Source organism: Mus musculus, chromosome X (assembly GCF_000001635.26).
Source record: "Mus musculus strain C57BL/6J chromosome X, GRCm38.p6 C57BL/6J".
In the NCBI taxonomy this organism is placed as follows: domain Eukaryota; kingdom Metazoa; phylum Chordata; class Mammalia; order Rodentia; family Muridae; genus Mus; species Mus musculus.
Genome location: NC_000086.7, coordinates 103,683,060 through 103,941,160, shown reverse-complemented (window position 1 = coordinate 103,941,160; position 258,101 = coordinate 103,683,060). Strand labels below are relative to the sequence as shown.

Below are 258,101 nucleotides of genomic sequence, written 5' to 3'. Positions count from 1 at the left end.
CACATGACTCTTAAGGCAAAAATCAAGTCAGGATATCTCTCCCACGGCAGCTGCAGTGGGCTTCCCAGAAGCAAGCAATTTAACAGAAGCTAAGGTAATCGTTTAGCTGGAGGGGTTTCTGCACAAACAGGTTGAGATACGTAGCTAAGATATCTTGACCTTTGGTTTCTAGAAGAGAGTTTGGGAATTTTCCATGGGGTTCTTTAGGAGATAAAATCCTAGTTAAACCTGAATTGACGTCAGCAATGGCAAATGGTGGAGGACCTCTGCACTGTCTTGCACGTCACATTTCTACAGGCTCTTGGCTATACTTTTTTCTCTCTTTTGTTCAATCTGTTGCTTCCTGTATTTTGCTTAGGTTTGGTCTTCTACATATGAATTATTTTAGCCTCTTTAGATCACGGAAAGTTTTTCTTTTTTCCATTATGGCAGGTACTTTTGTTTGGTACAGTAGTTTAGGTTGATAGTCATGGCGTCCTACATATTCTGTACGTTCTCTTACTGTGCTTTAATTTTTTTTTATTCTCTGGAAAAAAATTTATGATTCTTCTTTTAAATTCTGTGTCCTGGAGTTCATCTTGTTATTTTTTACTAAAGAACTTTTCTATAGGACTAGGCGAAATGGTTCAAGACATTCTGTCTTGTACATTCATATTTTTTTGTGTGTTTGCAATGTGACCTGGCCATATAGATTTCTTTCTTTGGTTACGTGCCTGATGTGAGATTATACCCATGATGCCTTAGATTCGACCAGTGCAGGAGTTCATGACAGGGGTTAGACCAGATAAAACTAGTGCGTAGGTTGCTTGATTGGATCTACAGCAGGCGCAGCTGCTGTGTAAGCCTTTGGGACTGTAAAGGCCTGTGGGTGCGGAAGTTGCAGTAGGGTAGAGAGAAGGGAGAGAAACGGGAGTAGGGAAAAGGGACCATCAGGCAGAGCCAGTTTGTAGGTCATGGGTCTGCAGTTAGGCCTGTGAGTGTGAGAATGGTGGGGCTATAGTCAGACTATTTACCAGCTCTTGTGCACACATGGGCACTGATTGAGGCCATTCTCTGCCTTTTGAAAGACTGAGAAAATAAGCTGCAGAAACCTTGGTTGTCTTCCTCCATCTTCCCCTCATGTTATTTTCAGTTCGTGCTAATGGTATCTTTGATTTTTCAGTGCTTTAAAAGTAATTATCTACACCAGCCAAGGAGTATACATGGAGGGATTCATGACTCCAGATACATACATAGCAGAGGATGGCCTTATCTAACAGAAACAGGAGGGAGGCCCTTGGTCCTGTGGAGGTTTGATGCCCCAACGTAGGGAGATGCTGGAGCGGTGGGGCAATAGAGTGTGGGTGGATGGGTGAGCACCTTCATGGAGGCAAAGGGGAGGGTGGAGGATGGATGTGGGATGGGGGGGGGTTGTGGAAGGGTAACTGGGAAGGGGAATATCATTTGATATGTAAATGAATGGAATAATTAATTTTAAAAACGTTGGGCTGTAGAGATGGCTCAGTGGTTAAGAGCACTGGCTTTTTGCTCTTCCAGAGGTCCTGAGTTCAATTCCCAGCAACCACATGGTGTCTCACAACCATCTGTAATGGGATCTGATGCCCTCTTTTGGTGTGTCTGAAGACAGTGACAGTGTACTCACATATATGAAATAAAATTAAAATTAAAATTAAAAAGTAATTGTCTAGCATACATTATCCATTTGCCTAGTTTAGGCTCTAATGCCCGATAAAATAATGCCAGTTTTAGACCCAGATCATGGGATCATGTTTTATGGCAGCATACCATTGTAATTCTAGCACTTGGAAGTTGAAGGAGGAGGATTGCAAATTTAGGGCAGTCTAAGGCTACATAGTAAAGACTCCCTCTTAATAAATCAACAGAAACATGTAAGTTTTGATCCTGGAAACCTGAGTGATGGGATTCCCAGCTGACGCCTTTGGAGATGACTTGAATATCTACCCACAAGAGTTCTATAGAGAACATTCTATGATGTAAAGCAGATACTCTTTCCATTCACCACCTCAAGACAGAGTCATCTTACTACTATTGAAGGAGAACTTCCTGAGTGGCCTTGATTGAGAAAGGGAGCCAGAGAGATGGGGCTTGGTTGGTAAATGAGCCATGTCCTGAAATGTATCACATACTTGTGTGTTAGCTATTGGGTCTTTTCGCAGCCATTTAAAAAACACTCATAATAATATGGAGGCAATTGAATATTTGTACTCTATCAGTAAAATAAAATTAAAGGTTAAGCAACATGTCTCCCTGAAATTATTGATCTTGAAAAAAACATTTGAGATCTAAGCATGGTGGTATGCACCTATAATCTCGGCATTTGAAACACTGGAGTCAAGAGGATCAAGAAGGGTTCAAGGTCATCTTTGGTTATATAATCAACTTCATGAGACTTTGTCTCAAAAACAAACAAATATTTGGAATGTAAGTTCCCAGAACTGTCACTGGTGCAGAGAGTAATATGGTGAAAAACAAAACAAACAAAACAACCAAACAGAGGCCTTTGCCTTCAATATAAGGCATTTCTACTGCAGCAAGTGAGATAATACAATTGTAAGTACAAACTCAGACAGTGAGGTAAGGAAAATAAAATGTGATATTATTGTGACTGAAATGGGTCCTTTTTTGAACTGACATAAGTTGATATCTAACCGAATCCAAGGAGACAAGACATCTATGCCTCTGGGAATGAGCTTGACTCTCTAATTGGAAGGAAGAAAGGGGAGTGGACTGAAGAGGAAAATCAATAAAATCTAAAGGGGGGGTGGCAGTTTGTGAGGTTTCACAGGTCAGGGAGAAGAGGTAAGAGTTTATTCTGGGGCTGGTGAGATGGCTCAGTAGGTAAGAGCACTGACTGCTCTTCCAAAGGTCCTGGGGTCAAATCCCAGCAACCACATGGTGGCTCACAACCATCTGTAATGAGATCTGACGCCCTCTTCTGGTGTGTCTGAAGACAGCTACAGTGTACTTATGTATAATAATAAATAATCTTTGGGCCGGAGGGAGCAGGAACTGAGTGAGCGGAGGTCCTAAAATTCAATTGCTAACAACCACATGAAGGTTCACAACCACCTGTACAGCTACAGTGTACTCATATACATAAAATAAATAAATAACTCTTTTAAAAAAGTTTAAAAACAGAGTTTATTCTGAAACGAGGTGTTTGGAGTGCCTTAAACATGAATGGGACTAGAGTGCTCCAACTTCAGGAACTGCTGAATAGCAAATTGGGGTTAGAAGACATATCTGACACAAACGCCGCCGAATGACACTATGGAAAAAGCACTGCCCCTCCCTTAGCTATCCTTTTCTATGTCCAGGTGGAAGCGTCCAGAGGATGGCTGCAGGGCTGCTGGATTAAGACCTAGTGCCCTAGGCTTTTGATTTCTCTTCCCAGGGTTCTTTGCTTTCCTAAGGAAGTTGGTTCATGTGATTCGTGTGCACAACAGCACGGTTATTTGTTCTTTTAGTGTAATATGATTCGGGTGATCTTTTCCTGTCAGCACTGAGGACATTCTCAGATCAAGGAATCTATTATCACAATAAAAAATTAAACAAGCTTCTCACTAGCAGGAAATTCTTACTCTGGCTTTTATTTACTGTACCTCTAGGGGGCAGGCTTGCCTAGCTAAGAAACCAAAAGAGCTGGGTAGTCTCTTTTTGCCTATTCCTCTATTATTTATTGAGAATAACTAGAGCAAAAGAATTTTTTGTGCAATTATATATATATCTTTTATAGAATCAGTGTCTTCTTAAATTTATAACTGCAGTTTTTGAAATGATTTTCAGATAATTTAGATTTTCTATACTATAGAATAGAAACTATACAGTATTGCATTTAATATTAACAAGTACATTTCAGACAGTGTCACTAGTTGTATAAAACCTTTAAGAGGGATTCATTTTAGGATTCAACATTTAATTTAAATTCCTTATATTTTCAAAACAGAGTTCCTCTGTGTAGCTCTTCCTGTCCTGGAACTCATTCTGTAGACCAAGCTAGCCTCAAACTCAGAGATCCTTGCCTATATATCCAGAGAGTGCTGGGATTAAAGACGTACATCATTTTTCCTGGCATGAAGTACAATTTAAAGAAGTAGGTAATATACTCCTAAGACAGACTCCTCCTAGATCCACCCCTACCTCCCTTTATGTTCCCTACCTATTCACCTTCATGTTCTCTCTCCTAAAAACCCTGGAGTCATGTTCATTTTGGCCAACTACTGTTGGGTGTAGAGGCTGCCATGAAGTATAGTTGAACTACTGGAAGTCCCAGCATTAAATAAAGCAGATTCTCTCCCCAGCAGTTATCAAATACCAATAGTTTTTCATCTACGAGTAAGACTTCAGGCCAACTCCCCCCTCCATCTCTAAGCTAGGATATTTTTCTGGCTTGAACTTCTGTATACTATCACAATCTCTGTGGGTTAATACATATATCTGCTTTGTTCTGTCCAGCCCCCCCCCAAAGTCATCTACCACATTTGGTTCTTACCATCTTTGCATCCTTCCTCTTCAATGATCCCTGAGCCTCAAGGGGATAGGTGTAATGTAGAAATCCTATTTAATGAGCACTTGTAAGTCTTTTATTCTCTGCATGTCGACCGGTTGTGGGTTTCTGTGTTTATTGCTATCTGCTACAAGAAGAGGCTTATTGATGGGAGATGAGAGATCCTCTGATCCATTAGAAGCCATTTTCATGCTATGCTCACTTACCAGAATAATACTAGTAAGTTTCCCCTTAGGACTCATTTTTTAATTTTTAAAACTTTTAAAAACATTTTAAACATTTTATTTATTTTATGTATATGAGTAGACTGTAGCTGTCTTCAGACACACCGGAAGAGGGCACAGATCTCATTGCAGATGGTTGTGAACTACCATGTGGTTGCTGGAAATTGAACTCAGGAACTCAGGAAGAAGAGTCAGTGCTCTTAACCACTGAGCCATCTCTCCAGCTCCCCTTAGGACTCTTGACCTATATAAATACATGTTCTTAGCCTCATCAACAGTTAGGTATGGGATCTCTCTCATGTAGCAGGTATTAAATTTACTCAGAAAGTAGTTGGATACCTCTATAGCATTCTTGTTAGTATTTCTTCAGTGGGCATAGCTTGCCAAAAAGGTTATTATTGTAGCTCTCAGATGTATAAGTTGAGGAGATGGCCACTCCAAGGTATGGTTGAGGGAATGTTTTTATTGTAGATATGAGGAAGAGTACAGCCAGGGGACATCTGGAGGAGTCTAGAGCAGAGAGATAAAGTAGACTGAACAGGGCCAGCAAACTGGACATGGACATGGTTATCCACGAGAGAGGGGAGAATAGCAGGGGGTGGATAATGGAGACAACATAGTGAGAAAAGCAGGAGCAGAGAAGAAAGATAAAAATAGCAAGAATAGCTGGGATATAAGGAGAATGAGTATCTGGCAGGAGAGAAGCCTATGAGCTGGAAGGAGTTTAGGGTATGCAGGAGATGAGAAGGGCTAGACTCTGAAATATGTAGCAGGTACTTGTGATGCTGCAGGAGCCTGGAGGCCAGCATGAGCCTTGATATGGTGATAGGTACCATTTGTCCCTTCTGCCAAAGGTAAGGGAAATTACTCCTTTTAGCAAATAAGAATCAGTTTCATGAGTTGTGAGGAATGTTGGCTTCTATATAACCACCAGAAATCCTCCTATAGTCTAGATTGAACCCATTTCTGGGTATTTGGGCTGTGGTTTGGAGTTTGGGGAAATGGAGTTTCCTTTGGACCTACCACTTAGTTTCAGGAGTTGTGTTGCAGATGTTTTCATTTGGCACTCCATTATCAGTTTTGTGTTGTTGTTGTTGTTGTTGTATTTTTACCAGTTGTGGTTTTCTACATTGGTCTTTGTCTGCTCCAAAGAGAGGCTTCATTGATGAGGAGTGAGAACTGCACTTTTCTGTGGGTATAAAGCTAAGTATTTAGAATATGGTTAGGAAGAATTGAGTTCATCCAGACAAGTGGCAGTAAGCTCTCTTCTAAGATCCATGACCACACTAGCCCCGGGCAGTGGTTAGGTTTCCACTACCAGGTACGATTTTCTTCCTGTTGAGTAGGTCTTTATACAATTATACAACTTCTGGTGGATGTCAAGATATGAGTGCCACTATTACATCCTTAGGAATGCTTTGCCATGCTGATCATTGTGGTTTGGTGGCACCACAGCTGTGTAGGAACCTTGATTGTGTCACCTTGGCAGCTCTCATAAAATCTTTTGGGACCACGAAAACTTGTCAGATACAGCTCAAATCTTCTGAGTCTTGCCTCTGCAAAACATGTCTTCAGCAAAAGGGACTTATCTTCAGCCTCTGTGAGGAAACCAAGGGCAACAAATCGCTGACAAATGGAGTATCCTCTACTCTGCATATCAGCTCCTGGGTTTTTATCTTTTTTTTTTATAATAAAGAAAGAGTTTCACAGTTGTATTTTTCTCCCTTGTGGCTAATTTAAGATTCCAGTTATTTAAGGAGCCAGAGATGAAAGCCTACATTATTTTGGGAGTCTCTTTGACTTCCTTGACCACAACTCAAAAAGGTTTCTCAGGCCTGGCACTTATTTTTTGTTAGTCTATGGCTTTTAGAAGGAGCATTGCTAACCATGGTGGTTATATTTTCATTTAAACTACGTATGTAAACACATACATATTTTACATATTATGTGTTGTAACTAAGGGCTTTTCACCCTAGTTCCTGAATAATAATTTGAGGGCTACTTATGTATGAATAAATGCCTAGGCCATAAGCTTTGGCTCATTCCTTAAGTAGCTCGAACTTATACATGTTTATTCTAGACTATGTCTGCCACTTGGTTAATTACCTCTTCTCAGTTTCATCTCTCTTTCTCCTCTGAATCAAGGGCAAAAACTCCCCTTATGTGACTCCTCCCAGTGTTCCAGCCTCTCCACTAGAACTCCCTTCTCTTATTTACTGCCTTTTGCCAATAGGTTATCAGCTTTTTACTGATGGGTAATGCTTTCATTCACATAGTACACAAGAGATTCTCTCTACAATATGTAATTTAGGTAAATATATGATTTCAATGACTTCACTCTGATATTCTCCTCCTCATTCCTCCCCCCCCCCAAACCCCCATGGTCCCGTTTTACTTTCCTGGCTTTGACAATTACTGTAGGCTATATACTCACATATGATGACTGTGAGTTACAAACTCCAATGTGAGTGGTTTTGTCTCTCAAAGTTTGGATTACATCACTCAATATGATCTTTTCTAGTTTTACCCATTTGCCTAAAATTTTATGACTTCATTGTTCTTTACAGCAGAAATAGTATTCCATAGTGTATATGTACCATAATTTTGTTGTCCATTTATCAGTTGAAGGACTTTTAGGTTGTTTCCATTTCCTAGCCATTGTAACTAACACAGAAATGAACATGGCTGAGCAAGTATCTATGTAGTAGGATGTTGAATGGATCAGAGGAAGCCTTGAGTGAATAGTCTTGAACAAATGTGTATTTTGACACAGTCACAGACTACTCATCTACAGAGCCCTCCTGTAGTGACTAGCTAACCATTTCCTCTTGTGCTGTACCAAGTTGTAAATTGTGAGGGTAATGTTAGCAGTTAGAGAACCCTGATGGATCCCAACTTCACTATATGTGTGTTTGTTTGTCTGTTCTTCTTCACTTTGTTACCATCTGTTGTCAGTTTTCTTTCTGGGTACCCAAGCCTTTTGGGCAAACTTCCTAATGCTGTAAAGTTTTAACATACTTCCTCATGTTGTGGTGACCCACCCCCAACCATAAAATCATTTTGTTGGTACTTAATAACTAATTTTGCTAGTGTTTTGAGTCATAATATAAATATCTGATATGCGGGATGGTCTTAGACAACCCCTGTGAACCAGTTCTTTGACCCCTGAAATGGGTCACAACCCATTGGTTGGTCGAGAACTGCTGCTCCTGGGTATCAGCAAATGGTTTGCAAACGAGGACCTGGAAGTAAACATCTGAGTGACAGGGAACTCATTTTGAAAATGGAAGCCAATCAGATAAGGGAACCTCCTGAGGGAAGCATATGAAGAAAAAAGATAATTCAAAGAAAAAGGAAACGAGAAAGCAATTCTATCACATGTCAAATGTAAAACTTGGGACAAGTAAACAGAAATGATAATCATGAAAAGTGAAAATCTAGAGGTAGACACTTATCTGTTGATATTTTGAGAGAGATTTTGAGACATTCCGAAGTAAGGTTAAAGGGCATAGAGGGGATTGAGATCCTCATGCTCATAGATAGCACTACAGAAGCGGGGAATATTGACCTCACAGGCTTTTCTCTTCAACAGAGGGGTTTTACAAATGGTCTCCACTTAGAAGGCTGGGAGCGGATGTTGCTAACAGCCTGACGATCTCATGCTATCTGTAAGGCTAGGCCTCACCAAAATTCCACAGACTATTGTATTTACTCCATTCTCCTGGGCATTGTTCTTCAGTTACTAGAACTGTTTCTTATGGAAGAAGTTACAGGTACATTGGCAAGGAATTTTGATATGGTCATGCCTCAAGCTTTATTGTGATAATTGTGCTTAAATATATAAAAAATAAACTGCCTGGGGTCAGAGTCCAGAAGTGTGAACTAGTACCTGCTAACTAAGTCATGAGAACCAGGTTTCCTTCTTATTCCCTGCCCCTGTGGATTGTTTCTCTACTGACTGTAGCATTTATTTACAGAGATTCCTACAACTGGCACCCAATATGAGGGGCACAACCCTCAGTAAGGTAAGAAAAGTTTTTCTTTAAATAGAAATAGGAGGTAGGATTTCTAGGATTTTTAGGTCTCACCCAAGGGATTGCAACCATAAATTATAGAGTAGAAAATTAGAGACAGACAGACAGACAAACAGGCATGCACGCACGCACGCGCACACACACACACACACACACACACACACACAGAGAGAGAGAGAGAGAGAGAGAGAGAGAGAGAGAGAGAGAGAAAGAGAGCTTTTCTTCTACATATGTCTTGGCAGAGCAGGCTTAATGGACTCTGCCACTGATTTCCCTCCCAAGAAATCTGATTGAAATTTAGTTCTCTCACTACAAATGGCCTTGGGCCTTTTCTATCACCTGGGATTGGCCAAATGTAGAGATCAGTCTCTAATGCAACACCCTAGTTCCAAGAAATGGCAGCTGGGCTCCTGCCACCACCGGAAATGTGAACTAGAACACAGCTGCCCTAGAACATAGGATTTTTTTTTTTTATTGTTTGGTTTTTGTTTGTTCAGTTTCCATCACAGCATGAATAATTCAATATAGATTGGCCAATGGTTCCTTTATGGGGAAATATTAAAACAGGCTCAACTTCTAGTACAAAAACTATTGCAACCAGGACATAAAGTAACTAAGTCTGTGCTGATTACACTTACTGAGGTATTCATCATCTAGTCTATGGAGGACATTCTCCTCTCTTTCTCATCTAACCAATTTTTAAAATAATTCAGGATAAATAAACTAAAAGAAAAAATTTTAATTTTGGGTCATTTCAATTGGGTATGTCCTCATCTGTATATCACCACTAAGAATTTGACTCTTTTCTTCCTAATGCTTTCTGGAGACTCTTGGTTAAATTCTATAAGAGATGTAATACCTGAAGCAGAAAGGATCATTATCTTATTAAATAATGCTGTGACTAAAGCTGTAGCTCAAAGAATTAATCACTTATTTCCTTATCAACTACTTATCCTTTCTTCCCTTTCATTTCTTACTGGAATTATATATCAACACAGTAATGGTATAATAGAAATTTATTATGTCATAATTCTCCACAATATTCTGTAATTCCTTATTTACAAGAAATTGTAGACTAAATAATGATGGGAAGAACATATATTAAACAACTTACTGGTAAAGAGCCAATATAAATAATTGTGTTACTAAATAAAATTTACATTGACTATTTGGTCCATACCGATAACAATTGGCAAATCACATTAGTATGTTACTCAGGATCTACAGAGACTAACTATAAAAGAGATTCCTTTTTAAGATTCTTTTTGAAGATACCCCATGGGTGTTACCTAAAATTACACCTAAAAATCCTATAGAGATTGCTTTTAATGTTTTTACAGATGGTGCTTCAAAACAAGGAGATATGTTTTAAAATAACAACCATGTGGTTTGCCTCCATCTTGGATGATGACCTCATCAGAATGAAAGCAGCCATGTGGCTGGTAACCACCTTACTAAGTAAGGTTAAAATGTACATGCCATGTAACTTCATCACCATCTCGATCAAAATAACTGTGTGCTATAAACCAACTAAAGAGCACTTATAAAACTACTTAATCTTACTGATTTCTCTGCTTATCATTTTATTTCCATTTTAGACAAGAGAGGCAACAGAAGGTCTGCGAGATATTTTCGATTAAGATGGATTTTTGTATGAAGATAAATTACTAAGATTATAAAGATATACTCGGGTTAACAAAATTTGGCTTAGAGATGTATGTCTAACCACTTATGTCTTTGCTGACTGAGTTAAACACCGGACCTCTAGAAAAATTTAAATAAGAAACAACATATATTTGATAAGTAAGGTATGTTTGATAAGTAAGGTTTATAAATTCCTAAAATCTATTCAGGTTAGCAGAAACTAAGTGAAGGTATATATCTAGTCTCTGTCTTTTTTATGGTATTTATGGTTAAAAGTTTTATTATGATGCTAAGGGATCTTCAAAATTTTTTTTTTTTTTTTTTAAAAGATTTATTTATTATATGTAAGTACACTGTAGCTGTCTTCAGACACTCCAGAAGAGGGCATCAGATTTCATTATGGATGGTTGTGAGCCACCATGTGGTTGCTGGGATTTGAACTCGGGACCTTCAGAAGAGCAGTCGGCGCTCTTAACCACTGAGCCATCTCGCCAGCCCCGATCTTCAAAATTTTAAGGCTGAAAGTTTAAGGCTTAAACTTAACAGGGATAAAACTATAAAATCTTAATCTTATAAAAGCTACTAATCTGTAAATCACTAAAGATTATTAAGACATACAAGTTAATGGTCCATCACCTTATAAATGTTCAAATTCTTTAATGTGCTCAAGACTATGCTTGTAGTAATGCTAAATACAAATGTAATTCATTTACAAAGACAGGCCTTGGCATTATATGAATGTTGTCAAAATTAAGCCTGAAGCAAGTAACTAAAACCAAATAAAGTTTATTCAAAATTAGGTATACTTAATAGATGGTCCTTAAACTCCTCAGAGATCTGCTGAATTTGGCATTAACATGTTTAATGAAAAAGTTTCCAGTTATAAAGAGAAATTCCAACTTCTAGTGGTGTTTCTCTGTCATTTTAATTGATACAGAAGCCGTTTGGATTATACTTTCTGCTCTAATTTATACTTCTGAGATCTCTGGTAATGTTGATAGCCAACTAGTTTTATTAGTTCAGCAACAACAAACACTGAACTCCTCAGCAAGGCTGCAGCTGCCTGGTTGTCAGTCCATTTTATTTGTAAAAACCAGACATACAGCTTACCTTGCTGACAGATTTCATATTGAAAGAGATAAACTCACAAAACAAGTTTCAATGTAATTTTTAAAATCCAATCCTATTAAAACACTGAACTTCTGGCACACCTGTTTATAAAGAACACAAACAGGAAAAGCCTGCTTAGAAGGAAAGCCTAACGCAGCACTGTTTTTGGTAGGAAGCTGCTGCAAAGATACATTTGTTCAATAATAGATGCTTTTCTTGCTAATGCTTGGTCAAATTACATATCCATCCAAGCATGTGATTGCATTGTTAACCAAATAAGAAAGATTATCTTATATTATACATCAAAAATGGAGATTTTTTTTCTCATTTCAGGCACTGAGAACCCAAATGAGACCCAGATTCCTTTGTATTTATGATTACTAATACTTCAGTCTTTTAAAAAAGATTTTATTTATTTTATATATGTGAGTACACTGTAGCTGTCTTCAGACACACCAGGAGGGGGCATCAGATCCCATTACAGATGGTTGTGAGCCACCATGTGGTTGCTGGGAATTGAACTCAGGACCTCTGGAAGAGCAGCCAGTGCTCTTGACAGCTGAGCCATCTCTTCAGCCCAATACTTCAGTTTTTAAGTTCGTATTTTTATACAACATAACAGAAATTTGAAAATAACAATGGAAGCAGACATGGGTTGGATTAAAAAAAAGAGTAAGTTGGAATCAAGAATGTTTTAAAAATATTTCTTTAGGATAATATGATAGCCTAGGAATGTAAACACGAGCTCCAAATTCACTACAGGCCTACACAATGGCTCTCCCCCATTAGCTACAGAACACAGCCCCAGGTGTAGCAGGAGGCCTTGTGGTCTCCATTAAACTACAATTGTATCATATTTTGTAAATAGCGGAATTTTCCCTGTCCAATCACTTTAAATGTTAATATAACAAGAAATCTGTGATTGGACAGGGAAAAGGGAGGCAGAGCGAAGAGTTTCAGAGATGGGGATGGAGGAGAACTCAGAAGGGAGGAAGGAAGGAAGGAAGATGGAGGAAGTACAGGATAATCCAGATTCCGAGTGGCCTTAAATAGCCACAGGTAGTTATGATTATCTTATAAGGGATGGATAATTACAGGACAATTTGTCTTATGTAGGTGGGCAATTTATATCAATATCAATTGGCTCTGAAATTATTGTTTGAGCATCTTGAGAATTGATAGTTTATTGCTATATAAATCTGACTAATTAGAAGCTTCTAGAGTTTTGATTTACTCGGTTCAGGGGAATTGTGACCACCAACCACAGGGGGTAGATGGCTGAGACGGTATGGGCAGCTTTGAGGCTGGTGAACGGGAGAAGGGAAGACTGCCATCTTGCCAAGAGGCGGCAAGGCCATGGGGCAGAGAGTAGCTGGGTGTAGCTCGGAAACTTGCTGTTCTTTTTAATATTTCCTGCAATAATTTGAAACTTAACTTTGTCATATACCTCTGTTTCTTTTTTTAAAAAAAGATTTATTTATTATTATATGTAAGTACACTGTAGCTGGTTTCAGACACACCAGAGTCAGATCTCATTACGGGTGGTTGTAAGCCACCATGTGGTTGCTGGGATTTGAACTCAGGACCTTCAGAAGAACTGTCAGTGCTCTTAACCTCTGAGCCATCTCTTCAGCCTCCCATATACCTCTTTTTATGAATGTCTTTTTTTAGGATCCATTACAACTAAAATATTGTAAAGGTCCTATTTATACTAACAAATGATTTAAATTCCTTACTATTATTTGTGTTACTAAATTCCCTCACTATCCATAGGATCAACTTATTTTTGGCAAATTTTAATAATAAAAAGGTAGGTATACATACCCAGCTATATTCCCACATACTATTCTACGTTTGGTTATGACAATTTAAAATGTTTTCACTGCAAAAGAATAATGCTTTTCCTACTACCCCTCAAAAAATTGCCAAAAAGAGACACAACCTAAAGTATATGTTAATCAGTGAAAAGACCCAATCTTCTAACACTGAGGTGAGGTTGTATTTCTATCTTTCCAGAAGATGTACAAAGTCCCACATGGATTCTGATCTTATACAACCTCCCAGGAGAGCTTTTTGAAGGAAGATGGTTAATCCATCAAAAGAAGATGCCCCAAGAGGAAAAATGAGCCGATAACTTTGGGAGCTATCAAACTGAGACTTTGGGGAAACAACTAGGACAGTGTCCTCCTGGACCCAAAAATGATGCTATTATGTTTACTGACTATATTGCAGTTAACTTTCAGTTTGTTAATGTAGACTAAATGCCTTTTGTCAGGGTAGATAAAAGGCACTCCTGAAATAAGATAAAATATGATGTTGTTTTGCCATGCTAAGGATTAGTTTTTATCCTTTCGGATCAGTTGTCTGGATAAAAGATAATATACAACTATTTAATCACATCAATTGGGGATATTATGGTTGGATTAATCTAACTGACCTAACAATAATATGGATGTTAGCATAATTAAGTCCTATTTAGAAAGTTCTGATAGTGGAAATTATGGTTGAATGAAGATGAAAAACAGAATATTTGATATATTGCTTACCAAAGTTGATATCATTGCACCTAGAAAAATACTATCCATTACTAATGGTTTCAAAAATAATGTCTGGCTTTTTCTTCTGGAAAACACCAAATGGCAGATGATGCCTGTGCAGCAGGAGGGCCCAGAGGAACCAGTGGCCCATGATTAGGAGGCCGTGCTGGCTACCAGGGAGGATATGGCAGTGGTCTTAGGGGCTGATGTGGCTCTTGGGGCTCGTGGAGGTAAAGCTGAAGACAAGGAGTGGATTCCATCACCAAGCTGGGCCACTTGGTTAAGGACATGAAGATCAAATCCTTGGAGATCTACCTGTTCTCCCTGCTCATTAAGGCATCTGAGATTATTGACTTTTTCCTGGGTGCATCCCTAAAGGATGAGGTTCTGAAAATCATGGCAGTGCAGAAGTAGATTTAGGCTGGCCAGCGGACCAGATTTAAGGCTTTCGTAGCTATTGAGGACTATAATGGTCACATTGGTCTTGGTGTTAAGTGCTCCAAGGAGGTTGCCACTGCCATCTCAGGGGCCATCATCTTGGCCAATCTTTCCATCGTCCTTGTGAAGAGAGGCTACTGGAGGAACAAGATTGGCAAGCTACACACTGTTTCATGGTGACAGGCCACTGTAGCTCTGTGTTGTAGCCGCTGGCAGCTACAAGAACTGGGTTCCTGAGAGGAAAGCTGGGGCTGTATGGGAGAGACAACGAGAGAAGAATGAGACCAAGACAAAGTTTCTGATCAAGGCCCAAAGTTTACTTTTTGAATCTGGAATTAAAAGGGGGGAAGCCCACCCCCCACCACACCAGAATCTCATTGTTTTGTCAGGATCCCCTTTAATCGGTAACTGATTCCATTTGCAGTGGGCAGCCATTGCAACCTGCGCATACACTCCAACAGGAAACCCAATCTGATTAGTATTGCCTTCATATTGACCTTCTCCTAAAAACATGTCAGTATCCCATTCTGGGTTAACATGGCAGTTCTCTTACTGGCTTCAGGCCATTCAGAACTCCAAAGAAAGAAAGAAACCTCCTCCTTACAAAGTAACCTTTCATAGAGTCTTCTAATCTTGGGGGGGGGGGTTAAATTTGACTCCATCACAGTATCCAATAAAGCTTGTGTAAAAGGAGCTGTAGGGCCATACTGTGCCACAGCAGCTGTTTTTAACTCCTTTATCACCTTGAACTTCAAAGTCTGATATTGTCTGACTCTATTATTCTGCTGGTCAATTATCTAAACTATAGGGAACGCTAGCACATGAGATGTATCCTGACCTTTCCCGTGAGCCTGACTCACAGCTCCTAGAGGTGATTGGTATATCTCAGAATAGCTGTTCTTCCCTGTACTTGACACCATGTTTAGCTCCTGTAGCTCATTAGTCAATTTCTGCAACTTAATTTCAAACTCTAGTTTACTTAGTTGCATGTCCATCTGGGTAACATCTCCTGTGGTAGAGGCCATAGGTGGAGCAGAAGGTGCACAAGGAGGCCCATCCCACACCAGAGTCTCTGTTCAGAAGACCCAGGCTCCAGTTGTGGCTACTACATAAGCATTGTTTTGTTGTTGGTTTTCAAGGCAGGGTTTCTCTATGTAGCCCTGGCTGTCCTGAACTCACTCTGTAGACTAGGCTGGCCTCGAACTCAGAAATCTGCCTGCCTCTGCCTCCCAAGTGCTGGGATTAAAGGCATGCACCATCACTGTCCGGCTACATAAGCATTTTTATACAAGAAAAATTAATGAAGTGTGGGGAATTGCAGGTTGGTCTCCAGTCGAGCTGAGGTCTGAACCCTGATGGTCATAATTCACCTACATAACACGGTAGGCGTTCTCTCATGTTCCTGAAACTCTGGCCCCTGCCTAAGGTACCACCTCCCACAGCCCCCACAAGAGAAGCATGGTCAGTAGTCACATAAGCAATGGACCAAGCTTCTGACCTTCAGGCTAAACTCCTTCCCAGTTACCTAGCAACAGTGAAGACCATAAAAAGGGGTGCTCAGCCCCCACTTCTCTCTCTTACTCTCACTCCTTTGTTCCTTTACCTCTCACTCCTCTCTCCTCTTCCCATTCTCTTTGTCTTCTCCTCTTCTCCCCCCCTCTCTCTTCCCCCTGCATTTCTATAATAAAGCTCTTAAACCATAGAAAGTCTCTGCTCCTTCAAGACCTACTGCGCACTCGGGTCAGTGTTGGGAACTTCTTCCCTCATCCCTCTCTCCTACAACCCTGGGGCTTTAGCAAGGTAGCTCCAGGGTCCCCAGTCAGGGGCTGCCCCTTTTCCACCCCCACCCCCCACTGCGTGGGTCAGGCATGTTCACCTGGGGCTGAGTGGAAAAGCGTCCGGCAGCTCTGCCTGTGTCCACCTGCCCAGAGCACAGGAACTCTGGCCGGACGTTTGGGCCCTTTTCCTCCCCACTTTTCCCCAGGGCCCCCCTTTTTTGTTCCCAACAATGAAGTAAGTCTGTTAAAAAGAAAAAAAGAAAAAAACCCCTCTGGCTTCATTTGGCACATGGTAGTCAACAAGAACAATCTTTTCATATTAGAGGAGACCTGTCTATTCCTGGGTTTTTAAAAATAAATTTATGCCAGGCAGTGGTGGTGCATGCCTTTAACACATAGTACATGGGAGTCAGAGGCAGGCAGATCTCACTGAGTTTGAGGCCAGTCTGGTCTATAGAGCTAGTTCCAGGGCAGCCATGGCCATGGAGAGAAACCCTGTCTTGAAAAAAATAAAATAAGCTTATTTGGCACAGGAGTCACTCATAAACACTATGCACAAATAATAGGACAAAATACAATCTACCTTTACCCATATTCCTAGGTCTTCTCCTGATTTTCCTGTGGATGGTGTTTTTCTATCACATTGTTTATGCCTTAAATGTATTCATAGCCCTCCTTATTGCAATCCCACCTCTAACCATACCCTTCCCTCATGTAAAAAACAGCCTTTGGGATGGATTTTTTTTTGTGAAAATATTACTTATAGTGAAAATTTCTCTACGTTATATAAAGGTTTATGCAGGGTAGGCTGAACTATAGCCATTTTGCTTTTCAATCAATCAATAGAATTGAGAGAACTCTTTCTGAAAATTGTGATGATTTTTTTGTATCCATCGGATCCTGTAATAGCTGTGGCCACAATTTCTATCCCTGGAATGGTTACTGGAATACAAAGAGAGGTCTCAAAGATGGCCTGTGTGAGTAGTAAAATTACTAATACCACAGCAAAGATACTAACAGAAATTAAGAAATGGGTGAATTGAGAACCAAAGCTTATTTGTTATTCAAGCATAATCTTGGTTATCAACAACTTCCTGATATATGTTGCTTTAATTTGTCAGACTTTTCTATACTATTAATAGTCAAATTGATGATTTTCAAAAACAGATAGACAAACTCTCTGAAGTGGCCTTTGAATGGCCATCACAGTTAAGATGGCTTTTTCCGGGCTGGCGAGATGGCTTAGTGGGTAAGAGCACTGACTGCTTTTCCAAAGGTCCTGAGTTCAAATCCCAGCAACCACATGGTGGCTCACAACCACCCATAATGAGATCTGACTCCTTCTTCTGGTGCGTCAGAAGACAGCTACAGTGTACTTATTTATAACAAAAAAAAAAGATGGCTTTTCCTTCCCTTGGTCCTCTAATAGCTATTCTTTTAATTCTCTTATGCTTGTCTATATTAACTAGACTAGCCATAGAGGCAATGCATTCTCTATTATAGCCACTATTAAAAAAACTTAGAAATGACTTAGAAATGGGGAGATGTAGAGGGTCCTATCTATAAGGCCGGGCTTCACTTTAATCCCCCATATTATTATGTTTATCCCAGACTCCTGAGCATTGTTTCTCAGCAATATTACCCATTCTTATGAAAGAGGTCTCATGTAATTTACAAAAAGAATTTACTAGTATGCTTATGACAAACCTTTCCTTCCTAGACCCTTATTCTAAGTGTCATTTCTCAGTAGAAAGAAACCTTTCTTTTGGAAGATGGTACAGACACTTTGCCAAGGAGTTTCGGTGTAGTCATGCTTTAAACTTTGTTGTGATCCTTGTACTGAGGAAAGTTTTCTTAAAGTTGTACAGTGCTGAACTATGTCAAAAAAGCATACTGCTCAGGGTCAGCACCAGCTAAGCCATTTGGAATCTGATTCTTGCCTCTCACGGATCATTCCTGTTGGCAGCCGCGTTTGCAGGCACTAAGATTTTAAAAAAAAAAACCATCACAGCCAGGAAGCACAAACTTGGTCTTCAGGGAGTATACAAGCAAACAACAGTAGTCAAGCTCTATGTCCCCTTGGAGCCAGTCTAGGTAGCCTAGATCTATGGGTGAGCATAGACAAGCCATGTGGCTCCTTTCCAGCTGCCTACACTGCGAGTCTCAGAGACCAGGCCCAGAAGCAGGGTTTATGGGAAAGGCTACAGGAAAGGCAGAAGTAGTTTTACTTGCTCCCCCAGGAGCCACAACGGCAGCTGCCTGCAGCTGGTGCCTGGCCAGTGAGAACACCTGGAGGTTGTTGATTATCTCTTGGCTCTTAGGAGTAGCCCTGACAGGGTCACATAGCCAGAGGGGGAAATCTTGACAGCTTTGGCTGCCACCTGGATTTTGTGCAATCTGACTTAATCATCCCAGCAATTTAACTATTTAAAAAAACAAAGCAAAGCAAAAGCAAACCAAAAAAACAAAAATAAAAAACCCCAAAAAGCAAACAAACAAACAACCCCCCCCAAAAAAAACAAAAAGAAAAAACAAAACAAAACAACAACAACAAAAACTTACCCCTTGTCACTAACAGAGTTTCTTGAACTAAGGTCCAAGGTCCTTAATTAAAATTTCTAGGGCCTGAAAAAAATAATTTATGCTTAATTTATGGTCTGGCATACAAGAGACCTTATAGCTGATTCTGAGACAGGGAAGGTACTTAGAAAACAATTGCAGTTTTAAAATGCCAAAAAGACTGGTAAAAAGACACCTAGTACTTCCTTCAAGTGTATAAACTTACAAAGTAATTCACATTCAAGATTTGGCTCTCTTTTCAGCCCTTCAAGAAGTGGTATATATGGGGGGAAAAAGAATGTCACTTGCTGTACATGTACTTGGGGTGTCAAGTGGTTAATTATCTCATAGTTTTGCAATTTGGGGGATGAGGGCAAGGAGACAGAGTCGCCAGGAGCTTATCTTTTGAGAATTTAGAATGGTGCTGTGTAAGAGAAACCCTGTCTTGAAAAAACAATAAATAGATAGATAAATGGTCCCCAACAGGCTCACAGAGAGTGTCACAATTTGAAACAATTATAACATATGGCCTTGTTGGAGTACCGTGGGACCTTGTTGGAGGAAGTATGTGTCCCTGGAGTTGGGCTTTGAGGTTTCAGAAGCTCGTTAGGTCCAATGGCTCACTCTCTCATCCTGCTGCCTGTGGATCAACATGTCTTCAAATGCTCAGCTCCTTCCCCAGAACCACGCCTGCCTGGATACTGGCATGATTTCTGCCATAATGATAATGGACTAAATCTCTGAACCTGTAAGCCAGCCGCAATTAAATGCGTTCCTTTGTAAGAGTTGCCATGGTCATGGTGTCTCTTCACAGCAATCAAAACCCTAACTAAGACAAATGCCTAGCATAAAATGAAGTTTTCCTTAGACTTTGCATTCTCTGTTGTCTCTAGATCATCTGCATCAAGTCACTGATTTGTTTTGAGGCACAGGCTGATACCAAGTCTGAAGGGCTATATTAACAGAGTTGAGTTTATTTTGAGTTGACATACCTATAGTTTAGTAGTCCAGTATATTGCCCATTGGCCATAGGAGGATGAATAGATTCTTGGGAATTTAATTTTGAGAACTCTAATATCCATAGTGTTTGATATTGACACCTATGAGTGATAATTAGGATACACAGAGCAGTGAGACAGGTAAAATTTGGTAAGGAGGAAGTCAAATCCCAGACTTCATCTTGAGCAGTCCTTTTTGCAAGCTTTTTAAAAAAGATTTAATTTTATGTGTATTTTAGCTGTCTTCAGACACACCAGGAGAGGGCATCAGATCACATTACAGATGGTTGTGAGCCACCATGTGGTTGCTGGGAATTGAACTCAGGACCTTCAGAAGAGTAGTCAGTGCTCTTAACCGCTGAGCCATCTCTCCAGCACCGACCCCCCCCCCTTTTTTTTTTTTGCAAGTTTTGTAACTCTAGTTTTTAACAGTTAATGTGACACCGAAGGAGCCTGGAGGACAGCATGAGCTTTGCTATAGTAATAGGCATCATAGACAGCTATTTGTTCCTTTTGCCAGAGAGAAGGGAAGGAATTTCTTTTGGTGGAGCGGAACTAGTTTCCTTTGGATTTAATGATGCAGCCTTTTGTTAATGATAAGGGATGGTGTTCTCTCTTCTGTAACTGCTTCTCAGCTGAAATTAAGACATTACTGTCAAGACCCAGGAAGGCTGGAATGCCAGTCAAAGGTCAGGAGGGGGCAGGGTACATCTGGTTTGCTGTCTAGATCATGTTGGACCATTTGAAGTTAGTGAAGTACAGTCAACTTTGGAGTGGTCTGAAAGGATGGCCCAAAGCATGGGCTCAAGTTGGTAGGAAATCCTGTCAGAAACTTCTGGTTCACATCAGCTTTCAGCAAGTTCGTGACTCATGACCATTTTTGGAGTAGTTTGTAGGATAGAATGGTGTCCGTCAGCTGACTGGAAATGTGTAAGGAGAGATATAACCTACAGACAGAGGATAAAGTTTAAGAACTTAAAGGAAAATCTTACATTTTACACTTCCCACTCAGGAACAGGCAATAGGTGGGGAAAGCTTAGGCTGTTGAGTGACATGATGCTGATCTGTGCACTGGATGCTATCTGGCCCAGCCCAGCAGGAGCATTCAAGTAAAGGGGAAAGGGTATGAGCAGGGAGGGCAAGTACAACAACTGCTGCTGCTCTGGTGCCACTGCTGCCCTGGCTACCACTGTTGCTTAGGGATGCTGAGCTGAGCCATTGGAGGGCTGGCTAGTGAGTAGGGTGCAGAAGAGCTTCTAACTGTGAAAACTTCAGGAGAAGGTTCTCTTTCCAGGAAGTGTTACAGTCTTATACGTATGACAGATGCTCTCAGATGATGGAGGAAATCTCACACACCCTTACTCCTTCTGGATAGGATCTTATATACAGTTTTGGAATGGGTTGGGGTCTGAGAGCAGGTGCTTCCTATTGGCTTGGTCTGAGATGTTAGGGATGCCTCATGTACAATTGGAAAGGCTTGGGGGCACTGCCCCTACATGACTGATGGCCATAACTCTCTCTACGGGGGCTATGGCTATGTGACAGGGGCATCAGGAGCAGGCAAAACTTCTACTGTCCCTTTGGGTACTCGGGGCTTCCAACCCAGCTAAACATTATTAGGCTTCCTCTCATGGTCCATTATCCTTCTTTTCTTTTTATAAAGGAGAGATGTCATCAGAATAACTGTCTACTATGTTGGGAACAGTTTGTTATCGAACCAAGACCTGATTGGTAGTGATCTTTGTAATGCTACTCACCTGCTGCTTTATAAATTGGATGAGGCTCGGAGCCAAAAAGAAGCAAGCTTCCCAATGGCTAGTACAGGGCCAAGGAGAGGAAGAAGCCAAGCTACCAAAGGGTTAGAGTACCAAGGGGGTGGGATGTTGGGAGCATAGTGTGCCCAGAGTTTCTCCCAGAGCTCTTTGAATATTTGTACATCTTGTTCTACCAGTCCAGACTCACTGACATAGAAACAACATTCCTCTCCCAACAAAACGCAGGTCTCTCCCTGTTCAGCAGTCAGTAAGTCCAGGACCCTCTGATTTTGGAGAACAACCCCTGCTAAGATAACTTTATCTGGCATTGAAAAGACTAAAGGCTGTCTGCCAGTGGAGGTCATTGCCTAATCAAGCTTGCCTGGAAGTGGCTGGCCAGATGTTATATTTGGACAAGGGCTGTTCCAATGGTTTCTGTCGCCCCCCAGTGAGACAGCAAGGCATAGTCCAATGAGCAGAGGAATAAAGATCTCTCTCTTCCTTTGTCTTCTCGTCTGCAAGTTGAATTCTTCAGGTTCATAGAGATAAGCCTGGGGAACAATTATCACGGGGTGTGCGTTTGCAGGAGCCTTGGGAAGGGGGTGCCTTTTCACCAGAGGAGAGCAAGAGGGTTAACACATACTGATTTGGCAGTGGTGATGTCACAGGAACATGTAAGAAGGGGTTTCGAGAAGGGTCCTACAAGGCAAAGGGGGGGGGTGTAGGTCGAAGAGAGGAATGTCTTGTGCATTCCTTGTGGGTAGGGTTCCATGGAGGTCATGGAGGGAAATGTTAATAGGAACAGCTGCTAATAGTGGTCAGGAGAGAGAAGCACTGAAAAAACATTGGGAGGAGTTGGGATGGGTGGTTAATGGAAGAAGGTCAGCTGGATATTGGATTTATTGTAGCAAGGAAAGGGTAGCTTAGAGTTCCTTCTGAGATTGATTTTCCTGTTGAAGAATATTAACATGGGTAAAGACTGATTTGGAGGTGGTAACAAGTTAATGGGAGACATGTAGGTCAGCTATGAGGTATTTGGCATAGCCATTAGGGTAGAGTTTGCCCATGACTCTGGTTTGACAATGTTCATCCCATGAATCGTTTATGGAAAGCTGAAAATGAGTTTTAAGGTTAGCAGCATGGTGCCACTGTGGCTGGTGGATTCCATTCTGCAGCTCCAGTATCTGCAACCTCCATATGTGGAGACCTGCTGGAGACATTCACCTGTGTTTCAGTAAGGAAAGCAGAAGAAAGAGCTAGGGGTAGTGGAGATAGAATGCAGGTGTAGGGGGATCTCAGTCTTGGTCCAACATCCTTCAAGTGGGCAATCCTGGGTCCCTATGATTTTATTGTATCCTTTGTAGGTCTTCCTAGTGAAGAATCTCCAGTGGTGAGTGTTGGGAAGGCTAGGGAAATGCTGGGCAGTAGCAGAGTTAGTCTGAAGAATGACAAAAACAGCCAAGAGAACAGAGGAGAGGGGAGCTTGTGGATGGCACATGGCCTGGCCAGCAGTCATGAGATGCTCTGGATGTGGTACTTCCTCTGCCACCTCCTCCTCCTCCTCCTCCTCCTCCTCCTCCTCCTCCTCTTCCTCCTCCTCTGTCCTTGATCTGCCAGTGAGAGGCAGGCCATCTTCTTGGTTGGTGGGGTGGTGTTAGACATTTCTGGCTTAGGCTTGTCCTGTGGAAAAACACAAGCAAAATCTCTCTCAGTTATAAGGAGAGGGTCTGGTTCCTTCCAAATTCCACACAAAGGATCACACCATCATACTAGGATTGGAGATTAATTTTGGTGTGTGCTGGTAAAGGGAGATAAGAGGGTGTTTGGAGTTTTTGTAGATGTTAAATATATTTAGTGTTGTCAGAGTCATCATTAATTGTACATTGGGGAGGGGTAGGTGGTTACCTTTTGTTTTAGAAGTTGGGCTTTTAGGATTTGATGTGTTCTTTCTATTATTCCATCACCCTGAGGGTTGTGGGGAATCCCAGTATGATAGGCAATTTCCCAATGTGTGCAGAAGGTTTTGAATTGAGAGCTAGTGAAGGCAGGGCCTTTATCAGTTCTTATCTGTTGAGGAATGCCCATGTGGCAAAAGTGGAGAACATTTGGTGAGTTAACCTTCTTGAGTTTTCACCTGTTTGGACTGTAGTCCATATAAAATGCGAATATTCATCTATGGTAGCAAAAACATATTTCTGTCTACCGAATTGGGGAATATGGGTGACATTAATATGCCATAAGGCATTGGATTTGAGGCCTCGGGGATTGGCGCCCATCGTTTGTAAGGCTGGGGTGGTAATGAGGGATGCACAAGGATAATGAGGGATTATCCTTTGGAGTTGAGCAAGGGAGATGTCAGGGAAGTGGGCATGAAGTTCCTTTATATTTGTGTGTGTCTGCGATGGAATTGGTCTGCTTGCTCAATGGAAGCTGTGAATGTTACTGTTGAGGCTGTTTGGTCAGCAAGAGCATTTCTCTCAGATATTGGACTTAGCAGTGGACTGTGAGATCTGACATGCTGGATGTAGATGAGGGAGTCTCTTTCCTGTAGGAGTGTGGAGACCTGGATGAGTAGAGTGGAAAGTGGGTTGGCATCTAGTTTGACAAAGGATCTTGACAGCCAGGGGAGCAAATTGACAGCATATACACTGTCTGAAAAGAGGTTATGAGGGCTCTTGACTTCTCATAGAGCTAAATAGATAGCATATAATTCTTTGTATTGGGGGGAGTGGTGGGGCAGTTCTCTGAATTTTAGGATAGGGGTTCATCCCAGGGGAGTAGTATGTTAAGCTGAAGCTCCCCTCTTTCCCCCATTAGTAGATAATGAGGGACTCCAACTATGGGCTTTTTTGAAAATAGTACTTGAGGGGCAGCCATCACAACAGAGCAAAGGCCCAGGTTTCAGCAGAATAATGGGTGTCAATTCGTCCTGGGAATCTTATTAAACTGACAGCAAAGTGGGAGTGATTTTTGATTAACATTAAATATTGGGGGGCTGGAGAGATAGCTCAGCATTTAAGAGCACTGTTTGCTCTTCCAGAGATCCTGAGTTCAAATCCCAGTAATCATATGAAGGCTCACAACCATCTGTAATGAGATCAGATGCCCTCTTCTGGTGTGTCTGAAGACAGCTACAGTGCACTCATATAAATAAAAAAATAAATAAATCTTTAAAAAAAAAAAGATCAGCAAGATTGTGCCAAAACTCATTTTAAAAAATTGAATATTGGAGAGTAGAAAAGGGGTTGACAAGAATGTCAGGTTCTTTTTCTAGTGTTTGTAGGGTTCTGTCCCTGACACTTTTAATTATACTAATGAGTGCATCCACCTCATTTAAAATTCAAGGTGCACCACCCATTGGGGTGTGGAGCCATTCCAACACATCCTGGGGTTGGTAAAGGGCTCCCACAGGAGTACAGGAGGAATTAAAGATAAAGAGCTGTATGGGTATTGTTGGGTCATACCAAGCAAGAGTCATCTTTTAAGGCTGCATTGACAGCCTTGGATTGCTTCAGGGGGACAGTGTTCTTGGTGAGGAGGGCCTTTTATCTCCTTTTATAAGGTTAAAGAAAGGTTGAGTGGAGCTTGTGGAAAGGGGGAGCCAGGGTTGAAGCCAGTTAAGGTTACCCAAAAAGCTCTGGACGGAGGCGAGAGTTAATTTTTGAGGTAAGAAAAGAGTGGATATGAGGGGGCTTATTGAAGTAAAGGAGATCTTTGTATCTGAAATGCAATGGGCAGAATAAGTTGAATTTTATGAAGGGCTATTTTGAGTCCTAGGGCAGATATAGAAAGTATTAGCTGTTCCTTAAGTTGGGAGGCAGAGGTGGAAGAGTCCCCCCAAACTAAACTATTGTCCATGTAATGATAGATATTGAGTCCTTTGTCTAAATAGGGTTTTAATGCAGTAGCTGCAGCCTCCTGACAAGTGGTTGGACTGTTAGCCATTCCCTGTGGGAGAACAGTCCATTCATATTGTGAGGCTGGGCCAGAGATGTTAATGTGGGGGGGGGGGGGGTAACGGAGAATGCAAAGTGTTTGCAGTCTCAGGGGTGGAGAGGGATGGAAAAAAGCAGTCTTTTATGTCTATTGCTAACAGGGGGACATTGGCAGAGATGGCTGAGACACAGGGCAGCCCTCCTTGAGGAGAGTCCCAGACTCGCTTGGTTTTGTTAATTGCCCCTGTAATAGTCTCTATACCCCTGAGCTCTTTTCTTTTATAGCAAACACAGGGTGTTCCATGGACTGTGGGAGGGGTGGATGTGTTGTGGTGGAAGCGGTTTTTCTATCAGCTGTGTGAGGACTTTAAACTTCTCCCTTGATAGAAGCAACCGTGGGACCCAGATGGCTTCACTAGAGAACCAATCAAGGTAGGGGTATCAAATCTAACAGTGGCCCCCTAGAATTGGGGGTGATTTGGGTACAACTTTATAGGTAATGTCCTCTATCTTGATGTGGTCTCTTTCTGATTGGATGATAAGCACTACCTCTAGGGCTTGAAAGACATTATCTTTCTAGAAGACTGGTGGCTGCTTGAGCCACTAGGGGGCGTATGAGGCCGGTAGCTCCATCAGGGTCCTCCCACATTACAAGCCTGTTTAGTGATAAATGCATGAGAAGTTCCAAATGCATCAGCGGTTCCCCCTATGCCTAGGAGCTGGGACCCAGGGATCAGTTGCCAGTCTCATGAGATCTCATGTCTTCAAATTGTCTTGTCTGCTCCAGTATCAATAAGGAACATGAATGGCTTATATCTATTTTAATGGTTAATTTTGGGTGGGGGCCTTCTGAGATGCTGGACACCCATAAGGCTTCTATGGACTCGGGCTGAGGGCTGCATCCTTTGAAGTTTAAAGGCTCCAATGGCTTACATCCTTATCATATATGGAGGTACAATATCTTTTCCAGTGGAGACCTTTCCTGAAACAGAGGTGGACGGGGGGGGGGGGGGCAAATTTTCTTAGGGGGATTAGGATCTATTATGGGAAGGGAGTTTTGTGGGCATTCATTTCTTCAGTGTTCCGTCTCTCCACATTTGAAGCAGATTCCTTCCATTTTTACTGCTGCCACAAATGCCTGAGCCACGGATGTGATGTGGTGTGATGTGGTTCCTATATCTTGAGTTGTCACAATCCTCCTATTGTGATGCTCCTCCCAGAGACCCTGGCAAGCTAATCTGGATTCAGGAGTCATGCCTTCCCATACAATGGTTTTAAGAAGGAGATCTCTGGCTGTGGGGCTGGGGATTTTTCTTTCTAGGCCCATTCTAGTTCTGAGAATAAAATCTGATAGGGGGTTCTCCAGGCTGAGAACCCAGGGAGACTGAGAAAGCAGGGAGGATGCTGGGTCTTCTGTATCTGAGAGTGGGGTGAGCCTGTCCCAAGTTTGGGTTGCAGAGGTGACCTGTTCATAATACCATGCTGGCTGTGTTGCCTGCTGTGCTCCAGTGGAAAAGTCTTCCTGGCCAGAGCTCATCCAAACCCCATGGGGTGTCGCCTCAGTCCCGATTTTATCTGACCTGTTGGCGACATCCATCTTGAAATAGGGCCTCCCACTTTGGGCCGGGCAGGGAGGAGCAGCAAATATCTCTCCAATCTTGGGGCATGTTTAGTTTGGCAATATGGCTCTGTAGGAGAGATTTTGTCCAGGGTGCTTGGATAACATCCTCCTTCACTGCCTGCCTGAGTTCTATTAAGTCTGAGGCTGGAATGGATAGCAGTTGAGCGGTTTAGTTAGATTAGGGTTAATATTAGTGGAAATGCTAGAGTATTTTGGGATTCTAGTTCTGTATTGTAGTTCTGGGTAGCATGGGAGGTGGGGTTTGTTTTTGCAAGGGAGTTACGAAAATTACAGAGTTGTTGTTTGGGATAAGGGACTATGGAGTTTGGCGGGGTTTTGTCTAAGTGTTTTGTAGGTCTTTGGCTTTTGTGGCTAGGGAGAGGATAGGAGAGACCTCTCTCTGGTTGGGTGGGGGAAGGTGGAGTAGGGGGAACGGCCAGTGGAAGCTTTTTTTCTTTTCTTTTCTTTTTTTTTTACTACATATTTTCCTCAATTACATTTCCAATGCTATCCCAAAAGTCCCCCATACCCTCCCCCCAACTCCCCTACCCACCCATTCCCACTTTTTGACCCTGGCGTTCCCCTGTACTGGGGTATATAAAGTTTGTGTGTCCAATGGGCCTCTCTTTCCAGTGATGGCCGACTAGGTCATCTTTTGATACATATGCAGCTAAAGACAAGAGCTCCCGGGTACTGGTTAGTTCATAATGTTATTCCACCTATAGGGTTGCAGATCCCTTTAGCTCCTTGGGTATTTTCTCTAGCTCCTCCATTGGGGGCCGTGTGACCCATCCATTAGCTGACTGTGAGCATCCACTTCTGTGTTTGCTAGGCCCCAGCGTAGTCTCAAAAGAGACAGCCATATCTAGGTCCTTTCAGCAAAATCTTGCTAGTGTATGTAATGGTGTCAGCATTTGGAAGCTGATTATGGGATGGGTCCCCGGATATGGCAGTCTCTAGATGGTCCATCCTTTCGTCACAGCTCCAAACTTTGTCTCTGTAACTCCTTCCATGGGTGTTTTGTTCCCAATTCTAAGAAAGGGCAAAGTGTCCACACTTTGGTCTTTATTCTTCTTGAGTTTCATGCGTTTAGCAAATTGTATCTTGTATCTTGGGTATCCTAAGTTTCTGGGCTAATATCCACTTATCAGTGAGTACATATCATGTGAGTTCTTTTGTGATTGGGTTACCTCACTCAGGATGATGCCCTCCAGGTCCAACCATTTGGCTAGGAATTTCATAAATTCATTCTTTTTAAGAGCTGAGTAGTATTCCATTGTGTAAATGTACCACATTTTCTGTATCCATTCCTCTGTTGAGGGGCATCTGGGTTCTTTCCAGCTTCTGGCTATTATAAATAAGGCTGCTATGAACATAGTGGAGCATGGCTTTTTTGCTTTTCTAATGGAATCCTGTCATTGGGCGCCAAAAGGAGGAGCAGGAGGAACAGGAGGAACAGGAGGAGCAGGAGGAGCAGGAGCAGGAGGAGCAGGAGGAGCAGGAGGAGCAGGAGGAGGAGGAGGAGCAGGAGGAACAGGAGGAGCAGGAGGAGCAGGAGGAGCAGGAGCAGGAGGAGCAGGAGGAGCAGGAGCAGGAGGAGCAGGAGGAGCAGGAGGAGCAGGAGGAACAGGAGGAGCAGGAGGAGCAGAAGGAGGAGGAGCAGGAGGAGCAGGAGGAGCAGAAGGAGTAGCAGGAGGAGCAGGAGGAGCAGGAGGAGCAGGAGGAGCAGGAGGAGCAGGAGGAGGAGGAGCAGGAGGAGCAGGAGGAGCAGGAGGAGCAGGAGGAGGAGGAGCAGGAGCAGGAGGAGCAGGAGGAGCAGGAGGAGCAGGAGGAGGAGCAGGAGGAGCAGGAGGAGCAGGAGGAGCAGGATGAGCAGGAGGAGCAGGAGCAGGAGGAGCAGGAGGAGCAGGAGGAGCAGGAGGAGCAGGAGGCGCAGGAGGAGCAGGAGGAGCAGACAGTTTATTTAGTGTTTCCTCTGAGGGATAAGGAGGCAGGGGAGGGTAGATGGATTTTATTTCTCTTATTAGTTAGGTAAGGGCTGTGAGACCTGAAATAGAGTGGTCTTTAGAACCTTGAGCTTTGGGTTCATTTGACTGAGGGGGCACAGCCTGCCCTATTTTAGATGGTCCTATGCATTGCAGAATTGCAGCTAAGATAGGCAAAAAACAAAAACAAAAACAAAACAAAACAAAAAACAGGAGGGTTTTTTTCCTTCTTGAGTATCTCTGTTTCAGATGAGAGAAGCTACTTGGGTTCATGAGTCAGGGCTGTAAATATTATCATTGGCCGTGCATGGCACTATCTGAAGGACTTCCTCCCAAAACAAGGAGGCTTGGTTTTTGGCTATTTTTATTCCGTGGGATTTTAGTAGGACACATATCTCCCTAAACTGGGAGGATTTTTTTATGCAATGATGAGTTGCCCATGACAGAAAGGAGGAGAAAGTTTCTTGTCCAATGGGAACGTTCCCTTGGCCTATTGGGTTCGGGGGATTCCAGGGAGGTCCAAAACTCTAAGCCTTCCTACATATTTAAGAACTGGAAGCTGCCCTGTGGCTTTTTAGTTGCTGCTGTGTTACCAGGGTTTTTGTTTTTGTTTTAGGGAGAAGTTAGAAGTCTTAGCCAACCCTTGTTTTGAGCTGTTAGGACTTACACAGGGGCTAGAGGGACCTTCAGCCACCACCAGAGACTAGCTCTGGCCAGAAGGCTTCAGTTGTCCCTCCAGCTTGTCCAAATCCATGTGATGGTGCTGAGCGAAAGCACAGCAGGAAAGGACCAGTTGTTTAACTCCAGAGTTGGGGGCAAGAGCACCATCCCTTGGTATCTGTTGTAGTATGTTTGTTGCTGTCTGTGGCCAGTTGCCAGTCTGTGCACCAGATGCTGTCTGTGGAGGTCTCTGGCCCAGCCCGGCAGGAGCATTCGAGCAAAGGGGAAAGGGCTTGAACAGTGAGCAGGAAGTGCAGCCACCACCACTGCTTTGGTGCAGCTGTTCTAGTGCTGCTGCTGCCCTTCTAGCTGTGAAAGCTTCAGGAGAAGGTTCTCTTCCCAGGAAGTGTTACAGTCTTGTACGTATAACAGATGCTCTCAGATGATGGAGGAAATCTCACACACCCTTATTCCTTCTGGATAGGATCTTATATACAGTTTTGGAATGGGTTGGGGTCTGAGAGCAGGTGCTTCCTATTGGCTTGGTCTGAGATGCTAGGGATGCCTCATGTACAAGTGTTAGGGTGTTAGGGCTTGGGGACACTGCCCCTACGTGACTTATGGTCACAACTCTCTCTGTGGGGGCTATGGCTATGTGACAGGGTCCTAGCATCAGGAGCAGGCAAAGCTTCTACTGTCCCTTTGGGTACCCAGGGCTTCCAACCCAGTTCAATATTAACAGGTGTCCTCTCACTGTCCACCACCCCACAATATGGCCAGAGCATTTATCTGGAATCCATTTGCCCTGTGAAAGGTGGTTTCAAGTTGTGACTCCCTGAAGCTTACATGGAAAATTTGAATTACAAAAAAGACATAAAAGTTTTAGCTATATTAGCATTAATACTGTTTGTAATCTATATTGAAATACTCAGAAAAAGGAATTAAATGTCTAAAAGTAGCTGAAGCAAACTCATGCCTTTGAGCCATAGAAAGAACTTGGGGACCACTCCCCAAATCATTCTGGGTTAAAAGCATGAGTACTGTTTTCTTTGTCCAGAGATCCGAAGATATAACCTACAGGCAGAGGATAAAGTTTAAGAACTTAAAGGAAAATCTTACATTTAACACTTCCCACTCAGGAACAGGCAGTAGGAGGGGGAAGCTTAGGCTGTTGAGTGACATGACAAGAGCACTTATTTGGAATCCATTTGCCCTGTTACAGATGCTCCCAGTATCTATATATTATATGGATAGATGATAGATAGATAGATAGATAGATAGATAGATAGATAGATAGATAAGATTGGCTAGACATGTTTTGAGCATGATGAAAAGCACCTTTAAATCTATAGTTAGAAGACAACCAAAGGAAATTAAAATTTTGAGCCTGTGACAATGATAATAGTAGCCAGAACCTTACCAAAGCTAGATTAATAGCTTTTCAGACTCCACTGATTAATAATAGAATGGTAAAATTTTGAAGTGTTAATTGAATGAAATGGGGACATGATCACTTCAAAGTATGGTTGAAGAGACAGTTTTTGTTGTAGACATGTAGGAGATTACAGTCAGAGGCCTCTGGAAAAGCCCAGAGCAGGGAGAGAAAATAATGGACTAAACAGTGCCAGTTCATTGAACTGGGAAATGAGATGAGGGAGAAGGGCACAGTGCAAGAAAGGAGAAAGGAGAGGGACAGGAGAGACCAAGAAAGCTAAGGTAAACCAAGAAAGGAGGGGGCAAAGAGAATGCATGGCTGAAATGGCATGTTATATAAGAGAATGAGAAGCTGGAGGAAGGGAAGGGAAGTCCATGGGCAGGAGAGGTTTAGGACAGGGCCTGTGGCCAAAAAGAGCTACGAGGAGCCACAGGTACTGAGTTAGCCTAGAGGTCAACTGCTTTGGCATGGTAATAATCAGCAGAGATAGCCATTTGTCTTGAGTTTCTTTTTGACTGGACCTAATATCGTGTATTAATTTTAATTTTATACATCTTTAACCATTTTTCAGACCCATATAACTGCATTTACACACCTAAAATCAAGTCTTTACATATGCATAACTTATTTAAGTTTCTATATCATCAAACTTTTATAATCTGCACTTACATATCTTAAATTATTTTCTTAGACTTCACAACTTATATATACTTCAAACCTTTTCTTTTTCATCGAATCATTTACCACGAGATACAAGTGGTCAATTGCTGAGAGCAGTCATTGCAAAGCAAGTTCCTTTAAATAAAGGAATAATAAAAAATAAAATTTTAGTTAGTATGATAGCTTGAGTTTGTTTTTACATCACCCTAGCTTCATCCAGAATTCCATGGGCAGAGAAAGAAAGCAGCTGGGAGACAGAACAAGCAGGGGGGAAAAAAAAGAGACATCCTTCAGAAGCAAAACATGGGTAGAGAAATGTCTGGTGCACCTGTAGGACTTAAGCAACAGGCTCCAGTGAGCAGTGTACTCCTAAGTTGTGAATAGGAGAGACAAGTTCACCGTGGGAAGAGACAGAGACTGCTGAAGGAGGGAGCTGAGAGATGTTGTTAACTATAAGGGAACATGCTGTAACTGCTCTTGATTGCTTGGTCTAGTTCCCATATCTGCAAGAAAACTTATGGTCACACAAGAAAACACAAGTCCACCAGACACAAGCAAAACCATAACAAGGTAGAACATTCATACAATCTCAGAAGACCAGGCAAACACAGATATTCTGGGATGATCTTTACTCATAAGCAAAACCAGGACAAAAGGTCATCATCTCTTTTGCCCAGGGACAGGATCTACAGTTGTGTCCAAACCCCTAATATGTCTCTCCAAATATTTGGATGCCAAAACATAGTCGAATAACTTACCTATCATTCCAGTGTTCAAATGAGTATTGCCTAGCAGTTCTTTGTTTTGTTTTCAATTTGCAAATTTGTGGTAGTCACACTCTGGGCTACCACCTAGGGCCTATCAATTCCACCTTGAACTTGCTTCCACTTGGGGGCCTATCCTTGACTAGTGATCATTAGTTTGTGGCAGCTGTGATCTTCAGCTCCCTAGACTTCTGAGTTCATCAGGACCTATTCTAACCAGTCTCCAGCTCCCCAGAGCTTCAAAGTCTATTGAGTCTACACTGGACCCAGCCTAGAATCTGGGCTCTCCCAGGGTGTTAATCCCACTGAGCAAAAGATCACTAGCCAAATTAAAGCCAATTAAGCAAGCGTTATTGTTATTGTGTGCAGAACTGCTTCTCTAAAGTGGGTTTTGAGAGAAGAGTGTTGGTTTAATTTTTAAGGCCTCTTATATAGGAAAAAGGTGCAGACTGGATTTACAAAGGATTTTGGTAGCATGAGGTCTTGGCAAGTGATTTACAGAAGCAGACAGCAGATAACATTATTTGAAAGACTATCTAGGCAGAACATCTCAAGATTCCTTGGCAGAACATCATATCATCAGCGTAGAGTTAAGGGTATAATGAAGTCATGAGTCCAATTAATTCCACAGTGTGTGAACATGTCAAATTCCAGGAATAGGTTAAGGTCAAACTTAAGTTCTAAAGTCAATAGAAAAGTACTTATTTTGACCTTGTAATAAGATGGCTTCTATCTTAAGATGGACTCCGGCTGGTCCATCATTCCTTCCTTGTGTTATGTGTCCCTTTCAAATTCTTGATAGGGAATGGTTATTTCCATCTGTTGTGTGGGCTGACAATGCCAGAAGATGTCAAGTATTTTAGCATTTTCTATTTGGCAGAAGACAAACTTTGTAATCCATCAGAAAATACATGGTTCAATAGTGAGCACCATCAGGAAGAGTATTAGGGGTCCTGCAGCAGTTGAAGTAAGAGCAGTTAACCATGGGGACCAGTTGAATAAGGGTTGATATCAATTATTTTCTCCTTGGCAGTTTAAGTATTTGGTTTTAAGATAGTTTCTTACCATAACTAAGATTTCTCTAATTATGCCTCACTGGTTAGCATAAAAACAGCAAGTTTCTCCCAGGGCTACACACAGTCCATGCTGTTTCATGAAGAGTAAGTCAAGACCTTTCCTATTTTGTAATATGTCTGCCAAAGAGTCTACTTGTCATTCTAATGTAGAGACTGTCTTTTCAAAAAATCTTGTTAAACTTTCAGATTTAGGGTTTTGAACTCTTGATCTTGTAGGACAAGTGCTGACATTCCTAGTACCACAGATATAGTTATCCCTGTACCCATTAAAAGTGGAAGTTGGCCTGGCCAGGGATGGTCTAATGTTACAGTTAAATGTAGGTGGCTTCTATTCCCATCATGGATAAATTTGAGGGATGATATAAATGAGAATACAAAAAATGGGTGTGTGCAAGGAGACTGATAGGCAATGTGTAATACCATCAACACAAGCCCACCAGACATCTGGAGGGGCAGAAAGAAATATCTGTTTATTTTTTTCTCAATGCTGCTAGTAATTAGGTTTTATACAATGGTTAGGCAATTATCCAAATAAAGAGATATCAAGTGATGTGACACATTGGACAAAATGCACAGTCCTTGTTCCTATATATCACCTAGGGTAAATTTGGGCTGGGACGAGGAACAAGTAGCATCAGTGTCTTGTGATAATGTTTCAAGAGATAGGTTAGAAGCTATTCTTATGTAGTAATGGGATTTTTAGTCCAGACAAAGCCAACAATCTTGCATTAAGTTAGATGCAGGATGGTTAAGGAAGAAGGCTGCTGAGAGCATATTTGAAAGGGGAACCTCAGTTGGAAGAGTAAATGTGGAAATGAGGACAAAGTATACAGAAGTATGGGCAAGGGTGGTTTAGTAGAAATTTAAATAGGTCATACAGTAGTTGTCAAATCCTTAGGATGTGTGTATGTGGTAATCAGTTGTGGTTGTACTGTGTGGGATGTGGGTGTGCCAGGGATACCTGGGATACTGGGAAACAATTTTTATTGGGGCCTAAAAGTTTTGATACTCCTGGTTGTACTTATTTTCTCTAAATTATAATAAGGGTACTGCTGTCATTTGCACAGGAGGGAGCCCCATGAGCTGAGCAGGCATGAATTTGAGAGCTTTGTAGTCTTTTCTTTTGGCTAAGATTTCCACATCCCCAAGTACTCTCATATTCTTTTCTTGGGTGTGCATCATGCCAAGCAACTTGATCCATGCCAAATCTACAACTAGGCCAAGCATCGATAATATGATATACGCTGAATAGATTACAAAGATTGTTGTTCAACTTGGCTTGATCCTGGGTCCTGACTAAGACCAAGATTTCTCCTGTACTCATTACCCTACATTACCAGCCCCAGGTGGAAGGCTTATGAGGGTTATCATACCTAAGGCTCAGGGACATAAATATAATCCAACAAGTTAAGACTATCATTATGGCATTCATACCAATAAGAGCAATAAGAGAAAATATGAGCAGATTAGTAACAAAATATTAAATCATAGAAATCTTAATCTCAAGAGGGCCACGATCAGTCACTGTGTGTTTCTGGTGGCCCATTTCTTCTTCTGTAGGCTACTCAGGTGTCTTTTCAAGATGAGAGTGATAAATCCAGGCAGGAGTACCAGAAACCTTAGCAGCAGTGGTTGGCCAGTAAATCAGGATGTAGTGATCTTTCCATCTGAGTTCAAGCATTACTATGTTGAAGTGGATGATCAGGTGGACAGTATCCAATAGGTTCAGCATCCTGGACTGAGGATAGATGTTACTCAAAATTACTTTTAATTCTTTTAATGACTCAGAGATTGAAGTGGGGCAATCTGATAGCATTCTTCTGTGTACCTAAGGGACAATGGAGTGGGAGTGGATGCCCATAGAGTATTTCATATAAGACAAATTTTTCTCAGGGTGCAATGGGCCCTCAGGATATCACAGGGCAAGAGGGCAACCCAGTTACCATTAGTCTCAAAAGTATGTTTGTTAATATTTCTTTTATAGTTCTATTCATTCTTTCTATATCCCCTGAGCTTTGAGGATAATTACTTACAGCATGGTTTTCAATCTATATTAAGAGCCTTTGAGAGCAATTAATACTTTTACCGTAAAGACTAGGCCATTGTTAGACCCCAGGGATAAGGGGAAGCAAAATCTGGGAATAATTTTCATTATTAACTTCTTGCTACTCTCTGGGCCGTTTCCCCTTAGAATGGAATGACTTCTACCTAGCCTGTGAAAGTGTTGACAAAGATAAGCAGGTATTTGTATTCATATATTCCTTGTTTGACTTTAGTGGAGTCTAATTCCCAAGATTCACCACATACAGTAACTTAACTTCAGTGTCCTGGAGGTATGAGTTACCTGGACACAGGTTAAACAGCAGTCTGAGACATTCTGGAGCATTTCCTGGTATCCAGATCACCAGTCATGGAAATAAGTTCTGAGCTTTTTTTCTGTTAGGTGGTAAGTGCATGGACCAATATTGGCCAGTTCTTGCCCAGTAACTTTGGTTTGAAGATCCTTCCATCTGGTAGGATCCACCATTCACAGATGTTTTTTCTGGGTCCCAAGCTAGAATATGACTTGATTTCTTCTGAGCTGTATTCAGGAACATCTCATCAAGGTAGAGTTGGGGGCTCAGAGACAATTCTTGGATCATTTGGGTTTTGGGGGCTCTCTTAGAGCAACAGCCCTGGTGACATGATATGCAGAGTTATTACCTTGGGTCTGGATGCTATTGTCTTTCTGGTGACATGGCTAACGTGTAATATAGTTAGCTTGGCTGATAGCCAGATACTTTCCAAAGGCCAAACAATCTATTTTTTTTAGATTTATTTATTTATTATATGTAAGTACACTGTAGCTGTCTTCAGACACTCCAGAAGACGGAGTCAGATCAGACACTCCAGAAGATCTCGTTACGGATGGTTGTGAGTCACCATGTGGTTGCTGGAATTTGAACTCTGGACCTTTGGAAGAGCAGTCGGGTGCTCTTACCCACTGAGCCATCTCACCAGCCCCTCTATTTTTTTAAAATGATTTTCCTTCCAGTGTTAAAACAAAACAAAACAAAATAAAACAAAAACCTTTGTTTATGTATCTGTCAATGAACATGAGCTGTGGTAAGACATATAGGCTAACTGTATAAATGTTTACTTTCTTTCTTTTGGCTCATTTTAGTGAATGAGTCAGGCATATTATTTTTGCTCTCTATACAGAGGTGGCCCTGGGTAGGGCTTGTGTCCAAATGACTTCTTATTGGCTTGTAACCACCACTTCCCTACATACTTGATCTCTTCTCTAATAAAACTGCTGCCCTTGGTGTAGAGGTCTATGTCTCTGTCAATAAGATGGAAATAAGATCTGGTCAAGTACCTTGGATGATATCCAACATTGCTAGACAGCTGTGGACAGGTTTCTCAGAGTTGTCCAAGGTGGTGGGTTGATGGCCAAAGATTTATTGAAAGTCAGTCTGTCTTTGTCTAGAAGAAGAGTGTCCTAGTTAGGATTTCATTGCTGTGAAGAGACACCATGGCTAAGGCAACTCTTATAAAGACAAATATTTAATTGGGGCTGGCTTACAGTTTCAGAGGTTCAGTCCATTATCATCATGGCAGGAAGCATAGCAGTATGCAGGCATGCATGGTGCTGGAGAAGGAGCTGAGAGTTCTACATCTTGATCCAAAGACAGCCAGGAGGAGATTCTGATTCCACACTGGCCTAGATTGAGCAAAGGAGCATCAAAGACAACCCCCACAGTGACACACTTCCTCCAACAAGGCCACACCTCTTAATAGTGCCGATCCCTGTGGGCCAAGCATTCGAACACATGGGCCAATCCTATACAAATGACCACAGAGAGCTTGATACTGAGTTTAAAGTGCATTTAACATCCACTGGTTAGTTGCATCCCTGAAAAGTGTGTCTCCTTTGAATGGGACCACTATGGTTAAAGTTTGGTCCAATATAAGTTTGTCTGCTTCCTCCAAAAGGACTGTGGTAGCCACTATGGCTTGCATGCATGACGGTTGTCTTAGTCAGTGCTTCTATTCCTGGACAAAACATCATGACCAAGAAGCAAGTTGGGGAGGAAAGGGTTTATTCAGCTTATATTCCCACATTGCTGTTTATCACTGAAAGAAGTCAGGACTGGAACTCAAGCAGGTCAGGGAGCAGGAGCTGATGCAGAGGCCATGGAGGAATGTTCTTTACTGGCTTGCTTCCCCTGGCTTGCTTAGCCTGCTCTCTTATAGAACCAAGACTACCAGCCCAGAGATGGTCCCACCCACAAGGGACCTTTCCCCCTTGATCACTAATTGAGAAAATGCCTTACAGTTGGATCTCATGGAGGCATTTCCTCAACTGAAGCTCCTTTATCTGTGATAACTCCAGCTGTGTCAAGTGGACACAAAACTAGCCAGTACAATTGACCCCTTGTCAACTTGACACACAAACACATCACTAGTAAGCCTCAACCCTTACATTCTTATTCATCCCCAAGGTCTAAATAACTTTAAAAGTTCCACAGTCTTTACATATTCTTAAAATTTCAATCTCTTTAAAATATCCATCTCTTTTAAAATCCAAAGTATTTTTACAATTAAAAGTCTCTTAACTGTGGGCTCCACTAAAATAGTTTCTTCCTTCAAGAGGGAAAATATCAGGGCACAGTCACAATCAAAAGCAAAAATCAATCTCCAGCCATCCAATATCTGGGATCCAACTCACGGTCTTCTGAGCTTCTCCAAGGGCTTGGGTCACTTCTCCAGTCATGCCCTTTGTAGCACACACATCATCCTCTAGGCTCCAGATGCCTGTACTCCACTGCTGCTGCTGCTCTTGGTGGTCAACTCATGGTACTGGCATCTCCAAAACACTGCATGACCCCTTCAGTCCTGGGCCTTCAATTGCAACTGAGGCTGCACCTTCACCAATGGCCTTCCATGGCCTCTCATAGTGCCGAGCCTCAGCTGCTCTGCGTGACCCCTTCATGCCTTCAAAACCAGTACCACCTGGGTGACCCTTACACATTACCAAGTCTTGCTGCAGCAGGAGTACAACCTTGGCTATCTCTGGAACACAGCATCTTTGTGCTTTCAGAAAACACTTCCCAGAAGATGTCACCTCAACGATGCTGGTCTCTTCTTAATCACCGCTAATTTCTTAGCTCCAGCTAACCAGCACCAATAGTCCCAGTAATGCAAAGTTTTTGCTTTAGTAGTTCTGGTATCTTGTTAATCACAGCTGATTCTTCAGCCCCAGCTAACCAGAACTACAGAATCTTCACAATCAAAACAGTAATGGCCCTGAAAAGAGTCTTAATTTTCCCTCTGAAATTTCACAAGCCAGACCTCCATCTTCTGCACTGTTCTCAACATTATCTTCCAAGTTCCTACACAACATCTGACAGAGCTCTTAACAACGAATGGATCTTCAAGCCCAAAGTTTCAAAGCCCTTCCACAGTCCTCCCCAAAACATTGTCAGGTTGTCACAGGAATGCCCCACTCTGCTGGTACCAATTTGTCTTAGTCAGGGTTTCTATTCCTGGACAAAACATCATGACCAAGAAGCAAGTTGGGGAGGAAAGGGTTTATTCAGCTTACATTTCCACATTGCTGTTTATCACTGAAAGAAGTCAGGACTGGAACTCAAGCAGGTCAGGGAGCAGGAGCTGATGCAGAGACCATGGAGGAATGTTCTTTACTGGCTTGCTTCCCCTGGCTTGCTTAGCCTGCTCTCTTATAGAACCAAGACTACCAGCCCAGAGATGGTCCCACCCACAAGGGACCTTTCCCCCTTGATCACTAATTGAGAAAATGCCTTACAGTTGGATCTCATGGAGGCATTTCCTCAACTGAAGCTCCTTTCTCTGTGATAACTCCAGCTGTGTCAAGTTGACACAAAACTAGCCAGTACAACAGTCATCCTGAGGTTATTGTACCCAACCTTTTTGGGCTATAGGTTTCCAGTCTTTTCCAAGGGTCCAGGGTTTGGGTCAGGACTCCCTTACAATGCACTTTTTTCCATGGATGTAAAGATGGAAGGGCTTGTCAGGGAGAGTTAAGGCAGGGGCCTGCATAAGAGCATCCTTTACACTTTTAAAAGCCTATTCATGTTTCTCATTCCATTCCAAGGAGGCATTGTCTCACATTGTGGATGAATACAGAGGCCTGGTAATTTCATCACACCTGGGTATCCAGTGGTAGCAATACCCAATGGCCCCCAAGAATTCTCTAACTTTTTTTTTGTAGTTGGGGCAAGGATTCTCATTATGGTTTCTGTCTTAGGGTTTATTTTACTGCTGTGAACAAGCACCATGAGCAAGGCTACTCTTATAAGGACAACATTTAATTGGGACTGGCTTACAGTTTCAGGGGTTCAGTCCATTATCATCAAGGCAGGCATGGTGCAGAAAGAGCTGAGAGTTCTACATCTTCATCTGAAGACTGCTAGCAGAATACTGGCTTCTAAACAGCTAGAACTAGGGTACTAAAGCCCATACCCACAGTGGTACGCCTACTCTAACAAGTCTACACCTACTCCAACTGGGCCACATCTTTCAATAGTGCCACTCCTTTGGCCAAGCCTATACAAACCATCCTAGCTTCTATGAGGACCTTTGACAATAGTATTTTTTATTTCCTTTAATTCATATCCCAAATTGGTGATCTGAGGGGTACAAATATGATCTTTCTCTTTGGAACTCTGATAGCCTAATTGAGCCAGAGTAGCATCTTAGCCTTGGCCGCCAATAATAGATCATCTACATATTGGAGTAAGACAACTTTCAGATACTCATTGCAGAAACAGCTTATGTCCATTATAAATAGGACAGGGGGTTCTTGAACCCTTGAAGTAATCAGGTCCAGCTCAGTTGTCCCAGTATTCCCAGATCAGGACTTTCTTGCTCAAATGCAAAGATAGATGGTTTTAATTTTGACAGAGGAATAGAAAAAAATGCATCTTCTAAATCCAGCATAGTGTTGACCTTATGCTCAGGTATAAGCATGTTGAGCAGAGTATAAGGATAGAAAATCAATTGGGGGAGTAGCTTCTATCCACTTGTTCACCTCTCTTAAATCCTATACTGGTGTATAGTCTTGGTTTCCCAGTTTTTGAACTGGTAATAAAGGAGTATTCCGGGCCAACTGGAATGGAGTGAACCTGCCTGAAAAAAATGTCTAATAGGGATCCTGACCCATTCTTTGGCCTCTGAGGTGATAGGGGACTGTTTTAACCTGGATGGCATGGTCCCTGAGATCAGTTTTACTATGACTTGCACCACATGCTTGGCCAAGCCAGGGGGAATATCTTTAGCCCAGACAGGAGGAACAACTTTTATCAAATGTTCCTTTTGTTCCCCCTCTGGATTTTACATTAGTCCTCAGAAGACAGGATATTTCTCCTTTAGGGAGAAAATGAAGTTCAGAGCTGTGGCTAGCTAGGTTCCCTATTTGCAATTTGGGTCTCTCCCCTGAACCTGGGAACAAGACAGTTGCTTGGAGTTTATTCAGGAGGTCTTTCACCAACAAGGGGAAGAGATACTCAGGAAGAACAATGAAAGAATGAATCATGGTTCCTTTTCTTCAATCAACAGTTTGTTTTGTAGTCCAGTTATATTTTTTAATGTCTCCTGTTGCTACTTGCATTTTCATTACTTTTTTCTTTCTTAAAGCAAGGGGTCCCAGGGCTTTCTCTAACACTGAAAATGAAGCTTCTATGTCTACCAAGAACCATACAAATTGGCTCCCAATTAAAAAGATTACCATAGGTTCCCAATTTGAAAGAGCCATGGTCCCCCTATTCTTCTAAAGTCAGAACTGGTTTTGGCTAAGGACACCTTACTTGTGGTCAGGGGGCGGGTGGGGGGCTAACCATTTCCATTGGGAACATTTACTTTTCCCACTGACCGAAATCAAGCACATTGATGTTTTTACAGGGGTTTTCTCTGAATTTTGTTGTATGTGGCCTACCCTGGACTGAAAAGTCCAGGAGTATGTAGCATAGCCACCATGGTCTGAGTTACTTTCTTTATTAGCAGATCTTTGCTGTGTCTATTGTCAATTTTTGGACTATCTCTAATAATTCTGACCTATTCTTCTCCATAATCTCATCCATATTTTGGATTTTCTTATGTATATCTGGAGCCAACTGATCTACAAAGGCCAGGTTAATTGCTTTAAGGTTTGCCAAGTCCTTCAGATTTATAGGAGTATAAAACTGTATACTTGGAGAAATGCTCAAAGTGATTTATCTGAGCTTTATTTCATGTCAGCTACTTTAGAGAAATTACAATATTTGATGGCTGCCTGCTTAAGATCCTGCAGTAGAGCCTGGCATTACTCACCAAGTGACTTCCTACCCTTTTATATTTCATAGTCTCATTCTTGGTCTCCTTCAAGTTGAAATTGGTCAATTGCCACTATTCTTTAGTCATTATCGAGAACACTAAACACAGGCAGTATCTTAGCTGCTTTTGCTAGGATGCACTTTCTTTCTTCTATAGGAAACACAGTGGGGAGAATCTGATGGCTGTCATTTCAAGTGGGGAGATGGTTAAAGAAATTAAATTAGTGAGAAATTAAAGAACTGGGGTCTGCACTGCAAGGGGGATTCTGATTTGCTCAATTGTAAAGATTCATTGTAGTAAACAGAGGATATACATATTTACCTTTAAGGACCTGGTGGAGAAAAAGGACAGGGGCCAGGTTGCTTTTGCTTCAGGGATAGAAATGTAAATAGAAGCCACAGGTTGAACGAATAGAAACTGAGTCTGCATCCCCCCATAAGGATGGCCTTGATGGGTATGGTGAGAGGAAAAGAAGGAAGGTGACTCCACTGAAAGAGCCAGGAAAGAACCCAGTGGGGTGATTGAGGAAGAGGTTGAGGGGATGGAGGGAGAGAAGGTGATGGGTTCGGAAGAGGTAAGGCAGGGTAGCAGAGGATAAAAATAAGTGTATGGAATCCTCCTGAGAGTCCTGCAAGTCCAAACTTTTGGAGAGTTTCTGGTTCCCAGCCAGGGGTTCCTGGAGGGCTCTTCTTTGCCATGACCAAAGCATGGCCACCTTGCCCATTGCAATCCATAAACAAACCTTCATCCATGAGGGCAGATTGAAGGTTGCCTCTGCTCAGGGTAGAAAATTCCCTGTGGAGGGGGTTGAGGGAGTTTTCCTGGCTGAGGGTCATTATGGACAGGGAAGCTTGCAGAGGAGATGAGTCAGTAAGGGTAGGAATTTGTCAGGCGATGGTATTCTGGGGAAATCTCTCAGCTCTGACTGACTAGCAACCAGTTTCTTTATTTATACAAGTTTCATAAAACAAAGGAAAATGAATTATTATCCAATAAGTACAGATTATGTTTGCTTATTCATTACATGTCTATGGTACAACATTCTGCCTTTCTGCCAGGGATGCCAGGTGCCGCTAACATGCCTACCTAGAGAAGGCAGTGCAAAGACCGGTCTGGAGAGTTCACTGCCTGTTCCTTCAGGTCAGATGAGTGGGGTCTGGGATGAAAGCTGTGATTTCCTGGTCTCATCTCTGGGTACCCAGATTCCACCATGTACTGTCTGTAGAGGAAGCCAGGAACACAAAGGTCCATATTTCCCCTCGGGATTTCTGCACATCAGGCAGAAAGAAGAAAGTGGCATCCAAGATGAGCAGGATGCTGTCTGATTGGAAAAGAATGGGCAGTATCAGAGGGGTGGGGGAACAGAAAAGCCTTTCTTGGGAGTCTTAGGCAAAACTCTTTCAGGAGAAGGCCTTCCCAGTGGCAATCTTAAATGAGGCAGCTCTGAGACTATCTTGATCCTTGCTTGTGCTTATTGCTATATTGGGGGTGGGTAGGAATGCATACACTTTATTTAGGATGAACCAGGGACTATATACTTTTGGAGGGAGAGCATGCTAACATCTAGGAAGGGAAGGCCATTGGCTGAAGGCTAAGGCTATCTAGATACCTCATTAGCATGGAGAAAAATTAGAGGTGCTATGCTACATGACTGAGTGGCCCTCTCAGTTGGGTGTCATGGTTACTCAGTCCAGAGAAGGTACAGAAATGGGTTGGGAGATGCTTGACTACTGCCGATCTCTGAGATCCCCAGGGTTTGAACTCACTCAGTCTCACCAGATCTTATGCCTCTCTGGTGGTACAACCCACTTACCGTACACATGCTGAGGGTTATAAATTCAGTCACAGTTAGAGAATACAAAGAGAACAAATTTTATTTTTACTATCAGCCGTACAACTCCAATTTGAAAATCTAAAGAATGTCTTCTCCAAAGCAAACACATTTCTTATATGACAGCCTGCTCTCACACTGGCAATGTTTGTAGGCTGAAAGCACTCCAGGCAAACAGAAAATATCTGAATCCGTCTTTTTATGAATAGCAAATACTAATACCTAACTTGTTTTACTATATGTTTCATCATCTTCACTATAAAGTAGGAAAACTTTATCTTCATCAATCAATCTTATTTTCTGAGTTCTATTTCTCCAGGGGTGAGATGTACCCTGTATGACTCCCTATTTTTAAAGTACATTTTCAGAGAGAGCTCTAAGCATATTGTAAAGGGAGGCCTTAAATCTGTAACCTATCCTCCTGGGCAGTCAGAGTTTGTCAGTTGTCTCTGTTTACCCTGCACCAATTACACTGTTTGAGTTTGTTCAGGGGCAGATACGGCAAGAAGATTCCTGGATTAGTGGCCTCATCTAGCTATGTTCTTATCTGTGCTTAATGATCTCCGGGGCATAAGGGGTCTACTTCCTGTGGGCTTGTGTTACACAAACAATACTCCTTCCTAGTGAAAAATTGTACTAAGCAGGTAGAGGTGAAAGAAGCACTCTTTTATAGTACTCGCCCAGTTCTTGGCTAATACCCAAAGAAGAGCTGGACACAACAGAAGATTTCATTAGCTTACACGCCCCTTAAGCTTATTCATTTTGCATACACTGTCATCCTTAGATTTCTTTTGGGACTTGTTCCCATTTTCCACTTTAAACAGTTTAAACAGAGACAGGAGATTGCAAGTCTGACTGCTTATTGACTGCAAATATATTGCATAGCAAAGATACTGAATACTGCCAGAATTATTTTAAGTATACCAGTGTTATCCTTTTTTGAATAGTTGTTACCAAGGGTCATCATACCCATGTGGCAGAATTATATTTTCCCTAATAAGAGTATGATGAGCCTGTTGTACTGGGGTCCTCAGCAGGCTGTGCCTATGTCAAAATACACACTTACTCAGGACTTTGCTCACTCAGGGCTTACTCTGCTCCCTACACCTCTACTTTTGTCTCTTTAATATTGAGGATGCAACTCTACACTTAGTCAGGGGCAGTTTGCTGCAATGTGTGACACAAGACTATAGAACCAAACCTTTCCTCCAGAATTTATGAACAATTGATTAGCGTGTACAGAGATTAATAACTGAAGCTTCATTCTCCAAATTATTTACATCCTAAGACTATAGCCTATTGAGATCTCCTATGACTCAAGCTTGTGTGAAGTTGACGTAAAAATAGGCAACATAGAGGTGAGGGAGCCATCTTTGGTCCCGGGTCCCTCAGAGACTAGTCTGCGCAGGTGAGAGTGCAGATTACAGAAGTGACACAGCTTCTGGGACAGGCAGAAGGGACACAGCTCCTGGGACAGACCCCGTTTCGGGCTCCAGACATCCGGGCACCTTCCACACCAGAGGAGAGCTGTCTGTCTGGGGGGCTCTGACCACCAGAGTAGGTGAGAAAGCCATCTTGTGTCCTGTGTCCTTCAGAGACCAGTCTGTGCAGGTGAGCACGCAGACTGAAGAGGCAACACATCTTCTGGGACAGACCCTGTTTCGGGCCTTCATCTTCAGCCAGGAGGCAGGTCTGAATGCCAGACCACTGAACACCTGGCCTGCAGAGAGTACTCTGACCACTGAGACTCAGGAGAAAGCTAGACTTCCAGGTCTGCTGAAAAGGCTAACAGAATCAAAGGAGGAACAAGCTCTAACCAGAGACAACTATAACAACTAACTCCAGAGATGGTGAAAGGCAAACATAAGAATCTTACTAACAGAAACCAAGACCACTCACCATCATGAGAACACAGCACTCCCACCTCAGCCAGTCCTGGATACCCTGACATACCCAAAAAGCAAGACTCGGATTTAAAATCATATCTCATGATGTTGGTAGAGGACATCAAGAAGGACTTTAATAACTCACTTAAAGAAATACAGGAGAACACTGTTAAACAGGTAGAAGTCCTTAAAGAAATACAGGAAAACACAACCAAACAGGTGATGGAATTGAACAAAACCATCCAAGACCTAAAAAGGGAAGTAGAAACAAATAAAGAAAACCAAAAATGAGACAATGCTGGAGATAGAAACCCTAGGAAAGAAATCTGGAATCATAGATGCGAGCATCAGCAACAGAATACAAGAGATGGAAGAGAGAATCTCAGGTGCAGAAGATTCCATAGAGAACATCGACACAACAATCAAAGAAATGAAAAAATGTAAAAGGATCCTAACTCAAAACATCCAGGAAATCCAGAACACAATGAGAAGACCAAACCTATGGATAATAGGAGTAGATGAGAATGAAGATTTTCAACTTAAAGGGTCAGCGAATATCTTCAACAAAATTATAGAAGAAAACTTCTCAAACCTAAAGAAAGAGATGCCCATGAACATACAAGAAGCCTACAGAACTCCAAATAGACTGGACCAGAAAAGAAATTCCTCCCAACACATAATAATCAGAACAACAAATTCACTAAATACAGATAGAATATTAAAAGCAGGAAGGGAAAAAGGTCAAGTAACATATAAAGGCAGGCCTATTAGAATTACACCAGACTTCTCACCAGAGACTCTGAAAGCTAGAATATCCTGAACAGATGTTATGCAGACCTTAAGAGAACACAAATGCCAGCAAAATTCTCAATTACCATAGATGGAGAAACTAAAGTATTCCATGAAAAAACCAAGTTCACACAATATCTTTCCACGAATCCAGCCCTTCAAAGGATAATAAAGGGAAAACACCAACACAAAGATGGAAACTACACCCTAGAAAAAGCAAGAAAGGGCTGGAGAGATGGCTCAGCGGGTAAGAACACTGATAGCTCTTCCAAAGGTCTTGAGTTCAAATCCCAGTAACCACATGGTGGCTCACAACCATCTGCAATGAGATCTGATGCCCTCTTTTGGTGTGTCTGAAGACAGATACAGTGTACTTATATATATTAATAAATAAATCTTAAAAAAATAGATTAAAAAAAAGAAATAAAGTAATCCTTGAACAAACCTAAGAGAATACAGCTGCAAGAACAGAATCCCAACTTTAAAAACAAAAATAACAGGAAGCAACAATTACTTTTCTTTAATTTCTCTTAACATCAATGGACTCAATTCCCCAATAAAAAGACATAGACTAAAAGACTGGCTACACAAACAGGACCCAAAATTTTGTTGCTTACAGGAAATCCACCTCAGGGAAAAGGACGACACTACCTCAGAGTGAAAGGCTGGAAAACAATTTTCCAAGCAAATGGTCTGAAAAAACAAGCTGGAGTAGTCATTCTAATATAGAATAAAATTAACTTCCAACCCAAAGTTATCAAAAAAAAAAAAAAAAAAAAACAAGGAGGGGCGATTCATGCTCATCAAAGGTAAAATCTACCAAGATGAACTCTCAATTCTGAATATCTATGTTCCAAATATAAGGGCAGCCACATTCATTAAAGAAACTTTAGTAAAGCTCAAAGCACACATTGCACCTCACACAATAATAGTGGGAGACTTCAACACCCAACTCTCACCAATGGACAGATCCTAGAAACAGAAACTAAACAGAGACACATGGACACTAAGAGAAGTTATGAAACAAATGGATTTAATTGATATCTACAGAACATTTTATCCTAAAACAAAAGGATATAACTTCTTCTCAGCGCCACATGGTACCTCCTCCAAAATTGACCATATAATTAATTGGTCACAAAACAGGCCTCCACAGATACAAAAATATTGAAATTATCCCATACATCCTATCTGATCACCACAGACTAAGGCTGATCTTCAATAACAACATAAATAATAGAAAGCCAACATTCATGTGGAAACTGACCAGCAACACTCTACTCAATGATTCCTTGGTCAAGGATGAAATAAAGAAAGAAATTAAAGACTTTTTAAAGTTTAATGAAAATGAAGCCACAACATACCCAAACTTATGGGACACAATGAAGGCAGCCCTAAGAGGAAAACTCACTGCCTTGACGGCTTCCAAAAAGAAACTAGAGAGAGCGTACACTAGCAGCCTGACAGCACACCTAGAAGCTCTAGAACTAAAGGAAGCAAATTCACCCATGAGGAGTACATTGCAAGAAATAATCAAACTCAGGGCTGAAATCAACCAAGTGGAAACAAAAAGAACTATTCAAAGAATCAACCAAACCAGGAGCTGGTTTTCTGAGAAAATCAGCAAGATAGATAAACCCTTAGCCAGACTAACTAGAGGGCACAGGGACAGTATCCTAATTAACAAAATCAAAAATGAAGAAGGAGACATAACAACAGAACCTGAGGAAATCCAAAACATCATCAGATCCTACTACAAAAGGCTATACTCAACAAAACTAGAAAACCTGGATGAAATGAACAACTTACTAGACAGATACCAGGTACCAAAGTTAAATCAGGGTCAGATTAATGATATAAACAGTCTCATTTCCCCTAAAGAAATAAAAGCAGTCATCAATAGTCTCCCAACCAAAAAAAGGCCAGGACCAGATGGGTTTAGTGCAGAATTCTATCAGACCTTCAAAGAAGACCTAATTCCAACTCTTCTCAAACTATTCCACAAAATAGAAACAGAAGGTATCCTACCCAATTCATTCTATGAAGCCACAATTACTCTGATACCTAAACCACACAAAGATCCAACAAAGAAAGAGAACTTCAGACCAATTTCCCTTATGAATATCAATGCAAAAATACTCAATAAAATCCTCACAAACCGAATCCAAGAACATATCAAAACCATCATCCATCATGACCAAGTAGGTTTCATCCCAGGGATGCAGGGATGGTTTAATATATGGAAATCTATCAACGTAATCCACTATATAAACAAACTTAAAGACAAAAACCACATGATCATCTCTTTAGATGCTGAGAAAGCATTTGACAAAATCCAACACCCATTCATGATAAAAGGCTTGGAAAGATCAGAAATTCAAGGCCCATACCTAAACATAATAAAAGCAATATATAGCAAACCAGTAGCCAACATCAAACTAAATGGAGAGAAACTTGAAGCAATCCCACTAAAATCAGGGACTGGACGATGCTGTCCACTTTCTTCCTACCTATTCAATATAGTAATTGAAGTTCTAGCCAGAGCAATCTGACAACATAAGGAGATCAAGGGGATACAAATTGGAAAGGAAGAAGTCAAAATATCACTATTTGCAGATGATAGTATATATAAGTGACCCCAAAAATTCCACCAGAGAACTCCTAAACCTGATAAACAGCTTCAGTGAAGTAGCTGGATATAAAATTAACTCAAACAAATCAATAACCTTTCTCTACACAAAGGATAAACAGGCTGAGAAAGAAATTAGGGAAGCAACACCCTTCACAATAGTCACAAATAATATAAAATACCTTGGAGTGACTCTAACTAAGCAAGTGAAAGATCTGTATGATAAGAACTTCAAGTCTCTGAAGAAAGAAATTGAAGAAGTTCTCAGAAGATGGAAAGATCGCCCATGCTCATGGATTGGCAGGATTAATATAGTAAAAATGGCTATCCTGCCGAAAGCAATCTACAGATTCAATGCAATCCCCATCAAAATTCCAACTCAATTCTTCACTGAGATAGAAAGGGCAATTTGCAAATTCATCTGGAAAAACAAAAAACCTAGGATAGCAAAAACTATTCTCAACAATAAAAGAACCTCTGGTGGAATCACCGTGCCTGACATTAAGCTGTACTACAGAGCAATTGTGATAAAAACTGCATGGTACTGGTATAGAGACAGACAAGTAGACCAATGGAGTAGAATTGAAGACCCAGAAATGAACCCATACACCTATGGTCACTTGATCTTCGACAAGGGAGCTAAAACCATCCAGTGGAAGAAAGACAGCATTTTCAACAAATGGTGCTGGCACAACTGGCAGTTATCATGTAGAAGAATGTGAATTGATCCATTCTTATCTCCTTGTACAAAGTTCAAGTCTAAGTAGATCAAAGACCTCCATATAAAACCAGAGATGCTGAAATCAGTAGAAGAGAAAGTGGAGAAAAGCCTCGAAGATATGGGCACAGGGGAAAAATTCCTAAACAGAACAGGAATGGCTGGTGCTGTAAGATCAAGAATTTACAAATGGGACCTCATAAAATTGCAAAGCTTCTGTGAGTCAAAAGACACTGTCAATAAGGCAAAAAGATTGGCAAAGCATTTTTACCAATCCTAAATCTGATAGGGGACTAATATCCAATATATGCAAAGAGCTCAAGAAGCTGGACTCCAGAAATTCAAATAACCCCATTAAAATTGGGGCTCAGAACTGAACAAAGAATTCTCAACTGAGGAATACTGAATGGCTGAGAAGCACCTGAAAAAATGTTCAACATCCTTAATCATCAGGGAAATGCAAATCAAAACAACCCTGAGATTCCACCTCACAATAGTCAGATGTCTAAGAACAAAAATTCAGGTGACAGCAGATGCTGGCAAGGATATGGAGAAAGAGGAACACTCCTCCATTGTTGGTGGGACTGCAAACTTGTACAACCACTCTAGAAGTCAGTCTGGAGTTTCCTCAGAAATTTGGACATAATACTACCAGAAGATCCAGTAATACCTCTCCTGGGCATATACCCAGAAGAATTTCCAACTCATTATAAGAACACATGCTCCACTATGTTAATAGCAGCCTTATTTATAATAGCCAGAGCTGGAAAGAACCCAGATGCCCCTCAACAGAAGAATGGTTAGAGAAAATGTGGTACATTTACACAATGGAATACTACTCAGCTATTAAAAACAATGAATTTATGAAATTCTTGGACAAATGGATGTATCTGGAGGATATCATCCTTTTGAGGTAATCCAATCACAAAAGAAGTCATTAGATATGCACTTACTGATAAGTGGATATTACCCTGGAAACATAGAACACCCAAGATACAATTTGCAAAACACAAGAAAAATCAAGAAGAGGGAAGACCAATGGGTGGATACTTCGTTCCTCCTTAGAATAGGGTACAAAATACCCATGAAAGGAGTTACAGAGACAAAATTTGGAGCTAAGATGAAATAATGAACTATCCAGAGACTACCCCACCCGGGGATCCATCCTTTAATCAGCCACCAAACCCAGACACTATTGTGTAAGCCAGAAAGATTTTGATGAAGGGACCCTGGTATAGCTGTCTCATATGAGGCTATGCCAGTGCCTGGCAAATACAGAAATGGATGCTCACAGTCATCTATAAGATGGAACACAGGGCCCCCAATTGAGAAGCTAGGGAAAGCACCCAAGGAGCTGAAGGGGTCTGCAACCCTATAGGTGGAACAACAATATAACCCCCCAGAGCTCGTGTTTCTAGCTGCATATGTAGCAAAAGATGGCCTAGTCGGCCATCACTGGGAAGAGAGGCCCCTTGGTATTGCAAACTTCATACGCCCCAGTACCAGGGAATGCCAGGGCCAAGGAGCAGGAATGGGTGGGTAGGGGAGCAGGGTGGAGGGAGGGTATAGGGAACTTTCAGGATAGCATTTGAAATTTGAAATTTATATAAAGAAAATATCTAATAAAAATAGAAATAAAAAAACTAGGCAACATAGAAGAACCTTCTGGTTAGTTCCTGTGGTGATTTGAATGTGACCACCATAGATTCAAATGTTTGAATACCTGGTTTCTAGTTAGTGTCAATGTTTGGGAAGGATTAGTAGGTGTGGCCTTGTTGGAGGAGGTGTATCACTGGAGGTGGGCTTTGAAGTTCTAAAAACCCATGCCATTCCCAGTTAGTGCTCTCTCTCTCTCTCTCTCTCTCTCTCTCTCTCTCTCTCTCTCTCTCTCTCTCTCTCTCTCTCTCTCTCTCTCTCATGCTTGTAGAGCCCAATTACTGCTCCAATGTTATTCCTTACTGATTCCTGCCATGACAGTCATGGACTAACCCTCAGGAACTGTGAGGCCCAATCAAATGCTTTCTTTCATAAGTTTCCTCTGGTCATGGTATTTTGTCATAGCAATTGAAAAGTAACTAAGTCGGTCCCATAGTTCATTTCTTGAATAGGACATTTAGGGTTTTTTTTTTCATTCCTTAGCAGTGGTCTTCAACCTTCCTAAGGCAGTTCCCTTTATTCCAGTTCCTCGTATTACAGGGCCACCCAACCATAAAATTATTTCATTGCTACTTCATAATTTCAATTTGTTACTGTTATGAATTGTAATGTAAATATATTTGGAGATAGAGGTTTGTCAAAGAGGTGGCAACCCACAGGTTGAGAACCACTGCTAAAATTCTGCCTGCCTTTAAATACCTGTTTCCTGTAGGCAGCAAATAGATTTTATTTATTGATCCAGTCAGGTAGGTTGTGTATTTGACTGTAAAACTGAGGCCATTAATGTTTTAAAGTCACTATTAAAAGTTACGTGTTGACTGTAGGCATTGTGTTGAAGTATGTCTCCCACATCCTTAGATACTCCAGTACTTTTATCATGAGGAAATATTGGGGCTCTCTGCTACTCCCTGTTCCATAGACAGCCGCATCTTCTTGTGCAGCGCCAGCCTCATCCCATAGACAAAATGGTGAAGGTCGGTGTGAACAGATTTAGTTGTATTGGGTGCCTGGTTACAAAGGGCTGCTGCCGTCTGCTCTCCACATAGCAAAGTGGAGATTGTTGCCACAACGACCCCTTCATTGACCTCAACTACATGTTCTACGTGTTCCAGTATGACTCCACCCATGGCAAGTTCAACAGCACAGTCAAGGCCGAGAATGGGAAGCTTGTCATTAACGGGAAGCCCATCACCATCTTCCAGGAGCGAGACCCCGCTAACATCAAATGATGCCGGTGCTGAGTATGTCGTGGAGTCTACTGGTGTCTTCACCACCATGGAGAAGGCCGGGGCCCACCTGAAGGATGGGACCAAAAGGGTCATCATCTTCTTCCCTTCTGCCGATGCCCCCCATGCTTATGATGGGTATGAACCATGAGAAATATGACAATTAATTCAAAATTGTCAGCAATGCATCCTGCACCACCAGCTGCTTAGCCCCCGGCCAAGGTCATCCATAACAACTTTGGCATGGTGGAAGGGCTTGTGACCATGGTCCATGCCATCACTGCCTCTCAGAAGACTGTGGATGACCACTCTGGAAAGCTGTAGCATGATGGCCATGGGGCTGCCCAGAACATCATCCCTGCATCCACTGGTGCTGCCAAGGCTGTGGGCAAGGCCATCCCAGAGCTGAACAGAAAGCTCACTGGCATGGCCTTCCGTGTTCCTACCCCGAATGTGTCCATTGTGGATCTGGCATGTCACCTGGAAAAACCTGCCAAGTATGACGATATCAAGAAGGTGGTGAAGTAGGCATCTGAGGGCCCACTGAAGGGCATCCTGGGCTACACTGAGGACCAGGTTGTCTCCTGCGACTTCAACAGCAACTCCCACTCTTCCACCTTTGATGCCGGGGCTGGCATTGCTCTCAATGACAACTTTGTGAAGTTCATTTCCTGGTATGACAATGAATATGGCCACAGCAACAGGGTCATGGACCTAATGGCCTACATGGCCTACATGGCCTCCAAGGAGTAAGAAACCCTGGACCACCCACCCCAGCAAGGACACTGAGAGCAAGAGAGAGGCCCTCAGTTACTGAGGAGTCCTTGTCCCAACTTGGCCCCCAACACTAAGCATTTCCCTCACAATTTCCATCCCAGACCCCCATAATGACAGGAGGGGCCTAGGGATCCCTTGAATACTCTCTTGAATACCATCAACAAAGTTCTCTGCACCCACAAAAAAAGAGACATACTGGATTTTTGTTAAACATCTTTTCTCTGTCTAATGAGATGATCACATGGTTCCCGACCTTGAGTCTATTTATGTGGTGGATTACATGTGCTGATTTACATATGCTGAACCACTCCTGCATCTCTAGGATGAAGCAGATACAGTCATGGTAGATAATCTCTTCGATATGTTCTTGAATTTGATTTGCTAGTATTTTGCTGAGAAATTTTGAATCTATATTCATCAGAGAAATTTTGACCTATAATCTTTTTTATTGGGTCTTTGTCTGATTTGATAACAAGGTAATACTGGCTCCATAAAAATGATTTGGAAGTGTTCCTCTCTTTTCCATTTTACAGAATAATTTGACAAGCATTTATTTTGGTAGATCACATATATCTAGAATTTCACCCATTTATTTTTTACTTTCCATTTTGCTGGAATATTGATTTTTATAGCATGATGTTCTTATGGTTCTTATACTATTCCCTCATCAGCTGCAGGGTCTGGAATATCACTTTTTCATTTCAGACAGTACCAAGTTGAGTCTTCTCTGATTTTACTCAGTTTTACTAGGACATTGTCATTTTTATTTTTTAAAAAATAACTAACAGCTGAATGTGGTAATAAACACTTTTAATCTCAGCACTTGGGATGTAGAGGCAAGTGACTCACTGAGTTTGAAGCCAGACAACAGAGTGAGTTCCAGGACAGCCAGGGCTACACAGAGAAACCCTGTCTTGAAAAAAATAAACAAAAAAAGTAATTTTAAATGTCATTATTTGCATTATTTTCTGTTTTTGTTTGTAGAACATGATTTTAATATTTTCAACTGTTGCTATTCAACAAACAGAATAGTTATTTTAAGATACACTTAGTTGTTATGTCTCCCTTTTCATTTCTGATTTTATTAATTTGGATACTGTCTCTGTACCCTCTGGTTATTCTTGCTAAGGGTTTATCTATCTTGTTGATATTCTCAAAGAACTAGCTCCTGGTTTTGTTGATTCTTTGTATAGTTCTCTTTGCTTCTATTTGATTTGATTATTTCCTGCAGTCTACTCCTCTTGGGAGTATTTGCTTCTTTTTTTGTTCTAGAGCTTTCAGGTGTGCTGTTAAGCTGCTAGTGTAAGCTCTCTCCAGTTTCTTTTTGTTTGTTTGTTTGTTTGTTTGTTTTTTCCAAGGGAGGGTTTCTCTGTATAGCCCTGGCTGTCCTGGAACTCACTTTGTAGACCAGGTTCGCCTCGAACTCAGAAATCTGCCTGCCTCTGCCTCTCAAGTTTCTCCAGTTTCTTTTTGGAGGCACTTAGAGCTATGAGTTTTCCTTTTAGCACTTCTTTCATTGTGTCTCATAAGTTTGGGTATGTTGTGGCTTCATTTTCATTAAATTCTAAAAAGTCTATAATTTTTTTCTTTATTTCTTCCTTGACCAAGTTATCATTGAGTAGAGCATTGTTCAGCTTCTATGTGTATGTGTGTTTATTGTTGTGCTTGTTGGTATTTAAAACCAGACTTAGTCTGGGGTGATCTAATAGGATGCATGGAATTATTTCAGTCTTCTTGTATCTGATGAGGCCTGTTTTGTGACCAATTATATGATCAGTTTTGGAGAAGGTACCGTGAGGTGCTGAGAAGGTATATTCTTTTGCTTTAGGATGAAATGTTCTATAAAAATCTGTTAGATCCACTTGGTTCATAACTTCTGTTAATTTCACTGTGTCTCTGTTTAGTTTCTGTTTCCAGGATCTGTCCATTGCTAAGAGTGGGGTGTTGAGGTTTCCCACTATTATTGTGTGAGGTGTGATGTGTGCTTTGAGCTTTACTAAAGTTTCTTTTATGAATGTGGCTGCCCTTGCATTTGGAGCATAGATGTTCAGAATTAAGAGTTAATCTTGGTAGATTTTTTCCTTTGACCAGTATGAAGTGTCCTTCCTTATCTTTTTTTGATAACTTTTTGTTGAAAGTTAATTTTATTCTATATTAGAATGGCTACTCCAGCTTGTTTCTTGCGACCATTTGCTTGGAAAACTGTTTTCCAACCTTATACTCTGAGGTAGTGTTTGTCTTTGTTATTGAAGTGTGTTATGACATCCCAACCACAGCTGTCTCTCCCTCCTCTCCTCCCCGTCCCACCCTCAGAAGCCCCTTTCTCCATTACCCCTTCCTTTTCTCCTCAGAGAAAGGGACTCCCCCACCCCCATGAGTACCAACCTTACCTTGCACATCAAGTTGAAGAAGGACTAAGAGCATCCTTTCCCACTGAGGCCAGACAAGGCAGCCCAGCTAAGGGAAGGGGAGCCAAAGACAGGCAATAGAGTCAGTGACAGCCCCTGCTCCAATTGTTGGAGGACCCATATGAAGATCAAGCTGCACATTTGCTACAAAAGTGTAGGGGGCCTAGGTCTAGTCCATGCATGCTTTTTGGTTGGTGGTTTAGTCTCTGTGAGCCCCCATGGGCCCAGATTAGTTGACTCTGTAGATCATCTTGTGGTAACCTTGACCACTCTGGTTCCCTCAATTCTTCACCCCACTCTTCTTGGGAGTAGTTCTACCTCAATACACAGTTATACCACTCCCTCCACAAGACTCCCTTAACTCCTTCTAATGTTTGGTTGTGGGTCTTTGCATCTGTTTCTAGCAGCTGCTGGATGAAACCTCTCAGAAGACAGTTATTCTAGGTTCCTGTCTCCAAGTATAGAAGAATATCATTAATAGTGTCAGGGATTGGCTCTCTTCCATGTGATGAGTCTCAAGTTGGCCCAGCCATTGGTTGGCCATTTCCTCAGTCTCTGCTCTATTTTTTATCTCTGTACATCTAGGAAGGAAAAATTGTGGGTTGAAGGTTTTGTGGGTGAGTTGGTGTCCCCTTTCCTCCACTAGAAGTCCCACCTGGCTACAGGAGGTGGCCATTTAAGTCTTATATCCCAAGCTGCTAGGGGTCTCAGCTAGGGTCACACACCCCCATAAACTCCCAGGGGCCTTCCCTGTCTTAGGTCTCTGACTCATTCCAGATATGCACCCTACCCACCAATTTCTATTCTATCTCCCAGTCCTACCTTGCCCTCCCACCCTGCTATCCCCACACCTCATCTTCACCCCCTTCCTATCTGAACCCTATCTCCCACCTGGCTCCATCCATCCATCCATCCATCCATCCATCCATCCATCCATCCATCCATCCATCTCCGATGTCTATTTTATTTCTTCTGTGAAAGATTTAAGCATCCTCCCTTGTGATTTAGCTTCTTTGGGTCTGTGGATTGTAGCATGGATATCTTGTACTTTATATAAGGCTGTGTGTGTGCCTTTCATCTGAAAACATAAATGGTCAAAGGTGGGAAGTAATCCTGTGATGTGATTTTTAAAATATCTAATACAACAATAAGTGATATTACTAAGTAATAACTTAGAGTTATTGGTAAGAAAGTGGATTCCAACACAATAGTTGGGTAACTGCCTACCCTCCATGCTGTTGAAATCCATTTTTCTACTGATAATTCTAAGTTACTACTTAATAATTTATGTGTTTTTGCTGGACTGCTCTTAATTCCAATTGGTCAGCCCACATGACCAATCAGAATTAACTAGGGGCAGAGTCCCTCAGAATATGTGCAGACTCCAAATCTTGGAGGCTGACCCTTAGCATTACAATACGCAGTAAAAGACAAAACCTCAACAACTTATAAGTGAGTATATACCATGTTTGTCTTTCTGTGTCTGAATTACCTCATTCAAGATGGTATTTCTACTTCCATCCATTTGCCTGCAAATTCATGATGTTATTTTAAATAGCTGAGTAATATTCCATTGTATAAACATACCACATTTTCTTTATCCATTCTTCCACTGAAGGACATCTAGCTTGTTTCAAGTTTTTGGCTATTACAACTATGAACATAGCTAAGAAGGTTCCTTGTGGGATAGTATAGCATCTTTTAGATGTATGCCCAGGATTGTTATAGCTGGATCTTGAGGTAGAACTATTCCCAATTTTTAAAAAACTGACAAATTGATTTCCAAAGTGGCTGTACAAGTTTTTACTCCCATCAGCAATGAAAGAATGTTTCCTTTACTATACATCTTCTCCAGCATGAGATGTTGCTTGAGTTTTTTCATTAATTTACTTATTCACTTTACATCACAACATCAGCCTCCCTTCCTCCACGTACCCCACCCCCATCCTTCCTCACTTCCTTCTCACTTTCTGCTCTGTGGGGCTGGATTTGTTTAAATTTGACTTTGCCACGGAATATCTTATTTTCTCCATCTATGGTAATTGAAAGTTTTGCTGGGTATAGCAGTCTGGGTTGGTTTCTTTGGTCTGATAGAGACTGCAAGACATCTGTCCAGGATCTTCTGGCTTTTAGAGTCACCGTTGAAAAGTCAGTTATAATTCTGATAAGTCTGCCTTTATATGTTACTGGGCCTTTTCCCCTTGCAGTTTTTAATATTCTTTCTTCATTTTGTACACTTAGTGTTTTTTATTATTATGTTGCCAGAATATTTTCTTTTCTGATCCAATCTATTTGGTGGTCTGTAAGCTTCTTGTATGTTTATAGGCATCTCTTTATTTAGGTCAAGGGAATTTTCTTCTATGATATTTTCTGGGTCCTGTAGCTGAGAATATTCTCCTTCCATTATTCCTATTGTTCTTTGGTTTGTTTTTTGCATAGTGTCCCAAATTTACAGGATGTTTTGTGTCAAGGATTTTTTTCAGCTGTAGTATTTTCTTTGACTGATGTATCAATTTCTTCTATCATATCTTCTAAGCCTTCTTCCATCTCCTGTATTCTGTTGGTGATGCTTTCATCTGTAGTTCCTATTCTCTTTCCTAGGTTTTCCATCTTCAGGATTCCCTCAGTTTGTATTTTATTTATTGCATCTATTTGTATTTTCAGGTCTTGGACAGTTTTATTCATATCCTTCACTTGTTTGAATGTATTTTCCTGTATTTCTTTAAGGGATTTATTCATTTCCCCTTTAAAGGCCTCAATCATCTTTATAATATTGGGTTTAAGGTCATCTTGTGTTTCAGCTATGTTAGGGTATCCAGGGCTTATTATAGTAAGATAGCTGGGTTCTAGTGGTGCCATATTGCCCTGGCTCTTGTTGATGGTGTTTTTAAGTTGGCTTTTAACCATCTGGTTGTCTCTGGTGTTGGCAGGCTTCTGGTAATGCATGAAGAATTGTGGGTCAGGAAATGGGGTACAAAGGAGCAGGTGCAGTTTACAGCTATTGGGAATGCTTTAGGAGGACCAGCAGGCAGGGAATTGCCAAAGAGGGGTCTGACCTGGTAGACCCTTATGGCAGTAGGCCTTAATGCAGGCAGGCCACTGAGCTGGAAAATGTAAGGCAGAGGGCACAGGGCAGAGCTCACCTCTGCTTGAATAATCAGGTATTATTTTAATTGGGCCTGCCTTTATAAATGATTTAGCTTTTTCTCTTTCAGCTTTCAAAAGTGTACTGGCTATTTTCATGTCAACTTTATTTATATAAGCTTCATTATGGAAGAGGGAACCTCATGTGGGAAAATGCCCCACCATATTGGCCTGTGGGCAACTCTATGGTGCACTTTCTTGATTGAAGACTGATGTAGGAGAGCCCAGCTCACTATGGGCAGTGCCACTCCTGGATTGTCATGGGTACTATAAAGGAAGCAGTCAGAGCAAGCCACAAGGACAAAGCTAGTAAACAATACTACGCCATGGCCTCTGTATCAGTTCCTGCCCCCAGATTCCTTAAGTGATGGTCTGTGATGTGGAAGGTTATCCAAAATAATTTGGGGTTTGGGGTGGGGGAGAACATGGCAGCACATAGGTAGACATGGTGATAGAGAAGCAGCTGCTTCTAGATCCACAGATGGGAGAGAGCCATTGGTCCTGGTTTGGGCTTTTGAAACCCAAAACCCACCTCCGGTGACATACTTCCTCCGACAAGTACACATCTATTCCAACAAGGTCACATCTCCTATTGAAGAGTTCCGTTCTCTGGTGACTAAACAATCAGATCTAGGAGCCTATAGAGGCCATTCTCATTCAAACCACCACAGGGAAACAACCTAAATCTGGTTACTAGTTATAGTAGTAGCTGGACACTGAAAACATCACCAAGGTAGATATTAGTTATTTCTGTGTTTCATTGCATGTAAAATATAATTAATTTAACTTTCCTTTAATAAAGCAAATGGGAATGTAGAACAATGTATCTCTCTGGAAACACACACACATCAGATGTCATCTGAGGTTGTGGATGACAATTGTTGATGACAATTAAGATTTAGAAAATCTTTACTTAGCTCTTGTACATTGACATGTTGTTGGTTTCTATAATGAATCCATTTCCTTGCATGCCTAAAGTCTTGTATAGATTTATATAAATGTCTTATATACACACATTTTTATTGATGGGATCTTAATATGTATGTCCATTCTAGCTTGAAACTCTATAGTCCAGGCTAGACTCAACTCAATTCAACTACATCAAATGCCTAGGTGCTGGGAGTACAGACATATTCCATTGATATGTACATTAAAAGGTGGGGCTTAATTTTTTTCTAAAAAGATCTGTCTCTTTCCAAAAGTGAAAAGAAGCACAGAGCTTCCATTAATCACCACCTGACTCCTGACAGGGTCTAAACTTTCCGAACGTCAAACCCAGAGATGCTATGCATACTTCAGACTGAGGCAGGAGGCTTGGGAAGTGAGCTGGTGCAGGTATACACGCTAGCTTTTAAACAACAGCTAGACCTCCAGAAGAAAGGATGAAAGCATCACATCAAGCCTACTTTCTGTCAGTATCCAAGATCTTCCTCTAATTCTCTCCTGGATCACCTCCTTGCCCTCAGGCTCCACTCTGCGCTTTGTTCCTGTTGTTTTGTGGTTATCAATCTGGATTCTGCGTTTTTTCACCTTCATCCTCTTTTTTTTTCAAAAACAATTTTATTAGATATTTTCTTCATTTACATTTCAAATGCTATACCAAAAGTCTCCTATACCCTCCTCCTGCCCTGTTCCCCAACCCACCCACTCCTGCTTCCTGGACCTTCATCCTCTCACCTCTGCATATTTGACAGATTCGGATGGGATGCGCTACCCTACGCTTTGTACATTTCCTGGTACATCACTTAAAGAAAGCAGATTTTTATACAGCAGCGATCTAATGAGCCTTATTTCCAAGAAAATTCCTCAGGATCTCCAAACCACAATGACAGGCCCAAGTGGCCTGTTGCATACTGAACTTGGCTCCAAAAATGGGTCGGGGGGGGGGGGCAGGACAGGGACCACCACGCCCCTACCAGCACCAAGGCTCCCCATACTTTCCCTTTTCCTCCCTACCTTAGGCCTCCTGGAACTACCTGCACCCTACCATCGGTTTTCTGTTAAGTCCCAGTCGGATAAACTTAGCCCATTGCTCTCATCTGACAAGTGTCTGGGCCACAGTAAAGCGGGGGAGGGTGGGGGGTGGTGGGGGGGAGGGCGGAGCCGAGCCAGATGCTCCCCACCAGGCTCCCTCCCCGCTGCCCATCCGCACCACCTGTGCACTCAGGGGCCACAGCCTCCCGACTGCCCAATTGACCCGCGGGCCGACACTCACCCTGCTCTCCTTCCCCACCACACCCACTGCACGTTGCTCAGTGACATCGCCCCTGAGCCCGCACCCTGGGACCATCTAGGTGTGCAGGCAGCGCAGGGGACGCGGCTAGGGCTGAGTCCTAGTCTCGGGCAAAACGGGAGGGGGGGTTAGGGGGGGACATTGACTCCGGCTGCTCGGCAGACCTGGGTCCTCTCCCCAGTCCTGGAGAGATGACAAGCCTTGAGTCACACCAGGGAGGGGCATCTACTCTCCAGCTCCTCCTGGGGGAAGAGAGGCCAGGAGCAGCCTTGCTCCTCAGCCCTGTGGGCACACAGCAGCTGCCTCTGATCCCAGCTCAGCTCCTCCAAGGTGCCCCGCCTCCTCCACCCTGCCCACCACCGCCCCTTCCATCTCCCCTAATGTTTGTGGTGATCACAGTGCCCCACACCCTATGTTTCCAGCCCTCGATGTGATCTTCCAACGCGTCTGCTCCGGCCACCACGCAGAGTGCTAAATGGACACTGCAAGCAAAGGGCCTGAATGAGTCTCAGCTGAAAGCTTAAGAGCATTAAGGGGTCTGGGGCTCTGTAGGGTCCCCATTTTCCAGACTGTCTGCCTGTTGTTCCTGGAGTCAGCATCTTCAACTCTCCCGCTTGTTCTGCACCCCAGAGAAATCTCTAGTCTGGCATCACATCCCAGCACCACTACGGAGGCCAATTTCCAGGGGCTTGATATAATTGCCAAAGCATCCTTTGGTCTACTTACTGGAGGGTGAGCTGGGGTTTGGTGCTATTTCTGGAGGCTAAGTTCGTGGGAAAGGGTTGGTGGAGAGGGGTTCCTCTCTTCTGGACTTCCAGCACTGTGCTCCAAAGACAGCGAGAAAGCACAGTAAATATTATTCACAGAAGGGAAAAGAAGATCCCAAGGTAGTTGCAGGGAAAATAAGGGGGAATAATACTGCAATCCCATCTCCATTATCCTGATGCGGTAGTGTAGTCCCAGCACTTGAGAAATGGAACAAGAAGGAACTAGAGTTCAAGGCTAGTGGAGGCATCATAGTGGGAAACTATCTCAAAACAACCTTGTATCAGCCAGTTGGATTGTCCTATAAATGCCTCTCATTATCTGTCGTATCACTGCCTCCTCAACTCCCCTGATTTCTTCTGCCTCTAGAGGACTTTATACTATCTAACAGTATCTCACCAACACTTTAAAAAATAGCTTATAAATGCCCATGTTTCAGAAATCCTAAACTAAGCTTTTATTTTTGGAGGTAAATAGAGTCAAGCATCCAAACAGCCCTTCCAAGGTTAGAACTGATCTTTCTACGTGGGCCTGGAAAGTAGGGACAGTCACATGCTAGGGTAAGTCAAATCTCACTATGGCTGTATCTGTAATATATTCTCTATCCCAGATTGGACTCAAACTTGTGATCCTCTAAAGTCTGCCAAGAATTGAAATTGCCTTGGCGCAGTTCTGTAGTTCTGTAAATAGTTGTAGCTTATGAACTTTAGAAGCACTTAAATAAACATTATATAAAGAAAGAAGAAAAGTTTCAAGCAAGTTTACCTTAATTAACTTTTTCTAAATGAATTTAGTTCTTCATACTACTTGACCAATATGGTTTGGGTCTGATCTACTCAGAAGAAATCAAAGACTCAAGGAGCTGAAATGGTAGTGGGTTTTTCAGGCTCAGTAATTTCAAGTTGCTTTCTATAAATCAAAATTACTTCAAGACCCACTGAAATTCCTGAAGTTAGTGGATTACAGAGTTCTGGGCCTGTTTCCCATTCCTTCAAGCAAATAACCATTTTAACATTAAAATAAAAGCAATTTTCCTGTTTAATAAACATTTTATATTTTTGGTCGTGAGCCTAGACTTTAGCTGCTGAGCCATCCCTCCAGTGAGTTGTGTGCTGTCCCTTGACCTCCACTGTTTGGCCCACGGCTCTGCCTGCCTTCCCAAGGAGGTCTGTCAGAGCCCCAGAAACATTAACATCCACCTAGGGCACAGGCAGTAAAGGTGAGCAGTATGTTGTTTGCTGAGTTCCAATGTCAGGCCCACAGCTCTGCCTGCCGCCCCTAGGAGTCCTGTCAGCATCAGGAACATCCTACCAACATGAGGAACAACCAGATGGCTGAAGACCAGAGTAAGAGCACAGTGAACAAGAACCAGGGCAATATGGCACCACCAGGGGCCAGCTATCCTGATACAGCAAGAATTGGATATCCTAACACAATTGAAACACAAGAGAATGACTTTAAATCCAGTCTTACAAAGATAATAGGTGCCTTTAAAGAAGAAATGAATAAAAACCTCAAAGAAATACACTAAAACACAGTCAAATGGCTGAAGGAAATGAATAAAACTATCCAAAACCTGAAAGTGGGAGTAGAAGCAATAAAGAAAACACAAACTGAGGGAATCCTGGAGATGGAAAACATAGGGAAGAGAACAGGTTTTACAAATACAAGCATCACCAACAGAATACAGGAGATGGAAGAAAGAATCTCAGGCATAGAAGATACCCTAGAAGACAGTGATACATCAGTCAAAGAAAATGTTAAATATAAAAAGTTTCTAACACAAAACAACCAGAAAATTTGGGACACTATGCAAAAACCAAACCAAAGAACAATACGAATAAAAGAAAGAGAAGATTCTCAGCTACAGGACCCAGAAAGTATCATAGAAGAACATTTCCTTGACCTAAACAAATAGATGCCTATAAACATATAAGAAGCTTACAGAACACCAAATAGATTGGATCAGAAAAGAAAATCCTCCTACCATATAATAATCAAAACACTAAATGTGCAGAAAAAGAAGGAATATTAAGAGCTGCAAGGGAAAATGACCAAGTAACATATAAAGGCAGACCTATTAGAATTACATTTGGCTTCTCGACAGAGATTTTAAAAGCCAGAAGATCCTGAGCAGATCAATGGAGTATTACTCAGCTGTTTTTAAAATGACATTATGAAATTTGCAGACAAATGGATGGAAATAGAAAAAAATATTGCGAGTGAGGTAAACCAGACCCATAAAGAGAAATATGATATGTAGTCACTTATAAGTGGTTATTAGCTGCTAAGTAAATGATAACTAAGCTACAATCCATAGACATAGAGAGGTTAGGTATAGAGGAAGGGTCAAGGAGTGGGGGTCACATGGATCTCCCTGAGAGGGGGGAATAAAATAGATTCTACAAGCAGACTGAGGGCGGATAGGGATGGGACGGAAAGTATCAGGAGAATGGGAGAAGAGATATGGTAGAGGGAGAGAGCTGGAATTGAGGGGTATTTGAGAGATGATATAGAAAACTAATGCAGTGTAAACTTGAAAGAACACTCCTCCATTGTTGGTGAGACTGCAAACTGATACAGCCACTCTGGAAATCAATCTGGAGGTTCCTCAGAAAATTGCAAATAGATCTACCTGAAGACCCAGCTATACCACTCTTGGGAATATACCCAAAAGATGCCCCAACATGCCACAGGGGCACATGTTCCACTATGTTCATAGTGGCCTTATTTGTGATAGCCAGAAGCTGGAAACAACCCAGATGTCCCAGGACAAAAGAATGGGTACAAAAATGTGGTTCATTTACACAACAGAATACTCTCAGCTATTAAGAATGAGGACATCCTGACTGTTGCAGGCAAACTAGAAAATATCATCCTGAGTGAAGCAACTCAGACCCAAAAGGACATGCATGTATGTACTCACTAATAAGTGGATATTACCCAAAAAATAAAAATATAAAAAATAAAACCATACAGAATACACAAGATACAGTCCACGGAATTCAAAAGGCTTAACAAGCTGAAGTGCCCAAGTGAGGAGACCTCAGTCCCACTTGAGAGACAGAGAACAAAGTAAACTTGAAGGTAATCTTAATGAGGTCTTCTAATAATGTAGGATATAGCTCAATTGGCTATCTCTTGTCATCAAACAAGACTTCTAGTAGCAAGACTGGGTTGAATTCATGGCCAAGGGGGTCCCATAGAAATCCCCAAACATCTCAGGCTGTTGCTAAGTAAGTGGGTTGCACTACACAAACTGACGGTGAAGCCACATTGCCAAAAACTACACCCATACAACTCATTGAACATGAAAAAGCCAAGCTGGTGCCTATGTGAAGCCTTCAGCCCTGAATTCTAATGTCTTTGATGTGGGAAGGTATTCTGTGAGTGTGACAAGGAGTGTGACAAGGAGTGTGACAATGAGTGGGTCTCTGTTTCTTTTTTTAAAAAAGATTTATTTATTATTATATTTAAGTACACTGTAGCTGTCTTTAGGTGCACCAGAAGAGGACGTCAGATCTCATTACATATGGTTGTGAGCCACCATGTGGTTGCTGGGATTTGAACTCAGGGCCTTTGGAAGAGCAATCGGTGGTCTTAACCACTGAGCCATCTCTCCAGCCCGGGTCTCTGTTTCTTGTGCCTGCTCTTGGGACTCTTTTCCTTTTATTTGGGTTGCCATGTCCAAATTCGATGTGGTGTTTTTTGCTTTATCTTACTATGGTTTATGTTGTCATGTTTTGTTGTTATCTGCTAGAAGTCAATTCTTATCTAATGAGAGACAAAAAGGAAGTGGGTCCGAAGGGGAGGGGATAAGGGGAGGAACTGGGAAGAGTAGGGGGGATCTACAATAAGGATATAATGTGTGAGAAAAGAATTTATTTTCAATAAAAGGGAAAATAGACAAAATATATACTACTAAATGTGTATGTGTGTGTGAGTGTGTGTGTGTGTGAGAGAGAGAGAGAGACAGAGAGACAGAGAGAGAGAGACACAGAGACACAGAGACACAGAGACAGAGACAGAGACAAAGAGAAAGTAACTGAGGCAAATGTTTTAGAAGTATTTCCTTAAAGGAAAAACATTTGCACCTTTACAAATAGCCTCTCCTGGGCTTTCTTCAGGCAATACAGTCATGCCCCACAGTGCCAAGCCTCAGCTGCTCTTCATGACCCCCTTCAAAACCACTACCACTCAAGTGACAACAGCTTCTGTGTGCAGCTCAGTTGCAGTGGAGACCCCAGCATTTTGGAGGTGCTAGGACCATGGGATAACAAGTAAGGACAGTAGCAGCAGTTAAGCATGAGCCCAAGAGACATAAAATGTGTGCTGTGACAAGTTCTTTGGAGCCTAGAAGATTATAAATCCCAGAAGTCTGACGCTGAGTTATTTACACAGTTTGATTTAAATTTTGCTTTGGTTTAATTGTTACTGTGTCCTGGCTCTTCCCTCTTGGAGTAAAAATGTATTTATATTGGTTCTTTAAAAAAAAAACCGAGAATCCACAGTTATAAAAACATAAATGTTTCAGAGAGACTTTGTATGTCTTAGAGAGATCTTGGAAGAGACTGAACTTTCAAAGTGCTTAAAATGTAAAGACCGTGGGAATTTTAAAAGTTGAAATGTTTTATATTGTGTTATTAATATTAACATGTCTTAGGGACAAACGAGAAAAGAAAGATTCTAGTTGAATAGTGGTGTGTCTGTGTGCCATGTTAACAAGGGGTCAATTGTTCTAACTAGTTTTATGTCAACTTGCTACAAGCTAGTCATTTTGTAAGAGGGAGCTTGAACTGAGAAAACGCCTCTATAAGACTGCCTTGTGGACAAGCCTGTGGTGCATTTTCTTGATTGATGATTGATGTGAGAATGTCCAGCTTATTGTGAGCAGTGATACATTTGGGTTGGTGGCCTTAGGTACTATAATAAGGTAGGCTGAACAAGCCACAAGGAACAAAGTGCCAAGCAGTACTTCACCATGGCCTCTGTATCACCTCCTGCCTTCCAGCTACCATCCTGATTGAGTTCCTATACTGATTTCTTTCACTGGCATGTTGTGAGCTGAAATAAACCATCTTTCCCCAAATTGCTTTTGATCATGGTGTTTTAATAAAGCAAAAGGAACTCTGACTAAGACAAATACACTTTCATTATTCTGTGTGTTTTACTGTTTTAACTATAATATGTCATGGTAGAGAGCTTATTTCCTGGTCCTGTTCATGTGGTGTTTTGGAGGCCTTCTGTGCTGGTCTAGTCTCACCTTTCTCTTTTCTCTCTCTCTCTCTCTCTCTCTCTCTCTCTCTCTCTCTCTCTCTCTCTCTCTCTCTCTCTCTTTCTGGATTTTTCTTCTGTCATATAATTTAAAATATTTTAAATATATTTGGAGCAATATTCTCCTGCTTCTATACTCATAACTGTAAGTTTTGGTATTTAAATGTTTCAAAGCTCTTCTATGCTCTATTTGTATTGTTTTAAAATTACCATTGACTTTTTTACTAACTGATCTAATCCCTGTACCTTGCCTTAGGACCCTTATACTTTCTTTTACACATGATCCATTCTATTGGTAAGGTTTCTCATTGAGCTTTTATTTGGCATTTTTCATTTCTAGTGTCAAACTCAGGCCTGGAACCAATGAAATAAAAGCAAACAAAAATTACAAAGTATCAAAGCCCAGGACCAGATGGGTTTAGTGCAGAGTTCTATCAGACCTTCAAAGAAGATCTAATTCCAGTTCTGCACAAACTATTTCACAAAATAGAAGTAGAAGGTACTCTACCCAACTCATTTTATGAAGCCACAATTACTCTGATACCTAAACCACAGAAAGATCCAACAGAGATAGAGAACTTCAGACCAATTTCTCTTATGAATATCGATGCAAAAATCCTCAATAAAATTCTCACTAACCGAATCCAAGAACACATTAAAGCAATCATCCATCCTGACCAAGTAGGTTTTATTCCAGGGATGCAGGGATGGTTTAATATACGAAAATCCATCAATGTAATCCATTATATAAACAAACTCAAAGACAAAAACCACATGATCATCTCGTTAGATGCAGAAAAAGCATTTGACAAGACCCAACACCCATTCATGATAAAAGTCTTGGAAAGATCAGGAATTCAAGGCCCATACCTAAACATGATAAAAGCAATCTACAGCAAACCAGTAGCCAACATCAAAGTAAATGGTGAGAAGCTGGAAGCAATCCCACTAAAATCAGGAACTAGACAAGGCTGCCCACTTTCTCCCTACCTCTTCAACATAGTACTGGAAGTATTAGCCAGAGCAATTCGACAACAAAAGGAGATCAAGGGGATACAAATTAGAAAAGAGGAAATCAAAATATCACTTTTTGCAGATGATATGATAGTATATATAAGTGACCCTAAAAATTCCACCAGAGATCTCCTAAACCTGATAAACAGCTTCGGTGAAGTAGCTGGATATAAAATTAACTCAAACAAGTCAATGGCCTTTCTCTACACAAAGAATAAACAGGCTGAGAAAGAAATTAGGGAAACAACACCCTTCTCAATAGTCACAAATAATATAAAATATCTTGGCGTGACTCTAACTAAGGAAGTGAAAGATCTGTATGATAAAAACTTCAAGTCTCTAAAGAAAGAAGTTAAAGAAGATCTCAGAAGATGGAAAGATCTCCCATGCTCATGGATTGGCAGGATCAACATTGTAAAAATGGCTATCTTGCCAAAAGCAATCTACAGATTCAATGCAATCCCCATCAAAATTCCAACTCAATTCTTCAACGAATTAGAAAGAGCAATCTGTAAATTCATCTGGAATAACAAAAAACCTAGGATAGCAAAAACTCTTCTCAAGGACAAAAGTACCTCTGGTGGAATCACCATGCCTGACCTAAAGCTTTACTACAGAGCAATTGTGATAAAAACTGCATGGTACTGGTATAGTGACAGACAAGTAGACAAATGGAATAGAATTGAAGACCCAGAAATGAACCCACACACCTATGGTCACTTGATCTTCGACAAGGGAGCTAAAACCATCCAGTGGAAGAAAGACAGCATTTTCAACAAATGCTGCTGGCACAACTGGTTGTTATCATGTAGAAGAATGTGAATCGATCCATTCCTATCTCCTTGTACTAAGGTCAAATCTAAGTGGATCAAGTAACTTCACATAAAACCAGAGACACTGAAACTTATAGAGGAGAAAGTGGGGAAAAGCCTTGAAGATATGGGCACAGGGAAAAAATTCCTGAATAGAACAGCAATGGCTTGTGCTGTAAGATCGAGGATTGACAAATGGGACCTCATGAAACTGCAAAGCTTCTGTAAGGCAAAAGACACCGTCAATACAACAAAAAGACCACCAACAGATTGGGAAAGGATCTTTACCTATCCTAAATCAGATAGGGGACTAATATCCAATATATATAAAGAACTCAAGAAGGTGGACTCCAGAAAATCAAATAACCCCATTAAAAAATGGGGCTCAGAACTGAACAAAGAATTCTCACCTGAGGAATACCGAATGGCAGAGAAGAACCTGAAAAAAATGTTCAACATCCTTAATCATCAGGGAAATGCAAATCAAAACAACCCTGAGATTCCACCTCACACCAGTCAGAATGGCTAAGATCAAAAATTCAGGTGACAGCAGATGCTGGCGAGGATGTGGAGAAAGAGGAACGCTCCTCCATTGTTGGTGGGATTGCAAGCTTGTACAACCACTCTGGAAAGCAGTCTGGTGGTTCCTCAGAAAATTGGACATAGTACTACCGGAAGATCCTGCAATACCTCTCCTGGGCATATATCCAGAAGATGTCCCAACCGGTAAGAAGGACACATGCTCCACTATGTTCATAGCAGCCTTATTTATAATAGCCAGGAGAAGGAAAGAACCCAGATGCCCCTCAACAGAGGAATGGATACAAAAAATGTGGTACATTTACACAATGGAGTACTACTCAGCTATTAAAAAGAATGAATTTATGAAATTCCTAGCCAAATGGATGGACCTGGAGGGCATCATCCTGAGTGAGGTAACCCATTCACAAAGGAACTCACACAATATGTACTCACTGATAAGTGGATATTAGCCCAGAAACTTAATATAGTGAGATATAAGGTACAATTTGCAAAACACATGAAACTGAAGAAGAACGAAGACCAAAGTGTGGACACTTTGCCCCTTCTTAGAATTGGAAACAATCACCCATGGAAGGAGTTACAGAGACAAAGTTTGGAGCTGAGACAAAAGGATGGACCATCAAGAGACTGCCATATCCAGGGATCCATCCCATAATTAGCCTCCAAATGATGACACCATTGCATACACTAGCAAGCATTTGGTGCAAGGACCGTAATATAGCCGTCTCTTGTGAGACTAGGCTGGGGCCTAACAAACACATAAGTGGATGCTCACAGTCAACTATTGGATGGATCACAGGGCCCCCAATGGAGGAGCTAGAGAAAGTAGCCAAGGAGCTAAAGGGATCTGCAACCCTATAGGTGGAACAGCATTATGAACTAACCAGTACCCCGGAGCTCTTGACTCTAGCTGCATATGTATCAAAAGATGGCCTAGTCGGCCATCACTGGAAAGAGAGGCCCACTGGACAGGCAAACTTTATATGCCCCGGTACAGGGGAACACCAGGGCCAAAAAAATGGGAAAGGGTGGGTAGGGGGGTGCGGGGGGGTGTGGGAGGCTTTTGAGATAGCATTGGAAATGTAATTGAGGAAAATACGTAATAAAAAAATAAGAGGAAAAAAATTACAAAGTATCAATTAATTGGTTCTTTGAGAAAATCAAAAAAAATGGACAAAGCCTTGGCATAATTAACTAAAAGCCAGAAGGAGATACAAATTAATAAAATTAGAGATAAAAAGGGAGATATTACAACAGAGACTAAAGAATCGTTATATTTTTAAAATCTGTATTCCATGAAACTGGAAAATCTAAAAGAAATGGATGTGTTTCTTGATATAAATGACCTGCCTAAGTTAAACCAAGATGAAATAAACAATTTAAACAGACTCAAAATTTATAGTGAAATGCAAGTAATAATTAAGAACTTCTCAACTTAAAAAGCCCAGGGCTAACCTGCAATGGTGCATCAGCACTTTACTCCCCAGCCCATAGCTCTGCCTGCTTTCTAGGAGACCTGCTCCCATCTGCGACAACCGGGAGCCTAGCCTAACTCTCCTCTGAGAAGCTTTACCCAGCAGCTGAGTGAAACAGATACAGAGATCCACAGACAAACATTGAACGGAGCTCTGGGGATTCTTATGGAAGAGTTAGGGGAAGGGTTGAAGGTCTTGAAGGAACTCCACAGGAAGACCAACAGTCAACTAACCTGGACCCTTGGCGCTCTCAGAGACTGAGCCACCAACCAAAGAGCGTACTTGAAGTGGACCAAAACCCCTGTCCCCACACATAAGTAGCAGATGTGCAGCTCAGTCTGCATGTGAGTTCCCCAACAACTGGAGCGGGGGCTGTCCCTAAAGCTGTTGCCTGTCTATGGAATCTGTTCCACAACTGGACTGCCTTGTCTAGCCTCAGGAGAGAGGATGGCCTCGCCCTGCAGAGATTTGATGTGCCAAAGTGGGAGAATACTTAGGGAGCACCCTCTCGGAGGAGAAGGGGAGGGGGAAGGACTCTGTGATGGCGGACAGGGGGTAGCGATTGGGATGTAAAATGAATGAATGAATGAATGAATGAATGAATGAATGAATGAATAAGTAAATAAATAAATGGAGGGAAAAAAAAACAAACCCAGGGCCAAATAGAATTCTACAGAATTCTACCAGACCTTCAAAGAAGAACTAATGCCAATACTCCTCAAAACTTTCCACAAAATAGACATAGAAGGAACATTGCCCAATTCAGTTTATAAAGACATAGCATAGTTACTCTGATGTCTAAACCACATAAAGACCCAACAAAGAAAGAAATTACAGACCGATCTCCATTATGAACATAGATTCAAAATATTCAATAAAATATTCACAAACTGAATCCAAGAATACATCAAAAAGATCATCCACTATGATCAAGTATTCTTTTTTGAAGAGAGGGAAAGCTCAACATATGTAAATAAGGAAATTTAATCCACATAAAAGCAGAATAAAAAACAAAAACTACATGATCAGCACATTAGATGAAGAAAAGACTTTACAAAACCCAATGTTTCTTCATGTTAAAAGTCCTGGAGAGACAATGAATACAAAGAACATACTGAAACTGAAGGAGATCAAGGTGATGCAAATAGGAAAGGAAGACTTCAAAGGCATCTGGAGTTATGATATTTGAGGTGTTCCTTGATGTAGATCTCTGGTCTCATCTTTGTTGGGTGGGTATTCTATTCTTTGGTTGCTATTGCCCAGACTGATCCTAGCCAAGTACTGTGGCTGTGGGTTACCAAGTGTAACAAAGGAATAGAGATGAGCTAATGGACAGGCTGACTGGAGCACCAGGCAAAACTAGGGGGACTCTACTGGTAACTCTGGAGAAGCCAAATTGAAGACAGAAAGAAAAGAAGGTTTCCTTCCTCGAGTCTCAGCTTCATGTGGTAACAGAGGGTCACTGGTAGAGAGTAGTTCTCTGGGTCTGAGCATGTCACAAAGAAATGGCTATGGGCCAAAGAGGAGGCTGGAAGGAAGGGGTAGCAGGAAAGCAATATCAGTAATCTCTGAAGAAGAAAGATTATTTTGGCTTTTCATGTTTTTGTTTTTGTGCTGGGACTTGTGCACCTCTACATGTTTTGTTGGTTGAGGGTTTTTTCCTGGGTATCTTTTATTTTTTAAACACAAATTGCTGTTTTTTTCTTTCAGTAGTGTTTTTTTGAAATGTTCAGGAATGGATATAGTATTAGAGTTTCCTTTCCCCCTGTGAGACTAGTACTCGGGGCCAGAAGCTCTTTCTCTAGCCTTCCTCTGAGACTCACATATTGACCGATGTCAGCTTGGACTTAATACTTGGGTTTATATAGATTTCAATATGAATTCTGAAAGTCCCCACATGTCTATGGATCTTAGTTAGAGTTATATTTGATCCCTACCCTGAGTCCACAGATTCTGCTAAAGTTGATATGTGATGTGTGCTGACTTGTAAGCCTAAGTCAGAGTGAGATCCAGTCCCCACCATGGTTCTGCATCTTCCCCTGAAGCTGTTTCAAGATTGGAACTTCCCATATCTTGTGGGCCTTCTAGTTGTGTGTCTTGCCATCCATTGCCTGGCCCATGCAAGTGTTCCACCTAAACTTTTGTTCCATTAAGTCTGTATTCAGGTAGCGATGTATTCCATTACTTTACTTGGGAAATATAGATATGCTTATTCACTCCAGGTAGGGCACTGACAGATCAAAGACACAATTCCATCCAAGTCCAGCTTGATGGTCAAATAAGTTATTGAAACATGAGTTGGGAATTATTTATAGGTTCTTGGGTAATAAAAAAAAGTCCCACTTTGTTATGGGTAAACACTGTATCACTGGAATTCCAATCACCAATCAATTTTCCATCTCTTATTTATTCTAGCACCTCCCAAGACCACATGCCGATAGGGAGTCTTCGAGAATGATGGCTGGAATCGAAACTGAAGGTCTGATGATACTCCCTGCCCCAGCCTCTTTCTTCCTAGAAGGACTGTTAACAACCCCACTGTTACCACTATAGACATCACACTTGGTGTACTGTTTGATTTCTTTGCCAGAACTACAGATGAGGGTGTTGTGCTTCATCATAGCCAACAATCACATCATACCCAGAGGAAACAGCTCTACCACACAATGTAAACATTTGATAGCACAATTTTCTTTTTTTGGGGGGGGGTAAACTAATAAAATTTATTTTAAAATATACAACCCAGTCATCAATATAATTTATAGTAGTTAAATGCCCCTTAAATATCACAATCTTTTCAATAATATTTATTACTGTGTATGTATCTGTGTGTTTACACTTGTGCATGTGTGTGTGTACATGTGTGTGCATGTATGTGTGTATGTGTGTGTGTGTGGTGAGTATAGATACACATAACATGGTTCACCTGTGGAGCTTTGTGAAGTCAATTCTCTCCTTCCACCTTTCTATGGGTTCTGGGAGTTGAACACATGTAAGCATTTTGCCCACTGAGTCATCTCACGAGTCCTTAAAAGTAAGACCAATCTACTCTTTATATATGTTGTAAGGTAAATACCCATTGTCATGTTCTTTCATATAGATATCCGGTTTTCCTTGAACCATTTCAAAGAGGTTTTTTTATTGGTTATTTTATTTATTTACATTTCAAATGTTATCCCCTTTCCCTGTTTTCCCTCCAGAACCCCCTATCCCACTCCCCTCCGCCTGCTTCTATGAGGGTGCTTCCCCACTCTCCCACCCTCTCCAGCCTCAATGCCCTATCCTGGGTCATCAAGCCTTCACAGGACCAAGGGTCTCCCCTTCCAGTGATGCCCATTAAGGCCATCCTCTGCTACATATCCAGCTGGATCCATGGGTTCCCACCATGTGTACTCTTTGGTTGGTGGTTTAGTCCATGGGAGCTCTGGCGGGGGGGGGTCTGGTTGGTTGATATTGTTGTTCTTTCTATGGATTTGCAAACCCCTTAAGCTCTTTCACTCCTTGCCCTAACTCCGCCATTGAGGACCTAGTGCTCAGTCCAATGCTTGGTTGTATGCATCCACATCTGTCTTAGTCAGGTTCTGGCAGAGCCTCTCAGAGGACTGCTATACCAGGATCCTGTTGGCAAGTACTTCGTGGCATCAGCAATAGTGTCTGAGTTTGGTGTCTGCAGATGGGATGGATCCCTAGGTGGGGTGGTCTCTGGATGGCCTTTACCTCAGTCTCTGTTCCAATCTTTGTCCGTGCATTTCTGAGATTATTTGCTTCCCCCTTCAGAGTAGGACTGTAGCATCCAGACTTTGGTGTGGTCTTCTTTGTTCTTGGGTTTTATATGGTCTGTGAATTGTATCATGGGCATTTCAAGTTTCTTTTTGGTTAATATCCACTTATCAGTGAGTACATATTGACTAATTTTAAAAGAAAATCTGATATCATATTATGGAAAATGTACAATTTTCTTAGGCCTGTAGCTTGAACTGCATTTTCACAGGAAGAAGGAAAGAACACTGCCTAATTTCTGCCAGTTGAAAATAAAAGTCCACTGGATAGATGTAAATGCTGATGGAATGCCATGAAAGTCTCAGGTACACTTCAGAAATACAAGGTGATGGGGTGCTGTCTGTCCACTCAGGAGAGCTGCTAAATAGACTTCAGAGAATCTTGACTGAGGTGAGAAGGAGGAGGAGAGGGAGGGGAGGGGAGGGATAAGGAGAAAGAAGAGGAAAAAGTAGAAGGGGAAGAGGAAGGAGGAGGAGGAGGAGGAGGAGGAGGAGGAGGAGGAGGAGGAGGAGGAGGAGGAGAAGGAGGAGGAGGAGGAGAAGGAGAAGGAGAAGGAGAAGGAGAAGGAGAAGGAGAAGGAGAAGGAGAAGGAGAAGGAGAAGGAGAAGGAGAAGGAGAAGGAGAAGGAGAAGGAGAAGGAGAAGGAGAAGGAGAAGGAGAAGGAGAAGGTAGAAGTGTATGTTCCCTACTCAGTCCCTGGTGGAATCCAAAATTAAACCTCCAAGTGAGTAGGAATCATAGATTTTCATGTCTTCTCTACCAACCCACTTATTGTGCCTTCTTACAAGTCTGTTTGAGTCAAAGTCTCAAGAGACAACTTCAGTAAGACAGCTTGTTTAATGGAGCAGGGGGGAACAAAGGCTATTTAAGCCTTTATGGGGATAAGTAGGAACTATAGGGGTGAGTGTACATCATTGACTGGGTTCAGGGTTCTGGGGATGCCTCATTTGCCTAGGTAGGACTTCCAGGTGCTGCCAGAGATGACCTTATAAGGGGAGAGGAAGTTTAACCTCCTCTCAGGCTATGTGACCTCCTTCTGGGGTCAAAAGTCGGGGTACAAGGCTATGTGCAGTGGGGCAAGCTGGTCTGGGGAAGTGGGGGGAAATAATTCTAATCCTGCCGATATTAGGACAAATTTTCCAGGGTTTGGATATACCTTAACTCTACTCTTGATGTCTCCCCAGCTCCCCAGCTCCACACTTCTGCTTACAGATAAGCACTAGAAAAAACAGGAATGTTAAACACACAGGGTTATCTCCTCACTGGAAGAGGTGAGGTTTTCCTCCCAGATAGCTAGGAATGGTTACAGTTAATAGCCTAGTGATCTGTGATATCTATAGGGCCAGACCATACCCAACCCACCCCCAGGATTATTAAGTTTATCCCAGACTATATTCTGTAGACCTGAATCTTAAGCATTGTTTTCCAGGCAAGAGAACCCACCTCTAACGGAGATGTCCCATGTAATTTGTAGCTTGGTGGCCTCTGTGGTGACCTAGACCATACCATATCGTCCCATAGGCCCTTCAGCTATAAGATCCATTCTTATGGAAGAAGTCATATGTAACTTTGTAAAAGAGTTACAATAGAGTCACACCTTAAGCTTTATTGTGATAATAGTCACCAGGAAACCCTTTTCCAAAGTTGTACTGTACTTAAATATGTCTAAAAGAAAGTGCTCAGTATCAGACTCTAAAAGTTTGAACTTACACTGGCTACTGAGACATGCTGAGCAGGATTTCTTTCTGGCCTCGCTCAGATCACTACTCTGCCAGTCCTGGTATTTGCAGAGAACACCCCTCACACACACACACATTAGAGGTATGTACCAACGAGCTGTCTTGTCTACCTATGCTTAGAAGAACCAGGGCATGCTTTACTTCATTTTCTTGGATACATTTTAAAACATTTTTAGCCTGGTGTGGTGGTGCATACCTGTAATCTCAGGGCTTAGGAGGTAGAGGCAACAGGATCAGTTTGAGGCCTGCGTTGGCTACATAGCAAATTCAATACCACATGGCCTGGGTTGTTCAAAACCTGGGTTGTTCATCATAAAACGAAAGCAAAAAGAAAATATTTTACACACAGAGAGCAGTGTAACAGCTACTCATTATCCAGTGTCCACTGTGTTACTATTCTTATCCTACTTCCTGTTTATCTTGTTTGTGAAGTGAAAGATAATGTCCTTTTGCCCACAGTTCTTTTAGCGTTTTTCTCATGATAAAGACTTAAAAATATAGAGCACCATAAGGCAATCTTCACAGCAAACAAAATTAACAATAAATTATTCACCAAGATTTTACTAAAACACTTTTCTGAGTACATCAGGCTGCCTCCCATCCTGATTATTGCTAAGATGCCTGCTAGATAAAGCACCATCAGGAAATGACTGTGCCGATGGATGAAGTGCAAAAAATAAAGGGCATTTTATCATAGCAACTCGGTAACCATGGTGTCCTGGCATTCAGAGTAGATGATCACTTGGCTCCCTTGGCTCAAAATTCTTTCTACATACTGTTTCTTGGTATTTTTCCTCCCAAACTGTAAACAGGTGGTTTGAGTAGAAACAGTGGGCTGTTAAACTTGGATTAGCTTTTATTTTGTAAAAGTAATTAAGATTTTGGGCACTGGAGCCATGCTTGCTGGCTGAAATCAGACTTTGTACCATATAATTTTGTGTATTAGCTTTTCTGTGTTATACTTTATTCTTTTGTGAAACTGCAAAAACTTCTCTACTATTCATAAGGCTTATGGCAAAGACCAAATGAGAGCTTAGAAAAATACCCAGAACAGAAGTGTTTAATGAAATGATAGCTTATTATTGTTTTTATTTTAGCTCACATTATATATAATTGTTTATTATTATAATTATTATCATTAAGAGCTGCTTTCTTTAATTAATGTTTTCTTCCCAACCACTAACTTCTTTTCTCTCTTTTTCTTTTGAAGCAGGGTTTTGCTCTAGTACAGGCTATCCTCAATCTACTGGTGATTATCTGCTCTTAGCTTCCCTAGTGCTATGAGCTGCCATGCCAAATTTCAATTAACAACTTTTTATAGCGTAGCCTAATTGTTAACATGCCTCGCTTTCCTCTATAGTGATGCATTAATAGATGGAAATTGGAAAAAGATGGTACAAATTCTGGAATTAATTTTCCCCAAAGACAGATGGATCACAATTTGGGACTGGGCTCAGACAACACTAAACTGTTGGAAGCTTACCCTTCTTCCTTCTTTCGGTAAAGATATTCATGTCGATTTTCTCTGGTACTGGACATTGAACTCAGGATTCACACATTCTAAGCACTCATTCTTCCACTGAGCTCTATCTCCCAGCCTTTGAATATTTTATTCTGTTACAGATTCTTGCTAATTTTCCCATTCTAGCCTTAAACTCAAGTGCTTTGTTCTCCAGGCAGGACTCACTTGCCTCAGCCTCCAAAGTAGCTGGAAGCACTATCACATCTTGCATAGAAGAGACACCATTTTCAGCTTACCCAGAATTTTATTTTGTACCTGCACATGCAGTCCTTCAAGAGACTAATTAAATTATGTTTAGAGTGTCTACAGAAGGGACAAGATGTTTATTCTCTTTCTAATTCTTGAAATAAAATTATCTTTGCTGTCTACCTATAACCCATAGACCAGGCAGATAACAAACAAATTGTTCTCCAGCTCCACCTAATTAATCTGTATTAGAAACATAATGTTGTGACAACCAAGGAGAAGAAGAAAACTTTTTTAATCCTAACAAGAAAGTCACTATGAAACAGTGTATGTTTCATTGTGTGTGCCTGCTGTGTGTCAAAATCTGTGATAAGCTAAATAACAGGGGAGATGCTTTTCTGTTTAAGGAACCCACCCTAACCTGTAGCATGCACACTCATCTACATGCAATGCATTCCAAAGATTATGCCTCAATAGCTTTTGCCAAGTCCTAGAAATGTCCTCTAAAGTATTAAAAGAAATCATTCCCATGCTTACAAATACATTTTTCATTATGGATATGATGTCTACTCCCACTTGTCCCTCCTATATTGAAATCCATGTGTCTAAAATCATACAGAGCAAAGCCATTTGGAGCTGTCTCACTTGCTACAATGGCCTTTGAAGAGACTGTCACTAGCCATGCCAAAATATTGCCTTCATGTGCACATGCACACACAATGGAAGAGTTTCTTCTGTGTCCAAGTAATGTGTCATCTAGGCACTTGAGACTTTGCAAGAACTCTTGTGCTTGTGGCTTCACAGAACCCTTATTGAATAATCCCTATAGCACCTTCATTTATACCTCTCACTCTTTAGTAAATCCCCATGCAGTGGGCAAGATTGAGGAGGGTAGACAACACCATCTTATTGCCTTCTTATTATCTTCAGAGATCTTCTTCTTCCTTTTAACCTTGTCCCCAATAAATCCTGCTATTTCCTTGTCTAATGAGAAACAGAAATTCTTGGACATATGGATATTGACTAAAGGGATGAGATGCATTGTCTGTTTTAGCAGCAGCAGCCAGGCAGCCAAAAAGTGCCAGGTGTTACACCGAACACTACAAAACTATCTTAATAAATGTAACAGATGGGAAACAGTCAGTTACTTAGAGTCAATAAGAAGTAAAAAATGGTCTTGGTCCTGAGTTGTCAGAGAGGGAATTCTGAAAGAAATCAAATTTGTGATTCAGTGTGAAGCACAGGCAAGATGTAAACCATAAGCCATAAACTCCAGTACCTGAAAGAGTCAGGCAGGGCCTCTGAACAACAACAACAACAACAACAACAACAACAACAACAGAGCCAGCTATGGAACAATGCACATGGTGAGAACACAGGAAATTGGTGAGTTCTTTAAAAAAGGGGAAAGTGGTGAAATTTTTATCACCAATATCACACTAAATTGGTATCACAAACTTCTTGATGCATATTCTTTACACTCATTGACAAAGACAAAGCACCATTTATGTAAAATGTTTCTAAAAATGTTAAACCTGAATTGAATTATGAGGAAGTAGTGAGGTAAATCCAAATTAGATAGCTGGGAACAAATTAAGCTGTGTTGTAAAAAAAAAAAAAATGCCGTTGTTAACAATGTGAAAGTTTGCCAAGAGCAAACGCGCACTACAGAAAACCTTAAGCAAAGTTTTTTAAGTAGAAAGAAACAATAGCAAATAGAAATTCAGGTACCCCAAAGTCACAAATCACATTAAGACAACCATATTGTTTATCTTTGTAATGTCTCTATTTCCCCATTGTGATACATTTTACTTTTTAAAATTATTGGGCACTGGACTCTAGCTAAGACTCCTAGCAGTGGGAGATATGGCTCCTGAAGTGACTACTTCTTTTAGCCAGGCAGGACTCCCAGTGGTGAAATAAGGTCAGAAACCTACCCACAAAACCTTTGACCCAAAAATTGTCCTGCCTACAAGAAGTGCAGGGACAAAGATGCAGAAGAGATGGAGGGAATGTCCAACAAATAGCTGGCTCAACTTGGGATCCATCTCATGGACAAGCACCAAACCCTGACACTATTGATGATACTCTGTTATGCTTGCCTACAGGAGTGTAGCATGACTGTCCTCTGAGAGGCTCCACCCAGCAGCTGATGGAAACAAATGCAAAGACCCACAGATAAGCATTAGATGGAGCTCAGGGAGTAAAGTGGAAATTTCTGGTTGTGTCATGTGATGCTTTTCTGGAAGCTGTCTTGCAAGGATGCCAATGTCTCAGATTCATGGGACTGACAAAGTGCTCCTCAGATCAGGCTCGAGGGAATGGTAAAGCCTTCCCTTGGTCCACGTTGAGAAGGTTAATACTATGTGCAGAAAGTATCAACCACAGCTTCTTCTCATGTGTGACTGCAACCTGAGCCTTCTCCCATACAAAAATTGCAAACCCACCTCCTTGTTCAGCTATATATAATAAACCTGCCTTCTCATTTACACACGCACACACACACACACACACACACACACACACACACACACACACACTTCTTCAATCAGCCTTGTATAATAAACACACTGAGTTCCTGGGATTGGGATGCTGGTGGTTTCCATTGGAACACATGGTCCACCTTATCCCAGCTTTTCTATTTGTATATATGCGATTTTTTTCAATTTCTATTGTCCCAGTCAGGACAAACCCAAAGCCTTGCAAGGCTCAGCAAGTGGCACCCGGGATCCTTACTACAGGTAACTCCCATTGGTCAGACAAAGGAATGCTTCCCTGAGAAGTATGAAAATAAAGGTAAGAGGAAGTGTGTGTCTATGTGTAAGATATAAAACTTAGGACAAGCAAAAACTAGAGATAGGCAGTTACATATAGTTAGAAGAAGAGTTTAAGAAATAACCCCATTAAAAAATGGGGCTCAGAACTGAACAAAGAATTCTCACCTGAGGAATACCGAATGGCAGAGAAGCACCTGAAAAAATGTTCAACATCCTTAATCATCAGGGAAATGCAAATCAAAACAACCCTGAGATTCCACCTCACACCAGTCAGAATGGCTAAGATCAAAAATTCAGGTGACAGCAGATGCTGGCGAGGATGTGGAGAAAGAGGAACGCTCCTCCATTGTTGGTGGGATTGCAAGCTTGTACAACCACTCTGGAAAGCAGTCTGGTGGTTCCTCAGAAAATTGGACATAGTACTACCGGAAGATCCCGCAATACCTCTTCTGGGCATATATCCAGAAGATGCCCCAACCGGTAATAAGGACACATGCTCCACTATGTACATAGCAGCCTTATTTATAATAGCCAGAAGCTGGAAAGAACCCAGATGTCCCTCAACAGAGGAATGGATACAGAAAATGTGGTACATTTACACAATGGAGTACTACTCAGCTATTAAAAAGAATGAATTTATGAAATTCCTAGGCAAATGGATAGACCTGGAGGGCATCATCCTGAGTGAGGTAACCCAATCACAAAGGAACTCTCACAACATGTACTCACTGATAAGTGGATATTAGCCCAGAAACTTAGGATACCCGAGATATAAGATACAATTTGCTAAACACATTAAACTCAAGAGAACGAAGACCAAAGTATGGACACTTTGCCCCTTCTTAGAATAGGAAACAAAACACCCATGGAAGGAGTTACAGAGACAAAATTTGGAAGTGTGACGAAAGGATGGACCATCTAGTGATTGCCATATCCAGAGATCCGTCCCATGATCAGCTTCCAAACGCTGACACCATTGCATACACTAGCAAGATTTTGCTGAAAGGACCCAGATATAGCTGTCTCTTGTGAGACTATGCCAGGGCCTAGCAAACACAGAAGTGGATGCTCACAGTCAGCTATTGAATGGACCACAAGGTCCCCAATGGAGGAACTAGAGAAAGCACCCAAGGAACTAAAGGGAACTGCAACCCTATATGTGGAACAACAATATGAACTAAGCAGTACCCCAGAGCTCTTGTCTCTAGCTGCATATGTATCAGTAGTCGGCCATCACTCAAAGAGAGGCCCATTGGACTTGCAAACTTTATATGCCCCAGTACAGGGGAACACTAGGGCCAAAAAGGGGGAGTGGGTGGGTAGGGGAGTGGAGGTGGGTGGGTATGGGGGACTTTTGGAATAGCATTGGAAATGTAAATGAGCTAAATACCTAATTAAAAATGGGAAAAAAAAGAAACAGTGCATGGACCGTATAGGTGGAACAACATTATGAACTAACCAGTACCCAGCTCTTGACTCTAGCTGCATATGTATCAAAAGATGGCCTAGTCGGCCATCACTGGAAAGAGAGGCCCATTGGACTTGCAAACTTTACATGCCCCAGGACAGGGGAACTCCAGGGCCAAAAAGGGGGAGCAGGTGGGTAGGGGAGTGAGGGTGGGTGGGTATGGGGGACTTTTGGGATAGCATTGGAAATGTAAACGAGGAAAATACCTAATAAAAAATTAAAAAAAAAAAGAAACAATGCATGGAAATAAGGTAAAAACACAACAGCTTCAATTTTTAGACTATGTTCAGAAGATATGCTCATGGTTGCTAGAAGGGACAGGATACTTGGTTAAAAAATAGAAAATTTGTGAGATATGTACATGGTCAAGGGACCTGAACAAATTTCCTATATTTACTTTCAGTTTAGGGACTTTTTGTTGTTGTTACTATTATTGCTGTTGTTTTCTTTTATTGGATATTTTCTTTATTTACATTTCAAATGTTATCCCCTTTCTAGGTGTCCTGTCTAGAAACCCCCTATCCCATCCCCCCTGCCTTGATGAGGATGCTCCCCCAATCACCCACCCACTCTCACCGTCCCACCCTGGCATTCCCCTACACTGAAGCATAGAACCCCCTCAGGCCCAAGGGCCTCTCCTCTCACTGATGTCCAACAAGGCCATCCTCTGGCACATATGTGGCCAGAGCCATGGGTCCCTCCATGTGTACTCTATGATTGGTGGTCCAGTCCCCGGGAACTCCGGGGGGTTCTGGCTGGTTGACACTGTTGCTCCCCTTGCCATGGGGCTACAAATCCCTTCATCTCCTCTGTCACTTCTCCAACTCTTCCATCAGAGGCCCCGCACTTAGTCCAATGGTTGGCTGCGAGCATTCACCTCTGTATTTATCAGACACTGGTGGAGCCTCTCAGAAGACAGCCATATCAGGCTCCCATAAGCAAGCACTTCCCAGCATCCACAATAGTGTCCAGGATTGGTGATGAATCCCCAGGTAAGGCAGTCTCTGGATGGCCTTTCTTTCAGTCTCTGCTCCACACTTTGTCTCCATATTCCTTCCTGTGAGTATTTGGTTCCCCCTTCTAAGAAGCACTGAAGCATCCACACTTAAGTATTCCTTCTTATGGAGCTTCATGTGGTCTGTGAATTATATCTTGGGTATTCCGAACTTTTGGACTAATATCCACTTATCAGTGAGTGCATACCATATGTGTTCTTTTGTGACTGGGTTACCTCACACAGGATGATATTTTTCTTTTTTCTTTTTTAAAATTATTTATTTATTATATGTATGTACACTGTAGCTATCTTCGGACACTCCAGAAGAGGGAGTCAGATCTCTTTACGGATGGTTGTGAGCCACCATGTGGTTGCTGGGATTTGAACTCAGGACCTTCGGAAGAGCAGTCAGTGCTCTTAACTGCTGAGCCATATCTCCGGCATCCAGGATGATGTTTTCAAGTTTCATCAATTTGTCTGGGAACTTCATGAAGTCATTGTTTTTAATAGCTGAGTAGTATTCCATTGTGTAAATGTACCACATTTTCTTTATCCATGCCTCTGTTGAGGGACATCTGGGTTCTTTCCAGATCCTGGCTATTATAAACAAGGCTGCTATGAACATAGTGGAGCATATGTCCTTATTACATGTTGGATCATCTAGAGTGTATATGCCCAGGAGTAGTATAGCTGGGTCCTCAGGTAGTACTGTATCAAATTTTTTGAGGAACCACCAGACTGATTTCCAGAGTGGTTGTACCAGTTTGTAATCCCACCAGCAATGTAGGACTGTTCCTCTTTCTTCACATCCTTGCCAGCAGCTGTTGTCACCTGAGTTTTTGATCTTAGCCATTCTGACTGGTGTAAGGTGGAATCTCAGGGTTGTTTTTATTTGCATTTCCCTGATGATTAAGGATGCTGAACATTTCTTTAGGTGCTACTCAGCCATTCAGTATTCCTCAGTTGAGAATTCTTTCTTTAGCTCTGTTCCCCATTTTTAGAATAAGGTTATTTATTTGGTTCTCTGGAGTCTAACTTCTTGAGTTCTTTGTATATATTGGATAATAGCCCTCAATTAGGTGTAGGATTGGTAAAGATCTTTCTCCAATCTTTTGGTTGGTGTTTTGTCATATTGACAGTGTCCTTGGCCTTACAAAAACTTTGCAGTTTTATGAGGTCTCATTTGTCAATTCTTGATCTTAAAGCATGAACCATTGGTGTTCTGTTCAGGGACTTTTCCCCTGCACCCATGCGTGCAAGGCTCTTCCCCAGTTTTTCTTCTGTTAGTTTCAGTGTATATGGTTTTATGTGGAGGTCCTTGATCTGCTTAGAACTGAGCTTAGTACAGGGAGATAAGAATGGATCTTTGCATACTTCTATATGTTGACCGCCAGTTGAACCAGCACCATTTGTTGAAAATGCAGTCTTTTTTCCACTGGATGGTTTTAGATTCTTTGTCAAAGATCAAGTGAACATAGGTGTGTGGGTCCAATTCTTGGCCTTCAATTCTATTCTGTTGATCTACCTGCAAGTCACTGTACCAGTACCATGCAGTTTTTATCACAATTGCTCTGTAGTACAGCTTAATGTCAGGTATAGTGATTCCCCCAGAAGTTCTTTTATTGTTGAGAATAGTTTTCACTATCCTCAGTTTTTTGTTATTCCAGATAAATTTGCAAATTGCTCTTTCTAACTCTATGAACAATTGAGTTGGAATTTTGATGGGGATTGCATAGAATCTGTAGATTGCTTTTGGCAAGATGGCAATTTTGACTATATTAATCCTGCCAATCCATGAACAAGGGAGATCTATCTTCTGAGGTCTTCTTTGAGTTCTTTCTTCAGAGACTTGAAGTTCTTGTCATTCAGATCTTTCACTTGTTTGATTAGAATAACATCAAGATATTGTATTTTTTGTGACTATTGTGAAGGGTGTCATTTATCTAATTTCCTTTTCAGCCTGTTCTTTGAGTATAGGAAATGTACTGTTTTGTTTGAATTAATTGTATATCCAGCCACTTTGCTGAAGTTGTTTATCAGGTTTAGGAGTTCTCTAGTGGGATTTTGGGGGTTACTTAAGTATACTATCATATCATTTGCAAATAGTGATATTTTGACTTCTTCCTTTCCAATTTGTATCCCTTTGACCTACTTTGGTGTCTAATTGCTCTAGCTAGAACTTCAAGTACTATATTGAATAGCTAGGGACAGAGAAGACTATATAAACAAACTCAAAGACAAAAACCACATGATCATCTCTTTAGATGCTGAGAACGCATTTGACAAAATCCAACATCCATTCATGATAAAAGGCTTGGAAAGATTAGGAATTCAAGGCCCATACCTAAACGTAATAAAAGCAATATACAGCAAACCAGTAGCCAACACCAAACTAAATGGAGAGAAACTTGAACCAATCCCACTAAAATCAGGGACTAGACAAGGCTGCCCACTCTCTCCATACCTATCCAACATCGTACTTGAAGTCCTAGCCAGAGCAATTCAACAACAAAAGTAGATCAAGGGGATACAAATTGGAAAGGAAGAAGTCAAAATATCACTATTTGCAGATGATATGTTTGTATATATGAATGACCCTAAAAATTCCACCAGAGAACTCCTAAACCTGATAAACAGCTTCAGTGAAGTAGCTGGATATAAAATTAACTCAAACAAATCAATAGCCTTTCTCTACACAAAGGATAAACAGGCTGAGAAAGAAATTAGGGAAACAACACCCTTCACAATAGTCACAAATAATATAAAATACCTTGGAGTGACTCTAACTAAGCAAGTGAAAGATCTGTATGATAAGAACTTCAAGTCTCTGAAGAAAAAAATCAAAGAAGATCTCAGAAAATGGAAAGATCTTCCATGTTCATGTACTGGCAGGATTAATATAGTAAAAATGGGTACCTTGCCAAAAGCAATCTACAGATTCAATGCAATCCCCATTAAAATTCCAACTCAATTCTTCACTGAGTTAGAAAGGGCAATTTGCAAATCCATCTGGAATAACAAAAAACCTAGGATAGCAAAAACTCTTCTCAAGGATAAAAGTACCTCTGGTGGAATCACCATGCCTGACCTAAAGCTTTACTACAGAGCAATTGTGATAAAAACTGCATGGTACTGGTATACTGACAGACAAGTAGACCAATGGAACAGAATTGAAGACCCAGAAATGAACCCACTAACTTATGGTCACTTGATCTTCGACAAAGGAGCTAAAAACCACCCAGTGGAAAAAATACAGCATTTTCAACAAATACTGTTGGCTCAACTGGTGGTTATCATGTAGAAGAATGCGAATTGATCCATTTCTATCTCCTTGTACAGAGTTCAAGTCTAAGTGGATCAATGAACTCCACATAAAACCAGAGACACTGAAACTTATAGAGGAGAAAGTGGGGAAAAGCCTTGAAGATATGGGCACAGGGGAAAAGTTCCTGAATAGAACACCAATGGCTGGTGCTGTAAGATTGAGAATTGACAAACGGGACCTCATAAAATTGCAAAGCTTCTGCAAAGCAAAAGACACCGTCAATAAGACAAAAAGACCACCAACAGATTGGGAAAGGATCTTTACCTATCCCAAATCAGATAGGGGACTAATATCCAACATATATAAAGAACTCAAGAAGGTGGACTTCAGAAAATCGAATAACCCCATTAAAAATGGGGCTCAGAACTGAACAAAGAATTCTCACCTGAGGAATACCGAATGGCAGAGAAGCACCAGAAAAAATGTTCAACATCCTTAATCATCAGGGAAATGCAAATCAAAACAACCCTGAGATTCCACCTCACACCAGTCAGAATGGCTAAGATCAAAAATCCAGGTGACAGCAGATGCTGGCGAGGATGTGGAGAAAGAGGAACACTCCTCCATTGCTGGTGGGATTGCAAGCTTGTACAACCACTCTGGAAATCAGTCTGGTGGGTCCTCAAAAAAAATTGGATATTGTACTACCAGAAGATTCAGAAATACCTCTCCTGGGCATATACCCAGAAGATGTTCCAACATGTGATAAGGACACTTGCTCCACTATGTTCATAGCAACCTTATTTATAATAGCCAGAAGCTGGAAAGAACCCAGATGTCCCTCAACAGAGGAATGGATACAGAAAATGTGGTACATTTACACAACGGAGTACTACTCAGCTATTAAAAACAATGAATTTATGAAATTTTTAGGCAAATGGATGGATCTGGAGGATATTATCTTGAGTTAGGTAACCCAATCACAAAAGAACACACATGATATGCATTCACTAATAAGTGGATATTGGCCCAGAAACTTGAATACCCAAGATACAATTTGCAAAACACATGAAATTCAAGAAGAAGGAAGACAAAAGTGTGGCTACATTGTTCCTTCTTAGAATGGGGAACCAAATACCCATGGAAGGAGTTACAAAGACAAAGTTTGGAGCTGAGACTGAAGGAAGGATCATCTGGAGACTGCCCCACCTGGGGATGCATCCCATAAACAACTACCAAACACAGACACAATTCCATGTGCCAGAAAGATTTTGCTGACAGGACCTGATATAACTCTCTCTTATGAGGCTATGCCAGTGCCTGGCAAATACAGAAGTGGATGCTCACAGCCATCTATTGGATGGAACACAGGGACCCCAATGGAGGAGCTAGAGAAAGTACCCAAGGAGCTGAAGGGGTCTGCAACCCTATAGGAGGAACAACAATATGAACTAACCAGTACCCTCCAGAGCTCATGTCTCTAGCTGCATATGTAGCAGAGGATGGCCTAGTCGGCCATCAATGGGAGGAGAGGCCCTTGGTCTTGTGAAGATTATATGCCCTAGTACAGGGGAATGCCAGTGCAAAGAAGCACGAATGGGTGGGTTGGGGAGCAGGGCCAGGGAGGGCATAGGGGATTTTTGGGATAGCATTTGAAATGTAAATGAAGAAAATATCTAAAAAAAAGGAGAAAAATGGTCCTCTTTATGTGTAGATTGTAATAAATTTTGAGTGAAAGATCAAAGTGTAACGTGCAATCAGCTCTTGGTTATATCAGGTTGCTAAATAAGGAGGAAACATGGAAACTTTGTAAGAGAAATCAGTTAAGTAATCATGCCATTTTTAGTGCCCTCCCAGCAACAGATGCCTCTTCCAAGTACCAGCTACAGTGTCCAGTGGCAGACAATATAAACCAAACTTGAGTGAAATACAGATCCTATTTGTGACAGTAACAATGAAATGACAGTAAAAGATTAACAATCTAAAACAGAAATATATTGCCATTGGATTTTCTCATAGGATTGTCACAGTGTTCTAAGTACACCGCTCAAGTATCCTTAAATAATTTCCCCAAACTTGTGACAGCAAGCAGCAGGAAGCCTCCTTTTATCATGGAACATGGGCAGTTAGGGTGCAGAAGAAAACAACTTCTGTGAGAGATTCTCTTCCAGAAAGAGATAGTGTTCCATAGTTGACACAATTTTGTTTTGTGTTTTTAGATTCGGCCTCCATATTTAAGAAAATAAACCTGTTTATCTAATCTACAGATAGACACTGCACGGCTGAAGGACCCAAGGTTTAATCCTATACTTGGACAATACATATTTTTTAAAAACATTTTAAAAAACTTTTTCAATGTCCTAAAACACTACTTTGGGTATCTAGCTGTCATTATGGTAATTCATTTTCTTATTCTTTCAGTCTGATGTTAGCACATAGAGTTTAATCCTAAAGCCATGCAGGTCATGATGCTCACTGATATTAGAGCCTACTTTTTCAGTATTCCACCAAAGATCAAAAGACTGGACATGCTCTAGGAATCATACTGGAACTGCTGAAACTGTTCAAATCACATGGAATGATCAACTATTGGATTCCTTTGGTTTTGGTGAGAAACAGTCATTGTTGGACTACCTGGGCCACAATTTGTGAGCCATAGTAATAAGTCACATATATGTAATATATGTGTGTAATTATACATAAGAATATGTAATATATAATATAATATGATATGATATAATATAATATAATATAATATAATATAATATAATATAAATAAATTCTATCAGTTCTGTTCTTTTAGACTACCCTGACTAATAATAGAGGCTTGCCTGAACACAAGTACTGTGACACCATGAGAGTTGACTGAGGTGGCTATTAAATGACAAACTCAGTTTCTAAACCAGACACAATTTGATTTGGAACTCCTCATTTTTTTGTTACTGTTATTTTAGGCTTTTGTTTTGTTTTTGGAGAAAGTCTTTCTCTTTGTGTAGGTCTCGCTGTTCTGGAACTTACTCTGTAGGTTGGCTTCAAATTCAGAGATCCATCTGCCTCTACCTCGAGAGTGTTTGGATTAAAGGTGTGCACCACCATGCTTAGCTTTGAAATCCTCTTAAACTGAGTCTCTTGTAGAGAATATACAGTTGGATCTACTTAGACAATGTCTGTTTTTTAAAGAGTTTAATCCACTGATATTTAAAGTATTGCTAGTTTGTTGTTTTTTTAATATTGTATTATAAGGTTTTCTACCTTCTTTCCCCTTTTATTGTTTTTTTTTCTTTCTGATTCTCTGAACTTTCTTTATAAGTTACAGGCTTTGTTTTCTTTCATGTATTTCTACAGGTATTTTCTTTGTGGTTACCATTGCTACTACATAACATACTCTAAAGGTATATCACTCTGTTTTAAGTTGATAATATTCAATCGCATATATTTCTTTACAGCTTCTCCCACTTTTTTTTCGTTGTGATAGCAAGGATTATATTTTTACGTATTGTAAACTCATCAGCATAAATTTACATTTTGACATTTAAATTCTGTGCACTGAAATCACAATAATAGATGTGTCAGAATGTAGTCCAAGAATGGAGTCATATGAGATCTCTGAGTGCTTGTGAGAAAACTCCAAGAAACCAAGACCTCATTTCTTTAAAAACAAGAAACTGTTCTTGGGTTATGCTTTCATGCCCCTCCCAGGTGTAGTGGTTAGGAGGAAGGTTTACTTCAAATTATTCCTTACAACTGTCTATTGTTATTTGTTTATATGCATTATGGGAAAACATGTTTTTACCACATGCGCTTTAGCCTTGTGATTGTACACTTTACTCACTTGACTCCTCTTAACCCTCAGAGTAAAAACTGTCTGATGCTCTAAATAAAGTTGGCTCTTTATTGCATGAGACTTTAGTCCACCTAATTTATCAGCCTCATACTCCCAGGTCTTACTACCTCTAGAGCAAAAATATAGATGCTGATATATTTCCCCGCATATTCAACTTCACAAGGGAAATTTATGTTTGTGTATTCTTGTGATGGTAGGCATCAGGAAGCTTTCTTTTTATCATGGAACATGGAGAGTTAGAGTTCAGAAAAAAACAATACTTCTGTGAGAAGTTCTCTTCCAGAAAGAGATAGTGCTTTATAGTTCCCTGGAACAGGAGGACCAAATGAGGAAGGGATATGACAGCTAATCTTAAAGGTCATTTGAGGGGTAATATATAAACCTAATATAGCAGAAGTTTCATAAAATATATACATATATGAAGGTGATCTAAATGAAATCACCAAAGGAACCCCCAAACAACCCAAAGTGTTGCCAAGTGTGGTGATTTGAATGAGAATGGCCCCCATAAGCACATATATTTGAATACTTAGTCATCAGGGAAGAGCATTATTTGAAAAGGATTAGGAGGTATGGCCTTGATGAACAGTGTGTCACTTAGGATGGGCTTTGAAGTTCCAAAAACCCAAGCCAGGCTCAGAGTCACTTTTTTCTTGCTGCCTGTCAATCCAGATGTATAGTTCTCAGCTACTTCTCCAGTGCCGTGTCTACCTACATGCTACCATGTTACCTGCCATGATGATAAAGGGCCAAACATCTGATTCCACCATGGATTCCAGTGACCATAATTAGGTGGGAAGGCTTGCTTGGCAAGTCCTTTTACCTGCTGAACCATTCTGACAACCCTCAATCGATGTTTTATGCTTTTGTTTTTATTCCTTTCTTACCATACCCCCCATTATACATATGGTTTCTGTAGGGGTACCTATGAGTAACGTGTTAAGGGGTACTAAGCACTCTAATAGAAAACCAAAGAGAAGTTTACTGAAAAACATTATAGAATAGATTACCCATGTACTGTGAGACAGCTGTATACATACATATGTATAATAGGAACCCTAACAGAAGACGAAGGGGCAGTGACAAGAGAAATAATGACTGAAAGCCATAGTCCCAGGAGGTTCAGAGAATACCCATTCAGATAAATGCTCCCCAAACACATACACCTATACACCCATAGATTAGTGACATTCTCAACCTTGGCCAGTGACGCTTCTTTCACAGTGCACAGCAGCCACTCATAACTTGTCATAGTGCTGAGAATAAGTGACTGTTGAGTGTTCAGCCTTAAACGGGGCACCTGTATCCACCCCCAACCCCAAGGATCAGGAAACATCATGGAAGATGGAAGAGAAAAATCGTAAGGGCCAGAGGATGGGGAGAAATGCTGTCCTCTGGATATGGAATGGCTGTTGTCCTCAATAATTCTCTGCACCTATGGTTATCCACACAAGACCTACACGTGATTCAGACAACAAGATCAGTCAACATTCTAGCAGGCACCTGCCATTGTACTCCATGGGTTTCAAAAAATAAAGAAGACATGAAGCTTTCAGGACATGTTAAGGTTATGTTAGGGGTGGGGAGAAGAAAGAATTGGGGTGATTAGATCAAGATATATTACATACATGCATAAAATTGTCAAAGAATAAATAAAAGATCTGGTCAACATAGTATGTATAGATAAAGCAAATATCTTGGAAAAAAGTGAAAAAACCCACATCTTTATACCTATAGATGAGCAAAGATAATAACTACGTCAGACCTTTCTTCAAGGCACTACACAAACAAGAAGAATGGGGTTAGTGTTGCTGTGAGAAAAAATTCAAAACCTCAAATTCTGTATGCTGTGAATTATCCTTCAAAAGTGGAGAAAAGGAGAGAAATAAATTTTTCTCTGACAAGCAAAAATTTGAAAAATCTGTTTCAAATAGATCTTATTGAGAACAAGAACAGTATGAGTTAGCCTGAGTCTATTTTTTTTTAAAGGAATGGCATTGAAGAGGGAGGGAGGGAGAGTAAAAAAAAAAGATTTTTCCTAAGTAACTAATATAAAAGAGTGTTTAAGATAATAACAAAGATGTATTCAGTGCTCACACCTTTTGCATAACAATGATGCAGAAGAAACTCAAAGCAATAAAATTGACATAATAAAGGACTTACTAATGGATTGGCTTAGAAGACATTAAGTCACACAAGTGGAATTTAGTTAAAGGAGCACTACCTCCAAAATACCCCAAAGACAGCCTGCTAATGAGGCCTGCTAGAGATAAGGGAACTTTAGGATGGTAGGATGGAAATGCTTACTCACCAGACTTGATCAGCCATTAGGCTCCATTCCCCTGACAGAGGAGATAGCCCTGACTTGCAAGCAGCCATTAGGCCCTGATTCTTCCTGATTATGATACCAAATACATACCTCTAAGGGGCAGCTTGATGGGGGCAGCATACGATCATAGCCATCATTAAGTTCTGGTCTGCTATTAAGTCCCCCGCTTTTATCAGGAAAAACAGAACTTTGACAAGTGGGCACCATGAACCTGGGTAACAACTATTCTAAAAGAAACAATATTGATGTACTTAACATAATTCTGGCAATATGTAATTTCTGTGCCTACCTGGCCAGATCTGCAGTCTCATGTCTCTGTTTAAATTCTTCAAACCTGGAGCTGGGACCTGAAAAAGATTTAAGGATGACAGACAGTGTATGTAAAATGCACGCACGCACGCACACACACACACACACACACACACACACACACACTTATGAAATGTTTTGTTGAAGGTTGACTCTTTTTGGGGCTTTAGCCAGGATCTTAAATAAAGAGCTTTTGTTTTATCTTTAAGTGTGTGGAGTGATTTCTATAACAATGTAAGTGATAGGGAGCTGGAGAGATGGCTCAGCAGTTAAGAGTTCAAATCCCAGCAACTACATGGTGGCTCATAACCATCCATAATTAGATCTGGCACACTCTTCTGGTGTGTCTGAAGACAGCTACAGTGTACTTAGATATAATAATAAATAAATCTTTAAAAAACAATGTAAATGATAATAGATCCTGAAAAAGGACTCAGAAATCATTTTAATGAGGTACTTAACACGTACCACAAAGTAGTACAGTATTATTCAAACATGGATTTAGATTTGTTGTCAAGAAAAAAGCTAAGAGGTAGAAGACAACACTTTTTTAATCTTCACATATGAACTTTGTATTGTAATTGATTTATAACTCTGCCTTAGCTTTCACATCCTATGTATGTAGAACCTATAAGCTAACCCAAGGTGAAAAGTTTGGATGTTCTTAGAGCATCTAAGAATGTGTCCTATTCTATGCGTGTATGTAGCTGTATTGCTTCTCTGATTGCATAAGAGATTTTCAAAATCATTTCTATACATATCTACTGCCCCAACTTCTTTTATGGACATTTTACATCTGTCTTTTATTGTTGTTTTGAATCTTCTCTGCTGTCCTATCATTATTCCCAAGGATACAGCAGTCTTTAACTACTGTTAAGAACAGCCTCTCCCTCAAGGACACTCAAGGTCTGTGAATATTCTGAGTCACACAAAACAAAGAAAAGCCTTTGTGCCAGTTCTTGAGGGAGCCTGCAGACAGGTTGAGGCCCATACTGTAATTTTTTGACAGTAAGGTTTGAATTGCTCAGGCAAGAACAACTTGTGTCAGTGATGATTTAGGGCACCGCCACATGGTGAACAGGTGTTTGAAAACAGCACAATACTGACTTATCATAAAGCAACATTTATTTTCTTCATGGAGGGACAGCTGGAACTGGGAGCATTGGCTGGGTGGGGGAGGTTGATGTGGAAAGGCTAGTTCAGTCAAATCTCTTGGAACCTATAGGGATGACCCTAGTGAGAACTTCTAGTAATGGGGGAATATGGAATCTAAACTGATCATCTTTTGTAGCCAGGCATGGCTTCCAGTGGCGGGACTGGGCTGCATTTTGTTTAGTTACTGGCCTGGGGGCACCCATAGAGATACCTAAACAACCTGGCCTGATACTAAGTTGCTCTCTGAAAACTGACAGCAGGGGTGCGGATGGAGGTGGGGGTGGGATGGGGTGGGGACAGGATTGCTGAGGACAACATCCACACAGCTCATTGAACTTAGAGTCGTCAAGCTGCTGCCTGCACAGATCCTTCAACCCCTATGTTCTAGTTTCTTTGGCAAGTGCAGGTACTCTGCAGGCTACAGAAAGAGAAACCTGGACACCAACCCAGCCACAAAATTCTGTCCTGCCTGCAAGATGTGCTGGGGCAATGGTGATGCAGAACTTGTGAGAGTGGCCAACTGATGTCTGATTTAACTTGATGAAAAAGCCTCAAGAAAGAGCCCATGCCAGACTCTACCAGGATGGCCAGGAATAGGAGAGTGAATAGCCCAGAAACCTAGGGTAGAACCAGTTATGACTGGCAAACAAACAAACAAACAAACAAACAGCAGCAACAACAAAAACAATGAAATGATTCCTAATGATACTCGGCTAAGCTCATACATCGGTGGCTTGATTGCTTGTTTATTGGAGATCTGCTCTTTTCTGAAGGAAAACTGGAGGGGGGTGAGTCTGGGAGAAAGGGGAGGTTGGGGGAGCTGGGCGGAGTGGAGCTAGGGGAATCTGTGATTAGGATGTATAATAATGGAGGAGAATCTATTTTCAATAAAAAATAAATTAAAATACAGCAAAAACTTATTAGCTTCATCGACTTCTTTCCCCTTATGCCTCCAACCTTCCACCAATCCACACTCTCTTAGACTTGGTGAGAAACACGGTTACTTTGAAACTGGAAGCCCTGCATGGATGGCAAGCCATGAAAAAAAGAACACTCTATCCATATCCATGACCACCAGGTGGCAGCTAGATGCTGGAGACTATTACCCTCAAGCACATCTTTAAGACTGACTTTGAGTGGAAGTTTCTTAATTTTTCTTTATAACCTTATCTTGGAGCCTGGAGTGGGCTACAGAAGAACAGGCAGATCTTCAAATTGACTGATGTAAACAGAATCATCCAGTTACTTCTCAGGCCAAAAGAATACTCAATAAATTCAGGGGTTGTTTTCTAGGGGAGAGCTGGGTCAGGGTCATACTATAGCACTTTGTAGCCCAGGTTAGACTTAAGCTCCTGACCATCTTGCCTCAGTCTTCTGAGTGCTAGTGTTATAAATATAGCAACCACAGCTAGCAAGATCTACTAGTTTTGATATAAAGCCTTGACTATTGCCCCTAGGGGACCTTGGAAACAATCTAGGGGGAAACTTTTGAATGTTTAAATGCTATATGGAGGATGTATTTAGGATGTAGATGTTTTCTTTACATTAAAACTGCAACCTTAGATCATGTACCAGCCCAGTGTGGTGATTTCCCCAGAACCTTGTCTAGTTGAGCCATCTCCACAATGCCAAGCAGCACACATTGTGTCTAAGAGCCATAAGTGCTCTTGACTGTTGAGCTATCTATCTCTCCAGCCCCCAACCTGTGTCTTTTGATTAAAAAGTTAAGGACATTAATAGTTAATGTTGTTGTTTTAAAGGAGGATGTTGATTGCCCTCTTGTTTTTGCTGCTTTTGTACTTAGTCTCAATGTATAGTCTGGTAATTATAGTTTTGTTTGTTTTCTTTCTGTTGCCTCTTCACTATTATTACTCCCCTCTTTAGTCTGAAACATACTTCTAGTACTCTCTGTCTTGCTGGTTTGATGGACATGAATTCTCAGGACTATTTGTATGATGGAAAGTTTTTCTTTCTTCTTCAACTATGGCCGGTAGATTTATGGAGTACAATAGTCTAGGTTGGCATCTAGGGTCTTTTAGAAATTGGAGTACATTGCTTCAGGTCCTTCAGGCTTTAAGTGTCCATGGAGAAGTCAGCTGTTATGCTGATGGCTTTTCCTTTGTGTGTGACTTGTAATTTTTCTTTTGCAGTTTTCAATGTTCTCTCCTTGTTCTGTATATTCAGCATTTTAAATATAGTACACCATGGGAAGCTTCATTTTGGGTCCTGTCTAATTGGTGTCCGATGTGCTTCTTGTATCTGTCTTGTATCATATCATGAATAGTATCTTTGAGTTGTTATTGCTGTGATGAAAAACCATGACCAAAACAACTTGGAAAAGAAAGGGCTTATATAACTTATGCTCCCACATCAAAGAAAATCAGGACAAGAACCCAAACAGGCAGGAACCTGGAGGCAGGAGCTGATGCAGAGGCCATGGAGGAGGATGCTTACTGGTTTGCATTCCATAACTTGCTCAGCCTGCTTTCTTATAGAACCCAGGACCACCAGCCAGGGATGGCACCACCTTCAATGGGCTGGGCCCTCCAACATCAAGAAAATGCTCTACAGGCTTTCTTACAGCCTGATCTTATGTAGGTGTTTTCCTTAATTCAAGTTAACTCCTCTCATATGATTTTAGCTTGTATGAGGTTGACATAAAACTACCCAGCACAGAGATGTCTGTCCTTAATTTGGGGAAGTTTTCTTCCACTATCACGCTGAAAATCTGATCTGTGTCTTCAACCTGTGATTCTTTTATGCCTATAATTTGTGGATTGAATTTTTATACTGTCTCAAAGTTCCTGCATATTTCTTTCATGTGTTTTACATTTTTTCATAATCTTTGATTGAACAATTCAAGTCCTCTACTTTATCTTCAAGTCCTGATAATCTGTCTTTTACTTGATCCATTTTACTTGTTAGGTTTCCCATAAATTTTCTGAGTTATTGAGTTTTTTTTTATTGCATGTTTATTTTTCTTTGAGTTTTTTTAAGTGTAGTAGATTGAGTGAGTACAACCCTCATATGCTCACATGTTTAAATTCTTGGTCCCCAGTTGATAACACTGCATGAGAAAAGTTAAAAGGTATGCTACTGATGGAGATTTGTCCTTGGGAGACAGCTTTGAGGTTTCAAAAGACCCATGCCATTTCCAGTGTCCTCTTAATCTTTCCACTACTATGAGTATGCATGGGCACATTTGTGTGTGAGTGTGTGTGTGTGTGTGTGTGTGTGTGTGAGCGCGCGCGCATGCTATCATTTAAGATGTAATCAACAGGAATAATAAATAAATAAATAAATAAATAAATAAATAAACAAACAAGCAAACAAACACCTGAAAATTCTAGGGGGAAAAAAAGGAGCAAACACAGAAGTAATCGGCAGGAAATAATCAAACTCAGGGCTGAAATCAATAAATTAGAAACAAAGAGCTGGTTCTTTGAGAAAATCAACAAGATAGATAAACCCTTAGCCAACCTAACAGCCAGAGAGACAGTATCCGAATTAACAAAATCAGAAATGAAAAGGGAGCTGTAACAACAGACACTGAGGAAATTCAAAGAATCATTAAGTCTTACTTCAAAAGCCTGCACTCTTGAAAATTGAAAAATCTAAAGGAAATGAATGATTTTCTAAATAGATACCATTTACCAAAGTTAATCATGACCAGGTGAACTATTTAAATAGTTTTATAATCCCTATGGAAATAGAAGCAGTCAATTCAAGTCTCCCAACCAAAAACAAGCCCAGGAACAGATGGTTTTGGCACATAAACCTACTAGATTTTCAAAGAAGCGCTAATACCACTGCTCCTCAAACGACTCCACAAAATAGAAACAGAAGGAACATTATTGAACTCATTTTCTGAGGCCACAGTCACCCTGATACCTAAACTACACAAAGACACAACAAAGAAAGAGAACTTCAGGCCAATTTCTCTTATAAACATGAATGCAAAAATACTCAATAAAATACTTGCAAACTGAATCCAAGATCACATCAAAACCATAAATTCACCATGATCAAGTAGGCTTCATTCCAGGGATGCAAGGATGGTTCAATATACAAAAATCTATCAATGTACTCTGCCATATAAATAAACTGAAAGAAAAAACTGAATAATCATCTCACTAGATACCAAAAAAGCATTTGACAAAATCCAATACCCCTTGATGATACAAGTCTTGGAGAGGGTAGGGATCCAAGGGGGCATACCTAAACACGATAAATACAGCAAACCAGTCAGTAATTAACATCAAGATAAATGGAGAGAAACTTAAAGCAATTCTACTACAATATCCCTATCCATTCAATACAGTACTTGAAGTTCTAGCTAGAGCAATAAGAAAACTAAAGGAGATCAAGGGAATACAAACTGGAAAGGAAGAAGTCAAAGTATTGCTATTTGCAGACGATATGACAGTGTACATAAATGACCCCCAAAATTCTACCAAAGAACTCTTACAGCTGACAAACACCTTCAGCAAAGTGGCTGGATACAAAATTAACTGAAAGAAATCAGTAGGCCTCCTTTATACAAATGGTAAATGGGCTAAGAAAGAAATTATTGAAATAGCACCCTTCACAACAGCCACAAATAATATAAAACATCTTGGTGTGACTCTAGCCAAGCAAGTATAAGACCTGTATGATAAGAACTTCAAGCTTCTGAAGAAAGAATTGAGGTATCAGAAGATGGAATGATGCAGATGCTGTATGACCCTTGCTAGGTCTGTGAGTATAAGGATGACATAGGTAGGTGAGGTTCTGGGTGAATCATCAAGCTGGGCCAGTGCCCACACGGCATGGACCAAGGTAGGTCTAGGAGTGTGGGGAGGCTTGGACTAGTGATGTTCACAATAGCAAGCTGAATGATCTGAGCTAGGTTGAAAACTGTGGTGACAGCATGGCCAGGTGAGATTCCAGTGGTTCACAACTGCCTGTGACACCAGTTCAAGGAGGTCCAATGGCCACTTCTGACCTATTTGGACTTCTACACACATGTATATATACACCAAGGCACACAAATATGCACATAAATAAATAGAAATACAAAGAGGCTAGAGAGCTGAATCAATGGTTAAGAACTCTAGCTGCTCCTTCAGAGGACCTAGGTTCCATTCCCAGCATCCACATGACTGTTCAAACGTTTTGTAACTCCAGTTCTAGGGGAATCAACACTCTCTTTGGCCCACTGAGGATAAGAGATATGCATGTAGTTCAGAGACATAGACGCAGGCAAAACATTCGTACACATAAAATAAAAGTAGTACAATAAATATTTTAAAAGACACAAGTTAGTTGAGTGGATTAAGAGACCTCATTTTGGTTGTTAAGAAACTCATCTTAACTTCAAGAATAGCCACCATTATAGAGTGAAAGGATTGGGAGCAAAATGCATTCTAAGCAAGTGGGATCAGGAAATAGGCAGACATTGCTATCCTAAAATCTGACAAAATAGACTTCAAATTAAGACTAATAAGAATGGACAAAGAAGGAATCTTCATTCTGATCAAAGGAATAATTAAGAAAGAAGAAATTACAAATCTAAACATACATGCACCAAACTCTGGTGTACCTAATTTCATATAAAGCACACTCCTGGACTTAGTAAGACATATATTAACCACAATTAAGTCCACACTTTTCTTCAATAAAGTCAATTAGATAAAAAATAAATAACTAAACAAAAAACTGAAGGGACATTGTAAACATAATGAAGCTAACAGGTATCTACAGAATACACGACCGAAACATCACGAAATATGGATTCTACTCAGCAGTTTATGTTTCTATTAAAGAGAACACATACTGGGATACAAAACAAATCCCAACAAAAATTGAAATAACTACATGTATCTTATCTGATCACAATGCAGTTGTCTTAGTTACTGTTCTATTGTTGTGAGGAAATACCATGACCAAAATGACTCTTATTTATAAAGCATTTAATAGAAGACTTGCTTACAATTGTAGAGGATTAGTCCATGATCTTCACAGCAGGGAAACAAGCATAGAGCTAGAGCTGGAGCTAAAAGTTTTGCATTCTGGTCTGCAGGCAGCGGGTAGAGAGACACTGAATTTATTGTGGGCTTTTAACACTCCAGAGCAGTGAAATGTGTTAGAAAATAAAAACTACACATCAATATCCCTGATGAGAATAGATAAAAAATTCTCAATAAAATACTAGCAAATACATATATATGAAAAAGATCATTCACCAAGACTAAGTTAACTTTATTCTGGACATAGAAGGATGGTTCAATATACGAAAGTCATAAATATAAATTGGCTTAAAACAAAAATCATATATTTCATTTCAAATCATTCATTTCAATAGATGCAGAAAAAGTCTTTGACATTACCAACATACCTTAATAATAGAAATCCTGGGGGAGAATTAGATAAAAGCTTTATATGACAAATCCACAGCCAGCATCATCTTAAATGGAGAAAATTTTAATGAAATCTTACTAAAATCAGGACTGAGAAAGACTGTCCACTAATCCTCATTCTTTTCCAATAATTTGGTGCTTAAATCTTTAGCTACAATGAGAAAAGAGAAGAAAATTAAGGGGGTACAAATAGGAAAAGAAATAAATTTATCCCTATTTGCAGATGATATAAGCGTATGCATAAGAGATCACAAAACTTAAACCACAAATGATCAACCCTTTAAACAAAGTGGAAAGATTTTTAAAAATTAACTTATAAAAATCAATAGACTTCCCAACAAATATTCTGAGAAAAGATTATGAAAACAGTCCCATTCTCACTAGCAGAAAAAAATATATCCAGGAATAATCCTAATCAAGGAGGTGAAAGACCTATCCATTGAAACTTTAAATCTTTGAAGAAAGAGATTGCGAAGACACTAGAAGATGAAAATACCTCCCATGCTCATGTATTGATAGAATTAATGCTGTGAAAATGACCATCCTACCTAAATCAACTTACAAATTTAGCACCATCCCAATAAAAAATCCCATAACATTCTTCACAGAAGTAAAAAAAAAATGTAAAAACTCATACAGAAATGCAAAGGTCTAAGATAGCCAAAGCAATCCTGAGCAAAAAGAGCAATGCCAGAGGGGCTACCATATTAGAGTTCAAGGTAGATTGCAGAGCTATAGTAATCAAGACAGTGTGGTACTGGCACAAAAACAGACTTGTAGATCAATAAAACTAAATCAAAGACTCAAGCATGAGTGTATATAATTGCAAATATCTGATATTTAACAAAGATGTCAAAAAAATACACACTAGAGGAGTGACAGCATCTTCAACAGATGGTGCTGGAAAACTGAATATCCACAAGTGCAAGAACAAAATTGGATCCATATTTATCACTCTGCACAAAATTCAACTGCAAATTTATCAGATATCTCAGTGTGAAACCCAAAACACTAAATCTGCTAACACGAAACATAGGCAGTACCCTGCAAAAGACAAGAGTGTGCTCAGGCAGGAATTAAAGCCAATATCTGACAAATGAGACCTCGTAAAGTTAAAAGGCTTCTGTACAGCAAAGAAAACAGTAAAATCCGCTAAAGAAAAAGACAACAAAGTAGGAAAAAATCTTAGTCAGTTATACCGCTGATAGAGGATTAATAACCAGAACAGACGAAGAGCTCAGAAAACAAAGAATCAAGAAAACAAATGACCTAATTAAAATATAGGCTAATCTGAACAGAGAGTTCTCAAAGGAAGAACAAAAAGTGGCTAAGAAATAGGTGAAAAAGATGTTCAACATCCTTAGTAATCAGGAAAAGACCAATTAAAACTAATTTGGGATTTCATGTTACAACAGCCAGCTAAGACTTCGAAAACATCTGACACCAAATTCTGGCAAGATTCAAGGAAAACAAGGTTGGTGGGAGTGAAAATTGGTGCCACCCTCCAGACATCAGCGTGGATAATCCTCAAAAAGGTAGAAGCAGATCTACCATATGACCCAGCTCTGCCGTTCCTCGTCCTACGACAGAGCTGCTCTACTTCCTCAGCCATGTTCAAGGCTGCTCTATGCCCACTAATTAAGAAATGGAAACAACCCAAATGTCCTTCAGCCGAGAAATGGATAATAAAAATGTGTCACACTTGTACAATGGGATTATATTCATCTGCAAAGAACAATGAAAACTTCTGGTACATTGATAGAATTGGAAGATAGACTGAAGAAGGAAACTCAGACCCAGATAGACGAGTTCTCTTGTATCTGTGAATCCTGACTCTGAGATCTTAAATGTGAGAATATAACATAAAATAAACCTCAGAAGCTGGGGAAGTAAAATATGACTTCATTGGATGTAGACCAACAAAAACCCAGTGCCAGGCATGGGAAACCTCCCATTGAGTTGTTGGTTGGGGAGTCCATGAGACTCCCAAAACATTATAGTTTATTGTTGTCCACCCTTGGTTGCCTCTTAGACCTTAAAATTAAGACACCACATATTTAGATACAAGATGTAGAGGAACTTGGAGCTGAAACTGACCTGGAAGCCTTCTTGAGTACTAACTCTAATGGCATCAGAAGGGGCTGTGCAAGCTGCCAGGAATAAAAAGCATCAATAGTCCTACTCACATATAAAAGCCTACAAACCACAATGACTGGCCAGGCAAGATATTGCCAGTGGTGAGATAGTGGCACTTTTATTTGCCTAATTGGCCTTAGAGCTCCCTCAGTAAGAGGAAATTCAGGTCTGGTACTATAAACCTAGCCAATTACCCGTGGCTGAGGAGATCATAGACTCTGAAGGAAAACCCACTATTTTCCTAAACCAATATAATTTCTGTCTTCTAAATACTTTTTTTTACTTACCTGCATGTAAGTATAGTTTTCACAACTCATCAAAGAAACTTCTTTTTGTAGGAGATGGAGATTATTACAGAGATCTATAGCTGATCAAAATGCAGAGAACAATTTTTTCTTGTTCTATGGGTTCTTGCTCTCTTGTGGGTTCCCCAATCCCAATTGGTATATCTACAATGAAGCTCCTATAGCTAAAGCCCAAGGGAAATCATGGAAGATGTGGTAGAAAGATTGTAAGAGCCAAAGGACCAAGATGCTTGCTACTAGACAGTGTATTTTAGACATGACAAGGAAGCTGTAGCCATTAAATATCAACAATATAGTGCCCTAAACAAGACCTGCAGATGATAACACCATATCACATGCCAACAGAGATGGGGGAAATATCACAAAGCTCCCAGGTGAAGAGCTATAGGCAATCAATGGCTGCTGAAAGGGGAAGACTCAGCTCTCTCCAGGGATGAGGCAATTTATAGTTTATCCAATCCTAAGTAGTCAGCCTTAAATACACACATGCACACACAAGCGGCACTAAATCGACTCAGTATAAATATATAGTTATAAATGCTTATGTATGTGTGAATAACAATACTTATTGAAGAAAAAGAGGTCATAACTCAGGAGGAAGTTGGTGAGGACATGGGAGGGGTTGGAGGGTGTAGAAGGAGGGTGGTAATAATGTTGATATAGTATTTGTGAATGAATGATCAGAACATAAAAATATTAAATTATAAAAATAAAATAAAACTGCAACTCTTGGTTAAAGGGTGAAAGTGTTAATGATAATGGGATTACCTGGGTTCATATCTGTCCTGAAGTGTGTCTTCAAGTTCTAGGGCAGTTGTTCAGCCTTGGGTATGAATCATAAATACCATATAATTTTTACCTTATCGAGAAACCAGTATGTTAACAATATTTAACATTCATCTTTAAGTTGTCTTACATTCTTCCTAAAAATTCATTTACATCCTTTATAACATCACAGATTTAGTGCCCCTAGGTATGTTTTTCTAATTAATATTAACATGTATCTGCAGCTATTAAAATTCAAATTTTGCTACTGGCAACGCCTAAAATTAACTCATGTCCTTGTTTTAAAGAAATGATACTCTTAGGACCAGATAACTAGGAAAGTACTCATCCTTATTCATTCTATTGTCAGATGAAGATACTAGGAGAACCGAAAGAGGTAAAGGACTCACCCAAGGCCACTCAGTGATACTGGCAGCCCTGGGACTTAAACCCATATAAACTGATTCCTAGCCCTTTATTTCTTTCCAGAATCTCCTACAGGAAGGAAAGAAAAAGGGAGTGGGAGGTGGGAAAAGGGAACTGTTTACTTAGTGAGCTGGGATTGTCACTGAAGCTGTAGCTCAGGAGGGCCAGGGCTTATTCGGTGGAATGGTTTCCCATTTGTTCCAAAATACTTTTAATCTACCAAAGTCAAAGCCTATACACTCAACATGAACTTAGAGGGTGCTTGTCATGTCTTCAGAGACAAATAGAAAGGAACTCATGCTCACTGGGACAATATATAGTTTATTAGAGTGTTTCTAGAACACAGAGGACAGCTTTTTGTGGTTGGGATGGGGAAAAGAACAGTTACAAACCCTGTCCTATGTATGTTCCTCAAAATTCATCAAAGGTTCCTTGTTATCTTTCTCCCAATCATGTGGTATGATGTTAAATACTCTTCGAAGTTTAGGGTTGGCCAGCCACAGGTCATGATGACAGCCAAGGACTCCACTTAAAAAATAATCACTGCCAATTCTAATTATAATTAATGTATCTTCATTTCTTTCTATTCTTTCTCTCAAATGCAAACATTGAACCTATAATACAACAGTGGATTTAGCTGTTGGTAGAGGACTTTCCTAGTGAGGACGAAGCCCTTCTCTTAATCACAAGCACATTATAAACCAGGAATTTTGGTATATGCCAATAGACTATATTTCTAGCACTTAGGAAGTAAGGGCAAGCTGGGACACATGAGACCCTGTCTCAAAGGGAAGAAAAGGAAGGAAGCAGGAAGGGAGGGCGGGAAATAAGGAGGAAGGGAGGGACATAATTGACTAGGAGAGACCTGGGTTGTGGGCTACAGTTTCTTCTAACCTCTCCTCTGCTGGAACTTACTCTTGAACCACTTTTAAAAGAAAGTGTTGAAGATAGGGTTTATAACCACTAATTGTCATTCTATTTGACTTTGCCAAGTTGGGTGAGAAGTTGGGGGTCCTGCTGGCATGTTCTTCTCACTTTTCCTGCTCCCTCAAAAAACTTGAACATAGGGATTATGCTGCTGTCTGTTGCTGTTAGTAAGGCCCTGGGAGCTCTTTTTATTACCATCCTTGCCTGAAAACACCAAATAAACAATAATCTACAAAGCTTTAAACATAAACTTCATAATAGGAGGATGACCTAAAATACTGTTTTGTTTTGTTTTTTTCCCCAGTGTACTGCTTGGATTGGACTTCTCTAGTCAGGAAAGTGTTCACCCTAAGGCAACTTTACTAACCTAGGTACAAGGTTTGCCTTCTGCCTGCCTAAATTAAAACTCCTGAGTCAGTGACTATGGGAAGCCCCACCTTCAATTCTCCAGAGTTCTTCCTGCTTTGTTTTTTCCTACTCCATCCCCATTCTCAGGGTTCTCAAGTACACCTTGCCCTCACCTATGCAAGAAATTGATTTGTAGTGGGGAAAGTTCTGGAAGGAGGCAAGAAGATCAAGGTTTAAGACTTAGGTTTTCCACTTACTAATTGAGCAACTAGGAGAAAATAATTTTACTCTTTTGGGGACTAAATTGACCCTCTGAGGAATATAATTCCTGACCTGCTATCCTTAGAAAACTGATATATAAATAAAATGAGATACCTAATCTCAAGCTGTTTTGTGAGGAGCCGCCAATAATACACATGTGAAAGGCTACTGGAATGATGAGAGTGCATCACTTTAAAGAAAACCACACATTCAGGCATCAGAAACTGACCTTGGTGGGAAAAGGATGGGGGAGGAAAAAAGCTTGGATAAGAAGGGAAGAGCTGGGGAAGGGAAGGTGAATATCATCAAAATGTGTTGTACAAAACTCTCAAAGAAATAATATTTAAAAAAAGGAGGAGGAAGAGAAACCACGGTAACATCGTGTTTTAAACATTGCGAAAGGATAAATTAAGGGGCTGGGCTACACTGGTAATCGTCTAATTAATTTGAAAAACAATTATTATCTAATATGTAGTAGATGCTCTTCAAAATACTAACAATATAAATCCCTGCCTAAATAAAGCGGACATTCTACAATCATGGCAAAGACCTATGAGAAATGTTTCTTGTCTTTCCAGCCTACAAAACTGAATCTAAAGTTTAGTTCTGAGCCTCAACTCTGTGTGCCTTTTTCATCTTTCCCAATTAAAATCTGTTTTAGTATTAATTACGCAAGATCATTTGTAGAGCCTCTGTGGCTAATTTATGGACATACTCACAATAGGTATCTCATTCAACACATGTTTATTGAGTGTCTACTACGTGCTGTCACTCTGTATGTGTAAGGATAGCGAATTAAAGAGATATAAAAAAAATTAAACAAAGTCCAGTTTTAGTGCTCAAATGGTTCTAAGCCTGGTAAAAGAGAGATAGATAGAGATCCTATGACACAAAACTGGAGTTGCTGAAACAGTTTAACCTGTAATAAGTGAAAGCTGGTGCTCAATACATGAAAGTGTAACTGTGTGCAAGGAGCACTGAGAGTTCTGGGGCAGTGGTCATATGCAGAAAGCTTCACTACTGAGGAAACATTAGCAAAACACCCAACAAAAGCAACTTAAGGGGAATTTATTTCAGCCCGTAGCTTGGGGTACAGTCCCTGATGTCAGGGACGACACAGCAGCAGAAGTGGAAGAAATAGTCATATTGCACCTCCAGATAGGAATGTGAAAGTCAAATACTGTTTGACTCCCTTTGATTCAGTCTGGACCTCTAACCTGTGGGGTGATACCTCTGACATTCAGGGCCGGTTACCCTTCTTCAGGTTTCCTTTCTGGAAACACCTGTTGAACTAGAGGTGTTTTCATGGTGATCTATCCAGTCAAGTTGTCAATGAAAATTAATTATGACAACCCCACCCTTGTCAGCTTGACCCCAAATATACGAGTTTAAATCATAGAATTCCAGCCTTAACCCCTTAAATCTCAATTTTGCTTTATAATGCAAAATGCATTTAGTCCATCATTCATAGTCTTCAACAGTCTCACATAGTTCAACAGTTCAATGTTTCTTCTAAGACTGAACACAATTTTTTCTGAGTCCCCATAAAATAAAGATGTTAAATATTTCCATTATACAATGGCACAGAATAAATATTACCATTGCAAGAAAGGAAATGGAAGGGTCGCAAGGAAAGACCACACTAGTACATGACTAAAACTCAGCAGGGTGAATAACAATTTCTATAGCCCATTTCTTGCTATTTGCAACTTATGATGAAATTCTCTGGGTTCCCGTGGCCTTCAGCAGCACCATCCCTTCTTCTTTGTCACCTACAGTATAGTTATCTCCTCTATTGGGTCAACTATACAGCTTGATTACAGTTTTCCTCAGAAGACATTCCAAAGTTCTGGCATTTTCAGCATCCCGGGGTCCCCTATCTAACTTAGACTTCATTTTACAAACTTCATGCAATGGTATTTCAGAACCTCCTTATAAGGAATACAACTCTATTACATACTGCCTGGCTTCAGTGTCTTTTTGGAATTTTGACACAGGCTTCTATGATCCCCTTACTCTTGAATCCTTCATGCCTGTAAATCCAGTACCGCAGAAATAATGCTGTTAAGTTTCTGCTGCCACCTCACGATGAAGCAAAGGTCTCTTGAACTATAGCTTTGGTGGTCTCTGTATGCTGATTCTGGGAGAATAGTTCTCAAGGCAGTTAGTTTTAAGCAGAGAACTCTTTTAATTGCTTTCTCTACTTAGACTTTCTTTTTCTAGTGAATTTTCATCTTCATTAGTTGAAACCTTTACTGGCTAGAGTTTCACCCTCAGGGCACCTTTCCTATTGCCCCAGTGTAGAGAAAGATGTTTGTCTATCATTCTTTAGTAAATCTGAAAAGCTTAAAGAAAAGGAAATGGTAGATAGGTAGATAGATAGATAGATACATACATACATACATAGATAGAAAAATAAATAGACAAAACCAAGATGGAAAATACCTGTAATTTCAGCATTTATGTCGTTGAGTTTGAGGCCAACCTGAGTTACATGGCAGAGACACTATTTTACAATGCAAAACAAATCAGAAAATGGTTGGTTACCATCATAACATTCATTTCGCTATTGCACCAATGGGAATATCTTGCCAGGCCAGTTGTTAACTGTAGACCACAGAAGTCACAGCTGAGTGAGAATAATGATTTCTTCTCTCCTCCTGAGGAATGCAGAGCACCCCCACCCCCACCAGTGCTATGAAAACTAGACAGTAAGGTCAAAGCTTCCAGGTGAATGCCAGCTTGATTTATCCATGTTGCAAGTATGTGATCTTTTCAATAGACTTACTATCAAGTTCTGGAGAGTAACCAAGAGTATTAGCAATAACCCTTAATGCTTGGGAGAACCACTGTACCCCATTAGCCAATAATTAAAGACAAATTAATCTATTCCTAGTATTGAGATTTTTATTTGCTAGCAATTGTAGAGTAACTCCAACACAACTACTTTTATATGTATTAAGATGATGCTACCAGTAGTTTTCCACATGAGATATTCAAAAGATCTTAGTGTTAGTTATCCCTTCCCGTATCTCCTCCGTGACCTACCCTTCCATTTCCCCACCCCAATTAATCATTCCTGTTTTATTAATCTACTTTCCCCCTTTATATCCCATCCCTTCAAAGAACCCTTTGCACCCTACAGCCCCGTACTAGTTTCCTAATCTCTATGGACATTCCAAATGAAATATACATATCTGAATATGATATGTATATTTGTGTATGTGTGCATATGTGTATCTGAATATGATATCTGAATGAAGTTAGTATCCATGTAGGAGAGGAAATATGTGGTATTTGCTTCTCCGGGACTGGGTTACTTCAGTCATGACAATTGTTTCTATTTTTATCCACTTACCTGTGAATTTCATAATTTTATTTTTCTTAATTGCTGAATAGAATTTGTTGCACAAATGTACAACATTTGATGTCCATCATTTGATGGACATATTAGCTGTTTCTATTTCCTGACGATTATGAGAAAAGTGGCAATATACATGGTCAAACAGGTGAAATCCATACTTGGCAGTGTTAATGGGGCCAATAACCTGTGGCTAGACATGTCATAGGCCCTAGAGGAGAGCCTAATATTATTCTGCTAGATGTGCATAGTATTAAACTAATTCCTGATGATTTTTGCTATACTCATAGATTGAAACACAAGCTAGCTTAATGGGTCAAGAAACAAAATCCATCTAACTTTTGTATACAAAAAAACCCCCTCATCTTAGCTTTAAAGATAGTCACTACCCTAGAGTGAAAGAATGGGCAAAATACTCCAATCAAATGGGACCAGGAAACAAGCAAGTATTGCTATCCTAATATCTGACAAAAATAGACTTCAAATTAAAACTATCCAGATAAGATTTTTTTAAAAGGACATTTCACTCCAATAAAGGGGACAGTTAAGCAAGAAGAAATTACAATTCTAAACATATGCACCAAATTCTGGTGGACCCAATTCTACAAAAAGTGAACTTAACATGAATTAAAGATACAGAGTAACATCAACCTGATAAGTTATTTCTCTGCTTGTAAAATGAGCCAACCCAAACCAGGTATAGATAGGTAGATAAAGATAGAGATATATAGATAGATAGATAGATAGATAGATAGATAGAGATAGAGATAGATAGAGATGTGTATATTTACATAGATATAGATAGATAGATAGATAGATAGATAGATAGATAGATAGATAGATAGATGATTGATAGGTAGAGATAGATAGAGATGTGTATATATACATAGATATAGATAGATAGATAGATAGATAGATAGATAGATAGATAGATAGATAGACAGACAGACATGTTTATTAGGAAGCTCCTTTTTCCAATTGAACTTAAAATTGACAGCAAATAAATATGTACTAAATACACAAACACATGAAGATTGGATAACTTATTACTAGATGATGAATGAGTCAAAAAAAAAACATTATGAAATAAATTTAAATTCCTGAAACTAAATTAAAATGAAACAACACACACAGGAAAAATATTTGGAATACATTAAAAACAGTACTGTGGGGAAAATATAAAGCTTTAAGTACCTGTATTTAAAAATCAGAAGGAGCCACAATAAATGACTTAATGAACAAGAACAAGCCAAACCCAAACACACTAGATGGCAAGAAATAATAAAAATCAGATCAGAAATTAATGAAATGGAAATGAAAGACCCCTGCTTCGGGGAGACCCTCGCTCAAGTCCCGGGATGAGCCAACGCCCCAATAACTTGAGAGAAACCCTTCTTGATGCAATGTCACATGAGGTTTATTCGGGAATCAGCATGCTGAGGCCGAGCTCATAACCCACACAGGGGCAGAGGAGATAGACCCCCCAGCAGTTGCAGCTGAGGGTTTTTAAAGAATAAACCGCAAAGTGACAGGATGATAAGACCATAAAGAATGGGGAAGTTGAGTAAACATCGTAAGAATGGGGATGGCGAATTACAGCTCATCTCCCACGGAAAGGTTACAGGCTATCTTTGGCAAACATTCTTGGTCCCTTACACTATGGGTCAGGCACCTGGGTGGGTCATCCAGTGGTCATCGTTCTCTCAGGCTGAAGGCGAAAGAACAAAGAACTCCATGCTGGGCTTTGTTTCTAGGGGTCTAAAAACACATTGAATTGGGGTCGTACAGAAACAGTACAAGAAATCAATGAAACTTAAGAGCGGATCCTTTGAAAAGATAAACAAAATTGATATATCTTTGGTTCAACTAACTAACAGAAAAAGAGGAACCAAATTAACAGATTAAAAAATGAACAGGGAAACATTATAACCAATTAATTTAAAAATTAATTTAAACTACAAAATTTAAACCAAGAAGAGCTCATCAATATAAACAGACCCATAAGAAATGAAGAGACTGAGACAATAATAAAAAGGCCTCCCAATTAAAAAGAATCCAAGCACAGAGAAACTCACAATATAATTCTTCCAGACTTTCAGAGACAATCTCTAGCCAATCCTTCTTAAATTATTTGAACAAACGAAACAAAAGGAGCACTTCCAAGCTCTTCCAGTGAAGCCAGAATCAGTATAATAGCCAAACCAGGTAAAGACACACAAAAACAATATCCCTGAAAAGTGTAAATTCAAAGTAATAGAAGGTAGGATGGTATAAAGAGGCGTGTCCTTGGCTAAGAACTAAGCCAGAAAACTAAACTGGATTCCATTCACAGTATGACCTTGGGCAAGTGGATTAACATCTCAAGAAGTTTCAACAAAATACTCCCTTTGACTCCTCCTCTATCTAGAAAGAAGCCCCAGGAAAAGTGCATTTAATCTGGCACAGAGGGAACTCTGTAAATATGTACTGAAGGTGAAAAATAAACCACCTCCTCTCTGTCCTTCCACTCTACCAACTTCCTCACCTCTGCCCCTTGTACTGTTGCCCTGGCTCCATTTGAATGATTTTTTTAGTCCTTTTAACTAGCTTTCCTTATCTGCAAGGTCAGCAAGTTACACTTGAAACTTGGCCCCTGGGCCAAAGCATACTGGTCAGTCCCCCTCCAACTTGGTTGGGGATACCAGATTCTGGTCCAAAGCCCCAATACTCCTTCGTTTCTCTATCTCGTGGTATGTAGGATCTTCTTTGGGGGTGAGAAATGTTTTGAAGGTCTTATGGTTCTGGCACTGGTGGCTGTTTTGGAATCTGAGAACTCACTCTGGAGGCTATATAGGTACTATTTGAGAATGTACAAAACATAAACTCTACCCCAGCCCTCCCTATGCTACCCCGAGCCTCATCCAGAAATATCTGCTCTTAGGTCTCCCTCATGTTTCCCTCCTGAGTCTTTTTAGCAGGTAGTATTTTCACTAGTTAGTGCAAGAATTATCTTTCTAAATGTATGTAAGTCACCTCTTTATTTAGACTGGGAATGCTTAATCCGTAAATGGCCAAACTTAAGAGAAACAGGCAAAAGGGTATTATAAGGACAGATATTTCCTAAATCGACCAAAACAAGATAAAACCCATCAAATGCAATGCCCCAAAGTACAGCTGAAAGAAGCCCCAGCAGGTGTTGAGGAACATTCCTTTTCCTACTGTCTCTGACCCTTCACTGACCTCACAAGGTTTCCCATTGTTCATTATCATTGTAAAGACTGACCATTGTAAAACAATGGCTTTATCTCAGATGTTTGTGTTTTACATTATATTACTTTCTATACCTACTTACTGTAATTAGAAGGGAAATTGGGTAATTTAGGTATTACTTAAGTAAGTTTTTTGCCCTTTTCAGGCTTCGGTTTTCTTATTTGTAAAATAAGGAGCTGGAGCCCAGTGTGGTATTGAGGGACTATAATCACAACTCTTGGGAGGCTAAAGCCGAAACATTATAAGTTCAAAGCCAGCCTGGGATACACAGCAAGTTCCAGGCCAGTCTAAGCTACAGAGTGAAACCAGTAGATGGTCCCAACTCTCTGAAGAATTCTCCATCAGCAACCACTAGTTTGCAATACCTCTTCAGTTAGGGGTGTGACTTCTTGGGCCCCTCCTTTATCCAAGGTGAGATTTTGTCTGGCTTAATCTTGTTCTAGTCTTGTACACACAGTCCCAGCTGCTGTGAACTCATGTGTACAATTGCATTGTCATTTCTGGCAAACACTGATTTGCTCCTGATAGTTGCTTCCTCTGAGTCTTGCAGTCTATCCACTCTTTCTTTCATAATGATCCCTGAGCCTTGGGGTTGGTGGTGTGTGATATAGATATCTCATTTAGAGCTTAGCAACTTATAGCCTGTTATTGTTTGTATATTGTACATTTATGGATCACTGTGTGAATCACTACTGAAAAAAAGTTTCTCAGATAAGAGTTGACAAATACACCAATTTATGAGTGTAAAAATGATTGAGGGAGCATTTTATTACTATGCAGTAGAGTAGTAGTAGACTTACTGGAATTTTCATTTGTTAGCTTGTGGTATCTGGAGAAGGTATTCATCATTGGTGAGAATGCCAGCTGGTCTAACCCACTATGAAGTCCAATGTAGCAGTTTCCAAAAAAAGCTATAAATCGAACTACCACATGACCTAGCTATATCACTCTTTGGTGTAGAGCCAAAGGACTCTATATTCTGCTACAGAAATACACATCCTTATTCTTACTTACTCATCCATTGCTGATCTGTTTACAATAACCAGGAAATGTAAACATGCCCATCGATGGATGAATGGCTAATGAAAATGTGCTTTATATACACAATTAACTATTATTCTATTGTAAATTAAAGTCCATTGTGAAATTCACAAGAAATAATTCTAAGTGAGATAACCCAGACCCAGAAAGATAAACACCACATGTTCTCTTTCATATGTGGATGCCAGTTTTGAATCTTTAGATATGTATATAAATTGAAGTACCCAAAGAGAGCAGAAAACCAAAGAGGAGTCACAAGGGTGTTCAATGAAAGAGATAGAATAAAAGTACTGTGGAGGGGGGAAAGGAAAGTAATAGAACAGGAAGGGTTAAATGAGGGGACATGGGAGGGCAGAGTAGAGGAGGAAACATGGTGAAGAATAACTAGCACTAAAGACTTGAAAACACTGTATAGACACTACTGCAGAAGTTTCCTGATATCTGTACATATATGGGGTCTAAATGGAGTTAATAAGTATTTATTGAATGACTGCTAAACATAAATTAACAAGAGGCTAAAAAATAGCTATATTTTCCCTTAACTATGATCAAGAAATGGTTAAACCAGTTTATTCTTTCACTTTAGACTTTCCTCATGCTAGGATGGGGTTAAGTATTTCCTACCTCTTTCTCTTCCATAATGCTCCTGGTGCTTCTGTCATCTTTTCCCCTCCATGTCTGTTCTAATAATAGGCTCACTATTGAACAGACTGCTTCTTCTTGGCATTCAGGAAGCAGGCTCTGTGCATATGGTCAATTGATTTGTTTTTAATGCATCTATTATTATGAATTGCCTTCTGGTTTGAACTGAAACCAAACTATGCCCAGTATCCTTTCTCTTCCATGCTTCCACTTTGGCCATCTGAAGGTGTCAACATTCAAATTCATTTCCCAGTAATGTGGGTTCCCATCAATACCCTCCTTGTTTATGGACAATGAAACCAAAGTCTTCTCTGCCTTTGGATGTTTCACTGTCGTTGTTACTGACACTATGAGAGCTCCTTTCCACAATCAATTCTACTTGGCTATTAGAGCCAAGGTAATGCTGCATCATCAGAAGCCTTAAGTTACCCTCATAAAGATGAATAAGGCAGAGTGAAGGAAGGGAAGGCCTTCTTGACCATACTCTCAATGTACCATCCATTCTCAAGTAGTAAGATGACTTGGACATAGGGCACAGGAATAATGAGAATGCCCATCTATAATGGGAACTTCTGTCGTGCAGGCATACATGCAAATAGAGCACTCATCACATTAAATAAATACATAAATAAATCTTTTATAAAGATCTGTTAGCCCTGATGTCTGTTGACCAAGACAGATTTAGAGATTTATGGGAAAAATCACATGCATTTGGTACCTGTTTTCTATACCTCTAATTAGTTCAAGCTTCTTTCTATACTATCACTACCACTTTTTTCTCCAGGATGCAACTAGGATACATCTCTGACTCAGGAAATCTTCACTGGCACTCTTGGGTTAACTTTCTATTATCTATGACACAATATTTGAGGATAGTCAACTTTTAAGGAAGGAAGGGTCATTTTAGCCCATTGTTTCTGAGACTTTAGTTCATAGTCATATAATGCCACTGCCTTTGGGCCTTTGTCATTATAGTAGATGATGGAGTAGAAAATGGCAGAGAACATGCTTATTTCATGGCAGCCAGGAAGCAGAAAGACAAGAAGGGAGGAGCCACAGTCTCAATACTCACCTTGAGGGCATGCTCCCAATGACTTAACTTTCTACCACAAGGCACTACCTCACCAAGGTTCCACTACCTCCCAACACTGCCACAAGCTGGCAACCAGGCCTTTAATGCACTGACTTTTAGAAGATACTTATTGAAATCGTAGCACTTGCATAGACCAAAGAAAGCTTATTAGTCTCAACGTTACATTTACTAATTCTGTGAAGTAGACAGAATTGTATATTGCAGATAAGGAAATTAATTGCTTAAGGTCACACTAGCTGCAGTGAAATAACCATAAGTAGAACCCAGGTCTCCACATTGCAGCGCTCTAGCCATTAAGAAGCACCTGTACCTTCAAAAGAGGGGAGGACTGGTATGCACTGCATGGGTTACTAGAATGATGGGTTACATAACCCTGTCTCCTGGGTGGGGCACATACTTTGAAATTCACACAAATGGGCAAAGATACCTGTTCTACCTCTTACTGGCTTTGTAAACTTAAATGACTTAACCTCTTGGGTCCTGTTTCCTCATTGCTGTGAATATTATATGACATTATGTATGCAGAGGGCCTAGCACGGTGCTAGGTTTACAGGAGAACCTCAGTGAGTCCTGCCATGCCTCCACCCTCTGCATTCTCATTCCGGTGATCTCAAAACCCATTCAAACCAAAAGGGAAATAGAATTTAGATAGCTGGAATCAAAATGACGTACAGAAATTTATGATTTTACTCAGTTCTGGGACTGGAACAAAACTCTTTTTAGGGTTTCAGTCAGGTTCTTTGCAAGTAGATACCAAGTCTAGAGCTGTCCTAGAGGACAGCTGGTAATGTGAACGATGGATCCCCTGGCTGGAAAGCAAACCTTTAGCCTCAGCACTCAGCATGTCGATGGTTTCTCATTCCTCATGGCTGAAGCATTGTGGAGTTTTATTAAAATGCAAGTGTTCTCTGGGAGAAGCGTCATACATATTAAGTTTTTGGCCTGATTAACTTTCACTTTCCTCTCTCTATGAGTAGAGTCCTTCTGTGTCTCTGTATCTTGGGATCAGGGCAGGCTCTAAAGCAGGAAACCACCTCCAAGCCACCTGTTAAAAACTCCACTCCATATCCAAAGCCCACGTTGTACATAACTTACCCCAGAACCCTGTCATGGCTTAGCTAGGTAATAGCTTTCCTCATCTCAGCAACAAGTTCTACACTCCTGTGTTAGATCGGGGAGGGGGGGGCTTCTGGCTTTTCTGTGTGAAGACTTGCCTTAAAGTTTACTTTTTATTTGCCTTCCTTCATGACCTTAAAGTAATAAATGACTGATCTGAGTTGTGGTTCAGTTTGGAGGCCACAAGAAGCAAGTGATAAGGTTTGCTACTTGTCAATAAGAGAGCTGCTCTATTCATTTACACAATGCCTATTTTGTGGACTGGCGTGACCGTGTGATCTGTGAATTTGCTTGCTTTTTCATGGAACCACAAGCCACAGGACATCCCTGTCCTGCCTGCCACCCAATTGTGCTTAAAGACTGTGTTCATTGGCATCAGATGGAGCCCAGGCGCCTTGAGCTGCGTTTCCAGCCAGCAGGCAGTTTCACCTAGCAGAAAGGTTAATCAGATTCCAGGTAAAAATGGAACTGGGGTTCACCCTCTTTGCTAGTGCAGCACAGACCCTTAGGGGAGGCAGAGTTGCTTGGAATCACCAAGTAGGTGAGAGTTGAGCTGGTACATTGTGGCTCACCAGCAAGGCAGAGTCCCCTTCCCCCAAACTTTCCCTTACTGAGTCTTGGGCATTCCATGGGACTCTGAGGTTACTGCCTGAAGTGTGGGTGTGAGAGAGATGGTGTTGGAAAGATATCCCTCTGCACTCTTAAAAGCAGAGGTCCAGGCCCAAGGGTCCAGCCTGATCAGGATGTCAGGAGCTGTGCTGCCCTTGACTAAAGTGGCAGCTAGATCTGGACCCCATTTCTTTCATATATATATGTATATTCTTTTATTATTATTATTAGGTATTTATTTCATTTACATTTCCAGTGCTATCCCACAAGTCCCCCACACCCTCCCACACCCACTCCCCTACCCACCCACTCCCACCTCTTGGCCCTGGCGTTCCCCTGTACTGGGGCATATAAGGTCTGCACGACCAATGGGCCTCTCTTTCCACTGATGGCCGACCAGGCCATCTTCTGATACATATGCAGTTAGAGACACGAGCTCTGGGGGGGTACTGGTTAGTTCATATTGTTGTTCCACCTATAGGGTTGCAGATCCCCCCAGCTCCCTGGGTACTTCCTCCAGCTCCTCCATTGGGGGCCCTGTGATCCATCCAATAGCTGACTGTGAGCATCCACTTCTGTGTTTGCTAGGCCCTGGCATAGTCTCACAAGAGACAGCTATATCAGGGTCCTTTTAGCAAAATCTTGCTAGTGTATGCAATGGTGTCAGCGTTTGTAGGCTGATTATGGGATGGATCCCCGGGTATGACAGTCTAATGAATTTATGAAATTCCTAGGCAAATGGATGGACCTGGAGGGCATCATCCTGAGTGAGGTAACTCAATCACAAAAGAACTCACATGATATGTACTCACTGATAAGTGGATATTAGCCCAGAAACTTAGAATACCCAAGATATAAGATACAATTTGCAAAACACATGAAGAACGAAGACCAAGGTGTGGATACTTTGCCCCTTCTTGGAATTGGGAGCAAGGCACCCATGGAAGGAGCTACAGAGACAGAGTTTGGAGCTGAGACGAAAGGATGGACCCCATTTCTTGCTCTCTGGAACAGAGAAGCAAGAATAACCTGAACTGTGTTCTGCGTCCCGCCGGGGCATGGGCCGGGCACCCTCTGGTGCTTTCGTGCCTCCCTCCTTTCCTGGCCCGGCCCCTGGCCCAGAGTCTGCCCTGGCCAAGTCTAGACCCGGCCCTCTGTGGCTCCTCTGGGCTCCAGGTTGGCGCAAACAAAGCCCTGATTGACTGCCCGGAGGGGCGGGCCCCGCTGCGCCTCCTCCCCTCAGTCCCGCCAGGGATTTGCCGGGAAGCGCGGGGGTAGGGGGTAGGGGGTAGGGGGTAGGGGGAGACTCTGAGGGGTGCGTGGGTCTGTGGGTGTCTAAGTTCCAGGCTTGAGAAGATTGTGCCCACCCTCTGTCCCAGGCTGCACTCTCTAGGTCACCGGTCTCCAGTCCAAGTGGGAACACAGGGACTCCCGAGAACAGGGTGGGGTCTGTCACGGACCAGCTCTAGTCTTGGGGTTCCCAGGACCAATCTAGCTGCAAGTTGCTTGAAAGCAAGAGGGAGTGGACTCAAGGAGCAGGCAGGGTCTTCCTTCGAGGCTAGAGGTTGATCTGTGGGTTCTGGGACCTGCGGGGAGGAGAAGGTAGGGTAAAAGGGTAGTTTCTGCTCCGTTTGCTAATTTAATTCGTCTTCCAAGCCATCTGAACAAGAATAGGAGTCAGTAATTTGAAAAGGGAGTTTGGGGCGGCAGCAAGGCTAGAGTAGGTAGGCGAGTAAGAGGAGGAAGGGCTGGGGAGAAGAGCGAGGTTGTAGCGGCTGCCTGTTGAGGAAGAGGTGGGAGGGAGGAGGAGGGGGAGGAGAGAGAGATGACGTGGGGAGACGAGGAGGGGGGTTGGACGGGGGAGGAGAAGGAGAGGGCTTGAGGGGACCGTCTGTCGCGGGACAGGCTGGCCAGCTCGGGCGCTGGGAGGAGGAGGAGGCAGGGTCTCAGGCAGCCGCGGCGGCAGTGCTCGGAGCGGCAGGAGCAGTAGCAGCAGAAACAAGTACCAGCCAGACAACAGCTCCTCCGGCAAGCCACAGTCAGTCCCCTAGCCGCGATGGCGCTGCCAAGCCCGGCGAGCGAGGAAGCTGAGGGGCCCTGTCAGGAGGCAAACCAGGAATATCAGGAGCCGGTGTGTAGTCCTGTGCCCGAGCCGGAGCCAGAGCCGGAGCCCGAACCGGAGCCTGACCCCGAGCCGGTGCCAGTGCCCCCGCCCGAGCCTCAGCCTGAGCCCGAGCCCCAGCCCCTACCCGATCCTGCACCCCTGCCGGAGCTGGGCTTTGAGGCTGAGCCAGTGCAAGAACCCGAGCCCACGCCCACTGTGGAAACCCGAGGCACCGCGCGTGGCTTTCAGCCTCCCGAAGGTGGCTTCGGCTGGATAGTGGTGTTTGCAGCCACCTGGTGCAACGGCTCCATCTTCGGCATCCATAACTCTGTTGGTATCCTCTACTCCATGCTACTAGAGGAGGAAAAAGAGAAAAATCGCCAAGTGGAGTTCCAAGCAGGTGAGTGGCCCACGTGCCCCACCTGGCATTGTGGACAAGGGCGTCCGCCCCCACCGTCATCCCCATACCTGTTGGTCTAAAGCGCCCTTTCGAATCGCCTTTCTCACTCCTTCTTGCTAGGGCATGGGTTGCAGGGCTATAGGCAGCCTGAGCAATGGAGACCTAGGCTGAAGTGGTCCCGGGAGGTGAAAACTGGAGCATTCATTGCTTACAGGCGAGCAATGAACTTTTTGCCCTGGGACAAATCCAGACTCACCTTTTAGATTGTTTAAAGTACTTTGCCCGTGTGTGCTGGGGAAAATATTTGGAGGATTTGGGGGCGGGAGCGGGAAGCGAAGTCATGTAGACAGGACAGTAGGAAGGTTGAAAGGGCTCAGAGATAAACACCGAACAACGGGTCCCCGCAGCAGCCCCTGCTCCTTTTGGGGATCAGAGCGGTTTTCTGTCAAAACCCACTTTCAGGAATCCTGATGACTCTTCGCTCAGAGTCAACACATGGCAGGCGTGTGTGTCGCCGGAGAGAAAGGGAGGAGTGTAGTGGGGAGGGGGGGTGCGCGCGTCTCTGCCTGCTGTGGGTACGGCCCAGTCAGGCCGTTCGATCGCCTGCCGTTCCCGGGGAGCAAGCGGCTCAATGTGCACTGGAAGCCAGCCTCAAAGGAGGCAGGAAGACTGGATACAGAATGGGTCCTGCAACTCAGTCCGCACCTCAGTCCGCACCTCAGCTGCGCGGTTTCTAGGGCCCCACACCTCTGTTATCGGATGGGGGCTTCTTTCTCCCTGAAGTTAAAATGTTGACCCATCATTCCAGCTTTGGCTTGGGACTGACTCGGGCATCCCTAAGACTTGGCAGGGTTGGAGACATAGCCCTCACCTTACAGGCACGTGGTTGTGTGCAGACTCCCTAGCACGGAGACCCTCCAGTGACCTCCGGAAACTCAGGCTGTTCGCTCTGCAGAAATCCCTCAGCTGTTCTGTTGAGAGGTTTCTGGACTTAGCCGGGAGCTTGAGATATCCTTTCATGAAAATCTGGCTCCCTCCCTGAGCTGTTAGGATAGCTGGAAGTGTGCACACCATCTACTCAAGTTCCCTACTTGGGAAAAAAGTGTAAAACATAGTGTTCCCTTGGAGTTCTGGGGGTCCTCTCTTGCTAACCACCAAAAGAGGGTCCTTTTGGACGATCAAATGAAATCGAAACCTTGAATTCTGGGATGCCCACTGTGGATTACTTTTAGACATGCCCTCCCTCAATCAAGGAGGTGTGTTGTTTGCAGCTTTGCTGGGCTGTCTGGCAGAAGGGGCTTTGGGACTCTTGTGCCTCAGTCCTTGTGACCCATTGGCACCACTGCAGTATACAGGGCCCACTTGAGAAAATCTCGAGTGTACTCAGCGGCTGTAAATGGCACTTCATAACAACCTAGACTACACGGTCCTGTAGTGGAGGGGTCCCTGGACCCCATGGGACAACTTCTGGGTGGAAGGCTGCTTCTATACTCCTTGGGACCACCTTTTTCCTGCTTTGATGCAGATTAGGGGCTCTTGGGAAAGCAGCCAGGCTAGGCCCTCAGGATGTTGCCTTGGTTACTTGGGGGTTGGGGGAGCACCTGCTGAGAGTTGCCTTGTGGTTTAAGGCAGGCCAGTGGCCTTCAGGGTCAGTGGCAAAGTTTAGGCGAAAATTTAAAGGGAAGTAGTCGAGGCTGAGCTGAATTTAGGCCCCTGTATTTATGTGATGTGATCAGGCCTAGCGCTGGGGCCTTAGGAGCGTGCAATAAAACTTGGAAAAACCACTATTTTACCAGGAAGAGGTTCACTGCTGGGGAGCAGACTTCAAAGTAGGTGATCATAGGAGACTCAGGGGGAGGGCTGGCAGGGACTTTCCGGTCAGTACCTCACAGTGCAGCTGGAGGGGGCGGTAGTGCTGTGGTCTTTGCAGAGGTGTGGCTAGCTAGTGTGTATGCCAACACAGACTAGGTCCACTGAGGGGCTGGAGTTACCGGCTTAAACTCTGGAGAGTATTGGTCAGGAAGAGACAGAAAGGAATTTGGTATGTCCCAAGGGTCTGAGAATACTTTGGCGTGGGTCCTTGTTGTGGTATATCATGGTTTCACTGACGTTGTTTTTGATAGTGAGCCTTTGCAGAATGCCTCTGTTTTTATTTTGGAAGCCAGTAACACCCTACTACATTCTTGCAAATATTTTACAGAAACATTTCATCCTCAGAATTACCTTTCTTGAGACCCTCGGATTTCTGAAGGTACTGTTTATTGACTATCGGGCAGGCTCTTGCCATGTAGCCTTGGGTGACCTAGAACTTGCTGAGTAGCCCACAATAGCTTTCTGCTTGTGATTGTCCTCCTGCTTCAAATTCTCCAGTGCTAGGATTATAAGCATTTGTGCCACCATGCTTTGCCCAAGTCACAATTTAGATCTTGATATTTCCAAACATCTTTGCCTGCATTCAATTTCTTCAGTCTATTCAGAGTTTTGTGGCCACCTATGTCACAGCCCTGGAATATGAAACAGGGAAAAACTTAGTATTTTGCTACTGTCTTTATGAGCCAGCATTTGCCCAATAACGAGTCTGGGAGGACACTTAAGGAAGTTGGTACATTGTTTATTTCTATTAATATGATGTCTTACATGGCATTCATTCCTGACAATTTATTAATTTGTATTTGGAGGAACTCTGAAACCCAAGTGTTGTTGTTGTTGTTGTTGTTGTTGTTGTTATTGTTGTTGTTAGACCTAACACTGTCTAGCCATGAAGGTATATGTAATAGCTTATTTGGTCTAAGGTTCTGAAGTAGTGAAAGTCCCAGAGAAAGGTAATTTCGATGTCTACAAGACAATTCCAAACAGGGCTCTCTGGCACAGGTCAAGGAACAGATAGGGAGAAAGTAGAGTTTGGGCTGTCCTAGAACAGGTAATATACAATCTTTGTGAATCCTGTGGCTTTGAGGTTCTGGTACGTTTCCAGGTATATAGTTTGTGTCATTTCTTCAGCCCATTTAAGGGAAGCCAAGTCTCCCTAGGAGCTAGGTCTGGGAGGACTGATGGCAAAGGGTTTTTGAGAGTGAAACAAATAACTGAGGTCTAGGCTGGGGGTAGGCAGGGGCGGGGTGGGGAGAACAGGAAAGAAGAAAGCTTAGACTTTTGTAGAAGTCACAGGAAATTAAGCATCTCTCCAGCCCAGAAAAGGCATCAGATAGGACAGGAGGCAGCCAGACCATTTTGTGGGATATAAATACCAAGTATGGTTTCTTGGGACAACAGATGACCCTTACAATGGGAAATAGGAGCAAGACTGGATAGGTTGCTAGCCCTAGCTCACTCTTCAAACCCTAAGTAGAGGTAAGGTTGAGGTTTAAGTTGAGCAGATGAGGCAGATTTAGCCAGAGTTGTTAACACTGGATCCAAACTAAAGTCTGTTTTAAAGTGCTTCAGAGTAAGCCCATTACCTTGCTTCTTCATTTCCAGTTTACCACTGAGCCATACATGATGAGAGGTCCTTTTATTGGGGAGTTGAGATGTACAGTCCTTGGAAATTCCTGAGGGAGGCAAGACTAGGGCTCTCACTACTAAAAAAAGTGGACAATAGTAAGGAAGGTTCACTACTGGTATAAGATGGCTTAGGTTGGTGATCTACCCTGGTGGAGAAAACAAACAAACAAACAAACAACTTTCTCTGCATATGCAAGAATAATCTACTATGCTTAAAAGTGACTAAGGGCAGAAGCAAGCCACCTGTCTTTCTTCTCATCATAGTGTTTTTAGCTACTTGCTTCAGTATCTCATTGGGTTTACTAGTAAATTGTTAACTTTGAGATTGAAGTATCTTTTGAGTAAACATCTGTCAATCCCAACGTTGACCAAAGGCTTTTGCCTGCTGTCCAGCAGAGCAAGATCATGTTGGTGCTTTAGGCCACAGGGCCAATGGCTAGGCATCCTTCAAATCATTCCTCTGCATCTTCTCCAACCAAAGTGGGTAGGTCCCAATCTGTGACCCTGGTTCATGCTAGAAAGAATGAAGATGAGAAGCTGGGGCACTAGAAAACCAAACAAGAAAATGCTTGTTGGAGCTGATAACTGGGTGCACCTGGATCATTGTCTCACTGTCCAGTGCCTTCAAGTGCTCATTATAAACAACTCCTCTTCCTCTTGCCTACTGGTATTGGTGAGTGAAACTTACTCTAAATCTAAGAGACCTCAGGCCAAATCTGAACACAACCCCCAAACTGATTATCTCAATGACAGCAGCTAGGAGTTACAAAACCTGTGATTCCCAACTTGCTCTGTACCTCAATTACCTATCTGTAAAACAAGAAAGAAAACTATGTGAAAATTTTAACCCCAGCCTCATATCCTTCTAGAGTTGTGTGATAGCTCATTGTTTTTTGGTTTTTTTTTTTGTTTGTTTGTTTGTTTGTTTTGTTTTTTTGCTTTTTTGAGACAGGGTTTCTCTGTGTAGCCCTGGCTGTCCTGGAACTCACTCTGTAGACCAGGCTGGCCTCGAACTCAGAAATCCTCCTACCTCTGCCTCCCGAGTGCTGGGATTAAAGGTGTGCGCCACCACGCCCGGCAATAGCTCGTTCTTTACTACTCACCTAGCATAAGTTTTGACATGCAAAGAAAACTTTGTTAAGTTGCCTGAAGGGGCAGTTAGGTGAGTTGGGAGTATATTAGGAAAGTGAAGAAAACCCAGTGGACACCATTTTTCTACTTTATCTGGTTTTATTTATTTATTTTTTAACACTATGGGGCTTTAAATTTCGGGCACCTTTAAAAAGATCAGCTCCATTTTGTTCAGTATGTAAAAACAACTCTGATCCTACACATATTTTCCCCACAATGTTCTACTCTCCAGAGAACTGGATTTAGAAAAGAACTCTCAACTTGGCGTGCTGCTAGTATGTATGGATGGTGCTCTTTCCCTCAAAAGTATTAAACTGAAGTCCCTCCCTCGGGCCTCAGCTTGGACCCCACTCTTTTAAAATATCTAGGTTTACTTTTATTACTTTATGTGTGTTTTGCCTGAGTGTACATCTGTGCATCTCATGTGTGCCTGGTGCCCTAGGAGGTGATGAGCCTCCATGTGGGTGATGTGAATAGAGTTTGGGCCCTTTGAAACAACAAGAAGTGCTTTTAACCACAGAGCCAACTCTCCAGGCCCGGGCCCCTCTCATAAAATTTAATTTCCTACAGCTTGCTCTCATTTCTCATAAACGCATGGTCAGTGTGACCTTTGTTTTTTGTTACTTCAGGCTAGAAGTGGAAACTAAGATTTCTGAATGTGATACAGAGCTTCCAAAGTGGGGGGCTTCAGCCAGGTTATCTCTGTAGCTGGCTTGGGTATTCTTGGAGAGTCTTGGAGAAGGCTGAGATGCATGCCTGTTATCCCTGGTCAACTTTGGCTTTGCTCTTCGTTTGACTGGGAGTGCCTAATGAGGATCCAGGCATGGAGTGCTTTCCTTTTACACAGGACTTTTATTTTCGTGTCATTTGGCAACATTTTGTGAAATAGGCAAGCAGCTAGACTATCAGCATTTGCAGATGTATGTAAGAGATACTGTCTCCACCTTTTGAGAAGTCCAGTTTCTCAGGAGAGTGCCCTGCTCCTCCCAACAACCAAATGCCATGGAGTTTGTTTCATTGTGTATTAAAAAGAATTTGTTTGTTTCTTTGTTTTAGATTGTGTGCATGACAGAGTGTGATTTCTTGACTTGAACTCTCACTTGGGATTGAGTGTGTAAACCCTAGAGAAAAGGGCTCATTTTGTTTACATGTTTGATTGATTATCTTTTGAGACAAGAACTCACTACTTAAAACAAGCTGTTCTCAAACTTGCAGTGATCCTCCTGCCTCTACCTCCTGACTACTCAGATTACAAGCATGCACAACCACATGTGGCAGCAAGGCCTTGTTCTTAAAACACGCATATATATGTGCACATGTATACCGTCATTCATGTGTATTACATTGGAAAGAAGTCTTACCATATCTTCCTACAGAGTTAAATTTAATGTGACAGAGATACAAAATATCCAGCCTAGAAAACATGCTAGGTGAAGAGGATGGAGAATACGGTCAGCCTTGCTGGGTCATATTTCTTGGTCCAGATCCATTTGCTACTCTCTAGTTATGAGACTAGGAAACATTTATCACAAATTCCACTCTATATCACATTTCCCCCTATTCTGCATGCTACCTAGTATTTAAATGTTGCTGAGAAGGGAGCTGTGGTCATTGCAGACATCTCTGGCTTCAGTGGTATTAAAAGGACCTACTCTGAAGGTGGGTGCATTGCCTGCTTATATGAAACAATTCGGCATCTACTTGTGGGTGGAGAATGTGGCCTGTGACCTCTTCATCATAGCAATCTTGTCCTTCTCTGTTCTCCACTTTCATGTTTGTAGGGTTGATAAGAGAAAAGTATACGATTGGCTGTCCCTTGCCACACATGTGTGTGTGTGTATATGTGTGTGTGTGTGTGTGTGTGTATATATATATATATATATATATATATATATATATATATATATACACCAAGGCCTCTCTTTTTTCTTTTCTCCCTTCTCTTATTTTTCACTCTGAGTGAAGGATGACTCAGTGGTACAGAAACCACCTCTAGAGTTTTGTAGTAGAATAGCTGTTCTGAATCCTGTTTGGACATTCCCATACCGTCTCCTTTCACAGCTCTAGGCGCCCAGCCCAACAGGTACTGTTATGGTTGAGTCTTAATAAAAATCAAGAAATCCTACTTTTGCTTTAAATCCTCACTATCACTGTTGTCCATCTCCTATGCCCCTAGAACTCCAGACTGAGTTTAGCTTTCAGGTTCTGGTTCATACTACATTAAGCTCCTATCATCTCTCTTTTTGCCAGCAAAAGATGCACACAGTTGGCTGTAGAGAGATGAGAGAAGGAAGGAAACAGATACTCAAATCATCAAGAATAAAAAGAAAAAAAGTTTAGGGAGGGCAGAGAGAGGAAGGGGTGGTTCCTGGGTTAGTTGCTTTTCCTGTTTCTATGAGCTTGGGCAGAAACAAGAAAAGTGGATGTTGCTAGATAACCAGTCCCCACATAGGTTCTTTGCTTACCTTATCCTGGCGATCTACCCATCTACCAATTTACCCCAGCTGTAATAGAATGTACATGCACCCATGTGTTCAGACACGTGTGCTTGTGTGTATAGTGGGATAGATAATGTCTAACTGGCCTATTAATTAGTAGAGCTCCTTCAAACATGGTGTCTATAAGATTGAGGTCATGGTTTTAGTCACTTGTTCAGGTTACCGAGCTTACAAACAAAAATATTCTTCAGTTAATGGTCCATGTCACTTATGCCGGTGACATGGATAGAAGAATTAGATAGAAGACTGGAGATAACTCCCTGCCATCTCTCTTGCCACTGCGGTAATGGAGGTTGGGGGGGGTGGGCAGTATGGAGCATAGAGCCCAGCATGGCTGCCTGTGCTGCATTCCACAGTGGGATTTCTTTGTCCTTTAGCTCCATACTTCTGCTGAACACCCTAATGATAGCAATAGCATAGCTGTGATAAGCAACATTCGTTCATATTAATTAACAGCAATTAGTTCTATGGAAAGTACCATCTTGAACACTTTCAAGTACCTATTTTGTTTTAATTCTCAACGGTCTAATCATATAGGTATCACTACTTCCTACATTTTTTTAGATAAATCAAGGATCAAAAGTATCATGTTCAGGTTTACATGGCAAAAGCCAGGCTTTGGATCTGAACAGTCTAAGCCCAGAACTCATGCTTTTTGACCCTGATTTAACACATGGCGCTATGTGGGAGCACCTGCCTTGGGACACTACTTTGGAGTTTTCTCCTTCCTGCTTCTTCTAGGCATCCTTAGGAGAAAGGGAGATGGGGGTTAGTAAACAAAGGTTGGGCGGTCTTGTGATACAACATTTTCTCACCACCCATCTCACTGTACTGAGTGAGTGTGCAAAGAATCATAATTCTTAAAGTTCAAAAAGCGTTAGACAGTTTGTCACCTCTTTGTTCTTTAGTCCAGAACAAATCACATAACCTTTCTAGGATGCAGAAGTCCCACATACAAAGGCCACAAAGCTGTCCTCAGCAAGCAGTGTTTAATTTGATAGTTCTGTCAGGATGAGACGTGACTGCGTATTTGTAAGAGTTCTTTGTAAATTATGGTCATTGTTGTTGGTATGATGATCCTTGCTCAGGCCCTAGAAATGAAGTCACTGCTTTTGTCTAAATGTGTCTCTAAATATCTCTTCCTGTCCTCTCATTTTCCACTCCATCTCTTCACCATTTCTTTATGGATTCATCTGCAGTTTGCTCTGATGTCCTAAAGCTAAAGACAGGACTGGTTGTGTTTTCTTTGTTCCTCAGCCCTAGGAGAGCCCAAACAGAGGAGGGGCCAGATCCCAGATCATATACATTCAAGGAAACAAGGCATGTGGAAATATTTACAGCACTTGGCAAGAGCTCACAAACCTCACTCTATCAAGGGCTGAGTATTTCAGTAAGAATTGCTAGGGCTGAGGGGCGGATGGTGATGGAGTTAGGGTGTCATTTCCTCCAGGGAGTCTTGTTATCTTGCAGATAGTAAGGAAGAAAGAAAGGGATATTTAGGGTCAGAAGGTCTGAGCCAGGGGACATTAAGTTTATAAGGAGATTTGCTCCTTTGTGTTCAGCTCTGGAGTAGGCCAGTTTCCTTGTGTTTTAAACAGGATATCCCCAGAGAGCTGAGGTCACAGAGGCCTGCAGTAGTAGTTTCGAGCATGCATTTCAGTGGCCACTTAGGAAGCCTCCATTAAGGCCAGTTAGTTGTCTGAGGAAATGGCTTAATTTTGTTGCTTTGAGACAAGGACCTTGCTCTATAGTTCAGGCTGTCCTTGAACTCATGGTGATGATCCTCCTGCCTCAGATATCAAGTATTGAGATTCTAAGTATATGCCACCATGCCTGATACATTTTTCTTTCATTGCTTATAACAAAATGTAAACCATAAGCCCTTCTTTAAGACAAGGGTTTTAAATACACCACAAGTAAACATCCTGATTTTTAGCTATTCAAATATCTGAGCTAAAGGCCCAAAGTTATAGGTCGATGGCAGAGCATTTGCCTAGCATATACAAAGGTCCTGGGGTCTGTCCCCAATCTGCTCCCAACTAAGAGACTGGGATAAGTATGGAAAGACAGAGAACAAGGGAGAGGGAGAGGGAGAGGGAGAGGGAGAGGGAGAGGGAGAGGGAGAGGGAGAGGGAGAGGGAGAGGGAGAGGGAGACGGAGAGGGAGAGGGGAAGAGAGAGAGAGTTTTCTCCTTTCTCATCTTACAGGTCTATAATTGAGCTATGTATGGAAAGGTGTGTCCTTAACTAATCCATTTGTAGTGGAGGTTGCTTTGAAAGGTGGCTGAGAACTGAGTGAAGGCTGTGAGTTGCTACCAGCACTTTCTAGGGTATCCTTCCAGAAATATTTTGTTTCTTGCTATCATTCAAATGCACAGCCTACCTTTGAAGTACAAATGATGAAACATAACATTATCTTCTAACTTGCCTTCAAATTTCAAAGTATCGTGGGTATTAGTTATACAATAAGTCCATAAAGCAAGCCCTCATTCTTTGTTACAGACACATCATATTTTCCAATGGGTATATCATGAATTATTTAATCAGTGTCTTACTGACAGACATTCAGTTGTCTCCAATATTTTCCTATAGGCTTTAGGATGAAGCAGCACTAGATGGAGATGCCTTAACATATGGTTCCTGGACAAAGTTTCAGTTTCTTGGAAATTTTATTAGTTTTCTAATACAAAAAATTTCATCGCTGAGATGGAGGTTAAATGAGACAACATACGTTCAGCATCTGACATACACCTTGGCACCTACTAAGCATTTGATTAAGTGTGAGTTCTTTTCCTGGCTCACGAGCCTTCCCCATCCATTATCCTCCAATTGCATGAATGTGGGTTTAATTCAAGAAAATAGGTCTTTCCTGTGTGCTGGAATGATCTCCAGATGAGCCAGAGTAGTGTCCCTTAAGTTTACAATTTCTTTGAAAAAAAATACAACATTCAAAATAACTATGGTTATTGCTAAGTAGGAAAAAATGTGTGTTGTATTGAGTTGAATATTGTTATCACTTTCTTGTGGTGATGTGGGCAAACAGAGAAGAATGTAGAATCAGGGGAAGCTTGCTGGTAGGCCTAGAACTTGACATAGGGTTTAGCTACATGGAAACTCGGCAAAAGTAACAGTACAGAAGTTGAGAATTAAACAATTTGTAACCAGGTCTTGTGGTGCAGGCCTATAATCCTAGCACTTGAAAACAGCGGCAGGGGGATCAGGAATTCAAAGTCCGATTGGCCTGCATAGTACTACTTTGTCTCACACAAAACAAAACTAAAACCCAGAACAAAAAAAAAAATTAGACTATTTGGTTGTGTCTCAGATTCTGTTTTTGTTGTTTTGTTTTGGGTTGTGTTTTCTCCCTCTGGGAATCCAGTGAGTCACTGTTCCCCATTAGGCCCTACACAGCAGGTGGGGTAGGGTGGGGTGGAAGGGTAGGAGAAGAAAAAATACTGAGGACATTTGGAGAGAAGGGGCATGGGGCGAGGGGATGTCTGGGCATCAGGCCACAAAATGAGATGCCTGAAAATGGCCTGTGGCACATCAGCCTGGGCCACACCACCTGCTTTTCTATGTCAGCAACCTAGACACTTTTTTCTAAGCATTCTGAGGCCAAGAAGAGCATAGTAGCAAAAGCTCTCAGCCTCTCAGTTTAGGCTCAGAGTGGTGTCCAGATCCTGTGAAGCCCAGGAAAAAGAAGCTTGTTAACTCATCTCTTACTGGGTACATTGTAATAAACATCTCCATTTTTTAAATTCATGGAACAATGAAGGGAAATTGTTTAAGCTCATCATATGTCAGTGTCTTTGGTCACATCAAGTGCTACATTGATGGAATCTGAGAAATAAAAATTAATATAATTTTGTGTCTACTAGGGGAAAGTTTACTGGATGGAAGCCCTGCATAGAATTCCTGTTCCCTATTTCTAGGGGCAGAAAATAGAAGACTGGGGCAAATGAGAGTAGACAGTGATTCTAACTCTGGGTTTCCAATTCCATGCTTCATGGGGGTGGTAATGCACGAGTTTTCTGAAGCTGCAATAGAAAACCTCAGTACCATCTGAAGTTTAAGTGTTAGGTAAGAAGCAGAATATGCAGTAGGAGAAAATAAGGAACCAGGAGTTGTGCCATTAAGGGAATAAAAACAAGACTTATGGAGGGGAAGATTTAGGCATAACTGAGACCTTGTGGCTGGAATTCAGAAAATACTGTGATCAGTGAGGAGAGAGGAGTAGGAGAGAGGAATGGAGGAGAATAGGAGGGGAGGGGAGAGGAAAGGAGAAAAGAGGAGAGGAGACAAAAGGAGAGTTCTATAGTAAGTTCGTTGTAACCTTGCTAAGTGCATTTTCTTTTCTGGACTTCGGATTTCTCTCCTTCTGAAATGAGAAACTTGGACCAATGAACAGTTTCACAAGGAGACCTTGGGCATGATGGTGATGGGACTGGGGAATGGCAAAGAGGTTAACAAAAGAGCTTCTTTTAAAATGGAAACATAGCCTCACAGATTTGAGGAAAGACAGCTTTCAGAGATAGTAACTATCCATAGCTTTAACCCTATATTCTTGAAGAATTCCCTCAAGTGAGGCAAAGAGAGATGGCAAGATGGTTTAGCAGGTTAAGCTCACTTGCCACCAAGCCCAGAAATCTTAAGTTCCATCCTTAGAGTGGAACTATAGAATGGCAGGAGAGAACTGATTTCCTTTGAGTTATCCTTTGACATTCACACAGACTGAAACATAAGGGCACATGAATACACACACACACACACACACACATGCAGATATAGATAGATAGATAGATAGATAGATAGATAGATAGATAGATAGATAGATAGATAGAGATGTGACAATTTTTAAAGAGATACAAAAAGAGAATTATGTGTGTATGCATGTGTGTATACTTGTGCAAGTAAGATCACACCTCAAAGCACAGTTGGTATTTGTTAGAACCAATTATGACATACTGAGTTAGCATCATAGGAAATCTTTCCTGAATAATCTCCACTCTAAGACTGCTTTCCAGGGACTAAAGAAATGTCTTGGTGCTTAAGAGCCCTTGCTACTCTTGCAGAAGATCTTGATTTTGATTCCCAGCACCCACATGGTGGCTCACAACCTTCTGTAACTCCAGTTCTAGGACAGTAGCACTGGATACACTCATGGTGCACAGACATATGTATAGGTAAAATACTAATACACATAAAACAAAATCAATAAGTCAAAAAATTAAGATAGCTTTCCAGATACACACAAGGAGACCAGAGTGGTTTTATTATTTAAGCCTGTGTTTTATGTGTAGGGATCCTGCCATAGAGCCAGCTTGAATAAGCACTGATGTTCAGCCAAACTGTCTAGATAAACACTATTCACTAGCTGTTTGTCCATGCACAAGGTATTTAACTTCTCTGTACTGTTATTTCCCTGTTTGAAAAAGGAAGATATCAAAATCCCTTACGATATGGTTATGACATGAGCTTATAAACTGGCCTAGGACAGTATCTGACACATTGCAGGAGCTACATACATGTTTGCTGTTCTTGGCATCTATCTAATTATCTGTGGCTTGTGAATATACATACTGGGGCCCGAAAGAGCAAATGTGATCCCAGGTTAGCCCAGTGATAGTCAAGAATTGGGGATTGGTTGCATTGTTAAGATACCACGTGGGCTACTCTCATGTAGCCCAAGCTCAGGACTGGATTAGGACCTTCAGAGTCCCCAAGAACAATTTTTAGACTGTTAAATGCTGCGAGATGACAGAGTTGGATTGGTAAATATATACTTTTCCTATTTGGAAGTGGTTTTAACTTATTGATACCTAAAATTATGCTCAATCCACATGTGGAGTTATCATCCCACACCAGTCATACTAGGCCGTACACTTCTGCTCTAAGTTTAGGAAAGAATCAATAACTATGTATGGTCTATATAGCTACACACAGCAGTTCTCTACCCAAGCAGTTCCATACACAGCAGGGAGCGCTGTATCCTGTTCCTACTGGCTTATCTTGCCAGGCCTCATGGACTCTTTGCTGATTGGAACCGCCCACACAGTACTTGGAAGGATTATTATCTTCTGGGAGCAGGTGAGGACATATACCTGAAAGTCTCAATAAAACAATCCTGGCAGGAAGCTCTAAATATTATCAAGTAAAAATCCTAGTGTAGAGTTGGGATGAGAAAGAATGGTTAGGATCCTCTCTGCCACTTGGTGATGAGTGGAGCAAGAGTCTCCCAGCTCTGACTATTCCAGTGACTTCAAGTCAGTGACCTTAGAAACCTTGATATCATTATCAGCTTCTATATTGCTCTGTGCATCAGCAGGTTCTAACCATCCAAGTGGTGGACAATAAGACAATTATGTGTTTTAAGAACCAAAATGGTCTGGGGGATTTTTTTTCCCTTGACATTTCACTCATGGAAAGAGTAGCTCCAATTAAACTTTCCATTGGCCCACTAACTAAACAAATGGAGAAACATAGTGGTATATGTAAGGGAGGTACAGAGACTTTTGTTTGACATCTTCCCTGGAGATGGCACCACTCACATTCAGGCCTGTACTATCTGCCCTTTTCATAAAGTGTCTCAAACATGGAAGGCTCAGGTGGAACCGGTCAGACCGGATGTTGTGAGCCTACGCCTTGTAGAAAGGGAAAGATAGATACACACACAGCCACGGGAGAGAATAAGGAGGAAACAAATCTATTGTTCCAGCCTCTAACTTGAAAAAAACCTACCTATGGCTTCCAGAGTATCACCAATGAACACTGTTAAAGAATGTGGTGGCTCACCTATGTCCCGTGAATGGACTTGGCTGGTTCTCCAGACAGGAATAGAAACCTCAAGACTACATTCCAGGCCATGGCTCAATAGAGGCTAGGGCTGGCCTTGAGGCCCTCTTCTTTTTCATGGACTTAGTCTGAGCGTTGAAATAAAAGATGACTTGGGATGGGAGCTCACAATGACAATCCCAAAGTTTAACTCCCCTTTGTCTCACTTTTCTATATTCTATGTGGCCCAAGATTTAACATTAAGTAGACAGTTTTAGAGCCCTGGCATTACTGTTTACATGATCCACAAGCCTTGGCCAAGTCTGAACTTCACTTTCCTTCTCTGCCGAAAAGAGGGCAGTGGAGGTTATAATCCCTGCCTCTCAGCTGTGTGATAAAGTTCAAATGATAGAATGAATGTGATAAACCTTTGAAACCTACTTTGAATATTCCACATGAATTATCATCATGATCATATTAATAAGCAAATCTTCAAATTTGCATATGTCGTTATGCATGTATATGTGGACTGAGACATTTACCCACTGTGCATGCATGTATAAGCAACTCCATCTATGTAAGGAATTGTATATACATCTCTGATTTTAAGCTTGAACTCATGACACGGACCATTAAAAATGCATACTCCTAAAAAAAGTGTGCACATACAAACAGCCTCATAGCTGTGAAATGAATGAGCAGACCACAGCATTCATCTTCTCTCTAGACTGGTCTTCTAGGAGTCTGAAAAGGACGCTCTTTCTAAATTCCCCAACTTCATCCTGCCAGTGTCTCCTTTGCCCTTGCTGGGGCCTCTTCCTGGCCTCCATCTTGTTTGCACGTTAGCACAGCTGCTGCTAAAATTCAGGCTGCCCTGTGTGGCATCCACATGTCTGGAGAGCATGGGGCCTGTCCAGTTGCTCCACGAATAGCAGCACCACAGCTCCTTCCCGCACAATGTATTTATAGCCATGGTTGCAAATAGCTGTCAACATTTTCAGAGTATTTTTCAAAACACAGTTAATCCAGCCACAGAAATAGTCACTGGCCCAAATGCTCTGAAGCTAAAAGAAATTAAACCTAAAGGAAATTGAATCTCACATCTCTCTTCTTCTCTTTCTCCTGTTCATTATCCCTCCTGTGACCCGCTTTGGCCACTTCTTATTCCATAGATCACTGAGCTTAAGTAAGGTATGGGGGATATGGTACCATAGGGTAGATGTGCTTCAGAGAACTTAGCATCATCCTAGCATAATGCTTTAAGAGAAAGGAAGAAAGGAGAAAGAAGAAGAAGTAAGAGTGTTGAGGATTAGAAGAATGCACATAACTGAAGACTTCGTAATTGTCAGACCCACAACAAGGAAGCCGAGTGCCCATTTTGAGGCCAACTAGAGTTTTGGTTGGTTTTAGAGGATCCCACACTTCCCACAGTCTGTGGGGTGTGGACCAGCATACTGTGCTGCTTCTTTGCAGGGTTGAAACACTAAAGTGAGCCCCTAGTGATGGAGTTGAAGAGGTAAACATGAATACAGGATAAGGTAATCTCCCAGGAAGGGAACAGGCCTGAGGCTACGGTGACACGGGTTTAGGTAGGGTTGGAATATCACTATTTTCAAAAGCAGAATGCTCTTGAGGATGGAAAAGAACACTGTTAATATTTTTCTAGCACACTAGGCATAAAACAGGATTGTCATAGGTAACCCAAAATGAGTGTCCGTTGTAGAAATAGAGTGTGTTTGTTACAGCTTTCTCAGAAAAAAAAAAAGAGCACCATAAAGACTCCTCCCAAGGTGCCTTGAGAAACGTATGCATGTTTGTGTGTGTGCAGGGGGAGGGATTGTTCATTATGTGTCTGAATTAAATTTGTATGAAAGTATGTGAGACTGTGAGTATATCTAACTTTGTGTTACTATGTATGTGTATGATATGTGTGATGATGCGTGTGTACATGGATATATAGTAAGAGTGAATGAATACATGTGCATGTGAGCACATGCAAGATAGCCAGTCCTCACCCCTGTTTCACTGAATTGCAGACTCAGTTCCAGGACAGCAGTCACATAGTCCACTGCCTTATTTCATATGCGGGGAAACCAAAGCATGGGTCATAAGATTTATACACTTCCACCACTTGTTTGGCAATGGCAAAGGGTTGACTAGCAACAGTCACAGTAATCCTGATTGGGTGTCAGATGCCAATCCATATGCATTGAAGTGAAAGCCCGGCGATTTCTTAAAGGTTTTTGCAAACAATGGGTACTTGGCAAGTGCAAAAAAGAAGCTTCTTAAGTCATTTTGAAGTGCCTGAAAAGACTAAGCTTGGGTGCCAGGGGAATATTTAACCAATGGCTGGTTCCCTTGGAGCTGTTTCTCTGAAGGATGCTGTTAAGCAATGGAAGCTTTGAAATATCACTTGGTGCCATCCTTCTCATCCCTCACCCTAAAGATGTTATTTGTCTTAGAGACAAACGTTGATCTCGAGTAGAGATCCACTAAAACTCTTCACAGGATTTAGGCCAGACATATGCTGAACATTTTCCTAGACTGACATAGGATACAGGACAACCCCTCTTCCTTAGCCCCTTATTCCTGCCCCATCACATTGGACTCCAAGGCAAGAGAAATGGCTACAGATGTGCTAACAGGGTTCTGGATGGAGGCTAAGAATGTGTGTCCCAGAAGATAGATAGCTACCTCATTTTCCCTGGATTGTTTGGTCTGTAGCTGAAGGATAGCCCCATAACAATGAAGCAAAAACACCAAAACATTAGTCCTCATCTGAACAGATTGAACCTGCTTGAGTTTTCATTTTTCTGTACAAAGGATGAGACAGGACTATGGGGTGCCATAGCAAAGGTCAGGAGGAACTAGTCCAGTTTTTTGTTGTTGTTTGTTTGTTTGTTTTTGTCCTATAGATACTCCAGTTTGGAGTCAGCCAGTATTCACTGGGCATTTACTGTGTGCCTACCATCAAACTGGATGTTTACATAAGTGAATTTTATCATTAAGGCCTTACACTAACCCTGTAAATACACTCCAAGAAATAATTACCAGTGGCTTAGTCAAAGTAAAATGGCTAATAACGGCAGAATGGGAGTTCAACCACAACTTTCTTGACTAAAAGAAGTTATTGGTAGTCTACGGCATGCCAGGCATTATGCTAAAATTTTTCCACAGATTATCTCACTTAATCCTCAGAATAACTCTGTGGGGGTCTACTTCACCCTGTGATATTTTCCATATAAAGCTATTAAGGTTCAGAAATATTCGGTCCTTTATCCAAGGCCCAGTGTTCCAGCACTTGCAGTAAAGGATTCAAATCTAGTCTTCTTGACTCTCAAGAGTCAACCCTTCCCTGCTTCTCTGTATAGTATAGGCTTCTGGATACTAACTCCCTCTCGTACTAGGGATTAAAACCTGGGGTTTTGAGCATGCGGGGCACATACTCTACCACTGAGCCACAGCTCCCAGCTTTCAAATAACTCATAAAGCCTCTTGCAGCTCTGACATTGTAGAGGTCAACCAGCTCTATGATAATCCTTCCCTATTAACCCCAGCAGCCTTACAGTTACTTGACTGTGTTCTCCTGTTATTCTTCTCTGCGCATCTGGGTCTCCCCACGTGTAATGCCTCTATACCAGTAGACCCAGTGAATGCATCCTTATCAGCTTAGTCTGAGATGCTCTAGAGCTTACTCGGCTTCCTCACTTCTGCATGTCCCAGGAGATCCCTGGTTCAAGCTAACTCGTTAGACTACCCAGAAGGTCCAGGTCCAGCAAGAGTCCCTGCCTCAATAAGTAAGTGAGGAGCAACAGAAAATACCTGTATCTACCTTGGGCCCCCACATACATGTGTATGCATGTGCATGCACATCCACATATACATGTCAAAAATCTGAGTTCTGCCACTGTCTGCAAGTTTTATGGCTACCCTCTGTGCGCTTTACTACTCTGAGCATCAATTGCTGCATTGATGAAAATCAGGCTATTTTTCACATGGTTTTTGTAGAGAGTAAGCACATGCATGGAGGTTAGAACTTTCAGAAGTTGTTGGTTTTTTAGGTTTGTTTTAGTTAGTTAGTTAGTTAGTTAGTTAGTTAGTTAGTTAGTTTTTCTCTTCTTCTACAATGTGAACCCTGGAGATCAAACTCAGGTCATTAGGCTTGGCAGAGAGTGCCTCTGCTCATGGATCCTTTTCATTGACCCACAGTTCCTAACCTGTGTCAAGAGGTTTGAAAGAATCTAGAGGAAAAGAAAATGCATGCCAAAACATTTATTTAGATTTGTGTTGTGCATTTTGAGGATCAGATGGAGAAATGGCTTGGACATGTTTGATGGGCTCTTATGAGCTCCTTTCTCAGGAGGAGCTGCGGGTGTGACTGCTCTGCTCCCTGCCTGCCCTTTTATACATCCAAAAATGCAAATCTGCCCAGCCTAGCTAACGTCCTGGCCCCCTGCCCCGTTTGCTCTCTAGACTAGGAGACCACCTGCTTCTGTAATCTCTGTGACAAAGAATCACAGGGTTCTTTTTCCTTTTCCAGAAGCAAAACTTGCCAAGGTTTTATGTACAGAGAGGCTTTCTTGTTTCGCCTATATGAGTGGTGCCACCCCTGGGTCTATGCAAATCAAGACAGACACATGTGGAAAATCGGGCTTGTCACGTGATGTTATTATTAGCCCATTATTGTGGGTAAGGAAACTAACTGACCTCAGAGAAATGGCAGATAATAAATGGTGAGTTCTAGTTGTGTGTGTTTGGATGCACACTGAAGTGGGTAAGACGTTTATCTGAACACCTTTGATAGGTAGACAACCCGAATTTAATTTTCAGATCACCATCAGTGTTCAGGAATAAAATAAAACTAGACAGTAAGCACAATACAAGTTAAGCATTAGGCCAAGGAGATACCAACTCTGCACTGATTTGTATGCAGGTGCATGTGTGTAGGTCAGAGGTCAACCTAAGGCATCATTCCTCAGGAGCTGCCCTCCTTGTTTTTGGGGGACAGAGTCTGTCAATGGGACCTGGGTCTCTCTGCTTTGGTTAGGCCAGCTGGCAAGAGAACTCTAGGTATCGACCTGTCTTCCATTCCCCAGTGCTGGGATTATTATAGGTGTGTGCCACCACACTTGGCTTTGCATGTGAGTTCTGGGGAATTCAAATTTATGAGGTCCTCAGGCTTCTGCAGCAAGTACTTTATCAGCCTAGCCATTCCCTCAGCCCCATGTCCGTTAACCTTTCTGTCTCCTTTATTCGGTTTGAGTTTTCTCAAGAGGACTCATTTCACTAACCACAGCATATTTTTCTGGGTGTTGTGATGCAAGAGGGTCAAGGGGAGATAGAGAATCAAGTTGCAATCCTGTGTGAAGAGAGATAACTAAACACCACACTTGAGTCAAGTAAGACAATCGGTGATAACAACAGCTAATAGTTGACAAAAGGTTTCCTGAAGGAAGACCAGAGTGCACACTTAACATAATGCATTATAGTCTTTTTTTAATTAGGTATTTTCCTCATTTACATTTCCAATGCTATCCCAAAAGTCCCCCATACCCTCCCCCCCACACTCCCCTACCCACCCACTCCCACTTTTTGGCCCTGGCATTCCCCTGTACTGGGGCATATAAAGTTTGAAAGTCCAATGGGCCTCTCTTTCCAGTGATGGCCGACTAGGCCATCTTTTGATACATATGCAGCTAGAGTCAAGAGCTCCAGGGTACTGGTTAGTTCATATTGTTGTTCCACCTATAGGGTTGCAGCTCTCTTTAGCTCCTTGGGTATTTTCTCTAGCTCCTCCATTGGGGGCCCTGTGATCCATCCAATAGCTGACTGTGAGCATCCACTTCTGTGTTTGCTAGGCCCCGGCATAGTATCACAAGAGACAGCTATATCTGGGTCCTTTCAGCAAAATCTTGCTAGTGTATGCAGTGGTGTCAGCGTTTGGAAGCTGATTATGGGATGGATCCCTGGATATGGCAGTCTCTAGATTGTCCATCCTTTCGTCACAGCTCCAAACTTTTCATAGCAGCCTTATTTATAATAGCCAGAAGCTGGAAAGAACCCAGATGCCCCTCAACAGAGGAATGGATACAGAAAATGTGGTACATTTACACAATGGAGTACTACTCAGCTATTAAAAAGAATTAATTTATGAAATTCCTAGCCAAATGGATGGACCTGGAGGGCATCATCCTGAGTGAGGTAACCCAATCACAAAGGAACTCACACAATATGTACTCACTGATAAGTGGATATTAGCCCAGAAACTTAGGATACCCAAGATATAAGATACGATTTGCTAAATGCATGAAACTCAAGAAGAATGAAGACCAAAGTGTGGACACTTTGCCCCTTCTTAGAATTGGGAACAAAACACCCATGGAAGGAGTTACAGAGACAATGCATTATAGTCTTAAGGACTTGATAAGTGTGTGTGTGTGTGTATGGAAGTGAGGAGCAAAGACAGACCCAAATGTTCCTGTCTTTCATTCTAGGCACATTAATCAAAGCCAGATCCACGTTGTCTTCTCAGGCCTTCTTTGCATGTACTTTTTTTAAAAATATTTTTTATTATTACGTATTTTCCTCAATTACATTTAGAATGCTATCCCAAAAGTCCCCTATACCCTCCCCCCCATTTCCCTACCCACCCATTCCCATTTTTTGGCCCTGGCATTCTCCTGTACTGGGGCATATAAAGTTTGCCTGTCCAATGGGACTTTAAAGGTACAATATGTTTGGATTTGTTTTACAAATCGTTGTTCTTAGCAACCAAGGTCAGAGATTTTGGCTTTTGCTTTGACTGCTAACCATACCCCTAAGAAATCCCACAGGAAGCCCCAAGATTTACTTTGCTCCTGGACACCTGGTAAATGACTGTGCTCTTTCCTTGCCCTGTCTATGAGTTCTAATTGGAATTGTGGGGGCCAAGTATTCTTTCTTCCTCTCTTTCCCTTGGGGCCGATCAGGTTTCTGAGCTCCAGGAGAGAGCTGCACTCTCAATCATCCCCTGACCGACCAAGGCTGCAATTCCCAAAGCACCATCTGCCTCCTCTGTTTTCCAGGTGCAGGACAGAGTTCCCACACATCTGTCCTGTCCTTCCGTTGGCAGCCTGGCCTTCCCACCTCCAGTTTCCAGAGCCAATCTAAATCAGTCCTCTGCACTATTCCCCTTCAGGAAAAAAAAAAAAGCAAACAAGACAAGTTCCTCTCTTGCCAGTCCAATAACACTCTGAGCAGGCAGGCAGCTGGCATCTGAAGTAGGCAGCTAGCATGGTGAGTCCTAGCAGACTGGCCAACATAATTATCCAGGGAATGGCGTCTGGAGCTTGCTTGCCTCATACACAGAGACCCTACTTTGTGAAGCAAACACCCAGCAAGAGAATATTATTTTTGAGGGAAGAACTTTTGAACAGACACTGCAAATGATCCAATTCTCCCTCAGCCTCTGGCCTCAGCCTCGTGCTTCAAGTCATGCCCAAGAGAAGAACTCAACCTATTTCTTGTTGTCAGAAGTGCAGATTTTGGCCCAAGGCCCAGGTGAGGAAGAGGATGACAGAATGACAGAGTTACCTAACTGTTTGCAACAAAGAACGCATTCCTCCCCACCCGGCCCTGCCCTAACATGTCATTGAATGCCTCTTCCTGTGCACCCTCAGTAAGCTTTTGCCCTTCTCTTCCTACATGAAGCTGTTATTGCTTATTCCAATAAAAGGTTATCTAACATGCAAGAAACCTTAGTTGTGTCCTTTGAGCCTGACCACATATTTCTTTTTGGTTTTTGTGAGTTTTCAGAGGGGCCTACTAGCTCCTTGTATGAAATATTCAGGCCTGAGTCATATGATGGTAGTTACATGGGGAAAAAATTGGACCCAGAAGTAATGGTGCAAGCCTTTGATCCCAGCACTCAGGAGGCAGAGGCAGACAGATCTCTATGAGTTTGAGGTCAGCCTGATCTACATAGTGAGTTCCAAGACAGCCAGAGGTACATAGTGAGACTCTGTTTCAAGTAAGAAGAGAGAGAGAGAGAGAGAGAGAGAGAGAGAGAGAGAGAGAGAGAGAGAGAGAGAGAGAGAGAAAGAAAGAAAGAAAGAAAGAAAGAAAGAAAGAAAGAAAGAAAGAAAGAAAGAGCAGACAAGGAAGGAAGGAAAAAGTGAATGGCGATGTTGATAACCATAGTTAAGTATGTATTCCAAACTCAGATTCATAGAAGATAGGAGTATAAAGTCCCCAGTGGCAACCTCAGCTAACCAGTAGAACCATTTATAAACTGTTTAAAAATACAGTTTCTCTGTAGTTAAAGATAAACTCACAAAATCAGATTTGCTAAAGTATAGCCTTCAACTCAATATTTTAAACAATGTTGACACTGGATATGGTGCCACACATCTGTAACCCCAGCTATCTGGCTGGCTGAGGCAGAAAAATCTAAAAGTCAAGGCTTACCTGGACAACTTAGATATGGTATTGAATTTTTTGAAATGCAAAACTTGCTAAGGATGTGACTCACGACATGGCATGTGCAAGATTTGGGGTTCAGTTTCAAATACCACACACATACACATACTTACACACATACACACACACAGCACATCATACACAAACACATACACCACACTCCCAGAATCCCCCCCACAGTCTCATATCCGCACACTTACACATCACACACACAACACACATATACACACATTCATACATACACTCACACACATGTGCTCACATGTGTGTGCACATGTGCGTGCACATGCACACACACCTACTGGGTGATTCTGATAAAAGAGATCCATTTACCAAGTTGAGTATTTTGATTGTTTCCTATTTGAGGAAACTGAGGCTCAGGGAGGCAGTGACCTGTAAGAAGTGGCCAGACAGGAAAAGATGAGCAGAGCAGATGTGCCCTGGGCCTCATTGATCCCCTCTTTGCATAGAATACTCATATTACATTTCCTCATCTTGCTTGATCTTCCTCAATTACTTGTCTTCCCATGCTTTCATAACTGAGTGTTCTAATGGCAAAACCACATCAGACTATATCTTAGGACTCTGAGTTCTTAAGTGTGATCCCTGGAGCTGATCTCTTGCTGGGTTGATGGACATTATTCGACCATGTGCCTCAGCTTTTCCAGAGACAAAGGGTTTGGGCAAGAGAGAGATGTGGCACCCCTCTTTTACAAAGCAAAGCAGGCTGCAAGGTTTCAAGTGTTTGTGTTGGTAGAGATCTGCTCAGAGCTATGACTGCTAGAACTTAGCTCTTGCGCTGAGAAAGATGCAAAGCCTAGTGGGAGCAGGTTATCCAAAGCTCAGGCTGACACTAAGTGTCTGTTTGTTTATCTCAGGGAATTTTGGCCCCATTCCCACTGTATTATCGCTGGCAGCCTCCTTAAGTACAAGGATAATGACATGTTTGAAAAAAATGCCTCAAACATCAATTAGCCTGTATTGAGACAACCCCTGGGAGTTGTTTCTTCATGTCCTTATGTTAGCTGTACTTATCAGTCTCCAAGCACTGTGCTTTACCCTGCTCAAATCTCTAGAACTTTTCAGATCCCTGGCCCACTGTTCTGTAGGGGCAAGAGAGGTAAGAGACTGGAAAGATGGCTGGTGGGAAGCAAGGCATAATTGACTTGTTAGTAATTTTCATTTGGATACGTTGAGATGCACTTGGTGTTGAGCAGAAGAGGGGACTGTGGATGAAGCACTGATTGTCATTAGACCTGGGCTCTAGCTTCATCAGTGTCATGTTCACTTGCCATGTGATTATAGACCAAGCCCTTACTATGCTTCAGTTTCCTCGCCTACACAATGACCAGTTTAGACCGGGAGCCTTTTCCACTCTAACTGAATAGTGGTAATTCAATTACTCAAGTTGTAGGATTGGGGGTGGGCACCTAATGAGTGATGCTCATTCCCTACATTCATGGTTCTCTATTCATCTCATTGTGAATCTGCTAAAGAAAGTACTTATTTACCTGCAAAGGCTCAAAATAGAAGCCCCAAAGTAATTAGATCTGCTCTTGCCTGATTGCATTGGCTTTAGTGAGTTACATATCAGCTCCGGCTGGCTCCACTGTACTCTAGATAGTTCAAATACAACTAACAGCTGCTTTTCTGATCATATGTGAGTTTCTAAGGACTTAGATATCTTGACCTTTCATGGTCCCCTCTGTGGTTCTCTTGTTCTGCCCTGCAAGATCTATTAGTTTTTCAGACTTCTTCAGCCACACATCCCTCTAACTAGGTCACCTGCTGGCACTGGCTCAGTGTCAGAAGGCTGTGGTTTCTCTGACTGGAAAGGTCTTGATTCATCCTGTTGTGGGGAACTCTTTAGCTTGGCAGCTGTTTTGTTCTGGAGATTTTTCCTTTGCCTAACATTTCTCCTGTCCACAACCATCACCCTTCATCCAAACCCACTCCTCCAAGCCTCACCCCTCAGCCCTCCAGGATAAAGAGATGAGCTTTGCCTTACAACAGGGCACGGCAGACTACCAGAAAGATCTAACCTTTTTCCATCAATGGTGGCATCAAAATCTAGCTTCAGGAAGTTTAGCCAAAACCACAACTAATGAGTACATGAACTAAGTAAAACTCATGCACTTGCTATGCCAGCAAGCATTAAGACAAGACCTCTAATCACCTTCATTCAACCAACTTGCTCTCACTAAGCCATTCCTATTGAGAAATTATGTACTTCCCCATTACAAGCCCCAGAGCCTAGCACAGAGGACAGAAGGATTATTTCATAAATATTTGTTAAATGAATAATGACAAAATAAATGAAGACTTAACAGACCCAAAGGCCAGTGGAAATAGCACTGGCTGATGTAGGAGGCTGAGCCTATCACTAATGCATACTGTAACTTTGAGTATTTCCAGTTTTGTTTCTGGGTCTGAGTCTCTATATGCTGAACTGAATGGTCCCTTATGAAACTTCCATATTTGTAGTTCATGAATGAGACTTATCTGTACTCCTGTGTCAACAAATACCACTCTACCTCTGTCCCAAGGATAAAAAAGAAGCCTTTGTCTTTTTATCAGATGATACTGAGTTCGTGCTGATGGGATAAATGGACATGATCCTTCAATTGAAACAAAACTAATTTTAGAGAAGCCAGTGCCTCCAACAGTGCCAATGGGGTGGCTGATAGGATTTCATGTCTATGACTTAAAGGCAAAACCAGCCAGCTTCCCATCTTGTCCCTTCTACCTTGGTGCCCTGTAAAAAGTATGTTGATCTGAGTGTGTAGGAGCACATCTGTAATGGCAGCACTGCAGAGGTTGAGGCAAAAAGGTTGTGAGCTTGAAGCCAGCCTAGGCTACATAGTGAAACCCTCTCTCAAGAAGTGTTTCCCTGGGCTCTGGTGGTGGTTGGAGTCAGTAGGCTTGTAGAGATCTGGGATTCCTTGGTCATGACAGAATAAAATTCTTGATTTCCAGTGAAAGCACTTTTTAAAAAGTCTATTTAAAACTCCCATCTATAATGTTATTAACTAACACAGGCCAGTCTACCTAGGGTGAAGAGAGAACTATGTAGAAAACCAAAAATAGCAGGCCCTCTCTTACTTGGCTAGTCCCTTTCTGTCCCTCTGGATTGAGTCTCTGTGGGCTCTGTGGTTAAAGCACATGAGCTTTGAAGGCTTACAAAAAAATCTTGCTAAGAGAATTTCCAGTCCTGAAAAGTTATGATCCTATAATTCCAAATATCTAACAAATAGGAAGATTTGTATGTTCTGAGTCAGGCTGCAGCTGGGCTTTGGGTATTCGCTACATGGATATGTGCTGAGTTCCTAGGGGAGACAGAGGCTGCTTTGTAAGGAAAGGCAGAACATATTTATCCATCTGACAAAAGAGGCGTGAAACCTAAAATGTGTAATCAATCATTTGGACGTGGATCGCCCACAACTCTCTCCCTCGTACAGCCAAGCTCCATGGTCAAACTTCAGATTTAGACTAGTCTGTGGGGGGACATTCTCTGACTCTAAGACTACTCAGAGTTACGATGTGCTTTTCCAGTGACTCCTCTGCAGTTGGTTTCAATGTTCGATTTGAAGCAAGGAACAAATGACTAGACCTTGCTATACTTGGCTATAAAGAGGCATGAGAAGTTGACAGTTATAGTTAGGGAGAAACCTTTTGATCCTCAGAGTCAAGTATCTCAAGAATGGATTGTAGAGGAAGCAGGTGGATATACATAAAGCAGGATTGCTTCTACAGATGTGCCTATTGCTTCTACAAATGTGCCTATTTGCATTGAAATGTCATCCTGCTATGGTCCTTCCCACCTGTTGTGGGACAAATGTCTCATAGAAGGATGTTGACAGTAAATGTGCCACGCTGGTCAAATCCCTTTGGCACACTTAAGCTTTCCAGGTGTTATAAACAGGAGGGAACAAGCCTGGATTTAAATGTGTTATGTCACAAAGTAAAGAAATGTGTTGCTGTTAGTAATGGGCTTGGAGGATTCTATAGTTGGGAAAGGGGCCAAAGGAGGCCCTTTATTTAGAGAGCGGGAAATCTCAATGTCCCTGTCTACTGTTAGAATACTATTTGCACTAAATGACCAGTAGCAGGTTCTTTTTTGACTCCCTTAGATCATGATGAAATGATCAGAATAGAGTTGGCAAGCTCCCTGGGTATCCTCTAGACTGGACATGCATTGAGGTGGAACCAGCCAATTTTCAACACCCCAACAAATATCACAATTTTGAATGATGGAATGAGCAGGGATCCGCACAGATGGGTGAAAGCCTTTGACATGTTGGGACTTTAAAGATTATTTATTACAATGGTTTTCCAAAACAGTCAGTATAGGAGCCAAACATGGTGGAAAGCAACTTTTAATCCTATCTCTTGGGAGGCTGAGGTAGTTAAATTTCAAATTTGAGGCCAGCCTGAGCAGTATAATGAGACTCTGTCTCAAAAAATTTTACTACATTATAATCCATCAGTAGAACAAAAAATTAATTTAGAAGGTAACAATTTCCATATAATAGACATAAAATGCATTATTAGAAAATGGCAACTTGTTCTTTTGTAGGGATGATTACTGTTTTATGAAATTTAAGGTATCTATAAGTACCGTATATATTTTTAAATTTATGTAGCAGTTTTACACATGTAAATGTTTTTGTTTTTGAGACAGGGTTTTTTTTGTGTAGCCTTGTCTGCCCTCGAACTCACTCAATAGACCAGGCTGGTCACGGACTCAAAACTCAGAGATCTGCCTGCTTTACAAGTGGGATTAAAGGTGTGCACCACATGTCAAAGTCCCAACATGTCAAAAGGCTTTCACCCATCTGTGCTGATCCCTGCTCATTCCATCATTCAAAATTGTGGGCAATCCTTTCTTCTTTTGCTAGATTGGGAGTTCACAAGATTAATTCCCAAAAGATACGAAGGAAGGGCTGCCATTCTCCAGGCCAGTGAAGAGATGATGCTCTAGGGACAAAGCCCACTGATATATTTGTTGGGGTGTTGAAAATTGGCTGGTCCCACCTCAACGCGCACGCACACAAACACACACACACACACACACACACACACCTACACTATATATGGTAGATATGTGATTAAGTCATACAAGTGAACACTCCACAGTCTGAGTTAAAATCACATTCTCTAGTTCTCTAACTTAGTCAGTTGTATGTCCTTGGAGGAAATGACTCAGTCTAATCAAGATCAAGATAATAATAGTATTACCACATAGGGTTGCTGGTGGTTTCCCTGAATCAATATGTATGAAGTATTTAATGTGCTTGGCATATATAAATATTTGATAACTACTAACTATCATCAGGATTATATGCCTTGTATGCTGTATACTTTAACATGCTTTGTCTCATTTTATCTGGGAGGAGAGGTTTCTTTTCTTTCTTTTTCTTTTTCTTTTTTCTTTTTCTCTCTTTCTCCTCCTCCTCCTCCTCCTCCTCCTCCTCCTCCTCCTCCTCCTCCTCCTCCTCCTCCTCCTCCTTCTTTTGGACAGGATTTTGCCTAGGTTCTGAAACTCACTATATAGCCCAAGCTGTCCTTGAATTTATGATCCTCCTGCTCCAGCCTTCCAAGTAACTAAAATTACAGGCCTGCATTGGGCTGACCTCCAGAGAAGGAACTGTCATCCTTATTTTAAAGATGAATAATTAAAGGCTGAGGGGTTAGGTGCCTTGTCTAAAGCCATGAACGTGAGATTTATTCAGTTATTTGAGAATTGTCTGTGGTGTGGAATAGAAAATTCCAACACTCCTAGTGGGCTCTCCTGATGGGGAGAGCAGGAAGGCTTGCTGATGGGGATGCAGTGAGAGACAGAGTGCATCCAGCTGCCTGGGATAATAGGGTCAGTCCAGCCCTTGCAGACATAGGGTGCCTAGTGGACTAGTAAACAACATAAAATATACCTCCTCCTACATTTTGCTTCTGGTGCACAGGGTCACCAGCAGGAAGAGAAGGAACCTGGAGAGGAAAACACCAGGGCATGGTATTTTTTATGTGCGAAGCAGCCAAGAATAGGTCTGTGACATGTGCAGGAGTGTGCTATATGGAAAAAGGAGGAAAGTGTACAGTGGCCAGCCTGCTCACAAAAACAAAAAGGTAGTGCACACCTTTAGTTTGAGTGCTTAGAAGGCAGTGGCAAGTGGATCTCTGTGAGTTCAAGGCCAGCCTGGCTTACAGAGCAAGTTCCAGGACTACATAGTGAGACCCTGTCTCAAAGTAAATAGGTAGGTAGGTAGATAGATAGGAAGAAAGAGAGGAGAGAGAGAGAGAGAGAGAGAGAGAGAGAGAGAGAGAGAGAGAGAGAGAGAGAGAGAGTCATGACTAGGAGAGATGGAGAGATGACTCGACAATTAAGAGCACTCTTGCAGCTGATGCAAATTCGTTTCTATCATCCACACAGCGGCTCACTATCATCTGTAGCTTCAGTTCTTGTTGATCTAGCAACCTCTTCTGACATATAAAGGTACCAGGCATGAAGGTGGTACCCAGATACACATACAAATGTTCATGCATGCATTTTTTTCTTCCATATCTATTTGGATAGTGCATTGATCTCTTGATTTACTAGCCCTCAAAACTTCATCAGATGAGCAAGATGGCCTCTAACACTAACTCTGTACTCAGGGCAGTGGTAGGCTGTAGAGCACCAAGTCTTTTCCAAGCTTACAATTTAATTAAGTGACCATACTTGATTTTGTGTGAATTGTAGTAACAGCATGATGAAGTTGCTTTAAAATTAATTGTGTTGGGTAATTCATAAGTAGGATGAGGTAGGGAGCAGTAGGGGGAGGGGGAAGTGGGCCACAAAACTGTCATGTAGCACAAGGACACTGATTAGGGAAGAAAGTGCAGAGAAGGGAAGTAAAGAGCTGAATAAGAGGTGGGAGAAGATACTTTGGTCCTTTCCTAACTAGGCAGCAAGCTGCCTGAAGAGTCTAACATGTGGGACAATAATTTTGGCCACGCCTAACCTTGGGAAAGTAGTGAATTAAAATATAAGCCTTCATCTTCCCAGAGAAAGATGATAGGAAGAGAGAACAGTGGAGGTGCTTTCAGTTGCTTGAAATTCTGCTCTAGATATACTTGAGGTGTCCTTATATGAGAGCTGTATTTCAAATTAAGATCATTATCACTCCTCCTGCTGCTACTATGGCTAAACAGATGTGGTGCCACCAATGCCACCAGCATTATAAAGAGCCTACACCTTCCCTACAAGGATCACAACTGAGTAAGCCCTGACAACTATTTCTGAATCTTCTATTCTAATGTCTAGGTGGGCAGTTCCCTGGACCAGCCCCTCCCATTGGGCTTGGTTACTGGTAATCATTTGCACCTCCCTTGTAAGCCAAGCCTCTCCTGTACGCAGCAGGAACACAGGCATTCATTGGTTTTTCTCCTACCTGGTAAATTCCAGAATGTTGAGAAATTCATAAGGACATTCATAAGCCATTGCGTCTGATACTTCATTATACTGGTAGAGGAACAGTGACTCAGAGAGAGACATGGGACCTAACAAGGATCCCACTGTACAGCAGTGGCAGAAATGTCACAAGTGCATTTCACCTAGTTTAGAGGTCAGTGTGCATCCCTCACCCCTCCAAAACCTTCCAGTCACTTGACTGGTCTGTCACTCAAGCTGTTGTCACATTGAGCCTGCAGGATTCCTCCAGAACAGTAAATTCTCAACCTTAGCAGCCTATCAGAATTCCCTAGGGAGCATTAAAAATACTGGCACCCTGGCTCTATCTCATCAATTGAATCATCATCTCCAAGGGAGGGGTTATAGTTTTTAAAAGCTCCCTAGGTGATTCTAATAGATAGTCAAGATTAAGAATCATTGCTCTGGGGAAAAAGAGCCTGACATCTGTGAGGGAGCTTGAAGGACAGACTCCCAGTGAAGCAGCTTTTACAGACATGTCTCCTTTCAGCCAGATCATTTAGCACGTCCTCCAGTCTGGCATGTGAAATCCCTAAGAGTTAGGTTCACTGTTATCTTCCAAAGTCAAATTGATCTTCTTGTTACTGCTTTCACATCATTACATCTAAGAAATAGTTTACTTTCAGCCATCTTCTTCTTTTTAACATCATAAAGACCTCTAAAGAGACTGCCTGTCTCTAGTGGGAAGCCTATAAATAATTTGACCCAGTTTCTGGATTTTTCTCAGTGGTCCACTCACAAGGCATATCTCTCTAGCTCCCTTTCAGGAGCTAGTGGTGAGTATTTAAAACTGTCCATCAGCCCCCACTCCCAATTACTTGCTACTCCCATACATATAGCCCACTTCCTAAGCACCAGGCTGTTAGGGGCAACCAGTAGAAAGCAGAAAAAGGCGCCTTTGAGCAGACCGTGATCCTTTGCCCCCCCACACACACACACCAAGCCTATTCAGCTTCTATCTGACTATCATGTTGGCTTTGAGCCATAATAATGTGTAATGACTTGCCTAGGGTGAGAAAGCAGAGATGAGTGCCTCTCCCCACTCTGTAAGTGCCCTTTATTTTTTAGAATTATTAAACTGGGGATACGGCTGAGTATCCCAGCTTAATATGGTATGGTACTTGCCTAGTACATGTGAACCCCTAGATTCAATCCCCAACATGTCAAAGAAATAATACTTTAGAAAAGATGAAAGAAAAGAGTTATATTCTACTAGTAAACCCAACCATTAGTGAAAATAAGTAAACAAAACAACTCACAGGGCCCATGCCCAGATAAAGAGCAATTAATAACTGCTCAGGGACAACCAGTCTTCTCCAGGAAGGAGACCCTAATTGCCTATTCAATACCAAGTGGCCAACCCTAAAGAAAAGTACATGCAAACAACACTAAACAGACTCAGTAACCTGTAGTTACATATTTATTTATTGTCTATTATATTGCATATCATATATGTAACAGTAATTAAAGAAAAAGAGCTGGTGAATTTGAGAGTGAGCAGAGAAGGGAGGGGGGGACAAGTGAGGGAGCAATCTCTGCTTTGTCACCTTAGGCAAGTCATTACCCAACACTGTGGCCCAAAGCCAACTTGATAATCAGGTAGAAAGCTGAATAGGCTTGGGGGTGGGGTTCAAAGGCTAGAGGGATAAGATGGAAGGGGAGATGTTGTAGTATTTTAATTACAAATAAAATAAAATAAAATCCCTTTCAACTTACAACATAAATCTGTCCTCAAATAATAAGGCAGGTAGGCAACACAAAATGAACTCTGTGGGTAGGCTGGTTTCCTTTCTGCAGAGCTTTGCTTCTGGTTTGTTTTGGTTGGGCATTTTTTTGACTTACTGGTCTTTTCCATGTTTGTGGGTTTGTTTTATTTTCATTTTAGTGAGGGTTTTCTGTTTTTTTTTTTTGTTGTTGTTGTTTTGATATTGGCTTTGGTTCCTGGAATTTTTTTTTTAGAGAGAGAGAGAGAAAACTAGGGTACATAAAGGTGAGTGGGTAGGAAGGTGGGGATGATTGATCTGGGAGGAGTTGGGGGAAGATCAAAATATATTTTATAAAAAACATTAATTAAATAAAAATAAAAATAAAAATCATGTTCTCTTGCTCTCTCCTGCTCTTCTTTTGCTCCTGCTCTGGCCCTTCCCTTCCTTTCCCCATTCCCTTCCCCCCTCTCTCCATGTACTCATGGCTGGCCTCTACTTCTCTCTCTCTCTCTCTCTCTCTCTCTCTCTCTCTCTCTCTCTCCCTTTCTCTCTCCCTTTCTCTGCCTCTACTACCCTCTTAACTCCCCTCCCCATGTCATGAATAAACTTTATTATATACTTAATAATAATAATAATGTTAAATAAAGTGAAAAGCAAAAATATAAAACTGGAAGCAATCATTAATGATGTTTGGCAACTTGTAGTCACTTTGCATTTTCAAGTCTTTTATTCTCAGTTTTATTGAGGGTTAATTGACAAATAAAAACTGTAAATAAGCAGGTTTTACAATGTGATGATACAAGTATGTATACATTGTGAAATGATTACCACAATCAACCTAATTAGTACATCCATTACCTCATTACCCTTGTTTGTGGTACAAAAAAACAGTTATGATTTATGCTCTTAGCAATTTCAAGTATATATTGCCAGTACTATAAACTACCATGTATACATTAGGTCTCTAAAACTTACTCCCCTTGTAATGAAATTTTTAGCCTTTGGCCAGCATCTCCCCATTTCTCCCACCTTTTAGTCCCTGGTTAACACCATTCAGTCTCTGTGTCACCATTTCTAGATGTCACAGACAAATGAGAATGTCCTCCAGGGTTGTTAATGTTCTTGTCAAAACCAATGTTTTCTTCATTGTTAAGGTTAAATAACATTGCATTGTGTCTATGTACCATACTTACGTTCTATATTCATTTATCTGTTGGCAGAAACTTGGGTTGATTCCATATTGTGGCTGTTATGAATAATATCACAGCAAGCATGAGAATGTAGATATCTCTTTACACATATTGATTTTGATTCCTTTGGATATATACTCAAAAGTAGATGTGTTGGGTTGTATGACAATTCTATTTGTAAATTTTTGAAGAACCGCCACACTGATTTTCATAATGGTGGCAATAAATTTACATTCCCATCAGCAATGTATAAGGGTTTCCTTTTCTCCACATCTTCACCAGCACTTGGTTTCTTTGTTTTTTTTAAAGGGCCATGCTAACAATCATGAGATTCATTATGATTTTGTTTTTATTGATCGTCTCTGTTGACTTATGATGTTGGGCACCTTTTCATAAACTTATTGGCTATCTGTATACCTTCTTTAAAAAAAATAGGTCTCTTTAGTTGCTCTTGAAATCCAAGTTTTGTGTTTTGCTATCGTATTACGGGAGGTCAGTTACAATAGTCACACATGTTTATTTTTGCTTTTGTGCTTTTTACCAAGAGCAATGTTAGGGATCTTTTCCTCCATGCTTTTTCGTAAAATCTTTAGGTTTTACAGTTAATACATTAACCTATTTCAAGTTAATGTTGTATATGGTATAAGTTATTATTGAATTTCCTTTCTCCCCTCACCCCAAGTGTTTGAAATTGAATACATGGCTACACCTGCAGCCCTAATTTAATTCTCTTGCTGGTGCATTTCCAGCTTTCTCAGCATCATTTATCAAAGAGATTTTCATTTCCTAATTATGTATTATTGGTGCCACTGTCAGAGAGTTGACCATGTGTGTGTCTGCATGTGTGTGTGCATGCGAGAGTGCATGTGACTTTGTAGGTTTTCTATTCTCTTCCATTTGTCTGTGTTTTTGGTTTTATGATATTATTTTACTATTTTAGTTATTATCAATTCGTACTATGATTTCGAGACAGAAAGCATAATGCCTCCAAGTTTCTTCTTTCTCAAAATTGCTTTAGCTATTCAGAATCCGTATTTTCTGTGACAAATATTATTGTAATTTTTTTAAAAAAATGTTGAATCTGTGTATGACTTTGGGTAGTGTGACCATTTTGAGAATATTAACTCTTCTATCCCATAAGCGTAAAATACCAATTATGTGTGTCTTTGATTGCTTTCATCTATGTCATAATGGTATACTGATCTCTCACATTCACGACTGAATTTGTTTAGTAATTTTATTGTTTTGTGTCATTGCTGTTATTGTTATTTATTATTTATTTATTTAGTGTTTGGTCATGATATATTTGTGGGCTTGCATGCTAAGGTGCATGGGTGAAGGCTAGAAGATAACTTTATGGAGCCAATACTCTCCTACCTATATGTGAATTCTGAAGAACAAAATGAGGTCATCTGGCGTTCATGGAAAGCTCTTTTACTCACTGAGCTATCTCACACCCATTGTTTTGTATTTGAAGTGGTATTTCTATATCCTCTCTATATCCGATTTCTACTCCTTCCTCTACCCACTTCACCTAGAAATATTAAGTCTGGACTGATATCCTGTGGGCATTTAAAGTGTAAAATCAAACCTAGAGTAATAATGAAATTTCTTTGGGCTAGTACTATAGAAAAAATAGTTTACTATATTCACTGCAGAGGTGCTTATTGGTGTGGAGAAAGTTTGGCTGCATCACCATGACCCTCCCATCAGCCCTTATGGATCAGTGATAGGCCTTCAGCCTGGCTTCCACTTGTAACTTTCCTTTCTCCTCTCTTCTCAGGGCAGCAGCTGAGAAATCTCCTGGAAAGGAGGGACTAAAGTAGGATCCTCAAGCCTTGTGGGCTGGAGCTGAATAGCATCATGTCAGTCACAGGGCAGGTGATGATGGCCTTCAGAGGAACAGTTCATAGAGAAGCTCCAATCCTGCCCAGTCTCTACAGTTTTGGAAGAGGGAGCACCACCTTTGGGTGAAGTTCACCCTTCCCTCACTGAATTTCTGATTCACTATGAGATCTGCCCTTGTGCCCTTTAAAGTTGAGTCAATGATGGCAAGGCTTGCATGGAGTCTTAGTTTTCCCATCCAACAAGTGGGTACACTAATAAACCTACTATTATCTCTCTATGCAATTGTATAGATTGCAGGCAAAATTCAGAGAATAGGATGTCTCTGTCTTTCTCCATCCAGGTCCCAACAGTAGTAGTCATTGTTGCAAGATTTAAAGGCTGTATCTGATATTCTCTAACTCTTACTCCACTTCTCTGCCCCATGTTTAGGTCCATGTTTTCTAGACCTTGGTGATTAAGATAATTGGGAAGGAAAGTCAAGGTGTCTGGAACAGGAAAAGATCTATACAATCCTAAGAAGGACCATGATAATGAGGTCCTGGGATGAGGACCCTGTAAAGAAACAATTTTAAAGGAGACCAAGTTAAGCCTCAGGCAGAGACTCTCTGTTCCCCTCTTCCTGAATCTTCTCTCTTTAAAGACTCAGGGTCCTAGGTGGACCTGTGGGTATAGAAACACTGAATACCATCACTGGACAAAGAAAGGACATAGTGTAAACTAAAAGCAGAACTCTATAGCACTTATAAGAGTATGCTTTGCAGACCTCAAACTTCAGAGAACAGAACTGGCTCAACGTTTTGGCCCAAACACTCTGAAATCTAGTTCAGCATTTGTGCTAAGGTCACAGTTGCTACATGACAGAGTCACTAACATCCAACTATTCCTAGGAGACACAGAACTCCTCTGACTGCTGGCTGACCTTGGTTTTCATGAGGCCTTGGTGGCCCTGCCAAATCTTCCATGGAGTACAGGGAAGGCACAAATTCTTCCAGAAAGATAGGAAAGACTCCTTTCCTATCCCACCCCACCCTCCCCCCGTCTCCCATGTTCACCCACACTCAGGCTTATATTGCAGTCTTTTGTCTCTCCCAGCATCCCTCACTATGTGATCTCATCTCCCTTAAAAAAATTCTCATTTCAAAATCCACTTTATGATATGCTTCTCTGAGGTCCCAGACTAATAATACAAACTCTGATCAAGCTGAAACTGAATACATTGGCTAGAGTCTGGGCCTGCACCTAGGGTTTTGTGCAACAAGAAGCCTTGGGCCAACTTTAGAGAGCAGTAGGCTTTAAGTCACCCTAAGGTTTACAGAAACATTGTGAATGACCTACTGTACTGCTCTCCTTTACTCCAAATCACTTGCTGAGACAAATACGTTTGCTAGTTTTAAAACAATTATTTATTTATGTGTTTTACGTGTTATGTGTTTTACGTTTTGTCTACATGCACATCTGTTCATAATGTACCTTCCTGGTACCCTCAAAGGTCAGAAGAGTGTGTCAGATCCTCCTAGGCTGAAGTTACAAGATGGTTGTGAGCCTGCATCTAATGCTCTTAATGTTGACTCATCTCTCCAGCCCCCATGTTTTAAAAAATGCCCCAACTTAAGTTGTCTTCTGTGTATTTTTGTGGAAGATGTTTTAATTTCTTTTTTTTATATAGTACCAGCTTTATTATAAATAAATGACTTCACATAAAAAGTTCTAATGGCAATTACACTTAGAATTACTCATTTTAAAAGTTGTAATGAGTTATGTATGTATGAATGACAGTATAGATGTGCAGCATCCAAAAAATTCCAGAAAGCATTTAGACAAGTAGTAGTATCTTGGAATCCTCAGAACAACAGTGTACTGAAAATGAATCCCAGACAAGTGTTCCTGTATTTCCAGGAACAACGGGCATCATAACACAGGCATTACTGACCCAGCAGTTCATAGTTGGTCATGGAACTGCTAAAGTTAGGGTCACATTGTTTACTTTGAGAGGAAAAGGATGGCTATTGTCCTCCCTCTGTTGAGAGTTGTCACTCAAGGTACTCACATTATGGCCATTCATTTCCAAAGAGATGACAATTTCATCCTCTCCATAAAGCAGGCCACCTGGAACTTATGGATGCTATCCAAACTTGCTCTCTAATTACACTCAGATAATAAAAGAACATTATTTTCTTGGAACATAAATCTGTTGATCCCACAGGAAATAACAGGATAAGAAAATCTATAGTTGAAGGTCAGCATCCTGGTTACAGAACTGTTATTTCCCAAGTGTATGTCACCAATTCTAATTTCTATGTTGTTACAAAAGATCTTTGCATTCTCACTATTGACCAATCATCAAAAAACACTGACATCACTGCTGGTTCAAGTCCAGAATTCCAAAACAATAGAAAAACAAGAGAAAACCTGCCTAAGAGCACAGTTAACTTCATTATGCAAAACTCCAGGATATAACAATCATGGGGAACAGGAAATAGCTCTTATTTCTCCCCCTTTTCTTTTTCCTTTTCGTTTATTGTTTTGTTTTGTTGTTTTTTAGGCAGCATCTCCCTATGTGACTCAAACTGGCTTGAAATTTACAACCCTACTAACACCCTCCTGGGTGCTAAGACTACAGGCATACATCACGACACCTGACAAGAATCTTTCTTTAATCACATTGTAGTATTGTCTGAGATATACTCATTTTCTCTTGCTTTCCACTTTGAATCAGAATTCAGAGAAATTGAACTCCTATTTAGCCACTAACAAACCCTATAACCTTGTATAAATACCTTTGAGGTTTATGACTTTCCTTCTCTGTACCTCATGGTTTTGGATTTTTTTCCCTACAACATTTGTTACCTCACTTATGGTCTTTAAAACTTGTGTGCTCAAGGGTTTCTAAATTACAGATTACAATGATATGTTGGGAATCAGGGAGGACAGAAGCCAATAAAGAGTGGGGGGCAGGTGGAGGAAATGGGATGACAGAGAGGAGAAGGGAGGGAACGGGGGATAAGAAGGAAGGAGAGGAGAGAGAATGAGAAAGAGAGGAAAGATCAGGAGAGGGAGAGGAGAGGAGAGAGAATGAGAAAGAGAGGAAAGATCAGGAGAGGGAGAGGGAGAGGGAGAGGAGAGCGGAGGGGAGGGGAGGGGAGGAGAGGAGGGGGGGAGGGGAGGGGAGAAGAAAGGCAGAAGAGAAAATGGAGAGGGTTCTCAAAAGTTAAACATCTTGCGTGCCCTGCCTCCAGCTTCACCTGGCAGCTCCCTCACATGCAGTGCTAGGCAACACACATGGTGACCTACTTTGTAAGGAAGCTCTTTCTGGAGTTGTCTCTTCTTTACCTTGCTGGTCTGCCCACAACAGCTCTGGGACTAAATAACAGATATAGGTACAGATGACATACAGATATAGATATATAGACATAGGATAGATAAGCAGACAGACAGACACATACATACATGCATGTATACATATATACATACATGATAGATACATACATACATACATAGATGGATAGATACATACATACATAGATAGATAGATAGATAGATAGATAGATAGATAGATAGATAGATAGAAGACAGACAGACAGACAGACAGAGATGGATATGGAACAGATGATATGTGACTCTAGCATACTGAACCAAATCAAAGAGCTTATAAGGTTGAAAGGCATTCTGGTCCTTAACTTTGTATTTCTAGAGACCAACTTCAGAGATTTGAAACTCAATCTGTTACAAGTCTTCCTATGTGGGATTCAGGCTTAAATCCATCGTGAGGGAGATTAGGATGCTTTTTATTCCAAACTACAACTCCTCTAAATCTAACTCTGTCCCCTACTGTGGCCTTCACTTTCTCCCATTTACTCTTATAAAGGTTTACCTTCTCCTGAGCCTGGGAGCTTGGGCTCTCCTTCTATACTTCCTTTCTGCCTCTTTTCACCTTCCTCGGGGTCTTTTTTTAAGGTTCTGAGATAACCTGAGTTTAAGCAAAAACGTCTCAGGCATTCAAGAGTGAATAGACATCATTGTTACTTGAATTTTCTAGTTCCCAGGCTCCTCTGGGGCTTTGGGTTTCTCGTCACAGAGGTTTCTTGTTTCCACCTCCCAAGTGTTAACATTTCATCTGGAGCCTTTCATTCTGGTTTGGTATACTTATTCCAGCACATTACAACTCTTACTGAAACTTTTGTAGATCTCTGCACAGTGAGGGAGTCTCACCATCCTAGAAGACCACAACTAAAGAGAAACAGAACTAAGCAGGAGACAGAAAAGTAGTTGTTCTTATAATCAGGGTGTGGGACATACCACTCCAAAATTCAAAACACCCACAAAAAACTAAAACAAAGCTCCCACAAAAATTAATGTTCCTCAGAAACACCATCTCCAGGCTCCACACGGGGATCTGACCTAGGAAATCTGAAGTATTTAGATCAATTTCTTCTTCTGTCTTGCATGACAGTAAGTGACAATGTAGCAGGAGAGACAGACCAGAACTGCTGTCAGTAAGTAACATGAAGAATTCTCTTCTCCTTTAGAGACCTATACTCAAGTGATGTGGGTACTTGTCTTCGTGACAGAAAAAGAAAGAGTGTATTAAAAGACATCTTTCACATAGATTTTTTTTTAAGTCCTGGGATTCATAGGAAGAAAGAAACTGAGGCAAGAAATTAAATATACCCAAATGTGAGTATAGGATTTTCAACAGAGAATCATGATGGTCTTTATAGTAGGCATATGTGTTTTTTGTTTTTTATGGCTTCTCACATATGTATTGTTTTTTATGGCTTCTGAAAGGGTTACTATGGAACTGTTTTGGTTTTGGTAAATGAAATCAGACATTATTCCTGATGTGCACTACATAGAATTGCAGCTGATATGGCAAAACCCTAAGTCACAAGAGTTGTGGGGAAAGTTAAAGTGTTTTTATGCCTTAAACATCTTTACTTACCTTGTAAGCAAAGGTTTGGTGTTAATTTTAAAATTTCAGAAAACATCTGGAACGACAAGTAAGGCCATATATGACAATTACATTAGCCTAGACTTTGTAGTGGTTTACATGATGTATGACCCCCACCCCTTAATCTTGGGCATTTGAATACTTAGTTTTCAGTTAATGGGGAAATTTGGGTAAGTTTAGGAGGTGTGGTCTTGCTGGAAGAGGTGTGTCACTGGGGGCAAGCTTTGAGGTTTCAAAGCCTCAAACTGGTCACAGTTTGCTTGCTTGCTCTCTGCTGTATGCTTGTGATTCATGACGTAAGCTCTCAGCTACCTGCTCTAAGTGCTAGGTCTGCTGCTTGCTTCCACACTCCCCACCCTGACAGACTCTTAACCCTCTGAAACTGTAAGCCCAAATAAACTCCTTCCATAAGTTGCCTTGGTCATGGTGTTTTATCACAGCAGTAGAAAAATAACTAATATAGGCTTAAAGCATGGTTTATTGCTATTTTAACGTAAAATATCTCTCTCTAAAGAAATATTAGTTTTATGTCAATTTTTTTTCACAGCAAGTGTTGTTAGTTGTACTGAAATTCTTTGTGTGTGTATGGTGTATGTACGTATTTAGAGGCCAGAGGTTGACCTCAGATGTCTTCCTCTATAATTCTCCACCTTATTTTTTGAGACAAAGTCATTCACTAGTCTGAAACAGTCCAGTTTAGGTAGACTGGCTGGCCAGCAATTCCCCCAGTATTTTTCTGTCTCCATCTCCCTAACACTGGGATTATGGATGTGATGTGTTGCTGTAGCCATGTTTTACACGGATGCTGGCTATCTAGCTTATGTCTTCATGCATGCACAACAAGCATCTTGCCCACTGAGCCATCTCCCCGACCCATCATGCTACATTCTTGATTCTTGACCGGCAAGAAGCTTCGATCAGATTCTTTTCCCCTTTTCATTTTCCCTTAATTTACACATAAAGATTTATTTATTGTATATAAGTACACTGTAGCTGTCTTCAGATGCACCAGATGTCATTATGGATGGTTGTGAGCCACCATGTGGTTGCTGGGAATCAAACTCAGGACCTCTGGAAGAGCAGTCAGTGCTCTTAACTGCTGAGCCATCTCTCCAACCCCTGTTCTCTGTATTTCTATGCTTCCTCAAAATCAGATGTAAGGTCCTTCATTTCTTTATGGCACAATTTCTCCACATATAAAATCAGAGTTAGACTCAACTGCCTATCTTTTAAGATAGAAGCAAGATTGTTAGCCTGGGGAAGAAGAGATCTGAATAATTTGAAATTGTTCAGAAGACACCAGGGACACAGATGGGTAGGAAAAATGCAATGAAAAAAGTCAGCGGAAGTTCCAGTAGATTAACAACTGTCTCCCTCACACCACAGTGTTCTTAACTTTCTATGATTTTTACTGAGGACTTCAGAGTGCAGAAGGGAGGTTCCGTGGATTTGAAACTGTTTCACTTTCTAACTTCCAGCTGCAAGGAGAGCCTGCAAAGGTATGCATTTCAGTTTTGTAGCTTTGGTGATGGTGTCAGAAGTGAAGACAATGGGAAGCGCATATCAAGTTACTTCAACATCACTTAATAGAATTTTTGCTCTAAGTCGAATTTTTACCAGTTTACTAAGGTATGATTAATATACAATAAACAACACATTATATTTTTGTGATTTGATTAGTTTTGACAAATACAATCACCCACTAATTCAACTCAGTAATAAACCCCAAAAGACTCTTCATGCTCTTTTGTAGTCAGTCCTCTGTTGACCATCATCCCCAACCCAAAGCAACCCCTGATCTGATTCGTTCACTATAACTAAGTAGCTTTTTAAAGAATTTTATGCCAGTGAGATCATATGGTATATATTCTTTCATCTGGAGATTCTTGACATAATTATTTTGAGATTCAAAATAAGGTGTGTAGTCACATTTTGTTTAGTTTTCTTGTTTGTTTTGAGTTTTAGAGAGAAGGTCTTGCTATAAAACCCAGGCTGGCCTAGAACTCACAATCCTTCTGCCTCAGGTTCCCAAATGCAGGGATTACAGGTGTATGTCATTATGTCCAGCTCTCACTTTATTACTGAGTAATTTTCCCCATTGTGTAGCTACACCACACTTTGTTTTTTTGTATTTATCTGTGCATATGCATTTGTGTTATTTCCAGTTTGAGCCTATTAAAAATAAAAGTTCCCGGTACAATTAATTGCAGATCACTTATCAGTATTTTTTTATTGCACAGATGACTTCTATTTTCAAAATATTTTTTTCATAGCAGAAAATGACTTGGCGAATGTTGCCTTGCTGTTTCTCTTTTGTACTGAAGACTATTTTTGGAAGTTTTTGTTGTTGTTGATATTTTTATTCCCTTTGATGTTGTTACTCATTGTTGCACCTCCTTGAACACTGTGAATGGGTTTTGAAAATCCGTAGAGAAAGACATTCAGCTGAACATTTAAGACTATGTTTAAAGATTTGTCCAGGATGAAAATGAAAGACCCAAAATTTTCTTGTAAATATTTGATATTTCTTAAAACAAATCAGTAAATATAATACCAAATAAAGAATTTCTTTCTCTTAAAGATAACTTTAAAGCCAGACAGTGGTGACACATGCCTTCAATTCCAGCACTTGGGAAGCAGACAGATCTTTGTGAGTTCAAGGCCAGCCTGGTCTACAGAGTGCTTTCTAGGACAGCCAGGGCTACACAGAGAAACCCTGTCTCGAATTTTTTTAAATAACACTTTATAATTATATTTATGAACAGAAAACTCTGTAGTGTAGATTTAATGATGGTTAGTGGCAATAGATTTTGGATGCAGAAGTATGTCTCTCCAGTAAGGCAACAGATTATGTCATATCTGTCATTGTCATTGGTCCTAACAGGTTCTACCAGCTTAGCTGGAGCACTCTTGTCTTCTGAGTTAACCTGTATGAAGGCAAAGGCATTTTTCCTGTAAAGCAGACACCCCAGCGTGGCCTTCTCCCTTGGACTCGATCTTGTAACGCAGAACAGGCAGGAGGACCACCAGCTTTATGGGGGTCCACATCATGTGAGCCCACCGCCAGCAGAGTCATGTTCTCCACAAAGATAGTAACAATATTGACCACTGTTCAAAGGATAGATGGTCTCTTAGTGGGGATTTCCCCTTTAAAAGGTTTTCTTCTCAACTCGGGCCCCACAGCCTCTGCTTCTCCTCCTGCTTTGTCTCTGACCTGTAGCTGTGGAAAAGCTTAGGGATCTGGTCCTGCTTTTTGACTGTTCTGGGCCTATGTGAACCAGCTAACCATAGAGGGCAATTTTGGAAAGCCCTTTGTAGCTAAAGCCGGTTGTAATGGGGACATTTGACAAGACAAATGAGATCTCTTTTAGCCTAGGTGTCTTTTCTAATGCCAGGTTCTTAGGCCTTTTCTCAGACAGGATTCACCACCTTTCTTGGCCTCCTACTTCTTCACAAGAGCAGAGATGGAAGCCACTTTCTTCCACTTGGCTTTCTTTCAGCATCTTGCTTAGTGGAGGAGAGCAGTAGTAATTTCCTTTTGATCCCATTGACCTTGATAAGGGATAAGGACTTCACCGATCCCCAGAGACCAGGAGACTGTGAGTAGACAAGTGACAATCTTAAGGCAGCTTTAGAACCATTGCATCTGGGAATATGGCAGCTTGGAGAACTCTGGCTCATGGCCAATGGAATCTTTCATTTTAGGAAAATGCTCCAGAGAGATGGTGCAGTGTAAACACTGTTAACAGGATATTTGGTCCTCCACATGGCAATGGTCATACTTTCACTCTACTCTTATTTTCTTAATAAAATGTAAAATGGCAACATGGGATATTTGGAGATCAACGGTGACTCTTTTTTTTTTTTAATATTTTATGTCTTATATTTACAGGGTTTAAAGAAATTCAGAATTATTATTATATTTTACAGTAACTATGACTTTTAAATCCCATTATTGTAATGGTTTGCTTAATGTAGCCTCATAATCCAACTGCTGTACAGTGATTCTCCAGTCATATTCATCCATTCTCCTCTATAGTCTTCCCTTCCTGTGTGTCTCCTCATGTTTTTTATTAGATATTTTCTTTATATACATTTCAAATGCTATCCCGAAAGTTCCCTATACCCTCACCGTGCTCTGCTTCCCTACCCACCCACTCCCACTTCTTGGCCCTGGCATTCCCCTGTACTGGGGCATATAAAGTTTGCAATACCAAGGGGCCTCTCTTCCCAGTGATGGCCGACTAGGCCATCTGCTACATATGCAGCTAGAGATACGAGCTCTGGGGGTACTGGTTAGTTCATATCGTTGTTCCACCTATAGGGTTGCAGACCCCTTCAGCTCCTTGGGTGCTCTCTCTAGCTTCTCCATTGGGAGCCCTGCGTTCCATCTTATAGATGACTGTGAGCATCCACTTCTGTATTTGCCAGGTACTGACATAACCTCATATGAGACAGCTATACCAGGGTCCCTTCAGCAAAATCTTGCTGGCATATGCAATAGTGTCTGGGTTTGGTGGCTGATTATGGGATGGATCCCCAGGTGGGGTAGTCTGTGGATAGTCCATCAAGGGTGACTCTTTAGACCATGAAGAAAACTCTTCAGATATTTGCCTTGGTGTGGGAAGGGGCAGCCTCGAATAGGGAATCCCAGCCAAAATCTTTGCCCTGCACTCTGGAGTTCCTTCATATGACCTACAGAAAGAATTACTGTAGATAAAGGCAAGAGTCGATACCCTGAAGAAGCATTGGCCATGAACCGCTGTGCCACTACAGGTTCTGGGGTCCTTATCCAACTTACAGAAATGTAGCCTGGGCCTCAAGGCAGGCTTGAGCTTTCTGTTATTATTCCGAGCTGCCGGGGAAGCTGGAGTTGGAACAGTCTGTTTGGTAGGCCCAAGACAGTACATGAATGTATTAGGACAGACCCCTCTGGGAGGCAGGAAAGGCTGGATGAATCAAAAGGAGATTTAATGAGGAGCACACTCTAGTTTTCTTCCCCAGCCAACCCTCACACTGGGGAGATCATTCCTTAGAGCAGAGGTATATTGTTCTCTGCTTGCTGCAAGTTTCTGAGCATGTACAAGGTAGCCAAGTGGTCAATGAAGGAGCAAGATAAAGGTGGGGAGGATATGGGGACCAGGAACCCCCAAAGCTGCCCAGGCCACTAACTGATCTGCTTACAATCATCAGCACTTCCCTCTCTGGGCCCTCCCAGCCCCCAGGGAATGAGAGCTGTTTTGCTCTCCTGGATCAGGAAGAACAAGACTTCCTTATCTGGTGGGAGAGGGCTGGTGAATACCACCTCCAAGTAGAGGGGAGAAGGGAAAGCAAAGAGCCAAGAAAACCATAGACCCAGCAGGCAGCACCATTCCTGGGGAAAGCCTAGGAAGAAGGGGGCAGACTTCACCCAAGGACCCCAGGGTTCCAGGAGCCCGGATGGGCGGTGGATCCAGAGTCCATACCCTCCTCCCACCAATGCTTCAAAGCCTTGGTGCTTGTAGCTGGTGTGAAGCTTTTGCTTTCATTGTCTGAACGAGATTTTTCTACAAAACAAGGAAAGCCAAACAGCCGCTCAAGTTACAGAGTCCCTCCTCATTTTATACTCACGCGCGTGTGCGTGCGTGCATGTGTACGTGTGTACGTGTGTGTGTGTGTGTGTGTGTGTGTGTGTGTTGTATGTGCATGGGCACACAAGTGCTTCAACATGCTCATGGAAGTCATTTTGAAGGAGTTCATTCCTTCTACATGTGGGTCCTGGGAATTAAACTCAGGTGGTCAAAATTAGTAGCAAGTGCCTTGGTTTGCTGAGTGATCTTGGTGGCCCCAGATTTTTGTTTTATCCATGTATTTATTTGTTTGGAGATATATATATATATATATAAAATCTATCTATCTATCTATCTATCTATCTATCTATCTATCTATCTATCTATCTATCCACATATCTATTTATCTATCCAAGTATCTGTCTATGTATCTATGTATCTATCCATATATCATTTATCTTTCTTCCTATCTATCTATGTCTATCTATCTATCTATCTATCTATCTATCTATCTATCTATCTATCTTTTTATCTATCCATCCATCCATCTATCTATCTATTTTATCTGTCTATTTCTTTTACATAGGGTCTCAAGTAGCCAAGACTGATCTTGAATTCTTGATCCTTCAGCAGGCATGCACCACCACACCCGCTTTTCCTGCATGTATTTTACTTGGTGTCTACAGCTGCTTCCAGTGTTTCCATTCTGTATGGCTGTCCTCACCACACACAGTGATTCTCTGGTGCCTGATAAAATCAAATTTGCTGTTTCCCAAGATATTTTACCAAGCTTCACGTTTGCCGCAGATACTCTAAGATTCCAGTCCAGGGACACTAGAGGCACAATAAAACACTTACCAAATCAAAGGGAGTCCTAGTTCATGTTAGAGCAGGATGTTGATCTAGTAGTGTAAAGGAGAGCTGCCATGGATTTAGTATTGTCTGGAAGCCCAACCTTTCTCACAGTAGTAGTAATTTGTGACACATACATTTTAGTCAGTAGCTATTATTTTAAGATTTTTTTTCTTTTAAAACATGCATTGAAATGTGATTTCTGTGGTGTGGAATACAGTCAGTTAGGCAGGATCTAGAATCACCTAGGAGACTAGCCCCTGGGCATGCCACTGAAGGGTTATTTAGTTTAGGTTAACTGGGGTAGAAAGTTACACCTTAACCATGGGCAGCACAATAGCATGAACTGGGGTCTTGGACTGACTTCCCCACCATGGTAAACAAGACACTAGAACTGGGTGTCAAAGGAAACTTTCTCCCTTTAGTTGCTCTTGTCCAGGCATTTGGCTACAACAGTGAGAGAATCAAGTGCTACAATTCCCACTGTAATGGTATTGAGAAGTGATGGAGAAGGTCAATGTTGCTCTTGAGGGGCTGTGTTAATTCTCATGGTAGTGAATTCTTGCTCTGCTTGAACGGGATTGGCTACCATACAGTACAATGCTATAAAGAATGTGCACGATCTCTTCCACACATGCTCATTTGCCCTCCGCCTTTCTGCCATGACACAAAACAGCTTGAAATCCTTGCCATATGCTATTGCTATGCTCTTGACCTTCTTAGCCTCGCAGAACTATGAGGCCAGGTAAATTTCTTTCCTTCATAAGTTGTTCTTTCACACAACCTGTTATAACAAGAAAAAAAAACCACATTAATGCCTAGGCTCTGTATTTTTTTTTAGCCCATTCTGTCAACCTATATCATTTTATGGTCAAGGAACAAGTCAAGTCGGACACTTCCCTGCTATAAGTGATGGGTTTCATCCATTTAAACAGACCTACTTCACTGTGGATGAATGAGCAGTGTTAGGGGACAGTGGAATAGAGGGGAAAGCATCTGGCTGATGGCTAAATCATTTGAGTTCCAACTTTGAAGGGGCCACTCAGTCACTATAGTTTTGAACAAACTAGTTCTTGAGTCTCTGTTTCTTCCTGGGTAAAATACAAACAGTCCTCAAAATTTTCACCCTTCAGTATTTTCTCTCCTGAGTCATCTATTTCCCCATGAGTTTGTCTACTACCAAATACACCAAGGATAATTCATTTCCTAATTTTATCAACTGAAAACAATGACTGGTTAGCAAACAATAATGACTACCATAGCCGGAAAGATGCTGCAGTAAGCCCGTGCTGCTGGCTGACTTATCCTAGGTCAACCTAGAACTTTGTTAAGAGTTTCTCTTGAAGAAAATACTCAGACTTTCTCCTCCCCTTGAGTTACCCCTGAATACTTCTACCAGTCTCAGTTAAAGTGGCTGTAGTAGGTGGTCCTTAAGCTCCAATCATCCCCCATGGGTGCCCCATCTGATCCCTGCTTCCCTTGCCTGCCATGTTTTCCTTGCTGCCTCCTAACCTGGTTCCTCAGTTTCTGCTGTGCTGCCGTAGCTGACTTCTAAGCTGTTGCTTATCTTTAGACCTTTTCTATGTTCTTTCTGCAGTAATAGGAAACTTACTGAAGTGTGGACAGTAATCCAGAAGCCTCTTAAAGGCAGTCAAGAGGGACCGGGGCTGATGCTCTTTGTGGTTGGTTCAAGGTCCAGCTCTAATGCCTTTCAGTTTTATTGTCATAGTTCAGGTTGTTAAGGGAGGACATGCTTCCTATAGGTTCCGAGCTTACCCAAAACAACATGGTCTCCTGAGCGATAGTCTCTCCTGAGATTTAGAGACACAGAAAACAAAGGAAAAAATGAAGTGCATTTTGGATTTGAAAGTGGAAACTCAGGGTGAGATGGCAGTTTAAAGAGTAAGCATGTTTGACTTGAGAACTCACTCACTCTTCCAGGCTGGACGAGGATGCCATGGACTCACACAGTTAGTTCCCAGTCAGAAATGGAAGACCTCTAAGCATGTACCCTTCTCTTCCATCTTCCTTATTTTCCATCTTTCTGCCACTGCACTACTTGCTGAGGCTCAGCTGCAGCTAGAGAAAGTCAAGCTGGACGGTGACAAGAGAACTTTAAAACTAACCTCATAATAAGGTAGAGAAACCAAGGCCCAGAAGACTAAGGAACTTGGCTTTGGCCATATAGAAGATGAGTGTTAATGTTCACCACTAGACTAGAAATGAAAAGGGAGCTTCTAAACACACAAGAAGGGTTGGGTCCATGGAGCTCAGGAGTGTGGGATGAAGCCTGCGCTCCATCTCCAGTGCTGTGATGAATAAGCGAATAAACAAGTAAATAAATAAAACATTATATCCTTGGTTCGTGTGCCGAATAGCATGCAGAAAGCAGGTCACAACCCACAACCTGGACTTTGCTGTACCATCTAGAATTGTTTGGAAGGTTCCTCATGCTATCACTCAAAGTATCTTTCCGAAACAGAAATGCTACCTCCGAGTAACTGTTTTGCAACTTGAAATCTGTTTGTATTTAATTTTCCAAAAATAAAACTCAACACTAGGTAAGGTCCTATGGGAAAGGGGCTCATGGCAGGCCCTAAGGGAGGTAGCTCAGGGATGACAATTAAGAACGCCCCCAACCACGGGCTTTGGAAGCTACACAGTTTATAAAACAGGCCAGTTTACCTGCATTATTCTTGATTCTTTCCCGATGTTCTACATATGCTCTCATCCACACTCCATGGCATGGAAATCTGACTTCGTGGCTCCCCATCCCAGGAACCCCCTCACGAATCTCCACAGACTTGGTAAGATTAGATCCAAGCACACCACTCAAGTTCCCAGGTGACTAACCCAGCTTCAGTTTTTTTCTACCCAATCCTACCAAAGCCACCAACATGTACTGCATTTACATGGTATACAGTTCACATTCCGCACTTCCAAGCCATTGTCTGTGTTGTTCAATCTGGAATACCTTTCCACTTTTATGGCAATTGTTAATGACCATTTTAAGGAATTGTTAAAAATGTTTTCCCTAGCAGTTAGACTGCCAGCAGCAATTGTAGATTTCAACTTCTCTACATCTTCAACAATACTTGTCACTGTTTTCTTTAGTTGCTATCCTAGTGAATGTGAAGTGTTACCACCTTTTTTAATTTGCAAATTCTTAATGATGTAGGCATTTATGTATTTTCTTTGAGAAAATGTCTATTCAAAGTATTTGAGTAGTATTGGTGTTGGTTCTTTTTTGAAGTTCTGGTGAAAAAAAAAATCTGCCCTAAAGCCCTCTGGTTTTGTGGTTGTTTTGTTTCTCTTAATTAAGAGACTTTTTTTTTTTTTTACTGTTTCAATATCATTGCTGGTTATGGATGTGTTTAAATAATTTATTTTTTCTTGTTTTAATTCTGGTATATCTTATAAATCTGCAAATGTATCCATTTCTTTTAAATTTTTCCAATTTAGTGGAATAAAGGGTTTAAAAATATGTCCTCATGATTTTCCGAATTTCATTAGTATCTATTGTGACATTTCCTTTCTTGCCGAATTTTATTAATGTTGACCATCATTTTCTTTTGATTAGCTTGGCAAAGAAATTGTCAGTCTTGTTTATATTTTCAAAGAGCCAACTTTTGTGTCATCAGTTCTTATGTTGTTTCCGTTTGCCCCTGTTTCATTCATTTCTGTCCTGGTTTTGATGATGTCTTCCCGTCTACTGCTCTTGGGGTTGTTTAGCTCTTGTTTTGCCACCATTACCTATTCGTTTTGACGTACACAATAAACTTTCCTCTTAGCACTGCCTTCGCTGTGCCCCTTCGATTTTTAGTTTTGATATATTGCTTGCTCCTTTTCATTCAATTCTAGGATCTTTTTAAATATCCTTGATTTCTTTAGTAATCCACTCATTCTGGAGTGTGCTCTTTAGTCTCCAGGCATCTGCATACTTTCTGTGGTTTCTATTGCTGTTGATATTTAGCTTTATTCCATTGTGGTCAGATACAATAGAGGGAGTTATTTTACTTTTCCTGCATTTGTTGAGAGTTGCCTTGTGCGCACTCAATTTTGGAGAAAGATCATGGGCTATTGAGAAGAATTGCATTCTTTAATGTTTGAGTGAAATATTCTGTAGATAACTGTTGGGTCCGTCTGATTTTTCTATGTTATTTTATAAAATTATCTTTTAGTTTTTTTCCTCTCATACAGTACATCCTGACCACAGTTTTCCTCCCTCCCCTCTTCCCCAAGATCCACTTTCCCTCCATCGTCCTTCAGAAAAGAACAGGCCTCCAGGGGACGACAATTAAACACAACAAAACAAAATACAACAAGACAAGGCAAAATCCCTCACACTAAAACTGGACCAGATAACCAACAAGGAGGGAAGGCATTCCAAGAGCAGACAAACAGTTTCTCCAAAAAGAGTTCCATAAAATCACCAAGCTAACAGCATACACACACACACACACACACACACACACACACACACACACACACACACACACGCACGCATGCAGAAGACCTGATGCAGACCCATGTACACCCTGTGCTTACCAGTTGTGGTGGCTTACACTGGTAGGATTTCTGAAGTATGTGGTATGTGGAGGCAGGAGGATCATGAGTTTGAGGCCAGCCTGGGTTGCACATAAGCCTATTTGATTTACGGTATTGTTTTGTTTTTTTCCGAATATTTGTCTGCCCAGTTTTAGTTTGGATGACCTGCCTATTGGCAAAGTGGAATATTGCAGTTACCCACTATCACTGTGTTGGGGTTAATCTATGATTTTAGATCTAATCATGTTTCTTTTTTGAAATTGAGTACACCTATGTTTAGTGGGTAAATGTTTTGAACTGTAAAGTCTTGGTGGATTTTTTTCCTTTAATGAGTATGCAGTATCCTTACTTATCTTTTCTGGTTAGTTTTGGTTCAAAGTCTATTTTGTCAGATATTAAAATAGCTATACCTGCTTGATTCTTTTCTATCCCTTTATCTTAAGGTGGTGTCTGTACTTAATGGTAACATGTGTTTCTTTCTGAGAGGTAACAAAAAGAAATAGATTCTGTTTCCTAATTGACTTTTTTAGTCTATATCCTTTTATTGGAAAATTGAGAACATTAATATGGAGAGTTATTATTGAACAATGTTTATTAATTTGTGTTATTTGCTTTGTTGCAGTGTTGTTTCCTTAGACTTCTTTTGGTTAACTGTTCTGGGATTATTTTTTTCTTTATGTCCCCTTGGGTGTGGTTAATCTTCCTTTCAGACTGAAGTATTCCTCTGTTATGCTCTGCAGAGCTGAACTGACAGGCAGATAGGGTTTAGGTATTGTTCTTTTCTACGGGACTGGTAATGCTGTTTTATTTGTTTAGCCTCCTACTGTCTGCACTAACATTCACTATGCAAATAGCAGCACACCCCCTTGCTGGCCTTATCCTACATCACCTTCTCCACACCTGATTGCACTGCTTTGAATCAACTCTGGTCAACTGGACGGGAGATCTTCAGGAATCCACGTGGACAACTGAACAGTAATGAGGTTGAGAGGAGAAGGACAACGCTGGCATCATTGGAAAGTGAGACCCCAGAGGAGCCAGGAGGCCTCCAGCTGCCCAGGGAGTAAGATACAGAGGCGTTGCAGCTTAGAGGGTGAGGCTGAGCAGCACCTACCTGGCAGAACTAGAAAATGAGAGCACAGAGGAGCAAGGAGTTGCTGTGCAGCCTGTGGGGCGAAATAGAGCAAGGCCAGTGTGGTAACACGAGGAATCAGGATCTTGGAGGAGCTAGCCAGCCTATGAGTAAAAAAAGAGTAGGGCTTATTGGTGGTACATGGAAAAGAGATTCCAGGGGACCTATGTGATGGGATGGGTTCTTTGTTTTTGAGACAGTCTCTCCCTGTAGCCCATTCTGAAACTCCCTAGTTAGCACAGACTGATCTAGAATTCATAGCAGCGCTCCTCCTACCTTGGCCTCCCAATTTCAGTCACTGCAGGTGGACATTACTACACTTGGGTCCAGTTTCTGCTTTATCTCTCTTGTGGACTAACGGCAGACTTGATCTCTATTTTCTTAAATCTGTTAAGGTATACTTTATGTCCCAGAATGTGGTTGACTTTGATTCAGAATCAGTGTTTCTGGGCTCCAGCTATGGGTGAAGAATCAGCAGCTCTTCAGGAGCCTTCTAGGGGAGTTTTGGCACCAAATCGGGACTGTGGAGGCCCAGTTGCATGAACTATGTGACTAGTGGGCTGTTGGCTTCTCTGGTGTGAAACAGTCCCTGTGGAACTCCTTCAACTGCTGAGACCCCAGCAGCCAGGACCAAGGAGCCACCAGTCCTCAGCTTCTCAGGTGTGCTGCAGCTGTTGGCACTATTTTAACTTAAGTTAATAGCATACACACACACACACACACACAATTATATTCATCATGTCATCTCTGTTCCTCTAGAGAACCCCAACTAATGCAGAGAGAAGCTCAACGTAATTTTATTTCCTGTGATTACTGTTAGTTTGTATTTCATTTCGTGTAAACTGCTCCTTTCACTAACCTATTCATTGATTGTGCTATTTTATTTGTGTGTGGTTTTCAAGTGTTTTTTTTTAGTTATTTGTATGTTCTAAATATTAATCTTTTGTCAGATACATAGTTTTTCCCATTTTATGGACTATCTCTGTAAATACTTTCTGTTGCTAAGTGGAACCTTTTTAATTTCATAAGGTCTCATTTATTAAATGTTAGCATTGTTTCAGAGTAGAGCATTATTTAGAAAGTCTTTACCTATGCCTATATCTTGCGATGTTTTCCACTAATGAAATTTCCATTTCAAAACTTACATTATGGCCTTTGATCCATTTGAAGTTGTTTTGTGCAGTGGGCAATAGGAGAACTGGTTTCACTCTTCTACATGTGAGATATCCAGTTTTCCTGGAACCATTTGTTTAAGAGATTGTCCTTTGTCCAATGTATATTTTTGGCTATGGCTGTGTAGGCTTATATCTGTGTCTTCTGTTCTATTATATTAATCTACATGTCTGTTTTCTGCCAGGATCTGGGCTGTTTTTGTTACTTTGCATTTGTAATGTAACTTAAAATCAGATATGGCAATACCTCAAGTGTTAATGCTTTCTGCTCAGCATTTCCTTGCCTGACCAAGGTCTCTTGTATTTTCACATGAATTTTATTTTTTTCTATTTATGTATAGAATATCACTGGAATTTTTATGAGCATTACACTGAATATTCAGACTGGTTTGGGTAGTACAATCATTTTTACAATATTAATTCTTCCAATCTACAAGCATTGGAAATTTTCCATTTTCTACTGTCTTCAGCGTCTTATGATTTTTACTCTATAAATCTTTCACTTCCTTATCTAGGTTTATTTCAATATATTTTTAAGGCAATTGTGAATGGAATTGTTTCCCTGATTCCTTCTCTGGATGTTACTGGTGTATAGGGAAACTAGTGGGTTTTGTATGTTTATTTTGTATCCTGCCACTTTACTAATAATGCTTATCAGATCTAAGAACTTTCTGGTGGAGTCATTAGGGTCTTTTATCCAGAGATTCATATCACCTGAAAATAATAGCTTTTTAACTTCTTTTTCATTTATCTTTTTCTAACATGAGTACCATGTTTCCATCATTTCCACTCCTCCAAGGCTCCCAACTCTCTCTCAAATTCATGAACTCTCACTTATTATTGTTATGCAGAGAGACAGACAGAAGACAGACGTATAGATGAAAAGATAGACAGGTTTTTTTGCCAGTACATGGGATATTTTTGTTACTAAAGCTCTGTAGTATAACTTGAAATCAGGTGCATCTCTCATCATACTTTCTGTGGAGGTATATATACATACAACCAGCTGTGGTTAATGTTGCTCGTATGTACGTGAGTTTGGAGCCAACCATTTGGGATTGGACAACCTATAAGGTTCTATGCAAGTTGTCAACAGATAAAATCAATCAACAGTCCTACTCGGCTAGCTGTAAAACCTACTAATCACAATAACCAGCCTGGTAAGATGATATCTAAGGCTGCAGCAGTGGCACTTTTGTCTTGGGTGTAACCAACAGCTGTCTAATAGGACTTAAGGCCCACTAAATAAGAAATAATTCATGCCTGGTACAGTAAACTTAGCCAATGGCTAAGTGAGGTTATTGGCCTTAGAGGAAGAACTACTACTGCCACTTTCCTAAATCAGTGCAATTTCTAAGTATTCTAAATACTTATCATTATACCCACATATAAGTGTATTATTCATCAAAAAAGTTTCTTCTTAAAGATGATAGAGACTAATGCAGAAACCTACAACTGTCAAAATGCAGAAAAACAACTGACTGTGTTGTACCCAGATGCAATTGATATATCTAAAAAACAACCCCTATACCTAAGAAGGCTCAGGGGATATTGTAGATTGTAAGATCCAGAAGACCAGGATGTCTGCTGAGAAATAGTGTCTTCTATGTATGACAGGGAAACTGTCCCCCAAAAATATCAACACTATAGTCACCAAAACAAGACTTACACCATGGCAATGCCAGATGACATTCCAACATAAATGGGAAAAATCTCATAAGGTCCCACCTCTAGAAAAAGAACTATTTTGATTTCTTTCTTTCCTACTTGTATGCCTTTTATTTCTTTCTCTTGTGCTAGTACTTAAGATAAGACTGAAGCATAATATTGACTAAGAGTAATGAAAGTGAGTTGCCTTGTCTTGCTCACAATTTTAATGGACATGTTTTGAGTTTTTACTTATTTAGCATACTATTAGCTACACACTTTTCATATATGGCCTTTATTATTATATCAAGACTTGTTACTTCTAGTCCTAATCTTCTCAAGGATTTTTACTGTGCAGGGACATTGGCTTTGTCAAAAAGCCTTTTCTGTATCTATTGATATGATTAATTATAATTTCAGTCCTTGAGTCCATATATGTGATATACTACATTAATTGACTGGTGTATGTTGAACCATCCCTGCATCTCTGGAATGAAGATAACTTGATGATAATGAATGATCTTTTGGCTGTGTTCTTGAATTTGGTTTGTAATTATCATTACGAATATTCGCGTGTAAGCCGGGGCAGTGGTAGCGCATGCCTTTAATCCCAGCACTCGGGAGGCAGAGGCAGGCGGATTTCTGAGTTTGAGGCCAGCCTGGTCTACAGAGTGACTTCCAGGACAGCCAGAGCTACATAGAGAAACCCTGTCTCGAAGGGAAAAAAAATAATGATCGCATCTATGATCATCAAGAATATTGGTCTGTGACCTTCCACTTTATTAGATCTTTATCTGATTTTGATATCAGTTAAGAGTCGCTTTGCCAATCCCACTAAAATCAGGGACTAGACAAGGCTGCCCACTTTCTCCCTACCTTTTCAACATAGTACTTGAAGTATTAGCCAGAGCAATTCGACAACAAAAGGAGATCAAGGGGATACAAATTGGAAAAGAGGAAGTCAAAATATCACTTTTTGCAGATGATATGATAGTATATATAAGTGACCCTAAAAATTCTACCAGAGAACTTCTAAACCTGATAAACAGCTTCAGTGAAGTAGCTGGATATAAAATAAACTCAAACAAGTCAATGGCCTTTCTCTATACAAAGAATAAACAGGCTGAGAAAGAAATTAGGGAAACAACACCCTTCTCAATAGTCACAAATAATATAAAATATCTTGGCGTGACTCTAACTAAGGAAGTGAAAGATCTATATGATAAAAACTTCAAATCTCTGAAGAAAGAAATTAAAGAAGATCTCAGAAGATGGAAAGATCTCTCATGCTCATGGATTGGCAGGATCAACATTGTAAAAATGGCTATCTTGCCAAAAGCAATCTACAGATTCAATGCAATCCCCATCAAAATTCCAACTCAATTCTTCAACGAATTAGAAGGAGCAATTTGCAAATTCATCTGGAATAACAAAAATCCTAGGATAGCAAAAACTCTTCTCAAGGATAAAAGAACCTCTGGTGGAATCACCATGCCTGACCTAAAGCTGTACTACAGAGCAATTGTGATAAAAAACTGCATGGTACTGGTATAGAGACAGACAAGTAGACCAATGGAATAGAATTGAAGACCCAGAAATGAACCCACACACCTATGGTCACTTGATCTTCGACAAGGGAGCTAAAACCATCCAGTGGAAGAAAGACAGCATTTTCAACAATTGGTGCTGGCACAACTGGTTGTTATCATGTAGAAGAATGCGCATCGATCCATACTTATCTCCTTGTACTAAGGTCAAATCTAAGTGGATCAAGGAACTTCACATAAAACCAGAGACACTGAAACTTATAGAGGAGAAAGTGGGGAAAAGCCTTGAAGATATGGGCACAGGGGAAAAATTCCTGAACAGAACAGCAATGGCTTGTGCTGTAAGATCGAGAACTGACAAATGGGACCTAATGAAACTCCAAAGTTTCTGCAAGGCAAAAGACACCGTCAATAAGACAAAAAGACCACCAACAGATTGGGAAAGGATCTTTACCTATCCTAAATCAGATAGGGGACTAATATCCAACATATATAAAGAACTCAAGAAGGTGGACTTCAGAAAATCAAATAACCCCATTAAAAAATGGGGCTCAGAACTGAACAAAGAATTCTCACCTGAGGAATACCGAATGGCAGAGAAGCACCTGAAAAAATGTTCAACATCCTTAATCATCAGGGAAATGCAAATCAAAACAACCCTGAGATTCCACCTCACACCAGTCAGAATGGCTAAGATCAAAAATTCAGGTGACAGCAGATGCTGGCATGGATGTGGAGAAAGAGGAACACCCCTCCATTGTTGGTGGGATTGCAGGCTTGTACAACCACTCTGGAAATCAGTCTGGCGGTTCCTCAGGAAATTGGACATAGTACTACCGGAGGATCCAGCAATACCTCTCCTGGGCATATATCCAGAAGATGCCCCAACTGGTAAGAAGGACACATGCTCCACTATGTTCATAGCAGCCTTATTTATAATAGCCAGAAGCTGGAAAGAACCCAGATGCCCCTCAACAGAGGAATGGATACAGAAAATGTGGTACATCTACACAATGGAGTACTACTCAGCTATTAAAAAGAATGAATTTATGAAATTCCTAGCCAAATGGATGGACCTGGAGGGCATCATCCTGAGTGAGGTAACACATTCACAAAGGAACTCACACAATATATACTCACTGATAAGTGGATATTAGCCCAAAACCTAGGATACCCAAGATATAAGATACAATTTCCTAAACACATGAAACTCAAGAAAAATGAAGACTGAAGTGTGGACACTATGCCCCTCCTTAGAAGTGGGAGCAAAACACCCTTGGAAGGAGTTACAGAGACAAAGTTTGGAGCTGAGATGAAAGGATGGTCCATGTAGAGACTTCCATATCCAGGGATCCACCCCATAATCAGCATCCAAACGCTGACACCATTGCATACACTAGCAAGATTTTATCGAAAGGACCCAGATGTAGCTGTCTCTTGTGAGACTATGCCGGGGACTAGCAAACACAGAAGCGGATGCTCACAGTCAGCTAATGGATGGATCACAGGGCTCCCAATGGAGGAGCTAGAGAAAGTAGCCAAGGAGCTAAAGGAATCTACAACCCTATAGGCGGAACAACATTATGAACTAACCAGTACCCCGGAGCTCTTGACTCTAGCTGCATATGTATCAAAAGATGGCCTAGTCGGCCATCACTGGAAAGAGAGGCCCATTGGACTTGCAAACTTTACATGCCCCAGTACAGGGGAACGCCAGGGCCAAAAAGGGGGAGTGGGTGGGTAGGGTATTGGGGGTGGGTGGGTATGGGGGACTTTTGGTATAGCATTGGAAATGTAAATGAGCTAAATACCTAATAAAAAATGGAAAAAAAAAAGAGTCGCTTTGCAGTTTGTCTTCGCTGATTGGTGAGACTTCGAGCAGTAGTTAGGATGCTGCGTGGAAGCCGAAGCTGCACTTCCCAGGTGACTCCTCCGGCCAGCCGAAGCTGCACTTCCCAGGTGACTCCTCTGGCCAGCCAGGCCCCTCAGATGAGGGCTGCTCCCCTAAGAGCACCTGCAGCTCAGCCTCCAGCAGCAGCTGCACCATCTGCAGTTGGCTCACCTGCCGCTGCGCCCCAGATGGCCCAGATGGCTACCACCGCAGCCGGTGTGGCTGTGGGCTCTGCAGTGGGGCACACCCTGGGTCACACCATCACTGGAGGCTTCAGCGGAGGTGGTAGTGCTGAGCCCGCAAAGCCCGACATCACTTACCAGGAGCCTCAGGGAGCCCAGCTGCAGAACCAGCAGTCTTTTGGACCTTGCTCTCTAGAGATCAAGCAGTTTCTGGAGTGTGCTCAGAACCAGAGCGATGTCAAGCTCTGTGAGGGCTTCAAAGAGGTGCTGCGGCAGTGCAGGATTGCAAATGGTTTAATCTAATCAAGAAATTCAAGCTGAAGAGATGTAACATTGGTTCTGTATAATTGATAGTACAAGTGTGGACCCTTATATTTCTAACAGTTCCGTTGCTTTAGAATGGCCATGAAAGAGATCTAACTATGGATGCTTACTGAGGCTTGTATGTAGTGTTGGTTACTGGGCAAGTGTTTGGCCTCCTTGGACTGTGTTGTGATTGTGAGTTAAAAAAATAAATTGGTTATTCTGAAAAAATAAAGAGAGAGTCGCTTTGCAAAAAAAGTTTGACAGCATTCATTCCATTTCTATTTTATGGAATAGTTTGAGGAGTTATTGATGGTGGTGGTGGTGCTCCTCCTCCTCCTCCTCCTCCTCCTCCTCCTCCTCCTCCTCCTCCTCCTCTTTCTCCTTCTCCTCCTTCATTCTTCAAGACAGAGTCTCACTGTGTAGCCCTAGATGTCCTGGAACTTGCTCTATAGACCAGGTTGCCCTCCAACTCAGAAAACTTCCTGCCTCTGCCTCCCAAGTGCTGGGTTTAACTACTTGGCCTGGTGATAGTTCTTTTAAGGGTCTTGTGAAACTTAGCAGAGAATTGATCTAGGATTGAACTTTTTTTTTTAACTTGGTAGATTATTTGATTATTACTTCATTCTTTTTTTTATAAAGTCTGTTTTAGTTGTTTATCTCATCTTAGTTCAATTATAGCAGCTAAAAATTCATTCTCTTTAGATCTTCTAATTTGGTGCAATTTAAATCTTAAATGTATATACTAATGTTTTTCTGGGTTTCGTTTGTATCTTCTCTAACTGCTCTCCTTTTCATCTGTAATTATATTTGTTTGGGTCATCATCTCTTCCTTTTTAAATATTCTTTATTCTTTCACCATTCCTGTGTGCATATAATGTATTTTAATCCTATTTGCTCTCCATTCCCCTCTTTTATCCTCCTTCCACCTCCTCTGGATCCCTTCTTCTTCTCAACACATCTCTCGCCTACTTTTATGTCTTTTTACAAATGTATTTAATCTATCTAGAAGGCAGTTTGAAGACAGTAGGTTCTTCAGACCTATGGCTTCCCCAGCCATGCACTTTTGACAAGGCCTACAGTACCAGTCATGAGTTTATTTCAGTGAAGTGGGCCTTAAATCCAATCAGAAAGTGGATGGAGGGGCAGCAAGATGGGTCAGCAGGTGAAGGTGCCTGATAACTAAATTCAGTCTTTAGAGTCTACATAAAAAGATAGCATAGCATATGTCTGTAATCCCAGAACTCTTATGGCAAGATGAGAGACAGAGATAAGAAATAAGAGTTAAGAGAAGTGCCTGAAACCTTAAGGACTACCTAGCCTGGAGTAACACAGAAGAACAAAAACAGCAAGAGAGCCCAATGTGGAAGGAAAGAACCACCCTTAAAACTTGTCTCTTGACCTCCATATTAGCAACACATTACACACAAGCACACACACTCGTAAATAATAACAATAATAATAATAATAATAATAATAATAATAATAATAATAATAATAAAGTGGCTGGTTACCCTCATACCATTCATGCCAGTATTGTACCAGTGGGTTCATCTTACCTGATGGGTTGGTATTATAGTACCTAAGGCCCACTACTGGCTAAGACCACTGATAAATTTTCTTCTCCAGTGGCCTACCTAGCACCTTCTGGCAACTTATAAAAGCCAGCCAGCAGGAAGAATTTCCTGACAAGTTTTACCTTTATTTCTCTAATGTCCCTCTTTCTTTTAGTTAGTTTGACTAAGGATTTGTCAGCAATTCTTTGTTACACTAATTGTAGACAAACACTCTACTTCCAGCTGAGCCACATGCCCGGGTGTGTATCCTGCTTTAATCCAATCTGATAGTCGGTGACTTATAGATTGGGGCATTGACATTAATATTCAGGATTACCATTTTAAAAGTGTGTAATAATTATTGTTATTTTGGTGAATTTGCTGTGCCTGATGTTTTCCTATTTTTCTTTTTTAAAACTACTGTTCTAGCAACATCTATTCTTTCTCGCAGACTCATGGATACACTTATGTTTCTTGTCAGTCTAAATTCCTTCAGGTATCTTCCGTAGAAGTGGCTTAGTGGTCCTGAATTTCTTTAGCTTGTTTGTGTTATGATTGGTTGTTTCACCTCCAATTAAGACAGTTTTGCTGGGCATAGTATTCTGGGTTGCCCCGAATGAAGAAGCCAGAGAAAGTACCCAAGGAGTAAAAGGGGTCTGTAACCCTATAGGTGGAACAACAATATGAACTAACCAGTACCCCCAGAGCTCATGTCTTTAGCTGCATATGTAGCAGAAGATGGCCTATTCGGCCATCATTGGGAAGAGAGGCCCCTTGGTCTTGCAAACTTTATATGCCCCAGTACAGGGGAACGCCAGGGCCAAGAAGTAGGAGTGGGTGAGTAGGGGAGCAGGATGGGGGAGGGTATAGGGGACTTTGGGGATAGCATTTGAAATGTAAATGAAGAAAATATCTAATAAAAAAGGGGGGAAAAGAAAGTTGTCTTTTGAAAATTAAAGCACATCATTTCAAACATTACTGCATTTGAAAGTCCCTATTGAAAACTACTGTTGTTCTGATGGGCTGCCCTTTATGTGACTTGGTATTTCTCTCTTGTTTTCAACACGGTTTTTGTTGCTGTTCTACATATTTAGTATGTTGATTATAGTATCACATGGGGCATTTCCTTTCTGGCCTTATCTATTTGTTCTAAATTTCTCCTGTCTGGGGACATGCATTTCTTTCTCTAGATTTTGGAAATTTTCTGCTCTGATTTTGTTGAAAATGCTTTGTATATTATTGGAATGAAATTCTTCTATGCTCATAATGTATAGGGTTTTTAAAAAATAATGTCCCAATGTATCTTGAATGATCTATATGTATTTTCTTAGTAATTTGTCATTTTCATTGTTTGAATGTTTTAATTCCTTTACCTTGACTTTTCTCTGATAGTTTGTCTTTTCCCAATATTTTAGCTAGCTTTATCTTCACTACTTTTCTTTCTTGTTGAATTTTTCTTTCATATGCTATACTGATTGTCTTATTTTGTCCACCTATATTATTTCAATATGAAATTCATCCAGAAGTGTGTGTCCTCTTTTATTTCTTCAACCATATTTATGAGTATCTTGAATTCTTTATCTGCGATTTAATCTAGTTTGCTCTTATTGAAGGTCATTATGGTGGTATTATTTTCTGGAAGAGTTATGCTACCCTGGGATGTAGTAAGTTTGAAGTGCCACTTTTCTCTGGAAGATTAATGTTCTAGTGAGGCACCAGGTTCCAAGCCCACCACACCGCTGATAGTAAAATACTGTTTGCCTGCTGTGACCTGCGTGGCTTCTGGATTGACCTAACTGGGGCAACAGGGAATAAAGAAATAACAGACACACATGCAGAAAAGCTGGGTTGGGTTGGGCCATGCATTCTGATGGAGATGCACCAGAGCATGGAAAGTGGTTCCATGTTGTATATACAGCTGAGTGAAGAGGCAGGTTATCTATCTCAGTAGGAGGTCTCTGTAGTGGCACAGTTTCAGGCTTCAGGAGTCCAGGAGGTGGAAGCTGTAGTTAACACATTCTGTACACACAGTCAGCATCTGTACTCAGACCAGGGGAACACCTGGCCATTCCTATGAGTCTGAGGCGCTGGAGTTCTTGACATGGCTCATCCACACAAGAATACATTAGCTCTCCCATATTTCTCTCATTTTATTTCTTATATGATCTTAATGCAGCTTGACTTCTAGTCCTGCTCAGTTTTGTGTAGTCCCTGGAACCCAAGTGAGATGAGAAGGAGACAAAACACTGTACCTCTGGTCTGAGTTATTAGGATCATCCCACTCAAAAATTGAGAAAACTCAAAAATTAGTAAGGTTCTACACACACACACACATTTCCCATCCCCTGTCAAGTGTCTCTCTCAGGACTGCTTGTAACATACTGGTTGCTAGGGTGAGGTCTCTACGTTTTCGAGAAGTCTTAAGTTATAAGTCCTGCATTGCTGAAACTTAGGCATCACCACGTGGACTCGCCTCAGATTCTGTAGTAGCCCCAGAATCCTCTGAGTCCCACCTAAGGTTGATAGGCATTGTGAGGGAAGCTGGGCTCACAGGGGAGTCTGAAAGAGCCTGGATTCCCCTCAGATGAAGTTATGCTCCTAAATGCTAGTCTTTCTTATCTCTCAGGCAGGGGTTTGAAGTACTGAGCCCTGTAACTTGGTTCTGAAGCAGAGGAAGTTCACTTTTTTATGAATATGACATGGATCAAGGCAATCTCAGATCATTGACCACAAGCCAAAAGTAAAAATAGACATCGTTTCTGGGCCTTCTGCCATGTACTGGCTTCTCAATTTCTCCAACCTTATCCTAGGTACTTAGACTTACCATCCTCTCTTTAGGAAATCATGGACAAGTCTCTTGTATGAAGAAGTCTAGGAGCTGAATAAGCTGGTACATTTTAGCCTTATTGTCCAGAGTTTTAAGTATGACCTTTGGAGTCATATATACAAATCCACTCCTCTAGACTCTAATTACCCCATGTTTGATACCAGTAAACAAAAATGCAATTCCCTTACCTTCATTTGTGTGCTTCCTATGGGAGCCTGACCAATGTAATTTCCCTGTCATCAGGTGCCACTTGCCCTGACCTCCACAGCCTTGAGATTGGCCTGACTGGGGCAGCATGGAATGAAGAAGGAGCAGATGTCTATACAGAGAAGCTGAGCTTGGGAGGGCCATGCACTACAATGGAAATGCATGAGCAGCCTGAAGGTGCTTCTGCTCTAGAAAATGTTGCTTACTAAAAGTCTTAAGTATGGGCTGGAGAGATGGCTCAGTGGTTAAGAGCAATGACTGCTCTTCCAGAGGAACTGAGTTCAATTCCCAGCAACCACACGGTGGCTCACAACCATCTGTAATCTGATCTGATGCACTCTTCTGGTGTGTCTGAAGACAGTGACAATGTCATTCACATATGTAAAATAAAGAAATCTTTTTTTAAAAAAGAGAAACTCTTTTTTTTTCCGTTTTTTATTAGGTATTTAGCTCATTTACATTTTCAATGCTATCCCAAAAGTCCCCCATATCCACCCACCCCCACTCCCCTGCCCACCCACTCCCCCTTTTTGGCCCTGGTATTCCCCTGTACTGGGGCATATAAAGTTTGCAAGTCCAATGGGCCTCTCTTTCCAGTGATGGCCGACTAGGCCATCTTTTGATATATATGCAGCTAGAGTCAAGAGCTCCGGGGTACTGGTTAGCTCATAATGTTGTTCCACCTATAGGGTTGCAGATCCCTTTAGCTCCTTGGCTACTTTCAAAAAGAGAAACTCTTAAGTACATGTGTGAGGCTTTCTGATTTAATCCATGGCTCCCAGTTTGCTGCTGATCCTCCATCTCCATGTGAGTGGGGAGCTCACTAATAAACTGAGCTGACTCCACCAGCATGGACTTTAAACCTTCTCTCTAACTTTGTATTGTTGCCAATTTTACTTGACTATTACTAAAGATATTTCTATGTTGTCTACACTGTCTGACAACTATTACCAAAATTTCCCTGTCTACTCCCTGGAGTTTCTAGAAGACTGTGTATTAGTCACCATCTTAGACCACCATGGTGTTTCTTGCTTACCACATGCTTTCTAATGCTTTGCTGTAAGACAGATACTCAGTAAGAATTCTGTTTTCTTGGAGCATCAGTTCCTTTAACATTAGATAGTGCCCTCCATGATGTCTAATAAATTTTCCTGATCTGAAGACAAATCTCGAAATTTTTAAATTTTTAGTTAAAACATAGTAGTCATATATATTTATGTGACACACTGTGTTATTTCCATACATATATACTGTTGTGTTTATTAAAAAGATAAAGAGAAGGGAGATATGTTCTATGGAGGTGTGGTGAGGTATGGGAGAAGGGGGTGCCTCAGCGGGCCCATACCAAGGCATTCCTTACCCCTGAGAGACCAGCCACACGATGGTATAATATAGAATAGAGTTTATTCAGGGCATGGGGAGGGGAATTAGTAGGGTAGTGGAGGCAGAGAAAGGCAGAGAGAGTAGAGAAGTAGAAGAGTAGAGTAGAGGCTGTCTATGAGCATGTGGAGAGAGGGGGAAGAGAATAGGGAGAGAGGGGGAAGGGGAAGCAGAGAAAGAGCAAGAGAGGAAGAGAGGAGCAAAAGATAGAGGAGGGGACAACCAGCCCCTTTTATAGTGGGCCAGGCATACCTAGCTGTTGCCAGGTAACAGGCATAGAGCATACCTGTCTTTTGCCAGGTAACTGTGGGGTGGAGCTTAGACAGAATCCTAACATATACAATACGTAATGATCAGATCAGAGTGCTTGGCATAACTTTTTTCAGGTATGTATTAACTCCTTGTGTTAGCAACATTCAAAAATGCTCTACTATTTTGAGATAGCCATTTAATTGTTAACCATCCTTATTCTATCACATACATTTAGACATTATTCTTTGTATCCAACTGCGTTCCTGTATCCTCTAAGGATCCTGTTTTCCACCACTACTGACACCTTTTTCAAGTGCTGATAATTCCACTCTATTATCTACATCATTGAGATCAACCTTTGGCTCCCAAATGTAAGAATGTGTAGTGTTTGTCTTTCCTTTATGTCAAATTGCACTTAACATAATGCCCTCCCATTTACCCATGTTACTGAAAATGACATAATTTTGTTCTTTGTAGAACTATATAATCTATTGCATGCTCACGTGCACGTGAGTGTGTGTGTGTCCTCGTTTATGTCTCTGTTGTTGTGATAAACACTAACCAAAAGCAAGTTGGGGAAGAAAGGCTTTATTTGGCGTACATGTCCTGATCAGTTAAGCACTGAAGAGAGTCAGAGCAGGAACTCCAGCAAGAGCAGGGATAGAAATCATGAAGAAGTGCTGCTTACTGACTTGCTCTCCATGGCTTGCTCAGCTTGCCTTTTTAAACAACCCAGGTCCTCTCCCTGCATAGACCTAGAGATTTCCCTTCTGTTTTGCAGTGCTGAGTATTAAAGCCAAGGCCACACACAAGATAGACAATTGCTCACTTAGACACACCCCCAACCCTTTTGTAAATTTTTATTTTGCTTGAGACAAAGTGTCATGTCTAGGATAGTCCAGCTTACACGCCTTATGCCTCAGTCCTTCAGAGTAGCTGGAATTTCAGGTTTGTATCACTAAACAGCACTCACACTTGAGGTCCCTGACCTATGTGGTTTCTTTTCTCTGAAGAACTTCAATTGTCTAACATTTGTACTGGCAACAAATGTCTTCCATTTGTTTTTTGTCTAAGACAATCCAAACTCCATCCTTTTCTTGTTTGTGAAGAATGGTACCTTGTGAATAAAAAGTTCTAGATTGATAAGGTTTTTCTTTTGATGTCTTAAATATTTCACCATACTCTCTTCTCGTTTCCATGGATAAACAAAGAAAAGGCAGGCATAACTCTTACCTTTGCTGTTTGTACATGTTATGTGGTTTCTTGCTTTGCCTTAAACATTTTCCCCATATTTTTTATTTTCTCTAGTTTGAATACATGCCTAAATGAAATGATGTGTGTTGAATCTGCTTGATGTTTTCTTGAATTGCCTGCTTCTATTGTTTGATGTCAGACAGTAACTTGAGAAAGTTCTCAGGTATCATTGGTGCAGATTTTTTCTATTCCTTTCTCTTTTTCTTCTTTGTGTCTATTACCTATTATGCCTTTAATAGCTGGCCCACTGTTCTAGGTCATTTCTCTTCATCTTTCACATTTTTAATCTTTAAGTTAGCATGCAAGCTATTAAATACCATTATGGCATTTCCAACAAAATGTATTTCCATATATTCTCCTCACCTCTTCATCTCCTACACTCCCATGTCCCCATTTATCCCCCTTTCTTAAGACAACATCTTACTATGTAGTCCTGGCTTGCCTGGAACTGACAGACCTCTACTTTTCAAAATGCTGGGATTAAAAGCAGGCCACCACAATATGTCTCCATCCCCTTTTGTAGCCTCCTCCAACAGTCTCTTCCTCTTTCATGCCACATGTGTCCTTATGGGCCCCCCTCTGCCCTTCCTCAGCACCTAATTTTACCCTCAACAGATGAATATGTTGAGGTTTGGTCTTTAGCTGTGTATTGTAACATTCAGTGCACACACACACACACACACACACACATACACATGACCTGGTTGTCCCAGACATGCTCTGTGACCTTGCCCCCAAGTTATTTCTGATTGACAAATAAAGATGCAGACAGCTAATAGTTAGGCAGAAGAGACATAGGTGGGGTTAGGATTCCCAGACTTGGGGGTTGGAGGAGAACCATGAGGGGAGAAGAAGGTGAAGGAGAAAGGAGAAGCCGTCATGGGTTAGGAGAATCATGAAATCGTGGCCCTGAGGGCTGGTCAATTAGAGTTAAGAGCAGCCCAGATGAAACATATCAAGTAATAACTTGGGGTTATAGATAAAAAAGTAAATTCTAATGACATAAAGGGTAGATATCAGCCCAGATCTTGTGCTGTTTAAGGCTTATTGTAAATATAAGGGTTGTGTATGTCTTTTATCCAGGAACTGAGAAATCAAGGTCAGGTAAAATCCCCAAATTGGGATTAAAATTTTTTGACAACATGAATAGATAACAAAAATGTGTCACTTAATTATAATAGGATTTTATTCAGCTGTACATTAAAAAATTATAAGTTGCAGGTAAATGAGTGGATCTGGAAAGTATATTATTGTGGGAGATGACTCAAACTCAGAAAGATAAAACTGCATGACCTCCCTCACCTGTGAATTCTAGCCTGTAATGTGTGTGTGTGTGTGTGTGTGTGTGTGTGTGTGTGTGTGTGTGTGTGTGTGTATAATGAATGTTATATGAAAAGTTAAAATAGTTCCTCATGGAGGTGGGCTGGAAGGATGTCTCAGCTAATAAAGTGCCTGCTGCGAAAGCACAAGGAAGGACCCAAGTTCAGATCCCCAGCATCAACACAAAAGCCTGGCATGATGGTAGACCTAGAAGGGTAGAGGGTGCAATGCAGATGATATATCCCTGGAGCCTGCTAGCTAGCCAGTCTAGCCAAATAGTAAGCTTTAGATTCAGTGAGATACCTGTCTTAACACAAACAAGCAAAACAAAACAAAACAAACAAATAAAAACAAAGTAGAAAAAAGAGGAAAACACACAGTAAGATTAGTAATCCCTATTAGGTCGTTATATTGAAAGTGGAGGATGGAGATATACTTTGGCTTCTGACCTCCACATATACACATGCATGCATACATGCCCACGGACACATGAACATAGCTTCTTTGGCAATTCTTTCTTAAAGAAGCCCATATCCATTCTCTCATATGTCTTTCTTCTTGAATGCATTTTTTTCAACTCTCTTAACACTCATGTCTAAGCTTTCACTAAACAGCAGTTCAACTTCAAAATCTGAGCCAGGGTTGGTAGCATACACTCAGCACTGAAGCAGACAGATTGCTGCAAGTTCAAAGCCAACCCAGGCAAAGTTACACAGCAAGATCCTATATTTAAAAAGAAACAGTGAGAGGGTGTGGATTGGTTGATTGTGATCTCTTGAATGTAGGCAAGCCTTGTTAAGAACAAAATCCTCCAGTCTAGTTTATTTCAGAGTGGTTAATACTTCTGATGGAAATACGAGGTTATTTTTCTTCAGTCTTCACTATGAGAAACTGGTAGATCTCTGAGCTTACAAAACCATGGGACTCCTCCTATGATTAGCAGTCCCTTGGAGATTTTAATTCTCTGATCATGTGTTGTGAACTTCCAGCAATTTGTCAGTTATAGCTTGGGATTTCCTATGGCACTGTTGGTTCTCAGAGTGCTCTCTCCCCTGGTAGTGTGCTCCTCCTGTATATTAGCTTGTCCATTTATATAATAGCTTGGTTTACCTTGAAGACTCATTTCTCTGTTGGCTGTTGGTCCTATGAACAGTTGTTAATGGTTCAGCTTTGTTTACATTTTTTGTTGCTTGTTAGGACAGTGTGATCACTTCCAACATCCATAGCATGCCAGTTTGGGGTTTGTTGTTGTTGTTGTTGTTCGTGTTTGGTTTGGTTTGTTTCCCCCCCCCCCCCCAAACATTACTGGGGATTGATTCAAGAGCCTTGCATATGCTAGGCCAGCAGTCTACCACTAAAGTACATCTCTGGCCTCTCTCTTTTTTCTTTTCCTTTTCTTTTATTATTTCTAATTGCTGCCACTTTTCTCTTTGTTGTTGAATTTTAAGAAGTTTTTTATTATTGCTTTGGTGTGGTTTTTTTCAATAAACAGTCTTGCTATGAAATTTGGACTGGCATCAAGGTCACTGCTTCTGAGCTTTTCCATATCTTTAGTGCTAGGATTCCAGCTAGTTCTGTATATAGAATGTTTATTTAACTTACGACAAATATTTTGTCTCATGCTGTGCATTGTTCTTTCACTTTCTGACAGCTTTTATTTTACGTGCGTGTGTGTGTGTGTGTGTGTGTGTGTGTGTGTGTGTGTGTGTGTACACGTGTCCACACAGGTACCAAAGAGGCTAGATGATGGCATCAGATCCTCTGGAACTGGAGTTACAGGAAGTTGTAAACTGCCTGATGTAGGTATTGGGCACCAAACTTTGGTCCTCTGCAAAAGCAGCATGCATTTTTAACTGGTTGGCAACTTTTAAAGCATAAAAAGAAGTAGGTTTGTTTCATGGTGGTAAGATAATGCATAGTGTAACATTTGTAATTTCAGCCATTTTACTAACAATTTCCATGTGTGTGCACATTCCAGTGCATGTGTGTGTAGGTCAGAGAACAAGAGGACAATTCGGAGAAGTTGCTTCTCTTTTTCTATCATACACGTCCTAGGAATTGAGTTCATGTCTTCAGACTTGATGGCTGCCTCGATGTTGCATGGCTTGATCACGCATCCTGACCAGGGGTGCTGAGGAAATGAAAAAAGGACAGGGACACACAGAGGCAGAAGGGCTGGCATTGGGTGCTCTAGGCTCTCAGATGGAGAAAGTGCAGCTCCACAGAAGCTCAGCACGTATGCAATAGAACACGAAGGCGAGCCTATTGCTTACAGATGAACAAGGAGATGGGGTTTGTGGCATACAACTGAATCAAAGATGAAGCTTCAGCTAATCTCAGTAGGAGCAGTCTCTGTAAGGGGGCAGTACTCAGTCCATAAACACCCAGGAGGGAAGCTACAATAGGCATTTTCTGTACAGCCTATCAGCATTCACACTTGGGTCTGAGGAAGTCTTCGCCATTCCTCCCAGCCTCTCACCCAGAGAAAGCTTGGCTACTTTCATTAGACTGTGGTGTTGGGGTCTTTGACTTCTCTGGCTCCCTACAGGTGGCCACTGAGCCATCTTGCCAATCCTATTTTTTGTCATTTCAAGTTGCATTCAATTCGCTTGCATTATTGTGCAACCCTCACCTTTAATCTATGTCTAGAACTTCTTCATCTGCCCAAACTAAAACTCTGTACCCATTAAACAATAGCTGTCTACTTCCTCTTCCTTTCGACTCATGACTGTCACCATTTTTAAATGAGTTCTTAATTGTGTTTCATTGGTCAATATGTACATATTTATGCAATTACCACACTGTCTTGGTGGCTGTAACTTGGTGATGAATATGAAATCAGGAACTGTGAATCTTACATTGTTTTTCTCTTTAAAAAATGCTTTGTCTATTCTAGTTCTCTTGCCTTTTCATTTAAAATTTGGATCAATTTCTGAAAAGAAAATTCAGTAAACATTTTGATAAAAGTATTGATTAAAGTAAGAGTACTATGATACTCTGTAGTAAATTGACAACTTATCTTACCAATAGTAAGCCTTATCCATGATGTAAAGATGGTCTTATTTATTTATGTTTTAATTTCTCCCAGCAATATATTGTAGTTTACAGTGTATCAGAGTTGTTTGTGTTTGTTTTTGAGACAGGATCTCACTCTATAGCTTAGGTGGCCTGGAACTCCTATAAGTGAACCGTAATTTGTACATTATGATACAATTATAAATAGAAATAATTTCTTAGTTTTATTTTAAGAATGTTTATTGCTAGTATATAAAACATAAATTGATCTTTGTATATTGATATTATTTGTAAACATCCTGAATGAATTGATTAGTTCTAACAGTTTTTTGTCAAGTCCTTAAGATTTTCTACATATGAGACCACTTCTACCTCATCTGCAAACAGAAGTAGTTTTATTTATTCCTTTCTAACCTGGATTTTTTTATTGGACTGTCTTGAACTTCAAGTATAATATTGAATTGATATGATAATAGTAGATATCACTGTCATTTTTCTCATGCAAAAGAGAAAGCAACCAATCTCTCACCAAGAATTATGATCTTAGTGTTGAGATATTATTATTATTATTATTATTATTATTATTATTATTATTATTATTGTGCGTGTGTGTGTGTGTGTGTGTGTGTGTGTGTGTGTGTGTGTGTGTGCAGGCAAAAGCCTGACATGTCATATGTGATAAAGGTTAGAAGACAACTTTCTGAAGTCAGTACCTGCTTTCCACTTTATTGAGTCAAAATCTTGCTTCTCATCTCTACCAAGCAGCCCACTCTAGGCTAGTTAGCCTATCCACGTCTAGGAAACTTCCCGTTTTCACCTTCTATCTTTCCAGGGGTGTGCTAGTGCTATAGGTGCATACTACTGCATCAAACATTTGCACATGTGATCTGAGGAAAAAACTCAGGTGGCCAGCTTGCATGGAAAATGCTTTTACCCACTGAGACACCTCACCAGCCCAGCCTTGGATTTTGGAGGGAGGGGGCACCATTTTGGGATTTTTTTTGTTTGTTTTTACCTTATTTTGTTTTGTTTTGTTGCTTTTTTCAAGGTCAGGATTCTCTGTGTGTAGCCCTGACTGCCCTGGAACTAGCTATGTAGACCAGGCTGGTCTTAAACACACAAGGATCTGTCTGCCTCCTGCCTCTGCCTCTGCCTCTGCCTCTGCCTCTGCCTCTGCCTCTGCCTCTGCCTCTGCCTCTGCCTCTGCCTCTGCCTCTGCCTCTGCCTCTGCCTCTGCCTCTGCCTCTGCCTCTGCCTCTGCCTCTGCCTCTGCCTCTGCCTCTGCCTCTGCCTCTGCCTCTGCCTCTGCCTCTGCCTCTGCCTCTGCCTCTGCCTCTGCCTCTGCCTCTGCCGCTGCCTCTGCCTCTGCCGCTGCCTCTGCCTCTGCCTTCCAAGTGCTGCGATTAAAGACGTGGGCCACCACCACCCCAGGCTCAGCCTTGATTTTTATATATGGCTTTTTACCTTATTGAAGAAATTCTCTTCTATTCCTAATTTGTAGTGTTTTTCTTTAAAAAAAAAAAACTATGTTTTGCTAATTTTTATACCTCTCAACATTATATTACTTTATTTCCAGACATTGAGTCAGTATTGTATTGCTAGGAAAGATCCATAAGGTGATGTGTATAAACTTTTTACATATGTAACCAGATTCAGTGTGTTAGGGTTTGTTGTGTTTTGCATCAATACCCAGAAGAGATAATAGTCTGTGTTTTTCTTTCCTTGTTATATCTTTCACAGGTTTGGAAAAGTTTATGAAAACTGGTATTAATAATTCTTTTATTATTTTATGAAAGTCACCAGTGAGGTGAGGCTTAAGAATGGGCAATAGAGTATTTAATTAATAGCATTCCAGCTCTCATTATGGTTCTATTCAGATTCTCTGTGTCTTGCATGAATTTTGGTCATTTATGGCTTTTTAGAAATCTCCCCATTTCATCTAAGTAATCTAATTTAGTGGCATACAATTGTTCATAACTTTTCTTTAAGTTTCTTTTGTTTCTGGAAGGCCAATATCTATCTCTTCTCTTTATTCTTAATTTTATTAACTTGTGTCTTCTCTTATTTTCTTGGTAGGTCTCATTAAGTTTTCTCATTTTGTATGAAGAGCTTTTCAAAGAATTAATTTGTGGTTTTGTTGATTTTTTCCCATTGTTTTATTCTTTTATTTATTTCTGTTCTACTCTTTTGTGTTGGCTTCCTTCTGTTTGGTTTATTCTGCTCTTTAATTTTTATTTTTCTAGGCCTTTGAGGTGGGAATTTATATTGCTGATTTCAGTTTACAAGTTTGTATGCTAGCATCTCACTATGTAGCATGAGCCACTCCCTCGAACTAACAGTGTAGTCCAGACTGTCCTCAAGATCATGGTCATGGCATGCCATTGTCATCATACACCCTGTCTCAGCTTTCAAAGTACTGAAATTATAGGCATGGACTGCTATACTCAAGTTTACATTTTTATGCCTATAAAATTTCCAGACCAAGTAATTCATTTACTAAAGTATGTGATTGAACGTTTTTAATATGTTTGTAATGCGACAGAATGCTTACCACTATCTACTTCCCCAGGCCACAGTGACTGGTAATCTACGTTGTGTCTCTATGTATTTGCTTACTAGGGACATTCCATATATAAGATTAGGTGCTGACAGTTTTCTTTGCATAGGTCATCCCACCACCTTTAGCCTCTATTACTTCTTAATCATGATGAATCATTTCCTTTTGCTTTTTTGTCTCAGATGTTATTTATTTATTTATTTATTTATCCATTGGCTCTCATCACTTTGTGGTATTTCTACCATGACCCTTCCGGTGTCCACTCAACTTCTCATGTATACAACTTTTTAGCTATGTAGATTACTGTCTGTCTTTAAATTTTGAGGCATCTTTACTATTTATTTTCTCCTCTCCATCTCCCTCTTCTTTCCAGAATTCCATTGGATGTACATGTCTGCTCACAGTGCCCCACATTGCTCTGAGCTCTGCCCACTTTCCTGGCTGACGGTTTGCTGAGTTTTCTCCTGCTGCCTCAAATGCACTCTTTTTTGTTTCAGCTATTGTAGTATTTAGTATAAATTTCTTATTGGTTGTTTTTATACTTCGCATTTCTTTATTTTTCTTTATTAGTGGTCTATTTGGTAGTGGTCTATTTCTCTATTTTTCTTTATTAGTGGTCTATTTGTCATCATACACCCTGTGGCTCTTTAGGCATAGCTTTCTTTACAGCAGCTGCTTTGTCTTCTGTGTTGACAATCTGCCCCCTCGAGACTTGTTGCTTGCTTTTTTCCTGTTTATCTGCCAGTTTCCTGTTTCTTTGCATGTCTCAAAAATGTTTTGAAAACTGGATATTTCAAATATCATATTGTTGCAACTACTGATATTATTATTGACTTTACTACAAGAGTACAGAAACGTCCACTTCCCTTCATTGTACAGCCTTCACCTAGCCCTTCAGAGGTCTCAGTCTCAGCCACGCATGCACCTCTGCCACCGAACATTACTGGGATCTTAGCACAGTTCTGCCTCTTTTCCTGTGATTCCTTTTTAGCTCCTGTATAATCTATCTCTAGTGATATCTCACACTATTAGCCTGCACTAATTGCTTCATAATTCCACCATTGCATTTTTAACAATGCCCTAGAGTATAAATTATTCTACAATCTCATCCAATTAAAGTCAGGGCCATTACAAGGGCAGGGTTTCAACTGTCTCTGAGGCTTATTCAGACCATAAGAAGATTTTTCTTAGCTTTTGCTCTGGTTCTTTTTATTAAACTCATATCTTGTCTAAGCATTCTGTAATTGCTGCTAGAGTCATAGTACTCCCAGTCCTCTTAATTATTCAACAATGAGGGCTGGTTCTGATAAACCCCTTAAGCAGTAAATTTCGCCATTTTTCTTTTAGATAACCATTAAGGCTTTCTGGGGGTGTTTTGTTTTGTTTTGTTTTGTTTTGTTTTCCTTACCAATGGCACTAGAGGTCAGTCCCAGAGCCTTGAAGATGTTAGGCAAATGCTGTACCACCAAGCTGTATCCACAACTCAGGAATTGTCTAGTTTTAAAGCTGGTATTTCCTTGTGGACAGAACCTCTGCTCTCGTACATTAGATCCAAAAGCAGGGGAAGCCGAGTGACACTTGTTCTGTGAGCAAACTGCTGCACAAGAATAGAAAGCCGCCATTTTCCTTCACATTTCTCTCTTGGCATCGAACCCTCTCCCTATGGATGATGTGGAGTAGAGATGATCTGAACACAATGTTACCTACTGGCCTGTCAGTCTGCCCAGTAGAGAGCCCTGCCCTTACTAATATGAGCTTAGAGGAAAGAGAACTTCCTAGCCCATCATGTCCCATCCCCAGAGAGAAAAAGCTTATGGGGATGATAAATTCCAGCAGTCTATCCCTTCTGGGTCAAACTGCCACCCTGTAGCAAGAGATACAAGATGAAGAAACACCATGTTGCTTACTGACCCCATCCAACTCCAGAATAAAACACCATGGATACTGAACAGGGGATTAAGGATGTATCATAGCTGGGGTGTCAATTGCTGTGGTTACAATGATGACAAAATGCAAATTGGGGAAGAAAGGGTGTGTTTCACCTTACAGTTTCACATCACAGTCCATCACTGAGGGAAGTCAGAGTAAGAACTCAAGGCAGAAACCTGGAGGCAGGAGCTGATGGAGGAATGCTGCTTACTGGCTTGCTCAGCCTGACTTCTTAGGACAACACCCCCACAGTGAGCTGGACCCTCCCTTGTCAGTCATCAATCATCAGTCAAGAAATTGCATCACAGACTTGCCCACAGGCCAATGCAGCAGGGGCATTTTCTCACTTGAGGTTCCTCTTTCAAAATTACTCTAGTGCGTATTAATGGATGGGAGCAGATGAGGGCACAACAGACTATTGTAATTCTTACAAAGATTTACTACAGTCTTGCTGTAGGCAATTGAAATAGTTTCCAGAGATCTTCAGTGATTCCTTTTTCTGAGACAGGGTCAAACTCACTATGTAGATAAAGATGACCTTAAATTTCTTCTCATCCTACCTCTACCTCTCCAGTGCTGAAATTACAAGTATGCATCATCATGCTTAGTTTATCAAGTAAGGAAGTCAAATCCAGGACCTTGTACATGCTAGAAAAGCCCTCCACTAACTGAGCTACACTTCCAGGCTCCTCAAGTAGTTGAATTTTAGAGTATACTTCAGCAGATGGATTTGATTCTGTAGGCTTCTCAAGCTTTTCACCTGTCTAATTCTGCAACAGAAACCCCAATTGTAAATTTGTGAAGTTCATCCATACACATGTTTTCTCTCTATGTTCCACACCTCCAGCGTAGGGCAAGCGGTCCTCCCCTAAGGAGGACAATAGGAAAAACCTAGAAATAGAGGTAGTAATTGAATGCTGAATCCTGCCATTTGGGTTTATACTGCTGGCTCATCCTGTAAGACTAAAGACAAAGTAGGAAGTGGGGAATTAAAATACAACACTGGAGAACACCTCCTCATATTCTCTAACTGCAGTCTGCCCTCTAGAAAAATAACTAAGATAGAGTATGGAATTTACAGACGAGAGGGCTATACACCTCTACAGAGAGATGGATTGGAATCACTCTCTTAAACCACACAGGAAGTAGCCACGGGGACAATGACAGGGGCCAGAAGAAAAAGTGTTGCCTATGTGGAGGGGTCACAAAGGAACATCCTGTCCTCACTGAGATTTTTTGTAAGGTTGGGGTTTTTGTTTGCTTGTTTCATTGGGCTTTGTTTGTTTGTTTGTTTGTTTTATGTGTTTTGCCTAAATGTGTGTTCTTGTGCCATGTGCATGCCTGGTACCTGCAGAGATCAGAAGAGGGTTCAGAATGCCCTAAAATGGTTGAGATCCATGACTCGGATACTGGGAACCAAAGCCAGGTTCTCTGCAAGAGCAACAAGTGCTCTGAACTACCAAGCCTTCTCTCCAGCCCCTTTCACTGGGGTTATTATCTAAGCAAATGACAGGGAATTATATGCCAATGGTTGCTGCTATTCACCTGGACTCAAGAGTCCAGGACTCTTGAGAACACATAGACCTTAAATAGCTCCAATTTCTTCTTTGTAAGGAAATCTGTGCCCAGTCCATGATGGACCAATCAGATCATAAAGACCTGAGGGAGTGGCGGACTTACTACCAATTCCCAGAGGAGCAGCACTAGCATTCATTAGTGCTCTAATCTGCACCTTAATTGCCAGCATCTTTCTAGGCCTCTGTACTGGTGGTGCACAGTCACCTTCCTCATCTTTCAGTAGGGCTTCTAGGCAGCAAAGATCTTCCCCAAGGCATCTGCATTCCATCTTCTCTCCCTCCCCCTTTCAGTGAGCTCAGGAAATTGATTTTAATCCACCAGGCTCCCGTTGCTTAGCAACAAAAGCGCCTGCTCCTAGCAACCAGGAGCCACAAGGATGCTGCAGAAAGAGGGGGCTGTCTGGGCCCTGCTCTTGCTCAGTTATCGACTGCTCCTTCTCCGGTGGTTTTGTTTTCAAGCCATTATATCCTTCCTCTCTCACTTGCTGAATCTTAAAAGGCTGAATGACCTCACTCACCATGAGAGTGCCAACCAGGAGGGCCTGTGAATCAAATTGCCCAAGACAGTAAGAAGCAAATCATGATGACAACAGATTGGGCCTAGCTGTGAAAAACTTTCTCGGAGAGAGACAGAAGTCAGTAACTGTGTGGTGGTTCTTCCATTGTGACGTTGCAGGTGGGACTTGACCCTGTAACCCTAGGTGAGAGCATCAAGAATAAAAAGTTGAGACAGGAACTTCAGGAGAAAAATCACTACTACAGATAGGCCAGCTGGTTTTCTGGAGCAGCCTAGGTTCACACAGCTAAGCCTGGGTCAGTGCCACAACATAGGATCCCTGAGATAGTTAGCCTCCTTGAGACTGCTAGGCCAGCAGACAGCCCATGAGGATTTGTGCTTTCTTTCTTAAACAATAAAAGAAATGATTGCCCACACGTGAAGGGGCCTCCTGCCTTATGAGATGGTCACAGCCCAGGGGATCACCTAGGGAGAATTACTACTTGGCCAACTTTCCCAGAATCTTTGAAATAGTTAAGAGTTCAGGAGCACCAGGAAAGGCCTTTCCAGAATTTGACTCTGTCATGATAATGGATATTTTCCCAGAGGTCCCACATCTTGACAGAAACAGCAGCTGATGGCTCCCTGAGGAGTGGAAAGGGCCCTGATAGTAACTACAGAAAAGAAGGCGCAGGAACTTACATCAGGAGACTCAGCCATCTCTTCCCCCAGGTTCAACTCAGAGGCTCATGCCTGCCTCTGAGCGAGTTTCTTCCTCCTCTCCCTCCATTCCTCCCAAGGAACAGGCTTTGGCCTCTCTCGTCCACTGCCCAGCACACAAACCTGCCTCCACAGACTGAGGGGTAGCATGGCTGCCGCCAGAATGAGGGGGCTGAAGAGAAGGGGCATGCTAGCCGTCTCCAGGCACAAGCTGCTGCCTGCACACCCACAGTGCTGCTAGTGCACAGGGAGTGACACACAGAGGGTTCCTGTCACCTCTGTGGGGGTTATTCACCACACCAAATGCCTTCCCAAGGAGGCCAGGTAACCACACTTGGGTACACACCTTCCTTGACAACTTTCTGTATCCCACAGTAAAACCGGCTGTCACAGAAAACAGCAAACCTAATCACAAAAATGTAAGGGTTCCTGTACACATCGCCCAGCCTTAGAGATGGTCAGCTCCCAGACATTCATCTCAGCACTGGATCCCTAGGAATTTCAGGATGCAATCCAGAAGGACAAGAACTCTTGTCACTCAGCCTTGCTGTCATGATAAGACCTAGGATGAGTGCTATCCTAACACATCATCCGATCCTGAGTGTCAAATGCCTGATGGCTCATTGGTGTCGTGAAATGTACTAGTGTGCTTTTTTCAGTGGGCAACACTAGAAGATTCTACATCCTTGCCCAAGCAACACCAAGAAAAGGTTGCACAGGTAGGCTTGGTGGCAAACACCTTTGATTCCACCACTTGGGAGGCAGAGGCAGGTAGACTTCTGTGAGATCAAAGCCAACATGTTCTAAAAGGGGAGTCTCTAGAAGAGCCATGGCTATACAGAAGAGAGACCCTCCAAAAAGAGAGGCAGAGAGATGGGTGAAGAAAAAGAGAAAGAAGTGCCTTCCTCATGCTCTCTGATAGGGTTCCAGCACAGGGTAGTCACCCATGGAAAAATTCCACAGTGCACACACTCTTCCATAAGTGTGTTCTCCAGAGTTGACTGAGTGACAGGAACCGCTGGTCCTCAGGCTCCTCCGGAGACCTGCGGGAGCTCTGCCTTATGCTACTTAAGGCCATGCAGGGTCCTCAGTTCCAAGATGGCGCTGAGAGTCAGAGCAGTGAGGTGAAGAGGTGACAGAACCCTAGAGTTGGATTAACTTATGTCAGCCTTAAAGGAAGCCCTTGGAAAGAGGACAAAGAGGGCCTCCACCCCAATCACCCCTAGGCCTCTCTGGGTCTTCCCTAGCAGATGTCATAGGCCAGCATAGTTCCTTTTCCTCTCACCTCTCTCCTCCCAGGCGTTTGTCCTTGAGTAGCTCCCCGGAATGTGATGACTTTGGGAACCTGATTCCTGAGTGACTGTGTCCCCTCTTCAGTGAGCTACCAGAGACATTAGGAAGGTGTTTCCCACGTGGTAAACCATCTGCCTGTTTGCCTGAGTGAAGGTCTTCCTTGGGCGAGAGATGAACTGCAAGTATAAGCCAGTATTTGAGGAGAAATCCTAGTCTTTATGCAAGATCAACCATCAGACACTCAGAAAAGGCCAGGAGACTCCATGCAACAGCTACTAGACGTCGGTATCTTGGAAAAATGCCTCTGGCTTCCTCTGAGAGCTACAGCAAGTCATTCCCCATTTGGGAAGACACTGTAGATTCAGGGCTCTGTCCTGGAGGTGAGAGGCTCCCTCATCTTGGAGAACAGGGACCTGTTGTAGCTGAAGAGGCCAAGCAACAGGTCCTGGTCTCTGCTCAGACAGTATTCTTCTTTCAGTCCCTGCATGGATCGCTTCCCCTCCCAGGGTCTGTTTCCTTATTTTTACAGCGAAGAGGCCAGCAACTCTCTAGGGCCCCATGAGCTTTGAGGTTTCTACAATCTCAGCTGGAGAGCCATACACACTCCCTGGTGCATAAACCGTGCCTAGGTTTTAATCACCTTCTGTCAGGGAGGCTCTTCCTGCTTGCTCCCTAACTGTCTCTGAGCTTTGTTTCCTCTGACCAAGTCCTGTGTCTTGATAAGGATACCGATTGTCCCCAAAATGCCTGCACTGGAAACAGACATTTCCCCAGCTCGAAGACTCCCTGCTCTTGAGCCCATGCTTGAGGAGACAACAGCCTCCAGGAAGCATGTTGGTGAGTCATCATGGGACAGGCTGGCCACTTGCCATTCGCCTGGGAGGGGGAAGGCAGGGGGGTAGAATTCAAGGTCATCCTCAAACACATAACAAGTTTGTGGCAGCCTAGGATATGTGAGAAGCTGTCTCAAAATCCACAACATTTGAAACCCACCTCAGGAGCCGAGAAAGAGAGAGAGAGAGAGAGAGAGAGAGAGAGAGAGAGAGAATGCGCGCGCACGCACGCACACACACACACACACACACACACACACACACACACACACACACACGGCAGGGGAGGGAGGGAGAGCAAGAAACAGGTCATAAACATATCAGATACTAATACCAGATGCCAAAGCTGGAACTGTAGCCTGACTCTGGCAGCTTCATTTATTCATCAGGGACTGTGTTGCTGGGAAGTGCACAGTGAGCAAGAGGCCCTTGGTGGGTCTTCTTGGAACTTGCTGCCCAGCTAGTGAAAAGCATGCAAACTCAGCTCCTCCCAGGCTGAAGGAAGGCACCAGGCAGTGAGAACCCGGCAGAGCCTGTCTCAGGCCACTGAGACAACACCGTGCTGTGGACCCCATCCAGGATGTGTCTGTCGCTTGTCACGTCAGTTCTGAACTGTCAGGAAATTAACCTTGGGGAGCAGTCAGTGTTCCCTATTCAATTCAGACAAGAGAAGCCAAAGATGTGAGTGGTCTTCAAAGACTGCTACAGGAACTGGGCTGCTTCTGGGTCTTGGGGACAAGACTATTCCCATCTTTGGGTCTGCACTTTTTCAAGGAGCAGGTTTTGCCCTCTAAGATTACTCTCGAGGCTTCTGTGGCTTTTTTAAAGCAGAAGTAAAATATCTTCGATCCTCCTCCTCTCCCTCCTTTTTTCTTCCTCTCTTCTCTCCTCTCCCTCCTATACCCTCCCCTCCCATCCTCTCTTCTCTTCCCTTCCCTTCATTTCCCTTCCCTTCTTTTTCCTCCCCTCCCCTCCTCTTCTCTCTGTGCTGCTGGGTACACTCTAGGGCTTTCTATATGGTAGTCAACTGCCTCACTAACAACTGTACTCCCAACCTAGAAGTTGCTTGTGACCTCAATGCCACCACCACCACTACCACCACCACCTCACCACCTTTAGTGATATGAAATATGGAGTTAGGAGCCTGGATACATGGCAGAAGTTCAATGAATGGTTTGATACTTAGGCCCAGAATTTTTTCTTCCTCAAACCTGTATCTTTGATTTAGGTGCCCTTGGTCTTAGCAATTAAAATACAAGTGCTCAGGCCCAGCATCTGTTTTGCCCCTCCGTGGGCCCTTTACCCAAGTGTATTACAGAAAGCTTGTCTTGCAGGCTCTGTTTTCATTAAGCCCTGTGACACATGGCTTCCAGTAAGCCATGTTTTACCGAATCTTTCATTGAAAACCTCAAGAACTGATTCCTTTCAACTGCCTGTGCCATTACTCAGCCTCTGAGTCTTTTTTGTCAGACTGGTTTGTAAATACTTGGATGTTGGGACATTATATTTTCTAAGGATAAGGTTTTGGATCTGTTCTCTCCCCATCTACCCCCAATGCCTTACTTTGCTGCTTACCCTAAGAAAACAAGACCCTCTTTCATAGAAAGCAGTGGTCTCACTACATCTCCAGAACTTGGAGACCTAGGGTTTCAGCTTCTCATATGACAAGCCCCACCTCTGTAGCATCTTGGGTGATGGAGAATTCTGAGTGAGCATCCGGCCTCCTCTTTCTCATTGCATGAAGCTGAGGACCAAAGAACACCAGTCTCTTGCCCTTGTTCTAGGTGCTCAAGAGCTGGGAACCTTTATTTTACTCAGTCATTAGTAATTAAAAGCCAAGCTCATTGGGATAAAGTCCATCCCTAATGAGCCTTACTGAAACAGTTACCAACTTTTGTGCCTTTATTTTTGTGTGCTACATACCAGGGCAGCTAGCACCTCACCCATGATGGGAGAAGTAGTCCTCTGAGCTATATCTGCAATCCCCTAAACACTGTTGCTGCTTCAAGCCAGACTCTCAGTAAGTTGCCTGGAACCCAAGACCTTCCTGCCTCAGCAGCTGCCACAGCAGCTGAAGCTGCATCCCTGTGCTAAGAGGTCTGTCTTAATGCTGATGTAATTCCCATAGTACTCTTTGCATTCTCTATTTACCTCTTATTGAAGATGGACATTGTGAGCTCCAGAGAAGGAGGCCATCTGTGCCAAGTTACATAGAAATATATTGCAGAAATCAAGTTTCTTCAAGAAAAAAAAATGTATAAATAGAAAGACTGAATGTCCCAGCTTATGGTTCTTATCCAGTTTTAATTGTTAAAGTTAAATTTTCCTCTCAAAATTGGCAGGATTTTAGATGATAAAGTATGTGTGTTCCTCCCACTCCTGCACCTTCTACCTCCATCCTGTGATGTGACAATTTCTCCTGTTTTTTTCCCAGTGGAAAAGTAAAGTATGAAGGAGTTACGTTACTTGCCTAACGGGATATGGAGAGTGGTGAAGGGAGCCTTTAGGTTTCGTTTGAGCAGAGCTTCAGCTCTGTACTCAGTTGCCACACCATTCTTTAGTGTCCCCAAACCCATCTCTCACCAGAGAGGCTAAGGTAACAGAGTGAGCAGTTTGCTTGGCCTTTAATTGTGTCCTATCAGTGATAGCATTTTCCTGGGCTTGGCATGCAATGCAGAGAGCAAGCAGCCCAGGGGAGAGGTCAGAGGGATTCTTCTCCTAGGCCTCAGAGCCAAGAGTGCTTTTTGTGGTCTCTGTGGATAATAGCACAAGTCAGTAGAGTGGATGAGCTGGGAGGCCAGGCAGCTATAGCCCTTGAGGAAGTAGGTACACGAGCAAGACCCGGTGCTGCTGCATGATAGCCACCTGATACTCCCTGATACCCAGCCATCTGGCACCCAGCTCTGCTCTGAAACAGCTCAGCTTCGATCTCCAGGACGCCCACGTTTGTCAAATGGACTCTTCTTAACTAGAATGTAGTTCTGGAGGTACCGACATCCACTTCTCATTCTGAAGCGTCATTTCCCACCCCCTTCTGCCACACACACACACACACACACACACACACACACACACACACACACACACACATTCATTCTCTTCTACAGCCTGGTATTACTGACTGCAAAACTTCATCCAGAATACAGTCATATTCTTTTTCTTCTGAACCTCAAACTCAAATGCATGGTTAATCTTTTATGCAAGTTTTTTTTTTTCTGAAAAAGTTTGTTATTGCCCTAGAGCCTAGCCCTTTGAAAGAACATGGCATTCTATTCTGTTCTTCTTCACCTCAGGGCTCATTGACTCACTCCATTTCCCCCACCCTGGCCCCTAGGGAAAGCCACCCATATGGAAAGCAGCAGCCTATAATGGGATCTAGGAAGGTTGACCATTTCTAGTATTTGCTGCTCCACTCCACCCGGCCAGGTGGGCACTCTAGGAGAGAATCAGACCTATTTCCTACAGCATGCCCACTGTACGAAAGGACTGTGGAGCACTCCCAAGCACCTGAAGCTCGGACCTTGGTGACTTCAAAATGTTCCCTCAAATCTCGTCTCCCTTCCAAAGGATGAAGAAAGCATTTGGTTCCAGGAAACATTTGGGGACCGGTTTTCATGTACTATCTGGGGTGCAGATGCTGGTTTAAAACCTTGCTGTCTTTCTCGGCTTACTTTCTGACCCCTACAACCAGAGTCCCTTGTCATTCTCATAGTGTAAGGCTTTGTGCAGTAGCAAAGAAATATGTCCCTTTGGCATTAAAAAATGATGATTTTGAGGAGTGTGTTTTCAGGTCCTTAATCTCTTCATGATGTATGAACCTAGGTTGATCTGAATGAGCTCAAAATGTCATTTCCAAATCTCACTTGCAGAATTCAGTCATATTTCTGCCCCCATCACAGGTGCTTAGACTGGGGTTCCCTCTTCCTAGAAATTGTTGACACCAGTTTTGTTGGTGTAGTTTCTAATCCCATCTTTCTATAAACAATGATGGCTTGAGTTTGTATCCATCCTCAAGTTTTGTGTGTTTAAATTAAATCTCTCTTGCAAGGCAGCAAGAGGAGAAAGAGACAAATCAGAGGAGACAAGCATACACACTCCTTAGCTCTTGCTATGCGATGCCCCGTATCACCAAAGGACTATGCTAACTAGAAGACCATCCCCAGAAGCCAAAACAATGAGGCCTGCCTATCATGATATTTTAAACCTCTAGAACTGGGAAGAGGAAAGTCAACCACAGTCATTAGATAAAATGCTTTTAGCATTCCACTTGGACCTTGTATAGGATATCCAGTGTCTAAAGGTCTAAATACTGGAGCTCAAAAGATGGCTCAAAGGTTAAGATCGCTGAATGCTCTCTTCCAGAAGATCCAGGTTTGATTCTCAGAACCCACATGGCAGCCCGCAACTGTTTCTAACTCCAGTTCCAGAGGATTCAATTATGTCTTCTGGCCTTGGTGGGTACCAGGCAACTAAGTGGTAAACAGACTACATAAAAACAAAACACTCATACACATAAAATAAAATGAAGTCAAAATAAAATTAAATAAAGATCTAAATCTTCAAAACTGCATAGTGGTGCACACCTTTTAATCCCAGTACTCGGCAGAGGCAGGTGGATGTCTATGAGTTCAAGGCCAACTTGGTCTTCACAATGAATACTAAGACACCCAGGGCTGTGTAGATAGAGCCTGTCTCAATAATACAAAACAAAAACTTAAATCTTTTCCTAATCTTGTCATCCACAGTTGTGTGCACTCAGAATCCTAAAATCTGAGAGGCTGAGATAGAATTTAAATCATCTTGGGCTACATAGCAAGAACTCGTTTCAAAAAATAGCAAAAAAGAAAGCAAATATAATGCAATATATGTGAATTATTGCAGGCTTAATAAGGCCTATACTGGAGCACTTCCGTCTGAAAGCTTCCATGAAATACCCTCTGAGTTCTTTATGTTCTCTCTAACCCCCACAAGAAACCTTGACAATGGCACTGGTTGATCCAATCCAGTATTTTCCAAACCAGGTGGTATAGATGAGGTAGCTAAGCATTGTCCACAGTCTGATATTTGGGATCACTGACAAAACTCCTTTCATAGGTACACCAGCCTCTTGCTTGCACACTCCATAAGCCATGGCATCCCTGAGCCTGTCAGGTTCTTACTCAGTATTGGCTCATAGCTTTGGGCTAGGATGGGAATGTGTTTACAGCTCTGTCTGGGCTATGACCCCCATTCTACCCCCACCCCAGAATACCACAGGGCCTCTACAGAAACATGCTTCTAGCCTTTAAAACCCTGGTATTCTCTTCTGTCAATTTTCCCAAGGGATATAATCTTTCAAGAATCTTACCCCTGTGAGCCCATGACCTTCTCTTCAGCCACCTGACTTGTGCAGCAGTTCCCTTTACCCTTGCCAGGAGGACTCCATAGATCCGATTTAAAAGAGACTGAGGGCAGACTGGGGTTCTTTTGTCTACTTCCTTAGGCCCCATATTGCTTTCATTGTTGCTTTGTGGGCACATGCATAGATACACAAGTGAAGCAAGCCCAGACTTGGAAGTTAAGAACTTCGAGGAATTTCTCTGATCCTGGTACAGCAGGGATCCTGAAGTAAGCTGCTTGCCTTCTTTCCACCTTGGCTAGTCCACGTACAGAGTGGTGCAAAACACCTTAATCATAATCACTAAATAAATAAATAAATAAATAAATAAATAAATAAATAAATAAATAAGTAAATAAATAAATAAATAAATATATATATAAAATAAATAACTCTGACCTTGCTAGAATAAGGCCACCTTACATATTTACATGCTCTGGCATTCCAAGGCCATGGTGACCATATGTGTGTGGAACATAATACCCATGGATAGGAAAGCACACCTTTGATGATACAATTGAGAATAAGGGAGATAAATATGAGGCAGGGCAGGAAGATACAAAATTAGGCCCACTAGCTCTTCACAAACCACTCAACCCACTTAGCCTTGAGTTCTTCCTTTTCGTAAGACAAAGTACTTCTGCAGAGTACACACAACACAGTCACCAAGAGCATGAACTTCACTGTCAATCTGAGCCAGGTTGGAAGCCCAGCTCTACCACTTATAGCCATGTGCACTATAATGGCAGTAGAATGTTTTAATTATATATATATATCACAATCCTCCAAGGAGAAAAGGGTTAATTTTGGCTCATATCGTTTGTAGCTTCCTGCCCATATAGCTCGTCCCTGTTAATTTTGGACACATGGAGATAGAGATTTTTATAGCAGGTAGTATGTAAACCAGCAAAACCACCCGCTCTGTGGCCAGGAGTGAAAGAGAGAAAGAAGAGGAAGAAAGGACTAGCCTCCCATTGTCTACTTCAAGAATATAAACCCAATGTCCCGAAGTTCTATTGGGTCATATCTCTTAGGGGTTCTACCACCTCCCAACAGCTCCATTCTAAAGACCATGCCTCTAACACATGAGCCTCTGCAAGTTCTGAGGTGGCACCCACCTGTAATAACAAAACACTTTAATCATAGCACTAAGAAGACTGAGGCCTGACAAGTGCCACTTTATGCCTAGTATGGGCTACATAGTGAGTGCTAGGCCCTCCTAGGCTACACATACCAAGATTCAGACTCATAAACCAAAGAAACAACAACTCCCACCACCTCCACAACACTCAGTGGTGTAACACCAAGGTAGCATACAGTAGGTCTGTGTTTCATCCTCAGCGCTGACAAAAATATATCCAAATTACAGCATCAACTGATCAAGCCCTAGTCTTTAGCAATGTACATAGCACTCACCAGCTCCCTTATGAAGTTGTTGGAATAATTACATGAGACAGCACAGCTGACAGGGGAGGAATTGGACAGGGTACTGTCCTCCCAAGTACTGCTAGGAAGAAAGGAGCAGTGTGCCGAAGGAGATTGTCTCCTTCTTACCCATGTGCTGCGAGAGAATCTCCTGAAATACTGTAAAATGACTTCAGAAGGCAAAAGGACTGTTCAAAGGTGAGCTGGAGCTGACATTAAAAGACGAAAATGTCAGAACCTTCCCCTCACTAACAGGTTTATCTTGAGCCTCCAGACTCCGCCTTACTCAATGCTGCTGTCTGTGAGTATTGCTTTCCTTGCCTGCTGCTCATCCATCCTTTTGGTCACTTGCTCCTCTTAGCAGACTGAACTAGATGAAGGGATTTGAACTTTCACCCTCTGCCAACCCTGCCACCACTGCTGAGGTGCTTCTCAGGCAAAGAGCCAGTGCTCAGCCTAGGCCACAGCTTCTCCTTGTGCTGGCCCTAAGAAACCCAGGCTCCTAGTTGTCAGTGGTCAGACTTGCCACTGACACACTTCAGTGTTATGGGTGTATTGAAACCTGTGGGGTGCTCTGGGGACCTACTGCTCTAAGCAATCATTAATCCTATTTCATAACAGCTACTCAACAAACCTGGGCTAGCGAATGGAGGGTTGTTGCAGTGGGGGAGGGGACGGGTTTTCCTTTATTTGCTGCCTCAAGTGAGTCATCTGTTTATCCCAAGATAATATTTAATTTCTAGTTGCCAGATCTCTTAATCGGCACAAAACAATATTTATTTAATTGTTTACTTTTATGAGGCCCAGTCCCCAGATTCTGAAACTGATGCAGAGAGGTGTGAAGCGAATTGTTCAAGGTCGAACAGTAAGTACATGGGTACCGTCCTTAAAGCCATGTCTGGGAGTGCCCCTCAGGGGCCACGTGTGTGCTTAGTGTAGACAAGACCCTGGGTTCCAGCTCTAGCACTCAAAGCCAACAAAATGACAAACCATGCCTGTCTGACTGCAGAGATTGCGCATTTATCACTACAGAAACACAGAAAGATAAAGCCAACCCCAAACCCTCCAGTATTGGTCCAAGGCCCAGCAGGCTGCAGGACCGCTGCTGTGCAGCTTAAGAAAACATTTCAGTTGGGTAACAGATTGGTAACTACTGCAGTGCCCTCTGGCCTGGGGAGAATGTTGATTACCTTCCTCTGCTCTTTCCCTCATTCTCTCCATTCCCCTCAGAAAACACTCAGCTTGGGGCTGGAGGTATGCCTCAGTGCACAAAGCTGTAGGCTCAGTCTTCAGTGCCATTTAAACCAGGCACCATGCTGCCTGTGCATTTTGGAAAGCAAAATCAGAGGGGCTCAGAAGTTAAGGTCGTATTTGGCTGCATAATGATACTGAGGCTGTATGAAACCCTGTCTCAAAAAAAATGTCTAAAGAAAACACTTAGCCAAAAGGGACAGTAGCCCTTGAACTCGGGCCATATTCTTCCCAAGTCCTCTGTCCTCTTTCCCTTCGCTCCATCCCTCTTCTCTAACAAGAAATCCAAGTGTGTCAGGGATTATCTGCAGAATCCTGATCACAGGCAAGAGTATACGGCCTAAGTGACCACTTGGGATTTTCTCTGCACTGTGATGTTTCATGAAATCCTAACAGCAGTCCATAACCATGCTGTCAATATGAACTCGTGACTCGGTTGTGAAGATCAAAGTCACATCGATCCTGGCAGCCAGTCTTTCTAGACAGACTACTTTGTCATCTGCCCCAGGCATGCCATTCCAGGTTTCCTCCCTAAAACTACAAGTGTAAAGAATGCTGATTCTGGAAGCAAAGAGATCACCATCCATTGGGGTTAAGAGTCAACTATCCAAAACTGGCTGCTTCAGTTGATTAGAAGTGTCCTCAAAGGTTAGGGTGAGACCCAATCCAGTTACTGTCTCAGAGTAGACAGGCTTCTTTTATTCTTTCTTATTTATAGTTATACCTAAGCATTGGTGCATCCTGACAGCAGCATACATCATCAGTTACATAACCCAGGACAGAAAAGTTTGAAGAAGGAAAGTATATTTATTTTTCACTCATGAGTTCAGATGGCTCAGTCCATCATGGCAGAGAAGACATGGTGAAAGAGGTCAGTTCACACCATAGACGACCAGGAAACAAAGGAGTATGACTGCAAGTGGCCGAGGATAATTTGCCCTCAAAGTGTCCTGTCCCCAGTGTCCTGCATCCTCCAATTTGGCCTTCCCACCTCAGTTTTTGAAACCTCCCCAAGTAGCACCAGCAGCTGGGGAGCAAGTATCCAAAACACGAGCTTAGGAGAGAGCATGATCTGTTCAAACCACAATATAGAATTTAGAAAGTTGGCCACCTAACAATGCTCCATTTTCTGGTGGTTGGAAAATGTATTGGAGGAGCCACGTGTTCCCAAAGAAGCTGTAGAGATTTCCTAACCTGGCAGGAAGCAGGCACCTAGTGAGCTCTAGGCACCACTGCCAAACTCAGTGCAACAGCAAGCACACTTATATTCCTTCTGGATCATGGGCTCACTTCCTTATTTCTCTGCTACAATGGACTCTGCTCAGAATGAGACCTCCAAGCCAGCACTTAGAAGCTATGAGGCAGGGTGCTAATGGGGACAAAAAGCAGACAGGGAAGAGGAAGAAAGGGCCTGCTGCAAGCACACTGAGACCTCATTCCTACTTTGCAATGAACAAAGTCTGTGGGCCTCATGTCACCATCTGTAAACAGCGGGGGATGGATCATCGATCAGCCTTGGCTTAGTGCCTGTAGCTGCCTAGTGACATAAAACAGGGAGCTTGGAAGTGAGACAGTGGAGACCTTGACATACATCCAAGCTGGCAATCACTGGCCTTAAGTCCAAGGGTACCAAGGCCATAGAGTCATCACCTAACTGAGAAGTAGAAAAACAGCCCAAAAGGCAAGCAAGCTTGCAGGAAAGGCAATTTAAGATTTACTTGGTGTCTTAGGAAAAAGAAGTCATGGTGAATGGCCGGGTGGGTGGAAAGAGAAAAGTAGACCTGAAGCAGAGGTGAGGAAGAACCAGTGACTTCCCATGAGCACCAGGTGAGAGAGACACGGAAGGAAGGATGAGACAGAGGCAAAGAAGATCTGAGGAGAGCACTCTTACCAGGAGCGCATCAGGCTCTGTGCTGTGGGGAAAGAAGCAACATCAGACTGGGTGTCCAAAACTGAGGTTTCTAGTCCTGGCTCAGAAATGGACTTGCTGTGTGTCCTTCAATAGTTTGTGCCCTCTCTAACCCTCAATTTCCTCACTTGTAATTTTGTGGTTTTCTTCAACCCTTTATTGAGGAAATATTAACATACAGCAAACCACACATTTTTTTCAAGAGTACAATTTGATGAGTTTTGACATCTGTGCAAACCAGAAAACTACCACCACAATCAAGGTCATGGGCATAGGCATCACCCCTCAATTTTCCTCTTTTTTTTTTCAATAATTTTTCATTTTTACCCAACTCTCTGCACCTCTCCTCCTCCACAACAATCACAGAAGATGATAGTCTTTCAATGTGTATGTATTTGTTTGACCATTTGTTTATTGATGAGGGAGTTCCGGTGGGTTCCAGGCCATATGAGGACTTTACCCAGTTGGTTTGCCTACTACCTTGTTAGGTAAGGTCTCTCTGGTTTCTGCTGCTATGTATTCAGGCTGGCTGGTCCACAGTGCTCGAGGCGGGTTCTCTTTCCTCTGCTGCAATCTCACTGGAGGAGTTGCTGGGATTACTGAGTGTTGAGACTGCAGATGTGTACCACTGGCATTTGCTACCCTCAGAGCCATCTCTCCAGTCCCAGCCAGTTATGTACTTTTCATCACTTGATGATTCTGTATTTCTAAAGGTTTCATAGCTGGGATCATATAATACAATATGTATCTTAGGCAGCAATTGGCTTCTTCCACTGTTTTGATATTCATCTACGTTCTGACATTTGTTATTAGTTCCCCTCCCTCATTTCCATGCTCCCTCTATCCCTATCCCTCCCTCCATTCCTCTATCCTTCCATCCCTGCTTCCTGCCTGCCTGCTTGCCTGCCATCATTCTGTGCTTCTTTCCAGCTTTATTTTGGAGGAGTATTGAATTTTGTTATTATGGAAAAGTCCCTAAAACATGCATAAGATTTCAAAGTTTCATAAATAGCATGTACCATATATATGCTGTGTTTAACAAAATGATACAAATGTATGTGTCAAGATCTGAAAGAATGCATATCAAGTTAAACTACTTGCTACCAAGTGATTGGAATTATAGATATGCTTCTTTTGCTGCAGTTTCCTAATTTTCTAATTGTCAAAATTCATAATAGGAAAATGTCATGTCTTAAAAAGTTTTACGGAAGCATAATTGACATAAAGTAAACAGCCATATCTAACCACACGAGATGAAAAGGTTTTACATACATAGGCATATGAAGCCATCACTATAATTAAGATGGCAAGAATATACATCATCTCCAAAGACCTCTCCCCAGCCACTGGACTTCTGTCACCTAGATTAGTTTGATTTTCTAGAATTTTATATAAAGGGAATGGGAAAAAAGATATTTTAGCCAGGCAGCAGTGGTGCACCCATTTGATCCCAGCACTCAGAAGGCTGAAGTCTCCATATGTTCGAGACCAACCTGGTCTACAGAGTGAGTTCCAGGACAACCAGGGCTACACAGAGAAACCTAATCTCAAAAGACTAGTATATAAAACATATAATTTTTAAGTAGGTATTTTTACTCTGCTTTCTTTCACTACCATAGATGTTTGGAGATTGCCCCATGATATCCTGATCACATTGGATATCAACACTTCACTTTTGTTTTCTGAGTAGTATCTCTTGGCATGGATATACCACATTAGAGGATTTTTTTTTTTACTATTACAAGTATAATTATGATGAACATCCACATACAAAGTCTGTGCTTTCTCTCTCTGTCTCTTCTCTTCTCTTCTCTTCCTTGTTTTTGTCTCTCTTCCTTCTATTTTTTTGAAACAGGCTGTCATTCTGTTTCTTTGGGGTTGCTATGTCTATTTTTAAGTATTTGAGAAACTGAAGCATTTTATATTTACAGCAACCATGCAGGTGGAACTGAGAGTTCTAGCACTTCTAAATCCTCCTCAACATTGGGAGTGGTCAGTTTTGAAATGTTAGATGTTTTCATCAGTATGTAGTAGACTCTTTGTGGGGTTTAGTTTGAATTTCTCCAGTGACCAATGATACCAAACATCTTTCCTTTACTTTTAGCTGCTACATATCTTCTCTGATGAAGTATGTCTTTGTATCTTTTACACAATTTAATTTTTTTATATTTATTTTGTGTGAATAAAAGTTTTACATATATATGTATACATATAAGCATATATACATGTATATACACACACACATACATGCACTACATATATACCTGGTACCCTCAGAAGTTGGACAATGTTAGAGATGACAAGAAGGTGTTGGATTCTCCAGAACTGCTGTTGTGGATAGCTATGAGCCACCATGTCAGTACTAGGAACTGAACTCAGTTCCACTTCAAGAGCAACAAGTGCTCTTAACCACTAAACCATCCCTCCAGTCCTTGGACATTTTTTTAAAATTCATTTCCCATCTGTGTATTTTCTATTCCTTTGGCTTCTTAGTATGCTAGCAAGAGCCACTAGCTAAAGTACTGTAAATAGAAAACAGGTACCCTCTCATTATGAAGCATGATGTTAGATGTGGGTTTTTCATAATTGACTTTGTCAGGTTGGAAAAGTTACCTTCTATTTCAAGATTGCTGAGAGCTCTTCTGGTCTTGAACAGTTATTGAACTTTGTCACTTGTTTTTTTCTTTATCTAGTAGCATGATTACATAGTTTTCATTTTAAACTAAGTATATAGTTCATCAATTAATTTTTGGATGTTGAAATGGCTGTATTTCTGGAATAAATTCTACTTCATGATGTTTTATCCTTTTTATATATTATTGATTCTGTTAGCTTAAATGTTAAATTTTTTAACTATTAGATTTTGGAAGATCTTGAGGGGGAATTCAGACAATGCCTCACTCTGTAGCCCAGGCTGGCCGTCCAATCCTAAGCTTCCTAAGTGGAAGGATTACAGAAGTGAGCCACCATGCCAAGATACCCCAGTTTTATGAAGAACATTTGTTTATATTTTACTTGTGATGTATTTATATGGATTTGTCATCAGGTTGTCTGGACTGGTCATTTGGTGGCCCCTCTATGATTCTTAAGGCTTTTTTTTTTTTTTATCTTTAAGATTTTGTAGCTCTGGGCAGGCAATGGTGACACATGTCTTCAATCCCAGCACTTGGAAGGCAGAGGCAGGGGGATCTCTGAGCTTAAGGTGATCCTGATCTACAGAGTGAGTTCCAGGTCAACCAGGGCTAACAGAGAAACCCTGTCTCAAGAGAGAGAGAGAGAGAGAGAGAGAGAGAGAGAGAGAGAGAGAGAGAGAGAGAGAGATCACCACCAAAAGACTCCGCAGTCCTGAGAAGAGCCCTTCTTTCCCTGTTTCCTTACTGTTTGTCTGCCTGCCTGTGTTCTTTCTCTTTCTCATACCCACATTCAGATGAATGTTTGATAGCCAGACTCTATATTGGGTAAGCCAGCTTCCTCAGAGGAAAATTGAGGAAACTTCTTCAACTCATAGTTCTCCCAGAGAAGGTAAACTTGGGTCAAATAATTTGTAGCATTGTGTCAGCTGTGTAGTAGATATCTGGTGATTCTATGAAGCCTGAGGTACAAAAGCAGTATACCATATGCTGTTAAGTATATCCCAGTTACCCCAGAGGACTGAGACTGGGCATAGCCTGCTATTTCAGACTTGGCATGAATAGGCCTAAATGTGAGTCTCTCTGGGTCTCAGTCTGTAAAGTTAGGAAGTAGACTCCTTAGATTCTTTACTCTAAAAATTGAAGTAGATTTCAGCAAAACTAAATGACCAGATAATAGGGTATGAATTAAAATTTTTCTTTTTATATATATTTTTATTTTTTACATTCCATATTCCATTCCCCGAGCCCCCTTCCACCCTCCGACTGCTCCTCATCCCACACTTTCTCCCCACCCCAACCCCATCTCCATGTTATCTAAATGATAACATAATTACTATGTTAGAAATAAAATATCAAGAGATATTAGATAATAATAATTATTATTTATAATTTATATTTTTATTCAATTGATATCCTGATCACATTGGATTTTTTTTTCATTTATTTTTTAACTGTTTAAATTTTCTTTTTTAATAATTAATTAATTTTTGCACTCCATATTTTATACCCCCTGTCCAATCTCCTACTGTTCCACATCCCATACCTACTCCCAACCCCTCCTGTCTCCACATGGATGTCCCCACCCCCACCCCACCTGACCTCTAAACTCCCTGGGGCCTCCAGTCTCTTGAGGGTTAGATGCATCATCTCTGAATGAACACAGACCTGACAGTCCTCTGCTGTATGTGTGTTGGGGGTCTCATATCAGCTGGTATATGCTGTCTGTTTGGTGGTCCAGTGTTTGAGAGATCTCGGGGGTCCAGATTAAATGAGACTGCTGGTCCTCCTACAGGATAGCCCTTATCCTCAGCTTCTTTCATCCTTCCCTAAGTCAACAACAGGGATCAGCAGCTTATTACCATTGGCTGGGTGCAAATATCTGCATCTGAGACTCTTTCTGCTGCTTGTTGGGTCTTTCGGAGGGCAGTCATGCTAGGTCCCTTTTTGTGAGTGCTCCATAGCCTCAGAAATAGTGTCAGGCCTTAACCCGGGCAGTGGTGGCGCACACCTTTAATCCCAGCACTTAGGAGGCAGAGGCAGGTAGATTTCTGAGTTCTAGGCCAGTCTGGTCTACAGAGTGACTTCCAGGACAGCCAGAGCCATACAGAGAAACCCTGTCTCGAAAATCTAATATAAAATAAAATAGTGTCAGGCCTTGGAACCTACCCTTGAGCTGGATCCCACTTTAGGCCTGTCACTGGACCTTCTGGATTAAAATATTTTCAATGATATTGTTGGCTTGAAAGGCTTTGAAACTATAAGGTTGTAGCTTATTCAACTTAGCTATGTTGAGACAAAGTGTAGAAGGATAAAAATTCATTGGTTTAAATACTAAATGTTCAGGAAAAGCTATTTTCCAGTCTGCTGTACCACATAAGAAAGAACCAATGCATTTTAAAAACAAAATAAACAACCCCAAGTGTAGAAAGCACTAGGAGAATCAAATTTAAAGATCAAATATAAAGTTAACTTTGGGACTTTTTAAACACAGGAATCACTGCAAATCTGGAGCTGAGTAGCAAGCACAATGAATAGATGGTGATTAAATGGATTTAGAAGAACTAAGAGTTGGAGGAAGAGTGGTTTGATACAATATCAGAAAATATAAAAGGGGCTGAGGACAGAGTTCAGTGATAGAGTGCTTGCTGAGCATGCACAAGCCCTAGATTCTACCACAAGCACTGCAAAAATTAAGCAGGGCTAAGAAACAGAAGAGAACCCTGGCAGTAGTGGCACACACCCTTAATCCCAATGTTTCCAAGGCAGTAGCAGGTGGATCTTTGTGAGTTCAAGACCAGCATGGTCAACACAGGAAGTTCTGGGACAGCCAGGGCTATACAAAGAAACCCTGTCTCAAAACACTTAGAAGGAGGAGGAAAAAAAGGAAGGAAGGGAAAAAGAAAGAAGGGAAGAAAGAGAAGGAGGGAGAGGATGGGAGGGGCAGAAGAGGGGAGGGAAATAGAAAAAGATTTGGAGCCATCTTCCTTGAGCAAGAAATTTTCATTTATTCACTAAGAAAATGATTACATAGCAGTTAACACTGGGCCCTGACCAAGGCTGGAGAAATAATGTGAAGCTCTGAGGAAGGTCACTATTCTGTTTGGACACAGAGAGAATAAGGACAGGGGTTGGTCCTTTAAAAAAAAAGTGAGTGTGATGTTTCTCCCCTCTGGAACTCCAGCTGACTCCAGAAGTATCTTCACTACCTTCTCCTAAATATGCCTTTAAAATAGGGCTTTCAGGCATCTGATTAATGACTGCTAACCACCTAGCCAGATGTGTCAACATGCCTTAATCGGAGACCTGAGCCCCTGCCATACTCTCCACCTGCTCCACCTATAACATTCCAGTGACCCTCACTTATTCGATGTAGATGTACACTCTTCACAAAGTACTGGGAACTATGAAGAAATGGGGAAATAAGAAAAAATGGCACCATATCTAACAACATAGGCTCTAGCCCATGGTGGTATTCTCTCCACTTAGAACTGAGTCTAAGTAAGCCTTATAAAATCTTTAACCCTGTTTGTTAGGCTTTCCTTACACTGTGCACCCTGTTAGAAGGCACAGTGGTTCTTGAATAGACCTACCTCTACCTCCATGTCACCTCCCCTTAACTCTTCCTTCCATCTCCCACTTACCCTGCTGTGATCCTTCATTAGTTTCTGACAATAACAGGAATTCGGAAGAAAAAAAAAGCCTGCAGTACATTTACAGAGTTTGGCTTTTGGAGTACCTCTTGCTCTATTTTAACTCCAGGGATGGAGGAGTTTGAAGAGCTTGAGTTTTGTTAACCAAGGAATGAAAAATCTGGGCCACATTTGAGTTCTTTTCTGAGAGGTCTCTCTGTACTTCAAAGACATTTGCTTGAGAGCCCGGGTAAAGATCCAGAACACTATTTCAGCACTTAAGTGGGGAAAATGGAGGATAAAGAATTTTGAGGACTAGTTGGTCCAGGGTACAACTAAAAAGGCCAAGATTCTGACTTTGTGTTGTTCAGGTTCAACAAAAGCCCAAGGATGCTAGGCAGAAAAAATAAAAGGCCTGTCTTCTGAATAGAAACATTGTGTTCACATCGAGTATGAGCTTGGGGGGGGGGGGGCTCACTAACCTGGGGGTAGTGGATCAGGTTAAAAAAAAACTTTGAGACTACTGAGTGAAAGGAATGGATGAGATATTTAAATATAGTTCATCTTCAAAGTCTGGGATTCTGTTGAACAGAACATTTATTTTGGTAATTAGGCACTTGCTTCACAATGCAGCTGTGGGTTGAAAATAATGCTTTCTGCCTCGTGGAAAGTTATGGGTTCCACCCCTAATTTTTCCCAGTCTCTTTAGAAAGATAGAACATTTGTTTTATCCTTCCCAACTCTCCCACAAGCTCGACTGCTTTGTCAAAATTTCTTTGTCTTGCCCATATAAAAGCAGAGGTAATTATGGGGAACAATAGTTAGAAACTCCCTAGCTTTGACTGTCATTTCTAGAAAACTTCTGCTATCTCTGCATTTATAAAATAAAGAAAATTGAGTGCCATAACAGCAAAGGACAAAGAATGCTCATTTACTGTCAATATGCTCATAACTGTCCTCGTCGTTGTCACAATCGTCGTCATCATCATCATCATCTTGATTCTTGCTGGTAACTTCCTTAGTAAGGGCCCTTAAGTCATGTGTCATACCATGCTATTCTTCAGGTACTGATGTAGCAGGCTATATTTCTTTGTTTTAACTTAAAATTTTTTTCTTTCTCTTGGAATGTTTGACTCCTTTGAAATTTTTTAAATAGAAAATTTACCTGGGACCAGTGGCCCACATCTGCAATTTCAGCCCTTTGGAGGTAAAGCCAGAAGGATCAGGAGTTAAAGCTCAGCCTCGGCTAAATTACAAGTTCAAATCCAGTTAGGACTATACAAGAGCCTGTCTCAAGGAACAAGGAAGGAAACGTTATTCTGGTCAAACATTTGCATTTTATAAAACTTTATTGCCCAATTTATTTCTTTATTGAAACTTTATTAAAATTTTTATTTATTTTTATATTTTATTAAGAACATAATTACATTGCTTCGATCTTTCCTTTCTTCTTTCCAGCCCCTCCATCCATCATATTCCCTCCGTATAACCTCTCCTATGTTCTTCCATGGAGGAGTGGGGGAGAGAGAAATGTAGCCTACTGAATTTGTTTTTGTTGTTTGTATGTACACGACTTCAAGGGTGACCATTTTGCCTTGCCCAGGGATGAATCCCGTTATTCATTATCCAGTACTGCACAGGATTTCTTTTAGGATTTATTTAGTTTATTTATATGAGTACAGTGTAGCTGTCTTCAGACACACCAGAAGAAGGCATCAGATCCCATTATAGATGGTTATGAGACACCATGTGGTTGCTGAGAATTGAAGTCAGGGCCTTTGGAAGAGCAGTCTTAACCACTGGCCATCTCTCCGCCCATACTGCACAGTTTTTAAAACATATACCTGGGCCAGGTGCATGCCTTTAATCCCAGCACTTAGGAGGCAGAGGCAGGTGGATTTCTGAGTTCGAGGCCAGCCTGATCTACAGAATGAGTTCCAGGACAGCCAGGGCTATACAGAGAAACCCTGTCTCAAAAAACAAAGCCATATATCCCTGATAGGGATAATATTTTAGGGGTAGAATACTTATCTAGCATGAGCAAAGCCTTGCAATCAGTCCCCAGTTCTGCAAAAAGACAGTGTGTTCCATATTGTACCTACCATCAGGTACTTGTGACTGTATCTCTGCATCATTAATGTGTTCTAATCAATGTTTGTAGGATAGCCATGTGTCTGAGTCAGAGACTGTGTTAAGTGATTGTTCAGTAAAATAATACAGACTGGGCTGGTGAGATGGCTCAGTGGGTAAGAGCACCCGACTGCTCTTCCAAAGGTCCGGAGTTCAAATCCCACCAACCACATGGTGGCTCACAACCATCCGTAACGAGATCTGACTCCCTATTCTAGAGTGTCTGAAGACAGCTACAGTGTACTTACATATAACCAATAAATAAATCTTTAAATAATAATAATACAGACTTCAGAGCTGGAGGAATGGCATGAAGTGAATCTCCTGGTTATTTGTCTGTTTTTTGTTATTGGGGTTTTGTTTGTTTGTTTTTGCTTCATATATCTTAAATGTGGCACTATGAAGCCAGCAACCTAGAAATGCCAATGGCGGCAGACAAAGAAGCTCTGAGAGAAGCCCAATTTCTCCTTAAAGGACCAGAAAAGAGGTATCTTAGCTGGACATTGACTCATCCACTCCAGCTGAATGCCATAGGGGAAAATGTATCCCACTCGTCCTTTATGAACAAAAATCTAACAAGGAGCCTAAAGTTTTATACTCTCAGCTGTAACACAGTATCCCTAAAATGTTTGCCTTGCACAGCTGGGTGGGGTCAGAGAAAACTGAGTTGTGAACCAGTAACAAGGCCCTCCCCCTCCCCCACAGTGTTAGTAGAGCCCATGTAGAAAAAGTGAGCTTTCACCTTTGCCAGACTGTAACCTCTGATCACACCTCCCCCTGTTTCTGGAAAGGTGCCAAGGTGGTGTCAATTAAGGCCAAAGAGGATATTGGGACTTTCACCATCAGTGTAATGTTAATTGAAGTCACACAGGAAACTGTGCCAAGGGACCTCTGTCCTTCCCAGATGTAGCATAGTGGTGATGTTGAAACATGTGTCCCCATTGCATACACTAGCAAGCGTTTGCTGAAAGGACCCTGATATAGCTGTCTCTTGTGAGACTAGGCCGGGACCTAGCAAACACAGAAGTCAATGCTCACAGTCAGCTAATGGATGGGTCACACGGCCCCCAATGGAGGAGCTAGAGAAAGTATCCAAGGAGCTAAAGAGATCTGCAACCCTGTACGTGCAACAACATTATGAACTAACCAGTACCCCGGAGCTCTTGACTCTAGCTGCATATGTATCAAGACTCAGTTTTCTTTAAGGGACTGGCCACTGGGAATTTAACCATGTTCCAGAGAGCATATGAGTAGTACAGATTGAACTTGGGGGCATCACAAGGGCAGGGGGCAGACCTGGGAGGACCAGAAGTGGAAAAAAAAATCTGATCTGACCAGCAGAAAGAAAATGGGTTAGAAAAAAATAGAACAGAGTAAATTCCAGAGGATAAACTCCAAGCAATCTATGTTATATTATAGCCGAACTTCCTAAAACTAAGCACACACATTTAGAGGAAAGCAGCCATATTTGAAAATGACATCTAGTTGATGGGCATACCAAGTGACAGATTTGAAAAAATGAGTCAGAGATAAGATATGCCCAAGTCTTATGAGAACAGACAGGAAAGAGAGGTGACTTAAGAGAGCAGTGCGTGGGCGGGGAGCAGTTTTACTGGGACAGTCTTAGAGAGACAGGTTGCAGGTGAAGACAGAATGAGACAGAGAATGAGAAGGAGCCAGAAGATTAGAACAGATTGCCAGTTACTATGAGGCCAAGCAGAGCAATTCAGTCAGAAGCAGAGAGAAGCTAATTTGAATCTGTCCACTTGGAGAGGAGTTTGAGCCAGAGTTGAACCAGCCATCCAGAGATCGGAAAAAACTAGAAAGGGTGAGCTTATTCAGCAGTAAGTCTCAGAGACAACAATTATATCTGGTGAATAAAAGTTACGTCACATACACACACTTACAGACACACACTCAATTTTTTACAAACTTCCATCTCCTTAGAGAAGAGAAAATATGAGGTATTTTGTTGGGAAGTGAGAAAGCCCTGTGTGAATGTGTATTGTTAGCATGGGCACAGCCATGTCAAGGACCAGTGCCTCAGACCCATGGGAAAGGCCAAGCTGTGAGACTCACAGGGATGGCAAAACCTTCCTCAGGTTGGAGTGCAAATGACTGACCAGTTCATGCAAAAACTAGTAGCTGCTGCCTCCCAGACTTCCACAGTCTGAGACTGCTTAGCTACTGAGACCTCCTATGGAGGTCTAACTCCCCTGCTGTGTTGTGCTGTACATAATAAACAGGCTAAGGTCCTAGGTAGCTCCCAACTGTTGGTGTTCTCCATCAGAGTGCACACAACCCACCTGACCCCGGCTTTTTTTTTCATGAATGTGTGTGTGTGTTCTTTCTTCATTTCCACACTACCCTAGTCAGGTCAAGGCGCCCACCTGGGGCATGGGAGTTATGATGAGTGGAGCCTGAATCAGTTATGTCTCCAGTATTAGAAACTCACATTAGTCAGACGAGGGACCACTCCCTAGAGAAGCACAAGAATAAAGGCAAAGAAAAAGAATGAAAATAAAGAAAAGAAGGGAGCACAGTTGTTAATGTTAGTGTTAAGACATGGACAAATAGTATCTGAACATAGGTAGATAGGTATATGTTAGTACTCTGAAATTTTATGTCAATAAATTCAAGGAGATTTTAAGGACATACGGAAGGATAAAAGCATTGTAGCTTCATCATTTTGAATTAGGTTTAGGACATAATGCCTTTGGTTTCCTGAAGAATGGCCAGTAAGTTTAGCTGCTTGAGAGGACATGGGAGAAGGATTAATCTATGACCAAAGGACCCGAGAGCATTCCAATTTTCTCTTTGGGTTTGTAAAGTCTTAAACCCCTGCGTTTCCTCACAGAGGGGCAAGTTCTGTGACAATGGATCCCTAAGGAGTCCAGCTTCTAGACATTGCCCCTTTGGCTCTGAAGGGGCTGGGAACCAATTATGTTACTCTTTGCAAGTTTACCAACTAATTAACATAGCCACCTTAAGGGTTAGGAGGAAATTGCTTAACAAGGTGGAGGGGGGGGACTTGTTGCTGAGTCACCCTGCCAGAAAGAATTAGACTTATATTTTACGGCCCACCTCCCTCCAGATTACAGCTGTGGGACCCTTCTGGGGTAGAGAATCCTGGGCTGCAGCTTGCAGCCTTGGTGAGCTGGTGGTAGCTGTTTGTTGTGGCTCAGCTTTTAAAAGCAGCCCCGAGAAAGGCACATTGCAGGGGGAGTGCGGGGGCTGGGGTGTCTTACTGATTTTCACATTTTTTCCAGCTTTGAGCTCAAATAACCCCGGGCCAGAGGCTACGTGTTTTGTTTTTCTCTCCACAGTTGGGTGTCCAGCATTGCTGTGAACCGCCCCTAGACTAACTGTGAAGATCCATTATGAACATCTAAGAAATAGGAGGGGGCACGGGTGTGGGGAGCCGAGGAATCCATGAATAAATGAGTATTGTTGACGTGGGCACAGGCAAGTCAAGGACCAACGCCTCATTTCCACTGAAAGGGCAAAGTTCTCACCTGTGAGTGAGGCTCAGCGAGATGGCAAAGCCTTCCCCGGGTCTGAATATGAATGTGGACAGTGTGCTACAAGTTCTAGTGTTTACGAATGCTGGATCAGTGTGTGCAAGAGCTAGCAACCGCAGCTCCCTCTTGGTCAGAGCACAGTCTAAGAATGGAGTCATGGGAAAGGTATTCTCAGTGCTTGTGAGAAACCCTCGAGAATACATGACAAGAGTTTTGTGACCTCAGTTTCTTTAAAAACACAGACCTGTTCTTGGACTGTGTTTTTGTGCACTTCCTGAGGTCTGAGGTGTAGCAGCTAAGAGTGTGTTTACTTCAGCTGTTGTTATTCATGTGCTTCTATGGAAAAACGTGGTTTTGCCACCTCTGCCTTGTTCTTGTGATTGAACACCTTACTCGTGTGATTCCTCTTAGCCTTCAGGATATAAATCGCCTGATGCTCTGAATAAAGTTAGCCATTGCATGAAGCCTTCACTCACTTCATTTTTAGGTCCCCCTCTGCTCTCCCAGGTTCACGCCACCAACCGGACCAGTAAATATCTCCTCCCAGGTGTTTACAGTGGGACACTACTCACCTACAAAGATATCCTAAGAGATTAACTAACTCCTTCCTTCTGTGCTACACATAATCAATACACAGAGGTTCTGGATTGCTCTGATAGCTGGTGCATCTCCATCAGAATGCACATAGCTCACCCGACCCCAGCTTTTCTATATGCGTATCTGTTTGTGTATCTGTTCTTCACTCCCTCACTGCCCCTAATCAGGTCAAGTCCCACCCACACAGATCATGATAGTATTTGTTTTTGTTTGTTGTTGTTTTCTGCATCTGGCTTTTTTCACATAGCATACACATTTTCAGTTCCATTCTTTTTTTCTTTAAGACTGAATAAAATTCTAATGTGTAAATGTATCACATTTTTTAATCCATCCTGTTGGTGGACATCTATGCTGGTTCCATTTCCTAGAGTTTGTGACTATGGATGTGCAAGTCTCTCTGTGGTCTGTTGGATTAGACTCACTTGGACGTATGCCCAGGAATGGTATACAAGATACATGGCAGACTGATTTTTAGGGTTTGAAAAAACATTCATACAAATTTCCATGCTCTCTACACCAGTTTACACTCCCACCAGCAGTGTGTACATGTTCCTTTCCCCATATCCTCTCCAGCATTCGTTTGTTTTCAGAATAGATAATCAGAATAGTCATTATGGTTAGGATGAAATGAATGCTCAAAGCTATTTAAATTTGCACTCCCTTGATGGATAACGATGTTAAACACTTTTCAAGTTTGTTTTTGTTGCTATTGTTGGTGAGAGGTTCTTACATAAGTCTCTGTTTCCCGTCTGACTCACGATGCAGTTGAGAATGGGTTTGAACTCCTTATCCTCCTGCTTCCACCTCACAAGTATGGGAATTACAAGCTTGTGTCACCATTTCTTACTTTCAAGTATTTATTCATTGCTTATATTTCTTCCTTTGAAAACTATTTAGTTCATTGATACATTTATAGATTGGATAATTGGGATTGGTATTTAACTTTTGTAGTTCTTTACATGTTTTAGATAGTAATTCTCTGTCTGATATATTAGTCTGAATAGAGAGAGACTATATAATTCTGAAATATACATGACAAAGATTTTTGTCCCATTCTGTGGTTGTATCTTCACTCTGGTGATTATTTCCTTTGCTGTGCAGAACCTTTAAAAGTAATTTCAAAGGTCATGTCTGTATTTATACAACTTTCATCTTAGTATTTTGGGTTTTTTGAGACAGGGTATCATGGATATCAGGCAGAACTTGGACTCAGTATGTAACTTAGGCTGGCCTTGAACTCCTGATCCTCCTGCCTCTGAATCTCAAGTGCTAGGATGACAAGTATGTGTCACCATGCTCCGCTTATGTAACTTTCTTAAAATAAAAATGTTATGAAGACACAATAGAAGTTAGTGGGTGTTGTTAGGAATCAGGGATGGTAGCAAGAACATCTGGCATGACTATAAATAGATGGTAAAAAGGAGAATCTTTGTGATGTTGAAATAGTTGTGCATCTTAACTGTGATAGGGATCTTTGCATAATGAAAGGACACAGGACTATTAGCATGTATCACACCACTGTTGGTTTCCTCATTTTAATATTGCACTACAGTTACATAAAGAAAAATTAGGGCCGGGTGTGGTGGCACATACCTTTAATCCCAGCACTGGGGAGGCAGAGGCAGGTGGATTCCTGAGTTCGAGGCCAGCCTGGTCTACAGAGTGAGTTCCAGGACAGCCAGGGCTACACAGAGAAACCCTGTCTCGAAAAACCAAAAAGAAAAAAAAAGAAAAATTCGGTAAATGATTCATGGGATGCTCTCTGAGCTGCCTTGACTGTTTTCTGTCAATCAATTGTTGTTTCAACTTTTTAAGTTTTTGAAAATTAGATTAATTTTAAAAGCTATGTCAAATAAAGTGTAAACTTCCTTGGACAATACAAAAGATATTTTTATCAGTTTTCACTGTACTGTAGATATTCAGAACAGCTCAGTTATAGAGTGTCTGAAAGACAACTTACTGAATTAATAGTTTTTTCTTCACGATGCAACTGAGGTATTTTTAAGTCAGGATAGAACAGTGTGTGAGTGTGTGTGTGTGTGTGTGTGTGTGTGTGTGTGTGTGTGTGTGAGATGTGTGTACCTCAAGTAAGATCTCAAAGTGGTACACCCTGCTTTCCTGCCCTGCCACTTTTAGTGTCAGGAATTGAATCTAGGTCCTCATACATGCTAGCCAAGTTCTCTTTACACTGAGCCTCTGCCCCTTTAAAAACCAATGTAAGATTTAGAAATACATTTTACATGTAGAAATAGTCACATTTTTGTGTGCTCAGTTTTTGGTTTTTTGTTTTGTTTTGTTTTGTTTTTTGTTTGTTTCGAGACAGGGTTTCTCTGTGTAGCCCTGGCTGTCCTGGAACTCACTTTGTAAACCAGGTTGGCCTCGAACTCAGAAATCTGCCTGCTTCTGCCTCTCAAGTGCTGGGATTAAAGGCGTGCGCCACCACGCCCGGCTATGCTCAGTTTTTATGTTCGCATACATGCTAACACACACTACCACTGAACCACTGCTGCTAAAATTCCTTCCCAGGGTGAGACATAAATAATGTCTACCCCTTCTCCTAGGCTACTAGCAACAAACCAAGACATGATCCTACCCAAGTTCATTCTGGGGAACAATGAGTTTATTGGGCTTCCTTATAGAGCATAGATGAAGAATTACTTACAGGGGCATGGGTGCTCTTCCCACAACAGGAAAAGCCTTACCCAACAGAGATGGGGACTTTTACACAGTCACATAGATGAAACTATGTGGCTGCACCCATTTATTTTTGCTTCCCTAGGCCATGGACAATTAAGGTAGCATTGTGTACAACAGGTAGTAAGAAACAGGATACTCCAGTAAGACTCTCCTGTCCCTGTAACTGGTCCTTGCTATATTGTGGGTTCTCTGTTTGCCACCTTATATCACCCCCACACTTCACCCCCTATCACTAGATAGGAGAGAAAGAAGGATAGGAGATGGAAGGAGGGAGGGAAGGAGGGAGAGATATCCCTGAATCTAATTTCTTTCTTCTTTCCTTTCTTCTTTGAGCATGACTATCAACAAACTACAACCAACCCTCCTGAATGATCTTGGAGCCCTAGCGTTTACATACCCTCTGAAAAGTTCCCAGAATTCCAAATGTCACACAACTGCAGAAACTATCTACAACTGGCAAAACTTTATCTCTGCTAAAGCACGAGGCAAATCATAGTCAGCTGCTGTGGACAGTCTAAAGCAGAGCCACATCTCTACACCTGGGATTAAAATAAAATCACATTCTTATAATATTTCTGTATTCTTAAACAAACCAAACTTCCAAAATTCTCAATGCATGTCCCTCTCTGCGCCTTTGTGCTGGGGTGTAATTCATTGACAAGCACACCTGGGATGATCTTTTCCAAGGGGATGCAGCTGAATAGCCCAAGATGGCGGTTTGCTCAGAAAACAGTTACTTCCAACAACCATACACCCTCAAAAAAGAACTACCACAGTCACCCCAAAATGTTCACTACTGTCCCTCTCTAATAAATCTCACATTCATCTTCTCTTTGTTTTTCTGTCCCCATAATGCCTTTGAGAATTGTCCAAGTTGCTTTGTGTATCACTAGTTTATTACTATATGTGGGTGTGCTATATTTTGCAGTATTAACATATATGCATTTATTTATTCTTTTACCAGTATATGTGAATTGTTGTCAGGTTTTATCAAGTATGAAAAGAACATACTATAATTATTGATAACCAGGGTCATTGGATTGTTTTGGGGTTTGTTCCCCTCTGGTAGTACTAGGAGGCATCAAACCCAGAACCTGGTACATGGTAGGTAATGATTGTCTCTGAGTTACACCTTCATCCCTAGGTATAGTGTTTTGTATAGACATAAATATTAAGAGTAGGATTTCGGTGGGATATGTTAAGTGCATGACCGGCTTCATGAGAAGTTGTCAAGCTATTTTCCAAAGTGAGTCTAGAATTTTTCATTTCTGCCAGCCGTGTATGAGATTTCCAGCTCCTCTATATCCCCCCAATAGTATTAACCATTTCATAGGTAGTCTTCTTAGTGGATGTGGAAGGGCTGTGTCATTGTGAGGTTTCCTGTGTATTTCGTTGGTTGGTTGGTTTTGCTGTTCTGAGAGAACATCTTACCATGTGACCGAGGCTGGCTTTGAAGTCTTACTCTTCCTACCTCAGCTTCTCAAGTTCTACAATTGCAGGCTATTTACCAGCTCATTCCTGACTCTCACTGTAGTTTTAATATGCATTTCTCAGATGATTAAAGATATTTATCAACTTTTCATGGGCTTAGTTGGTATTCATTTTGTGTGTATGTGTATGATGTGTGTTCTAGATTTTCGTCTCTGGGTTGTTTGGTGGTGTTGTTTTTGTTTGGTTTGGTTTGGTTTGGTTTGGTTTGGTTTGGTTTGGTTTGGTTTGGTTTGGTTTTTTCGAGACAGGGTTTCTCTATGTAGCCCTGCCTGTCCTGGAACTCACTTTGTAGACCAGGCTGGCCTCAAACTCAGAAATCCACCTGCCTCTGCCTCCCCAGTGCTGGAATTAAAGGCATGAGCCACCACCGCCCAGCTTGTCTCTATTTTAAATTGAATTCTTTGTATTCTTCCTGTTGAATTGTGATAATTCACTCAAACTTGTGTGCTGAATGTATATTTTGCCAGATATATATGTTGCAAATATTTTCCAATCTATTACGTGCCTTTTCATTTTCATAACTTTTAATATTTATTTCGGATATGTGTGATGTGTGTGTACACATGTTTGTGTGTGCGGGTACATGCATGTGGAGGTCAGCGGACAGACAGCTCTGAGTGTCAGCCCCCACTCTCCACCGTGACTGATGCAGGCTCTCTCTTGTTGTTTGTGACCATGGTGCACACAGTGCTAGCTAACTCACGAGTTTTAGGAGGTTCTCCTCCCAGCTCACTGTAGAATACTAGAATTAAAGACAAGTGATACAGTGTCCAGTTTTTACATGAGTTCTGGGAATGCAAGTCATCAGGTTTGTGAAGCAAATGTTTTTCCTGGCTAAGCCATCTCTCTGGCCATCATAACTTTTTTTTTAATAAAAACACAGAAGTTTTAAGCTGAATGTGGTAATGCAAATCTATAATCTCGTGTTGCTAGGATTCCTTCCCTGGAAGAAAAGTAAACAATGTCTGTCCCTTTTCTTAAGGTCCCACTGACAAACTAAATTAAGATTCCACCAATGTTCACCCTGGGAAACAAATAAATTTATTAGGCTTACTTACTAGCAGTGGGTAAGGGATTAGACAGGAACATAGGAGGCCTTAACGTCGACACACTGGAAGGCCTGCACCCATCAGGAATGATGGCTTCTTATTGGCTGTGTAGATGAAAACCCCTCTCTTCAGCTGCCCCATCCATGTCCTCTAGCCCCTCCCCCTGAGACTAAGGATATTAAAGGCCTAACTGTACACACTGGTTGGGAGAGGTGGTTAGTTTCAGGACAGCTTGGGCTACATCAGACTTTGGTTGGTTGGTTTTCTAAGGATACATTTTAAGTTTTGATAAAGTCTAGTGGCCAATGTTTCACTTATAGGCTATACTTTATATGAACATTCTATGAGATCTTTGCTTACACAAATTATTTTCTCCTCTAGTGTCTTTCAGAAGTGTTATACTTTTAAAAGCATACTTTTATACTTTTTTATGCATTTAAGGCTATAGCCCATGTTGCATTGATTTGTTCTATTTGTTTCTCTTAGCATTTCCAAAGCTCTCTTCTACATAGGATTACATGTGATGGTTGTTTGATTTGAAAGCACTTTGAGGACTGAGCTGGTACTGTGGCTGAGTGGTACAGAACTTACCTAGCACTATGAATCCTTGTATTTAGTCCCCAGTATTGCCAAGGAAACACTTTGGGGGAAAGCACAACAAGAATTTTAATCTCCACCCCCTAAGTGGGAAATTTGATTAGGGAAGCATTGTGTGATTTCTCAGGGTCCCACGTATCATAATGGGTGAAACTGACATGTAAGTCCAGATTCCCTGCTGTCGTGGGCCAGGAATTTTGAAGCCAGGCAGCTAGAGCTCAGAACAACAGCCTAGCAAAGTGAAGGTAATTCGTGAGAACGTCTTATTTGGTGCTAAAGCATAAGGCACAGGCAGGCACTGGCAGTGGAGTGGCCCTTCCCTCTGGCTCACTTGGGGCTGTTCACTTGGAAGGAGAAAGAAACTGGCCCAGCGCCCTTGCTCAGGTGACACACGCTGAATGCTTTTTGATGATGATGATGAAGTCCTGGAACGAGTTCAGAGAAGGACTCTGAAAATAATTACAGAGTTACAAAAGTAAATTGAAGCTGAAAAGAAAAGTTTAAAGGAACTAAGATTATTTAACCTAGAAGAGAGTGGCTCAAGATGAAACCCGATAACAGCTTTTAAACAAACAAAAAACTTGGGCTCTCCTTCTGAGGGCTGAGCAAGGGGAAATGGGCTGGAAGAATGTGAGTAAAAGGGCACCAGTCCTCCTAGGTGAGGACTGGTACAGATATGCATCCTCAAAAACAAGATAAACTCGTTCGAGTTTGGAGGTTAGAGATTTGCCAAACGTGAGCTTTGGTGATGGACTTCAGCATGTGGGCTCCATGGCCAGCTTACATAGCATCTCTGAAGATCTTCAAATGGCCCCTGAATATACTCTATATTCTAGTGCAGTTCCAGAAGGCATTTTTTTTGGCTATGATCTTTTCTTGCTCCTTAATCTTCATATTAAGATTTTTAGCATTTAGATTTCTGTTTCAAATCCTAAAGCTTGCCCTTTAACCTCCTCACCCTCAAATCCAAGCATCTCAATTCCTGAAGCTACATATCTGGCCTAGTATCCCTGCCTTCTGTTACAGAACTGACTAGTCCAATTCAGGCACCCCCATTTAAATCCCGTTTCCTATTTCACCTGTGTTTGCATAGCACTCCGATTATCAGTGCCACCATGGAGAGGCAGGGAAAGAACAGAGGCATCACTAGACACAACAGTAACCCCTGGTGTCTCTGTGCTCCTTTTCTCTGCAGCATGGGTCGGAGCCCTCGCTATGGGCATGATCTTCTTCTGTTCTCCCATTGTGAGTATATTCACTGACCGTTTGGGCTGCCGAATCACAGCCACCACCGGGGCCGCTGTTGCTTTCATTGGCCTCCACACCAGCTCCTTCACCAGGTAAGGCCTCGGTTGCTGGCTACTTTTCCAAGGCTGAAAGTTGGCTTCTTCCTTGGGGCTTTAGCTATAAGCACTGTTCTCACTGCAGTATCCTCTGTGGCCCTGGCCATGTAGGGCCCTCAAAGACCTTTCTCCTAAGATGCAGAATCCAATGCAACTCACTTTATGTGGAGTCTGCAGGATACATATGCAATAAATAATACACACACACACACACCCAAAAAAAGGACCCAAAGTTCCAAAATATTGTGAGGAGTCTAAGCCTGGTAGCTCACAGATCTCACCTTCAGTCCTGCTTTGACCATTGAATTGCTTTGGAGTAGTTGAAGAGCATCTTTTGCCTGTCTGGGCCTCACTTTCTATATCTTTAAGAGACCACATGGTTTCCTTCAGATCTCTCCAAGCTCCCCTCTAATGTGGCACACATCTCACAGAACCTTGCCTTTCCTCCCTGGAGTAAACTACTTACGTGAGCTAATGTGAAGATGGAGCATTTCCAGATGAATCCTCAGCTGAAAACCAGCTAATAATCAGAGTATATGGCTAGTTAACATGTCTGGTCCCTTTTCTGGGTGGCTCTGGCTCTAGAAAGGCAGGTGAGCCAGACATAGAGGGATCCTCATGTCTTGGGTGTGGGAAGGATATTTAGCAACATTCTCCACTGAAGTGCAGACCTAAACCCCAGAAACCCAGCTAAAACTTCAACCCTAGACTCACTGGTGGCACTCAGAAAATTGGCAGTGCTGGGTGAGAAGGCTACACATTCATTTCTGCCTCCTTTCCTGTCAACCCTGAACAAGCATGTACATGGGGGAGGGGAGAATAAAGACCCCATCGTACAGTGAGAGAAATGTGAGATTCCTAAGCAAGTCTGTGGACTTCCTGCTAGACTCGTAGCAAGTTGTGATCCCTCCTCTTCCAATCTTCCTGGACTGATTAGGAGATTGATGACTGGAGATACGAACATGGCCACAGTGACATGTCTGGAATGGAGACTGAGCTAACTTGAAAGAGGCTTGCTTTCTGGGTATGACTCCCCAGAGAAAGCCATGGCTCTCTGGGCTTAAGTTTCCATACACAGTGGAGAATGAGACTCGTGTTCTATCTCAGTTGGCCCCATGGGGGTGAGCCAACTGTCCTAATGACTTAAGCATTTCCGGCTGCCCAGACTACCCTCCAGCAGAGCTTAGATTTGGCTTGCACTGGTGTCTTGGTTCCAACCCATCCAACCAAGACAAGGGAGAGGGGAAACCATATCCTGCCTCGAACCTTCTCAGTTCTCCCAAGACAGAAGCAGCAGCTCCAAACTTTCAGAGGACCTTTCTGGTGGTCAGCCTCATCTGCCACCCCCCAACCCCCAGGAAGCTGGTACCAGACTCTTGTGGGAATGAGCTAGACCTCTAGTCTCAGTGCTACATAGCAAAGCCTTGTTTCTTCAGGCAGAGCACAGCAAAGTGTAAACAAATTAGCAACATAAGGATCTCATTTCCTTTGCAGCCCACATGGGCTGTGGCACCACTTCGATGTGGTGTTTTCTCCTGGCATTCTTATCTCAGCCCACTGGAGGAGGCCATGGCCCCCTATTCTGTTTGTACTTTCTGTAAGAACATTCTCAGAGCCAAGAAACCCTGGATGGTTTCATGTCCAGAGGGAAGAACATGATTTTGCTTGTGGCTAGAACTCCAAGTCATTGCTATTCCTATTGTCTCGCATCAGGGCTCTGAGTCCTTTTAGATGATTGAAACAGGGCAGATCACAGGCGGCACTGATGAGCCCTGAGCAAGAACTAGCAAGGCCTCCCATCCTGGAGCCCAGTTAGAAACATTCACCTTACAGTGCCCTGAACTGAATCCTATGTTTCCCCTAAGACTATTTTCTTTAAGACTAGCTTCTGTCCTTTGGATAAGACCCCAGCCCAAGCCAATCCCATAGGATACCCAGAATTGAATGGAGGAAGACCCCAAGGAGTCTAACAGAAGCAAAGCAATCACCTTAGCTGTTAGTTCAAAGCAAAGACAACCTGTTGGAAACTAAACCCTACTCTCGTCCAGTGAATATGGGTAGACAGAGGCAACAAATAGGGCTACTGGCAGGGTAACCTAAGTCCAGGTTTTTAGTATAAAAGCTGTGTCTGTGTCTAAAGAACAAGAAGAGCATTGGCTAATTTCATGGCCAGATAAGAACTATTGCAAAATATATGGAAGCATCAAAAACAAAACAAGTATTCTCTAAGTTGTGCCAGCATTGTGTGAGGGCAGATGGCTAGCCAAACTGACCTGCCCGTGGCCTTTCCCCTTCTAACACTTTGCCTTCTGTTACAGAGGCTTGTGGCAGAGCAGAGCCTAAGAGTTTTAAGCAACAGTCTGTCTTTCTTGGCTAGGCCCATAACCTGAGGCTTGACTTCCTGTCAATCAAGCAGGCTACTTACTCTAAGGGAACTAATCCAAATCGTATGCAACAACAGAGACAGGATTCTGGAAACTAAAGGGACTCCTTAACTCACGGTCCCTGTATAGATCACCTGGGGCTTGAGCAAAAAGGCTTGGGCTCTCTCGACCTTGGGCAAGAATGAAGAAAAAGGAAGTTCTCCTGAGCTCATTAGCCAGTCTCTGAAATATTAAGGGCCCTGAAAATAATGACACACCAAAGAACAGCTCAGCCTTCCAAGACCCCAGAGTCTTGGCTCCTTACAGACCTTTGTTGTTACCTCGGATGAAACTTTGGTCCCCACGTCTACTTGTAGTGTCTAGGTAAGAAGCAAGGTAAAACTAATTTCCCTATGGCACAGACTGACTTCTTGCAGCCTCTTGCCTAACCACTCCAAAGCTTACTTCTGGTTTTCTTCCTTTCGTTCGTTCACTTTTTTTTCCCTAATCCTCTCTCATGGGATGCTATAATCACACTGATCTGGATTGAAATCCTAGCTTTTTTTTTTTAAATGAGACAGAGACTTGCTGTGTAGCCCAGGCTGCCCTCTTGTCTTAGCCTCCTGCATGCTGGGATTATAGGTATGTGTCACCACAAGTGTCCTAAAGCCAAGCTTGTTTTGTTTTGGTTTTGTTTTTTTTTTTTTTTTTGGTTTTTGGGGTTTTTTGTTTTGTTTTTTTGTTTTTGTTTTTGTTTTGTTTTGTTTTGGTTTTTTTGGTTGCTGGGATTTCAATTTAGGACTTTTGGAAGAGCAGTCAGTGCTCTTAAGTGCTGAGCCATCTTCCCAGCCCCCAAACTTTTTTTTAAGTGTCTGGACAAGCAACTTTACTCTTGATCAAAAGGGCATCCTAGGAAGAACTGGCACATATTAACAGAGCATGCCCTTGTTTTTAGTCTAACTGGGATGGTAATTATGCCTTTTTCCCACTTGCTGGAGTCTGACCTCACAGTCTTACTCAGTTGACTAGTCTTAAGGAACTGAAAGCTAACTGGGCAGTGGTGGCACACGCCTTTAATCCCAGCACTTGAGGCAGAGGCAATTGGATCTCTGAGTTCAAGGCCAGCCTGGTCCACAGAGTGAGTACCAGGACTGCCAGGCCTACATAGAAAAACTCTGTCTCAAAACACCAAAACCAAAAACACCCCCACCATGCTGGGGGGTGGTGGTACACATCTTTAATCCCAGCACTTGGGAGGCAGAGGCAACTACAGAGCAAGTTCCAAGACAGCCAAAGCTACATAGAGAAACCTTGTCTAGGAAAACAAAAAACAAAAATACAAAAAAACAACAAACAAGCAACAAAAACAACAAAAAGCCAAGCATTTTTTGATCTGGAGTTACTTTAGGCAAACTGCCTCTGCATCCCCATCTGCCAAGTGGGGTTCAGAGGTTCCCTATCTGCTCGGCAGGTTGGTGGCGAGTGTGGCTTTGGGTAAAGGTGGAGGAATGGAGGTTTCCAAGAACAAAGGGGGCAGGTAAGTTGCTTTCAGGCCGCTGAAGATAGCTCTTGGTGTTTCTCCCACAGCTCCCTAAGCCTGCGCTACTTCACCTATGGGATTCTGTTTGGTTGTGGCTGCTCATTCGCCTTTCAACCATCACTCGTCATCCTGGGCCACTACTTTCAACGTCGCCTAGGTCTAGCCAATGGTGTGGTATCTGCTGGAAGTAGCATCTTCTCCATGTCTTTTCCCTTCCTCATCAAAATGCTGGGGGATAAAATCAAGCTGGCCCAAACCTTCCAGGTGCTGAGTACCTTCATGTTTGTCCTTACGCTGCTCTCACTCACTTACCGGCCCCTCCTGCCAAGCTCCCAGGACACCCCAAGCAAGAGAGGTGCCCACACCCTGCGACAGCGCTTTCTGGTTCAGTTCAGAAAGTACTTCAACATGCGTGTATTCCGCCAGCGCACTTACCGTATCTGGGCCTTTGGGATCGCTGCTGCTGCCCTTGGTTACTTCGTCCCCTACGTGCACCTGGTGAGGAAGAAGCTGACCTCAACCTACCTGGAGTCCAAAGGGTGGGGGTGGAGGACATTGAAAGGGTAGAGCTTTGGAAAAAGAAACAAGCAGAGCCAAGCATGGTAGCTCAGGCCTTTAGTCTCAGAATTGGGTGACTGAGGTTGGAGGGTTGCTGTGAGTTTGATGCCAGCCAGCAAGATTTTTTCTCAAAACAAATAAACAAAAGGGAACAAAGACTTAAAAAACAAAACAGTGATTGTCGATTGGCAGAGAAGTAAAGAGTATGGGTTCAACGAGAACTTCAGTGGGAAATGAAGGTAGTTCCTTAGGACAAGGCCCATTATCCATGGCTTCTCCCATGATAAAAGTTTTGATAGAAATCAGGCTTGGGAGTGCAAACCTGAAATCCCAGCTACTTAGGAGGCTGACAAAAGGGATAATTCAAGGCCTGTCTGAACTATGTACAGTATTAATTCAATCCAGTCTGGGAAACTTATCAAAAGTATGTCTCAAATTAAAAGGAGATAAGGGCCTACAGAAGTAAACCAGTGGTAGAATGCTTGCCTAGCATCCACATTACCTTAGGTTTACTCCCTAGTACTGAAAACAAGAGGTTTAATTGGATAGATGGGTTTCAGAGAATAAGCGTTACTAGAAGAGTGGTTCAGATGACCCAAGGCATGATTTATAAAGACCATACTGAGGCATGCTGGTCTCTGTGGTAAAATGATTCTGCTGAGAAAATAGCATGGATAGGAACTCTCTAGATTCATGTGTAATAATCTCTTTACCATAGTGATAAATTTTGCAATTTTTGAGCCCATTGGCTACAGAACTCTTGGTTGTAGGGCAACCATTACTCTATACCAATGTTGAGGTTTTGTATGTGTGTGCATACTAAGGACAGAACATAGGGCCTTGTGCCTACAAGCATGCGCTTTATCATTGAGCTACATCCCCAGCCTATAGACCTCATGGTTCCTTAAAGCACACTTTGAAAGGGTTGCCTGCAATTTGGTAGACCCTTACCTCCTAGTGACCTGATATTTCAGCCTGCTGATTTTAAATCATTGCATGAGGATGTCATAGAAGAACATCTAGATTTCCTTAGTAGCTTGTCCTGTTGGAGCTCTGAGGACTTGGAAGTGTCTAGCCCTACAACTGTTTCTTAAAAGCACATTGCAGAGAGTCTTCGTGATTACTAGAAGCAGCCAGGGGGTTTTCCTGGAGCTGGGGGACATGGAATGCTACTCCAGTCAGAGGCTCTTGTCCTCATCCAGAGAAGTGAGTAGCAGAAAATCGCGGATGTTCCAACATTTAACCAGTCAGCTCCTCTTTCTCCTCCTGTTCTGGGGGTCCTGGCATTATGCTTTTCAGATGAAATATGTGGAAGATAAGTTCAAGGAGATCAAGGAGACCTGGGTGCTCTTGGTGTGCATTGGGGCTACGTCAGGCCTCGGACGTCTCGTCTCGGGCCACATCAGTGACTCCATCCCTGGACTTAAGAAGATATACTTGCAGGTCAGTGTCCACTGGTCCACAGTCTACAATAGGTCATCCCTAGGCTCTGGGATAGGATGGATGGCGAAGCAGTGCAGTTCTCTGGGTCTGAGCTTTGCCCATGGTAGATAATCCAATTCTCTGAGCCTCGTCTTCCCCTGCTTTTAAAGGCAATCATCCTTGCTCTCCTTTCTGCACTAGCATAGAGTAAGGATGCCGTGAGAGCTGTGTGTATGGACCCTTGCACAAATATAGCAGGTAATTTGTATTAACAGTAACCCAGCAAATGAAAACGGGAAACACAGGCCACGAGCCGGATGTGTCCCCCAAGTAAGGATTTGTTTAATTGCTATAATTTGTTTAATACCTATCTTGAAATCTGAAGCACTTTATAGCCCAGTTTCTCTCTCTTCTATGCCAGGCCCGTCACCTCTCACATTTCCAGAGCTACTTAGCATCAGGCACTGGCTCTGAAGTGCCATCCCAGGCAGAGACAGGCAGACCTCTGTGAGTTCAAGGTCACTCTGGTCTACATAGCAAGCTCCAGGACACCCTGAGTTACATAGAAAGACATTTTCTAAAACAAACAAAGAATCCTGGAATGCCTCTGACCACTGGACACTAAATTCATGCCAGAAAAGGCCAAATCTCATTCTTTCTAGTTCTCACGGCCCTTATTTGCACAGTGAAAATAATCCTTGCTATTAATATCTCATCAGAAAAGTGAGCACCTAAACATGTAACGAGGTGGCCCAGTTTAGTTCTTTTGACAGAGATACAGGTTTCCTCCCACTGTGGGCAGTGACCACCCTAGTGATACTCTACTGATGTGTGTGTGTGTGTGTGTGTGTGACGTGGGTTGGGTCTGGTTTGAATACAGGCAATTTTGGCCTGCCTAGCGGCAGTAGTGCCTCCCTGGCCTCACTCATGGTTCTGCTCCTGCAACTGGACTTGCCAAGAGATGCCAGACTGCAAAGCCTTGTGGAAGAGCAAAGGCAGCCACAGAACACAAGCAATCACAAATTATTCACCAGAGAGAAGCTGAGTTGGGACTTACTTCTCTCCTGGGAATGCCTTAAAAGTACTTCTAAGAAGCCCTTGACTATTTGTAGTTGGGATTCCATGGTCTTTGGCAGTGCCAAGTGAGTTCCTTAATACCATCATGTGTCATGGATAAGAATATGATTAATTCTCATGTAGAATTTACTTCAACTAGTTGCAAGAACTGGTGGAGAGCTTCCCCAGAGTTTTGGGTTCTCTTGTAGTCCACCCAGGCCAACCTAGCATCACACTGAAGGAGAACCTGAGAGACAGGCTTCTTCCACAGAAGTGGCAGCGCTGAGCTCACGTGCAGCATGTTTCTCATCCCTGCTGTCCTAGTTTGCTTTCTACTGATGAGATCAACTTGGGGAGGGAAAAGTTTACTTTATCTTACAGCATATAGTCCATCATGGAAGGAAGCCAGGGCAGGAACTTGGCAGCCAAAGCTGAAACAGAGCCTGTGGAAGAGTGCTGCTTACTGACTTGCTCAGCCTGCCTTCTTATAGAACCCAAGACTATCTCTCTGCGCAGGGAACACATCACACGCAGTGAGCTGGGGCCTTTCTAGATCAATCATGAATCAATAAAATGTCCCCATAAGCTTACCTAAAAGCCAATCTGATGGGGGCATTTTCTCAATTGACGTTCCCTCTTAGATAACCCTAGCTTTTGCCAAGTTAACAGAAAACCAGACCAGCACACCTATCTTTCTCTACATGATGGATGGCAGGCAGGCCCAAGTCTCAGAGATAAGTGACCTGCCTGAGGTCAATCCATGAGTTTGTGGGATGAACAAATTATGAAATGTTTAGATCCTGTGCAAATATCAGCAAGTGCTTTATCTGAGTGGCTTTTTGCACATTTGTATCATGTGCGCCCCGCTCCCAAGCCTCTTTCATGTGTCCCCTACCATGGGTCTTCCCTACCAGGATTAGCAGCTTCACAATGCCAGTGAGTTCAGAAAAATGAGAAGAAGCTGGCACTGTGCCAGAACTCTCTCTTGCAGCGAGGCAGCGGCCTAGTGTGGTAGCTTACATGCTTCTTGCCACACCACAGGCCCCAGCACAGAGGCAATGGCTGTCTGCTTTTGCTTTCTATTGTACAGCTAGAGTTCCAAGGGACAAGGAGGTAGAACTAGTTAGAGACTGAGCTAGATAGAACCCAGGACTTCTGCTGACTTCCCTCATTTTTCTTCCTCTTACATGATCCAGATTCACCGCTTTGAATAATATAAAATAACATGAGAACTCAGCTGAGACATCTTCATCCCCTTAGAGCCTGACTCCCTCGTTTTATGAATTTTGAGGGTTTGGGGCTGGGGTGGGTGTGGTTTACTCAGTAAAATGCTTTTCTCATAAGTATAAGGATCTGAGTTTGATTGTGAGAACCCATGTTTTTAAAAGCTTGGCAATAACAAAAAAGGGGACAGCAAGATGGCTCAGTGGTGAAGGTGTTTGTCACACAAGCCTGGCAACCTGAGTTCAATCCTCAGAACCAACATGAAGGTAGGAAGAGAGACCCAACCCTCTGACACACACATACATACATACACATGCATGTAAACACACACATGCACGCACTCACATATGTGCGCCCTCGAATGATAATGGTGCTGCTTACTTGTAATCCTAGCACTGGGTGTTGAGAGATAGGAGAGTCTCTGTAGCTCCATACCCGGCCAACCTAGTCTAACTGGTAAGCTTCAGGCCAGTGAGAGGCCTTTTCTGAAAAGTAGACAGCCTTCCTGAGGCTGACACCTGGATGTCCTCTGGCCTCCAATATGTGTCCACATGGGCACATGCGCACGCACGCACACACACACACACACACACACACACACACACGCGCGCGCGCTTTTTTAATTGAGTATTTTTGGACCAAAGCACAAGAGAATGCTCATGGGTTTTTTTTTTTCAGTTTTTCAAGATTCTCCATCACAGGAACCTGCCATCTCTTACTCTCAGTGGCAGATGCAAGAGCACTGGCATGGGTGAGAAAAGGGCAGCACATAGCTTCAGGTGCTCAAGAGCCACCCAGGAGAGCCTGTGCTTCTCTACAGTTTGTGAAGCCAACCAACGTGCCAGGCATCTAGCTCCTGAATAGCCTGTTAGAAAAGAAATGGAAATAGCCTAAATGACCTCATTTGGGGTCATTTTTGAAGCCTGAGTTCCAGTTCAAGGAGGGATTATAAATTTCCAAGCCTTGACAAGGCCTACTGAAGGATAAGAGAGATCTAGATACATCAGTTAGCAATTTCAGCTGATTAAGATCTGTTCATGGGGTCCTTGGTGGTATAGAATGATATTAACTCTTAACTGCCATACTCGGCTTGATTGATAGGTGGGTCTGATTTTAGCTCATAGCTACATGCGACCCTCTTAAAGGAGAAGCAGGTGTGGCTCAGTTCTTATTAGTTCTTATTATTAGCTTCTACCTAACTACCTGAAAATGGCCTGGAACAAATTCAAAGTTTCCCAACAAAGACATTCTAAAATGTCCAAAAAGCAGCTAATGCCCAACAAAATCACTGTCAGCAACAACACAGAACTGTGGGCCACTAGAAAATCCTCGGGCTTCCTAACTCCTTAGTAAACAGATCAGGTCTTAGTTCTGGCCCTGAGATGACCTGGCTCGCCCAGCGCAGTGAGTTGGGAATGGGGGCTCCTCTCTATGCCCACAGTCCAAGGCTTCAGTCTAGCTCCCAGACACTGATTGCAAATGACCTCAATTTAAAAATTAGAGTGGGGCGGAAGGGGGGAGTTTCCAGATTGGGAAAAAAAAAAAACCTAGTCTCTAGAAAGACAGGTTCTTTGGTCTGGAGTAATTTTGCTTAGCCTAAGGAATTCACAGTACTAGCCAGTGCCCCTGGGCTGCTCCACTCCGGGGCTACTTTGGGGCTCTATTAGCTTAGCAGCTCCCTTGCACAGCCTCTCTGTTGCCTTCTCTGAGTATGTAGCCATGCCCAGCGCTTCCTAGAGCCCAATGCCTGCCATGCCTGAGACAGATAATATGGCCCATATCCTAAAACATAAGAAAATCTGAGTGAACCTCCCAATAGTCTCTCTTAGACTCAGTTATTTCCTAAACGAAGATGGACATTGACTGCTTTATTTTATTAAGCTGTACCTTGCATCGAAAGTCCAAGCTAATCATCGTACAAGCCTTCCTCACCTCTGCCCTTCTTCCCAGCCTTACTTGATCTGAAAACACCAATAGGGCTTGATCCCAGACCCTGTCTCAGGATCCATTGTAAAGACCAACTTCTTTGCCTATGGGCAAGGCAATGCCTTCCCCCTCTCACAACTTTTTTAAAATCCTGCTAGATTCAGCTAAATAGGGCTGGCCCCTCTAACAGACAAAACCCCTCAGTGAAGGACTTAGACAGGGCTTGAGTACATAGAAAATATACTCTTAACTGTTCTCAGCTGACACCCCACCCAGTCCCATTTTGCAGATAGTAGAAACGGAGATTTTAGAAAAGAAATGTAATCTGAGGTTCTTGTTTCTCTAGGTCCTCTCATTCCTGCTCCTGGGCTTGATGTCCATGATGATCCCCCTATGCCGGGACTTCGGGGGCCTTATCGTTGTCTGCCTCTTCCTGGGCCTATGTGATGGCTTCTTCATTACCATCATGGCTCCCATTGCATTTGAGCTGGTGGGACCCATGCAGGCCTCACAGGCCATTGGCTACCTCCTGGGCATGATGGCCCTGCCAATGATTGCTGGGCCCCCCATTGCAGGTGAGGCTAATCTCTAAGGAAAGTATGAGTCTTTCACAGGCCTTAGCTCTTTGGAGTATCTCTGCTTGAGAACTCTTCCCCTCTGCTTTTCTGTATAAACATCTTCGTTGGACTGCATGAAACTCCTGATGGAAGAGACTAAACAGAGTACATGGGCATGGGTTGTCCAGGACTGCAGATGCTACCCTAGGATTTCACTGTAGACAGCGCTGCCCCTTCCAGCGAGTAGAGAGAAAAGTGTGGTTAGCCTTCTCAATCACTGTGCAGCATAGGCTGACCTGGAACCCACAAGGTAGACTAAGCTGGCATCAAATTCTTCATCTTCCTGGTATAGCCACTCAAGCATTGATGCTTTACACGTCACACTGACTTTAGTTTAATGTTCTCTTTACTCTCTCCAGTCAAGTGGTTAATTTCAAGTTAGTTAGGTAAAAGAAGAGGTAAAAGAAGAAAGATGCCCCTGGTTTTACTAAAACTTATAGACACCCTCCACTTCCTGCTTTGGAACGAAACCCATAGTAGAGATTTAGTTGAGGAACTATTTTAGGATGGTCAAAATGCTGGTGTGACAGACAGCTCAATCTCCAAATCTCTTCGTCCACCCTCCCAGAAGGACATAACGAATACTCAAGGAACACCAGAAACCAGAAAGGTAGCTCGTTTGTTTACTTCTTCTAGGCTTGTCAAATGAGCTAATTCAAAAAACACCCCTCAAACATCAGTGCATTGTGAAGACACTATGCAAGGGTGGTGAATCTTTCACTCAAGGCTCTTGTGCAGTAGGAACACTGTCTACCAGGAGAAACCTCTCCTCAGCCAGAGTACCAGAGAACCACAATTCTATCCATTTTGCTTCTTTCCTGAGTAGATGGTAGGACAAGAGTCTTCTTGCCTTTCTTAGGTCGTATTTCTGGACTTGTCTTCACAATGTGTCTTCTCCTATTCGCTTCTTAGGTAAGCTTCTCGCATCAAGTACATACATGGTATTGGCAGCTGGAAGAACACAAAGCACTCATGAACTAGAAGTTACACACATTCAGCTTCCTCCTAGGGCAACTGGAACTCCAGAGAAAGGGAACTTCAGAGAAAAGGCCAACAGGAGGGCCAGCAAGATGGCCCGGCCTGTAGAGTGCTTGCCATGCGAGCCTATGGATCTAAGTATTATTTTTTTTAAGATTTATTTATTTATTATATGTAAAACACCGTATCTGTCTTCAGAACCATTCTTTGGAGTCTTTTCAACTCAATTCCTTTGTGACACCAGCCATAGGAGTGACTGAAAGATGGCAGGTAGCTTAATGAAAGACAAACATGGAAACTTTAAAAAGAAGCTTCTTTGGCATCTTTGATAATGAGTGTTCACTTCAGGGGCCTAGAGCCTTGAAGTTGAGAGTCCCTGAATCAGGGCAGCATGGGCCAATGCTATTGAAAGGCACGAGAATGCACCCCCTCAAAAGAGAAGAGACAGTATTTCTGGGTTGCAGGGGAAAACTAAACTAATCTCATGTCTCTTGACCCTCTCAGGCCTCCTTCGAAACTGCTTTGGTGATTACCATGTGGCCTTCTACTTTGCGGGTGTCCCCCCAATCATTGGAGCTGTGATCCTTTTCTTCGTCCCTCTGATGCATCAAAGGATGTTTAAGAAAGAGCAGAGAGATTCCAGCAAGGATAAGATGCTGTCCCACGATCCAGACCCCAACGGAGAACTGCTGCCAGGCTCCCCAACACCTGAAGAGCCCATTTAATGCCTCTGTCTTGCCATTGTGTGCTCCTTCCCCCCCCCACTCCACCCCTCATCCTACCCTGCTTAGCATTTACATTTTTTGCCACCAGCACACTTGTTCCCAAACCTGTGCACACAGCATTTCAGCCACCTGACCATCTCCTCTGAGCCAATGCTCTCGGTGTTCCAAACTCATTAACCAAATTCTCCCCATGAATGCCTTGAAACTTGCCAGGCTCTTCTCCCAGAATCTGGGAAAGTGTGGGATCACCCCCTGGCCTTTGGATCCTCCCCCATATATACTTTCTAACTCTTTGCGGGGAGGACAGGGATGGGATCTCTAGCCCCAGATTGTTAGTCACCCACTACAATCAATTGCCAAAGGTGCTACTGTGTCCCCAGAACCCAGTGAGACAGACCTAAGCCTCTGTTTGCTGAGGAATTTGTTGCCATCCATCCTTGGGAACCATTTGGGAATTGTGAGAAGGAAGGCCAAAGGAGACCAGGAGCCTTGTTTTGCATCGAAGCTCCTGAGGACTCTGCGGCACCCCATCATATGGTTGGTTAGCCGTCTGCTTCCCTTTTCCTTTCCTAGTATTTTCTCTCTACTTCCTCTTCTCCGATTTCTTCCCCTCTATTCCTTTTTATTAGTGTCATGACACATAGGTGCTTGGAGAAAGGAAAGACCCAGAGCTTGGGCCAATCCACTTCATTCTGACCCAGACCATCCCTAATATTAGCATTAATACTGCTCATCTCAGGTTGAGCTACATCTCACTTTCTGGGCTCAAACTGATATGGACTGGAAGAGCAGGCTATCGCATAGGGATGGGAATCTTCAACACTACAGAGTTCCATGTACCAGTCACTGATTTTGACAGATTAACCAAGAGGCCTTCCCAGTTTCCCATCCTTCCCACCTGTCAAATGTGAAGAAACTCTTCTCATCTCATGAAACACAGGAGGAAAGATGTCAGTGCACTGGCATTAGAGGAGATGCTACGGTTAACGGTTTGGGGAAGGACCAACTCCTCCGTCTCTCATTTTTCATAAGAGGTCAATATTTCCACCTGGGCCAGGCCAAGAAATGAACTGCTTTAAGGAAAAAAAAAAAAAAAACCTCATTCTGTACCTGGATCTCCAAATGACATAGGCAACAACTGCACGTAGGGGTTGGATAATTTCTTTTCAGAAGGGGAAGCCACCCTAGCCTTTACCACCCACCCAGTCTGTCCCCCATTCTAGGCATCCTGGACCACTCTGCTGAGTGGGCATTATAGGTGCCAGAAAAAGTAGGCTCTGGACCACCATCATCCCTTTGAAGTTGGTGCCAGATATTTTCCTACATCCAGGCTCTGGGCAACAGTCTTACTGAAGCACATTCCAAGTGCCCCTGGCCAGAGGCAAAGGGCACTGCCAGCCTCGTCCAGTTGTACGGCTCACCTCATTAGGGACTCAGCCTCTCTCCTCCCTGTTTCTCTCTCTCTGTCTTTGTTTATTGTGTTCCTGTACCAACCTTTTATCATCTTTTTGCCAGGCATCCTGGCTGTTACTTGGACCCAACAATAACTTGCCACCCCAAGCTAGGGTCATCCCAAGGCCAGGAAGATGAGGTTGCTCTGAGGGGCTCCAAAGAATACAATGGTCCCCACACATGAGTTTTTCCGTTACTAACAGGCAGCTGGGGCATAGTTGGCCTCTGATGTTTCATTCAAGGCCAAAGTCCTGAGCCCCCCTCTGCTGGTCCCAATCCAGCTCTTATCAACTCCCCAAAGGAAAACCCATTGGTTCTTGGCTCTGAGGACAGGAAGGGGTGGAGTCACTGTCCTGTCAACTCAAGCATCTATGGAACAGGAGAAGCTGGGCCCCAGGAGCCCTGCGACTCCCAGGAGAGGCCATTGAAAATACTGAAGCAACAATGCTTCCACTTCCATTTCTCCTTACCCCACCCCCTCCAGGCCACTTAGGGGGTAGGGGGCAGAATAAGTGTGCAGGGCCTCCTTTGTTGCTCATGGCTGGACAGCTCTAAAGAGTCAGGCTGCCACTCACTTCTCTCCAGATGATGGAAAGACATTCACAGGTCCCAGATCTGCCCATTCAGGTGTCACCTAACATTGGCAGGGTGTCAATTTACTTTTTTATTTTTCACAAATGCGTGTGTGCACGTGTGGGCTTGTGTGCTTTCCGAGAGAATGTTGTTTGGCCAAAGCAGCACAGTATTAATATTTAGAGTAGGAAGCAGCCTCTTAGGTACCACAGTTAAAAACTAAGAGAACGAACAAAATTTCAGAGCTTGAGACCTGGGACATTTAAATCCTCAAGGGGTTTGGAACAAAATAAACAGATCTAAATGTCTGGTTTGAGTGTGTACATTGTCTACAAGGGCGTAATAGTTTTAACCTGATCAACAGCAGGAAATTTAGCTTCCCAGGTGAAGTTTCATTCCAAACAGTATTTCTGCCTGGTTCTCTGTGCTCTGGGGAAGCTGACGGTGGAAGAGAGAAACTGAGGGAAAACTGTTTCAGATGGAAATTTTGTATGGTCCCCTTTAATGGGAAAAGTGGTTACTTCACAAGATGAGAACATCTTACTGGCTGAGTTAGAATGGAGGCCCTGTCAAGGCTAGGCTACCACCTCAAGAGAAAGGTGACACACTGCAAATTCACAAATACAATGGACCGCCATCTGTCCTCCTTTATTTTATTGCTGGGCTACTTAATGATGTTAGAATAGCTCAGTTACACAACCCCACAGGCACAGTCTGGAACAAAAGGGGATACATGAGAGAGACAAGACTGTCGAAGCCAAGAGCGACCCTAAAGTCACTTTTTATCTCGATCTGAAATGGGGAATCTCCATGAGGCTTAGGAAGGGGCTCTTACAGATCCACAGTTCATCAGTGACAAGGAAAGCTAAGGACTTGTCCACTTCATTCACTATGTAGCGTGTTCATTTCCAAAGGAGTATCAGCGGGAAAACTAAAAGTTGAGCAAATTTTCACTTTCAGCACACTCCTTCTCCACCATTATCCTCCCTCCTAAGCAGCTCGGAACCCTGGTACCCTCCCTCCCGGCCACTCTAGACCTTTCTGACGCCTTGGCCTTAGAAACCTGACTCCACCAAGTGTTCTTCCACTCCCAACCACCCAAAAGGTACAAATAAAATGCAGCTCCCTCTGTCCCTGGACTAGACAGAGAAGGAACAAAGACAAAGAACTGGTTTCCTTTGAGAAAGGATGCTTTACCACCCAGCTCTTGACTATTCTTGTTTCTCCTTGCTCAGTGCAGACACCCTTGGGTTGCTGGCCTCCTCGCCTCCTCCCACTAAGGCTAATTACTCTGTCTCAATGCCAGACCCCAAGCTCTCTCACCCAAGATCCTCTGCCCGTTCTGTGCCTCCTCCAGACCCCCGCCCCGCCCCTCCTCCCGCCCCCAGGGCTCAGTCTGTGTTTGATCACTAAGAATCATTAGATTTCAAAGCTGTAGAATCCCATAATTTTTTTATGAGCATATGCTCTTCCCCCGGGGCCTTTTCATGTCTGAAAAGGCAACGAGCAGCTCCCTACGACTTCTCCACAGAAACAGAGCAGGCCAGCTGACAGGGATTACAATTTCCAGTGTCTGACAGCTGGTACCAGAAGAGAGTGGGCGCTGCTCAAAACAAGAAGCTTAAAGCAAGTTGTGAAATTCTGATAAGCTAAAACAGCAGTAGTAAAGAGCTCAGGAGAAAAAAAAAAAAAAAGAACGGGGGGAGGGGGGCGGACGGGGGGGGGGGGCGGAGAAGGGTTGAATACCTTCTTCCCTTCTAAGGGGTGAGGAAGTTGTGCTTCAAAATGGCTTTAGATGCTTGCCTTTCAGCTCTCTCTAGCGGTCACCAGACACACGGCTTCATGGCTGGATTTTCTGGTCATATCAGTGTCAGCAGTGTTGCAGTGTTTCCTAGAGACCTGCTGTGTGTCTGGCACGCTGCAGAGCCAGAGAACTTAAGGCATGAAAGGAATAGAATGAGACACAATGATTAAGACACAGAAGGAATTTGTTCTATCATCTTTGCAAAGGAGGACATCTTTCCTTCTCAGAGTCGGTGTGGCCTGTTACATACCAATACTGGCGCCAAAATTTAGTCCTCTCCGGGACAGGAAAGGGCCCACCACGCCCCCACCCAGACCGAGGCGCCCCACGCCCTCCCTCTCCACTCCCTGCTTCAGACCTCCGGGGCCAATCGCCCGGAAGAACTACCCGCGCCTCAGCGTCGGTTTCCTGCTGAGTCCCAGTCGGATAAAATTAGCCCATTGCTCTCCTCTGACAAGTGTTGGAGCCACAGTAAAGCGGGGGAGGGGCGGAGCCGAGCCGGATGCTCACCGCCAGGCTCCCTCCCCGCTGCCCATCCGCACCACCTGTCGCGTGCGCTCGAGGGCCGCAGCCTCCCGACTGCCCAACTGACCCGCGGGGCGACCCTCGCCCTGCTCTCCTTCCCCACCACACCCACCCCGTGCGTTCCCTCAGTGGCCAGTAGCACAGAGCCAGGGCTGCACGTTGCTCTGTGACATCGCCCCTGAGCCCTGCACCCTGGGACCATCTAGTTGTGCAGGCAGCGCAGGGGACGCGGCTAGGGCTGCGTCCTAGTCTCGGGCAAAACGGGAGGCGGGACATTGACTCCGGCTGCTCGGCAGACCTGGGTCCTCTCCCCAGTCCTGGAGAGATGACAAGCCTTGAGTCGTACCAGGGAGGGGCATCTACTCTCCAGCTCCTCCTGGGGGAAGAGAGTCCAGGAGCAGCCCCACACCTCAGCCCTGTGGGCACACAGCAGCTGCCACAGGTCCCAGCTCCGCTCCTCCAAGGTGATCCGCCTCCTCCACCCTGCCCACCACCGCCCCTGCCATCTCCACTAATATTTGCGGTGACCACGGTGCCCCACACCCTGTATCTCCAGCCCTCGTTGTGATCCTGGATGGGTCTTCGGAGAACCCCTTCCAACGCGTCTGCTCCGGTCACCACGCAGGGTGCTAAATGGACACTGCAAGCAAAGGGCCTGAATATGAGTCTCGGCTGAAAGTTCCAAGTCTCCTGCCAGGGACAGCCATCGTCCTCCATGCATTCCTCACCTTACCTGCAATTCAGGCAGGCCCCATGCCCTCTCCATCCAGGTCTGCCCGGCGGCCTGCTTCTGCTAAGACTGGAAGACCTAGCCTTCAGTCACTCCACTGCAGCCTCAACTGTCCCAGAGGGCGTGGGGCGCCTCGGTCTGGGTGGGGGCGTGGTGGGCCCTTTCCTGTCCCGATAGTTGGATAGTTGGAGCATTTCCACAACTCAGGACAGATCCTTCCTAAATTCCCTCAGAAAGTGAGCAACAGCCAGCTGCTCTGAAGTCCCTGAGAGTAAACAGAACTTGCCTGGCTGGGGACCCCTCTTCCAAAGGTAGTACTGAGCCTTGGCAAGTGGGGAGTCACATGTTGCCCTGAAGATAGGCCCTTTTCCCTCTTCTCCTCACTACACATTCCTCCACTAAATCACCACTGACCTGCTCCCTTCAGCCTAGCAGAAGTGACTCCTCAGACACCCCCAACTGCCCCACACTTACCAGGTGTGGGCTCTCCGGAAAGTCCAACTTTTCAGCTTGCTTCTGTCTTGGGCAAAGTCAGTGCTGCCTCCCAGACTGTTCAGCCAGATGTCGGCTGCTTTGTTAGTGCTCAGGCAAGTGCTCCCTTTTTCCTTAGTAACCAAACATGGATCCCTCCTCCCTGTGTGGACAGAGGTTCCCTTTCATGGGAACTAAAGCTCCTTCACCCGTAGACAGGCATTCACAGTTCACACAGTCCTCCCACATCACACTGGATCCTCCACCTATCCTGGGAGACAGCAGCTCTTAGGCCCAATTTACAGGTGGAAAAGCTGAGGCCCAGAATGGGTAGTGAATGTCAGTCAGGTCCTGGACATCCTCTCCTAAGTTCTTGCACCCTATCTCACAGAACATAAGCAAATCCCCTGACTTCCCAGAAAGCCTACGTCCTGCTTCTTGAGTCAGCACCTGCTTCGGCCCTGCCTTCTCAATGCCCCTGAGAAGGCTCTGGACCAGTTCAGTACCCTGGCAAAACTATGGAAGCATGGAGAGTAATAAGAGCTAAGCTAGATTCTGTGTCTTGTATGGCTTGGTATTGACTACCTCATAGGCAACTCACGAATGAAACACTGACAGACGCTGAAGACATAACAGATACACATACAGAAAAGCTGGAATGGGGTGGGCTTTGCTCACTCTAATGGGGAGGAGACACCCATGAACTACTGGGAAATTCAGCCAGTTAACTATGTTCAGCACAAGGAGAAGATTAGTACAGTGAGTACAGGCAGTGGGCTGAGGGGAGCTCTGCAGTCAGGCTATCTACGGAGGATGTGTCTTTCAAATATGCTCATTTTATTCGCATAAACATTCCTTACAATACCATGCTAATAGAAATGTTAGACAGACAGACATCTCACCAGGCAGGGACCAGTTAGTGGGTCAGAAAATGCTGCTGCAGTGTTCCACTGGGGAGTCTTCAGAAGCACTGCAGGCTCAATTCATGACTGCAGTTACGTCCTTCAGCTGTGACAGGCCCAGAGAGATGGCACTGGTGGCGGTCCAGAAGATTCCTTGCAAGTGTCAGCCAGCAGCAGGCGTGTGTGAGCTCAACATGGTGCAAAAAGTTCAAAAGTCACTGAAGCCAGGGCCACACCAGAATTCAGTCTCAAAGTCCTCTTGCTGATGGGTATCAATGCAGAGGCTAGAGAAGCACTGAAGAAAAGCGGTGCTGTCCTAAAGGCCAGATCCAAAGATCCAATTTTTATCGTATTTCATTGAGCAACAGCTTTGCTGTATTGGGGCTCACAGCTTAGGGCTGATACACTAACATATTAATGGCACCCTGAGGTTAGTTCATTAGCACAATCAGTGCCTATTTTGAACTTGGTTGTATCTGAGCTGCCTTGTAACCATCAGAACTTGCCTTAAATGGGAGAGATTAGCCCCTCTCTAAGCTCCCTGGTGACAACTTTCTATGTTACAGGAAGTGCATTATTAGTCTAAGTCACACAAAATGGTTTTACTCGTGTTCACAACAGTTACATGTCTAGGTGGGAGGTAAGGATACAGCCTCTGGCTATAAACATATGGAAGAAGGAAGCTGTGATACATACTTTCTGTACATTGGTTATATTACTCAGGGTTCTCTAGAAAAACAAAACTGAGAGAATTCAGCATCCAAAAGCAGACATGGTGCTGAAGAAGTAGCTGAGAGTTCTACATCCAGATCCACAGGCAAAAGGAAGAGAGACACTGGGATTGGCTCAAGGTTTTGAAACCCAGAAACCCACCCCAATAAGGCCACGCCTACTCCAACTAGGCCACACCTCCTAAACCTTCTCAAGTAATGTAACTCCCTAATGACCAAGCATCCAAATGTATGAGTCTATAGAGGCCATTCTTATTCCAACCACCACTCTGTCTTCCAGGCTCTTTTCAAACTGAAGATTAACACTCCAAAAACAGCTTCTTGTGCTTTGCTGCCTCAATTCTCATTCCTCAGATCATCATCACTGCAAACTAATTTCCAGGACCTTCCTTGGCTCAAGGATCACCATAAGGCCTTTTGTCTAGGCTTGTTATTGGAGCAAAGCAAAGAAGCTCATGTGGTATCATCTTGAATAAAAATGTTCCCTATAGGCTCATATATGTGAATGCTTCGTCATCAGGAAGTGGCACTATTTGAGAAGGATTAGATAGATTAGGAGGTGTGGCCTTGTTGGAGGAAGTGTGTCGCTGTTGGATGGGTGTTGAGATTTCAAAAGCACATGATTCTCTTTTTCCTCTTACAGATCAGGTTGTAAGTCTCAGCTACTGCTCCAGTGCCTACCTGTATGCCAACTTGCTCCCTGCCATGATCATAATGGGCTAAGTCTCTGAAACTATAAGCAAGCCCCCAATTAAATGTTTTTCTTTATGAGTTGTCTTATGAGTCATAGTGTCTCTTTAAAGCAATACATCACTGGCTAGTATAGCTCATTTTCTTTTTCTCTACTCTATTTTGTTTTCTATTTTCTATTTTCTTTTTTGAAAAAAGAATTATTTTCTTATTTTATTTATATGAGTACACTGTAGCTGTCTTCAGACACAGCAGACAAGAGCATCAGATCCCATTACAGATGGTTGTGAGCCACCATGTGGTTGCCAGGAATTGAACTCAGGACCTCTGAAAGAGCAGTTGGTGCTCTTAACCACTGAACCCTCTCTCTAGACCTCTCTTTTCTATTTTCAAGAACAAGGTTTCTCTGTGTAGCCCTGGCCATTCTGGAACTTGCTTTGTAGACCAGGCTGTCCTCAAACTCAGAGATCTGCCCACCTCTATCTCCCCAGTACTAAGATCAAAGCTTGTGCCTTCACACCTGCTTTAAGAAGCTTATTTTCAAAAGAATTACTATTATATATTTTCCACCTGGTAGCATGCATTCCTTAAGTCTCCTATCCTCCCACATCTTCCTTAATGCTAGAATTTATATTTCCCATACAAACTCAGATGCACCCAGAAGGGTAACCCAACTCCATAGGGAATTTTTGTGAGTTTATAGTTGGGGGCCCATCTACACAGAGATTATCACAACCTCTACCCATCCATGAAACCTTTCTACTCCCTAACCAGAGCACATAGGGTTGATTTGTATTCTCTAGGCTTCTATCATTTCTCTCACTTGTTCACAGATTTATGAGACCAGAAATATGGGAGAAAAATATAAAGTAGCCCACTCTTAGACTCTGAGTAGGTGTACGAGAAATGTCCCTAAAAGAGAACTTCAGCTGGGCGGTGGTGGCACATGCCTTTAATCCCAGCACTTGGGAGTCAAAGACAGGTGAATTTCTGAGTTTGAAGCCAGCCTGGTCTACAGAGTGTATTCCAGGACAGCCAGGGCTATACAGAGAAACCCTGCCTGGAAAGAGAGAGAAAGGGAGGGAGGGAGGGAGGGGGGAGGGAGGGAGGGAGGGAGAGAGAGAGAGAGAGAGAGAGAGAGAGAGAGAGAGAGAGAGAGAGAGAGAGAGAGAACTTCAGCCCTTATACTTTTAAGCTGATATGAATGCCTTGTAGGATCCATTCCTGTGACTCTCCCAGGCTTGGATTGGCTCCCTATGTTCATTTTCTTTGCTTACAGGAACAGTTCCTTAACTTTTTTCCTTCCTCCCATCTTGTGTTAGAGTTCAATATGTTAGGTTCTTATGGACTTCTAGAATTTTCTTTTGCAGATATATATGTTAAGATACAAGTGATCCACACCTTACTCTAATTAAAATAGCCCTACTTATATCTGATGCTGCCTCTATTTTCTTGAATCTGGCTCTACCTGTCCTCCCTCTCCCTGCCACAGATGGAATTTTTGTGGTGGAATGAAGAGTCAGATGTGTTCCAAGGGTTTACGCTGATCTGTATAGAACTGGCTTAAAAAACTGATCTAGGCAAGCAGATTCTTTCTTCCTTTAATCTAAAGTATGAAGCATAAAATGACAATAGCAGGCAAGTGGTGAATTATTACAACTGAAAGGCCTCAAGGTATAGGTAAAGTAAATGACATACCGGAAGATTTATGTGGAACAAGTCATTAAAGTAATTAGAGGCAGGAAAGTGATAGACGGGTGGAAAGAAGCAGGCATTAAAAGTGCAGTCTCCAGAATGATGGCCTTGAACACCTGCTGTATGTCTCTAGGGTCACACTGAAGCCCAAATTCTCCCCCATGTGAGTCTTGTTGGGGTCCATTCCTTCTACAGATTTTTATTGCTGTTATCTGGTTGGTTGATTGGTTGGTTGGTTGGCTGGCTGGCTGGCTGGCTGTTTGGTTGGTTGGTTGGTTTGAGGCAGAGTCTTCCTCTAACTCAGGCTGATCTGGAACTCACTCTATAGCCCAGTTTAACTTCAAACTCACCACAATTCTCCTACCTCTGCTTTTCTAGCATTGGAATTACAAATGTGAGGCACCATTGGGATTCTGGTACAGTTTTCTTCTTGGACTTCTTTCCCACTCCCTGAATATAGTTTATATACCCATAGTCTGAGGATAAACTTCACTTTAGATGTTAGCTTGAGTGGATTCCTTGAAACTAGCTGAATTGAAGTATATTCCTTGCAGTTTCTTCAATTTCTGATGGAGTAGAATGAAATATTCTAGCTTAGATAAATCAACAAAATACAAATGTGGGCTTCTTTTCCAGTAAAACTTATGCTGCCCTTTAATAGGTATGATTTGCAAGCACAGTTGTAATGTTTCCATGGACATTCTGCCTGAGACAGAGAAAAGAAATTCAGAACTCCGATATACTGCAGCATCTTTCTACATGGGAATTTAGGGTCTGCTGTGGCTATAGAAAGACACTCAGCCAAATCTTGTTGATACACATATGGGAGGGCAGGGTGGTCTCACAGAAATGGTTAGATGAGGCCATCACTGACCTTAAAGCTCTTGATTCTACTAGCTATATCACCACCTCCGGCTAGTATGGCTGCTTTGTCTGACCTCCTAGTAAATAAACTGGTTCCTGATTTGCTGCTTTGGACTGCTCTGGGCTATGTCTAGGGCTTTCTACCTCACCTCTCTTTCATCTCAATGACTTGCCTCTCCACTTCTCTGAATTTACATGCCTCCGACTGCCTGTCTTACTTGCCTTCAGTACTCTTAATGTCTTTCTTCTGTCTACCTTTCCCTGGCTAAAAAGCAAATCCATGCACCACAAAGCAATTAGCCTATCATGAAACCTTGAGTTTTGATGAACTAAGCCAGAGTTCCTGACCCTACCCTCTCTGAGCTCCCTGAGCTTTTGCAGGGTTTCTAGTAAATATGTCCTTTTCACCAGCTATGTTGAATCTGGAACTCTCTGTCTTGCCACTTGATCTATGGAAGCCTTCGAATTCATCTTAAATACATATATAAATCATCTACTGCTGCAGAATGGGAATGAATACCAGCTACTGGCGCTGACTTGTGACTTGGCCTCAGCTCAATCCCTGGGGTGCTGGCAACAGTAACTAAATGAACAGCAGCTTGCTAGCCAGTGGAAAGAAAGGGCTTGAAGCAATATAGAGGGCTTTTCTGGGCATTGTCTGAACAGAATACAAAAGATAAATTCAAGGAAGTTGGTCCAAAGGCATAGGCATGATGGTCACCTAAAAGTGACCACCATCATTCTTCAACTACAGTGTAACAGAAGTTCTTGTTTGCTTGGTTTTTTAAAAATATTTATTTATTTATTACATGTAAATACACTGTAGCTGTCTCCCGACACACCAGAAGAGGGCGTCAGATCTCATTAAAGATGGTTGTGAGCCACCATGTGATTTGAACTCAGGACCTTCAGAAGAGCAGTCAGTGCTCTTAACCACTATGCCATCTCTCCAGCCTCTGCTTGTTTCTTTTTGTTGGAGGCAGAGTTTGACTGTGCATTTTAGAATGGCTTTAAAATCACAGTGTAGCCCAGGATTGCCTCAAGTGCTGAGATTGCAGGCATACACAGCTACATTGGGCTTTAAAGAGAGAATTTTACAACTGAAGGCTGTCTCACAAACCCTAAGGTTAAGCATGTTGATGGACCCTGAGAATAGACTAGAGCAGGCAGTTACGATATTTTCAGAAGCTCAGACAATGGACACCCTCCCATAAGTCTTCATTGTATTTGGCTCTTTGCTTCCTTCTCTATAAAAAGCACCTTCCTTTGCTCCTGAGAACACACAGAGAAATCAGCTTCCCCATACTGACAGCACTGCCCTCACTATTGTCTACTGCCTAAGACTCAGCCCCAGCACAGAACCTCTCCAAGGAAAATGCTGCTAAAGACGATATTCTCTTCCCTCCAGCCCAAAACAGGATTTCTTTTTGTAGCCCTGGATGTCCTGACCAGGCTAGCCTGGAACTCACCGAGATCTGACTGCCTCTGCCTCTTGGGTGCTGGGACTAACACAATTTGGAAAGGGGGTGTGATATAGAAAGAGAAGTTGAAAGTTACGTTTGTGGGGCCGGAGCAAGCAGGCCTGAGCGAGAACTGGAGAGTTAGCTAGGCAGTTAAGAGCACTGGTTACTCATCTAGAGGTCATGAGTTCAATTCCCAGCAACCACATGGTGGCTCACAACCATCTGTAATGGGATCTGACTCCCTCTTCTGGAGTGTCTAAAGACAGCTACAGTGTACTTACTTACATATATTAAATAAATCTTTAAGAAGAAGAAAGAAAGATACGTTCACAACATGAGTAGTTGTACCTATCTTTTTTTTTAAGGTTTTATTTATTTATTATATGTAAGTACACTGTAGCTGTCTTTAGATCTCATTACGGATGGTTGTGAGCCACCATGTGGTTGCTGGAACTTGAACTCAGGACCTCCGGAAGAGCAATCAGTGCTCTTAACCTCTGAGCCATCTCACCAGCCCAACCCCATACCCATCTTTAAAGGCAAGATGATCAGGACTTTCAGGCTAGCTTGGAATACATAGTGAGTCTCAATCTACACATGGTAGGTGGCTCTCTCAACACTACAAAGACCCTCCTCTTAGAAGAAAGGCAATGGGAAACAGGAGGCGGTTTAAGGAGTCAAGTGAAGTGCAGTTGCTCTAACAGGGATTCACCCAATGGCCAAGCAATTTTTCTTCAGAACCAGTGGGCATGAATCTTAGGACAAGTCCCAAAAGGCCCTGTTTCCTTATTGAATGCTCTTATCTTTCAGTTCTATAAGAGGGAGAACAAATAGGAGACTAAAAAGGAAGAAGCGGTAAAATCAAGTAAGGGGTAGCAGCCCAGTTAGGGTGTTCAATTGAACCAAAACACGACCAGGCCTATCATATAGTAAGTACACAAAAACTGTTAGCTATTGTTATGGACACCGGGGAAGGCTGAGTGCAGTTGGATTCTAAGTTACAGAGATTGGATAACCTTTGCAAATGGTTACTGGAAACATAAAGGAACCTGGGCAAGGTTCCCACTTTGTACCAGAATATGTGTCCCTAGGAACCAAGACTCAGGTCTGCCACACACAACACTATTCTCCTATGGCACAAGAAAATAACACTAACACATTCTTGGATTTGGACCCTACTTTTTCAAGATTCCTTGCAACCTCTCCTTTTGTTATGACAACACAGCACTTACTTCATCCTCATTACAGCTGAACTGAGATAGCTCTCCCTGCCCCCAGTGAATTGCTGAATCCCACTGCAGTTGTTTGTACTTCAGGACTGGCCTGGCCGAGCTCAGGCAGATCCTGTTAGGACTGTGCTGAGAGGATATGCAGTCTCTCTAGAACTCGAGGGAAATGCTCGAGGAACACTACTTTTTTAAAGATGTAGTCATTTTTTATTTTATGTGTTTGGCTGTTTCGCCTGCATGTATGTATGTGTGCTATGTGTGTCTGATGCTCGTGGAGGCGAGAAGAAGGTGTCACACCCTCTGGAACTACAGTTACAGAGAGTTGTGAGGCACCGTGTGGGTGCTTTGAACTCTGTAAGAGCAGGGAGTGCTCTTCACCACAGAATCATCCCTCCAGTATCCCAAGTAACATCATTATAATACACATTACAAATTAGCTGCTTTTTTTTCATAATCCCCATTGCCTCTTGATTATTTTCCTTTTGAGGTTTGAGACAAGCTCTCACTGTACATGTCAAACTCATAAAGATGCCGTTGACTCTGCCTCCCGAGTGCCGTGATTAAAGGCATGTGCCACCACCGCCTATCAAGGGTCATTTTCAAAAGCTCCACTTGGAAAATCTATGTCATACGTAATGATAAGGCAAGTGCAAGGTCACAGAGGTTTCCACCTCAAGCTTCAAAGAGAATCCTGAGAGACCAAGTGATGCAAAGCAAGATCAGAATCCCTAGGGCCATTTTTGAGAGAGCAGTGTTTGCAGCTATGGGTGAAACTGAAGATGAAGTAGCGCCTCGAAGACATTGAAGATGCCAGGAATTCGGAGTGTCTGCCCAGAGAAGCCACAACCAGCGACCACAGCCAACCCAGGAGAAAGGCCATATAAGCTGCAGTTTGCTATAGAGGTGGGACTGTCAAGCTCTATGAAGCTCACATCATGCCAATGTGCTCCAAGATGTAGGACATAAAGCTTAGGGCTCTGCCGGGCTTTGGGCTCTGGGCTTGTTTTGCTCCCGTCCTTTCTATGCCTCTGTTCCTTTTTTCAAGCATACTTAATTCACATTATTCTTCTTATATTAAAAACCTTTACATGAGCTGGCCACAGTGGTGCATGTCTTTAATCCCAGCACTTGGGGGGGCAGAGGTAGGCAGATGTCTCTGAGTTCGAGACCAGCCTGATCTACATAGTGAGCTCCACCAAGACAGCTAGAGGTATATAATGAGAACCTGTCTCAAAAACAAACAAACAAAACAACAACAACAAAAGAAAAACAAAAAAACCTTAAGTGGTAGCTACAGCTGGAGCCTGGGTTCTCTGAACGAACTCTTTGATATGGGTTTTCACAAGACAGACGGTGAATTCCTGATACAGAAACTTTATGAACCAATTTTCTTTCCAGAAGTTGGGAGTCAAGTAACTGTAGGTCTTGGAGATGGCATCAAAGGTGGCCTTGACAAAGTTGCCCAGGGTAGTATTGTGGCCCCTGGCTGATGTGTGGCAGTCAGCAATACCAGCCATCAGCATCAGCTTTTTGGGCACAGGAGCAGAGACAATGTCAGTGCCTCTGGTAACAGGGATGAGGCACACTAGTACAGAGTCCCAGCGGCCTATCACCTTGCATGGAACGGTTTAGGGATTGACAATCTTGTTCCTCCAGTACCCTAATCCTCCCAGGGATGGTGGAAAGCTTGACCAAGATTATGGCCCCTCAGATAGCAGTGCCTACCACCTTGGATTATCTAACACCAAGACCAATATGAGCATTGTAGTCCCAGGCCTGTTGGCGAGTCAAGTCTGCTACTTCATTGACATGATCTTTAGAATCATATCTTTGAGGGATACTCCTAAGAAAAAGTCAATAATCTCGGATTCCTTAATGAGCAGGGAGAACAGGTAGGTCTCCTCCAGGAACTTGATCCTTTCATTCTTGACCAAGTGGCACAGCTTGATGATGAGGATGCATGTCTTGCCTCCGGATTTACCTCTAGGAGCCTAGCAGCCTCTAGCATGTCAGAGGCAGTTGAATCCATTGGAAATACAAAATTTTTCTTTCCAATTGTATAGGGGCTCACAGCTAAGGGTTTGACATGAGTCTCAGAAGAACTTTGGACTTGAACTTCTGAACAGGATCAGAGTTGTGAGTTGCAAAACTTTGGGCAATTTTGGAAATGGTCTAAATCCATTTTCTCTTATGAGATGAATGGACATCAGCCATTGAGGGTCTAGAGGTGGCTCTGATGTAATCAGTGGAATAACCCACTAATGGAGTCATAACTTGATGGCATTATTAGAAGATGACAGAAGGTTTAGGAAGAGAGGCCTAATTGGAGGAAGTAGGTTACTGAAAACATGTCCTTGAGGAATGCATATTGTCCGTCTCTGCCTGCTTCCTTGCCACCATGAGATATGCAGCTATGCTCCTCACATGTACCTCTACTCTGAAGCTATGCCTTGCTTGGGATTGAAAAGTACCATGGACTTCTACAACTTTGAGCCAAAATAAACCTGTCCTCCTTTGAAAGTGTTGGCCATACTGACAAACAGTGATTACCACAGAGCCTTTGTCAAACCCCTGCAGGTGAGTGACAGTGAAGGACCTAAGGACTTCAGAACATTACTTCCACCAGCTATGGAGAACTACTTTCCTTTTGATAAGCAGCCAGGACCTTGCATGTGCTCAGTAAAACACTAGAGCTATAGCCCCAGCCATGTTTTTACTTTTTGAGTTAGGGTCTCACCAAGTTTCCTAGGCTGGCTTTGTACTTGCTCTGTAGCAACCAGAAGGCCTTGAACTTGTAATCCTCCTGATTCTGATTCCCAAGTAGCTGGAATTAAAGGACCATGCCACCAAGCCTGGCTCATAAACAGCTTTATCGTTATTTATTGTGTTGTTGTTGTTGTTGTTGTTGTTGTTGTTGTTGTTGTTGTTGTTGTTTGGGTGGTTCATTGGTTTTGGTGGTTGGTTGGTTGGTTGGTTGGTTGATTGGTTGGTTGGGTTTGGTCAGTCTCAACCCAGCCTACTAAAACTTGTTATGAAGCCCAGGCTAGCCTTGAACTAGCAACAGTTTTTTACTTCAGCTGCCCAACTACTGAGATTACAGGTATAAATCAATATGCTCAGCAATGAACTGGCTTTAAAAAGTTATTTAGATCTTACTAGAGACTCTAACACTTAGCCATGGGCCACTTGAGGTGACCTGTAACATAAGTTGCTCATCATGAACTCAGTGTTATCTGGCCCATTTGGCTATAACTGTGCATACACAAAAACCTTCCATTGTCAAAAAGCAACAGTACACTCACAATCAGGTGAGTTTTTCCCCTTTGGTTTATTCTCTACAGAAAAACCTTCACAGACACACCTAGAGGGGTTCCTCATCATCTCCTAAATGAGATGGGGTTCTAAACCCATTTGAGTTGATGATGATTAACCACAAGTCTATATTTTGGCAACTTGGCACAATTCGACATCATTTTAAAGCATATCCTTCTACCCAGCCCACCCCCAAAAGTTTATGTCCATCTCCAGTGTGAAGTGTACTTAGTATATCTCCATGAA

General features: G+C 42.1%; 1 protein-coding gene, 1 long non-coding RNA gene and 4 pseudogenes across 4 annotated transcripts; 4 read left to right on the top strand and 2 right to left on the bottom strand.

Annotated features, from left to right (window-relative positions):
- Nucleotides 14,177-14,730, top strand: Gm9166 (predicted gene 9166; annotated as a pseudogene).
- Gm9164 (predicted gene 9164) lies at nucleotides 52,531-53,773 on the top strand (annotated as a pseudogene).
- Slc16a2 (solute carrier family 16 (monocarboxylic acid transporters), member 2) lies at nucleotides 119,173-243,747 on the top strand. Of its 2 annotated transcripts, none has more exons than NM_009197.2 (6): nucleotides 119,173-119,806; nucleotides 228,858-229,002; nucleotides 232,956-233,406; nucleotides 234,766-234,909; nucleotides 239,441-239,669; nucleotides 241,194-243,747. In NM_009197.2, the coding sequence occupies exons 1-6, from the start codon at nucleotides 119,359-119,361 to the stop codon at nucleotides 241,412-241,414; spliced, it is 1,638 nt and encodes a 545-aa protein (NP_033223.2). In that variant the 5' UTR covers nucleotides 119,173-119,358; the 3' UTR covers nucleotides 241,415-243,747. The 2 variants fall into 2 exon arrangements, with proteins under 2 accessions (NP_033223.2, XP_030107132.1); XM_030251272.1 differs by lacking the exon at nucleotides 119,173-119,806 and adding an exon at nucleotides 195,972-199,360 and having other exon boundaries at nucleotides 241,194-242,537.
- On the top strand, nucleotides 177,607-178,365 carry Gm6222 (predicted pseudogene 6222; annotated as a pseudogene).
- On the bottom strand, nucleotides 240,318-246,609 carry Gm53059 (predicted gene, 53059). Of its 2 annotated transcripts, none has more exons than NR_168947.2 (3): nucleotides 246,502-246,609; nucleotides 245,186-245,373; nucleotides 240,318-240,662 (listed from the first exon to the last, which is right to left on the bottom strand). It is a non-coding gene; the product is annotated as a predicted gene, 53059 (long non-coding RNA). The 2 variants fall into 2 exon arrangements; NR_168946.1 differs by lacking the exons at nucleotides 240,318-240,662; nucleotides 246,502-246,609 and adding exons at nucleotides 244,054-244,370; nucleotides 246,115-246,231.
- A 9,214-nt stretch (nucleotides 246,610-255,823) lies between these two features.
- Nucleotides 255,824-257,074, bottom strand: Gm3943 (annotated as a pseudogene).
- Nucleotides 257,075-258,101: the final 1,027 nt, after the last annotated feature.

Excerpts from the sequence above, each read along its gene's own strand:
- Slc16a2 (NM_009197.2), top strand. The coding sequence starts at position 119,359 with ATGGCGCTGCCAAGCCCGGCGAGCGAGGAAGCTGAGGGGCCCTGTCAG. Across the intron at positions 233,407-234,765 it reads TCGTCCCCTACGTGCACCTG|ATGAAATATGTGGAAGATAA; the intron begins GTGAGGAAGAAG and ends TATGCTTTTCAG. Across the intron at positions 234,910-239,440 it reads TTAAGAAGATATACTTGCAG|GTCCTCTCATTCCTGCTCCT; the intron begins GTCAGTGTCCAC and ends TTGTTTCTCTAG.